Raw genomic sequence first — 254,957 nt, forward strand, 5'->3', positions numbered from 1 at the left:
GCCTGGCTGAAATTGGCTTAAGAGGAAGGAGAAACACATCTCTAAGGTTCCATTATTTTCTTTAGGTGTGTAAGGGAACGCCACAGAAATCTCAGCATGAGACAGACCTGTGAGTGCATGTCGTTTGGAGCAATGGTCGTAGCTCACACTTGGGGTGTGCCCACTGTCCTGAAAAGTGTGCATGAAGTAACCCACTGCCCCCTCCCAGCTCTGTTGTTGCTATTGTGCTGGTTATAGTCCTTGAAGAAGCACAGGCCAAGGTGCTAACTGGGTTAGCTGTGCAGCCACTTAGAGGGCAGGATATTTGCAAAGCATAGAGGAGAGGCTTGCTGTAGGTCTGAGGGCTGCAACAAGGTGAGAGGCCAGGAGAGGCTAGGCAGCACGGGGCTGACCGCCTGAGAAATGTTCAGCAACGTGACGGGAGTCTCTGTGCAAAAGTTCGTCCTCAGAAGCACGAGGTATCCCGCAGGAATGGGCTGGAACGAATACGCCTGCCCTCCATGCTCAGACGCTGGCTTAGCATGGCCCGGACCAACAGCAGCCACCTCCGGGTGCCCTCTCTCTGAGGGTGGAGTGGGATGGCCACATCGACATTATTGCTTGACTCTGAACCCTTATGCATGAGGTGGTCAGGCAAGTTCTCTTGAAGGAAGTCTGACCAGCACATCTCCATGGCCGCCCTACCTCCATTTTACAGATGAGGAAACTGCGGCACAGAGAGGTTACGTTTCTTGTCCATGGCCCCATGGCTAATAAGTGGCAGAGCTGGCACCGACGTTGGCTTGGTTCTAAATCCATCCTCTTAACCACGAGGTCATGCTGTGGGCTGTTAGATCACTTGTTGACATTCGGGGGAAAGTACCGTTGTGTAAACATTGGAAGCAGGCAGCCCTGCGTGTGCCTTCTCCCGCTGGCATGTACTAGCTGTGAGAAAATCAGGATTGGAGTATGTAAAGTACCTGGTATAGTGGCTTAGCGCAGAGAAGGTATTCAGTAAAAACCAGTACTTGCTCTCATTCCACAGGGGAGGCCACTAGATGTCACACAACATAAACAGGGACAGAAAGATGTCCAAAAATAGGGTGGAGGTGTTCTCAGTAGAGCTGTTTTCTAGAACTGCCCAGAGAATCTGAGAAACAACTCCCCAGTCTGTCCCCATCACTTTGGCCAACACCTTCAGGTCAGGGCTGCTCAGTGCACAAGGGCTCGTTATAAATCTAGCCCCTCTTTGCTTCCTCCCTGATTACCATTTGCATGATGTAATCTCAGCCTAGGGCTTTATTTTCATGCACGAGGTGGGGGTGTCAAGATCCAGCTTTCTGGATTGTTACCAATAGTCCCAGAGTCCATAAGGAACCAAGCCTCGGACCCAGGGCCATGACCAGCAGGAAGTGGAAGCACTCCTGGGTGTTTTCAAAGACCCGCCTCCTGCTGTCCCCCATGTACATGAACTTTGAAGCCTGGGGCATCCTGGCTCTAGGGAAAGCCCAATGGAGGAAGAAAAGGTGCCAGGTACTGGCCATTCATGTCAACTCGGTAGTAACATCCTAGTTAAGCGCTCCTCTCCAAGTTATTAAAACCTCAGTGATCCTGGCGAGAGAGGTGCTCACTTAGCAAAGAATTCCCGAGTGCCTGCTATGTGCTGGTGCTGAATGAGGCACTGGGTGTGTGTGATGTGGGCCTTCTCCTCAAGGAGCTTGCAATCCCGGGGGACACGGACACAGCAACATGGAGCAGGTGCTTGGATGTGGAATGTGCAGTGAAGGAGAGGTCAGCCATGCTCAAGGCTGGGAAGCCTTCTCAGAAGAGGTGACGGTTACATGGGGTGAGGTTTGCCCTTGGACTGGGTGGAGAGAGCCAGTGTGCACAATGGCGTGGACATAGGAAACACTGCAAATGATGCTGCCCATAGCTTGGTTTAGCTGAATATAGACTGCTGGGAAAGAAGGGTCTGCAGGTGGAGGTGGGCAGGAGGAGGGGCAGGCTGTGAATGGCCTTATTGGCCTTGCTAAGTAGTTGGGGTTATACTGGATACAACATGTGGCAGCCTTCTTATGGAGCACAAATGAATAGAATCAAAAACAATGACAATTACTATTACCTAGGTATAATAAGTATTATAATTATTATTCTATTTTTTGTAACTGAGCCCTTACCACGTGCCAGGTGGTCTTCTAAGGGCTCTCCCTGAGTTAATGTGTTAATTCCTAAATTTAACGCTGTGACGGGTGTTATTATCAGCTCTGCTTTACAGGTGAGGAAACTCAGGCACAGGCAGACAGTACGTGGCTGGCTTGCACCCAGGCTATGTGACTCCAGGGTACATGTTTGCTACCCTTTTGGCCTAGTGGAGAAAAGCAGTTGCACGAAGCGCGGGAATGTGATAGAGGCCCTACTCATTTCAGCAATCTGCAATTCCCATCCTCGCCTCGCTGCTGAGATTTTGTTTTTACTTAGGGTTTGGTGTCAGACCGTTGTGAGAAACAAGTGAGCATCTCAAAGGTTCTGAGATCTTGGGGCTATAAGGGCTCTGTCTCTAAGATCCAGGTTTCAAATAACTCACAGTCTGTCCATTGTTGATGTCGCCTGGTGAATGTCCTGCTCTCTCTGAATGTCAACTATTATTCCCAAAAGATGCCCTGCTGACAGCAGGAATATTTCTGAGCTGACTGCGCTGCGGGCACCAGAGGAGTTGCCCCGGGCTCAGGATGGATGGGTGCTGGGACAGGTGCCAGGCCCAGTCCTGGGGTGTCCTTCCTAATGAAATGAAGCTGCAGCTACCCCCAGCCTCCCCTCCTTCTGTCCTGGGGACATTAACATTATTGACCTGACTACAGGCCAGGCAAGGTGCCTGCTGGTCTATGGTCCTACATCATTCAAGTTCTAAGACTTAGAAGGAGGTCTTATCTTCCTTTTTCAGACGAGGAAACTGAGGCTAATGGAGGTGAAGATTCTTGCCCAAGATCACTTAGCTAATAAATAGCAGAGCTGGAATCTGAACCCAGTCTGACCTACTATAAAACCCACTCACTTTCCCCCACACCATGCTAACCTTGTGAGGTCAGTTATAATCATCTTTGCTTTATAAAATGAGGAAACAGAGGCTCAGAGAGGTGGAGTCACTTACCTAAGGTTACACAGCAAGCACACAGCAGCAGTGGGGTTGAGCCCAAGCCTGTCTGCCTCCACAGGCTCCGGGAACAGCCTCTTATTCTGGTTTAGTGTGGACTTTGGGGAGGGCACAGGCTGGCCTCAGGAGACTCTTCCGTTCTCCAGTGCCCAGTCTCCAACCACAGCTCCCACACCTAGCTTTGTGGGTCTGGCAGATGGAGAAAAAAGAGGCTCGTTCTGCCTCTTCTGCTCCATCGTCCCATGGCCAGGGTGTGGGGGTGGGGTGGGCCTGATGCTGCAGTACCAGTGTGAACGTTGAATCAAAACCCAGAGGGCTGGGTCCAGCCCCTGCGCCACTCTCTTGACAGCGGGCAAGTCACTCGTTATAAAGTGGGGGGTGATGAGTGCCCTCCTGGCTTCTCAGGGGAGCTAGGAGGAGTACCCGGCAACGTGAAAAGACTTTGAAACCAGCTTAGGGGTGTACCACCTGCACAGTGTAAGGATCATGATCATTTTGTTGTTTTCTTCCTGCCCTCTGCCCTCCCCAGGCCTCTACCAGCAGAGCAGGCCTCCTTCTAGACCCATAGTTGGTCAGCTCCCCTCGGATGCCCGGTCTGGCAGGTCAGACTGCATTTCTCAGTCCTCCGACCCCGCCCTCCAGCCCTCCAAACCTCCCACCCATCAGCGTGTCCCCTAAGAGGGAGATTCCAGAGTGGATAACCCAGCTGCCTTTGTGACAAAAACCAAATGCAAACAGGAATATTTACTGAGTACCTGCAACTTGCCAGGCGCTTGAAGTATTTAATCCTTGCAGCAACGCTGAGAATTTTTTCCTGTTCACTCTTGATGAAAGCAAGGCTCAGAGAGGCCACCTGCTTCGGGCCATGCGGGGTAGGGGGGACGGGATTCCAGCTCTGGGTGTCTCTTCACTGGCAGGACAGACCCCTTCATCCCTGTCATGTGCGCAGCCTGCTGATGGGCCCATCCTTCCGATGGCCCGGGGACCGTGTCTTTGCAGGAGGCAGACACCAGCCTTGACAGTTTGGACTGGGAGGGCTGACCCTTCCTCCAGGCTGCCCAGGATTTCTCAGTCACCAGAAGAAATGGAGATTCTGGGGACAGTTCTGCACAACTGCCCTCTGTCCCAGCCTCATCTCAGCCTCTGAGCACTGAGTGGGGCTGAAGGAGGCCGCCTGGGGGCACTGGGCAGAGGCTTTTGTCTGGACCTATGCAGGGTCCTGACTGCCCTGGGCAGCTCCCAATGTGTGCAGGAAGGAGCGCTGCACTTGAGGTCACAGAAGCCGCTTCCAGCGGGCTCATACACAACCAGTGTGTGATTTTGGACGGGTCTCATGACCCCTCTGAGCCTCAGCTTCTAGGTCTATAAAATGGAACCATATCCTCACCTCACAGCTGCGTGGGACCGATAAATGGGTCAGGATGTGAAAGTGTTGTAAGCAGAAAGTTCTGGGTAGGACCTGGTGCATAATTTGCAGGGCCTGGTGCAAAGATGAAAACGCGGCTGTTCTTGTTCACACATTATGAAGAATTTCAAGGCGGTAGTAACAGAACAGGACACCAGGCACTGGGCCCTTGGGAGCGCGGGTGGCACTTCCCGAGGGCCGCAGTGGCTGGGGGTTAGGAGTCGCCGGGGTGAGTGCTTTTCTGGGCAGGGGCTCACCCCTGCGGCCCGCCTGGACGGGAGGCTTGGCCAAGCCCAGGGTCCCGCGGCACGTTCGGCGGGGCGCCTGCGCCATCTAGCGGCACCACGGCGAACAGCACCCACCGCTCGCACCGGGCCCACCAGCCTCCTGCCTCCGGGGCCCAGTGGCCCTGCCCTGCGGGGAGCCTGCGGGTGCGTCTGGGCCCCACGTGCTTCCGCTTCAACCTGTCACCGTGTCCTCTGCATCGTGCTCCGGGTCTCTCACATGGCCCCACTCACCCACCCACTCACTCCCCGTGTTTGTTTTTTCCAGGAGGTTCCCTGAGGTCCACGCCCTCCCTCGCGGAGCTGTTCCCCCTCAGGCCTCTCTGGAGGCCCCCCTCCCTCCCTCCATTCCAGCCTGCAGTCCCCTCAGCATCTCCTCCGGGCCCGAGCCCCACGGAGGCTCTCTGCCACCTCCAGGGAAAGCGCATTTCCTTAGCCTGGCATCGAGGCCGTCCACCCTGGGGCCTGGGCCTAATTCTCCACTTGCCCTGTCCTGGGCTGCTCCGTGTCCTGCAAACACGTCTTCGCCTCCTGACACCGCTTCCGGGCTTGTCCCCTCCTCCTGCCTGCCGGTCTTTCTAGGTCCCACCTCCGAATGAAAGCCTTCCAGGACTGCTAACTCCTCAGGGCGCCCACGCAGTGCAACAGGTACTGTCCGAGTCAGAGGCGGTCAGGTCAGGGGTGTGCAGAGAATGATTTTTTTTTTTAATGAAGATTAAATGAAATGACTTATATTAGGCGTTCAGAATGGTGTCTGGCTCATTATGAGCACTGAGTAAATGTTACAATCATTATTGTTATAATTCTGTATCCCTTAATTATTAACGACCTTGGTCACATGATTTCACCTCATTGAGCTCTTCTCCTCTGCAAAATGGGGTTATTATTTATATTCCTATCATTTCTGAATAAATGTAACTCACGACAGCAGCACTTTCTGTTTTGTGGGGGGAAACTATATTAATTATAAGGGACAGGGAATATATAGAATTAAACAATTATAGTTAACATAAAGAGGGAAAGAGGTACAGAGAAGAACAAAGAAGGGTCAATACATCAAGTCAGGTACTCCCAGGATGCCTGGGTGGCTCAGTCCATTAAGTGTCTGCCTCTTGGTTTTGGCTCACGTTATGATCTTGACTTTGTGAGTTCCAGCCCCGTGTCAGGCTCTGTGCTGACAGTGCGAAGCCAGCTTGAGATTTTCTCTCTCTTCCTCTCTCTCTCTCTGCCCCTCCCCTGCTTGTGCTCTCCCTCTCTTTCTCAAAATAACCTTAAAAAAAAATGACTTAACCACATACTTACAAGGTACAAAAAAACAAAAGACCCAATGGAAAAGAGGCAAGGAAATATAAAAAAAATGGGTACTCACAACATCCAACCTCCTACCTGGGAAAGCCCTTCTATGAAAAGCCCGTTTGGATACCTTGTTAAGGGTCCTGGGGCGAGCATCCTCAGGTGAGGCCTTTGACTAACTGTTCCCGCCAGGGCAATATATGCGCTACCCATGTGTGATCTATGGTTAGTCATTAAGTTTACCTAAGTGCAGTCCTGAGCAAGCTGGTTGTTTCTCTCTGTCTCTTATTATATCACACAATCTTAGGAGCCTGGGCATCTGCATATTTCTCTTCTCTCCCTGATCCACTCCAGGGGGCCAGCCTGGTCTGGCTCAAGGAGATGAGGCAAGTTAATCCTGCTTGGTGTCAGGAACAGAAGGGCCAATTCTGATTCCCAGGCCAGGCGTGGAGCACAAGCCAACTAAGCACCCTCCCCACCGCCCCCATGATTGTATATGTGCAGCTCTGGGCAGAAATGCATGATGGGTCACACAAGTTCTACACAGAACATTTGGTCCTTGACTTGTCAGGCCTGCTACAGTGACTGCCCTGAGCAGGATGTCTTTCATGAAACCTCCCCAATGTGGAAACAAATTAAACATTCCTGGAGAAGTAGTAATTTTGTCAATTTCATGCTTCATGTCATCAGTGAGATCATTAACGGTTTTGGAAATATCAGTAATATTAAAACAACACATTTGAGGAAATTTCTGACATCCTAAATGGTGCAATATTAACATATAATCTATGATTGCCCTATTCTGTATGTTTATTTTTTTGTGGATTGTTTCCCTTATGCAGACAGAAAGAGCTAATGTTCAATACATTAGTCGCTAAATGTGACCACAAATTATTTTTCTTTAGAGGAGTTATGGGGTTGTTATGCACAATTACTAGAATAGATTCCCTTTTAAATTCAGTGGAGTCCCTCTTTTGCAGTTTAATACATATGTATCCACCACCATTAGCTGGAGTTGAATCCTTGAGACAAACGGTGAAATTATTATTTTGTCATTGCATTTGGCCTGTCAGATTCTGAAAGCATCCAGCATGGTTCTGTGAGAAGGGTTCCAGTCCACTGTGGTACCAGTGTCCCGGTCCTGTGGCCAGGGGGCAGTAGGCCAGGAAGTCAAGGTTAACGACCATCATCACTGGAATAGAGATCGTCTTGGGCTGTACTTGAAGTACACAGTTAGGGGATGTCAAAGCCGCTGTGATGTGGATCATCAAAAGCAGCTCCCATGATTCACATGGGGCACAGACATAGGTCAATGGCACACGGTATAAGTTTTCATCACCAGGATACATGACTTTTACTGTTGCATCTCCTCCCTGTGCCACAACTTCTGCAGGGGTATGAATTCTGTCTGGGGCTTTAGTTACCCAGACTTTGTCCTGGATTCCAGGAGTCCTTAGGCATAAATCCTTGGTCTCCTTTCACTGTGCTCAGAGAGGGAGGGTTCCATCTCAGCTCATGCCGTGATTATAGGCAATAGGAGTAATCGTCCAATCCAGTCATAATTATGGAATTATGTCCGAATTAAGTCCGAATTAGTAGGGGTAGTTTCCCCGAATTGTTATTTCTCCCTGACAATCAGGGTCAATGACTCCCCCTAATAGTTGTATTCCTTTTGAGGCTAACTCTGACCTTCACGTGATTAATCCAGAAGCGTCTGGTGGGCAGCTTGTGGGTCTGGTTTGTTGACTTACTATTTAGTCTTATTTATTTTTTAAAACAATTTCTTAAATTTTTATTTATTTTGGAGAGAGAGAGGGGTTGAGAAAAAGGGGGACACAGGATCTGAAGCAGGCTATACGCTGATAGCAGAGAGCCCTATGTGGGGCTCGAACTCATGAACCGTGAGATCATGACCTGAGCTGAAGTCTGACGTTTAACTGACTCAGCCACCCAGGCGCCCTTAGTCTTATTTCTATTACTGTGTGTAAGCCGACACCCACCGAGTCAGGTGTGGCCCCAGAGGGGAGTTTGGCTTCATTTGATATTTTTCAGTGAAGTGATACTGAGCTATGGCATTTATTTACCCTGATCACTTGTAAATTAGGGGTTTTCATTCATCCAACTGGAGTTTTATTTCGACCAGTGAGTCGGTTATTTAAATTTTTTAATACTTCTATTAAGTGTTGCTTCCAATCTGTTAAAGAGCCATTGCTCAGCTCTTTCAGCTGTTGTTTTAACATATCATTCATTCGTTCTATTAGTCCAGCTGCTCCTGGATAGTAGGAAACATGATAAATCCATTCAATGTTATAAGAAGCAGCAAAAGCCTTTACTGGCTTACCTATAACATGGGAGCCATTATCACTCTGGATCTGTATTGGAGGGCTATAATATAATAACATTGTTTCAGATGTTTTAATGGTATTTTGTTGAATTGCGTGTGCAAAATGACATGCCATGTATACCCAGAATAGGTACCAACAGTAATGCAATTATATTGACCTGATTGGGACCATGGTAACAGGCCCGTGCAATCAATTTGCCAAAATGCCACTGGGAATTTTCCTCACTGGGTTTGTCCTTTATAGTGCCGGGGGACCTCCTGTTTATGCCAAACCTGGCATGGGGGACGTTTTAAGATAGTTTCTTTAATTGCATCCCGAGTGATAGGAATCCCACGGTCCTCAGCCCATATGTAAGTAGCCCGTTCTCCCAAATGTCCACATTTTCATGAGCCTGTAATGCCAGTCTGTACTCAGAGGATGGTTCCATAGTCGTCACTGCAACGTGTGCTAGAGCATCTGCTACTTTATTGAAGTTTCGTTCTGCAGATGTGAGCATACTGTGAGCATCTACACAAAAAGCGGTGATTTTGGCATTTTGTCCCATTGCAAAATATCTTCCCAGAGAGGGTGTTTCCCACATTTCCTTTCTGGTAGTTGTCCATCTGTGGTTTCTTCCAACGGGCCATCCATACTATCAGCTCATTAGCAGCAGACCAAGGGTCAGTAAATATACACCATTGCCCTCCTTGTTCATGTTTTATGGCTTGATAAACAGCACATAACTCAGCATATTGACTATTCATTCCTTCTCCCTGAGTCTGAGAATCTTTTTCTGACATGGGTTGTATATAGTTGTTAGCAAAACTTAGCTCCTTTAACATTGAGAAGTTTTAACTTTAATCAAAGACTTGATAAAGATCTAACATAGAGACTGCTTTTCCGGGACAGAAAAAATTTCCTTCTCAAGAGCAAACCAACAATCCAAGAAATATTGTCTTTTTAACAGAGAGCAAAGCTGAATTTTAATCTTATACCAGTGTGCTTTTAAAATCTATTTATTTTCACCTTTGTCTGTCCTGACCATACATAAAATTCCTTTCCAAAGAGTTCCATTCGCAAGCCTTCTACAGCTTTTCTTTGCATTCAGATTTTGTCCCATGCCATTTCTCTCCAGTCAGTTCCAGTTAGGGACAAAATTACTTTCTTTTTCCTTCCACAAAAATGTATTTTTAGTCCTCACAACTTTCTTACGTATCTCCCAGTTTTCTACATACCGAGTTACTTTGATTATTTCTGTCAGTCTTAGAAACCTTAGTCTCTTGTGAAAACTAGGTAGTCACCAATTGTGAACGGTTACACCAGAATTCCTTAGACGGCAAATGCTTGGAAGCACAAAGGCATGTTTTTCCAACAGATTGAAGTATCCTTAGTTTTTCTTTGCCATAAGAAGTCAAAAGCACAAACGTATGTTGAGTAATCAATGCTTTAGTATTTTATCCTATTTGGAAAAGACCTAGATGTTCAATGACTTCAATCCCATTTATCATGCAAGCAAAACTTAAATGTTTCAGGTTACCAAAGACTTTGAAAGCTATCTTAACAATAACCCATGAAAACTTTGAGATAGAATTAGCTATTATTTTAAGTCATCTTTTTGCTAACAAATTGCAGAAATAACACAAGCTTATTTGAGCTTCAGCAAACCTTGACAGAATAGAAGTTATATATTTGATGCATAACTCTAAAGATAGGTCCATCTTAATTAAAACAACAAACTTAAATTAGTCTAAATACCAAACTATGTTCCATCTTCATTTAAAAGTCAACCAACTTCAAGGCACTGAGAATGGTATTATGACCAGTTATGCAGACCACACCCTAACGAGGGGCAGAAACAGGAAATAGGAGGGGGGGAAGGCAGAGAGGTGAGGTGCCTCCAGGAGGGCTGGATGTAGATAAAAATCCAGAGGCCAGAGAAAGAGGTCTTCTGGTCCTAAAGCCTGTCATCTCAGATGAGCCGATGCAGGGTTTGTTTGTTTGTTTGTTTTCCACCAACAAGTGGAATTAGGCAGTCCAAGTCAGTCCAGAGAAGACAGGGAACATCCTGAAACAAAGGGAGTTTTGGCAGCTGCTTGGGAATATTCCTTAAAGTCCCCGTGCTAAGGCAGACTAACCGCAGTTGGTTCCAGTTATTAGTCATTAACCCAGGAAATGAATGAGGGAGAGGCCCCCACATCTATTAGGAGGAGGAACAGTGAGAGAGAGAAAGAGAGGGAGAGAGAGTCAGCATCCCCTTCATTAGGTATGGCCCGTTTCCTCCTATAACCCGGGTTCTGTCCGAGAGAGGAGATTGGAAGCTAATCCCTGCCTGTCTTCCTGCCGTGCTGGGCAGCAGCACCCGAGAGAACGGGCTTGAACGGGGCGAGCCTGCTTCTCCTGTTTATGCCCATTGCTCCAGTCCATTCCTGTGCCGTCATCATCCCAGGCATCACCACCCCAGGCATCAGGGTCCCAACCCGGTCCCAAAGTTGCCAGGGCTAAGTGCACTTTTCTGCTATTAACCTTTGTCTTTATCCTTCTTTTCAAATATTTATATTTACTTTTTCTTCCTGACACTCATCCCTGTCTTCTGTGACACGGCGATGGGCCATGAACAAGCGCCACCCCCCACGCTCCAGGAAAGCCACGTGGTCCTTGCCAGTAACAGACTGGAGTGCCGCCATCACTTGCGGAGGTTCAAATGACTTTAGTTTCACTCCTCCCTTGTTCACATAGCCCTGCTCTCTGACCCTCCTATTACTAGAGAACAAAACTGCGGGTCTTCGCAGCTGGGAGTTTCCTTGTCACGGTTTGAGTTTTTCCTTGTGGAAACAGAAACGGTGTCTCGTGCTTCCTGCCAACTTTCCAATTTTGTTCTGAATAAATGTAGTTCCTGATGGCTGCGCTTTCTGTTTCATAGAGGAAGGTTTTATTAACTATAAGGAAGAGGGAATGTAAAGAATTAAATGAATATAGTAAACACAGAGAGGGAGAGAAGTATAGAGAGGAACAAGAAGGGTTAATACAGTTACAGGATTCTTTACCTCAATACGTAGGGTTTGTTGTCTCCCTGCTTCAAAGAGTGAAGAGGTGAACACAGAGTAAAATAAGCCGCAGACAAAAGTTTATTAGAGTAGAAGATCAGAAAGTAAGAATAGTATTGATGGGGTTTTGGAATGGGGGAGGCTTCAGAGCTGATGGCCAAGGAAGAATTCTTGAGAATGTCTTTGATACAAAAAGGTGATGTTATTAAAGCACAGAGACAGGACCCCTGGGCAGAAAGAGCTGCACTGGGGTTGTGAAGAGTGACGGGTTATATACTATAGAGTTGGGGGAGGCAAAGTCAAGAGGAAGTTCCTTAAAGGGATGCCCATATGCTAAAGACTCACAGATTACTGGAGGCCTAGCGATTGTCAAGCTCAGGTTGTTTTTCCCTCCAGCAAAGCATTAACATGAAGATAGTAGGGAGTTCCTGGACATTAGGCTATTGATAAGATTGTCCTTTTCTTGTAATGGTACTAAGATATTTGTAAACTGATGGAGACTTTATCAGTTTAACCGTTTGTTTTCTCTCCTTCCCTTTGTTCTCGGGCAGCCAGAAGTGCCTGAGGAATAGCACCCATATCCCACCTTGAGTGGGGGGTGTGCTGGCTTGTGCTTGGCCCTCAGCTTGCCTTCTACTCCCTCATCAGTCTGAAAGCTCTTTGCTGAGAGGGGCATTTGAAGATGAATGCCTGCGACAGTAAGCAAGGGCCTTTGTTTTAGAAAGTTCTGGTCGACCCAGCACTGCTCCTTCTCAGGTCTTACCCTCTGTCTGGATAACTCCAGGTGCTGGGTTGTCCACTCCTGACTGGCTCCACTCCATTGTGTGAGGAGTCAGACTGTGGTCATACTGTCCCTCATATGACGTAAGTTTTATGGTTTACTTATTTTAGTTAGATATTTTGATGGTCAAATTCCTGAGGGGAACCGAGGGGGAGTAGGTGGTATCTGTTACATTCTTTTTTTTTTTAATGTTTTTATTTATTATTGAGACAGAGAGAAACAGAGCATGAGTAGGGGAAGGTCAGAGAGAGAGGGAGACACAGGATCTGAAGCAGGCTCCAGGCTTTGAGCTGGCAGTCAGCACAGAGCCTGACGCGGGGCTCGAACCCACAAACCGCGAGATGATGACCTGAGCTGAAGTCGGACGTTCAACCGACTGAGCCACCTAGGGGCCCCTGTCTGTTACATTCTTAAGAGGAGCCTTTCACCTGAGGGGGTTTGCTGCGGTCAGAGCTCCCAGCATTGTTCCAAAAAATATTTTTCCCACCCAGGGACCTCAGGTTCTATCCTTTCCCTCTCTGCGTATTTTACCCTTATCTTTTCCCTATCATATTCCCCCTCTGAACACATGACTCCTAACTGCCAGTAGGAACTGGGACGATGACCAATCTTAACTACTTCCTGCTGACGGGGGGCGATGACAGGGGATTGGCAGTCAGAACAGGTTCAGAAGTCGGCCCAGAGGTCTGAAATAATGGGAGGGTGCTTGGAACATCTGGGCTGGCAACATTTTCTTGGATCTCTTATTTTTCTGGCGTATGCAACAGCATCTACAAATGACATATAAAAAGAGTATCAGACCAACAAGCGTCAGTAGTCCAAATGCAATGCCTCGTAGGGAAGAAGCCACACCATAGGAAAGAAAGATGCATTGTAGCCATCCAAAAAATCTCTGGCATGTCTGGTCATATATTTTTACCAATTTAACAATAGTTTCCCTCCCCTCTTCCATATTTGTTTGGATCTTGTGATGGTGTTGATTAGAATAATTAAGCACCTGAATTAGTTCATGGTCCTCAGTCCTCAAATCCTCCTTTGGCCATCCAGTTTCCATAGGAACCACTCCATGAGGCATTTTTAATTCTATTTCAAGGAAAGATTGATCTTTGATATCCAGATTACTATAAGTCTTATTAATCTTTTGTAAATGTATTCGACCAACAGCTCCAGTGTTGCACCATACTCCAGTATGATTTAGTACATGGTAGATATGCTCACAGCTAAAGCTCTCTGTGTCAGCTATTTCTCCTTGTTTACTTTCCCAGCAAAATTTTCCTTTACCCATGTACCAAATGCTATTGGTTATTGGGGTAGAAACAAGGGGCCAGGACTGAGTGAAATCAGGGTTCCATTTTTGTTGAGGGCACAGCCATATTTTATTTCTCTCTTCACAGTTTGAAAGTGATATGGGAGCCCAGGCTGACTCATTTGGCATCATAGCCCATCGACTCCCCATTGGCGAAATCCTGGTCTGATTTAATATAGTCCCTATGCCTGTAAGCTGAACTATCGGATATGCATTAGCATGGTCCATCCGAGGCACATGTGCCTTTAAGATGCAACGCCTCAAGTTACAGCTCCCATTAATAGTCTTCCATAACTTGGGGCTTCCATACATAGGCCATAATTTTTGAGTTTCCAGTTCAGCATTCATTAGAGTAGGCCATTGTCCCATGGCCACTTCAGATTCCATCTGCGTTAACATGGTGAGCAGTCCTTTCTGGGTTAGCATACATGCCCTTTCCCAGGTTTGAGTTTGGAAATGTCTGTGTAGAGTTTCTCTGATCTTATTTATCCACCTTACAATGGCCTCGTTTTCTTTTAAAAGAGTTTCCCATCCTTTACCTTCTTCTTGAAACAAACTTCCCTCAACATGGCCTATTTTTGATAAAGAATCCTTTTCCAAATTGTGTCGTTCCTCATTGGCAGCAAATTCTGCTTGCCCCAACATGCCTAATCCTATTCCTAGCCTTCTTATATGGTCTCTTTGCATTATATTTTCCGGCCAATGTTGTTGGATCCACTGTAGGTGTTGTCTCCATTGTAAATCTAGGGAGTGGGAACAATTGGGATAGTAAGTATCAACCCAAAACCTCTGGGTGTCCCAAGTTAGACCTAACAAAATCCAGGAGACTCCCAGGTAGGCGGTGGTTTGGGTTTGCCACAAAGGTTCCCAAAGCCTTCCAGGTCTAACCGTGATGTCTTCCGTAGGCACTGGGGTCCACCATTGGACCTTTAAAAACATTGTGTGATTAGCCTTCCAGCCGCATTGGCAGGGCAGGCGACCCTCTGGACAAGCAGTACTGTGGCATGTCACACATCCGGCCGCAATATCTCGGTCTTCATAACCAGGCACCTTTCTAATTTCTTTATCATCTATATCTATGGCAATACAATGTATCTTTTTATTTGAGTTATATAATTCCCTTCCAGTTTCATTATTGGGCAAAATTTCAGCCCAATATTTATGGCTTTGGTTTAATTTTATATATAAGTAACCTGAAAAAGGTTGGCCCTTAGGTAAATTAAGGGTATGGCTATTATCCCAATGCCAAATTGTAAAATTACCATATTCCAGGTCATATTTTACAACACGGTCGCCCTCTGTAAAAGTTAGGTCAGCTGCCTCAACCAAAGGGGTCCCATCATTCAACCCGAATAGTGGTGGGGTTGGGGGAATACAAACAGGAAGTGTTTCTGAACCCCATAGGCATATTATTATTATTTTCCAATATATCGCGTTACTTATCTTCATTCTGTGGTGTCCTTTCTTTGAAGATCAATTTAAGGCCTTTTTCTGCTTCAAAACTCAACTCGGGCTCCGTGTTGTCCTGTTCTGATGAGAACCGCAGCTTAACTCCGGAGCGATGAATCCAGGAGTCAAATTCTAGTAACTGTACGGCAGTATGAGTTGCCAAGATGACCATATGTGGACCCTTCCACACTGGTTCTAAAGATGGGGACAAAAAAGGAAGGGTTTTCATTAGTACCTGATTTCCTGGATTATATAGAGGAGGCTGGTCATCTCGGAGTTGAGATGCAGATAATTCCTGAAGGATCTGATGGAATTTAGCCAAAAGAATTATAGAATTTACCAAATCAGATACTTCTTTATCTGCCAGCAAGTCATCAACAAGGAAGGGTCTTCCATAAAGAATTTCAAAAAGGTTTAGGCTTTCTTCAGGGGGGTATTTCCAATCTTAAGCAAAGTAATAGGAAATGGAATATCCAGTTCTTAATTGTTTCTTGGGCCAGTTTTCCAAGATGCTTTCTACCTTCCCCAAGAACTGTGATCTCCAGGCACAGTGCAGATGATAATCAATACCCAGAACCCCAGACACCTCATCAGTTACCAAGGACTTAAGGAGGGACCGTTGTGGCTTTGAAGGGGTCTAGGAAGTTTGAAACAGGAATAATCTCATTTATTAGTGCCTTTGCCACCTCTGAGGCTTTTTCAGTCCTGCAAAGAAAGGCTTTGACCCAATGTGTGTGAAGGTATCAACCTATACCCAAAGATATTTATTATCTTTGTGTTTTTGGCATATGCGTGAAATCTATTTGCCTGTCCTCCTCAGGATAATTTCCAATTCTTAGAAACCCTATTGGAGCCTGCGGGTGAGAAAGTGGGTTCTTTGGCAGATTTTGCAGGTTTAATAGTATATGTAATAGGCTTATCTAAATTCCTTCCTTTAAAAAACCTTTTTGAGTCATTTGTGGGGTTTTGTCCCTACCTAGATAGAAGGTATAGTGTAGAGTTTCTAAACCCTTCCACTGGTCAGTGGCTGGTAAATGAAGTCTGCGGTCCTCTGCCTGTAACCACCCCATAGGCTGGGGAGTGTAATCTCATTCTGATGCCCGTTGTTCTTCTTCTGTTGAGAAGTGTGCCTTTTCTTGACTTGTACAGCCATCCCAGACAAGGGAGGCAGCGGTGGGGATAACTTGAGATCTGGCTGCCCATTTTGCTGCAGCATCAGCCAGCATGTTTCCCTCTGATAGCGCATCCATTCCTTTTTGGTGTCCTTTACAATGTATTACTGCTACCTCTATGGGCTGTTGAACAGCCTGTAAAAGTCTGGTAATTTCCTGGTGATACTTGAAAGGAGACCCTGAAGCTGTTAAAAAATGTCTTTCCTGGGGCACCTGGGTGGCTCAGTCGGTTAAGCGTCCGACTTCGGCTCAGGTCATGATCTCACAGTTCGTGGGTTTGAGCCCCGCGTTGGGCTCTGTGCTGACAGCCAGCTCAGAGCTGGAGACTGTTTCAGATTCTGTATCTCCCTCTCTCTGACCCTCCCCTGCTCACGCTGTCTCCCTCTCTCTCTCATAAATAAATAAAACATTAAAAAAAATGTCTTTCCTTCCATGTCACAACAATGGCATGTAAGACTAAGAAGGCATACTCAGAGTTAGTATAAATGTTAACTCTCTTATCTTTGCTCAACTCTAGGGCTGTAGTAAGAGCAACTAATTTGGTCAGATGAGCACTAGTTCCTGATGGTAAGGCACCACTTTCCAGAGTTTTATGAAGAGTCACTACTGCATACCCAGCTTTTCTGGAGCTTTGCGCAACAAGAGAATTCCCATGTGTGTATAGGGTCCATTCTGGGTTTTCTATAGGAGTTTCCTTTCAATCCACTTGGGCAGCATAAGATACCTCTTGGGGTACGATTTGTTGTATTAGCTCCTTACCTTCCTCTGGCAGGAAGGCTGCTGGGTTTAGAGAGGAGCAGGTCTTTATATGCACAGTGGGCCCCTCCGGCAGGAGAGCCTGATACTGCAGAAGGCATCTGTGAGCCGATAGCTGCTGTCCACCTATTATCCATCTCTGGATATTATGTGGGGCCATAGACACTAAGGTCTTGCCCAAGGGTTAGTTTTGTAGCTTCAGGAATTCAGAGGGCAACAACTACGATAGCTCTAAGATATACAGACCAGCCACAAGCTACCAGATCAAGTTCTTTGCTAAGACATTCTACTGGCTGCTGTGCTGGGCCTCCTTTCTGGCTCAAAACGCTGAAGGCTACCCCTTTTTTCTCTGTAACATATAAATTATAAGAGCTTCCAATGGGAAGGCTCAAGGCTGGGGTCCCCAACAAAGCCAGCTGAAATTTTCTAACAAAAAGCTGGTTTTGACTCAGGGTCCTATACCAGCAAGTAAGTATTTGTTGCCTGTGTATCCTTGATTAGCTGGTAAAGGGGGCAAGCTTTCTCTCCATATCCTGGTATACATAAGTGGCCATAACCAGTAATGCCTAAAATCCTCTCGGGGAGCCTGGGTGGCTCAGTAGGTTGAGCGTCTGACTTTGGTTCAGGTCATGATCTCACAGTTTGTGAATTCGAGCCCCACGTTGGGCTCTGTGCTGACAGCCTGGAGCCTTCTTCAGATTCTGTGTTTCCCCCTCTCTCTGCCCCTCCCATCCTCATGCTCTGTCTCTCTCTAATAAAAACACTTAAAAAGTTAAAAAAAACCCAACCCTCTCAGTTATTTAAGAGTTTTCAGAAGGGAGTATGAGCCAATAGACTGAATTCTGTCTTGGCTTCGCCTTCTTGTGCTTTCTGAGAGGATTCATCCTAGATACTTAACAGAGGTCTCACACAATTGGGCCTTTTGTTGACAGACTTTATAGCCTCCTCCTGCTAGAAAGTTTAAGAGGCCCTTGGTACCAGCCTGTATACTTGGTTTGGAAAGGGCACATAGCAAGAGATCATTCACATATTACAGCAAAGTGCAATTATCAGCTGAAAATTCCAAAAGATCTCAGGTTAGGGTGTGTCCAAATAGATGTGGACTATTTAGAAATCCCTGAGGCAACACTGTCCAAGTTAATTATGAAGCTGGATTGACAAGATCTTCGAAGATGAACAAGAATTGAGGATCAGGATGTATTGGAATACAGAAGAAAGAGTCTTTTAAATCTAAGCCTGTAAACCATTTCATATCTGCTGGAATCTGGGCCAGCAAGGCATGGGGGTTTGAACCACAGGGCAGATGTGGACCACCGCTTCATTAATGATGCATAGATCTTGCATTAGCCTCCATTCCCCATTAGGCTTCTCTACTCCCAATGTTGGAGTTTTACAGGGGCTGTTCCATTTCTTCAAATGTCCCTGTTTCTTTAGGGTTTCTCTAATTTTTATTAGCCCCCCCTTTAGCCTCTAGTTTGAAAGGATACTGCTTCCGGCCTGGAAAAGAAGTGGGATCCTTAAGGTGTGTTGGGACAGGTATTGTGGTTAAGGCTCGGCCTACTTCTCCTTGTATGGCCCATACTCGTGAATCAATATCAGTTTCCATTAAGGGCAGGCAACTGCTTATCTGGCCTGGCGCCAGTAACACTGCAGTCCCTAATTCAGACACAATGTCCCTTCCTAGCAAGAGAGTGGGGCTCTCTGGCATTATCAAAAAAGAATGTGAAAAAAATCAAGCCTCCCCATATATACCGCAGTGGCTGAGAGAAAAATTTAGTTATAAGTTTTCCAGAGACATTTCTAATTGTTACACGCCATTTCGATAGTTGGCTGGGAGTGGAAAGAAGGACAGAAAAGGTAGTTCCAGTGTCAAGAAAGAAATCAACCGGTTTTCCTTCTTTTTCCAGAGGCTCTGGGTTTCTGATAGGTAGTTGATTGTGGGGGGAGCCACTGTGAAGAGCCCCAGTCCCCTCAGTCCCTTCCAGGGACACTGGTTATCTGAGTCCTCACAGACAGAGGTCCTCGGGGGCATTCAGATCTCCTGTGATTGTCTCCACACAAGGCCAAGGCTGATGGGGTTTTTACTTCTGTTTCCAGTGCCCTGAACGGCCTAAATGGCACTTGGTGCCAGGACCTTGGGGAGTCCCGTGTGACATGGTACAAAAGGCTGCAACTAAGGCCTCAGATTTTTTTTCTTATGCCTCCTTTCCTGTTCCTTATTCTCCCCTTGATCTCAGCCTCTTGATCTCGGTTGTAATAGACCCAATTGGCAGGTCATAAGAGCTCCTCCAATGTCCCTTCCAGTCCAACAGCCAATTTTTGCAGCTTCCTTCAAATATCTGGGGCTGACTGAGTGACAGATTTGTCCTTTAGAATCATCTCAGCTTCAGGGGTATTAGGGGAGAGTCATATATTTAATGAGAGCCTCCCTTGACCTTTCCAGGAAGGCCACCAGCTTTTAATCCTGTGTAAGATAGTGGCTAATTTAGTGTAACTTAAGGGGTTACCATTAGTTCTTTTTAATCCTTCCCCAGCACTGGCTTGGAAATGGCAGTGATAGCATTCCCCAATGGGATTATCACAGTCCCAGTTAGGATCTTGGGATGGGACTGCCTGAGCCCCAGGAGGGGACTGGGAGCTCCCTATATAGGACCTCCAGTCCCATGATAATTAATGAGTTGCTCGTCCCCATATCTCTCAACTGCCGCTAGAACCTCACGTTTCTCTGTCTCACTGAGTCTGATTCCACAAAAGCATTATATCTTCCCAGGTTTATTCAGAAACATACATACTACTCTGAAAAGCCTCTATATACTTATCTGGATCATCAGAAAATTTACCTAGTATCTCCTCTTATCTGTCTTACATCTTGTAATGAAGAAAGTACTTGTAATTTTATCATAGTGGTGCCTCCCTGCATCCTTCCTTCTGGCACTCCAGCTTCTTGTAGGGGGGACATGCCTGTTACATTATGGGGGGGGGGACTGGGTAAGGTGGGCAGCTGGGAGCAGAAGTGCATGTTTTTAAGTCTGGATCGAGGACCCGAGGAGGAGGAGGAGGAGGTGGAAGACTTCCCTTCCTCCTTCTCTAGGTCTGCTTTGGGTGCGGGCAAAGGACCTTTAATTACTTCCCCCTCCTGATTGCTGGAGTTTGGAAAGGGTTGCCAGTAAGTTAGGATTGACCTCGCATTGCTTGCACACATTTGGATTTTTTCTTAAGGTCCCAAAACACTGACCATAGGAGACTTCTCCCCATCTCCCCTGACATTTGCAAAACAAGTCCAATGGTAGAATAGTATTAGCATTGATATTTCCCTCTGGCGGCCAGGTTTCCTCCTCCAATTTGTACTGGGGCCAAGCCTCAGTGCAAAAGAAAATGAGTCACTTTTTCTTTAGGGATGATGGATCAAAATCATCCTTATTTTTCAGAATGCATCCCAAAGGAGTATTGGCCTTGGTTGGGGAATCACCCATCTATAGGAAAAAGAGAAAAAGGCATCCCTTATATCAATTAGCTATACCTGGCCCGGCGTTTTGGCTGGCTATGCGACTGGCAGCCCAAAGCCCTGTCAGTCTCACAAGGTGCTGGGATTGGTCGCTCTTACTCAGGCTTGACCCCACCTCCCAGAGCTGACCTCGTCTGTCCCACTTTCTCCTACCCCTCTGTATCCCCCCTGCGAGACTTAGGGGGTATTGACTATGACCAAGTAAGAGCCCCCTGGTTTTCAAAGGATGCGCCAATTTTATTTTGGCCCATTGGTAATTTACATTTTGATCATAATAAAACTGTTCCTCTTTATAAATATATTTCAAAAGGCTGGAGAAAACTACTTTTTGTAAGGATAAAATCGGCCATTGATGGGGGCTAAAAGAGCCGAAGTTGGGGTCTAGTCTCCTGCCTTTTTCAGCAATGCCCACATAAACATGTTCCGGCCATGTGGGTGTCCATTGTAAAGTATCTAGGTTGGGGGCACCTGGGTGGCTCAGTCGGTTAAGCGCCTGACTCTTGATTTCAGCTCAGGTCGTGACCTCACAGTTTGTGAGTTCAAGCCCCACATCAGTCTCCACATTGACAGTGTGGAACCTGTTTGGGATTCTCTCCCCCCCCCCCCCCCCCCCCCGCACACTTTCTCTCTCTCTCTCTAAACAAACAAACAAACTTTTTAAAAAAGTATCTAGACTGGTACAAGTTGCATACACTGGGCTAAGTGTAGCAAAATGGCTCCTATGTATCCCACTAAAAGCCCTTCATGTATCATAGACACCCATCCCTCTGCCTGGCAGAAACAATACAAATGTGGAGCATTTGGAGGTAGGCAGTGAAGACATCACTGTCATTCTTCTGGTATTTGGATCAAAGAAGGGGCAATTTCAACCAGGCCTTGAGCAAAACAACTCAAAAGGGAGTGCTCTCCTGCTCTCTTGGTTAAAATCACAGTGCTTTCCAGTTTTCTTTGCCAAGACCATGAAGTACAAGAAGGGGTACTGCACGTTCTCTTCTATATACCCATCAAACACATAGTAAATCCAGTATCCTCCAATCGATGCTAAAACATAAATTAGAGCCAGAAAGAGGAGAATTCCACCGATTACCCCAACAGGTGGTCAGGGATCTGGTTCTGCCGACAGCCTTTGGCCGTCCATTAGAGAGGGCCCTTTGTTAGGACCCTTCAATTGTTGTTTGGCCTCCCCTGAGGGAGAGGGGTTATTCTTGAAAGAAAATTGGGATTCCACCACTCCGATGTTCCCAACTACGTTGGGGGATCAGCTGGGAGGAGACCCAAGGAGCCTGTCATTGAGATTTGAGAATGGCAGCCACACTATTGGCTCTTAACTGGCTGACAGGTGTCCATTGTTTTATTGCTTGAGAGTTTTATTCAGGATAGAAAAAAAGGAGGGGGTGCTGGCTGCTCTTTACTTACAGTTAGAAGATGTTGATATCCCAGGTGAACCCCCAAAGAAATGTTGCAGGATTCTTTAAATCAATACCCAGGGTTCGTTGTCTCACTGCTTTGAAGAATGAAGAGGTGGACACAAAATGAGCAGAGGGCAAAAGTTTACTACAGCATAAGCTTAGAAAGTAAGAACAGTATGAAAGCTCTCTTTGCAGAGAGGGGGCATTGAAGGTGAATGCCCGCGACAATAGGCAAGGGTCTTTGTTTTAGAAAGTTCTGGTCAGCCCTCCCTCATCCCTTCCTCCTTGTTCTTTCTCAGGTCCTACCCTTACTGTCTGGATCACTCCAGGATTCCCCTAGTCTGTGGTCATACTGTCCCTTGTATAACATAAGTTTTTATAGTTTACTTATTTTAGTTAGGTATTTTGATTGTCAAATTCCTGAGGAAAACCGAGGTGGTGTCTGTTACATTCTTAAGAGGAGCCTTATGCCTGAGGGGGTTTGTTGTGGTCAGAGCTCCCAGTGTTGTTCCAAAGTATGTGTTTTTTCCCCACCCAGGGACCTCAAGTTCTAACCTTTCTCTCTCCGCCTATTTTATCCTATCTTTTCCCCTATCATAATACATCCAATTGGGTACTCACAACATCCAACCTTCTGTCTGGGGAAGCCCCGTGGTGAAGAGCCCAGGCGAAGTCCCGATTGAGGATCCTGGAGGAAGCATCCTCCTCTCAGGTGAGGCTTTCAACTAACTGTTCCTGCCAGGGCCATATATATATATACTACTCATGTGTGATCTACGGTTAGTCATTAAGTTTGCCTAAGTGTAGTCCTGAGCAAGCTGGCTTTTCTCTGTTTCTCTTATTATATTTCACAATCTTAGGAGCCTTGGCGTCTACATATTTCTCTTCTAACTCCCTGATCCATTCCAGGGGGCCAGCATGGTTTGGCTCAAAGAGGTGAGGCAAGTTAATCTCTCTTGGCGTCAGGAAAAGAAGGGCCAATTCTGATCCCGAGGACAGATTTGGAACACAAGCCATCTAAGTACCCCGCCCCCCCCCCGCCATGATTGTGGACGTGCGGTTCTGGGCAGAAATGCATGACAAGTCACACAGACAAGTTCTATACAGAATACTGTCCCAGAGGATTGTTACAATACTAAATGAGGCATTGCCCAGAAGATGCTAGGCATGTAGGAGGTGATTGAGAGAGGTGGTCCTCTCCCTTCACAGCATGCTCTGGATGCGCATCAGATAGTCCCCTTTCATAGTTCCTTCTTAGTTATCCAAAATGAGTTAAGTCTGGTACGCTCTGGAAGCCAAATTCCTTCTTCCCTGGGCACTTTAGTCTTTTCTCTTAAGGCCTTCAACTGATTGGATAAGGCCCACCACATAATGGAAAATTACCTGCTTCATGCAAACTCTACTGAACTAAATGTTAATCACATATACCAAGTACCTTCACAACAACAGCTAGAAAGGAATTTTACCATGATACCATGGTCTAGCCAAGTTAACACATAAAATTAATTAATCATCCCAGTAGGCTAGTTTTATCATGTAAGGACTTCTCTGCTTGATAGAATCCATGATAAACTGTCTTTCTCCAACTCTCCCCAAACATATACCTATTCTGTGTTGGTGTTACCAGTGAGAGGCTTTGGCCTCTTAGACCGGGCAGAGAGTGAGAGGTTAGGAGATAGGATTGGATACTCTGAGTTCCTAGCCCCCTGCCACAAAATCCTTGCCCCTCGTCAGGCATTCTAGTCTGCATAAGGGGCTTTGGCTGGGCTTTGGAGGACTGCAGGAGGGATGGGAATGGATTTGGCAGCCTTCCTGGTATGGATGGGAGTGATGTGATGTAGCTGGAGATGCTTGGCTGGGAATGAACTGGCCAGAAGAAACACCAGGGAAGGCAGGATGATGAGGCTTATTAATGCAAATTACTTTGTGGGGGTTGGGGTCTCAGACTGGTAGATAGCCCATGAAAGGTGTTGGTGGTATGTGCCCTGGGATACCAGACCAAAAAAATTTTTTAACAGCTTTAAGTTGACATGGAATCAATTACACATATTTAAAGAGTATAATTCAATATATCTGATACATGTATATATTCATGAAACTGTCACACAGTCAAGAAAGTAAACACATCTGTCTGTCCCAAAAGTCTCTTCTTGACCGTTGGTAATCTCTCTTACCCCTTCTCTCTGCCCTGGCCCTCCCATCCTCAGATAACCACTGATCTTCCTGTCCCTATAGATTAGTTTGCATTTCCCAGAACTTTATATTAATGGAAACATACTGTAGGTACCTTTTTTTGTCTAGTGTCTTTCATCAGCATCATTATTGGGATTCATTCATGTTGTTCTGTGTATGTCAAGAATTCATTCTTCTTTATGGCTGAGTTGTATTCCATCGTATGGATATACCACAGTTTGTTTCTCCATTTACCTGTTGATGGACAGGTGACTAGCCTGATACGTTGCCACCACTTGCTAGTGGGGAAACATAGTAATAGAATTTAGTGCCGAGGTTGCAAACTGGTGACGCCTGTGCCAAATGCAGGTCTTAATACTTGTTTGGTTCAGTCTGTCTGCCGTCTTTTAAATCTTGAACTAGTTAATACAAAAGTTGGGGGATTTCACGTGCAAATCCAGATGTTCAACTTGAAGAATTGTCAGGTCCAATAACTGGGCCCCCATTCCAGCAACATGATGGCAATCTCTAGAGCTATGACATGACTGCCTCCTTTACACTGGGCATGTATTCTTTGGGTTGCCACTAACTTCTTTAATTCTCCTGGCTCCATAATCTTACTGAATCTGGCAGTTCCTGGCTTATCAACTAAGTGCAACAGTCAGAAAGTCTTGGGTTCAAATTGGTCTGTCACTTATTAGCTATTTGATCATGGCCAAGTTACTTAATCTCTCTGAGCTCCAGTTTCCTCATTGGTAAATGAGATTAATAACAGAGCCAATCTCAGGGTAATGAGAATTGAATACATGTGACTTATTTAGCTGCAACAAGTGCTCAGTAAGTGATATTTAATATTCTTGTTATATTATTATTGCAAAGTAGATGGCAGGGCAGTATAGTAGATATGACACTGGACTAGATTTCCGGTCCAAGCTCTGCTACCACCCAGCTGCCTAGCTGTGGGCTTTGGTTGCCTCATCTATTATATAAAGTAGTGGGGGATCAGTTAGCATGTGCCAAGTTACAAATTGCAGAAAGTTTGATTCCAACTTCCTTAAATAATAAAAAATGCATTTATCGATGTATGCAACACAAACCACTAGAGGTACATGTAGCTTCAGGTGAAGTTTGATCCAGCAGTTCAGTGAAATCATTGAGTCCCTTTGTTTCATCTCTCTGCCTTGATTTCTGTGGTATGATGTTCATTTGTAGATTGGCTTCCCTGTAGGTTACAAAATGGTTGCCTGTATGTTCCAGGGCTATGTGCTTATTTGTTCATGTCCAACAGGGAAGAGTGACTTGGTTTCTTTCTTTTCAGTAATAACTCTAAAATTCATGCTGTTTGCATCGGCTTAGGTCTTAAGCTACCCCTGAACCAGTTGCTGTGGCCAGGGGCATGGGAGAAAATGATTGGCTTAGTATAGGTCAAGTGTTCATTTCTAGAACTGAGAGTGCAGTCAGCTCCCCAGGGTCTCGTGGGTCTTTGAAAGTCCACTCAGTGGGGCTGGATGCTCTAGGGTTTTTCCTTGATCTTCAAGATCTGGACTTTTTGGTCTCCAGGCAGTCACTGGACTAGAGTGAAGAGCTTGTGGAGGTCTGGGACTTAGATTGGGCTTTATTTTGATATAGAGAGACATGCTTATTTCAGCTCTTCTAAGAAAGCATATGGGCATCTTTGCACATGTCCTTGGCATTGTTCCCTATAGAGGAAGAGTAATTTGGCTTGAATTCATGGACTTGTTTTCATCGCTTTTTACTAATAGATTCATGGCAGCTGCTTTCCAGCACCTTCTGGTGTTTGTGTATCATTAGAGCTAGTTTTAGAAATAGGTGGGAAATGGTCTTCATGCTCTGTAAGAAAAGGAGCTGGGCACACATTTTGGAGCTTGGAATGCTTTTAATCCCATTTTTAGCTGTGTGGAGAGGTCCCTCTGTGTCTTGGGGCATCACATCATTTCTTCATCTGAAAAGCAGGTGCCTAGAATACCTATCTCACAGAGTTGTTATGAGATTCAAGTAAGATATCATCCACAGACAACCTGGCACCAAACTGGGAGCCTCTCCAAGGGGCCTTGCTGGCCTCTGCTCAGAGGATTTGCTCAGAAATGTGATGTTAGAGAACCACAGGATGGGTTGTGGTGAGAGTCTGTATTTCCAGATACGATTTCCTTATTGGAACAAAGGATATACTCTTGAATGCCTGAGCAAGAAGTGACAGCAAGCTTAGGCCCAGATTTCCTGTAACTGCTTGGCAATCCTCCCCATCCTGGTCTACCCAAGATCACATCAAACTCAGCTCAGAGGAGCCCTCCCTCCCCACCCTGTCTAGAATAGCGTCCCTTGCCACCCCAGTCACTCTCCACCATATCACACTTGTATTCTCTTCATGTCACTTTACTGAAAACATTTGATCTGTTGTCTGTTAACGCCCGCTAGATACGAGGTTCATAAGAGCAGGTCACATACCTGTCCTATTCGTCACTTTATGTTAGTTTTATTCATCATTTTAGGTTAGAAGCCAATACGGACACATGGATGAGGGGTCCAGCAGTTGATCTGGGAGGGGATCCGAGGAAGCAATGGTAGGGCAGTATGGAGGATGAGAGAAGGGAGGGAAGGAGGTTCAGTAAGGGGTCCATTGTTGAGCACATTACTGCTGTGGGCTACTAGGGCTCAGTTCTACTGGGGAAGTCTGGGAGGCAGTGTAGAAGTCACCCTGGAGTACTTCCTGTGGGAAGGAGATGGGTCTGCGGTATTTATACACCAACTCTTGTCAGTCATTGGTTAAGGGCTGCTCCAAGGAGGTGTTAACTACCTGATTCTTCTCACCTGCCCTGCTCACAGGCAGAGTGCAGACATCCTTGTGATAGTGAGAGTTACGGACAAAAGTCACAAGCATTCCCAGGTGGCATATTTGAATCCAACTGTGAGGTAATGGTGAGTGTCGAGGGTGTCTGGGTAAGACAGCCACAGTACCTGCTACAGCCACAATAACTGGTAAATGGCAGCAATTTGTTAGATGATTCAGGAGGAGCAGAATCCCTCCAGAAGGACGAGTTGGAGCTAGGTGTTCCAAGCAGAGAACCTTGTTTCTCCAATAGCCCATTTTCTCTCTGAATATCTCCAGATGCTGGTTTTCCTCTTGGAATTTGGTGCTCAGGGCTGAATTGTGTTCCTGGTGGTCTGGCCAGCACAGGGGAAGAGTACCAGCCCCTCCACTGCTCTCTTGCAGGGGCTCTTAGCCCTATGTATACGCTGGAATCACCTGGAGAGCTTTTAAAGCACAGTGATGCTCAGGGCTCTACCTGTAGAGGTTCTTATTCAGTTAATCTGGGATAAGTCCCACTGCCTTTAGCACTTTAAAAATTTCCCCTTCTCTGCTCCCCAAGTAGTTCTGACATGTGGCCAGAGTAAAGATACACTGGCTTAGACCTTATATAGGCATCAAACACAGGCATCTGAAAAGATCAGAGGTATTCTTAGCTTCAGGTCCAGCTTGATCCAGCAACTCAGTGATCTAATCAAGATTTCAGTTTCTCGTGTGTTTTGTTTTGTTTAAACCTCTCTGCCTTGCCTTCTGTGATTCTGGTTTATCTGCTCTTTGGTTATTGGATAATCCCCCAGAACTTCTAAATCACTGCCAACACGTCCATGCTAACTCATTCATGTCCAGTAGAAGAGAGACCATCTTTGCCTCTCATTCCCAGCACAAATCTTGTGAGTCACGCTCTTCGGACTGGCTTAGGTATCAAGTCAATCCTTGAACCAATCATTATAGCTAGGGGCATGGCTCACATCATGTGCTCCATCCTAAGCACTGAGTTTGGTCAGTTCCCCATCTTAGCTCTGGACCCATATTATAATCCCCTGACCAGATTCTAAAAAATCCTGATACCTAGGCCTCGCCTGTAGAGATTCTACTTCAACTGGTCTGAGGTGAGGCCCAGGCACTGACATTTTTCACAGTTCCCCAGGTGATCGTGATGTTCAGCCAACGTGGAGAACCAGGGCCTAGACATCATAAAGCCTCATGATGCAGGTTCAGACCCCACATGGGAAGAGTCAACAAGAACAGGTCCTCTGCTTGGGCCTAAGTGTATGGGTGCCTTGCTGGGGGCCAGCCACATGTCTAGAAGCACTAGATGACCACATGGCAGCACTCAGGAAGCCTGGAGAAACAGAGCTGCATCCACTACAGTTTCCAGCCATGAGTGGCAGCTGCCACTGGCAATCACCCTGGGAGTATTTCATGCACGTATGACATGTGGTGGCCTGCTCTTGCTGGTGATCCATGGGCACCTACAGCTTTCCCCTTCACTCTGTCCCTTTCCTCATCTGCTGTTTGGATTCAAAGAATATCCATGCCCCTTTGAACTGATTGCAGATGAAGGCAATATGTGTGTGGTACCTTCAGTTCCTTGCATGGAGAGAGAATCCCCTAGCAGGAAGGCTCTATTATAGAGTGGGAAGAGTTTAATCTCTATAGAGCTGTGCTACCCTACATAGGTCCCCATACCTCCGAGTTTCAGTGTCCAAACCAGTAAAATGAGCATTCCATCTCCCAGAATGCTCTACATGAGCATGAAATGAGATCATGTATGTGAGCCCCTAGAGAAGCACCTGGCACATAATAGGGGTTCAGTAAGTTGCTTTCCTTCCAAGAATGCCATGGTTAGCTCTAAATCTTTTTAAAGTGATGTCAAATGGGGAATCTAAGACACAGTGTCCAACATAACTAGTAATTTGTTGCTAGTAGGCTGAAGCCACTTGATCAACCCTTGGACTCCAAGCCCTTCAGCAGGAAGTCCTGGCCACCTTCTCATCTCTGTATCCCCAACCATACCATATGAGGCTCCAGACTCTACAGCAGAGGATCTTGAGGGTGACAACCTTGTTGGAAGGAAGGTGTTGTGAAGGGTCTCATCTCAAAGATGTAATTTGCTACTAGTCACAGTATTTGCTTTTAAGTGGGATATTTGCTTGGGGGCAGGGGAAGATGGTTCACTGACTGGCACTGGGTCTGGCACAAAGCAAGTACTAGTAGCTGGATGCTATTAGTATCCAGTACGGACTAGCCTTCCCTTCCCACAGCTCACCTCTCCTGTCCAACGGAGTCATGAAAGAAATGAAGATTAAGAGTGTAAGAAATAGTTCTGTTTATTGATTAGAACATGGTATAAAATTACAGCAATTTTCAGGCATTCTGGGCTTTCTGGGAGGGGCATGCAGTGCTGGGCTCTAGCGGGAGATGGAGTGAGGGCATGGACCACTGGGCATCGGCTCTCTTCCTGGGCACATCAAGGGACTTGCATTAGCAGCACAGATGCCAATGTGAGAGAGAATTGTTGGTTCTTGCCTCTGGAAACAAAGGATGTGGGCAGTTTGTGTCACCAGACAATGCCATGCTTACGAGTTCAGTTCTAGCCTACACATGTTAGGTATGGCCTCTCCCAATCTAGTCATCTACGGATTCATGTTGTTCTGTATAATGCTCATTCTTCCCACCAAAAGAAGGGAAACAGGCACATTGGTTTGGGAGGCGATCAGAGGATGGTGTGCATTTGGCTCAGGTCGTCTTGCTTCCAGATACATCAAGGTCTGCTGGAGGCAGTGGGCTGGGGCACGCAAGCAAAAAAAGTGTGCACTACTGTTTAAGCTCAGGCAGAGGGACCTTCCATAGGGCAGCAGTGTGAAGAGATGAGCATGCTTCCAAAACAAACCCAATTTCATCTTGTCTCTCTCAAAAAGACGGAGAAGGAAGAGTCGGCAATCAGAGACTGAGCCATTTGATGCTGGGTTCCACAGAAAGTCTCCGGCGGAGAATTCTTTCAGAATGTAAAAGGCGTTTCTGTCCCAAGAGTCGGTGTGTAAAATCAGAACGAGGGCAGAGCAAGGTGTTAAGAAGTGGCTGTACAAGTACAACGTCTCTGAGAGCCAGGTGGCTGTGTTCACAGTTACATGACATTTTGGAATAGCTGGAGGGACCTCATGATGTTGTCATCCTGGGAGGGGAGGAGGGGGAAAGAGAGCATGGTTAGAGCTCTCTGAGGCTTTTCCCTGAGAAGTTCTGTGCGGTGAGCGTCTCCAGCATGGGTTTCTGCAGAAAGAATGCTAGAAAGAAAGGGCATGAGAAACAGGGGGGGGGGCCCAGAAAGTAAGCAACTCAAGGCAAGAAGCACCTTCTCTGGCCTTAAGAGATTTGTAAGAAATCAATTACCCAGTGAGACAGTGAGTATTGCTTCTTTTAAGAAGCTCTGGGCAACTGCATTTTATCACATGATTTTTCTCCATCTACTGAGATGATATCATTTTAAAAGTTCTATTATGTCATTAATTATATTGATGAGTTCTTGAATGTTAAACCAGTCTAGCATTCCTGTAATAAGCCCTATTTATTCTTTAAAAAACAAACAAACATATTACAGGATTTGAATTTTTGTACCTATGTCCAGAGGGAATATATTAGCCTGAAAATTTTTTTACTCTGTAATGGCTTTGTCATATTTTTATATTGGGGTTATGATAACCTCATAAATCAAGTTGAGAATTTTTTCCTCTTTCTCTATTCTCTGAATTTGTATGAGAGTAACATCCTTTCTTTCCTAGAAAGAGTTTGAAAGAATTTAGCAAGTAAGACATCTGTGTTTGCCATTTTCTTTATGAGAAAGTTTTAAAAAAAATGTTAAGCATTTTTTAATGTTTACTTACTTTTGAGAGAGACAGAGAGAGAGGGAGAGAGAGAGACAGTGTGAGTGGGGGAGGGGCAGAGAGAGAAAGGGAGACACAGATTCTAAATCAGGCTCTAGGCTCTGAGCTGTCAGCACAGGGCTTGAATTCACAAACCATGAGATCATGACCTAGAGCCTAAGTCGGCCGCTTAACCAACTGAGCCACCCAGTCGCCCCTATGGAAAAGTTTTAAATTAAGGATTCAATTTCTTTGATGTACGTAGGGCTATTCAGATTTTCTATTTCTTTTTGTGTTAGTTTTGATAAATTATATTTGTAAGGAGTTTGTAGACTTCATATGTTGCCAAATTTATTGAATAATGAGCTTTTATCTTTATTATTTCTATAAAACCTGTAGTGTTCTTACCCTTTCCATTCCAGATATTGATAGTTTTCTCTCTTTTTTATTTAAATCAATCTTGCTAAGCATTTATCAATTTTATTAATTTTTTCAAGGAGGCAAATTTTGATTTTATTGATTTTCTTATTTCCTGTCTCTATTATATGTTCTCTATTTTACATTTTTCTATTGTATATTCTTTAAGAAATAAGTATTGAATGTAGAACCTGTTTAGCTATTAAACAACATACTTCTAAGTTGATGGGTCAGAGAGGAAAATACTTTGAATTAAAATATAATGAAATATGACATATTACAATCTCTGGGATCTAAAGCAGTAGTTAAAGGAAATTTTATCCCTCTATATGCATATATTAGAAAAGAATGGTTGAAAATAAATGATCTGAATCTCCATCTCCAAAAGCTAGAAATGAAACCTAAAAATCAAATTAAAATAAAACAGAAGGAAGAAGGGGCCCCTGGGTGGCTTAGTCGGTTAAGCGTCTGACTTTCGCTTAGGTCATGATCCCGCGGTTCATGGGTTTGAGCCCCGCGTCGGGCTCTGTGCTGACTGCCAGCTCGGAGCCTGGAACCTGTTTCAGTCTGTGACTCCCTCTCTCTCTGACCCTCCCCTGCTCACCTGTCTCTCTCTCTTTCCTAGAAATAAATAAAACATTAAAAAAAATTTAAAAACAGAAGGAAGAAAATAATTTACAGCACAAATGATAAAATAGAAAGCAGACCTATAATAGAAAAAAAAATCAACAAAGACAAAAGTTGATTCTGGGTATCTGAAATCTTTTAGAAGTGGCTAGAACTTTTTTTTTTAAAGTATATTTATGTATTTTGATAGAGAGAGAGAATGAGCAGGGGAAGGGCAGAAAGGGAAGGAGAGGGAGAAAATCCCAAGCAGGCTCCGCATTGGTAGTACAGAGCCTGATGTGGGGCTCTAACTCACAAACCAGGAGATCATGACCTGAGCCAAAATCAAGAGCTGGATGCTTACCTGACAGAGCCACCCAGGCACTCCTAAAAATTTCTAGAACTTTAAAAAGAAGTCTATGGAGTCAGGCTGTCTAAATTCAAATCCTGGATCTGTCATTTACTAGCTGGGTGCCTTAGGCCAGTTATTTAATCCCTTTGTGCCTCAGTTTCTTTATGTGCAGAATAGCATCAATCACCGTATCTACCTATGGGTGGGTTGTGAGCAAGAAATGAGTGAATTAGTAGATAGCAATAGAGGTTGCTAATGTGAGAAACTAAACAAATTTGAACATTTCACTCACCTGTTAAGCAAAGTCAAAAAATCACACTTAAGTAGGGCATAGAATTTAAAATTCGAATGATGAAGTTCAAGGGGTGCCTGGGTGGCCTAGTCATTTAAGCGTCTGACTTCGCTCAGGTCATCATCTCACAGTTCGTGGATTCGAGCCCTGCATGGGGCTGTGTGCTGACAGCTCAGAGCCTGGAGCCTGCTTCAGATTCTGTGTCTCCCTCTCTCTCTGCTGCTCCCCTGCTCGTGCTCTGTCTCTCTCTCTCTCTCTCAAAATAATAAATAAACATTAAGGAAAATAAAGGAATGATGGAGTTCAAGTTCCATCTCTGTCACCTACTGGGCCTTAGCCACATCTCTCTCTCTCTTTTTTTTTAATAGTTTATTGTCAAGTTGGTTTCCATATAAGCCACAACTTTGCAATGTCTCAGTTTTCTCTTCTTTAAGATGGGATTGATCAATATTGCCATTTGATTAACATGTTGAAATATTTCTATCCTTGTTGGTAAGTAGCTGCTGACCTGAGCCTTCCATCCAGCATCTTTCCCTCTGGCTATCTGGTACCTGGCACAGGACCGCTCAAACACCCAAAGATCCAGGAGCTAATGGGTTGGCAAGCTTAGAAGGATCCCTCTAGGGCACCACTCCATGACATTGGTCAAGATCAGTTAAGAGCGGTTAGTTCTCGGTCCACTCTCATTATTAAATATTTTGAATATCATAAGCAAGGTTATGCTCGTACCACACCACTACCTCTCAGGGTGGTTTTGAGGCTTACGCAAAATACCTGAAACTTGGTAGGTGTTCAGTATGTATTGACAACTTCTCCCCTGCTTTATGTATACGCAGTTCTTACTGGGTGAGCTCAGAGTAACTGTACTTTTCTGAAATAAACTGGGGATAGAAATGCATTTTTCTAAAGTAGTTAAAAGCAACTGTTTCTAGTTCAGTTTCTGGCCGAGGTTCCAGGCTAGTCTATCCTTTTGTGGAATGAAAATGTCATCCAAGGACCTGCATCATCAGCACCACCAGGGTGAGCGTTAGCAAAGTAGTGCCTCAAGTCCCGCTCCACACCTATTAAATTAGAATCTGCATTTTAAGGAGATCCTCAAGGAGGTGGGTTTGCACAGTAGAGTTTTGGAAGCGTTGATTCCCAGGGCATTTGTGTTAAAATAAAGATTTCTAGATCCTCACCCCCAATCTAGTGTTCATTTTCAGAATCATCTGGGCAATTCTTGGGGATGCTATGGCTTGAGAATTACAGCGTTAGATTTTTTTCCCACTACTCCCTCGTAGTCTGAGGAGTGGGTCTTTGAGCCAGAAGCAGGTGAAAAAGTAGAGTGTTGTCCACTTGGGAAGTCTGTGGTTTCACAGAGATTCCCCTTGGGCTTCCCCCGCCCCCATTCTTCTCAGGCTATCTGCCTCAGCCTGTGTTTAGCCAAGACCAACCACAGGCCAGCTGGAGGAGGGGACATGGCTGGAATCCTGAGTTGCTTCTGGTGTTGGTGGTGGCTCTGACCTGAGGCGGAGGAGGTATCTCAGGTGTCCCCTCTGCAGGGCCCCGGGCCTCAGATATCCCTTCCTGGATCTAATACGTTTTGTGCTCTGAGGTGTCTCCTTACCTCCTGACACGATTCAAGAAATTCGTCTAAAGTCACGATGCCATCTTTATTTTTGTCCATTTTCTGGAAGACACAACAGGAAGCACTTTAATGAACCTGGTAATCTTCATTCCAAAACCTGCTCTTTGTTAACCACCTTTGCCCAAGAATTAGGGTGGTCTTTCACTGGCCAGACAACCCCACCCAAGACCCTGGTTACAGCACTTTGAGCCCCATGAGCTGCCTTAAAATTGAAAGACTTGCTCCAGGCTCTCATTGCCTCATCACCAGACTAATCTGCTGATTCCCTATCATGTCTTCCCCGGACTCTCCCCCAGCCTGTCCACCTGGCAGGGAAGACACTGCACATGAGAGGTTCGACTTCTGTCTCTGTGTCACTTACTGTGTGACCTTGAGTGAGTCTTTAAGCCTCTCTGAGCCTCTGCTTTTCCCATCTGCAAAGTGAGAGGGTTAGACTAGAATGAGCTGGGACATTCTTCAATATTCTACCACTCGCTCGCTTTTTTACAGAAACACCACTGTGGTCATACCACTCTTCCACTCATGGAAGACCAGTAGTCACCCAAGCAAGGCCAAACTCTTCAATGAAAGATCTCACAATCCAGCCTGCCCTTGTTTCCAACCTTATTTCCCATCATTCCCGAGACATAAATGCTTAACACCTACACAAATGTGCTTAATGACGTCTTCTCTGGCCACTCTGCTCCACCAAGAATGTTTATGGAACTTAGAGGCTGTCCTGGAGATTTATATTTCATAATACACTTCCCTGTTCTATTCTCTAGTATATACTTGCTTGCTTAATGAGGTCATCTGTTACTTGAGGACAACACGCTTTTTAATTCTTTTCTGTTTTCTACAGTGCATAGGACAGAGCTGGACACACACCACCTGCTCAGAGGCTTGTGGGCTGACTGACCTAAGTTGGGCTTAAAGCTCATGCACAGTGTGTGTGCACTTACCTGGAAGAAGACATCCACGTGCTGCCTCGGGGTGTCTTCTCTGAGCACAGGATACGTGTATTTCCCCATCATGTCATAGATGGCTTTGACAATGTCCATCATCTCCTGGAGAGAGGATATGGAAGCACAGTGTGGGAACATGAAGTCATGTTCTTTTTATGTGACAGTTTGGGGCTCCTTGTGCCCCTTATGAATGGAAGTGATTAAAAGGACTCTCTTCAGCTGATGAGAGGGGCTATATTCTGAGAGGAGGGAATTCTCTTTGCCTTCAGAAGCTCTTGGATAGGTTACCTTTTCTGGAGCATTATCGTCAGGGAGGGGTTATATATGGGATTGGGGTGAACATGATGGGTACTTATCAGCCCATGATGATTTTTGGAAGACCCTCTCCCTACTCCACAATTCCCTCGAATGGTTGGGCCTGGGTGGCTGTGTTTGTCCTGGGTGACCAGTCTCTAGGACCACTGCTAATCTGGAACAAAGGTGGACATCTGGCTAAAGCTGAGCTACCGTTTTTCTCCCTTAAGAAGTTAAGGTGATGAGGCACAGAAACTGTCATCAGGAGTGAGGGAACCCTGGGCTCGAAAGTCAAGAGCTGGTTCCATGGGCAAGCCATCTCCAGGTTGTAGCTGAGGGTGAGTGAGAAGCGACGTCAAACACTTGTGCAGAAGAGTAGAACTTCTGTGAAGAGGAGAAGGGAGTGAATACACAGAAAGTAGAAGAGAAGAGAAAAATGCAGGGAGAAAGAGAGGAGAGGAGAGAAAGGAATAGAGGAAGGAGAAGGGAAGTGGGGGTGGGGGGGAACCTGTGCTCATGGGCACATACATGCACACCTGCACATACACACACATACACACATACACACACTCCCTCATACTCATCCTCTCTCTCACACACAGACATACTCACACACACTCACACTGTACACTCACATACACTCAGAGGCACTCTGAGAAAAACAGCGGAAGACAGAAACAGTAACAAAGACTGAAGAAGCCTCAGAGAGCCGGTGTCTCAGAACCTTCACTCTATAAACTAAAACCTCCTCTTGCACCTCCCCACCCGTCTGTTGCTAGCAACTTGAACCTGTCATTCCTGCAGAGGAGTGTGGCCATCTTGATCTCGAGGAGGGGCAGGGAAGAGAGGAAGGAAGGGGCGTAGGGAGAGAGAGAGAGAAAGAGGGAGGAGACTAACCACCTTCTAGTTTCAATAGGGATTACACACATTCCATCAGACTAACTGTATCTTTACAGGAAATCTCTCAGCTTAAGCTAGTTTATTTTGATGATTTTTTTAAAAGTTTATTTATTTTGAGAGAGAGCATCGAACATGTGGGGGAGGGGCAGAGAGAGAAGGAGAGAGAATCCCAAGCAGGCTCCACACTGTCAGTGCAGAGCCAGTGTGGGGCTTGAACTCACAAATGGTGAGATCATGACCTGACCTGAAACCAAGAGTTGGATGCTTAACCGACTGAGCCACCCAGGTGCCCCTATTTTGATGACTTTTTATCTTTGTAACCAAAAGACCCCTTTCTATAAAATCCTTCTCGTTTGATGGGGCCTGACCCGATAGATGTTACAAATGCTGTCATGTTTTCTTTCTAATCTTTCAATGCTTCTGGATACAGAATAAGTGATCATTAAATACTTATTAAAATAGTTAAGTTGTTCTTATTATTAGTTTATAGATCTGTTTCCTCAAGACTGAACTCATGAGGACATGTGCTCGATCCTTCATTGCCAAGGTCTCTGCATGGGCTAGGAGCCCAGTAACTGTTGAGTGGGTCTGTGATGTTCTGATCACACTGGCCGGGCATGGTATTCAGAGGCCCCTCCTCTGAATGCAGGAAATAGGGTGCAGGAAGACAACCTTGTCTTTGAGATATTTGAATTGGTGTCTATAAAGACCCAGGGGACAGCCTCTATCTTGGGTTCCTTGTCTGCTACTCTTCATTCCATGTGCTTCTTTTGTTTTTATCGGTTTTTAACCTATTATTAATAATTTTAGACTTACACAAAAGCTGCAGGAACAGAACAGAGCATGCATGTATACCTTTGACCCAGGTTCTCCTAATTTTAACTTGCAAAACCACAGCACAATGATCAAACCCAGGAAATTAGCAGTTTTACAACAATGCTACAGTGCTATTAACGAAACTGTCAAGCTTATTCACATTTCACCAGATTGTAATGGTTATCCATCTAATTGTTGTGTCCCCTTAGTCTCCTCTAACCTGTGACAGTTTCTCACTGTCTTTCAAGAGCAAGATACCTCTGATATGAGTGCAGGTCAGTTATTTTGTAGAATGTCTCTGTTTGTGTTAGTCCCTGGTTTTCTTATGATTAGGTTGAAGTGATGCATTTTTGACAAGAATACTATAGAAGTGATATTATATCCTTCTTGGTGCATCCTACCAAAGAGGTACTTGGTGTTGATATATTGTATTAATGTATATTGGCGATGTTAACCATGATCACTTGATTAGGGTGGTGCCTATCAAGTTCCTCCACTGATTTTAATTTCTTTCAGTAGATCTTGCGTGCAAAAATTATTACTGTGGTGTTTGCCCAAAGCTGACTTTGTATTTCCTTTATTCCTTCTTTATTTATTAATTGGAATTCTTCTTTAAGGAAGAATTGTCCTTATCCCCCATTTATCTATGAATTCAATTATTTATTTGAATACATATTTATTATTTATTTGAATACAGGTTATTTAAATATATATAATCTATAATTATATATATATATATAATTTAGTAAGGACCCATGGATATGTTTTTTATTTTATACTTTATAATCTAATTCTAGGGGTTTTTTTTTGTAGAGAGAAAGGACATGCACAAGCAGAGGAGAGGGGCAAAGGGAGAGAAAGAGAGAGAGAGAGAGACAGAGACAGAGACAGAGAGAATCTGAAGCAGGTTCCATGCTCAGTGAAGAGCCTGATGTAGGACTTGATCCCACGACTCTGGGATCATGATCTGAGCCAAAATCCAGAGTTGGATGCTCAACTGACTGAGCCACCCTGGTATCCCTAACACTAGCATTAAATTATTTTCAAAATTGAGATAATATTATACCTACTATTTTATAAGATGAATTTTTACATCTTATTACTTTTGTATTATTTTAAATGGCCACCAGTTATTCCATTACATGCACTTACTGGAGTCCATTGAACATATCTGTTATTAGTGGATATTAGGGTTTTCACATGTGGGGGATCATTCACCACTTTATTTTCAACATCTAGAACACCTAATAAGCCCCCAAATATATGTTGAGCAAATGCATGACTGACTGAATGACGATTGAACATCAGGGGGAAATTTGCAGGGTTGAGGGGAGAATTGGAGATCCTATTATCCTAGGCACTGGGCCCGGCATGCAGAAGCTCAGGGAATGGGATGTTACAGGATGCTATCTCCAAGCTTCAACTGAGAAGCCAAGATACAGTAGATACCAAAGTGAGTTTTGAGATAGATCTGTGGGTATTTCATCAGCTAGACACCACATGTGGCTCTAAAAGTGTCAGGCAGTGAAGACTCTGAAATTCTTTGTGATTTGTTTAGAGATGGCCACACTTGCCATTGTCCCCTTATGTGGTTTTATTAAGAGGCAAAATAGATTGTGGCCAATGTGATCCTATTGTAATGATGTCTGCAATTCTACCATTCCAACTTTTAGCTTTAATTTGTGGCTATCAATCTGTGAAATGTGAGTTCCCCTGGTAAGAGTAACTCTACACAAAAGTCATTTGCATTCCCTTTGGAATGTGCATTGAATACATGTAACCCAGTGACAATAAATGAATCTGCTTAATCCTTTCTTGAGTACTTGGGGGCAGGGCAGGGTGGGGCAATGGGGGAGGTCAAAGGTGACCCCAAAGCAGATCCCTCCTCATTCAGACAATTTCATTCTCCTGACTGGGCTGTTTACTGTTTAATTAGATGCCTTCACTGTGGCTCCTTCATGACGCTGGCCTCAGCTCACTTACCTCTTTGTTTATGTATCCATCTTTATTGATGTCATACAAATTAAATGTCCACCTTAGTTTCTCATGGACAGTTCCTCTCAGTAAAATCGACAGAGCAGTTACAAAGTCCTGACAAATGGAAGAGGAATAAATGACATTAACCACCAAGCCATGGGGTGGGATGAAGCTCTGTCTTTGGGTCAGACTCTATGGTTGCTTGTATATACTGGTATCTCCCATGTCCTCTGTCCCCTGAAGGACATGGCCAAGCTCAGTGAAAGTGCCCCTTCCATTCCTTACCCTGCACCATTTTGGGGGAACAGAGTATCCTTGAGGAAGAAAGTATATGCTGACATTTCCAGACACAGGTAAACACAGCCTCCTCTGGCATTGCCTTATCCCATGGCTGCAGTTATCCTGAGACAGGCAGTGTAGTCTACCACCTGAGTTCAAATCCTTCTGTTACCACCTCCTAGCTGTTTGACCTTGGGGAAAACACTCAATCTCTCTTTGCCTTACTGTCTTCTTCTGTAAACCGGTAATAAACAATAGAACCCCACCTTGTGGGTTACTGTGAAGATTAAATGAGTTAATACATGCAAAGCACTAGTACAGAGTGTATCACATGGTAAGCTCAGTGTGCACGTGAGTTATTAACTGTTTTCATTAACCCCTTGAGGCCCTGAGTTCCCAGAAGGGTAGAACAGCTGCTGTTTCTTTATCTTCAGGAAATGTTTGTTAAATGGACGAAGGACTGAAGCATCTGATGATCCAACCGTCCTTTCAATACCGCACGGTTTAGAGGAGGAGATGGTGGGAATGCCAGGACTCTGAGACAAGCATACCTCGAACTTCACGGAGCCTGTCTGGGTGGTGTCGAAGGCGTGGAAGAGGTAATGGGCGTACATACTGGCATCTGAAAGGCATAGAAGGAAAGGCAAGTGACAGGAGCCGGGGCTTCTCAAAGGGAAGGGAGAATGCTTCAAAACAATAAGAAAGAGAAGTGGGTGCTGCTGAGGTGATGGAAAGCAGGAAAGGCAGTGTGGACAAACCCACTGTGTAAACTGGGACCCATGTGGCTGTCTTGGATTTTAGGTGGAAAGTTCTTAGAACAAAGACAAGCCCTTGCCCCTACATCTAGCCATCCCTGGAGAAGACCCCCCGGCTGGTCCACATGGGTATTTCTTGGTGGGTGAGTGACATGGTGACTGTGTGCAGAAGGCGCCCTTCTGAGCGATGTGCAATGCCATGGAATGAGCACCCATTAGGGAGTAGACAGACCTGGGCTTGGCCAGCAGCTCTCTCCCTATGTAGCTGTGTGACCACAGGCATCTAGCAGAACCTCTCTGAGCTCCTCTTCCTTTCTCTGTACAAAGGGAGGTAGCAAAACCTATCTCTTGAAATTTTTGAAAAAGTACATTAAACTTTTCACATAGTCACATCATCTTAACCATCACCATGCCTGCCAAATGATCAAAACTCAATAAACTGGCTCAACAGAACTCAACAACAGTGATTCTGGGGTCTTCATAGGGTGAAGCTGTTCCCCAACTTGGGAACTCAGGGTTGAAGAGGCCCATGAGAGACAGAGCCCAAGAAGTGTTTGGGACACTTGGATCTCCATTTCATCAGGACCCAGGGAAAGGATCCTGCAGGAGACAGAAGTGAAGGGACATGTGACACATAGAAGCCATGAGAAGAGCCATTGATGTCTTGGCCGCATGGAGGCAGAGCAATTTCCCTCAGGAGTCAAGCATGGCAACTTTATGAATGTCTGTGGGCCTGGCACACTCACTAATCTGGACTTCTATGGCTAACTTTATGCTCCCTACATCTTTTTGGATTCATTTATTTCTATCGTCCCTAGTATTAAAATTCTTTTTCAAAGTTTTACCTTACCTCAGCTGTCGTAAGGAAAAAAATGGAAAGTGTGTGGCAAAATGGTGGAGCCAACGTGGCGGCGCTTTACATCAGACACTTATGGGATGGAATCCTGCTCTCCTACTTACTGGTTGTGTGATCTTGATCTTGATCTTGAGTGAATCAAGATCTCAAGATCTTGAGTGAATCACTAAATTCTCTGAGATGTAGTTGCCCATCTGGGAAATGATACAGTACCTGCTTTCTATGAGATTGAGAACTCTATGAGTTGAGAATCTCTATGAGTCTCTACTGATATGAGACTTTATGATATTGCTTTATTAATCTCTCCTCCTATCCTGGAGAGGATCCATTTCAGAGCTCTTTTCTTCTAAAGCTTTAGCTGATTCTGTATCTTGTAATAAGGGAGGGGACTCTTACTCTGAGTTGTTTCTGATGTTGAAGAGGAGACAGATAACAAAAAGCATGAACCTGGAGGAAGAAAGGCTGCTCACTAGAGAAGGAGTTGGGAAGGATCTTTTCAGGATAAGACTCACCTCCATGAGGGAAAAATTGAGCGTAGATCTGCTTGAATGTTTCTTCATTGACCACACCACTGGGACACTCCTGAATGAAGGGGAGAGAGTCAGTGGGAGGAAGGGCAGCCTGGCCCCAGAAGGAGGAGACTGGGTGCAGCCTTGGGGTTTAGGATTTCTCATCATCCCTGATGAGCAGGGACTGGGCAACCACCTATACACTTCTATGTCTTCAAGTGAGTGGCCGGGAGATAGCCCTGCCTTAGGAATGAAGCTACTTTGCAAAATGATGAGATGCCATCAGAGAATGGGCACTGTGAGGTAGAAGAGCTTAGCTTCGGGCCTAGAAAGGCCTGGGTTTGGATCCTGACTCAGCCTCTTTCAGGCTTTGTGACTTTGAGTGAGTTAGTGTCTCATCCTCAATGTCCTTAACTGTAGAATGGGGTTAATAATACTTTCTGACAAGGCTATCATGAGGTTTAATATAAGAAATAATATGGCAAATTAATATACTGGCATTCAGGCTTACACATCAGTCTCTGTGAGCTCAGTTAGCACAGACCTAAATCCCATCAGTTCTCAGACACCAACAATAGTGACAGTGCGAATGGGTTATGCTGAGGCTAGAAGCTGGGTCCAGGTGAATTCTCCAAGGTTGTGCCTGCTATCTTGTGAAGTTCCTTGGCTATTGGCCAGTTTCCCATCTATGGAGATTGCCTCAATTCTTGCCTGGAGTCTTTCTTTATAGCCAGGTGATCTTGCTTTCATGTCCCCTTCATAGAATTGGCCTTTCTTTTACAACTACACATATGGAAAACTCTCTGATGGGCCCCATTGGCATTTGGGAGCCCTTTGCTCCAGATGGGAAATCCTGCCTGGGCCTTCAGGTGCCCTGTGGGCCTTACATTTTTGAAGCCTCGATAAAGAACTTGCAGCTCCCTCTTGGTGAAATTGGTCTGGGCCTCCAGCTGCTCCAGTCCCTCAGGCCGATGGCAAACCATGGTCATCTCCAGCTCATCTTCAATCTTATCTAGAACCAGAGGAGATGGCATTGGAGTGGCTGACCTCAGTGGCCACTTGTCAGACCATAGTCTGGGCTGTCAAAAGAGTGGTGTTATGACCTGGGATGAAAGGTTTGGAGCTGGGGTCACACTGCAAATGACCTTTCTGCTTTGACACACCTCCCAACCCCTCCCAGCCCAGTCACTTCTGTCTCATACTCAGTCCAGCCATTGCTCCAGGTGTGTCAGACACCACTCAGGGAGGGAGCTTCAGGCTGGAGATAAACACATTCCAAGTGGAGATGAAGGCAGAAGTACTAAAAATAAATCTGTAATGAAAACTTTTCCCTTTCTTTCAAAATAACTTCTTTGCACATTCAATTTGCTGCCCACTGAACCATGTGAATCTTCTAGAGAATATTCGCAGGTATGTGAGTAGAATGATTAACAACTTCAGCAAAGGGAAACAAATCTATTAAAAATATAGAGCAAACTCTTACCATTTGGTCCGCTTAGATGAAGGTTAACCCAATTAGCAAAAAGTTCCAATTATGGCATGTTAAATATTAATTTAAGAGTATGAGTGTATTTTACAGTGTTGTTTTGTAGTATCTACTGGATATTCTTAAATAATAGGCAAGTGACTTAAATGGGGACTACCTGATAGAAATCAAAGCTTCTGAAGCATTTGAGGGGTTCCAAAAACAGCAGTCTGAAGTAGCAGTTTGTTCCTCCAAGAAGAATGACAATGTAATATAATTTTTCACCAGTTATTGAAGAAGTGTCAGTCAAAGCAAGAACTCTGCCCATCTCCGACTGCGGGATCACCAACAGAATGAGTGGAAGTTTCCACGTTTTACCGTCACAGCAGGATAAATGAGTGTTTTCCTCTGGGTCCTGCCAGACACTTTCTATAAATTTATTCCAATCAAGAATCAATTGTCGTCTAGCCTTCGCTGCCCGTTGTTGTCATGCAGACATTAGCAAATCCATGTATCGAACGGCTGTAAATCTGGGCTGGCTAGAACAGTGACGAGATGGGCAGGCTGCTGGGAACGCACACACTCCAAGCCACAACCCGTGAGCATGGAGGGTGCAGTGTGGGGCAGGCTGTGTTTCCGAGAGAACAGGGGTGAGCAAGTGCTTTACGCTGAGTATATTTGTCTAGTCTGTGCCAAGCTCCTGCTACCAGATTTTCTCTGCTGTTGTCACTTTTCCTTTTGAGACTGAGATCTCAATACAAAAGGAAACCCTCAAAGCGAGTCTGTATCTTGGACATCTTCCCTAAGGAAATGGACGTTGGGTAAGGTGCCAAGGGAGAGGCAGAAGAACTTGGTAAAAATTCCCAATGGTCATCTTTCTTATGTGCTGGGCAATTGGTATCACCTTATCCTCCTGGGAATAGGGCAGATCATTCAATATAAATAAGATACTCTGTGTATACAACATACTGCAAGTGACCAATTTCTTTATAATTCTTACAGAGACTTTAATTATGGTTTTGTTTGTAGCTAACAAGTGAAGTAGCAATTACCTTAACACTGCAGCGATTCTATGTAAATCAAAGGGCTGACCTTCCCCTCAACGCCCCCCCACCAACATAAATTAAATTCAGAACACTTGCATATATTTTTAGCTCATTGTGAAATAGAAATAAGATTGTTGGTTTGAATCTCCCAGTGTTAGACTTAGTAGCAATTTTATTTTGAAAAACACAGATATTTAAAAGTGTGAAAAGAAGCAAACTACTGAAATGTAAACAAGGAAGACAGAAATGTATTTTTTGGAAGAAATGATGTATTTTTGTAGGCGTATAGATACCTTTCTCACTTTAACTTGTCCAGAAGCTGAAAAGACTTCTTTTGAAGGATTGTCTCATTTCTATTAATCTTCCTGTGATTGAATTCTTTTCAAGATCAGGGAAGTCTGTTTGCAGAAGTCTGTGAGAATCTCTCTGATTCATAAGCTGCACTTACTTACCATCTCGTCTATTATAAATGCACTAAGTAGTTACTGAAATATCAAATATTAAGCCCACTTCATTAAGGGAAAACTAGGCTTTATCAATAAATGATTTGTTTGCTGTCTGGGCAGCAGAATCAATTTCCATATCGGATTCTGTAATATCTGAATATTGGGATGATGATTGCCAAGATTTGGTTCGGTTTTGCTTTTCATCACCCTCTCATTGTCAGGCTGTGGTAACATCAGTCACTGAAGGAAATTCATGTTTTGGGGGCCCAAGATGCTGGGAAGTAGCCTGCATGTCTTCAACCAGTGGTTCTCAGTGTTTTGTTTTATTGTATTTCATAATAAGAACTACAATTAACATCACAATCCAGTATACACATACATCTAAACAAAGATTTTATGACCTATTTTGAAGCAAAAATGTCCTTAAACACTTTCCCCTGTTGACGTGAGATGTACTCTGTTCTCAATTTTAATCTATTTCTTTGTAAAATTGTGCAGACCTTCATGTGTCATGACCTGTGGATGGAAAACACTAAGTTGTCTGCACTTGCGACAACCTTCTAGAAGGACCCACATCTCAGCATCCCTCTCCCTCATACTTGCTCTCCCTTCCCTCCTTCGTCTAGTTCCAGCCACTATACATATATTCTGAAGACATTTCTGAAGGGGCTGCTGAGGCTTCACATTCCTCCTGTTGCACTGGTCCCCCCCTCTCTCTGGGAGTTCCTGGGTGCTGCCCGGGTGGTCCCAGTAAAGGAAGGAGGGAGGCCCGGCTCCCAGGTTGGAGAGGAGGAAACAGAACTAACGTGTCGGGAGCTTCCTTGACAGTTTCGTCTGAGGTCTGTTCAGAGTTTGCAAGGTGAAACGTTGCTTGACGTTATTTTGATTATTAAAAATAATGGTGAGCCAGTTACTAAGTCAGGTTGAGTTTGGATGACAGACATTAAATTGACCTAGAAATTTAATACTATGGCGGTACCTACATAACAAGAATTAGAATACCTTCTGTTGGTAAAGTACTTTCAATCTATAAAATGTTTTCATGCCTGTTGTCCCACTGTAACCTTGTGTGTGGTGGGGAGTGAATATTAGAAAGATGGGTGTCCTAACAGATAAGGAGATTTTCTAACCATGAGTTCTCTTAAACAGCAGTGAATTGTCTCTTACTGTGGGTAAAGCAAGACAGAATAATCAACTGGAGGGGATTTACAGCAGGAAATTCCCAGACTGAGGGATAAATTGGAGATGATTCAGATTAAGTGGTCTTTATTGTTTTGAGGTCCCAGACTCCTCTGAGTGTGGGATGAAAGCTTTAGACTCTCAGGGAAAAAAATCACACCCCTATATGTGGCATCTTTCTGAACTTTCAGTTAGGTCTTGGATATTGTTAACATACGGAGTCATGTTAAGGGCTTATAGCACAGGAGATCTCTTCCAAGCTCTCACTAAATGGCTTTGCCTGAGACAGAATGGGACCTAGCGTTGAGCCAGTCCAAGGCCTCTTTTATAGATCTGGCTTCCATGTGTCCCTGAAAATTGGTTTGTGACCAGTGTACAAAGTTTGCAATGTGACAAGCTCTGCTCCTAACAAGCCCTGTACAAGTCAGACCCTTAGGTTATGAGTTGTAAGAGGACCCAAGCCTTTGGTCTCCTCTCTAGTGAGGTGTCTCCTCTGTTTGCTCTGTGACCATGAGCATGGCCAAGGCCAAAAACTGTGGCCGTGATGACTTCCTTCTCCCTGCACTAGAAAATAGTCTCTTCATCGTGGGGTCTCTGGATTGGGCTTGATAATCACCAATCTATTTTCAAGGTTACAAAATGGTGGCCCTTGACATAGAATGCAGCCCCAAAATTGGTCTTGTTTGGTTTATGAAATGTGATGGATTTTTGTTTTTGGAATCAACTGCTGCTATTAAAAGATGAGAGATCGACAAATTCGGATTTTTTAGTCTCAAATCCTCACAAGGAAATAGTTTATAAAAGCTGAGCAGTGGCTATTCCTTCTGAGCAGCCAAAGCCTCTAGTGTTCCCCCTATACACCTGTGGCTCACTTAATTCATTTATGCTGCCTTCCTGGCCCCGTAGGCATCTGAGGTTTTCGTTCCTGATCTCTGCCTGCTTACCTCCCACCTATCTACCTTTTTTCCTACGTGACTCAACCACCTTTTCTGTCCCTCACTACTTATTTAAACACATTCCACTTTGTTTCACAAAGGTCTTAAAATTGATTATAGGAAATAAATATAACAAATTAAAAAGAGATACAGTAATAAGAAAAACTGCCTCAGAAACTGTTGACTAGATTAAGAGGTCAAGACCATGGGGAAAAAAAGAACTTAGAAATTCAGATCATTTGTTGCAAGCGGTGACTATGCTTGAGCCACAGGTTGGCTCTGAGCTTTTACATATTATCTTGTTGCCCACTAGAGAAAAACATATCAGTTTCTTATGAGGAGCAAACTTCTTCCTATAACTTGTCTCTAAAAGAAAGCTTCCAGTTGTTTCTATATAGGTGATGTTTGCTAACAAAGGGCAAAGAAAGTTGAAGAGTGAGTAGATTAATTACAAAATATATTTGATGAAGAAGCTCTTCTTTTGAAAGTAATGTGACCAAAGTAGTCAAGTTAGTTTAAACTTTTTTACCTCTCTGATACTGGTAATACCACCAGGCGATGTCTAGGAAAAAGTAAGAAAACATTTTACCAAATCCATTCATCGAAAAGACAAAGCATACTTTTATTTTCCATGGAGATTCCACTCTGCGGGTGTCCAGGTCACCATCCAGCTTGACATACACAAAGAGATCTTGTAGCAGAGCTGGAGCTGACCTTTTCCCTATCCTTTTCCCAAGGTCGGAGTAGGCAAGAGCAATGCGGGTCACCTTGCAGTGCCCAAGGCTCCCAGCAGGGGGCTCACTGAGCATGCCCGCAGCCATGCAGCCATGCACCCTGAAGAGAGATGGGATGGCATGGGGCAGAGGATGCACGAATATGGATGGGTCCTTGGAAATACTCGCATGTTTGATTGAAAAGTGGCTTACATGATACCTTTCACGACAGAGGCCCGCCCCATGGTCCCCCTCTGCTACATTGTAATTTGCACCTGCACATTTTGTAGGATTCTATATTTGTTCACTCAACAATCATCAGTGACGTATCTACTATACATATTTCAGCGAATGAAACAACTCTGTTCCCTGCTCTTCTAGAGCTTACAATCTACAAACCTTTGCTTTTTTCTTCCCGTTAAGAGTTTGGTAAGTAACACAGATACCAACANTGTTGAAAAAACTAATTAGCACACTAGGACTTGTGAGCAGACCGGAGGCAGGTGAAGCCCCCTGTTGTGCTGAATATAAAATATAAGACAGATTATCAGACCTGGAAAATCCTTCATGGCACCATGGAGTTGGCTGGGTCCAGGTCCCAGAGAGCAGAAAACGGGGGTCTTTACTTGTTGCTCTCCTGCAAGCCTTTGGGGTCTATTTGGGGGATCAACTTGGTTTTCCTCTGTAGGCTATTATTTGAACTTCCTTCTGCCCTTCCATCACTCCTGACCAAGAGTGTGTGAGCCAGCCCAGCTGTCACTTTAAGTGTGTTTTGGTCACTTGCCACCCATAACTCAGACAGCAAGAGCTCAATTTCTGCTGTTCCTAAAAGTGGTGGTATAGATGGGCATCCATCCACTGGTAAACATTTCTGCTCTTGACCTGGTCCTGACCTGAATCCCATGCGAAAAAAACTTAGTTTGCCAGATTTAGTTGCCCTCTTTTATCACTCTAATAGCATTTTCAGTTATTTACCTTTTCTAATAGATGTTATTTTTAAGGCAGTTTTAGGTTTACAGAAAAATTATGTAGGAGATACAGAGTTCGCATGTACATCACCTCACGGTTTCCCCTATCATTGCACTAGTATGGTATATTTGTTACAACCAATAAACCAAGATTAAAATATTTTTAGCTAAAGTCCATAGTTTACATTAGAGTGCATTCTTTGTGTGGTGCAGTTCTGTGGGGTCTGACAAATGTGTAAGGTCACATATCCGCCACTCCAGCATTCTACAGAATAGTTTCACAGCCTTAAAAATGCTTACATAGCATTTTCATAAAAGTATATCTACAAATATGAGCTCACCGTCTCTGCCATGCCAGGGACGGGATTGGGGGAGAGATGAAAAGACAGACTGCTCATATGGAGTTCTCTGACTGGTGACGAGACCCACACAGAGACCAGGATTACAAACTCACATCCCAGTAGTAGTCGGTAAGTCACTTAGATGAGTCAGGTGTGGGGTATGCAACCTACGTGGCAGGGACTCAGAACTGGCGAGTCACTGCCCCATAAAAGGGAAACAGCTCTTACACAGCCAGTCATTGTTATATAGAATTGAGGTTCAGGGAGCCCAGATATTTAGTTTTATTTCTCAAAAGCTGCTACAATTAAGATTGTTTGTGTTCTGACTCTTAGCTGTTATCAATGAGTTTAACACTGGAAACATGCAGCATGGGCCAAACGTAATATTGCTGTTTGCAGGGTGCTGTGGGTTGCTGGTCTGGAACTCTTCACCTGGCGAAATCATGCCAAGTGGTCAGCAGTGTGGACATGGCTAAAACACTGGGAGCCAAAAGGAGGAGGCTCTTGGATGACCCCTGGATGGCAGGGAATTGAAAGGGGTGGCAGGGATGGCCTCAAGGGGAGGTGCATTTGTCTGAGTCTTCAAGGAGGAAGGGAACAAGGGAATACTGACTGCATACAAGGATACAGAAGCCAAAAGGCCCAGGGACGGCGAGCTCTCCTATAGCAGAGCTGACTTCTCACTGAGAACGACTGGAAAAGGAGAATTAATAAAAATTAGTTAAAATTTTTTAAAAATCATCATGGTAACAACAACAAAATGACACCTAAAGCCTGGTAGGGGTGGGGGTGGGGGAGCAGAAAACAACAACAACTGTAAACACATGTGTTTGAAGGCACTGGAGAGCTACTGAGATATCCTATCTTAAGAAGCCATGATTCTGGAGGGAAGAAAAATTGATTAAGGTGAGCCTGACAGTCAGTGCTGCTTTTCATCTCATAGTGTATGCTGATTTATAAGTGTCATGGGTTATGGGCTTGGGAAACTGAGCAAAAAGGGTCTGCTGAGGGCAAAGAATGGAAGCAGAACTTTCAGCAATCTGGGAAGACAAAAGTGAGATCAGTTCTACTAAGACATTCAGGGCTCGGGGGGCCAAGACTGGAGGGGAACACAGACAAGAGCTTAATAGCCTGAGCTATCATAAGTGACAGAGGTCAAGGAAAACTAAGCAAAAACCACAGCCCAAAAGTCACAGAGCTAAACAGAGCTCTTGGCAGGCTCACAAGGTTATGGGGTAGCTGTTAGAGTTCAGGGTCTTCTAGGAGGTGGGTTCCTGGTGAACCTTCAGGCTTTCAGTTTGACCCCTAAAGGACTGTGTTCTAGGAGCGAGTGCATGTTAGAAATAGATCAGGCCTTTCATTGAAATCCAGCCTCAGAACAACTCAATCCCCATTCGGATTAAGTTTATTTGCTCCTATTGAGTTTCCTTGCAGAAGTTGAAGGTTCAGCCAGATAGTGTTCACGTTCTGTATTCTAATGTTCACCACTCACTGGAAGTTTGCCAGGCATGTTAAGAGACAAGACCAAGAGAAAAAGACAGAACATGGTAATAGATTCATATGTGACCTGAATACTGGATTTATCAACTGTGGGCCTTAAAATAATGGTGAACATGCTCAAGAAAATAAAAAGATGGAAGAAATAAGAAAGAAAGAAAGAAAGAAAGAAAGAAAGAAAGAAAGAAAGAAAGAAAGAAAGAAGAAAAAGATGGAGATTGCACCAGAGAACTGGAGAATTGGAGTATATGTATGTATATTATATATGTACATATATATAATTAAAAATATATTATCCAAGATTAACAACTAACTAGATCAGTTTAACAGCAGGTTGGGCACAGTTGAAGAGAGAATTAATGATTTGGTGGCTAGGTCAACAGAAAAATATACACACTTATGCACAGAGAGAGACATGCAGACAAGACCACAAGAGACATATTGGATGTGAAGAAAAGTTCCTTTTTAAAAAATGTTTATTTTTGAGAGAGAGATAGAATATGCGCAGGGGAGGGGTAAAGAGAGAGGGAGACACAGGATCTGAAGCAGGCTCCAGGCTCTGAGCTGTCAGCACAGAGCCTGAAGTGGGGCTCAAACTCACAAACTGTGAGATTATGACCTGAGCTGAAGTCTGACGCTTACCCAGCTGAGCAACCTAGGTGCCCCCAGAAAAGTTCTAACATATGTGTAATTGGAGTCCCCAAAAGGGAGGAGATGAAAAATGCTGTTGAACCAGTATCTGAAGAAGTGACAATTGATCATTAAAAAAAAAAAAAAAGGATGAAATATATCAAGCCACAGATTCTAGAAGCATAAACCCAAGCAGAGAAACACAAAGAAAAGCACACCAAGGAACATCACAGTAAAACTGTGGAAATGCAAAGACAAATAGAAAATCTTCAATACAAGAAAGCCATCTTCAGATAAAAACCAAGCCCCAGCTCAATGCTTATTGCTTAGGACACAGAAAAGGTAGAAAAGTACAACATGCAAACACATGTCAAGAAAAACTGCCTTGGATGGGGCGCCTGGGTGGCTTAGTCGGTTAAGCGTCCGACTTTTGCTTAGGTCACGATCTCGCGGTTCGTGGGTTCGAGCCCGCATCAGGCTCTGTGCTCTCAGCTAGCTCAGAGCCTGGAGCCTGTTTCAGATTCTGTGCCTCCCTCTCTCTCTGACCCTCCCCTGCTCACGCTGTCTCTCTCTCCTAGAAATAAATAAAAACACTGAAAAAAAAAAGAAAAAAAAAAAAGAAAAACTGCCTTGGCTATTTTAACATCAGAGAAAGTAGACTTTCAGGCAAGAAGCTTTGCTAGAGAGAAAGGGAGTTTGCATAATGAAGGTGCCATCCACTAGGAAAATAAAACAATTCTCAATTAGTATGCACTAATAATATAATTTCCAAATACACACAAAGCAAAGGCTGACAAAGAAAAGGAGAACTAATGAATTCACAGCCATAATTGGAGATTTCAAAACCCTTCTCTCAGCAACTAATAAAATATCGATGAGGGTGGGGCGCCTGGGTGGCTCAGTTGGTTAAGCGTCTGACTTCAGCTCAGGTCATGACCTCACGGTTCGTGGGTTCGAGCCCCACGTCAGGCTCTGTGAGGACAGCTAGCTCAGAGCCTGGAGCCTGCTTCAGATTCTGTATCTCCCTCTCTCTCTGACCCTCCCCTGCTCACACTGTCTCTCTCTCTCAGAAATAAATAAAACATTAAAAAAAAAATCGATCAGGGTATAGAGGATTTGAGGAATACAATGAACAAATATGTCTCCATTGATAGGAGGGGAGCTCTTCACCCAACCGCCATGGATAGATTTTCAAGGACTCAGGAAACATTTACCAAAATTGACCACTTCCTGAATAATAAAGCCAATCTCAAAAAAGTCTGAAGAAATGAAATTGTTCAGAATGTTTCCTATCCATGTGGTATTAAACAAGAAATCAAGAAGAAAACAGAGGAAATCTCCAAATGTTAGGAAACCAAGCAACATGGTTCCAATTCCTAAGTAACCCATGTATGGAAGAAGAAACCTCATGGAAATTAGAAAGCATTTTGAACCAAATGATAATGAAAATAAGACATGTCAAAACTGGGAGTGGGGGGTACCTGGGTGGCTCAGTCAGTTGAGTGTCTGACTTTGGATCAGGTCAGGATCTCATGGTTCGTGGGTTCAAGCCCTGCATTGGGCTCTGTGCTGACAGCTCAGAGCCTGGAACCTGCTTCTGATTCTGTGTCTCCCTCTCTCTCTGCCCCTCCCCTGCTTGCTCTCTGCCTCTCTCTCTCTCAGAAAGAATAAACATTAAAAAACAAAACAAAACAAAACAAAAAAACCTGTGGGGCGGTGTGAAAACTGAACCTAGAGGAACATTTACAGATCATGACACACTTGAGCTGCAAATAATTTAGGTGACAGTGTGCATAAAATTGAACGCCTAAAATTGAATGCTGCGCTGCCTCTTGAAATCGTATTTCTAGTGTTTCAGTGTTGCCTAAACTATGTTGGTTACATTAAAGACTACATTAGAGACGGCATGCTGGCATTTGAAAATGTGATCTTTTCTCTGCCCTTAAACATGATCAGTTGATTTATTCTGGATGAGATTAACACCGATTTTTTTTTTTTTTGATTAACAAGTTATCCCATTATGATCAGGGGTGAAATCCTTGTTGGTGTCTGTATGTACCAGGATGGAGAGTGAGGGGGGTGACAGGGGACAAATTCCATCTGGTCCTGAAGTGTAATCCCAAAGCCTGACATTCTTACAGCAGGGGCGTGGAGGTGAGTCATAAGCTCACTCAGACACACACAGAACACACAACTCATCAGCTCTGAATTTTATAAACTTAACAATGAGTCCCAGGAGTGCTGAGCTGAGCTTTGATAAAGATTTTCTGAGTGTTCCAGACATTTTTTTCAGTCTTCTTGCTTCAATAAAACTCAAATCATGTTTTGCTCCAAGCGTTTGTTCTCTTAATCTTGAAACCCTCCTGCCTCTTTTAAGCAAAACTGAATTTATACATTTCTCATTCATTTATACCTTAGTCCTGAAAATCTTCTGAAAAAAAAAAAAAAAAGAGTCCTACAAAGAAAGTCTTTGAGTATTGCTTCTTTCATTAGATGGGAGATTTTCCAGGTCAAATGACTTGAAAATACAGCATATTTCGGTTCTCTGACCTTTCTCCCAAAAGGAGGGTGTTTTTGAACGTGGCCTTCAGATCAGCACATGGGTGGGGTGTGTGGGAAGGAGAGTGCGAGATGTACCTCGGAAGTGGTGGTAGTCGAGGTTAGTTGTCAGAAATACAATGTGATTATTAAAAGTCCACAAAGCCATTATGCAGATTGTGACATACATCACAGTTCTGTTAGTTGTGTGACAGCATAACATTTGCACGTTGTCCATTAAGACTGAAAAAACAAAGAAACTTCTGGGAAAGAAATGAGTCATTTAGATCCCAGAGTTGGCAGAAAGGAGCCCTAAACGGTGTTTTCAGGACAGGGAGCAAGGCCACATACGTTAGGGACTCTTGTGTCTCCTCGCCTCCAATGCAACGTTTCATTCCAGCTAAGGCTCTGGCCGGGCTGGAGAGCAGAAGTGTCAGGTTCACTGTAGTGTCTCAGCCGCAGGTGGGAATCTCTGTGTGTGGAAAAAGTGTCCCAGGATGAAACTGGATGGTTTACTTAGGTGGCCCAGCACTCTCCACAGCTCTACAAGGTAGCAATCAGTCACAAGACGCCCAAATCCTGCCACCAACTAGCAGTCAGGAGGCAGTGGGGAACCTCCTCCCATTTGTCCTTTGGTCTCAGGGGACAGTGCCCTGAAGTTCCAGCACGTGAAGACTGCCAGTTCATGAGCGGTGGCTGCCCCGGGTTGGACATGGGGGGCGTGTTGCCCAGGATAAGTGAGTCTTGAATATTTCTGCACAAAATAAGAGGACCACGTAGACAGGATTTTGTTATTCCTCTTGACTGAGAAGCTAAAAAGGCAATTCACTGCAAATGAAGAGAAGGAGGGAAAAGTAGAGTCCATGGAGAAAGGGCACTGCTAGTTTGAAGTTGGAAATATTAAGGTGCAGAGAGGGGTCAAAAAAAATGACTCAAAGGAAAAGTAAGATTGCCGTGCGACGAGGACTTCTTTTAGGCTGGGCATAGAATTTTCTCATCAATGGAAACTCATTGGATCAAGGTCAGGCTGAGGTGTGAAAAGCCCATCTTTTAGCTTGCATTTTGGAGAACAGTTCATTGCTATCTGGCTACCTTGACAACTTACCAGATGATGGTTTCCAGGCAGAGGGCTTGCTCTGGTGGGCTGGTAAATGTTTACCAGCTGGCATTTGGGGATGGGGTGGGGGGGGCGGAAAGCCTAATTGATACCATTTTCTAATTTCTTTGGTGTAAATATTCCCATCGGGCTGTCAACCGAAGTCACAGGATGTGGATTTGGGAAATGCAGTATGCGATCCACGGGTCCGAGCCAGCCCCGTCGTATTACTGCTGCTGTGTTGGCATACAGTTCACTCTCCCAAAGTAGTGTGCTAAAGGCCTGAAAACCAGTTCATGAAGTCGGCTTAGCTCCTGTAGTCTAGCCAAATAAACCTTTTCTTTGTTGTTACTGTGAAAATAAAGTTTTGCACATCATATAGAATAATCACAAGCAGGGAAATAATGGAGATTGGCCTGGCGAGCTTTTGCTGGAATTCAGTATTAATGTATCCTCATATTAAGTGCCTGTCTTGGTGAGCTCAGAGAGCATGGTAATCGGTTTAGGATTGATCTAATCATCTCACTGTCCCTAGGAGGTAGATGGTTATTAGGCTAATTTCAGCTATAATCATACCCACCTTGTAGTTGTGAATCTGCATGAGATAAGATATGTAAAGTGCTCTATGCACCCAGTAGGTCCTCAAAAATGTTATTCTTATCTAATAGTGTGTTATGTCTGTGATTTTCAGGGTGATTCTCAAAGGCAGAGAATCAAGTAATCAAGTCTGTAGATACTCCGTAGGCCACGATTATGCCTTTTCTGATGGATCTAGTTAATTAAGTGTGCTTCTCTTTAATATAGGAAGATTTATTTGTTCTGTGATTTACTCTGTCAGAAAGGCACCCAACCGCCAGCTCGGGCTGGACATTAACTGGCTAAAGTGAATATTATCCTTCCGTATCACCTGCAACGGACATAAGCAAACACAAGATTTTGGCTGAAATGGCGTCGAGCACCTCGGTCTGCAGATTGCCAGGGGACAGACAGCACAGAGCGTCAGTGAGCAGTGGACACCAGAAACACAGGGCCTGGAGTGTGAAGTCTATAGAAACAATAACTGACCGTCACCGAGAAAATTTCCTGCCTCTTCTCCCCTAGAGTTATTACAGGACTCCATGTCCTCTGCCCTTAATAATCCAGACAGTCAAAGTGTGTATTGTTTCGGTCCATTTCTTAGCGGGAAAAGGTGATTGGACATTTCCCTCGCACATCCACTGCCAAATGCAGGGAGTGCAGCCAGTTCATCGGAGCGTGGATGTCTGCCTGCCCAGAGGCAGGGAGGAGATGGCAAGGTGTCATCTGCCGGACTCAGCTCAGAAGCCTCTTAACTGTGCACTTAATAAATGAAGCTTTGGCAGACATACCTTGAATTATTAATGACGTTATTCAGCTTTGATTGTTTCCTTCTTTTGGGGAAAGGTTATTCACTCAAATGCCTTTGAGTAGACCATACAATACATCACAATTGGGCATATTTTATGTGCGACTTTATGGTGATAATAGTTCTGTCTCATTTAGAAGCAAATCAGACATTATGAACTTCGTGATTTATTAATGTATTGATTTCTATAAATGTCAGCGCATCTCACATCCCGTCAGAGAGCCCAAGAGCAATCAGCAGAGAGCCAATAAAAATGTAAAATGAAACCATCATTAAAAAAAAACCGGAAATATGGCCTGTTTCAAAGCCCTGCTGCCTCTCTGAATTGTTTCAGGATCGTTACCATGAAGGCATCTCCCTCATCCCTGAGGAAACAGCCTACACGAAGCTGTCAGGGATAGCTCTGGTCTGTTTGTCTATTCTGCGTGGTGTCAAATAAGAAAACCGGAGGCGAAGTCAGACCTGAAGGGGCCTCTGGACCCGGTGTCCAGGCTCTTCATCCCGGAGGATGCAGAGGGAAAAGGGGGCTGCTTTCCCTCAGCTTTGCCCTATTTCAACCTACCAGCTCTCTCCTGAGGAATCTTCAGGGAAAAGTCTACGTCCCCCAGCATAATTTGGCACAACCACCCAGCATGAGTTTTCTGCAATAGGTGCAGTCCCCTGTCTCTGCCAGAATGTGTCATCAGCTGATCTCCATCTCAGCCACCCTTTAAACCTGCCTTGAGAGCCATCTCCTCTGGGCAGCTCTCGCAGACCACTGCAGGGAAAGCTCTCTCTGCTCTCTGTCCAAACTCCTGAAGCACCTACTGTCTCTAACTGTCACCCAGCAGGTGTCAGAATCTACCTTTGGGTGTCGCGGAGCTCATTTACAGGACTGGGGTGGGGTAGGGTAGGGTAGGCACGGAGAAACTAGGTCTTGTGCCTGTTTTTGTTCTGTTTTTGTTTTTGGTATCTCACTTCTATGACGTCCATAGTAGGTGCTAAGTGCTCATTATTTGCTCTAAGTGTGTAGAATTACGAGAAGCTAAATAGGAATATAACGTTGAATCCTGAGAAGCAGCCAAGAGAGCGTCTGGAAAGTATTTGGCTAATTTAGTGGCTAATTCTGTCATCTGACAGTTTAGTTTAGAAATCCCGATCTGGCAGCCCATGGGGTGCAGTTGTTGTTTTGCTTCTTTTAAATGTGGGTTTTGACAACATTTACTGCACATAAAATATGGATTTTTGGCTTCTCTTTAGGAATTGGAATTTATGTCTGTGTGGGCCTGCATTATCACATAGCACATGGCAACAATTGGCTGAGCTGAGGAGTGGCTGCTCGCTTTAGACACGGCACGTGCTCTCTAGTAAACTGCAGTCCCTGCTCGTCCCTGTTATCACCCCCCCAGAACTAAGACCAAGGGACAGTCCTCCATTATCACTCATTCACACTACCTGCCTCTGTGAGCCCAGTTTAACTGCCCTTCTCCCGCACCCCATATCGTGTTTTTCCAAGTGACTTTTGTGTGTTTTGTGATAATCTAGAATCGTGACCATTTCACATTAGGGTCCCAAGCAACATGGAGCAAAAAGGAATGCCCTGTGATTAGAGAGGACCCTGTACAGATTTCTCCCTATTTGCTGTGTGAACTTCTGGCTCAGTGCATTTCAGCCTTCTATTCTAATAAGGCACTTTCCACATCATATAGCTCCTGTGAACTACATGTTATATTGGCCCATTTTACAGAGGAGAAAACTGAGGTGCAGAGAGGAAAGAGAACATATTAATTTTCCCATTTGAAGAAATGGAATCAAGAGATCTTATGAGACCTCCCTGAAATCATGAAGATGGTGGGTAGAAGAGCAAACATTGATCTATCTCATCGCCTGATTGACAGTCAGATGCTTTCTGGCCTAAGGGACCATCCTGGGGGTTTCCCCTGGGCCCCAACTCCTGTGTCTCTTGTGGTTGTTGCTCTGTCTCAGCAGGTCAGGGACCAAATTCCTCTACCCAAGCTTCTCACACTTCTGTGCTCGAGAATTTGCAGAAGCCAGTCTGAGGGGGCAGGAGGGCAGACACCAAGTGTTTTCAAAGGTCCCTCCCCCAGCTCCTCCCCTGCCTCAAGTTCTCTGCCATCCATTTAGCATTTCCAATCTTGTTCCCCTTTCTGGGCACAAAAGCAACCTTTGCTCTGGGTGACAGGCTGTATAAGCCACAGGGCATATGAGTTACAAAGAGACGCTTTTATCCTGCCCTCTGACTTTGCAGATACGGCTGCTGAGGCCCAGAGAGCGAAGTGAATTTGTCCAAGGTCACACACTGGATTCCTGACAGAGCAGGATTAAACTCGGGTGGGTGTTCTTTTCACAGCACCACTCACTCATTCAACAGATAATCGCTGAGTGCCTACTAAGTGCCAGCCACTCTTGTCGGCACTGGGGGTGGGTGAGTAGAGCCGTGAACAGAGGTGGTGATGTGTGCTGTGAATGAAACAAAGCAGGGTTCCAGCACTAGAGAGAAATGGGTGACAGGGGTCATCCTTTTCTACACGATGGATGGAGAGGGCGGCAGCCGAATTCAGCATCAGCAAGGGGGGAATGATGGCGTGCTTTGCAGTCAAAACAGGTGGACTTGAATCCAGGCTCTGCAGCTCAACAGTTGGTGAGTGTGAGCAAGTCATTTCCAGCCTACAGGACTCCGTGCTCCCTCCCTGCCTGTTAGGATCAAGGAGCCGCTGCAGAGGGGGTGCCTGGGATGTTGAAGGCATTGGATAAAGTCCCCTCCTCACTTGGTGGGGAGAGCTGGGGCTGTTTCCTCACGGGTGTCTCTGTCTCCACTCAGCTGAGCGGTGTGCGACCTACAGAGAGCCTACATAATAGTCCGTGAGCCGGGGTGGTGGCTGGCAGACTTGTGTAGTTTTAAGGGGATGAATGAGCCAGGATTAATAAAATGAGTTAATCTGTGAATGCGTTAGTGGGTCACAGGGCTCTGAAGCTTTTTAATCTGAGGAGTGGTGGGTGGCAACCGCTAAGCCTCGAGTGATGCTTTGATGGAACTTTCCAGATCGGAGTTCCGGCTTGGAATTCCTAGCTCTTCTAAATTCCTTGCTGGGAGACAGCAGTATTTTTCATCACGTGAGTCTCAAAGTGCCTTAGCAGAAAGCTTAAGTTGGATCATAGGAGTCTTTGAAAATTAAATCTCACATTTAAGAAACCCAAACAGCTTCTAGTCATGCCTCTCTGTGAAGCCTTCCCAGACCTCCCTACCTGCATCTCAAATCCTGAAACACCTTGTCTATAATGATCACTTCTATAGGAGTATGGGATGAGGAGACTGGGCAAGGAGACACATTTTCCTTTTCACCTTATCGCTCATTACTGTTTGAAATATTTTTAAAGCTATGTGTTGGATTGTTTTGATAATTTTAATGCTACGATTAAAAACATGCTATTTCTGATGGGATAATGGTAAATAGATGCTATCTGTTTCTCTGTGAAGTTGATCCTAGTAAGTCTGGTCTAGTGTATTTGGTGTTTAGCTGTGTTTGTTGTGATGCGATTTTTGTGGAATAACACTTTTTTCCCCACACAAAACATGATAATTTGGTGATCATTAGTGTGTCGCCAACTATTTCTGGTCCTCTTCCTTACGGGCACAGGCTGGGATGCACTTCCAGCCCCTCTGAAGTTAGGTGTGATCATGTGGCTGGTGCTGGCCAATCAGATGAGAACAGGAGTGCTGTGTGTGTCCCTGGGTGTGGGCAGATACCAAGTAAATACTTTTTGAATTACAATGGAGTGAAGTGCTATGGAGGGACGCCTTGTGGACTTAAACAGGTAACCCCAGGATTCCTCTCGGCGGCCCACATGCTGAACCAGGAGCAAGAAGGGGATGGCCAGGTGCAGTGAGGGGGAGGGGCATTCTTTCCAAGGACTCCCGGAGGAAGAGAGCCTGCTCCAGGGCGAGGGAGTCAGTGCCCGTGTATCTGGAGGCAGGGACTCCGTGAACAGGGGACAGAGGAATGTGAGGTGACACGGACCGTTTTGTGCTGGGTCCTGGGGTCCATGTAAACAGTTTTAGGGGCGTCAAGCAGCAAAGCAAGTACAGTACAGAAGGCTTTACTTTTTTGAGAAGCCACTGGAGAGTTAGGAGTTCCAGCATTAATCACCCACTGAGAGCTGATATTAATCATAAGAGAACAGAGATGTCTTTAGCCCCTCCCGGCTTGCGGGGGCTTCACGGAGAAGGGCTTTGCAAGGCCAGGTCTCCGCCCGATGGCTTTGCATCCTTCCCCTCCTTGCTGGCTCACTGCAGTGGAGAGCCTCCATTAATCAAATAGGCCCAAGACCTTAGGCTTGGTCCCAGCTCTCTGCAAATGAGTGACAGGGAAGAAAGCCTGTTTCTCCCTATCGGTTACTAAAATCCACAGTGTGAGATATTTGAAGTTTCTCTTGGAATGCCAAACGGCCTGGTAATTCCTGCTTAGAATGCCAAAGGTGAGTCAGGCTTGGCTGGAGGCCTGATTCCACAGCATCAGGAATATTGTAAACTGGAGAAAACCTCCCAGGACTGTAAAATTTCTTTTAGCTAATCAGCAACTTCCTCCTTTATTCTTACTTCAGTTAGCCCATACCCTGTGGGGGGTGGGGTGGGGACAGGTCCAGGTGTAATTAAAAGGGAAGGATTAAATATGCAAAAATGGGGGGAGGTTGGGTGGCTCAGTCAGTGGAACCTCCGACTCTTGGACTCTTGATTTTGGCTCAGGTCATGCATGGCTCATGGGTTTGAGCCCCGTGTTGGGCTCTGCACTGATGGTGTGAGGCCTGCTTGGGTTCTCTCTGGTCCTCCCCTGCTAGCTCTCTCTCTCAAACTAAATCAACTTAAAAAAATATTTTAAAATATGCAAAAAAAAGGCGTAATAATAATTAAAGCAAAAGTCTGTGAAGATAGGAAACAGTAGGGATCAGGATAAGAGATACAGGTGATTCCATATGCATTTCAGATTATTTCTCAGAAGTAGAAAAAATAAGTTTTGTAAAACAAGAAATTATCTATCTATCTATCTATCTATCTATCATCTATTTTTTTATCTATCTGTCTCTAAGATATCATACATAAAACCTCTTAGCAGTTATCACTGAAGGTTGGGGCTACGGATAGCTGTTACATTCTTTTTGCTCATGTGTATTTTCTAAACTTTCTGCAACAAGTAGGTACAAATTTCTAATAAGAGGACATCTAAAAGGTTCTTTTTAAACCGACTTAAAGAGCAGATGAGGAGCACCTCAGAAGCCCTGGGATTGGGGGTGGGTGCGGCCCCCGGGCCTGTTCCCTAAGGAGAGCCCAGGGAGCCAGGCAGGTGAGGGTGGAGTGCTTCAGGCTTGTAGACTTGGCAACATGTTAAGTTTATCAACCCAGTTTCAACGCTGGTAAATGGTGGGAGCAATCCCAACCTTGCAGGGCTCTTGTGAGACTTAAATGAGGTAGCGCATGGAAGGGCAGCTAGGAGGGGGTATATGGGGTTAAAGTATATGGGGTTTAAGGGCTCCTAATGACTCCTTCCTAGCTTGCGAAGGAAAACAAAAAGTCCACAGCCTGGCTAGAGGTTGGACAGGATGCCCTCCATTCTGGTAGAGGCTTTTCTGAGACACTGGAGGGCGAGGGTCGTGTTGTGTGTGGGGGGGTGAGGGGCGAGTCTTCCATTGATCAGAATAGTAGCGGACATTTCAGAAGCATTTTCTAGCTACCAGGCCTGCATCCAGTGCGCCCTGCACATTGTCTCCCAGAACCCTCCCAAGACCCTGTGAGCTCACCCTGCTTCCCTGTTAAAGAAGCTGAGAGACTTAGAGATTCATGCTAATCCGTCCAAGGCCACAGGGTTAGTCAGTGGCAGACACGGGGCTCAAATCCACGCCTGCTTGATCCTAAAACCCATGCTCTTGGCTGCTGTGTTATATGGTATCAGCGTATAACCACGGTGAGCTGGATTAAAATGCCACTTCTGCCACTCGGATGTGAGCCTACCCACGTCTCCTGGTCCTCCTGAGGACCAAGTGTGAAAAACACAAGAGAGGGACCTGTGCCTGGTGCCCCGCACTACTTGTCACTGGTGGTCCCCTCGCTCCCTCATCTGGGACCCCGAGAGGACATTCCCACAACATTTGGGTCTTTTCAGGAAGCATCTCAAAGCGACACTGCTGAAAAAGCAATTTTTTTTTCTGCTGTAGCTGTGTGGATAGATTTTTAATATTTAATTAGGAAGACCTTCTGCTTGGAGAGAGGGCAGGACTTGTTATTAAATCCCTGCTGCTTGGGCTCCCTCACTTGCCCGTGGGATTATTCATTCATTTCCAGTCACACAATTTAATATTGCAACAGCTAATGGGGAGATGTTGATAATTTGTAAAACTGGTGGGTCCCAAGGCCATTGGAGAAGCTCCACGCCTGGGCCCGATTCCGGGGGCTACAGCGGATTCTCGGAGATGAGGGCGCCGCCGAGCTTCCTGTTCATTATCTGTAACATTCATGCGTGTCTTCTGAGATACCATGTGGGGAGCCACAAGGATGAGATAGACCTTCACCACACAGTTTTGTCCTTGAGGAGTCAGGCCCCTGGGACACCTGAATGCATACAGGGTTTTGTGTTAAACTGTGTACTTGGGATTTGTTTTAATCAGGCACAGTAAGACATGCAGAAAGGGAAAGGACTGTCACAAGGGAAGTAGTCTATACTCGGATCCCTACAAACAGGAGACACGGCCACGCCACGCGGGGCCACACAGGGAAGCACCAGAGGTGGTCAGGAGGCAGAGAGGGATGAGGGGAGAGTATGGCCCAGAGCCTCGAATGGGTGAGGCAGGACAGGTATGCAGAGTAAGTTTAGGATTGGAAAGTTGGAATGATCTTGGCCATCTCTAGGCTGTAGGGGTGTCCCCAGCTGTCTGGTACCTGGCCCTGCAGTGGTTTGGAGCAGAGGGAATACTGCCTTGGTGTGTGAGAGCTAGAGGAGAGAGGTGGTTGGGGTGTGGGCTCTGGGTCGGTGGGTTTGTACCAAAGGTCCACTTGCAGGGGAGTCACTTGCTATCCGTAGGAATTAGCCAGCTCGGGGAGGGGCGGTCTCTCCAGGGTCAAGGTCCAGATGCCAGAGTATCAAGAAAATGGAAACTAAGAAAATACAGCCAATAGAGTTTGGTTTTGCAGTTAGGTGTGGGCTCAAAATGCCTACTTTGAGGGGCAACTGTGTGGCTCAGTCAGTTAAGTGTGTGCCTTTGGCTCAGGTCATGATTTTGCAGTTCATGGGTTTGAGCCCTGTGTTGGGCTCTGCACTGACAGCTCAGAGCCTGGATCTGGCTTCAGATTCTGTGTCTCCCCCTCTCTCTGTCCCTCCTTCACTTGTGCTCTCTCTTAAAAATAATTAAACCTAAAAAAAAAATAAAACAAACAAAAACCAGAATGCCTACTTTGCATTTCTTAGCTGGGGCAACAGGCATGAATATCCCTTGGGCCCAAATGCTACGTACTGAGCATCTTTCCCCAAGACTACTGGAAAACTCCAGTTTCCAGGCTGTAGCCCAATTCTACCAGTGGGTCCTCTGCACAAACAGGCAGAAGGATCTTTGCAAAGCAGCCATTCATAGGGCACTTAACTGTGGAGTATCCAGTACGTGCCAGACACTTTGACGGGCGGTGTGAGTACAATGGTGAGCAAAGACAGGTGTGGTGCTTGTCCCCAGTGAGGTGACAGCATGGGGGACTTAACCTAAGAATCACAGACACACATATAAAATTGTAATGGGGGATGTACTGCAAAAGGGGTGCTGTTTGGTGCTATAGACAGAGTGGCAGGGGCTCTGGTGCAGTGGAGGTAGTCAGGGAAGTCTTCCCTGAGGGAGTGAAAGTAGGCCTGAAATCTGAAGGAGTGGGGACTTACTAGATGGGAAGGAAGGTGTGTGTGTGTGTGTGTGTGTGACATTCTAAGTATAGAGGGAAGAGGTGGGAGCTTTTCAGGAACCTCTTGTGCAGAGGCTCTGAAGAAGGAGAAAACAAGATGTTCAAAGGAAATACGTCTGAACATGTCCCTTGCTTTAAAGCCTTCAATGGCTCCACATTGCCTGCAGGAGAAAGGCCAGCCTCCCTAATAAGGCCTTCAAGGTCTTTTATGATCTGCTCTTTGCTTAGCTTTCAGGGTTTGTCTGTCGCTTCCCTCCTCCATGTTACCCAGCACCACACATACTCACTCTCTAGAAGTACTTGCTGTTTCCCCAGCCTGTCTTCCTGGGTGACACTTTCATACCTTTGCACATGCACCTACTCCATCTAGCACCTGATTTCCTGCCCTCTGCTGGGCTACTTCCTGGGTTTCGTCCAAATCTGTCCCATTACACTGCACTCCTCCAGGGGGTACTACTTAGACTATAGTGTGAATGACTCCTGCTGGAATTGTACGGGTCCTCTATAAAATGTCACCTCAAGGGCCATTTCCTTGGAAATGGAAATTTTTCTTTCTTTCCCAGGCAGCATCTGTATGGCAAGATCTCTCTCCTACAGCATCCACTAAATTGCATGATAGATACAGAGGCCATTCTGTCTCTCTTGACCATGGACTCCTTGAGGGGATGGTGAGTTCCTTCACTTGCTTAACAAATGTGTATTGAGCTCCTGTTCTGTGCCAGGTACTGTTCCAACTGCCAGCAACATGGCCACAAATAAGTCAGCCCTCTGTGCAGCGTGACTGACTCATAAGTTCAATAATCACATGCACAGATATGCAATTATGAATGGTCTTGAGTACTCAGGTGCAAAGACTAGGGGCAGCGTGAGGAAGAAAAACCAGAAGGAACTTGGTTTGAGATAGAGGGAGGGAGAGTCTGCAGACATGGGAGCAGAAGTGTAAAGATTAGAAAATGTAGTAGGAAGAGTTTCAGGGAGCAGGGACACCATGTGCAAGAACCATGAGAATGAATTTGGTCATTTGTGGAACTAAGTGGAGGCCACGTGGTAGAGCAAAAGGGCCAACATGTCAGGTAAGATGATTAATTGGTCGAACCAGTCAACTTAGGGGTTTTATCTTAATTTTTTATGCTTATTTATTTATTTTTGAGCAAGAGCGAGAATCTGAAGCAAGCTCCACTCTCAGCATGGAACCCAACATGGGGCTCGATCCTATGACTGTGAGATCATGATCCGAGCTGAAATTAAGAGTCAGAACGCTCAAGACTGAGCCACCCAGGTGCCCCAGGGTTTGTTTGTTTGTTTTTTATCTTTAAAGCAATGGGGAAGGAGAAGTATCAGGTTTATAATTTCCCCAAGTCAGAAACTCACCCAAGTGTCCATTAACATCCAAATAAACAACCAATTGTTAGCATATTGACACAATGAGATAATGCACAGTGACATTAATGAATTAGCTACGCAGCATCCAACAGTATGGATGAACATAGATTGCAAAATGCATCTGCACTGTTACAAGTCAGGAGCGCGGTTATCTTGGGGGGACAGGTGACTGGGTTGGAGTGAACAGGGACTTCTAGGATGCTGCAATGGTCTTCCTCTTCTTCTCTTCTTCTTCTTTTCTAAATCTGGGCGTTGGTTACACAGGTTCTGGTGCATATCATCATTCAATAAGAGGTTTCTATTGTTGCTTGTTTTGCTGGGTTTGTTTTTAGTAGATGCAGAAAGACCTGCTAGGAGACCGTTGCAACTGGCTGAGAAATGATGTTAACTTTGAAGGCGGCCAATGAGGGGCAGACTCCCAGTCTCTCCAGCATATAGAGTCCACCAGACCTGCTGATGTAGGGGAGGGGAGCGTGAGTGAAAGGGATCAGGAGGTGACGAGGAAGATCTTCCAGGCTTGAGCAATCGGGAGGGTGTTGGAACTGGGTTTTGCAGTGGGGAGGGTTAGGAGGTGGCTTTGTCACCTCTGTCTCCTGGCAGGAGGAATGAGGCTGTTCCAGGGATGGATTAGGTTAATGCTGATGTACCTTTGGCTAAATTGCAAGTCAATAACCTGATGATCAGTGCTGTAAAAAAAGCTGGCCACACCTTTGCTTTCTACACATCTCACCTTCTTAGAATAGTTCAAACTTCTCCAAACTCAACAGTTTTTTGTGGCCGGATTCATAGATGTTCGTCAAATGGACAGAACATATGTGTTCTCTTTGTAGGCACTATGCCAGGTTATGTGCTTGGGCACATAGGGGTAATAGCTTCAGGTGTTTCTCATGATTCTAGATGTTGAGAGGCAAAAAAGGGACATTTAAAGAGAACCTCAGTGCAAATTGCTGTGTCCAGTGGCTTTCATACCCTGCTTATATACTCCTTAAATGACCTCACTAGGATTATTTTACAAATACCCATCATTATGGCTTGGCGATTAGTCATCGAGTAACAAAGCTGGAATTTGAACTATGTCTGTTTTTTATTTTGCAGTGCTGATTCTGTCTGATCGAAGATGAAGGTCAATGGTGCCTCACAGGGTGAGGGAGGCCAGCGTCACATCTCAGTCTCCACAATGTCAGAAGGGAACCCCAACACTTAGGGAGTGCTTGGAGATCTCCAAAAGAGGGCAGCTCTGAGATTATGTTTTGCCAGTTTTAAAAAACATTTACCCATAACGTCTCTTTATAGGATAATAAAAATGAACCATCTGTGGTTCATTGGGAAACATGTCTCAGGCTTATTAAAAATATATGAATTTTTATTTTAAGACAGGATTGCCATATTATTCAAAATTGTAAGCCAAAATGTATTATCTATTATTAATTTATTTTTAATAGACATCTTTCTTATAGATTAGCATTTTAATTACTTCTGAAAAAGTGGGCAGCAGTGAGGCGAGGTTTCCAATTAAAATTGTCCTGAAGATAAATGGAGGGCTTGGGCTGAGAGACGTCACCCTTTTCCCCATCCGTCTGGAACAATCACATCTGTCACCCCAGAGGGCCAGGCCAGGCTGTCGTTTGTGCTAGATCTGCCCTAAGAGTCTGAGGTTCTTCTCAGGAGTGAAGGGGGCAGCTTCCAACAGTGCTTTCTGGAAAGGGCTGCATAGGTGAAGGTGAAGGCCAGGGGGAGCACCGCCTCCAGCTCTCTGTTGCTTTCCCTCCTCTGAGCTGCCTTCCCTTCCTAGGACCCCTACACTGCCTGCTTGTCCCTCTCCAGGCAAAACCCAAAAATGTCTACTGTAGTCCCTGTAGCTCACCTTATATAACAGGAGACTGCATGGGCTCTTGGAAACCCTTATGTAATTGAAACATCTCTGCGTTTATAGGTTTTTAAAAACATTTAATGTTTATTTACTTTTGAGAGAGAGAGAGAGACAGAGATAGAGTGGGAGTGGGGGAGGGGCAGAGAGAGAGGGAGACAGAAAAAGAAGCAGTCTCCAGGCTCCGAGCTGTCAGCCCAGAGCCCGATGCGATGCGGGGCTCAAACTCATGAATAGTGAGGTCATGACCTGAGCAGGTGCCAGACACTTAACCAACTGAGCCACCCAGGCGCCTCCACATTTATAGTGTGATTGAAACTCAGTTACGTCCCTTCCAATCAGGTCATGTTGACGGCAAGCCTTCTGCTGTCAGATATTTGAGTCTTGTCAACTGGAGACGTGGAAACAGGTTGATGCTGTGCAGAGGGGGTGTGGCTTGAATCCCATACCTGTCACACACTCATTGGGTGGCTTCCACAATTTCATGGCCTGCCCAATGGCATTTCCTCGTATGTGAAGGACACTCGCTTCCTGGCGTCTTCCCGAGGATTAGGTGAGCATGCAGAAGTGTGCATTTAGTAGGTGTGCAACAGGTGTGTCTCCTGCCTTTCCCCCTCCTGTCCATCTGTGTGTAGACTGGTAAACTGAGCTCTGGGTCACTCTGCTGGGCGTCAGTCTGGCACCACCCTTAGAGGACAATGTGTAGGAGGGCTGGCCCTTCCCCAGGAAGGCCAGCACAGGGCAGAGAACACTGAACAACATCCCTCAACCCCCTGGTTCAGTGTTCTTTGCTGGGTGGGGTGTGTCTATTCTCTGGGCTTCAATTCCTTCTGTAGTAAAAGAGGTGGGGTGGACAGAGACACAGCACTTCTAGTTTGTAGCCTTGCCAGTCCTCTATATTTTTAGTTTATTAATCAGTTATGGATCTAGTCTTCAGAAACATCTCCAAAGTCACCTTGAACCTATGCTATTTTCAGTTTATATTCATTTTCTCTCAAGATACTGAGTTTTAGGGGTGCCTGGGTGGCTCAGTTGGTTAAGCGTCCGACTTCAGCTCAGTTCATGATCTCACATGGGCTCGTGGGTTCGAGCCCTGCGTTGGGCTCTGTGCTGACAGCCAACTCAGAGCCTGGAGCCTGTTTTCGGATTCCGTGTCTCCCTCTCTCTCTGACCCTCCCCTGCTCATGCTGTCTCTAGCTCTCTCTCAAAAATAAATAAAAAACATTTAAAAAATTTTTAGATAAAAAAAGATACTGAGTTTTATTAAGTTTATTACTTTTGGGTAAGTCAGAGTTCTTTTTGTCAGTAGTTTGCTTCTTTTAACCTTCTAAGTTTAGTATATTTTAGATTTTCTTGACATTCTTGTGCTTGTTTAACAAGCATAGAAGCACGTCCATGCTCTCCGTATGCAGACTGTAGGAAAAAGATGTGTAGTAAAGAAGTGTAATGAAATTCCTACCATGTGAAGATACTCTGAGAGCTTTCACATTTGTGAATCTCCTTTTTTCTTCTCAGAAACCCCGGGAGGTGACATAGGTATCCCCAGTTTGCCATTGGACAAGCTAAGACTCAGAAAGCTTGAGTGACTCTTCTGGGGTCCCACAGGGAGGAAGCGCTTGTTTTTGATCTGGAGCCAGATCTTTCAGAATGTAATGTTGCAATGTAGTGTTGTGCCCAGCTTCTTACTGCCTTCCTTCTCCTCTTTATACATCGGAAGGATGGACATTATTATCCCTAGAGTTGCCCAGCACCAATTCTTTCCTTCTTCAGACCGGGAGCATTTTTTTTTTTAAAGCCTCCCCATCTTGTCTTAAAAGGCTTGGGAAAGCCTTGGAGTGCAGACTCAATAGGAAGGGGCCTCCAAGGCTCCCATCCAGCAGCTTGCTTCTTTCCTGTTGCACTTAACCTAGGAGGGATCTTAGGGTAAAAGTGCTGTGATTGCCTCAACTTAATTCAGACCCGGCCAAGCAGCAGCCCGCACATTTAACACCATGCATGTTTAATTGCATCTGGCTGATGAGTGCGTTGCATGTTTGGGTATCTTAGGTGGTTCTTGGGGAAAATTGAGGGCATGTATATCAAGCAATTTTTGAATTATGTCTCTATTAGCATCTGTGAATGTCTCCCCGGGGAAGCCAGGAAAGCTCTATTAGCAGAGCAGTTTAAAACAGGATTGGAGGAAGCAGTAGGCGAATATCCCGTTGGGAACAATAATTATAAACAGCACTTTCATGTAAACAGGTCTTAATGTGTTTTCTATATTGAATTCCTGAGAGTGAGACTCTTGGGTGGTGTCTCAGCGCCCCCTCCAGGGCAACACCCTTGCAGTGCTGGGAGCTCAAGTAGAAGGCTTAGTGGGCCCCTTTGCCTCCCTGGGCACCAGGATCCTCTCAGACCATGGCAATGCTGAGTTGTAGGCAATGTGATAATAAAGCCATCGTTGTGTGACCTTGGGCAAATCACTTCCTCCCTTTGGGCCCTTGTGGGGTGTTTATAAAGTGTTAGCACTGAGCCAAATGCTGTCATACAATTTATTTCAATTAGTCCTCCTGGTGTCCTGCAAGGTGGGTTATATCACCCATTTTACAGATTAGGAAACTACATCTCTACATCTCATGAGAGTTAAGAACCGTGTGCAAAGTCATTAGTCAGCAAATGGCAGTGGGGTTTAAATTCTGGCTTCTGATTCCAATTCTAAGGTTATTTCCAAGACTCCAGATCATTTCCATGACTTTTAGGGTCTCGTCCAGCTGAACAGTCTATGAAATCTACCTGTTTGGTAGCAGAAGCTTGGTGATCTCATCTTGACTTTTGCAACACTCCCTCCACTTATTTAGACCTTGGAAGCCATGGCGACAGATATATTTCTCATTAGCTTTATGTTTTATGGCCGCTGCTGGTTTCAGTGTTCTAGAGGTATGGCTCAGGCCAGTGCACCCATTTGACATCCTACATCCTAACTGAGGGTTGGTTGTCACGGTGATGGTGATATAGAGAAATAGAGCCCTGGCTGGGTCAGAGCCCTTCTGTCTACCTTGAAAGCTAATATATCATGTGTCTTCATGTGAAATCATGAGATCATGAAAACTTCAAGTTTGGATGGATCTTAGCTGTTATCAGTGGTTTTCAAACTCCTATTAAGGCAAGGAATTCTTTAATCAAAAGCAATTTTTGAGGCTAAGTAAAATGATGAAAGCAATTAGGTGCTGGGGTTAAAGAGGGAGAGCAAGAGAATGTTTGTTTGTTTTTCCTTCCCCAAGGAAGGTGTGCCTTCTGGAAACTTTACAGATCAGCATTTGGAAACCACTGATTTAATTCAATCTGCTCATTTTATGGTTGGCTAGGGTAAACCTAGAGAGGAAGGTGGATGTGCCCGAGGGACAAGGCTGAGGCTGGAGTCCAGGTCTACGGACACGCTGCCTGGGGCTCTTTCAACAACACAGAAGTAGCAGTGGTTGTCCAGGGTTGGGCTTGAAAGCATTCTCAAGCATGAGCAGGAATGGCCACTAATTTGTGCATTAACCCATTCATTCACCAGCTTATACTGAGTATCTAGTTGTCAAGTAGGAGAGCTTGCTCTATTCTTGGAATATTCTCTGAAATATCAGGGGATTATCCCCAGGGCAGGCTAGAGGGGGAATGGCAAGCTTGTCAATAATTAGGACGTGTATTAGGAAGGGAATGCAGAGAGGTCTGAAGAAGGAACCAGGCTGTGGAGGAAAACGAAGTCCCACTGAAGGGGAGCAAAAAGTAACTGCGTGTGTGGTGTGGGATGTGGAGTTCTTGCTGGTGAAGTTGGAAGCCTTGGTCTTGGTTCCCCAAATACATTCCATGGTGTGATGAACCTCTGGGCTTGTCACTCATTAGTTACTTGTTCACTCATTCAACTTCTTGAGCACCTAGAGTGTGTTGGGCACCGTGCGGGGCAGAAGGAGTATGTGGTGAACAGGACATACTCACTCTCTTCACAGACAGCCCCTCCTCAGGTCTCCTCTCTGTCGTCAGGATAAAGGCATTTGTTCATTCATTCATTCAACAAATGTTCATCCTTGGTGAAGTAACTCTTCTCTCATTCCCTCAGGGGGTGCAGCTTAGAATGTCTCGTGAGGGGAAAGGTCACCCCAACCATGCTCTCAGAGCGCAGAACGGTATGTTTTGATGGAGACGGATTAAAAGCCGGGAAGTCAGGAGAAGATGCACAGTAAGACCAGCCCAAGTGGGCATCCCAGTGGAGGGGCCTGTGTAGCATGAGAGAGGTTGAGAGCCTGGGGCTGGAGAGAGAGAAGATGGAGGGGTGGAGGGATACCCGTGGAGAGGGAGGGTGAAGGCAGAGAGGAGGAACCTAAGAACACCTTTGACTTTTGTCTTTGCATATTGCCTTGAGGGAAATAAAGGAACAATACTGTAGTACTCGCTTATTTCAAGGGCATGGGCTCGGTGGTGGAGTACCGTGCTAAACAGAACACACGAGTGACTCTGTGTGTGCTATTGAACTGTTGCTTCAGAAAGCCTCAGGTGCCCAGCTGGAGATGCCCGAGGAGGAAGTAATGAGACAGACTGCCCTTTACAGCCAGGTTTGTGGCGCTGGCAAGAAACGCTGTGTTCCTCCCTGGGGCTGGTTTGGCCAGGGGCGTGGGAGGGTGGTGGAGTTTCTGGCTCCAGCTCAGGTGCAAAGTGGGCTCCTAGAACTTTCTTTCGCAGCATACATTGTTAATAAGCTAAGCAGACTCCTAAAAGCAGATGATTATAGGCTGGAAGTCTCTTGACACCCAAGTGAAGCACAAAGGATCAAGTGCTCGCCTGTGAATGAGCTGAATCTGCTTCCTGTGGCTGCCTCCCTCCCTCTCTCATTCCTGCTTCTTCACCTTCCCCCCGGTTCTACCCATTTCTCTCTTCTCTCCTCTTTCCCTCTGCACCTCACCTTCCCATCTTGTCTCTCCCATTCTCCTTTCCCTCCAGCTTCTTCTGAAGCAGGTTCACTTTATTCCTTAAGTACATGCTGTATTCACTTTTCTTAATATAAAACCAGGTGGAGATCCTTCTGGATCAGTGCCAGGAATCTGAGCACCGGTACTTGGCCCTGGGATGTGGGCTTGGGATGGCAGGCAAACTGTCACTTTGTAGTTTTTTTAAGTTTATTTATTTATTTTGAGAGAGAGAGAAAGCACACGAGGGTGCATACACATGCATGCACCCCCATGCAACCAGGGGAAGATCAGAGAGAGAGAGAGAGAGAGACAGAGAGAGAGAGAGAGAGAGAGAGAGAGAATCCTAAGCAGGCCCTGCACTGTCAGGGTGGAGCCCAACTTGGGGCTCGAACTCATAAGCTGTGAGATCATGACCTGAACTGAAATCAAGACATGAGCTGGGTGGCCACAGAGCCAGAAAGTTTCTCTTTCTCTGAAGAACTTCAAGCCAGTCAGAGGCAGTTGCTTTGATTTGTATGTGGTCCCCACTTTTTCTCAAAATCTATGACCTTGGGTAGGAAAAGACATTTAAAAAAGCTGATCAAGTTTGCCGTCACAGACTTTGAGCCTCCAGCTATTTTATACCAGCAAAAACCAGTGTGTCTTCATGCTGGATTTTAGATTTTCCCAGCGAGAGGGCATGTCTGGGGGAGGGGAAGGTGGGCAGCAGCAGCGTGGCACCTGGGGTCAGTCTCATTTTATTGGTCAGGTTGGGGGGTGGTCTTCAGGCTGCAGCTGAATGAAGAGGTGGCTTTCTAAACATGGACAGCTCCGGATGTCCCTGTGGGATCCCAAGGACTGGTATGGTTTCTTTCTTTCTTTTTTAATGTTTATTTATTTTTGAGAGTGAAAGAGAGGGAGAGAGAGAAAGAGTGAGCAGGGGAGGGACAGAGAGAGAGGGAGACACTAAATACGAAGCAGGCTCCAGGCTCCCAGCCATCAGCACAGAGCCAGACGTGGGGCTCGAGCCCACAAACCACAAGATCATGACCTTAGCTGAAGTCAGACTTTTAACTGACTGAGGCACCCAGGCGCCCCTGGAATGGTTTCTGAACACAGAATGGATTCTCCTGATGCAGAATGCATTTCTGTCCTCTGGCTGCTCATATAGGTAGGACGTTTTAGATACAGAACTGGGAGCCCACTCAGAGCAAGAAACAGGGTGGTCCTCGTGGGGGATAAGAGGCCTGAGGAAAACCCTCCCAGTTACCTTGAAAGATGTTTCTGGGACATCACAAACCTTGGCAATGTAAAAATGATAACATAATGAACCGATTTGGTAAGTAGAGGAAAAGACAGGAGAAATAGAGGAAGTAAGTGTCCGTGTCTTCTGATATTTCAGAGAAGGTGCGCAGTAGATTCTGCTCAAAGCCAATATTGAAGGAATCAAGGATTAAGGACACCATTTAAAGTATAACAGTATCTCCAAGAGCATTCAAAATAACCAGATCTGGAGGTAGAAAGAAGAAAAAGAGAAAGGATGTTTGAGGCTAAGGCTATAGAGGAGTAAGCTGCTTGGCTTCTTCCATTTATTCAGTGGTGGGAGGGTATATGAACTCTGGCTATATATCTATAGGCATCAGCAAGGCTATGCTCCTTTAAATTTTTTTTTTCTAGGAGAGAGAGAGAGACAGCGTGAGCAGAGGAGGGTCAGAGAGAGAGGGAGATACAGACTCTGAAATAGGCTTCAGGCTCTGAGCTGGCAGTCAGCACAGAGCCCAATGCGGGGCTCGAACCCACGAACTGCGAGATCATGACCTAAGCGAAAGTCGGACGCTTAACTGACTAAGCCACCCAGGCGCCCCTAAATTTTTTTAATGTTTACTTATTTTTGAGAGAGAGAGAGAGAGAGAGCGAGCTGAGGAGGTGCAGAGAGAGAGGGAGACACAGAATCTGAAGCAGGCTCCAGGCTCTGAGCTGTCAGCACAGAGCCCGACGTGGGGCTTGAACTCACGGTCCATGAGGTCACGACCTGAGCCAAAGCTGGACGCTTAACTGACTGAGCTCCACAGGTGCCCCTGCTGTGCTCCTTGTAAAGGCTCTGAGGAGAATCCATTGCTGACCTCGTCCAGCTCCTCGTGGCTGCCAGTGCTCCTTGCCTTACAGCCCTCACTCCAATCCCTGTTCCCAGCATCACAGCACCATCTTCTTTTCTATGTCTGATCTCTGCCTGCCTCTCTTCTATGATGACATATACAACCTACCCGGATTATTCAGGATAATCCCCTCATCTCAAGATCCTTAACTTAATGACATCTGCAAAAATCTTTTTCCTTATAAGGCGACATTCATAGGTTCTCGGGACAAGGACAGGATGTCTGGGGTGGCCATGGCTCAGCCCACTACAATCTAACTGGGTTAGGTTATGACTGCTTTACTAAGAGGAAGGATACAAATATTCAATGAGTAGAAACGGTGATATTCCCAATGCCGCAGGCACAGTTTAATTACAAATTTTCCTGCATTTGGACAATAGAAAAGTGTTCTGTAGTAGGACTCAGAAGACTCGAACTGACTCCTGAAATTGTTGCTTTATAACCGTGTGGCCTTGAAGTCAAAGCCTCAGAACTTCAGTTTTTTAAAAACTATAAAATTAGTTCAATAGCACTATAAGATCTTCGTATCTCATAAGATTTCTCTGCTGTCCAAGTTAAATGCTTGATGGACAATGGGTCCCTAAGCTATAAAGTACTATGCAGGCACTAAGTCCATAAGAAATCATTAAAGTCAGCTCTGTGAGGGTAGCTGGCTTCATATGAACCACATTTCAAAACTTTTGCCATCAAGTAGATCCAGCAAGTATTACCTGGAGTAATATATGTTTCACATAATTTAGAGTGCATAGAAAGACACATTTTTCTAAAGAATCCAATAAACACACTTGGATTCTCATGGTTTCCCTGAGTTTGTGAGGTATTTATTATCACTGTCATTTTTTGTGGTGGTTTTCAAAGCCTCTGACCTTCCTGATTCTATAAACAAGCTATGGTTGGAGACATGGAAAAGTCACCTCACGTTCAGATAGGTATAAGATATGGCAGCAAGAGAACTGGCTTTGAGAAACACTGATGTACGCCTCGCTGTTACAGTTACGCTTTGACCAGCTATAGGAAGTCACTTCTGAAGTTACTGTAGCAGTGCCAGTAGACATGTCGCTTTGGGGAAAGGGGACTCCCATCTGGTATGGTGGAGGTGCCTCAGGCTGGCCCAGTGAGCAGCCGTGAGAGAGAGAGGCAGAGAATTAACTTGAAATGGTCTCTGAACTTTCTGGGGGTCGGGGGGAGAGGAAGGCATTACTTGTCTGTCACCCGACACCCCTGCTTGATCTTCTCTTTGCAGCCCCTGCTGTCCTTGCTTTGGAGGAACGAGTGGTGAGTCTGATTGATCTGCAGGCCATGGCAGTGAGGGCTGGGTATGCACGGTGACATGACATACAAGGGGAAAGTCACCCCAGTGGTTCTATTCTGTACATCTCATTGGCAACTTCCAAATCTAAAGGGAAGGATTGTATTGCCCAATAGGCCAGATGGACTGACTGGGGTTTTGTCTTACTTCTCTGATGGCCAGTGTATTCATCTGATTGGCATGATCTAAGCCTGAAAAAGAACTGAGCTTTTATGAAGTACCTGCTATGGGACAGACAATAAGCTTGGTACTTCCCCGTGTGCCACTTGGTTTAGTCCTTACAACAGCAATATGCTGCATATGCTGCATTGTTATGAGTCGAGTTGATGTTGAAGAGATGTTGAGAGTCATAAACCCCAGAATGTGACCTTGTGAATGTGACCTTATTGGAAATTGGATCTTTGCAGATGTAATCAAGTTAAGATGAGGTCATTAGGGGGGCCCTCATACAGTACAGCTGCTGTCTTATAGGAAGAGGGAAGTGCTGAGTGAAGAAGAGATGCCCAGGGAGAAGATGGCCGTGTGCAGATGGAGACAGACTGCAGTGACAGTGTCACAAGCCCGGGAACACCTGGGGTTACCAGAACCTGAAAGAGGCCAGGGGGATTCTCCTCTAGAGGCTTAGAGGGAGCACAGCCCTGCCGACTCCTTGCTTCTTTTTTTTTTTATTTTTTATTTTTATTTATTTCTAGGAGAGAGAGAGAGAGAGAAGAGAGAGAGAGAGAGAGAGAGAGAGAGAGAAAGCGTGAGCAGGGGAGGGTCAGAGAGAGAGAGGGAGATACAGACTCTGAAACAGGCTCCAGGCTCTGAGCTGGCAGTCAGCACAGAGCCCGACGCGGGGCTCGAACCCACGAACCGCGAGATCATGACCTAAGCGAAAGCCGGACGCTTAACCGACTAAGCCACCCAGGCGCCCCCCGACTCCTTGCTTCTATTTCTAGCCTCCAGGACTGTGAAAGAATGCATTTCTGTTGTTCTGAGGCACCTGCTTTGAAGTAATTTGTTATACCAGGCCTAGGAAATTAACACAACCATGGTCCTCATGTCTCCAGTTTTACCTGTGAGGAAAGCGAAAGCTAGCAAAGACAAGGGACTTGCCCAAGGTCATACCACTGGTAAATGGCACCTCCAAGAATGGAACACAGCTCCTTTGATTCTAGGCCCAGTATCTAGACCATTCTAAGATCACTAGTGGAAAACAGAGTAAGATGAAGCCCTAGGAAAGCCTACTGACAGGCTCTTCAGAATTGCTCCCCTGCTCTCTTTAGAATGGCTGCATCACATTGGTCCTTGTGTACCTAATAGGAGGTGGTATTCTCCTCTTGGTGCTCACATGTGTGAACAGAATTTCCCATGTCACATGCACATTAAACATGGCATTGTGGACTCCATAGGGAAGGCTCTAGTATAACAGGCTGTGTGGTGTAGACTTAATGACAGACCACAGATGCCATCTTACTTGTTGAGCCACTTTGTATACAAGATGGAGGGCAAAATTTTAGAGACAAATATCTCCACTTAATTATTGCTGTGGTTTTGGAAAGTTTACGTAATTTCTCTAAACCTGTATTCTTGTTCTTGATATAAAAGGGACAATGATATCTACTTCCCAGTGTTATTTAATCGTTTTCTTAGAGTGTTATTTTGAGAGTTACGTTAGCTCATGTATATAGAAGCACCTGGCACTATATCTGGGACATTTAGATGCTGAATAAATCTCTTCCTTCACCTAGGGATCCTGGAGGCGGTCTTAAACATATGCTCTCTACATTTCACCCTAATCACCTCATTACTGTAACATTAGATGGCTAATTGATTATCTTCCATGGAAATAAAACCAAAAGCTGTAATATTGAGAAGGGAGATGGATATGTCTGGATATGGGAAAGGAAGAGCAGGGTACTACCTGCCATGGCACCTTTAGTCTTATAAGGAAGTTTCTCCAGAGCTTTCTCTTCCATTCATTTGTAATCTCAGTGGGCATCTGCTTTGAAGCCTGGAACAGGGATGAAACATTTTGGGATCTGGTGGAGAACAGGGGCTTTGCTTAATTGTGATGGATGGGCAGGCTGAGTTGGGAGCACTAGAGAAGCACTTATAAGGGGCTGAGCCTGAAAGAGTTCTTATGTGCACACAGAACTATTCTTCCAGATTGTTCAATTTCAGGTGGTTTTCAAGAAAGAAAAAATTTTTTTCTGAAAATCTCAGGGAAACACAGTCATGGAATCATAGAGTGATGGACTCACTAAATTATAGCTGATACCTAGCATACAGGCCCGGCATATCGGGCAGATAAAGTGAAGCTGGTGTTGTTGAAGCAGGGGCGCAGGGCCCAGGGTTTACCTTACTGCGCGGCACAAAACTGGAAACAAGGAAATGTTTGGGTTCCTTCAGAATGCCATGAAGCAGAGATTGAAAATCATCAATATTCTCTAAGGAAATTGAGATCCAGATAAAGCACGACTTGACCAAGATTAAATAGAGAGTGACTGTTGAGAAGAGCCAGGTCTCCTGACTCCTAGTTCAGAGCTCACCCAACCACACCATCCTGCATTTAGCCTCTGGTCTACCTCAGCTTTGGTTGGTCCTTCAGCTAGTCCTTTGTCTACAAATGTATTTCATTATTATGTATAGTTATGGTATGTGATGCTTCTTGGAAGAGAAATTCTGTCTACACAATCTGATCCAGTTATGGAAGAATATACATCGAATACACACTGTATATAAATTACTGGAGGTTGGTTTTGTTTAATGCATCAACATTGGAGTCTTTCCAGGAGTCTAATTTTATGTGGTAAAAATTATATAAACAAATTGTGTCCTATTTGGGACAAAATCTCATAAGGAGGAAGAAAATACTCTTCATTCCTTGAGCTCCTTTAACTTTCGAAACCAAACCACTAACTTTCCAGTCAGAAACAGCATGGTTTTGACTACTGAATTTTTGACTACATTCTCACTAAGGAGTGGAAGCTAAAGTCGCAGCTAATGAGGTGATTTTAGGGCAAGGATTCTTATAACCGTTGAGGGTGAAGGGAGGGGGAGGAGGGGAAGGAACTGACATTTGCTAATGATCAGCATTTCACAAAAGTTTTAAACACCATAATCTTCCCACTTACTTCTCAAAGTTCATCATTGTAATGACTTCTAAAAGTCATTGGTTTCTACCAACAACATAGACACTCTGAGAGGACTGTGCTGTTATGTGCTATTCTCACACAGCTAGTAATCCACCAGGACTCACCCGCACACGGGCAGGAAGAGAAGAGCTAACCCCCTCCAGTTCCCCAACTCTCCGGGCACCACGTTTGTGCGGCCACAGGGGCCGAGCCTCACCCCTGGGGCGACCCGAGCACGAGCCGAGGGGTCCGGACTGGACTGCTCGAATTTACCAGGGCTTTTGCAAAGCTCTCGGGTCTACGTGCTACTTCGCGTGCCTTTTCTAAACTACTCCCAACAACCTAAGCTAAAACAAAAGAAAGCAAAAAACAAAACAAAACAAAACCCCACATTCTTATAAAATAAGGAAACTCAAGAGCTGGCTTACCGTCTGACAAGTCAATCAGCCCGAGGTAGTGCAAAAGTTTCAGAGAGGAGCACAGGACCACCACTATTCCCAGCGTTTGGAGTCCCTCGGACTCGCCCTCCGCCCACATCCTGCCGGGAGCTGGCGCCGCCAGCAAGAAGCCAGGCAGGCATTGACAGCCGGGCTTCCAAGCCGTTCTTTCCGCTGTGCTTCTAAGTGCAGGGCTGATTTCCACCACTCTCTCTAGGCATTCCCTCCCTCCCTCCCTTCCACTCCTCCCCGCTCCCCCACCTTTCTCCTCCTCCTAGCCAGCAATCTTACGTTTACTTTCCCTTCTCCTAAGGCAATCCCCCCAAAGGCTTAACCAACCCCTGCACATCGACTACCGAGTGTAGCCCAAACCCGCAGCTCAGCCCAGTTTACAAATACTCTCTTGGCTATCCTCGTTGCGACTGGGAGGGCATGTGTGTGAATGTAGACTATTTCAAGACATAAAGGAAAAGACTCAACTGCTTTCTATCTGCCACAGGCTTAGAGGGGAAGGCTGTTTTTCAAAAGGACAACCATTCGCCTGTAGTTTTCCAGCAAAAACCAATCAGGCTTATTCTGAGGTACATGTGGTCCCTATTTGACATCACAAAGTGCCCCTGGAAACTGTATCACCAAGAAAGTATTTGTAAACTGGGCCGAGTCTGCAGTTCTATTTGTGTTTAGACGGGTTTTATATCTGTAGAAGAAATTACTCAAAGCAAACTGATTGAGCAAAACTAGAAAGCAAAAGATGGAGAAGGAAAGGAGTAGGGTTATTGGTGTGTCCGCAGCTTCTGGGCTCTGTGGGGGTATCGCACTCTCCCTACACTGGATTGTCCCCAGTGAGCCTGGTGGGGAAGGGCAGACAGCATGGAGAAGAGGGAAGACTGAGACTTCAATCACAGAGACCTGCCCTGGGGAAAGTTCCTTGATCTCCATGAGGCCCTTTCCTCTTCTGAGAATAAACCTGTCTCAAATAAGGGAGCCCTCATGGAGTGTGAGAACAGGGCTTGACCTGAGATTTGGAAAACACACCACGTGGGCAACAATGCAGGGGAAACACTTTCTCGTGACTTCTTGGTAGAGATGTAAATACATACAACCTCTCAGGAGGAAAAATCTATCAGAAATAGAAAATGTATATACCCTTTGGTCTTGGAATTTCACTTATAGGGTTGCCTACATGTGTGCACGTGTGTGTGCATGTGTAAAAGGATATTCATTGCATCATTTGTTTGTAACAGAAGACAGAAACAACTTACATGCTTATTACTGAGGAAAGTGGCTAAATAAATTATGGAGCATACGTAAAAGGAATACTATAAAGCCCTTAAAAATATACAACACAGGGGTGCCTGGGTGGCTCATTTAGTTAAGCATCTAACTATGGACTTTGGCTCAATTCATGGTTTGCATCATAGACTTGAGCCCCGAATCAGGCTCTGTGCTGACACTCAAGAGTCTGGAGCCTGCTTCGCATTGTGTCTCCCTTTCTCTCTGTCCCTCCTCTACTCTTGCTCTCTCTCTCTCTCTCTCCCAACAATAAAAACTAAGCCATTAAAAAATTTTAAAAAATACACAACACATTTATGTATCTTTTCTTGCAAGATCACGGAAACTATATTACTAAAGGAAAAAAATAAGTTGTTTCGTAGATTGCCATTTTAATTTTGAAAAGGGACACACACACACCATCTGTGGGCCGACACATAATATAGTCTCAGAAGGATACACTGATAATTGAGAATTTGAGTTGCCTCTGGAGAAGAGAACTGAGAGTCTGGAGTCAGAGGGAGGCCCATTGTTGAAATTTTCTCCCATGTATGCAATTGATTTTATTTATTTTTTTTTAATTTTTTTTTTTTTTATTTCTAGGAGAGAGAGAGACAGCGTGAGCAGAGGAGGGTCAGAGAGAGAGGGAGTCACAGACTGAAACAGACTTCAGGCTCTGGGCTGGCAGTCAGCACAGAGCCCGACGCGGGGCTCGAACCCACGAACCGCGAGATCATGACCTGAGCCGAAGTCGGACGCTCAACCGACTAAGCCACCCAGGCGCCCCTGTATGCAATTGATTTTAAACAACAATAACTAAATGTGAATGCTCATCTATCCTTCTTTTCTTTCTTTGTGAAAAGGGAAGATATTCTACATATTGGACTGAGACTCATGTCTCCTCTGCTCTGTACTTTCCTTCTCGATTCTCTATATCAATCTCCAGTCTCATCTGTACCTGGGCAGTGGTGTCCAGAGCCAGCCCATTCCAGCTAATGGTTGCATTTTTAGGAAATTAACAAGGCAGTTGTTAAATATTTGGTGGTTTGAGCAGCCACGGTGGGAATATTTACACTATAGAGATTGGCAAACAGTACACGAGAGCTTTCTCTCCCTTCCCGCCACACGGATTTACAGGGTGACACCACTTTGCCTTTTCAGACCCCACCTGCCCAGAAGGAAACTTGACAAATTCACCTGTATGGAGGTGTTCCTGACTTTCTGGGTTTCCTCTCTTCTGGAGCCCTAGCAAGTGCAATAGTTAGCCCAATGGGCTTATTGGGATTTTCAGGCATCAGCGTAGCCAGACATGAGGAACTAAATTAGGAACGGAGGGTCTTCACTTTCTGGTAAGTCAATACTTTGGTCTTTTGGCTTCTCTAGCCTATACCTCTCCTGGCCTCTGCTTGCTTCTTCTCTCTTTCCTGCTTCCTTTCCAACAACCCCCTGCCTTATGAGACTGGTGCTGGCCCCGACTCTCTCCTGCCTCTGCATACTCCCCTTTTACACGCTTATGCATGTTCACTGCTCTAGATGTCAGCTAGAGGGGCAGATGGCACTGATCGCAGCCACATTTGTGTCCCACAGTTTTCACCTTTTGCCCTCTCTCACCTCACACACAGCACTCCCAGCTCAGTTCTGCCGACATGTATTCCTGTCCTCCTGTTAGATGTAAGGCCAGGTGCCAGGAGTGAGATTTCATCCCTTGTGGCATTTTGGAATTTGTGGGGATGGATGACATGAGAAGGAGGAGTGGCTCCCACTTTCTGCCTGCTGTCACCATGTAAAGACTCGGGTTTTTCCAAGAATTCTGACCTCAAAGCCTGGTCCCCTCCTGATTATCTCTGAACCCTCAGCTTTAGGGACATGTTTGCCTCTCAATGGCAAACAGACAGACCAAACTACTATTTTCTAGTGATTGTGGGGTGCTTTACACAGGCCATCTCCCTGGATTCTCACAACTGATCTTCGGGGGTATTGTCACTTTCATCTCTAAGAACATCAAAGGGAAATTCAGGTCTCATAGGTAGTGGGCATATGAGCGTCAGGCCCAGATTTACCTTCCTCCAAAGCCGTACTCTCCCACACATCCAGCTAATAAATGATGAATCTCTGGCTTGGTGTTTGTGAGAGACACATGAATTGTTTATTAGGGAGCCTGCCTTTTTCTCATATCCCGTTTCCATTCAGCATCACGTGCTGTCCATACAGCTTTTCCCTCTACGTGTAGCCTCCTTTTAAATTTTTATTGGAGTTCCATCTTTCACTTGATGAGAAATTTTTACCCTAACCGGAGCAATCGTGGAATCCATTTCACAAATTGCTTTTTCTTATTTCCACATAGATTGTAAGGTGAATGCGTCTGCATTGCGGGCATGGGCCTGCACAGAATTGGGCACTTCTTTCACCAATCCATCCCAATTGACTATTTTTCAGCCAAGAATCTTCACTTTGGTGGCCCTCTTCAATTCTTTGCCAGCATTGGCCAGCTTTAATCCCCACCCCCCACTCAAGGCTGTTTGCCATAATGAAACAAAGGTTTGATCATTCATGACACACTCTCTTTGGCTAAGATTATAGCAGAGTAGGGCTAGAGGTAGGGTGCTGAGGGAAGAGGTGGGTGGGTGGGTGGTGAATCAACCTCATGTACCTGATACCTGACTTTTGTTCTGACCCAGACACCACAGAAGGCTGGATTCCAATTCACATCATCACATACTGACACATGAATACTGGCCATGGACTTCCAGGTCCCTTAGGAATCTTGGGGACCAAGATGGTCACACTCACAAATGCCTAGTGTCTTAGCTCAGAGTATTGTAATGAGATACCATAGACTGGATGGCTTGAACAACAGACACTTATTTCTCAACCTGGGAGATATTGATATTGGAATCTCGTAAGAGGCCTCTTTCTGGCTTGTAGATGCTTCCTTTCTTGCTGTGTCCTCACACCGTAGAGAGAGAGCTCTAGTCACTTTCTGTTCTTATAAAGTCATTGATTCTGTCATGAAAGCTCAATCCTCATGACCTCATTTAATCCTAATTACCACCTCCAAATACCATCAGATGGAATTAGGGCATCAACTTATGAATTTTGGAGGAACACAAGATATTCAGTCCATTCCACGTAGTTCTGCAAACAATCACAGGCTCACCAAATCACTGGGTTTGAATTTAGGTCTGCCAACTACTAGCTATGTGACCAGGGACAAATAATAAAACTTCTGGAGTCAGTTTCTTCATCTGTAAAATGTGGATAATATTGGTACCCATATCTGACACCCAGTGATTTGGGCTGTAACACAGAGGTTCAGAACACAGCCTCCAAGACCAGACTGCCTGCGCTGACTTTTAACTCTGCTTCTTACTTAGCTCTGTGACTACTAGTGAGTTACTTAAATTCTCTGTGCCCAAGTTTTCTCATCTGTAAAACAGATAATCATTGTACTTACTTGAGAGTTGTTGCAAAGATTGAAATGAATTCGTAATTAAGCACAGAAAGAACCATATTAGTATCGCTATCATTATTATCCATAAGCTCAAGGAGATAATATATCAGCTGAGGCAGATGGGAGAAGGTATAGATTGAGTTGTTATATTCTGGAGGTTTGGATCTGGGGAGAGGAAGGAATAATTTTCAGGTAGGGGTATCAGACTTCCTCTGGAGATTTCTGGGTGCTCTGAACTTCAGTTCTCCAGCCACAAATCTTCCTTCCAGACAAATGGTTTCAGGCAAGTATTTGTTGCTGCTTAAATTTCACTTGTGTGTCAGCCTCTGCAGTCAGAAGATAAAATTCTCTTTTAGCTAGCTACTTCTGCTGCTCTCAGCTTGCTCACTGCTGTGTAACCTGAAGTAAACAGAGGTGTCCTGTGGTGTAGCCTCCCATAAGATTGGAACAGTCGGCTTAGCTAACCAAAACCACATGTGCAAAGCCATGTCCACATTCATTGGACTCAGTAGGGCTTGTTGGTGGCATGTGGGTTTCTGAGTGGTCTCCTGGTAAGGTACTGCCTAAATCTCATTTGGATAAGTTAATTTGGTGGGAGCGTCATCTTCCAGAATGTTCTGCTGCAGTTGGTATAAAAATAATGCCAATAATTGCATTTGGAGTTTTTTCTTTAAAAGGTGTAAAGAAATGAAAGAATTCCTCAGAGCACCATCTTTGAGCTCTTGATTCTACCAAGAAGCAAATTATTTAACTCCAAGATGGTTATGGTTCAGAGAGAAAATCATTACTATTCCCATCACTGGTCAAAATGGGAAAATTATTTCCGTGTTCTTTTCCTAGCTCTTATCTTGCAACCCTTTGGGGGGGCACTGGCTGGGTTTGTTTAAATTAGTTTTATAAGGGTGTCTGGCTGGCTCAGTCAGAAGAGTATGCGATTCTTGATTTTGGGGTCATGAGTTTGAGCCCCACATCGGATGTAGAGATTAGTAAAAATAAATAAATATATAAAACTTAAAAAAATTAGTTTTATAATGATGATGATAACTGTACAATAGGAAAATAATGACATCTTCCTTTCTTCTTTCCTTCTTCCCTTCCCCCTTCTCTCTCCTTCTTTCTCTGATATTTACTGGGCACGTGTAACTGCACTGTGCATAGACAAAAAGAAAAGCCTTTCCCATTAGGAAGTTCAACAATGTCTAAAACATCCTCTAAGATTTTTACTTTGCAATTTCTGTTAGACCTTTTCAATCACTTTGCGTGTTGTATTTTCTCAACAAATATTTAGTGAAAAAATACTATGCCCTAACTTTAAGTTAGGATGCAGCATTATTTCTGGCTTGCAGATAAGAAAACAGGAGCAAAGAGACAGAAATAAATGCTGTTAGCATTTTTCTTGGACCAGGCACTGTGCTGGACTTTCACATGGGTTTTCTCCTTTATCTTAATTATCACAACAACCAATCAGGTGCTCACTGGTAACCAACTTCCAGAGGAAGCTCAGAAAGGGTGAAGTGTCACCCAGGAGGTGACCCAGCTAATTGTTGGCAGAGGCCAACTTGAGTTCAGATGTCTGTGTCCTTTCATTTGGGGTTTCTGGTCAGGAGCAGTGGGTGGTTAGGGGTGGGGTTCTGAGCTGTTCCTGATCCCCAGCTTTCCTGTTTCTGCTCAGTTCTTTCTTGGGCCCTTTGGGCCCTTTGCTTCTCTCTCCAGGAATAACTACGGTACCAATAGCCACCCCCCACCCACTGGGTTAGATATTCTACACATTTTATTCATTTGGTCCAAGCAATGATTTGACTTCTTTTCTAGTCATTAATGCACCTGATGGGATATTTATGGATTTGTGGGATGGGTCAGATGCTGAAATGTGAACATGCTCAATGCATCTAGCTGGACGCCTGTCTCTCATACGCACATCTTTGGGAAGAGGTGTCCAGCTCCAAGCCCCTTCCTGAGGAATCCAACTGGGCTGGTTCTCTATCCCAGGCTTCAGCACCTCAGCAGTCAATTCGCAAAGCCACATCTGTTTGTTTGATTTTGATTTATCACCAGCCCCATGGAGCCCAGGGGCAAGGAAGACAATGGTAGGAGAGCTTTCTGGTTTCTTCTCTGGGATTTTAGAACACCCTTAGGAAGGATCATTCCAAATACCATAGGAGATCCATTTTGGGAGGATCCTGAACTCTGCTGCAAGAATTCCACATCTGTTGGGATGAACTTCAGGACCCCCCTCTCTCCCCACTAGCCCAAACTTTCAGCCTGAAGACTCCTTCTACATTCTGCCCTTCTCTACCAGGGTCCCAGGCTAAGGAAGTGGAGACGTAAGTCTCTTTGCTTAAAGCAGAAGCCAGAACACAGGAGTTCACATTGCCCAGCAGGGAAGAGTAATGAGCACATTTATTAATGAGGCACAATGTTGGTATCGATTGTCAGCACGAATCATTTGTTGGTTAGAGCAGAACCTAACTGCTGTTGGTGGAAATTCATTTGCAAATAAAGTCAGTGAGATATTGCATTTAGTATCCACTGACATGGTTCAATTTTTACCTCCTTTGCTTTCTCAGGAGGGATCCAGGCTCTGCTGGGATTTCAACAGATATTCCCATTCCATATACATAGTGTTTCCATCCTTCTTTCCATCCTTCCCTCCTCTCCTTCACTGCTTTCTTCCTTCCTGCCTTCCTACCTTCCCCTCTCCCTCCCTCCAATATCTTGCTTCCTCTCTACTATGCCCCAGGCACTGGGGATACACCACTGACTAAGATCTGTCGAAGCCGCCAAAGAGTTTCAGTCCAGTGACTGTCCTTACAAACAGAGCCACAGATGGGGCAATCAGCTGTGTTCCCAACAGAACGCATTTGACATTGCCTTCCTGGGCTGCAGAACTTGACTTGCACGACCCTCTCTTATTCTCTTGTCTGTTTCCCCACATGGAGTGCTCTCTCTTCTTTTCTATGCCAAATAAAGCCAAACTCAGCCATCTGCCAGGGCCCAGGTAAAGGCCTGATGTCCTGCACTCCTCCAACCTGCTCTCTTTTCTCTGAATGCAGAGCATGTATTTGTTTGGCAGTCATGTGTTTTTTGGGGGGGGAATCTCTTGCTTTAGTTTCTTGCATTACTAATTAACTCTCAATTACAATGGTAAGAGTTATTACTGCAGTAGGAAGGCAGCATGCCAAAGACATGGGATCTGAAGGTAGATTTGGGTCTATTCATGTCTCTGACACTTACTAGCTGGATGACTTTCAAATAACTTGACTTTGCTGAGTCTTCATTTTCGCACCTGTCAAGTGAAGGTGCTTCCTGGGTCTTGGGATACCTCTGTTTGCCTTGAATACAAGGATGGTTTCAGACACTCTGGCAGAAGCATCCACTTTCCTTCAAGGAAGGTGTTTTCCTCCTACCCCCAAGGGGTCTGTCTTCAGGGTCCTGTCCAGGGCCCACCGTGAAACAGTCCATGGGCTGAACTTTGAAAACTGGAAGGGGGCATGTTTGCTTATATATATAAGACTCCCCAGCCCATTTATTTTATGGGATCATAGAATATTAGAGGGGCAGAGTAAGTCTGAGGACATAGCCTCAAGAATTCTCCAGTGACCACTGATTCTCAACCCTGTAACACCTGAGGGGAGGACACATTCTTATTGGGAACACTGGCCAAGGCACTGACTCTTGTTTGATGATACAGGGAGAGAAAATTTCAGAATCTCTAAGAAGCAGATGTGTGTAATCATGGAAAGTGCCCTAAGAGATTCTTCTCTGTGCCCTTCCCTCATTAAAACCACTCAGACTCCTTTAAAAATATTATGAAATATTTCAGACATGGGAAGAAGCATGAAAATAATCTGATGATACTCCTATACCTGTTTGGGGAGACAGTTATATCAGTAGAACTGAAGCCCATGACCATGCTTGGATTGCTCTCACGCCCCCCTCCCCCCAGTACTGAATTTGGTTATTTTTACTTCCACACATTTCTTTTTAGTTTTACCACACACATACATATGTGTATATTCCTTAAATAGTATATGACATCATTTTATATGTCATTGACTTTTATATAGATAGAATCATACTACATGTAAACTTCTGCAACTTGCTTTGTATTGCTTTGTTCAAGCCTGTGTTTATGAAAGTCACCCAGGCTGACAGGAGTAGCTGTGGTTAATTTTCATGTTGCATTATATCCCATTTGGTGACTATGCTGTGCTAAATACACTATTCAACTGTTGGTAGATAGGTTGTTACCACTTTTACGCTCTTGCAAACGAGGTGGCTCTGCTCACTGTTGGACAGGTTCCTTCGGCCCATTTGCAAGAGTTCCTTTAGGACAGGGGTTTCAGTGGGGATTTTGCCCCCAGCCCCCCAAGATTTTGCCCCCACTGGGCAGCAATATCTGGAGAGCTTTTTGGTTGTCAGAACTGGGGGATGCTACTGGCATCTAGTGGATAGAGGCCAGGCATGCTGCTAAATATCCTACAACGCACAGAACATCACAGCAAAGAAATCCCTGTCCCCAGGGCCAACAGTGTAGAGGCAGAGAGACCCTGATTTAGGTGAGAGTAGCGTTGCTGCATCCCAGACTCTTTACTAAGCATTGTCACACTGCTTTCCAAAATGGCGTAGTAATTTACACCCTAATCGGTGGCATGTGTAAGGACTCCTACACACCTCTGTTTTCTTTTCTTTCTTTTTTTTTCCAAAAATTTTTAATGTTTTATTTATTTCTGAGAAAGAGAGAGACCGCGTGAACAGGGCAGGGTCAGAGAGAGAGGGAGACACAGAATCTGAAACAGGCTCCAGGCTCTGAGCTGGCAGTCAGCACAGAGCCCGACATGGGGCTCGAACCCACAAACCGTGAGATCATGACCTGGGCCGAAGTCGGATGCCTAACCGACTGAGCCACCCAGGCGCCCCTTATAGATTGAAAACCTGAGGTGCTGAGTGACGGGGACGAGGGTATGGAATGACAAGGACATTCATAAAACTTTGACAAAGACACGGATGTTGTATTTTTCCAGAGAGGATACATTAAAGGAAGAGAAATCTAGTCCTTCCATGCAAGAGGTATCCACACAGTGTCTATGATATGCCAGGAACTATACCTTACACACATTGTCTCTCATCTTCTCCAGCTGTAGAACCTAGTGCATGAGGGTCACACAGTACACTTGATAGCGTGGACTTTGAGGTCAGAGGACCTGGTGTTGGGTTCCAGAGCAGCTACTTGCTAGCTTGTGCCTCATGAAAGTTACTTGACTGCTCTCAGCTTCAGTGTCCTCACCTGTAAGATGGGGGTCATACCCAGGACCTACGTCACAGTGATCTTGTGTTGGAGGAATTGCAATGGGTGGCCCATGAATGTTAGCAGTCATCATCATCGTCATCACTCATTTATAGACAAGGAATGGAGCCTCAGAGTTTGAGTAAGTTGCCAAAGTGCTAAGTTGTAAGTGGTAGAAATAGAATTTGAACTCAGGTCTGTCTGACTCCAAAGTCCATCTCATTTAATTGTGTCATGTCGGCTTTCCAAGAGGGGAGAACTCCTAACCCCGTCCCACTAATCCAGACTTTGGGGCAGAGGGTGCAGCCCATATGAATTACTAAAAGGCAACCTTTATCAAATACTTTTAAATAACACATTTTAATGGTTTCATGAATATTTAGTAACTCAACTAAGTAAAACAAATGCTGCCAAGACTTACATGCCCTGGGGATCTGCTAGAGTAGATAGACAAGGATGATCTGTAATTATAATATGGACTTGCATGCAAACGGTGATTCTGCAGAGTATGAAAACAACTCACTCTCTTACAAATTATGGCTCTCTCCTTTACCATGTTATTGCTGTTAACCTACCTCATCTTTGAAAACAAACCAACTGAAACCTATCGCATCTGCAAAGGATCACAAATTTCGAATTAGTGGTGTCAGAATGAACGATGCTCGCCTTCCCACACCCTATTTGTGATCATGTCCTCCAATTTCTCCTCCACTCGCCATCCCACCCCCTTTCCTCCTGGGAAGACATTTGTCTTTAGAGACTGGCAATGAGGCATTTGCCATTATACACATTATGACATATTTTACATATGCTCCAAGAAGCTGGGGCTAAATTACACTGGTGAGTTATTAAAAACAGCTCTCAATGCTATTATTATTTATTGCATTTCCAACTCTCTGCAGCAGCTGATTACACTGCTTAATCTTGTATTTTTTTCAATTCCCCCCTCCCTGAAATTAATTCTCTCTGCAATGAATAAGCAGGGTCAGCTGCACTGAGTGCCCATCCCGAAGGAAAGTTTGGATTCTAGAAAAGAGTTTGATTGACAGCTCTGGGACTAAGGCTCTTTTTCTTCAGGGAAGCAAGTCTCTCACTTGGAATCTGAGCACCTCTTCTCCAAAGCGCTTCCAGATTTTTCTGAATCACAGGTCTCTCCATGCTAGTCCCCGCCATGCAGTGTCCATTGCCATCTCTGTCATCAAAAGTCTTCAGTGCTATGGCCGCGGCTCACCTCCCAGGCTCACCTCCCACAGCCCTGCCTCTCCATCCTGTATGTAGTCATCTGCAGGACTTACATTTCCTCTAGGGCCAGGCTCTTTCTACCTAAGGGTCATATCACTTCCAATCCTACCTCCACCCTTATTTCCTTGGCCAATACCTTTTCCTTTCAGACTCAGCTTAGGAAATATCTCATTTGCGAAGCCTCCTCAGTGGGGAACCCCAGTGTTTCTTCCCTGCTTCCATGAAAGCTTACACTTGATTGTAGCACTTGATACACTGATTTGTCATTGTGTGTTAATGTATCTGTTTCTTGTCACACTGTGAACTACATGTGAGCAAGTTGTTCAAATTCCCAGCATAAGGCCTAGTGCAAGTAAGTGCTTTAGAAATTAAGAAATCCCAAACTTGGAAGCAATTAGTGGAGTAGAAAGAGCCAAAGCTCTTGAATTAGGCATTTATGCATGCATGCATTCAACAAATATCTATTGAGCACCTATTGTGAACCAGGCACTTAACTAAGCCCTAGGGATACAATGATTAGAAATTAATGCTTATAGTGTCAATGACTTAAGGGAGAGGTATAAAACTCAAAGAGTAGCATAAACATATAATTATAAACTGTGATTAAGTGCTATAAGAGAAAAATACTCAGTTATGACAACACAAACACAGAGCTCAACCCACACCAAAATTGGTATAGGGAGTATCATCAGGGATGCCTTCCTTGAGGAAGTGATGCTTGACCTAAGAGCTGAAGGATGAGTAGATGTTAACATGGGCAAGAGCATTTAAGGAATAAGTGAAAGCATCTGCAAAGGTCCTGAGGTGAGTGGGAGCCTGAGTGCTGAAGAGGTGCCTGGGAATTGACTGAAGGCCAGTGTGGGGGCCCAGGGAATGGGCATGGATGGAGGGGATATGATGGAGGATAAGACTGGAGGCACTCTGGGCTCAGGCCATGCAGAGTCTTGTAGACCATGTTATGGATTCGTTTAGCCTGAGCACAATGAGTTTTAAGCAAAGGAATAACATCATGAGAGAGAGAGAGAGCGAGCGAGCATGGGAGTGTGTGTGTGAGAGCGAGCGAGCACGGGAGTGTGTGTGTGTGTTGTATGTTTTAAGATGCCTGTAATGGAGAGAACAGAATGGAAGGTGACAAAGCACACAGATATTCTGGGGCATCACCTGTAAACTGTTTGAGACAACACAACAGCAAGGGGAACTTAATGGCTGAAGCACCACTTGGAGGTGGGAAGTCTTCCAGAAGTCCCCATAGTGACATCTGGATCATATGTCAGGGTCAGAGGCCTGCTCCAGGATGTCCCTCTTCCATTGCAGAAACTCATGCTGGGATTGGCTGGCCTCTGCTTTAGAGTTAACCTCCCAGGGGCTGTCCCACCTGAACTGAGGATGATTTATAGTTTATACACCTAAGGTAAAGAGGTCAGAGAGCTGAACTTCACCTCTAAATACTGCCTTTGACTTCTAAGACTTGGAAAGATTAGGTCAACTCCAGACTAGACTTAATTTTCTACTTTGGGAAGAATGGGACCTAGGATGTCATATAATTCATCATTCCATTCCATCCATCCATCAATTTCTATCCATCCATCCATCCATCCATCCATCCATCCACCTATCCATCCATCATCCATCCACCCATCCAACAAATATTCACTGAGACAACCCTGGAGAAGTGTCTAGAACCTGGCCTCTTGATCCCTAATACAAAATCAAGTTCCCTTACTCGTCCCTGGTCCACATCTGTCATTATGAGTTAGTGTCTCTCAGCAATAGCCACAGGGATGGAGTCTGACCCAGACATTTCACAGAATTTTGTTCTTTCAGTTCTTTGGTTGCTGAATTGGAGCCACAGGCAAACCCTGCATGTTTTTCTCCTGATTTAATTGGCCCATTATTTTAAACTTTTGTAGATAAGGGAATAAAAAAGTCAGCGGAATATTGTATTCATCACATTCAAATTAATATGCTTCATTACCATAAGACAAGATGTGTGGTTGCAATATTTTCTCAAAACTTTTAATTGAACAGAGCATGGGAGGGAGAAAAGCAAAAATGGAAACCACCAAGCTCGGATGCTGTTTTTCACTTTCTCAGAATGTGTGCTGCTTGTGATCCACTCATCTCATTAGTGTTAATTATGAACAAAAATAAAATGGCATTTAACACTGTGCTGAGACTTTAATTAAAGCCAAACCTTCATACCCAGGAACTCTCTGAAGTCCAAGGTAGTTATTCTAAAATGGTATAAACATCTGCTGAAACACTGGTGCCCCCACACCCACTCTATCCCCTGCTGCTGGAAGGCCACTACTAGATGGAAGCCATCCAACCATCTATCCATCCATGCATCTCTTCCACAAATAAGCTTTATCTTCATCATTTAGACTTTAGTGTGGTTCTGGGGGAAGAAAACAAATATTTGTTAAGTACCACTGTATTTATCATTTTAAATACATTATCTGAAGGCTAATTCAGCGGTGGGAATACAGGGAACATTCAAGTAAGGATAGTTATAGTGCTATACACATCATCTCATTTAATCATCAAACAGTTCCATGAGGTGAGGGCTAACTATTATGGCATGGAATTTATGGGAATTAAAACTGAAGTCCATAGAAGTTAGGTCATTTGCTCAAGGTCATATAGACTCCATGTCTTCCTGCTTTACAATGATGAGCTAGAAAGGGTATTCTGAATGATCGGAATCTATTTATTCATTAATTCAACAAATACAGATCACTTATTGTGTGCCAAGGTCTGTGATAGCTGCTGGAGACAGCTCAGTCCCATTGCTTACAGATTCAGTGGGGGTAGGTAGACAACCAGATAGTGATGACAAGTCGGTCAGTGATGGGTATTCAGAAGGATCAGCAGAAGGACTATGGGAGCATGATGCAGGCACACCAAGCCCAGCCTGGGATCTGGGAGGGGTTCTCCAAGGAGGTAAGACTAGTGGAACAGTTTCATCAGAGATTCTTAAGAAGGACCCAGTCAGAAAGGAGCCTTCTTTTCTTCTCTTCCAGAGACTGGCAACCTCAAGTCCAGCTGCCCAGCAGCAAAGACGGCACAATGTCCATCTGGCAAGGCTGGAAGTGGACTTCCAAGAAATATCTGGAAGCCATTCCCACACAGCATGCCAATGAGTAACCACATCCATTTGCCTGGGGCTCCATGGATAATGATGAAGCATCAGTGTCTGGCACAGACTAGGCATTGATATATATTTGCATTCCCTCCTCCCCTGTCATGATTTCCCAACTCTGTCTGGTTTCTGGGTTCTGACATCTTAACTGGACTCCTCCCCTGCATGCCCAGAGTTTCTTTATTTGGAGGAGAAATTAACACAAGAGCAGTCACTGATATGGTCAGGGATTCAGGGATTTCTAGGGCTGACATAGTGTTAGGACAATCAACTCACTGCTCATTGACAAGGGAGGACGTGGTGGTCCCGACCATGGTAAGCCATCACATCCGTGTCAAACAGCAAAAGCAGGACTCGGACTCAAGACTCAAGGCTCGGGGCACCTGGGTGGCTCAGTCAGTTAAGTGTCCAACTTCAGCTCAGGTCATGATCTCACAGTTTGTGAGTTCCAGCCCCACATCGGGCTCTGTGCTGACAGCTTGGAGCCTGAAGCCTGCTTCGGATTCTGTGTCTCCCTCTCTCTCTGCCCCTCCCCACTTGAGCTCTATCTCTCTCTCAAAAATAAATATTAAAAAATTAAAATAAAAAAAGACTCAAGGCTCTTGACTTCAGTTTGATGGTGTTTCCCTTATGCCAGACCATCCCAGTGGAGAACATTTTAGGAGAGCCTAGTTAGTATAGGACACTAGGTGAAAGGCCAGGATGCTGTAGAAAGTGATTCTTGCCCAGGGTATCTTTCTGTTTATCCACCTTTGCTTTACCTCCTCCCCTCCCCCATCACCCACAGCCTCACTGCACAAGGGACTCTGGCTGTAACTTGCCCTATGGGCTCAATACTTAGCAGCTCAAAGGTTTCCCCTTTTAAGCTCTATCTTCAGGGAAAAGGAAACAGTTTCAAAGAGAGGCACATATCCCTATGGGCCTCCACACATCTGTTCCCTGAGATTTCCTTTAGGAGTGAAACTTGTGACTCAAAGTGGCCAGTCCAGGCCTAGGATCTCCTCAGTCACAGTGACTCGTTCAGAGCTGGGCGCATGACTCGATTAGGGCCAGCGAGATTCTGAGAAACTCTGGTGTTCACCTTCAGGGGTCAATAAATACTCTTGGGCATAAAACAATAGTGGGTTGGTTTTGTTACTTGCAACCTAAACAATCCTGAATGATGAAATAATGAACATAGTAAATAATAGGAATTGAGTGCTTATTCTGTCCAGGTACTGTTTTGGGTTCTTAATTTGGTAACTTACTTCGTATTCACAGCAACCTGATAGACAAGCAGTATGGTTAACCTTACATTAGACCTGGTGAGGCTGAATAACTTACTGAGTGATGGTCACCTTGCAGATAAGTGATGGAACGAGTGTTTGCCCTGCAGCAGCCCAGCTCTGGAGCCACTGGCTTTGACAACAGTGCAGTACTGCCCACACATGTGTATCCTTTTCAGGTAAGACCCACGGGTCCTCTTTTGCATTGCTGGTTCTGTAGAGATCAGTTCCTCACCCACTCTGCCCAAATTCTTGGGAAGGACCAGATTAATTGCACGAGGTCCCCTGCATGGAATTTGTTTGCTTGTGCAAATATGTCCCTCGCAGGGGCCTGTCCACCACACTGGGCCATGCTTCTATCACTGGAGGTGTGTTCCTTTGGATCATTAACAATTGTAATTGCAGCAATAACAGCTTTTACTTGTTTAACACCTGCTACACGCCAAGCCATCTTTTAAGTACTATGTACACATTCTCTAATTTAATCCTTAGAACAGAGAAAAGGTGGAGTCGACTGTCATGTTCCAGACACAGGAAGTATTGTCACCCTCAGAGTCGCTGGAAGACACCCTGACTCCTGGGATTCTTGGCCCTGTGACCCTGCAGAGGGAGGAGTGGGCAGGGACCCAGTGAGCAGACATCGCAGGGAAGGCCAGAGTGGTTCATCCGCTCCAATCACAGCTGTGGGACAGAAGGCAAACCAGCTCTCCACCCACCCCCTAGGTATCCTGGTCTGATGGATAAGATCAAGAGTGAAAAAACAGAAAGGACTTCTCAAGAGCCAGCAACTGGAAAAAAAAAAAAAAGACCAGGTGGAAATACCCAAAATATTAACTGTGGCTCTTTTTGTTATTGGGTTATTAGGGATACTTACATGTTCCCTATTCTTTCACAGAGTTACTAAATTTTCCACAACAAGCATGACTTACTTTTATGCTCTTAAAAAAAAATGAAATAAAACAGCAAACCATTATGAAAACTAATATAAAAAAAAATCAGGGTTCCTTGGAGAAATGGCTGGTTCCAAGGCTACAGCAGAAAATATACAAAATGAGCATAGACCATTTTGTCATTCCAGAGAGTAAGGAAGTGCTTGAAAACAAACAACTCCCCTCCCCCCAGCATCGATGGGGGTGTGCCAGAGACACAGGAGCCAACTGAAAGAGCTTCGAATGGCCAAAGGTGGAATAATTTGAGCAATGAAGAAAGTCAAATAATATTGGATTATATTCCAAAGTACAAACATAAATATTCATGAGTCTGTATTAATATAAACAAATGTCTATGCAGAAGAATTCCAAATAATTTACGTAGAAACTCCACCCTGAAGGAGGAGGAGCATAACCCCTGCTCTTGAAGTGTGGCTTGTGCACAGTGACTTCCTTCCAAAGAAAACAGTGTGGAAAGTGGGAGGGAGAGAAACTTTATAGAGGAGAAACCTGACAGGGGTCAAGGTCAACATCACAGTAATAAGCCATGCGATTATAAGCATCCTTAACATGATGTGTTGGACGGCCCTTCACCCTGTCTTCCTCCTAGAACCCATAACTTTAGTCTAAGCATGAGAAGAACTTCAGAGTAAACTCAAATGAGGGATATACTGCAAAACACCATCATAGTAAACTCATCAAAACTGTCATGGCCATCAAGAAGAAGAAAAATCTGAGAAACTATCACAGCTAGGAGGAGCCTCAGGAGACATGATGACTAAGTAATGTGGTATCTTGGATGGGATCCTAACACAGAAAGGGGACATTAGGTAGAAACTAAGGAAATGTGAATAAACAATGGACTTTAGTTAGTAATAAGGCAGCGATGTTGACTCATTGTGACAATGCTAAGGTAAGATATTAATAAGGAGGATGAGGGGTATATGAGAACTTTCTATACTGTTTTTGCAATTTTTCTGTAAACTTAAAACTATGCTAAAATGAAGAATTTATTTTAAGCAGTGAGATGGGAACAGAGGAGGCCGGCAATGGCAGATGCATATTATTATAGAGGCTACGGGGGATCACTCAGCTCTGGCAGCAGCTTAGCTGGAAGGAGATACTGTTCAACTCCCGGAGATACTGTTCAACTCCCGGTGACTCTTACCTTGCCTTTGTTCCCTTAGAAAAATCTGGAGTTCTGTAAGTAAGTCTGTTTGCTGGACCAGAAGGGAGCAAGGTTATTGTATCTAACTGGCCTTCCCCAAGTCCCACAGGGGTTTCATGGCAGTTAGATTCATTAACTTGGTATTTTCTAATCATTAACATTGATCAATAATCCACTGGGTCTGGTCCTTAAATCAATTGCCCCATTAATGAGAATGAAAGCACCATTTTATTATCAAGCCCTGGACCTTCTGCAGAAAAGGCTTCTGGGGTTTTGGGCTGCCCTGCTTGCTGCTGCACATCGGGTTAATTAAAACTCCCACTCATGTCCCTCAAGCCTCATGCTTGTGACTTGGAACAAAGTTAGCTGGAGGGTAAGACTTCTAGAAAAATGGATTAGAGTCTTCATTCAGAGTGACAGTGAGCCAACTTAGTTTTCCTGAGGACCTACTAAGTACCCAAGTCTCTGCTCAAATGTCATCTCAGAGAGATGCCTCTCCCCTTTTACCACCATATCTAAAACATCAGTGTCTATATGTTCGGGGGCCACTGCTTTAGTTTTCTTCTGAGCATTCATCACTACTAGATATCATATTTAATATGTTTGCTTATTGTTGTTTTTGTGTTGCCTCCCATTAAACAGAAAGCCCCATGAGGGGCTTGATCCTGAAGGTGATGGCAGACCATGGAAAGGAGTGGCACAGCCAGAGTTGTGCTCTGGAAAGCTGACTCTGCCTGGAGTGTGAGAACAGGGCTGGAGGAGGGTGTAGACAGGATTCGAGGGAGGGGAAACAGGACTGGAGAGTGGAGACAGGATTAGAGGAGAGAGCTGGACTGGAGGAGGTGTGGATGGGACTGGAGTCTCAACACAGGGCTGGTGATGCACATGGGCAGTTGGGGGCAGTTCCAGGATCTGGTAAAACATAGTCCGATGGGGTGGAGAGGACAATTGCCCTGGGTTCTTAGAAGGTGGAAAGGACAGGACAGGTTAGACAACTGGCTGGGCGTGCGAAGGGAGGATTTCAAGGGTGACCCCCAGGTCTCTGCCTTGGGCACCAGTCCATGAGGGTGGGAGCACTGGAGAAGGACAGGCATGAGACACGACCTGTGATCAAGTGTCATCATACGTCATAGGAAAGGGGCATTTGATGTGGAATCCAGAAGGTTCTCTGTTCTGGTAGCCCTGAGCCTGCCCCCCACTCCCTGTCTTCCATAGCAGAAATGCTGGAGGCTGAGGCTAACATCCCCAGGAGCTGGGGTGGGACAGAGAGTGTGTAGAAGGAGGGGCAGGTGGGGTGAGAGATGAATTCTCCGACCACCTCTCTCTAGGTTCCTGCAGAAATGTGAGGTGTACACAACGTTAGTTGGACCCCTCGGGTTGGTGCAGTGGGAATGGACATGTGGGTAGCCATGCAATATATACTATTACATTATTATGTTATATATATTATTATGTTGAAGGGCTTCTCATTGCAGAAAAATCAAAGGTGTTAGACTCTGAACCCCAGCTGGCACTGCCCTGTGATTAACTTCAAGCAGACAAATTAGTGCTTTGTATAAAAACCATTCTGCTTTAAATATTAAGGGGGAAAAGTTTTCCAATTCTTTCAGTGTGGCTTTTATTATCTCTTGAGGGCAAAGATTGCCAATTTCAAAGTGGAAATCAATGAGAAACATGATTGAGTTTTGGAAACTTGGTTTTACCATCAACAGTTTGGGACTGTGTCAGAAGTTCTGAAGGCTATAAATAGAATCTATAAGTCATACTAACAGTTTGGGAATTTGACAGGCAACTGGATGTCACTTTCCTATAAAACCAACTTAGAATCCAGCATCACTTCAAGTTTGTAATGTTCGACATTGTTTTGATGCTAGTGACATATTGAGATAAACTTATGTCTTTGTACCTTTCTCCACACGCCGCCCATCTCAGTAAGACAAGGTAAGGATTAAATGGACTAGGGGGCATCAAGAAATAGGCAATATGTAGTAGGTCTTATAGACATTCTAATCTTGGAAGCCCAAAGGGGCCAAGAAAAAAGTCTAGGATGTTATCAGCAAATGAATGCAGGGTCATCATGAAGTGGAGGTAGTAATGCCTATAGTAAAAGCTCTTCTCCAGGGTTAAATTTCTGGGAGTGCATTTAAACATGACAAAAAGGCAAGGAGTCTGGTTTAGAGCCTGGTTTAAGACAAAAACGCGGAACATTCCGTCTACTGTGTATATTAGTTCTTCGCTACCCTCCCCATATTTTGGAACATGCAAGAGATGTTCAGACCTGCAGGGTGCTGCAGGAGGCTTCAGGAAAGAACTCTCTAGACAAAGAGGACAGAAGACGAGAATTCTCCACAAAGTGTCAACAATGTTTCTCGCTGGGTGGCGGTAGTTCAGGTGACTTGTTTTGCCTTCTGGCCAGTCCTCTGTTTTCCAAGTTCTCCATAATGAACGTATATTGCATTCATAATAAAGTCCCAGGTTCCTGAACTCTAGACTGTGCTTCTGCTATATCCAGCTACACCTTTGTCATGCGTCCCTTGGAAATGTACTAATTTGAGGGTCCATCTGTTTTGTTGGGATCCTGACATACACGTGCTGTACACCGGAGGGCACTAGAACCATGAAGAGAGTAAAGTGAATCAATGCCACGAAATTCTATGAGAGGTTGTTGCTTGCCAAAGACTCTAAGTTCCCCAACTGCCTTCTTCTGGTTACTAAACAAAACAAAACAAAACAAAACAAAAACCAAAAAACGTGGGAAGACTGGCTTATCTTTGAGAAAGGCTAAAGGCATCCGCACAAAAAATGCAACTTCGTCTCTGAAGTATATGAAATGGAAAAGAGGAGGGAAAATGAGTAGCCTTATCACCTGCCCCAATGTTTTTGTTCCTGGGCCTGGAAACATCTGGAAACACTGTCCTAGGTGGCTGCTCATGCTCCATCTGCTGGGAGACTGCAAGAATTTCTAGGCCCCCAAGGCCAGACACAAACCTGACCACGGTTAGGTCCAGACCCTTCGTGGGAGACACGGTTGAATAGGAAATTTGGGACTGATGAAGTCCTTAGACTGACCCGTCTCCAATGCAAATCTGACTGTGTCACTTGGCTCCATTCACTCACTCAGCAAATACATCCCATGTTTAGGCAGAGGCCAGGGCACTATGCTAGACACTGTGGCCTCGGTGGGTCACAAGACAGACTCCTCCCTGGCATCGCCTGTAAAGAAGGTCTTTGTACATGTAGGAGTTCCTCTGTGATCTGCCTCTTGCCTCTGCTTTTAAAATGCAGCTCCTGTAACTTCTAAGAAAAGTGATTGCTGGTATGACACCCGGTACTGTTCTGGTTCAGGAGAACCACCCCCCCCCCCATGCTAAATGATTTTGTGGTGTCTGTGTTTTTGCTCACACCGATCCCTCCGCCTGCAATGCCATTCCTTGAGGCCCAGCTCAGCTGCTACTTCTTCCAAAATGCGATGGCCTTCTTAGAGATGGCTTCCAGAGCCCCCATGGGACTCCTGTCTCAGTGGTTATTTTATCCGAGGCCTCGGCTATTTCCCTCTTGGGGCGTGAATGCCTTGAGGCCAGGGCCTGGGTCTCTGTTCACTTCCCAGTATGTCTGGGATTCAGTACAGAGTCTGGCATGCACTGGACATGTAGTAAAGGTCTGCTGAACGACTGAGTGACAGAGGAGACCCAGAGGTACTGCATGGTCTGGAGATAAGGCGCCGGATTTCCACCAGTCCGCAGGTCTGCACACGATCTCCCAGAGTGCCTGTTTCACATTAGTGCTGAGGTCTTTAACTCTGACTGCCACCAGTGGTCAGGAATCATAGGTGATGGGACATGTAGAGCTGGGGAAGCATGAGGAGCTCAGAATGATGCGGGGCAAGTTGTCTGCTTTTAGGAAGTGGTCCACCTCAAATGTCGAGGGCATTTGACATGGAGCCACAAGCTGGAGGGCCCGTTGCGACCCACAAGTCTGACCCCCTAGCATACAAATGGAAAACTCTGGCCTGGATGAGGGGTGGGGCTGGCCCTAAGGAGTGGGTAGCAGAGCTGGGGCTTCAATCCAGGCTTCTCCCCTCCTACCCTCACCTTCACTTTCTAGGACTCAGGAGCATTATCCTTGGGACTTCTGCTCTCATTTGAAACTAATGAAATAAGAATATGGTTTGGGGGTCCATTGAGAGAGACATTTGAGGCTTTTTTTTTCCAAGTGTGAGTGCGCCTGTGTACCGGCAGAGGGCTAGAACTGGCTGCGTCCATCATGTGGGGACAGGGATGTGGGTGAGCACATGTCTGGGCTACAGTGGAAACGAGTACACATGCACCATATGAGTGACCTTCCCTATGGGTCCCTCTTGTGGGTTTTTAAAAGGACAGAAGGAGGCCTCCTGAAGGTTTTATGGTGATGCTCCCCAAGTCTTGCTTGCACCTTACAGGTTACACAATGTAGGAGAAGGAAGAAAATCTATTTGAGATAGTAACCACACTGCATAGTCTCCCTGGCCCCTGTACAACCACCCGACTTCTGTCCCTGGATGGCCAGAAGCCTGAGCTCTGAGCCTTGCAGAGAGAGGCAGGTACACAGAGGATTGGTGCCAGGCCTATTCTGCACTCTCTTTTCCCCTCACCCCTGCCCACCCACACCAGCTCTTTGGGGCCCCAAGGCCTTTCCAGGATCATTGTTCCAACCACCCCCAAGCTTCCTCCTAAATGCAGATCTTTTGTAATTTCCTGCCCTAAGAACTATCGGTCAATGAACAGGATGACTGATTGGTCTGAAAGGGACTTGCTTCCAGAATAGAATTTTCCCCCACAGCAGAAACATGGTAATTAAACTTTGTCTTAGTTGAGAGAGTAAAATTTCCCCAAGCAGAACGTTAGTTCTCAGAGCACAATGCAAATCAGATGTGGAGTGGAAATGGGGTCAGGATCCCAGCCATGGAATGTATCTGTCCTCACCGTGCTGAAGGCCAACCAAGTCTGCCCCTACTGTGATACACGGACGGGCGGGGTGGGCAAAGCCAGTCTGGACCCCCTGACTCTGGGGGCCAGGGGAGGAAATCAGCTCTGTAGATCTCTCCATATTCCAAATGGCCTCTGGCACACCCAAGACCTGTCTCAGTGAAGGTGGGCACGGTGCTTGGGGCTGGCTTGTGCGGGGGGGTAGGGAGGGGGAGTCACTTCACACTCTGGTTTTGGCTAGATACATGCGAATTAAACCAGGTAGAGGCGAACTCTTGTTTTTAATTGAGGGAGAGAGAAGGGGAGGGAGCTAAGGACAGGAAGAGAGGTAAAATGGAAGTGGAGGAGAAATTCAGTCTTGCCTTTCAAAGCCAAGCCTCACAGTGAGTCATAAGCTCTCCTGGCCCTGGCTTCCCAGCGGTGCATCTCCTAGAGAGCATCATGTTGAGTTGAGCTGCCTTGTACATTAACACGAACACACATCACGCGGGTGTTTTTGTACAGCGTAGCCCCAGATACGCACCAACTTCTTCCTCTAATGCACAACTAAGGAAAGAGATTTATCCTGATGTTGGAGGAAAAAAATAGTTTTGTGGAAGTATTTTAAATTAGTATATTTTCATGTGTTATATTTTAAGGATGCTTTAGGGAATTTCAAGGGTAATTTTGACTACATCCAATTGTTATCTATTAGGCTCACTCCAGAGCCACTGAAGTCATTATTTTACAATCTTCTTTACCCAGTTAACTTACCAATCCTTATTTGTATAAGTCAGAATGACACCAACTTGATCCCAGCTCATTTTTGAATTGTTCCAAATTTCAGATTAGCGTGCCCCAAAATAATGGTTTTATAATACACATCATAACTAGAGTTCAGAACTGGATAGTGTTAATATCATCTTACTCTCTTCCAAAAGTTCATAAAAAAATTTCCATTTGTACGATTAACCAGATAATGTTAATGCAAGTCATATACCTAAATGTGAAACTGCTGGCACCAAGAATACTCTGGAAATGAGTTAACATTGTAATTTTTGCCAACAAATGGCTAACCTAATTTAGCCACAGGTAGACTTGAGCTGTATCCAGACGCCTGATATGCAGGTAAATCATGGATAATATCCACACAGGAAAGAGTAATGAGCAAATTCAATCGTAGCTAGAATGAACACTTTGTTTTAAATATGTTTTACTCTCATTAAATGCATTAATATTCATGAGTAAATAATCACATATATGAATTTCCTTTGGTAATTACCTAGATTCAGCCAATCCTCCCTCTTTTCAAATGGATACTCAGCATCCAAGTACAGCACGATTTTATTGTGACTGGAGAAGTATGTGCAATTTTATGAATTTACTATCTATTTTTGGGCATGACTGGAATGTGAGTTCATTCAAGGTTTCAGTGGCCTTTTGCCCTTTGGGGCATCTCCATAGCACTGAGGTACATGGCACCTGGAACCTGGTGGGCACTTGGCAACATCTGACAGATGGAAGATACAGGCACCCAGGCTCGTGGCAGAAGAGCACAGAGAAAAGCAGGTCCCAGGGGCTGCAGGGGCCAGGGCAGCCTTCGGGGGGGAGGGGGGGGGAGGGACAGAGCTAAAGCCCAGAGGAAGGGGAAGGCTGGTGACTGCTGAAAGTTGTGCGGAGGACACTTCTGAATGAGAGGAGGAAACAACAGAGGCAAAGGTGCAGGAAGAATGAATCGCTGCAGGAAATGATAAGGACGGTGGAACTTTGTGGAAGATGAATTACCGGGGAATGGGGTCACCTGTGGGCTGGTCAGACTAGCACCCTCTTTCCCGGGAAATGTCCTCTCCCTGTTCAAATGCTTTTAGTGAAAACTACAATATTCCTGCCCTGCGAGCCGGCTCCTTGGCTGCTAGCTGTTTGATGGGTGGGACCTGCCCGTCTTCTCCAAGGAATGTGGGCACTAAGGATATCAATTCACTCTCTGGGAGGCCAAGCGTTTGACACAAGAGGGCAAAGAAGCAGAGATGAGAGTGAGAGCGAATGCGGCTGGGAGAGGGGAGCACACTGCTGAAGNAAGTGGAGTTGGTTTCTGTTGCTTGACACCAATGAGAGATTTTCACGTGCACCTGTAGCATGAGTCCGATTGGGTAGAGAGGGCCCTGCAAGTTAAGGCACAAACCCCATCTCCAACCTAGAGGTGGTGTCACAGGCCGTATTTCATGACCATGAGGAGGAGGGCAGAGGAGAACGCCAGGGAGGAGATGCATGCATCACACTGCTTCCTGCTCTTTGCCAAGGTCATTGGCCCATCACAGCTGGGCAGCAAGGGCACTGCTCCCTCCCCCCACGTGCACACGAGATGCAGAATTCTGGGTCCAGAAAACTCGGACAGACGCCAGCCCCTCGGCCAGTCCTGAGCGCAAAGGGCTCCAGAGCGGGGCCATCGGTCCTCTGCCTCTTGCTCCGTGCCAGTCCTTCTGTCTGCCTCCTGGTCCTGCCTGCCTGGGACTCCCACCTGTGACACCCAGCAGTCAGACATCCTCTCCCTGCGATGGGAAGGGGGCGCTTCTGGATGCAGCCTAGACCTTCACTCCTTCCCCCCCGACCAGGTGTGTTTTCGGTCATCCCAAACCAAGCATGGAAGAAACGAAATAATGAAAATCTGGGCAGGTTAATGTCCAGAACCAACATAAACGGCTGTTAGCTTCTAGGAGGCAAAGCACTATGTTTGGTGTGTGTGTGTGTGTGTGTGTGTGTGTGTGTGTGTGTGTGGGGAGTGGGAAGGGGGAAAGGCACTGTGGTGCCAGGAAAAGCATTTGGGTCTTTGTGCTTTGCTCAACCACTCTCAGTTCAGGCTTCCTCATCTGTAAAATGGGACAGCAGTGGCCATCTTTCCATAGGGATGTTTTAATGATGAAGAGATGATGCATGCACTAGCACATGCCTGGCATGTTGTAGGTATGTAAACAGATGGTCTCTCCCTGCCTACCAGGTACCCTTGAGAGTCTGCCATCGAATGTCACTCAGACAAGCACGCGTGAAATCCTGAAGCCTTCTCCAATCCAGCCCTCTGCTTTTTATCTTAGAAGGGCAATGCCTGTGTCCTCTACATCTGGCCACCTCAGAGGAGACCCAGTGACTTCAGGCCTTCTCTTCCTGTCCCCAAAGCTCCCTCTGTGCCCCTACAACCACCTGGCAGCAGGTACCACAGCTCTCTGTTGCTCTTTGTCTCCCACGCTCTCTCCTCCTCCCCCACAGCCAGCCAGCTCCCCCATCGCTCACTCCGACAGCCACAAACGCCTATTTATTTGCCGACTAACTTCCTGGTGGTTTAATATCCCCTTGAATTACTGTACAATCTCTTTCAAGTTATATTTGATTATTTTTCACATTTAAAAACATGAACACAATTACCCAACAATGGCACGTGCTGTTACAGTCAGGAATAAAATAGTATTGCAATACCATCTATGCATCTTAGACAAGTAGTCAGTCCCTGGAAATTATGTCTCCAGCACGAGCAAGATCTGCAGTGATAGGTACCGTATAAATGCATATGAGACAATAAATAGTTACAAAGGGAGAGGATGCTGAATAATTAATCCACCCGCCTCTCCAGGAACATTCTTTATAAATCTGTCCCAGGCATTCATTTGTTTTTGTTTTTGTTTTTTGCGTTTTTTTTATTTTTGCTTTTGTTTTTAGAGAGGCAGATATTTAAAAGTAAAGAATAAGTAATGTCCAGGAAGGAGAGGCATAAAAGGAAAAACATCAGTGGGAGGGAGATAGAAGATTATAGATGGTGAGGGTTCCAAGGTTGCTGTAACATCAACTGGATGGCATTTGTGAAGGAGAGGGATGTGGTGGGGACAGAAAGGAATTGTTCTATGGGGATACAGGGCTGGCCTGGTGTCAGAGCTAAGCTTTAGACATTCATGGTGGAATAATGCAGGGGATTTCTTACTTGGGCCCTAGCCTATGTGTAGTTGGAGAAGGAAAAACTCATGGAGTGGAGTTCTAGAACTCTCCTTTCCTCCTTGGATCTATTCCAAACTTGGCTTTGATTTGCATCCCTCTGCTGAGGGATACTTACTACCTATCAAGGTGACTTGTGTTATCTCTGGTGGCCCTGATTGTTAGAAACTTCATCCTCTGGCATCTAGAGTTGTTTTACTAACCCACCTTTCCCTAGTTGTCCCCACAAGAGCCAAGAAGAGCCCAAGCCCTTCTGCCCCCCAGATGTATTACAAGAGATCAAGTCCCACCCACCCTTTCTCCTGGCTCCTGGGGTTAAGATTCCCCTGACTGTAGATGCCTTTGGATTCATAAGCTCCATTTTAAAATGTGCTCCTTCTGCCAGTCATTTAAACTGTAGTGGGAAATATGATTGTTATTCTCTCTGTAATTTCAGATCTACATTCTTTATCAGTTATATGCTTTGCAACTATTTTCTCTCACCCTGTGGCTTTCTTTTACCTTTTCTTTAGAAAAATTTTGTTTAAGTTTATTTATTTTTGAGAGAGAGAAAGAGGCAGAGAGCCAGCAGGGGAGGGGCAGAGAGAGAGAGAGAGAGAGGGAGACACAGAATCCAACGCAGGCTCCAGGCTCTGAGCTGTCAGGACAGACCCTGACATGGAGCTTGAACTCACAAACCATGGGATCATGACCTGAGCTGAAGTCAGATGCTTAGCCGACGGAGCCATCCAGGCATCTCTGCCTTTTCCTTTTCTTAACAATGTCTCTTGGAGCAGAAGTTATAAATTGTAATGAAATCCAATTTGGTAATAGAATGATGCTAAAATGTAAAATGGTGCTACTACTTTGGAAAATCCTACTCTGGCAATTTCTTAAACAGTTACTCATTCACCTATCATACAATCCAATAATTCCAGTCCTAGGTATTTACTCAAGAAAAATAAAGGCCTATGTCCATATAAAGACTTGTACATGGGGGCGCCTGGTTGGTTCGGTTGGTTAAGCACCCGGCTCTTGGTATTGGCTTAGGTCATGATCTGACAGTTTGTGAGTTTGAGTCCCATGTTGGGCTCTGGGCTGACAGTGTGGAGACTGCTCAGGATTCTTTCTCTCTCCTTCTCTCTGCTTCTCTCCTACTTGCGCTGTCTCTGTCTCTCTTTAGGAAAATAAACAAACTTAAAAAATATTAGAGACTTGTACATAAACACCATAGTAGCTTCGTTGACAATAGCCCCAAGTTGGAAACAACCCAATTGTCCATCAACAGGTGGATGGATGAACAAACTGGCATATCTACACAATGGAATACTATGACGCTACTTAGCAATAACAAGGAATGAAGGAACAAATGTACACAACAATATGAGCGGACCTCAGAATAATCATGTTGGGTGAAAGAAGCCAGATAAGAAAGAACACATATTGTAGGATTCCATTTCTATATAACTTGAAAACGCAACTGCTCTACAGTGACAGGAAGTGGATCAGTGTTTGCCTTGAGGTGGAGGATGGCAGGATGCACACGATGGAAGGAGAGGATTAAAAGGGGCATCGGGGAAATTTTGGGGCATGATGGCTAAATTCACATCTTGATTGTGGTGGTTTCACAGATGTCACCATATACCAACAACTAATAACATTTTACCCATAGAACATGTATAATTTCTTGTATTTCAATTATATATCAATATATGCTTTCTATAAAATAGATTTGAACCTTTACATTAAAGGATATCCAATTTATAACCCTTAGCAATGCTTCTTAAAATTGCCTTTTCTTTCCTCTCTGATTTTCTTCCTTCTTTCAGATGCTTGGGACTCTCACTCTGTTAAGCAGAAAGTTCTCCAGGGCATGAATCCTCTATGATTCTTCTGGCTCTTTCCCTCACTCACGCCTCGCTCCTCTTATTATGATCACTTGTGCCTCTCTGGCTTCTTTTCCACTATTCTTTCCTCCCTTACCTGAATCTTTAAGACAAAGGATTGCCTCACCTTCCTCCCCATTTCCCTGGTTGCAATACACAAGCCTGGGTACCTGCCCAGTCAGGACAGGATTGTACTGGAAAGGAGGCATTGGGTGGAGAACAGGGCAAGCCTCCTACAAACCTAAAACGTAGCTTTGTATGAATTAGAAAATGGTGCTCCCTCTAGGTGGATGAATTAAAAACATGCCCCCTACTGGGTAGGGCCAGACTTGCAGGCACCAGGTTTGGGGAACAGAAGGCGTCACCGTGTGAAGTAAAAGGTGCCCCCTTTCTCTGGGTAGACATGGTCCCGCATCAGGGTGCATGGCTTAGGGAGCAGAGCAAGGCTGGATTACCCACTCACCCTCTCAAGACCTTTTGTTTGGTGCACACACGAAATAACAGACCATGACAGCTCTGGAAGAGAAGAGGCTTTGCTAGCAGGCAAAGCCAAATATACTCAACAGGAGAGGACGCTGAAAATACCATCTGATGATAAATCTTGTCCCAATGTGTATTTGTATTTTGCGTAAAATGAATGCATGCACTCAACTCTTAAGGAACGTTTAAGTGGTATCCAGTTTTTTTGCTGTTGTAAATGGCCCAGCAACAAGGAGAATGGCACGTCTCTTGAGGAACTTGTTCCGCACTTTCTCTATGGTGAACACTTGACTGTGGCATTGAGCAGTTGCGAAATCGTACCTCTCTGTGTCATCATCTACATTGTTCTGACTACTAATGAGGTTTAGCAACTTTGCATAAACTGTGGGCCTTTAAATACTTTCTTTTCCTTGAAATTCCTTTTTATATCTTTTGCCCATTTTTTTATGTTGGTGTGTTTGTCTTTTCAATTTAGTTCATTAGGCCTTGTTTATAGGATACCAGTCTTCTGTTGATTACATGTGCAGGAAATATGTTCTCCCACACCATGGTCTGTACTTTTAACCTCTTTTTAAAAGTGTCTCGGCGTACAGAGCTTTTAATTTTAATGAGGTCAATGTACTCATCTTTTCTTTTATGGCTGATACTTTTCATATCTCATTGAAGAAATTCTTTTCTAATCTGAGGCCATAAATGTATTTTCCTTTCCTATATTGTCTCTTGAAAGTATTATCATTTTTTTTTCACGTTTAGGTATTTAATCCACCTGGAATTGATTTTCAAGTCAGGTAGGAAGAAGGAGTTCAATTTCATTTCTTTCCATCATAGATTATCACTAGCCCCGGTGCAGTCAAGTCCATCACCCTCTCCTCTGACCAGCAGGCCTCTGTCATATCCACGCATCTCCACCTGTGAGTCCTCTGAGCTCCCCACCAGTCTACTGGCTTTCTCCTGCGGAGCTGCACCGTCCTCACCACCCCCGCTTTATCCTGAGTCTTACAAGTGGGTTCAATCCGTCCTCCCATCTTGTGCCTCTTCAAAAGTATCCTCATTCTCGATCATTTGCTTTCCATAAACATTTAAGGAATAGCTCTTAAAGTTCCCCACATGTTGGAATTTGATTAGAAATGAATCAAATTCATTGTTCACTTTGGGATAAATGGACATCTTTACCATGCTGGGCTTTCCAATCCAGGACCATGGCATATTGTCTCCATCTATATGGGTCTGGGTCTTCTTTAATGCCTTCAATCAAGTTTTGAGAATTCCTCTACAAATGCCTTAACCACTTTTGTGAGATTATTCCTACATATTTTATACATTTAATATTGTTTTATGTGGTACAGTCAAACCTGAGATTGCACATAACTTGTTCTGCGAGTGTTCCGCAAAACGAGCATACATTTCTAATAAATTTTAACTTGATAAACGAGAGATGTCTTGCAATACGAGTAGTACCTGACGCCGAATGTCATATGATCACAGCTGAGCCAATGGTTCTTGAAATTCCCTTTGATATACAAGTGCTTTGAATTACAAGCATGTTTCTGGAGTGAATTATGCTCACAAACCAAGGTTTTACTGGATATTAAAAATTCTGTTTTCTATCTTTTTGCTACTGCTATTTGTTGTTTCATTGATTTTTATCCAGAAACCTATTGAGTACTCCTGAACTGCTGGTGACCTGACCAGGGTGGCAGTGGAGGACTTAGAGTCAGCTGGTCCTCGGATTCTAGCTGACACCCTCACTGAGGGACCCAAGTCTTTCAAAGCCCCTCCACCTTCAGTCATCTTGGATTCTCCTCCACTTCTCTCATTCCCAACTGCTGTTAGGACACCCATCATTTCCCCCTGGGCATTTACTCTGGAACCTGCCTGGGTGCTGGGGACGTGGCACAAATCAGAAATGGGTTTTAGGGAGACAGGCAGGCAATCATGCTCAATCATTACTCAGCTCAGCCCCTTCTCCCCACATGCCTGAACTGACTCAATAGTCTTGACTCTGCCTCTGGTGTCTCCACTCTGCTGCGCTCACCTAGAGAAGTCAAGGTGCTCACAGGTGTCAACACATTCAATCCCTGCTCAAAAGTCTACTGAAGCTTGACCACCGACTGCTGCAGGCACTTGTCTGGCCACTCCATGATGGTGGGGACCTTGTTCCTGACGGACACCATTAAATCAGAGCCTGGCATTGGATAGGTATGTGGTAAATACTTGTGGAAAGAATGGGAGAAAGGTGCCATTTAAGGTCCTTCATAACCTGGCCTCACTTTACTCTTCTTAAGACTTCTTATCTGCCCTGCGCCCAGACTTTTCCACAAAGACAGAGAAGCAACACCTCTGCTCTGGGTTAGCCCCACCAGGCAGAGGTTAGCACTGATGAGGAGGGTAATGCTCAAGAGAGGTTTAGTCATCCGTCCAGTGAGGGATGGTGAGTAACATAGCTTGAACACGTGGAACTCATGCACATGCATCACCTCACTTTATCCCCAGAACAACTCTGAGAGGGACTGCTAATGTCCCAATCCAGATGAAGGTATAAGGTCCAGGTGGCTGAAGGCCTGGCCCACAGCCTCCCAGCTGGCTGGGATCTGAGCCCAAAATTTGACTGTAAGTCCTCTGCCTCCTATTGATCACTTTTTCTTACTATGAGATGGGAGGTGAAGAAGCCACAGAAGCCACAGAAGCCACACACTGGAGATAGTTACAGGCAGGGCCTCTGTCCTAGAGAGGATAGGATCTAAGGGAAAACTCACAGTAGCCACAAATAGTGTGTTTTGTTCTTTTTTTTATATATATTTTTATTTATTTCTAGAAGAGAGAGAGAAACAGCGTGAGCAGGGGAGGTTTTTTAGAGGGAGAGGGAGTCACAGACTGAAACACGCTCCAGGCTCTGAGCTGGCAGTCAGCACAGAGCCCAACGCGGGGCTCGAACCCACAAACCGCGAGATCATGACCCAAGCGAAAGTCGGACGCTTAACCGACTAAGCCACCCAGGCGCCCCTAGTGTGTTTTGTTCTTAATCAGGGGAAGGCGAGTCCCACTTCTGGGGCATCAGTTACACATCTGACCCTGGGGATACAGTAATGACACACCGTCTCTGAGTCTAGGGGAGTGAAGGTGTCAGACCAGACTGCTTCCCCATCGCCCCCCCAGTAGCAGAGCCGCCAGGATCCACCACGTGGCAGAGCCATGAGGAGACGGCAAGTCAGAAGATCTGGGATTGTAATTTCCTATGGCCGCTGTAACACATGACCACCCTCTTGATGGCTTAAAAACCCCCACAAATTATTCTCATGGTTTTGGAGTCAGAAGTCTGAAGTCAGCTTTCTTGGGCTGAGGTCCTGGCTCGCTGGAGGTCTGGGGGAACTGGCTTCCTTACCGCTCCCAGCTGCTGGCTTCCTTGGCCATGACCCCATCCTGGCCCCATGCCAGCCTCTGCTCCATGGTAATGCCTCCCTCTCTGTGTGTCTAACCTCCTTCTGCCTCCCTCTTCCAAGGACACTTGTGACTGGGCCCACCTAGATAACCCAACACCCGCTCTCCATCTCAAGATCCTGAACTAATGACACCGTCAAAGTCCCTTTTGTCCCATCAGGGAACATTCACGGGGTCATTATTCAGCCTACCCTGCTTGGACCATTCACTCTTTAGCTGGTTGGTCCTGGGTAGGTCCCTTGGTCTCTCAGAGCCTCAGTTTCCTCCAGTATAAATGGGGATCCTAATCCCAACTGCAAGGAGGTTTATAGTTAAAGTGGAATGATGTGAGCAAGTCACATTGCATTCCATGGGGTACTGATTTTAATCGCTGCACTAGAATGCATTTTGCTCAGATCTGCTTGTAGCCCGTGGCCCTGCCCTGGCTGGGTTGGATGCAGACACAGGAAGACAAGTTCAAAAACAAAACAGAGGAGGGGGGATTTGAAGTAAATTCCTTTGGAATGCCCCCTCATCCAACCTTTACACCTGGTGGTGGGGCAGGGGAGCCTTGTGGGGCCTGGGGCTTCACTTCGATGGCCATATGATGCTGCCCCATGTTTACTCAGTGCGTGAGGACCCCCTAGTGACAAGGTGCATCTTGGGAGAGGGGCAAGCGGAACATTCCTTCTGCTTCCAGAGCCTTTGAGGTCTGTGACACCAGAGATGAATGTCAAGTTCCTGGCACTGTGTGCACACAGTCAGTGCTCAATACATGCAGGCTCCTGATCTTTTGTCTTTTAGGCGCCCTGTGGCTCTGGAGGGCACCTCCGGGGCTCTTTATGCTCTTTCTCTTCTTCGGTCTAGGAAACCATGAAGGGTGGCGAAGGCATCAGCTAGGGCTCCCTGGGCGGCTCTGTAGCCTCTTGACCTGTGGTCTGGGGCAGTGGCCAAGCTGCCCAGTGCTCGGAGCCACCCTGCTTTCGGAGGGGAGAGGCTGCAGACAGCCCCGGGCCACGGCAGGAAATGCTGGGAGCCAATCCGGTAGTCTTGCCCCTGACCCTTCTCAGGGGTGTTTGTAGTCTATGGGGGGCGGGGAGTGAAGGCCCCACCAGAGGGAAGACAGTCTGGGAGGGACTCTTCAGGGAAGGGGTGGGGGGGACATCTGGGGCGTTGGGGGCTGTGGAACTCCGTGGCATGCCCCGAGGACCTGGGAGTCACCTCTCAAATGGACACCCTCGCCTGGTATGAGGGGAGTAAACAATCGTTCATCCCCACTTCCCAGCAGGAGAGTTTGGGGCAGGTTGGAGTGAGGGGGCAGTGGAGGGAGTGGCTGGAGGAGGAGGGTCTGTGCACAGGGTGGGGACTGCGTCCTGCATGAGGTGACACTTGGGTGCCTTCCCGCTGCCTCTCGCTGTGCTTTTGTGCCCCCTGCTTCCATTAAGAGCTTTTCATCTTTGTCTTAACAATCACTAAACCAACGGATCACCTTACAATCATTTTAAAAGAGACCTTTAAAGTGTTTAAAAATGAACTACCCTTATGCTCACAGGGGTTTTGTGGGCATCAGACTAGAGAATGTATGTGAGCCCCGAGGTACTTCCCCGCCCCCCGCCCCCAAGCCTGTGGTAGGAGATACCGGGCCCTTCACTTACCCCCTCCCTCCCTCTCTGCAGGGCGCTGGGCTTCTGAGCCCTTTCTCCAAAGGCCTCATTTATGCCAGAAAGACTCTGTCCTGGGGAGAATGGAAGGGCTTATGAGCAGCAGTAGTTTATCAATTTGATCTTGGGAAAACAAAGCCAATTGGAAGGCTGAAACATCCTTAAGAAAATGATGTTACTTTGGGGGCCCAAGACCAGGCTGGAGCCCAGGGGAGCAGGACTCCCCCACTCCAGCCACAGAAGGATCCCGGGTCTGGGATGAGGCGGTACGGGCACGGGATATCTCCTGGGGAGAGATCATGGCTGTCTTTGGTCTTGGGGACATTTCACTTGTCAGAGAGGGCAGCCTCGTGCCAAACCTTGCATTTCCTGCCCCAGACTCACTTTCTTAAAGCCAGGGGTGTGAAGGCATTTATCTACCCCTTCATCCATATTCCCATGGATACAGGGTCTGGGAGCAGCCACCCCAAAGCACCTCAGGAGAAATCGTCTGCAGCCCTTTGGCACCTATCCTTAAAGCACCCTGGGAACCATAATTTGCATATCTCTCCCATGTCCTATTCCGCTAAAATCCAGATAAAAATAATTTGCATAGCACTTGGGAGGAAAATATCCCAAACACCTTTCGAGGCAAGAGAAGGTCCTGTCCAGATGGCTCTGTCCACGATAGGGTCCTGAGGCCTGGAACCACAGAGAAGGTAAAGTGGGTCAGGGAGGAGAGTGGCTTCCAGCTCCTGGGGCTACACACACGGGCACTGTGCTGCCCTCACAGGTGCCTCGATGAGCCGTTGACGTTTCAGTGCCATAAATCAATCGTTGCTTCAGAAACCTGCCCCTACGGAGACATCACAATCCAAGCCTCTCACACACACGCAGGTAACTGCAGTATAAAACCCGTTCCCACTGGCTGGACCTTGATGTGAGGTGATGGGTGAGGCACAGTGAGAGGAAGCGGCGGGTGACATGGCTGGTGGGATGCCATGAGTTTGGGAAAACGGCCGAGGCTGCATGCCACCACGGACGAGGGTCTTCTGGACCGTCCACGTGGGACTGACCAGAGCCTGGAAAGCTCCNAGGAGCAGGCAGCCCAATGCAAGCCGAATGCACACACAACTGGGCTGGGTCCTGGCCCGATGGTACCTGAAAGCCACCGTCACCTCGGTCACCGCCAATCAAGGCTAAGCAGTCAAGGCTGAGGGCCCTCAGTGGCACCCCGAGGTTTGGCATCCTCTTTTCCAGACCCAGAGGAGTCTCCCTTGGGACAGGAGAGGTCTGCGCACTGAAGGCTGCCCCAGCTGAGAACTGAGATGCAAGGAATCAATTGTGTCTTACTGTGGCCGCTTTTGCTCCCAAACTGCCACGTGTGTCATCACACAGCCCTCCCGGCCACTCGAGCCTGACTTACCTGTAAGAGAGAACACAGATGGGGATGACAGACACCTTCCCCTGGGACCGGCACGGCCTTCAGGACCGGGCAACTGCAGCCCCTTGCACCAAAGGAAAGCTGGCTCTGAAAGGGCCACTCTTGTAGGGCAGAGCCTTTGGGGTAAACTGCACTCTTCCCTCAATGCCTTGACCTTGACCAAGGTCTTGAGCTTGAGAGATATGTGACCCCACATAGAGGTGGGGTCTGGAAAGAGGCTCTTCCCAGGAATCCAGGGTGATGGGGAGGCTGTGATGAACACGAATGCATTTCTGGACGCAGTAAGGGATTTGTCTTCTGGGCTGAGGGGGGAGTAATGCCTCTGGATGTATCTTTTCCTTGGGGAAAGGAACAGTAGGGTCAAGATATATTCTTATTTCACAATTAGGGGCTCTGTGGTTCACTGAATGCTTTGTCCTCTGCCCAACTGCAAGCCAAAAGAAATCTGCTACTTTGGGGTGGAGTTCAGATTCTCCTTTAAAGATGACACTCCCCTGCCTGTTTTCTGTGTGTCCAAAGGAAGCACAGAGTCCATTCTGCTCATCCCATGTCAAGCTACTTTTTACTGTGTTTTCCTTGTAGGATATTCCCAAGCTCTATAGTTTTGCAGATCACGAGGTATGCTGGGGTCTCAGGCAATGGTAAGATACGGCTGAGAGTTATACATACCAAGTTTTCTCCTCAAATATATATGAACATGACTAGCACACACGAGGAGATTTTGGTAAACGTGGTTTATTCCCTCAGGTTGTGCTCCATTTTTGATTGAGTAGATATCCTTGGTGTGTATGTGGAGCAATGAGCACTCTTTTATTGTCAAAAGGCTGAGATGCCAAACACTTTAACTATCAGCTTTCCCCTTAACAAGATTAATTTTAACCCAACTTTGAATAGTGGCCTCAAGTTTGGGAAGGCCACCATCCAGGGGCACACAGCACAAATAATAAGGCAAATGTGCACCTGAAATTCAAGATGGCAGCTCTGAACTCAAGTTCACCTAGACTTAATGGACTTTTCCACAGCCTGCTGATGTTTTTCTGGCCCCAGGTTGGGCTAGACAGGTTTCTGCCTTGCATGCTTCCTCACGGTGTTGATATGCTAATGCACATTGTGACTCTCTGGAGCCCACAGCTTTCTGGCCAATGGATCACTGCCCTTGTCTCGGGAGATGGGAACAATATCTAATCTGGTCTCACATCAGCCACTCACAAGTCACCCTTTGAACCTCGCTGGTCCTCCTTTCCACAGTGAATCCATCACCAAGTCCTGTTGATTGAACTCTCTAAATCTCTCTGGAATCCACTGCCACCATATTAGACCAGGCCACCACCATCAATGGAACCAATGGCAAGTGCTCAAGCAGCCGTCTTGGGCCAAGAGGCCACAGCCATAGATTGGTCTTGGCAGAACAAGTAGATAGAAGGAGCCCGAATTCCTCGTGACTCCTTGAAGCTGCCGTATCAGCCTGGTACCAACCATCTCTTGCCTTCTTTTATATGTGAGGGAAACAGCCCTCTCCATGGTCTAACATAATGCTATTTTGGAGTTTGATCACACACAGATGAAGCCCATCCAACTGAATCACTGAGGTAAAGAGAGGGGAATCTGACCTTGAACTATGTACACCAGGTCAACCTGCATGACTCTTAAATCAGAAAGGCTTGGAGGGAGAGAGAGGAAGGTGCCACAGGAGAGAGCAGACCAAGGGGCACGTGAAGGGAGTTATCACTGCAATCACAGGGGGCTGTGCAGTTACCGAGTGTGGGCATCACGTGTGCACCGGTGTTAACCTCAGCCACTCCTCACAACGCCCAGTCCTCAGAGTTTGGCTCCATTACTAGGTCCATTTTACAGAATACAAAAGTGAGTTTAGGGAGGTGGAGTAAGTTGCCAAGGCCACACAGTTAGTGGGGGAGGCAGGATTGGAGCCCAGGAAGTCTGGCTCCATCCAGGGCCCTCAACCATGGACTTCCGGAGGTGTGTTTGTTTTCCTGAAATATCCAACAGATAGGTGTTTTGTGTGGGACACTTTTGTGCTGTTGAACTACAAGCCGAACTGACTGTCAGTCTGAAAGGAAACTCTAAGGTACTTAAACTAGAGGGCTTTCAGTTGTTTTTTATTATTATTATTATTAATCAATGGTGGTAGTAGTAATTAATAGTAGCAGCTGGAGAGGATTTGGTCAAACAGAATCTCATATGGCACCTGTGAAGAAATAAAAGGTAGGCTGCTGCAGGTGAGGCAGCGTGTCTGGCCCCAGAGAAACCCTGCCCACCCTCCAATTCTGTCTCTGCTCCTGTGGAGGAAACCACCCCCATGTGGATGGATACCCAGTGCTCTCCCCTCCCTGCAGCCTGGCTCTGGGCCTTGCCCAGGTTGCTGCTGCCCTCTGCTGGGCACATCTGGAATTGGCGGACATCTCCCAGTGCAGAGATGGGAAGGAAGCTCTACGCCCGGTGAGAGGGTCCTCCTGAGGTTTCCTCTGGGGCCACTGCTCCTGCTGCCCTGTCATTGTGTGGGGAAATGGCCACACGACCTGTGAGGAGCTGAAGGAAGTGACTGCTTTATATATAGCTGGCCACCCCCAGGAACTACCCACAGGGTTGCTCTGGGAGTCTGGATGAGGATGCATGGTTGGCATGGAGTGGGGTACGGGTCAGGAGGAGAAGAGGAGGGAGGTCTGCTGGAGGAGCTGGGGCAACTGCACTACGGCTTTTAAGTGACAGACCTACCTCCAAATACAATCGTCACTTTCACTTTCGAGAACTGCCATTGAGAGTGGTGAGATGCCACTCATGGCCACTCAATGGCCACTGAGATGCCACAGCTGCCAAGACCTCAGGCTAAAGGCTCTGTCTGCATTCCAGGCTCAGACACCAGGTGTGCACCTTAGCAGGGTACTTCGTCTCCCCTGGGCAGGCCCTTTGTTGCCCCCAGGAACTGGGGGTGCTGCTGGCCAGGGAGAGGCGATGGACAGGCACCCATGAGCTGGTGCAGGAGAGCGCAAGCACAGGCCGGGACGGTGGAGAGTATAAAGCCACGGGGCAAATGCAATTTCTGCCCAGGACACACCTAGCCGAGGGCCGCGGGGCAGACCGCCATGAACAAGGCTCCTGGAGCAGGGGTAACAGGTGGTGCTGTCCTGTGACGTGCCAGCTGCACATCTAGGAGCATCTGGGCCCTCCTGATGCCACCTCAATTCTGGCCCACAGTCTACCTCTTGGAGATCTCTGAGCTCTTCCTCCACCCCTAGGAGCACTTTTCTTCATCCTTTGGACCCTTTCCCTTCCCACTTTGAGCTGAACAGAGGGTAGAGAACAGACCAATCTTTCTCCTGGGGTCCCCGCATCATTTTACATGGCATTCGTTTATTCAGCAAATATGTGCTGAACACCTTTTCTGGGCCCACCACCAAACCAGGGGTGAGGGACTCAGCAGTGAACGAAATAATCAACCTGCCCTCACAGAGCTAACATTTTAACAGGGGTTAAGGGAGATAGGAAATCAGTATGTAAACAAGCACAATATATAGTATGATAGGAAATGAAAATACCGGGGAGAAATACAGAAGCAGGTCAGGGGAAGGGGCCTGTTATCTGAAATAGGGGATCACAGCAGTCTCCCTAAAGGGACTTTTAGGGGAAGAGTGCCCCAGGCAGAGGGCACAGCAAGAACAAAGGCCCTGAGACAGGAGTGTGGGCGCCATGTTTATGGAACAGCAAGGCTGTTCCCTGTGGCTGGAGCAGAGTGAGTGGTCGGGTGTAGGGAGGAGGTAGAAGAGCTGAGGTGGGTGGGGGAGGGGAGGTCAGGATCTTGTAGGGCCTTTCCTTTGGGTGGGATGGAAGGCATTGGAGGCATTCTGAGCAGACTAGAGGTACGGTCAGCCATTTTGTAGACTATGCCTCTGTCTACTGGCTGCAAAATGGACTGTATGTCAGAGTAGGGGGCAAGGGCAGCAGTTAGGGGGGGAAGGGAGGAATCTCCTGCAAGAATCCAGGCCAGAGAGATGGGGGTGGTAGCTTCCCAATGAGAAGCCTTGTGAGACATTTGGGGTCTGAGAAGAGGAGAATAGGGAGAGGAGAGGGAGGGCTGGGCCAGTGGTTCCTGGCTGATAGGACTCTAAGGGAGCTGGCGAGTAGCTGGAAAGGACAATGAATCCCTATTCTCACTGAGTACACATATGCAGCATATGCCCGAGATACATGTATGTATCCTTTTCCTAATATATGTAGATGTTGTTGGCATAAAAACAACATTAAGTTTTCAATGTTGCTGATTTATCATTTGCTTTGCAGGTATGGATGTTTTCCTTCAGTGGAGCCTACCCATTATTCTGTAGGTGCGGACAGACTGGAGATGCTAGGGCCTTTGGGGTGTGAGGGTGCCGCCCCCCTCTGCCCCTCCCCCACAGACACAGAAGTGGACTCTTGATTTAGACAGACTTTGTAGGCCTGGCTCTGTCATTTGCAAGTCATGACCTTGGGCAGGCCATTTCATGTCTCCAAGCTTCCATTTATCCATCTGTGAGGCGAGGCTTATGGGACCTACCTCACAGGGTGGCCAGTACTCTGGGCAGAGCACTCGGTATGCAGGAAGTGCTTACAGGAGGTGCTGGCTTTCCGCCCGGCCTTATGCCCCTCAAAGCTGGCTGCTGTTCTCACTTGAACCCTGGCTTGCTGTGTGATCATGGAGGACCTGTCCACCTTGCTGGCACACCATTTCCGCCCCCATTAAACAGAGATGAACCCGGGACAGAAAATACGTGTTCGGATTGCTAGGATCAGGGAGTGTGATCGTGTCACATGGTTGAGCCATTGATGAGGTCTCTGCGTGCAGAAGGTGCTCATTGGTATCCTCCTTGGGGCTGAATCCATGCTGCTGGCGCAGAGGAGCGGGCTGGGAGGGTTCCTCAGGCTCCAAGGCCTCAGGCCTCTGCACTCAGTCCCCCTGCGGTCAGAGCTCGGGCCTGGGAGCAGCCGGCCTGTTTGCCCTCAGCCCCCAGTGTCCCTGCGTATCCGTGCAATCCCCAGAGGGACACAGGCAGGCGCTCAGGTGTCCTCACGGCCCTCTCTGGACGCTCACTGCCCAGGGAGCTCGGCTGGCGGCCAGCTCTGTGCACTGCCGCCCCCGTTCACAGCACCCTCACGTCCTGCTGCGTTCTTCACATTTCCCTTCGCATCTAAGGGAGCCCTCAGCCTTAATAAAACAAGACTCCTGAGATTTTCCCTCCAATGTGCCAGCCCTATGTCTTCCCAGTGGCATCCAGTGGTGACTCTTCTCCCTGCTCTTAGAGGTAACTTCTGGGACCTCCTTGACATTTGTCTCACACATCCACGTCCGGCCATTAGTGTACCCTGCTGGCCCACTTTTAAAAACACGCCAGACGCTGGCTACTTGTCACCACCTCCACCCCCACGCCTGACCGCCCGCAGCCCAGGTACGGGCTCCCTCCGCTCGGCAACTGCACCAGCCTCTCCTAACTGGTCTTTGTGCCTCCCTCAGTCTGTTCTCATCACGGCAGCACAGGGATCCTTCTATAAATTGAAGTCAGATCATTTTATAAATTCTGTAAGTTAATGACCAGAAGATTTCTGCTCAAAACCCCCAGCAGCTCCTGATTTCCCCTCAGGAGTGAAAAAAAGATCCTTGCGAAGAAAGTTGCCTCGGCTGGAGACAAAACTCTGAACAAGACAGAAACTGCCCGCCCCCTGGGGCTGACTGTGTGGAAAGCAGAGAGCAAGGATGTGAAAAGAGGGCAGCCACACGCACAGATGGTTTCATGCTCTGATGGCTCTTTTCTTTCTTTCTTTTTAAAAATTTTTTTACTGTTTATTTGATTGTGAGAGAGAAAGAGGGCGTAAGCAGGGGAGGGGAAGAGATCCAAAGCGGGGGCAGAGGATCCAAAGCAGTCTCTGCGCTGACAGCAGAGAGCCCGATGCCTGGCTTGAACTCACGAACCATGAGATCGTGACCTGAGCTGAAGTCGGACGCTTGACCAACTGAGCCACCACCCAGGCGCCCCCAGACTATGATGGTTCTATGCAGACCCTGCTGACTTGGGTAGGAGGCTATCTTGTCCAGGGGTTCTGTGAGGCCTCCTCAGAGGTGACACATAAGATGTCAAAGAGACTAGAGCTGAAAGGGACTCCTGAGACATCTACTTACAGTCGTCCTGCCCCATTTATATATGGAGGAAAAAGAAGCCCAGAGAAGTAAAGTGACTTGCTCATGGCCACACAGCACACTACTCACAGAACTGGACTTCCAAGCAGGCCTCCTGATAGCCTGGTCCCTGGCTTACGATTGCTGGCCTAAAGCTGCAATTCCTAATAGTGATGTTTGGGAAGGCTATGAAATATTATTCTCCTCTTAAAAGTATATATATATTTTATTTTTAATGTGCATATAGTTTATCTGTTTTTATTATATTTATTCATATTTAATTTTAGTATATCTTTATATTATTTAAATAATATATATTACATAATACAAATATATTTAATATAGCTCTGTATTTCTTAAATAATATATATTATATAATGCAAAGATATTTATATTGATTATATAAAATATATAAAAAGATCTATAATATATAATATAGATCATGTTTACATGACACAGTTATACTCTACAGCTGTAATATCTAATTGTTATGTAGAGAATGTATGTAACATATAACATAACATATCCCTTATTTTTCAATAAAAAAAGAATCACAAAATATGCAGATTAACTAGGAGGCCACATGACCCCCTGCACCTGAAACGGTGGTGCTGGACACCTGATCGCCCCTCCTTTCTGCAGCCCTTTCTCCCTTGGCCCGCAGAGCATCACATCCGCCTGGTTTTCCTCACATTTCACCGGTCCTTCCATCTGAGTCTCCAAAGCTAGTCCTTCCTCGTCTCCCAGCCTCCTATGCCTCAGAACCAGGGCTCCGGACTCAACCCTTTCTTCCCCCTCAACACACACATCCCATGGAGATGTCCTCCAGTATCACGGCTCCAAAATCCGATCTCCTGCAGAGGCCTCTTCCCCAACTGTCAGAGTCACATACCTCGTCGCCTACTTCAGCGCCACTCGGAGTGCTCCGGGGGCTGGCGGCATGCGCACCACTGGGAACTTGTTAGAAACGCAGCCTCTTGGGCCCCAGAGTGAGCCAGCACCTTGGGCAGGGAAGGGCCAGGAGGGTGTCCGGCATCTGGCTAACAGGCTCTCCGGGAGACCCGATCTTCTGAAGCTTGGGAGGCACGTTGCTTCCTGACCTTTCCACTTGGATGTCTAACAGGCATCTCACACTTAGCATGTCCAGACCTGAGCTCCTGACATTTCCTCCCAATGAACTCCTTTATTAGCGTTCTCTTCTGCCCACTGCTCAGACCAAAACCCTTGGGGTCACCTTGGACTTCTGTCTACCTCACGCCCACATTTAGTCTGTCAGCAAGCCCAGCGGCTCTGTATTCTAAATACGGCCAAGTCTCAGCCCTGGCCCCCCAACACCCCCACCCCCTCACTCCCTCACTCTTATCACTGCTGCCGCCCAGGCTGGACCCACCATCACCTGCACGTGCTCCCACTTCTGCCTGTGACCGGACAACCTGGCACGGCAGCCACAGGGACTCTGGTAAAATGCAGTCAGACCTTGTCTCTCTTGTAGTGCAAGCCCTGCACTGGCTCCCTTTCTCATGCCCAGTAAAAGCCACTGCCCTTACCAGCCCTTACACACTTCTGCCCACTTTTTAGGTCCCTGGCTGCATTGCTCTGCCTTCCCTCGGTTCCCCTCTGACCCCGGCACACTTCTGGCCCTGCACTGTTCACTCTGTCTGAAAAGCTCCCCTCCCGGACACCCGCACATTAGGCGCCGGTGTCCTTCAGGCGGTACCCAAAGTCACTCTCAGTCAGACTCCCCCGATCACCCTAGCTCAGATTTCAGTTTGTCCCCTACTTGGTTTTTTATTCTGCTCTTTATTTTATGCAGCTCTAGCTGCCCTACTTATTTGTCTTATCCTATTTGTGGTGTACATATTCAGTAGGGCAGACACTCCCCTGGGCATGGCTTCCAGAGTACCCTTCTCCATACCACTCAGCACAGACTCCCATTTAGCCTTGTATTGCCCACTTTGAACACCAGGTGGAGCCCCACACTGCTCTGAGCCTCTCGTTTCCAATGCTCCTCTCTGGTAGGAGTCAGAGACGCTGAGAAATCTGCCCAAGGGAGGCCGGTGGCCTGATCCTGCCCACTCCCAGCCCCAGTGACCTCCCCTTGAAGAAGGATATGCTTCTTCTGACCCCACAGTGAGGATGGCTCCTCGTTCGGGATTCACAACTCTTCCCCATGGAGGAGGTAGAGGAATGGCCTTTTCAGGTTCAGTCTAGGCTCAAGTCTCCCTGCCCTGTACCGGCCCATCCCAAGAACACTAAGGAGGGCCTACTGTGTGCTAGCTGCTGTGCTCAGTGCTTTTTCCCAGGTGTCCTATGAATCCTCGCCATAGCTCCGTTCCCATTTATAGACTTTTTAGATGTAGAAGCTGAAGTTTAGAGGCCAGGTTGTTTGCCTGAGGTTACACAGCTGGTAAGTGCAGTCCTGGGAGGCCGCCCCTGGCCCACTGGACTCAAAGGGCTCTTCCGCTGCATCAAATGTGTCCCCCTCCCCGCAGTACACTGAGCAGAGAATGGCCTGGGGAAGAGGTGAATCTGGAGTCTGGTCTATCCTTGGGTTATCACCGTTCAGAAATCATTTCACTTTTCAAGAGAAATGACACTTGTTTGTGTGGCCGCTTCCTTTCATTTACTCACTGCTCACATCCCTGCTGATAAGGATGCACCAGTGGAGCCCAGAGAGCCTTTGGCACTGGCCCAAAGTCAGGCAGAAGAACTGTGTTCTTTCTCCTGACCTGCCTGCCTCTGGGACCTGCGTGGAAATGGCCGAGGGTCCAGAGGCAGAGCTTTCGGCAGCCTGCACCCAGGGAGGCCATGCGCAGGGAGGGATGATAGTTTCTCTTCAAAGCATTCTCCAAAGTTCCAAGGAAGCAGCACGGAGTGGGGTGAAGCCCAGGAGGGGCCTCCTGTGTTGCAAAGAGATATAGGATTGGAGGACAGAATCCTAACTATAGCAGAATTAATGATTCGGCAATCCAGGTGGCTTTGGCTGGACAGGGCTCAGTTTCAGCGTTTTTCTGGTGTGTTCTGAGCCTCTTCCATGCACTGTCATCCTGGGGTATTTTCTTCCCCTAACCACTCTAAGCCTCCGCAGATGCAGATGAGCCAGGGCTGGGAAATGGGCAGAAGGATGGAAGAAAAGGGATGAAGGGCCTCTGCTGCAGGGGAGGGCTCAGAGCCGAGCGCCAAGGAGAGGCACACCCTGGAAGGCGAGGTGGTGGGTGAGGCCAGACGGCCCACCGCTGCCACCATGGTAGCCGCCATCACGGAGCTGTGTGCTCAGGCACAGTGCAATGCCGTCCTTTCCCTAGTTGGGATTTGGGCTGTGGGCCGGCAGGCCTGACCTGGTCCCCCGCTCATCAGCGGTGGAGCTGGGATTCCTCCCAGGTTTGTGGCCTTGCAAGCCTCCAGGAGGTTAGAGCCTTTTCTTCTTTCTGCTCCTCATGAATCAGGAAAAATAAGTAAATCAGCAGTCTGGGGACTGGAGGCTCCGCACTAGGGAACACAGAGCTCCTTCTGTGCAGGGAGATAATTCTGTGTTGTTGTTCTTTCAAAAAATTCCATCTGGGAAAGTTCCTCTTTGGGTCTCCAGCTGCTTTTGAAAAGCCTTTGATATGGAGAATGGCAGAGACTAATCACAGAGGCTCAGACTTGCCCTTGATTCCTGAAGTCCATGCCTGGGCCCTGAGGCCATGCTTGCAGATGGCAGCAACACACCCCATGTTTCCTGAGCACCTACTATGTCCCAGGCACAGTGCTCATGTTCTCACAGACATTCTTTGCCTTCATCCTCACAGCTGCCCCGGGAGGTAGGAATCATGACGCCCGTCTCCCAGAGGAGGAAACTACGTGTCCAATGAGCCGCAGACAGGAGGTGCCCTCCCCTGTACAAGGCAGTTCCACAGTCATTATCTCCCAGATTGTCCAAGTTCAAAGAAGAGGGAACAGAAGCTGGGTGGCTTTCCTTTCTCATGTTCCGGTTTCATTCATTTTGCAAATATGTCTGGGTGTGCATTTGGTGCCTCTACTGGGTGTGATCGTGCTGGGGATGTGGTAGCGCGCGGGGGTGGGGAAACGGAGGTGGCAGCCTCAAATGCTGGTGCAGCACTGCGGGCAGCGGGGAGCCAAGGCCCGAAGGTGGGCTGAGTCTGACAGAGCTAGGCAGTGACGAGGAGGCCTGGGCTGCTGGAGTGACAGAGGGAGAGTGTGGTGGGACCATGATATCTCAACTACCACCTCTGGGGTGCGGGGCCTCCCCTCGGCTGCCTGAGACCTTTCATTACTCCCCCCGGCAGGGAGATGAGTCTCTGACTGAGTTGGGGCAGGAAGGGCTTGGCTGTCCAGGCCTCCTCTAAGGGTAGGTAGGGCACATTCCCAGAGAGTAGCTCCTCAGCCTTCCAGGAGTTTCTGACTTACCCATCTGATCTACCTCTTTTCTTCTGGCCCTGACCTAGGCTTTCAGCCAGGAGTTCCCTGCATGGACAAGTGCTCCCCCCACCCTGTGGTTCTTGGAGTCAGACTCTCCAGACCTGCCTGCATCTTGTCACTCCGAGCTTCCAGACCCGTGCGGGGTCAGGAACCAGTGTCTGCTTCCCAAGCAGGGAGTTTAAGCAGCTAGGCTAGCATGAGATCGATGCATATGTCAGGGGTGAAGGAGGGAACAGATGTTTTCTGAACAGCAAATCCATAGATGCAGGAGGTGGGAGGGGAGGGAAGGAGGGATGGAATGATTCTGCATTCTGGAGTCGGCCCGGGGCATGATGGATGGAAGGGCTCCGCGGGGCCTGGTGTGAGGGAGAGCCTGTCGGAAGCACTGGGTGGGCTCCAATCCGGAGCTGTTCCTAGCGCCAGGCTGCAGGCCCGGAGGGAGGGATGGGGGTGGGGCAAGGGCAGACTTTCTCCCTGCTCCCTGCTGGGGGCCAAACCTGCACGGCTCAGGAACGCCAAACATGATCCTGCAAATTAACCTTGAGCTCCCCTCTAGGAGAAACTCCATTCCCAGAAACATATACACTGCAGCAATGTGTGTGTGTGTAAATATTCATGTAATGATGGGCATGTTAGTGGGACGGGCAGGCCTGGCGTGAGAGCATTAAATCATGGCTTTAGTTCTCAGATCCTGGGCGTGGAATACACCCCATGTTGCTTTTCATGACACTTATGAAGAAATAAGCGCTTCCTTCTTTACTACATATTTTATTGATCCCTCCCCCGCCCTCCCAAATAGTATTCCTAGCAGTTTCCTCATAGGGTCTGGTGGCAGGGGAGGGGGAAGGGGGGGGGCATTATAATCAGGGAGAAAAAAACCACCAAAAGCTTTGGAGTCAGAATGGCTGCAGTTGAAATTCTTGCTCTAATGCCTATTCTTAAGCAATTTTGAGAATCTTGATCTCTCTGAGCCTCAGTTGCCCCACTTGTAAGAATGGGGCTATTTTGCGCAGGTGCTTGTCATGCAGATGTGACACCATGGCTTATATAAGGCGAGTCGACCTCACAGTGGCCCTCAGGGATGGTTTGTCTGACCTGTCAGTGATGGAGGCAGTGTCGATGTTGGGGGGGGAGGGGTTGCAGAGGGTGTGATTAACAGGCTGCCTGGAAAGTCACTGGGCCCAATACGTCCTCCAGTGGGGCAAATGCCACCACAGAGACCCTCTGGGCTGCAATTCCACTTCCTAATGTCACCTCTGTGGCAGGGGGTGATCCCAAAGGCAGGAAATCCCCACGGGCTTCTCTGCAAGTGGGGAGAGGAAGGAAGGGTGGGCCGGGCCAGAATCCTCATCACCTGTGGGATTAGATCACACCTGGCAGCTGGGATGGGACTTTTTTTTTTTTTTTTAATCTTTATTTATTTTTGAGAGTGAGACAGAGAGAGAGCGTGAGCAGGGGAGAGGCAGACACAGATTCTGAAGCTGGCTCTGGGCTCTGAGCTGTCGGCACAGAGCTCAACGTGGGGCTCACGAACCGTGAAATCAAGACCTGAGCCAAAGTCAGATGTTTAACTGACTGAGCCACCCAGGTGCCCTTTTGGAGGGATGGGGACTTTTTAATGAAAGCCTCTTACATTTACTGGAGAGGGAGGCTGTCTGGCATTCCCATGCTGCTGAGACTTCTCCCCAGCTCTGGATTCAAGGGGGAGCTCCCAAGTCCTTCTCCTCTCCAGCCCCACCCCCAAAGCATGAGCAATTCTCCAGCCTGGGCTTCTGTGCTTAGTGGGGCTGAGAAGTCAGGGGGCAGGCAGGGCACGTTCGCCTTGGGGAAGCCTTAGACTTTCTGTGTGTCATCCAGGGGTAACTCAACACCACAGGCCGATTCAAAACAGATTCCCTAAGTCTTCAGGTCCAACCAAGCCACTGCAGGCTTTGGCAGATGGCTGCTCGAGGCGCATGAGCTGCCCCAGTGTTTGGGCACATGGGTCCATGGTGTCATCCAGGCTCTTGGGCAGTGACAGAGCTTTGTCACCATTCTGGGATTTGTGGCGACCTTAGCCCCTTCCCAGCACAGCTTGGTGTCATGCGAAGCAATAGCCAACTTCTGGGGCACAGGCAGTCTAGAACATTCTCACCCTAAGCTAGTGTGGGTCAGACAATCTGATGCTCGTTCTGATGGGGGAATGCAGGAGACTTGCTACTGGCAGAAGAAATGTGCTTAAAGGGGCTCACGAGCAGGGGACCTCACAGTTCAAGAGGAATGTGACCTAGCAGGCTGCCCCCTGAGGGCTCCATGCCAGGTGGGGCCCGTGATCTCAGCCTGGGTCTCGGGCTGTTGAAGACAGAGGGGATTAATGACCTGAAAGGCCAGAGAACCAGGCCTTGAGATGCAGATATTCAGTGTTCATTATAAAATAACTTTTTCTTATGTTGTTTGGGGTCCTTAACAGCTCTGTCAGGGAAGCATTCTTTGAGAGCCACTGAACAAATGGTTCAGGCTATCGAAAATGCTGGAGACCCTTTCCCGTTCCCAACGGTCTTCCCTGTGAAGTCCACATGTATACACACACACAAACAGAAGTCAGGGCCCAGCCAGGGCCACAGCCCACAGCAGCTCGGCCACAGCTCCTGCTACAGCCACCAGTCACCTTCTTCCTGGTTAAGTCACCTGCCTCTCTGTCTCTGGTTCCCAAGTTCCCTGGGCCATGGACCTGGGCTCACGTGCTAGCTGCAAGGGAGGTTGGGAATGTGAATGTCTGGCCTTCCGGGCTTCTCAGGAGGGAAGTGGACCCTGTCTCCCACTGAACGCAAAGATAGGAGAATTTCTCAAACCAAGGAAGTGTTTTCAAATGCTGAAGTAGCCATCGCAATCCCAGCCCCCACAAGCTAATGTCACCACATGCAGCTGTGTGAGGACCTCCCCGCACTGTGCCACCCAGGCTTCTTTGGCTTCTTGGGCCCTGGTGAGTCCAGCTTCTGACTCCGTCTGGCAGCAGTAGGGCAGGGAGACCCAGGGGGGCATTCCTTGGGGTCGCAGAGTCAGGGACGGCCTTCCCACGCTCGCCCTTCCCTGTGTGAGTGTCCCTGCCCCCGTCAGCACAGTTGGCTGGACACGGAGCGGATCAGCTTGCAGCGTTTGCCCCAGAGCCTCCCTCCCAGCAACAGCCACTCCTCCTTGGTTGGTTTCCAGGCTCACAGGCCGGGGAAGTGACATCTGCTCAAGGCGGTGTGAGAGCGAGCAAACAAGCAGGGTCCCCTCTCCACCCCTACTGAAAAGTCAGCATGCTCTGATACGAAGAGCTAAGAGCCAGGAGTTTCCAAGCCCTGGGTGTGAAATTCAGCCCCTGCACCTAATAGCTGGGGAGTCCGGGACACCGTGCCCGAGCCCCAGATTCCCTATTTCCTGAATACAGGTGCTCAGACTTAGATGACAGGCTTATTCTAAGGATTAAAGGAAGTAAAGACTTTAATATGCTGAGCACAGCACCCGGCACAGATACAGTCCAATCTCCACAACAGCTGGCAAGTGGCCATGTCTCCCCTTGGCTTCAGACATTCCAGGGACATCCAAACCCCTTCCCAGGCACTGCAAGACCCTGCAGGCTTAGGCCAGCCTCCTCTCTGACCTCACCCCATGCCACTTACCCCACCACTCACTACACTTTGGGCCTCTTGGTTTATTCCATCCCGAGAGGCTGGTCCCAGTGGGGACTTCGCCCTCAGCCTCCAAGCTCGGTGGGCATGGTCTTGACGCTTGTAGCCTGACAGTGGCTCAGGGGCTCCACGCGGCCTCCTAGTGGTGCAGCCCAGTTGCGCTCCCACTTCAGCTCCTGCGCAGTAAGTATTTCTGAATGCTTTGCCCTCCCTGAAATCACTGTGACAGAAGGCGGAACGAGACCTCCTGCTGCCCGGGATTCTGGCGCAAGCTTAAAACCTGGGGACAATGGCTGGGAAGCAGCTCAGTACATAAATAGAACCGAGTTGCTGGATGCATGTTAGACTTGCCCAGAGAAAGTGGGATGGGTTTTGTGAGCATCCCCCTTCCAAGATACACAAGCAAAGGCCAGGCATTCCCAAGGGAGGAGTTTTGCAGCAGTAGAGAGCGCTTTGGACTTTCTCCTTCCCCTCCATGCAGGGGTGCTCCCCGGGCCACAGCTCAGTAGTGGGTAGCCAGGGGAGCCCCTCCCAGAGATGAGAGTGTTCATATGAAGGGGAGCCCTGAGCTGCAGACACAGGCCTGAAGTGTGGTGACAGAGCCCTTGAGAGAGCTTCCTGTGTCCCTGGGGACTGGGAGTGTCTGTGAACAGAGGCTGGAGGCCGAACCCCCATTGGAGAATTCAGGAGGCTGGAGACAGGCTGAAGCAGCCTCAGGTGGCTGACTAAGTAAGGAGAGAGGCCAGCTGGGCGCGCTGCACTCTTGCCAACTGGTAAGGCAAAGTTAGGAGCTTCCCGCGGCCAGGGACACTCTCAGGAAGGTAGGCGGACTGGAGGGGTCTGTGTGAGACACCCTTCCTCCCCTCCCTACTCAGGCAGCTGCTGTCAGGTGAGAGGGACCAAGCAGGGGCGAGGGCGGCCCAGGAGCAGGGGACACCGTGAGCTGATAGGGGCATCTATCTACGAAAGCCCCTCAAGGAGCCCTCCACCCAGGAGCCCAATGCTTGAAGCACATCAGGTCACAGAATGTCACAAACAGCCCATGTTGGCCCAGAGAAGGTCACCAACAGTCCCAGCCAAGTCCAAAGTCCTTTCTTGGCCTCTCTTTGCCAGGCATCCACTTGCCCGGGTCAGAAGCAGGAAGGCGAGGAAGCAGAAGGAAGTGTGGAAGGTCCTTTCCAGGTCTGAGGGCTGGGGCGCACAGATGGTAAATGATACAGGAAGTTCTGGTGGGACAAGACTGTCCTGCACTTGAGAACTGACATTGTGATCGAGATGAGGGTCGAAGCCACTGCAAAGTTAGGAAGAGAACAGCTAGCAATGCCGGAAAATGGAGAGGGATGGATATGAGAAGCTAAAGGATTGAAGACAAATTTTGCAGAAAATGAAGCTCTTTGTTGCTTATGTGTACCCCTTGATGAGTTTAGCCTAATCTCCTTGATTTAGGCTCCATCCTAAATCCAGGACGATTTCATCTTGAGATCCTCAACTAATGAAATCTGCCAAGACCCTATTTCCAAATAAAGTCACACTCTGAGTGTCTGGGTAGATAATGAATTTTGGGGGAACGTTGCTCAATCCAACGCAAGAATCTTAATTGAGGACCTAGTTTGCCCCAGGGACTGCGCAAGCCACCCGCCTCCTCTCCTCTTCATTATGTTACAAAAACTGGAAGAGACGCATTTTTGTTCCGTTGTGTTTTCCAGTCATGGAAAGTAAGGCTTGGGGAGATTTAATAACTTGGTTCGAGCCACACAGCTGCTCAGCAAGGGAACCGGGATTGAACTCAGGATGATCAGACTCCAAAGCTGTCTATACTGGTTTCTGATCAGACTCCAACGCAGTCTATACTGGCTTATGAGCAGCTTGAGGACAGAGGTTTTGTCTTATTCAGCTTTCTATCTCTCTTCTCTCATTTCTGGACCCGGTGTTCTGTACACCGATAGCTCTAAAAACTGATAAAAAGATGGAGACAATTGACCTCGAGAAAGACCCAGAGCGGATGTGTCGCTAACTTGGGTATGGAATGTTATGGCTGCTAAGGTGCGTGGCTGACCACCTTCCACAGACTTCCCCAGACAATAATTTGTGGTGACAAGTGATAATGCCATCTCTGCTCCACTGAGAAATCTTGCAACCCGTCTACATTTAGATCTACACTGGCCCAGGAAAATGGGAAGGCCAACATAATGATGATAAACATCTAAGCAACAGCTACAATGGATCACGTGTCCACTACCCGCCAGGCCCTCAGCCAGGCATTTTATGCACATGGTGTCTTGAAATCATCACAATAGCCCAGCAGGGTATTATTCCCCTTGGACAGAGGGAAACACTGAGGCTCACAGTGGTGATGTGACTTCGGAAGCTTAGAAGAAATAGAGCTCGGGTTCCGATCTGAGTCTCCCTGACCCTGGAGTAGGTGTTCTTTCTGTGGCCCTATCTAGCTTTTCCCCAGCTTCCCTGCCACTGGTTTGCAGTGTGAGCAGGAGATGGGACATCGGTGTCCTATGGCAGAGTCCCTCAGCCAAGGGCAGACGCAGTGTCCAGGCTGTTGGTCAAGAGGATTCCTGGGTCCATGAGGAGAGTCCCTGTAACACTGTGAGTTTCCAATAACTTAAGAAACAGCAGAAACCATTCCCTGGAAAGCCAATTAATGTGGGTAAATTTGCATATCTAAATTGGTTTATGAAAATTGCAACAAGCTCCCAGTAGACTTGGGGGTGGGTTAAGGTATATTGAATACGTGAAGGGTGTTTTTATTAGTTAAGATGCTTCTTGTTTTATTTCCCCCCAAATTTAACTTTCTCTGGTTTAAATAATAGAGGGAATTCACTAGCTCATGGATCTAAGATGTCCACATACAGATTTCAGGTACTGTTCGATCAGACCTCAGCATCATTTTCTGTGATGCTTGCCATGCTCAAACTAGTTCTGTTCTCGTGGGGAGTCCCTTCAAGGTAGTGAAATGGCTGTAATAGACCCAGCCCTCATTTTTGCACTAAACTCCTTCCAGAGAAAGCTTCTGTCTCTCTAATCAATGAATTAGATTTCTGAGCTTAAATTCTATTGAACCAGCTTAGGTCTTGTACCTTCCCTACACCAGTTATTAAGGCCAAGGGAACCAATGAGTTAAGCTGCTGGGCACACACCCATCGGAGCCCTTCCAGAGCTGGAGGCGGGGTGATCCCATCTTAGCTGGGACAGCACAAGGCAAGGGCGGCACGGATGTTGAGAAGACACCCCGATGTCCACCACAAAGTTCCCCCGGGGGAAAGAACATGGAAATGACGTTCTTTGGGCACGTGCTATGAACAAAACTTTACGTTCGTTTTTATAACACACTGCATGGTATGTGTTTTTATTTCCATTTTCGAGGTGAGTACACGGAGACTCAGAGGTTTGTAGTTTATAACACTCTTGAGGTTGGCAAGTGGTGGGCTCTGGGCCAGGGCCTTGGGCTACTTGCCCCGGCTCCTGCCATCTGCTGAGGGAGTTCTGCCTCTCTTGCTTCTGCCTCTGTCTCCTTTAGACCTTTCCCCTTCCTCCCATTTAGAGCTCTATGACAGGGGATGCTGGCACAAGTATGTCTGAAGAAAGGTGGACAGAATCCTGGGTTAACTTCCAGAATCCTCGAATTTTCCCTAGCACCATGAACTAACATTCCCCTTTCAGACTGTTAGGTAAAGGCACAGAGAGGGCAAGAGGTTTTATTAAGGTCACACAGCAACTAATTAAGGGGCAAGAACAGCAAATCCAGAAGGCCTGAGTTTGGATCATGACTACTCTCAAGTGCTTTCCGTTGTCCCCGGTGTTTGGGGCTGGCACAGCACAGGTGACTAGTGATTCTGCACTCGATGCTGGTGGACACTGGTGACACCTTCAGTCAGGCTTCATACGTGGGAATCACTTTAGCCAAGTCAGTGTCACCCCGGGTCTGATTGTGAGCTTCTTAGGGCCTGCCAATCCAACAGACTTCCTGATGTGCCTCCTGCCCAAAGTGTTCCAGCAAGGCTTTGTGAGGGTCCATTAGGCCCTGACACCTCAGTGACTGCCCTCCCTCTTCCCGGGATACAGATGAGTGAGCCAAAGCTCAGAGAATTCAACCACTTGCCCGAAGCCATGAGCCAGGCTGTGAACTTGGGGCAGACACCAGTGCCTGACTCTTGTCAATTTTGGCTGAGGCACTGGGGAAGGATTTAATGAGGAGGGGGCATTACATCTGTTTGGTAGGAAGAGGAGAAAGTGAACCTATTAAAGGGTCCCTCTTTCATCGGTACAGTGCTTTTCAGATTAGATGCTCTTGCCCATAGAGTCACTCACTCATTCACTCAATTATCCATCCATCCCTTCAGTAACTATTTATTGTGCACCTACAATGTGCCAGGCACCGTTCAGACTCTAAGGCTCCAGTTTTGGACAAGACAGGGTCTCCATCCTTACAAAGTTTCTGGTTAGGTGACGTTTCAACAACAGTGTGAGGCAGGCCCGAAGTCAAATTGTCATCCCCATTTGACAGCCTAGGAAACTGAGGCTTAGTCAAATGATGTGACTGGTCTAGGGTCACACACATAAACTGAGTGCCATTACCAAGATTTGAATTTCAGTTCTCCCGTCTCAGTTATACTGCCCTGACCATCAATGAGATGGCAAAGGAGAAAACGTCAGTTTTCTTTCTTTTTCTTCCCCCTTTCCTTCCTCCCTTCTTCCTTCCTCCTTCCTTCCTCCCTCCCTCCTTCCTTCCTTCCTTCTTTCTTTCCTTCCTTTCTTCCTTTCCTTCCTTCCTTTCTTCTTTCCTCCTCTCTCCCTTCCTCCCTCCCTCCCACCTTCCCTCCCTTCCTTCCTCCCTTCCTTTTGTGGCATAAACATATAGAGAAGATTATGTGTCTTTACTAGGCTCTGCGTGGAGAGTTGCAGCCACAGGGGACACTGCCTAGGCCCGGGGACCCTCCCTGAAGGTTCCAGAACTTTGCAACCAAGGTCCTTGTAGGGAAACTGTTAACACACATGTAAGTCATTGCAGCCAACCCAGGGTTTTTAATCAGGCAGCATTTAAACTGTCCCATTTTGTCTGTGATTGCGCCGGATGTTTACATCATTTGTAATGAGACAAATTGGGACAAATTGCCAAGGACACTTATGTAAATGAAACCAACAGAAATGTTCCCATCTCCAGTGGTCCGTTGGCGGGCCTCCTTCACTTCCTCTTTCCTTTCTCCCCAGGGATGTTCAGAGGAACTGGTGCTTTATATTCTGAAAACCTTCTCCCTGGGCAAACAGAACATTCCCTGTAAGACAACTGCTTCATGTCTCCGTTGTGATTCTCTCCTTCATTTACTCCCTTCCACCTCGGAGGGAAACACAATAAATGCCATTGCTTTAACTTGCCCCATCTTTGTCTTTCCCTGCGCAGAGAATGGGTGAGATCTGCGTTTCCTGGCATCTGTCTGCAGAACCCTATGGGCCATAAAAAAAAGATGGTTTATTCCATTGAGTTTAGGGAACAGGGTTACAGGAATTAGCCTCGTCTTTCCCGCAGGAGCCCTTTGCTATGCTAATGAGGAATGCAACTCTCCAAGAGCGGATGTGGCTTATAGGATCCAGAGCTCCCTTTGTAGAAGACCTTTTATGGGACTGGTCATGAGCAAATCCAGCTTCGGAAAAAGTCAAGGGGCATAAAAATATAGAGAAGGCATGCTAATACTGGTCCTCTCCGGGCACGTGAGTGGCTCAAGTCGGATGAGCATCAGGTGCTCGATTTCGGCTCAGGTCATGATCTCATGGTTCCTGAGATCCGTTCTGACAATGCGGAGCCTGCTTGGGGTTCCCTCTCTCTCCCTCTCCCTCTGCCCCTCCCCTGCGAGTGCTCTCTCTCTCTCTCTCAACATAAATAAATAAACTTAAAAAAAATAAATGAAAGAACAGTTATAAGCACTAGGTGCTTCCACGTGTGTTCTCCAATTCTCAAAACTACCCTTTGAAACTCAAGATGTCATCCTCACTTTTGGGGGAGGCTTGGTGGGAAAAGGATCCCACAGTCAGTTGCTGGCAGAGTCAGGAACGGAATCTGAATTTGCAGATGGCTGCTACTCCAAAGGAGCAAATTGTATTTCTTCAAAGGCTGCTGCCACTCCTAAAGTAACCTTCTCCCAAACATCCAAGTTCTGCCCCTTCCGAGGCAACATGGCTCCCTGAGCTTTCTGGAGGAGAGCAAGTAGACCCCACTAAAGTGAAATACATAATAGGCACTGTTTACTGAGTGCTTACTATGTGCCCAACACTGTGCTAAGGACTTAACCTGCATCAATTGAATTAATCCTCACAGCAACCACATGAGGTAAGTATTATTACCACCCGACTTGACAGATAACGGAACTAAGGCAGTTTATGTAGCTCAAGGCCCCAGCAGCACGTGGTGAGATCTGGGTTCGAGTGCCAGACTGAGCTGGCATTCTGCTGCTCCCATGGCCGTGTAGGGTGCCAGGTGGCAGAGAATTCGTTCTTGCCCTTCGCCTAACTTTAACCTGGTAGGAAACCTCATGCTGCTGGGCTGGGATTCTCTCTGCAAGAAACAAGGGAGATCATGATTGTGATGGCGATGGGTTTTTTTTTCTTCCCTAGGACAGGCAATTAATCAGGAGTATTAATGAAAATGCCAGCTCTATTATTGCAGAAACTTAAGTAATTTATTGGGAATTGAACTCAGGCCATTAAAATGTTATTATAGGCTTGTCAGTCGGTGCTGGTGTGCTTCTGCTAAGAAACTGCTGCCTTAATGAAATTGTTTGGTGCTCCTGATTGAGAGCTGATGATGTCTGGGGGTGCTGTGCCAGCGAGGTAACTTCCCACGGCTGCACACGGCACTGTATCTCCAGGCTGGGCCAAAACAGCAACCTCATTCTGTTCGCTTTAACCATCTATGAGGCTCCTACTATGTGCCAGGCACTGAGAGGGGCAAGTAGACAACATAGACACAGGCCTGGCTCCCAAGGAGCTTGTAAACCCACGAGGGAAACCCGTATGTAAAGATAGTGGCATGAATGTACAGGGAAGTAGCAAATGCAGCGATGTTAGAAAACTCAGTTCTGGCTCAAGGTGGATGATGGCAGGCTTCCTGTAAGAGGCGTCGCCCTGCAAAACACATTTCTGTCCTGCTGAGTTGTTTTTCTTCCCTAAAATCTAATGGGACTGATTACAGAAATTTGTTATATGAAGTCTCCAGTGTGCAACACTAGATAACAGCATCTCCACAGGGGTGAAAATTGGTTCTTCCTGGAGATGTGGGTGTGTGTGAAAAATCTTACTCTTACTATGTTTAAAGCAAAGCTATCCATATAGTGCATAAGTGAGAATAGAGTATATTTCTGGTATTAAAATTGCATAGTGATCACCACTAATTTGGTGGAAGGAGAGGTTGGATAAAGAGACAAAGAAGGCTCAGCAGAGGAAGGGAGACTGAACCTGGAATTTTAGTGCAAAGCAGATGTTTGCCAGGTGGAGACAGGTGATTTGAAGAGAAAGGGATGAGGCACTATAGTCACTGAAACGTGAGAGATGGGCACAGCTCTGGGTCGGGGGTCTTCAGCAGGAGAGAGTCATGATCAGCTGTGAATTCTAGAAAAACGTCTTTGCCGTGTGAAGAGTGGATGGGGCCAGAACTCAGTCCAGGACCTGAAGGGGCTGTCAGAACAATCCAGGGAGAGGCAGAAAGACTTACAGGGAGGAGCCAGCAGAGCCCCCAGACTGATTAGCCCTTGGGGGTGGATGGGGAGTCAGCCCTAGGTTTCTGGCATGCCCAGAGAGAGCAGGGCAGGGCACAGAGCCATCCTCTGGAAGAGGGTCGACCATGGGTCAAATTGAGCTCCCTGGATTATGCTGGCCACATTCGCTAAAAGCCAAACCTAACCTCGTTAGTCCAGGGCAGGGCCATCAGTCAGTTCTCCTGCCGCCATGACAACGACACTCCACTCCATTAAGCCAATTTGCTCCCTCTCCCTAGACTCAGGAAAATGGGAGCAATCTCTGGGGATGGCTGTCTGGTCCCTGCCCTCCGCTTCACCCCAGGGAAGCAGGGCCTTTTCAGTTCTGCAGGAAAGGGGCCTGTTTGCTGTCACTCGCTGTCACGGAGGTTCCCGGGCTGCGTGAACCTCCTCTCCAGTCTGTCACCCCCATTAGTCTCAGAAGGGGAGAGCACGTGCTTCTTCCCCATGATGGCTTAGTTGGCTAACCGCACTGAATTCCTCCACACTGGCCTGCAGGGCCCAGCTGTGAGCTGCCTCCTGGGAAGCTGGCCGGCCTTGGGGGCCCGGCCTGGGGCTGGGCAGGAGATGTGGGAGAAGCAGGTGGGGGGCAGTGGCTCAGAGCGGGAGCGTGCTGTCTGCCAGGTGTTTTCTGGAGCTCATGACTGCCTCTGGCCTCCTGCCCCAGCTGAGTGGTAACTAGGTGTCTGTATGTCTGGTTCCCCGTGGTCCCTGAGCTTGCTGAGGACGGGGACTCTGCCCTGGACATCTTTGTCTTCAGTATCTGTCCAAACCTGGCACGGGGTGAACAGCTAGTAAATGTCTGTGGATAAATCGAGGGGTTTATTCATAGAATGTAAGTTCCAGGGGCGTCTGGGTGGCTCAGTGGGTTAATCGTCCAACTTCAGCTCAGGTCATGATCTCACAGGTCATGGGTTTGAGCCCTGCGTTGGGCTCTGTGCTGACAGCTCAGAGCCTGAAACTTGCTTCAGATTCTGTGTCTCGCTCTCTCTCTGTTCCCTCCTTGGCTCAAGCTCTGCCTCCCAAAAACAAAGGAACGGTAAAAAATTAAAAAAAAAAAAAAAAAAGAACGTAAGCTCCATGCAGGCAGGGGTTTGTGCCTATTTTGTCTGCTGCTGCATGTCAGCACCCAGTGCAGTGCCAGCCAAGTATTTAATACATACACATGGAATGAATGAATGTGCGCATCCTCTCTCTCAACCATCCTGCAAGGTGGATGTGGCAGGTGGCATCGTTTATTGTAATGTTTCAGTCCCTCCCTCCATTTTCCAGCCCCACTGACTCTGGGCTGGGCTCTGTGACTTGCTTCGACCCATACAATGACTGGGAACCCCGGCCTGACTCCAAAGTCACTTCCCTTCCCGTGGGAGCTGTTAGGTCAGGAAGGGTTTACATTGGAAGTGGGTCAGGGTGGGCTCTGGAGGTAGGTGTGCCTGATTCCTGGAAGGCAGCCGTGGTCGTGGACTCTAGGACAGAAGGGAGGCTGTGTCCTAGAGCCTCTGTGGCCCTGACCCCGAGAGGGTTTGGTCCCTCCCCTCAAGGGCTGTGTGGATGGTTCTACACATTCTGACCTTTCTTTGCTCTGAGCAACTGGCCCCAATTCTCTGCCCTCGGATTCTTGCTACACTTGTTCGTGGCCTGGTTTTCAGGGGAATTAACTTCACCTTTCAGAGATGCTGAAGGGGTGGGGAACTGAGAACCAGGTGTAGACAGCTAAAATACTGGATCTGCTAAGGTCTCTCTAGGGACCTCTCGGCACCTGGGCTTTCACAGCTGTGGACCAGGGGTTTGAACCAGATGAGCTCAAATGCCTGGCCCTGCTCAGATGCCGAAAGCTGCCTTCCTTCCCCACACGCACTGTGGCGGAGAGCCATCTCTCCCAGAATCCAGGGAGCCTGAGAGAGCAAGTCTGAGATCCTCAGGAAACAAGAGGTGAATCTGAGTCACCTCTTACCTGCGTGACTTGGGACAAGTCAGCTCATTTGGGGGACTTCAGTTTCCTGGTGCAGAGACTGGGCAATCATAGCTAGAATGCAGTGCTGTTGAAGGGGCGAAACGAAATGATTCATATGAAGGAACCCTGCTCATCCTAAGAGCTCATGAAGTTTGAAATAGGCATCTCTAGAATAGTCCTCCAGGGAGAGCAGGGGCACGGTTGATGGTGGCAGGAGATACAGATACAGGCTGGTGGCTTGCATGATTCACTCCATCCGTTTATCATCATTGGGCCATTTGTTAAGTATATTAGCAGCCATATTAAACCCATTGCCCATCAGTCCACTGAATGTTTAGAACAGCTCCATAGAATGGGTAGAATATTCTCATTTTACACACGAAGAAACTGAAGCATAGGGAGGGGATTTGGGAAAGTGGCCAAGGTCACTCAGTTAATGAAAGACATAGCCAGGATTCAAATCTGGGTCAGCCTGGCTCCAGAGGCCTGGCTTCACCCAGCGATGCACGCATGCTCCCCAGGCTTCTGAGTCTCAGGGCTGTGCAGGAGCACAAAGCCAGGCCACTGTACTGTGTGTCCAGGGACACTGCCTTGGCCCTCCGGAGCGGCTTTCATTGAACTGTGTCCTTCTAAGTCTCCAACGGTCTACACCGAGGGGAAACTTCAGGAACCAGCCCTTGCAGGTTCATGATGGTGTTTACAATAGGGACCTGGTTACAGTAATCGCAAAGGACTTGCAAGAAATCTTTCCTAGACATCAATGTCAGGAAATAGTGTGTTCTCATTCTAAAGTACGTGCTTCCCAGACTGGAATGGGCATCACCGTCACCTGGAGAGCTTGTTAGGACACAGATGGCTGAACCGCACCCTCAAATTCTGGGCTGGAGCATGAGAATTTGTACATCTTACCAGTTCGCAGGTGATGCTGAGGCCACCCGCCTGGGGACCATATGTTGAGAATCACTCCTGTGGAGATTTGCATAAGAGATCTTGTTCCCTTTTTTGCAGTGGCAGCAAGGGAGCTCACAGAAAGCGGCCAAGTCAGGTGCCACACCAGCAAAATTAATGCATTTTTCCATTCTAACTTTATGTCCAGCTTCCCTTTCTTTTTCCTATTTGCTTTGCCCATTTGTCACAGTTTCCTCCCTCACAAAAAGGAGCAAACTAGCATTTTAAAAAATTGTGTTTCAACTGGACGTCTGCATGCATCACCAAAAACCTTGTGAAATGCACAAAAAGATAGGTAATCAAAAGTTTCAATGAGGGGGCTAAGAGCTTGGATTGCAGTGATAGGCTGCCAAGGGATTCAAATTCAACCCCTTTACGCATCAGTTTCCTCATCTGTAAAAGAACAACTTCCGCCTCAGAAGCCCTTTGTAGAGACTGCATGCGGTAACACATGCGGTGAAGTGCTTAGCACGGTGCCTGACATAGCTCGATAAATGGAAGTGATTATTATAATTATGATCAGGGAAAAAAATAGCCTCGTGGCTGTCATTGATCTCTGTTGACTCTCCCATGTGACTGGAAGGAAGAAAGGAAGAGCTTTCTCATTCTGTGAGATAAGAAGTTGCCGCGAGGAAACAGCGTTCTCTTTTCTGGTCTTTGCCGTATAGGGTTCTGCAGGAGACACAGTGAACAACACGCGCGGTGGTGATCAGCTGTTCCTGCCCAGAGCACGACACTGTGGGGAGCACTGTGAGGCCCTATTATATTGCTACCACACTGGGAGGAAGCAGACATCTCCCTGTGGGAAAGTGATGAAAGGTAATGATGAAAGTGCAGAACCCAGGTAGACAGAGCCCTGACTCCGAGCCAGAGAAACGTCCCTGCCTCCCCCCAGGATCATGCTTTCAGCGAGGACCTTAATCCTGGGTTTTACACTTTTCCTCCAGCAGAGAAGACTTTCCTTCTGCAGAAAGAGCCATATGGTCTTGTGGCTGTCATTCCCCTGAACAAAGCGTGGTCACCTAATTGCACCTTTACGCTAATTTCATTATGCGTCATTCAGGTGGATGTAATTCTCCCCCTTGTATGGATGAGTAAACGGAGGCTGGGAGAAGCAGAGGTCACATACGACGTCCTCTGACTTCAGCAACCATCTGCACACGACTATAATGTGCAATCCAACATATCTACTGCCTCGGGGTTCGAAGCTTGTTCAGCTGGACGCATGCCCCTTCCCCTTCCCTACACTTTATTCTTCTCTCGGGTTTGCATCTCAACAGCAATGATGGCTGGATGCAAAGGGGTCTTATCTGGGATGAAGTGAGTGGTGTCCTCATTATCAGGAGAGCCCGGGTCCTGGGCAACAGCTGTGGGAGGCTGGGGAGGGGACAGGATATGGGGTGTGTGTCAAACAGAACTCTGCAAAGGTTTGGTGCCCACTCTTTCCCTGTCCCCCTCTGCTGGCCCTAGCATAGGTGCCAGGTGCGAACCTTCCAGATAGTATCCAGGTGACCCAAACAGGCCCTAACTCAAGGGCCATCACCGTGGAAGACCCTGCGGAACAACAGGTGGGAGGGGGTGTGTTGACTTGTAGTGACAGAGCACTGGGCCCGGGCTCAGAAGACCCGGTTCTGGCCCTGGTGCTCCCATTTGCCAGAGGGAGGGTGATCCTGTATATGACCTGAGTGTGAAGCAGCCACTCCAGACAGCCCAGCTGCCAGCTTCACACCCATTCTGAGGCCACACCTTCATTCCATCCTCCCTGGAGCAGGCTGAATAATGGCCCCCCAAGATGTCCTCATCCTTATCTCTGAAAACTATGAATGTTCCCTGATGTGGCAAAGACTTCACACATGCGACAAAAATAAGGATATTGAGATGGGACACCACCCTGGATTATCCAGGTGGGCCCACGTGAAATGCCACGTGTCCTTAGAGGAAGAAGGCAGAGAGAGGTCTGACTCATTCAGAAGAGGAGGAGGCAATGTGACCAAGGAGTTACACGCTGGAGGGATGCAGTCACAAGCCAAGGAACAGTGGCTGCCACCAGAAGCTGGGACCAGCAAGGAACAGATCTCCCCTACAGCCTTCGGAGGGCATGAGGCCCCGGCGACACTTTGATTTCTTGATTTCAGCCCAGATATACCGATTTCAGATTTTTGACCTGCAGAATGGTGAGAGAATTCATTTCTGTTGTTTGCAGCCCATCTAGTTTGTGGTTATTTGTTATACCAGTCACAGGAACACCTCCCCTCCCCCCAGATTCAATTCTAAAAGCATTGGTAAATCGTGAATTTTACTGAAAGTTTTATGGGGAATGTCAAAAATAATTCACATTGAATCTGACACAGCTGGAAATTAACCAGACTCTGCATTAGAGATCTCTGTCCTAATCACTCAGCTATGACCTTCACCTTGTCTCCATACAACCCTTCTGTGACCCTAGAGTGTCCTGGATGTCTCATCCACTGCCACCTTCAGGCAAACAAAAGGGCCTCCTTGAAACAGAGCACTCAGGAGGTGGGGACCATCTGCACGTAAGAAGACACAAAAATATGTTTTAGCCATGAGTGGAATGAACCCGGGCTTTAGAGTCTGACAGATCCAGAGTCGTCTTCCAGGCTCAGTCCCTCACTGCTGGAAGCCTCATGAGCCTGTCCGCTAAGTAGGGGTGGGAATACTACCTGTTAGGGTCATTGCAAAAATAGGGCCCTAGCCCTGGGTTTGGTACATATTCATCACTCAATAAATGATTGTTTATATTAGATAATGATGTTTAGGTTAACTGAGCACTTACTGAGGGTCACGCATTATTCTAAGCATTTTGCAAGGATTCATTCATTCATTCTTCACCTCTGCTCTATGAATTAGGAATTGTTACCACCGTCTGACTTCATCCATGAGAAAATGGAGCCACAAGAGGCTAAAGATAGGAGTTGAAAGTGACTATGGCTTGTAAGTGGATCCAAACCATGGCAGTTCAACTATACAGCCATACCCTTTGCCTTCCAGGACTCGGAGGTCTGGAGGGGTTGTCCTGTTGAGAATGAAAGCCAGCCATCAACCGTGTCTGGGCACACTGGTGAGCCAGGCGTGTCCCTCCACGGGCCTCCGCAAGGGGACCCGAGGCATTTCCTTCGAGAGAACACACCCCAGGGGAACGGAGCTTGCAGGAGCAGCCGGGCACTGAGAGGGTAGCATGGTGGCATCTGGCCCCAGCCAAGGCCACTGCCTTGTGGGAGGGAGCCGTTTCTCGGACAAAGCAGTGCTTCAGGGGAGAGGAACGAGACCAGAAGGAGAAAGAAACAGCTGATGCCGCATTTGTAGCTGAAGTGGAAGTACAAGCCAGAGGCATTGAAATTATGATTGTGGCTATGGCCCCACCGACACAGGCTGGTAAGACACCAGTTATTAATTTTAATAAGGGTTGTTCCAAGGACTAAATGAGGTCATCGTGTGTACTAGATGTGTCACATGGCCTGCCAGGCCCAGTCCCCAAACTACCAACTCCACAGGAAAGGAGTCGGAGATGGCCAAATGCAGGCCGTGGGACTCCAGGCTCCTCCCACCCTCCTGTTCCCCAGCAAACTGACTGGCTAGCAAACACGGGCAAGCATCTCACAGGCTGTGGAGACAGGCTGTTGCCTGTTGAGGTTTACCAAAAAAAAAAAAAAATGTGCTGCACACACATTAGGGTGACTGTAATTTTCTACACTGAAGGAAAGAAAGTGTTGGCAAGGACGCGGAGACACTGAGAACCCCTGGCGTGGCTGGCGGGCACGTGAAGTGGCGCAGCTGCCGTGGAAAGCAGTTTGGTAATTCCTCAGTAAGTTAAACTCAGAACTTGACCTGGCAATTCCACTCTCAGGCATATATTCAAAAGAAGTGGAAACAGGTGCTCCAACAAAAACTTGTACATGAGCTGGTTCATAGCAGCACTATTCACAACAGCTAAAAGGTGGAAAGATCCCAAGTGTCCAGGAATCAATGAACGGATAAGTGAAGGAATAAACTGTGGTCTATCCATGTTATGGAGTATTACTCTGCTGTAAAAAGGAATGGAACATTGATGAATGTATACCATGGATGACTCTTTAAAAAATTTTTTTAATGTTTATTTATTCTTGAGAGAGAGAGAGGGAGGGAGGGAGAGAATGAGTTGGGGAGGAGCAGAGAGAGGGAGATACAGAATCTGAAGCAGGCTTCAGGCTCTGAGCTATCAGCACAGAGCCTGACGTGGGGCTCAAACCCACAGACTACAAGATCATAACCTGAGCCGAAGTTGGATGCTTAACCAACTAAGGGACCCAGGTGTCCCTACCATGGATGAACTCTTAAAAACAAGGTAATGAGTGAAAGAAGTGAGACACACAGGCCACAGTGGGATTTTTCTGCTAATGTGAAGTACCGTAAGTAGGCAGGTCCACAAAGACAGAAAGCAGATGGCTGGTTGCCAGGGACTCGAGGAGGCGGTGCTTAATAGGTACTGCCTTTCCATTTGGGGTGATGACACAGTGTGGGAACTAGACAGGGGTGACAGTGGCACAACACTGGAAACATACTTAATGTCGCTGAATTATGCACTTTGAAATGGTTAATATAGCAAAAATTACCTTAAGCGTATTTTGCCGCAATGAAACAAATAAAGATGGGCTGGGTCTATTTGGTTCTCCCCCCCCCTCCATCTGCCACAGAAATTGTTAACTGGGAAACGACAAGAAAATAGAGAAATAGGAGCAGAGGCCTCATAATCTTGAGGAAGAGTGGGGCCAGAAGGGCTCACGGACCTGCTGTAGGCGTAAGGACACAGGGACCGGGGTGTGTGGAGACAAGACGGAGAAGAGGGGGCATGGCAGGGCATCTGGAAAGACCCATGGACTCCCACCGCTGAGGTGGTTTGCCTCATTCTACAACGGCCCAACTGAGGTCCAGAGAGGCGAGCCCGCCCTGGGCCCCACCGGCACAGAGCTGAGAATCACACCCAGGTCAGGTCGGCATCCTGCCTGAGTCACTTCCTGAGCTGGGGGAGGGAGGCGGGGAGACTCAGTGGCTCAGAGAACTGGATCTGCCGAGGAAAGAGGCCCTGCAGGCAGCCAGTGCAAATGGCCCATTGTCTCTCTGCCAAGAGGCTATTTGCGGAGGCCTCCCCTGCCTCTGTGACACGTGTGGACGCATGCATTAGCTGGTCCCCTCCTGGGGCGGTCTTGCTGCAGCTCTCAGCCATTCCAGCTGGAGGAGAGACTGGGTCAGGGCAGGGCGGATCTGGGATGTGCCTGAGACACCCTGCATGAAAGGTTCCCACAGTTAGCTCTTGAAGGAGGGTCTCCAACTTCCATTGAGTACGGGGATGAGCAGAGAACAGTATCCTTCTAGGGCTTACACTTCGTGCTGGCCCCTCATCCCTCAGGCTTCTTGGGGACAACACAACGCACATTTGCACAAAGCCTTGCTATTCCCGACTGCCCTTTGGGGTCTCTCCCTGCAGTGACACATGAGCCCCAGTGAAGGCAAGATGGGCACTGGGCCAAGGATCCTGATGTCCTGCTCAGCTCAGTGTGGTGTCTGCTGCTTCATTCTGCTGCTGCTCCAGATCCCCTCCATTGCACTGTGTCCAACATAGTGCTCCCCGTGGACTTTTTAGACAGGGCTACGGCGGCTCCATTACACCCCACCCCATTTTTCCTAAATGTCATGAATCGGTATGTTCCCCAGTCTCATTCCAGCTGACTTTCTGTCACTGGCAACCAAAAGAATCCTGATGGATAGGACCGGAGGAAACTTCCCCAAGATCAGATGCACCCTTCGCCCCAACCCTCCACTACAGCAAGAGGTGCCACCTGTTGATCAAGTCAGATGCCTTCGAGGCCCCTACTGTCCATCATTCCCACCTGGGCTGATTTTACTTTCTCCCTGTCTCTTGAATTTGTCCTTCTCTCTCCTCCTGAGTTCAAGACTCATTAATTCCTGCCTTTAGCAATTTTCTTTAGCAAAGTCCCAGTTGGCTTCCATACCCCCAGCCTCTTCCCTTCCACCTCTTGTTTCTCCCCCAGTCTACACTCCAATAGTAAAAGTAAAGCCAGAGTGAGTGGTTTTCCTGAAACACAAATTTTGTGTCCTGTCCTCCTTGTCAATAACACCCATGGGTTGAGATACTAAAGTCTAAGTACTTTTTGCTTGGCATTCAAGGCTCTGCCTGGCCTGAGCTCCACGTATTCTGCAGTCCCAGCAGGAGCCCTTTTCCCACCACAGGGAATTCTCAAGCATCCCAGACTCGCTCCCCACCTGCCCTCACTCGTGCTGGCCCCTCACCGGGAAATTTGCTGTCCCCCTGTAGCTCACTGGTCACCCCCGTGAGCCCTGCCTCTATCACTTGCCCTCCCTGGGGCTCCTACCCAACCCCTCATGCCTCTCCTGTATTGTGACCCTCTGTTTACTTGTCTGTCCCTGTGAGTTCTGTGCATCTAGAGATGGCATTGTCTCATCTGTCACCATGTGTCGGGCTCCCAGCACAGGGCCTGCCACAGAGTAGGGACTCGATGTCGAATCAGTAAGTAATAAGTTAATAGAAAATGATCGGTGAACCTGAGTTCAAGGCCTTAGACCAGGAGAGGGGAAGCTTTCCTTCTGCCCCTCCTTCCCTCCGAAGGTGTGATCTGAATCACTGCGGCTCCTCTTTGCACCAATTCAGCTCAGCAGAACCTCTAGCGACACTTTGAATTCCTGTAAATTACTTCTCTGCTATGACTTGTAAGCTGGGTTGCCAAGCAACGGGAGGGGATTTGGTCCTTATCAAGGGGCCTCATCCACACCTTATCCACTCGAAAGAGGTCCTGGAACAGGTCGGGGGCAGGCAGAGCCCCACTCCCTCAGCCCTCCACTTGGCTGGGTACCTCAGCTGCAGCAGGAGTCTCACCCGGCATGCAAGAAGCCAGCCCTTCTCCGATGGGGACACCTGAGGTATCTCCTGCTGAGATGCCATCCTGACTGGCTGACTATGGGGGCAGGAGAGGAGGGAAAGCTCACTGGCTGTGAGACCAGGCACAGAACGCTGAGACTACGCGCTCTGGAAATCAGGGAGCTTGGGGTTTGCAGCCCGGAACTGGCCCTCAGTCATGTGCCCCTGGGAGAGTCCTCCTCCCTGGGTCTGGTGTGCTGGTCGGGTCCCTGCAAATATTAAGACCCGGCTGCCTGTGCTGGGGGCAGCTTAACCGGGATAATATGGGAAAAGCCTGCCGAGGTGGCTGGCCCTGAGAAGCAGCACAGGAATGGCCACTGTGCTGGTCTCGCAGGGCTGACACCATCCGTGGCTCCTGGCAACCACGGCACTGGGGGTCAGGCCTCCAGTGGGAGCCCTTACTTGTGCTCCCCACTGAACGAAGGGGCCACCAGACGGACACACAGGAGAAACCGAGGTCGCCATTGCAGCACGTTGGGAACATTCTGTCACTCACCCCAGACATCACAGCCCACGTGGCAGATGGTGGATGCCCAAATTTCCCTCCAACACTGAGGTTGCTGCCATCCACTAGCCTCTGCCACAGCCCGGAAGTGAGCCAGGAAGCCCTCTTGGCATCCCAAACAGCTAGGGATGAGGCCGTTAGTGTCTCCCTCAGCACCAGGGCTCGGCTGTGGACTTTGAATGCAGCTGGGTCTCATTGGAGAGCCCTCGTGGGCTGAGGTGGAGAGGTGAGGTCAGATGGCTGGGCCACTTCTGTGGGTCTGGGCCAGTGCCAGGCCATGGGGATCTGTGATAAGGATTTGTTGAGGGGCTGGCCTTGAAAGCAAAGGACACCCAGGCTTTGTGTGGGATCTGATCTTCAACGGTCAGAGTTCTGTCACTTCAAGGCATCACAGAATGTTCGCATGTGGTTTAAGTGAGGCCCCTGGGCTTCTAGGCACACACAGAGGTAGCTGTCTGCCTCACCTAAGTGGTGGCTGTCCTGGGGGAGGTCACTGGTCACTGACCTCAGCTTGGTCCTCCCAGAGCCAGCTCAGTCTGGTGGCAGCTTCTGTCCCCTTACTGCCTGTTTCGCTGCTCTCTACCAAGGTCAAGGCCCCGGTTAGACGCCAGACGTGTTCCACCCTGCAAGGATATCGTCCCCCAAATCTGTAAGCTGCACTGATGATCCCTTACGTGCTGTGATGCCTCCTTTACAGCGAAAAGCACACGTTCCAACGCCTTCTCCTCGTCTGAGCGCAGGAGCCAAGTCTGCTCCGTTTTGGTCCACAGCACCCAGCACAGGGCTGGGGACAGAGAGCACGTGACCACCGGAATGTCGTGGTGGAACAAAGGCAAGCCTTTCTTTGTGCCTTCTCCTCTGCTAACGTCCTTACTTGCCTCCAGGTTTCATTCCATTGCCTTCTTTCATCTCGCAGGACTTTTAAAAACAACGCATGTCCTACAGGGATTAAGAATTCAGAGAATCCCTGCCCGGACAAGCTACCTCATCCCAAGAGAAGGCGTGCAGCGTGAGGGCAGGGCTGGGGCCAGCCTGAGGTCTCACAGGGACCTCGAATCCTGCTCCGGGCGAGGCCCCACCCGCAGCCTCCGTCTCCAGTTCTGTCTCCGGGGATGGCTGGCAGCTGACTGCGGTTCTGATCCATTGCTCCCATAATTACTTCCAAATGCTATTTTCACGAAGCCATATTCTCCTCCGCAGCGCTGTGACTCCTAGCTGTCCCCACCATGTGCCCATTAGCTCCAAACCTGGAACTGGATTATTTAAAAGGCACTGCCGCCCAGCCCACAGCCCTGGCATAGGGGCTGGTACAGGACTTCTCTGGAAAGAGGGCATAAGACAGGCTTTCACTGAACACCTACCTACAAGGGGTCTCGAACGTGGCAACAGCAGGCACCCTGTTGGCAATGACGTTGCAATGGCGTTGGTACTGCATTTACAATCCTGTTTTAAAGTCAGAGGGTACACAGCCTGCCACGGACACACAGAGGGTCCGTGGCAGAACTTGAGCTCATACCAGGGCTATCTGGTCCCCAGTCTGTACTCTATCCCTTGCCCACACCTCCTCCCAGAGATGCCACAGGTGACCTGGCATCACCTCTTGAGAAAGGCAGATCTAGAAAACCAAGAAAGGCCCCTTCTTGTCCAGGCAACTCTAAAAAAAAAAAAGCCCTCCCTTCGTCCTCACAGAGCCCTCTTTCCCTTGAATGCTTGTAGCTGGGAGTCTGACCCCACAGTCTCACTCTGGGTTGGCCCAGGCCAGCCTCCCATGTGAAACTGCATGTCACTAAATGCCACTGCCAAGTTCATGGCAGGCCTGATTTAATAAACACGCACTTACATAACAGGGGGGATACTGACTCAGCGCTCACTCGCTGTGTGCTAGGCTCGAGTCTGCTGAACTGAGCCCTAACAATAAGCCTGCTTCCAGATGGAGAAACACACTCAAAGTGAGTGACTTGTCCAGGGTCACAAAGATGGTTAAGTAGTGGAGCTGGGATTCAAAACTAAGTCTGTCTGATTCCAGCCCGATCCTGAGGTGCCGAGTTTCCAAATATTGATTGGCCATCTGCTTTCTATACGCCAGGCACTGTGCTAATCAATTTATATGAGCTATCTCAATGAATCAGGACAAGGACATTGCAGGTGCATTTATTTACTATTAAATCAAGTTTATAGAAGAGGAGACAGAGGCTCCAAACAGCTGGCTGACTCGTCCAGGGTCACATAGCTAACAAATGGCAGAATGGAAATTTGAAATCAGACTCTTTTGGTTCTAGAGCTTATGCTCTAACCATTTGCTGTCCTGCCCGTGCAAATAGTACATGCCCACTGAACGCAAGGCATCAAGTTGGGCACTCGGGAGACAGCAATAAGGAGACATATTCTAGAAGAAGATGACGAGGAAATCCTCAGCTTCAGTGCCATGTGAAAAAGTGGTCTGAGGTGTCAGACTGGGGAGGGGGAGAGGGAGGGGGGACGGGCATGGGTGCACAGAGCTCAAAAATGGCTCCCAAGAGTAGGGGAAACTTACGCTAGATCTTAAAGAACAAGCTGGACTTGGGAGAGACAGTGGGAAAGGGGGGACTGGGGAGAGGGAAAAGCCTGAGCAAAATATAGCACAATGTACTCAGGGAACTGTAGGTCAATCCATGTGGCATTGACCTAGAGTTCCAAGTGGTGATCAAGTTAAGGTGAGGCTGGAGAGGCAGGCCACGGCCATGCTGAATAAAGTGTGGGTTAAGATCAGCAGTGCAAGGACTACTTAGCCAGAATTCAAGTCCCAGCTCTATCCCTAGTTAGCTGTGTGACTCTGAGCGAGTTAATTGACCTCTCTGGCTTCAGTTCCTTTATCTGGAGTGGTGAAAACAGGAACCCACCCCTCCCCCCTCAGGTTGTTTTTATAAGGATTAAATGAGCTGGTGCCTGTAATACTGTCTGTCTCACACACACACTCTCAATAAATGTTAGCTCAGGATTGATGAGGTTCTTGAGGACCAAGTTAAAGAGCCCTAGTTTTCTCCTGAAGGGTGTAGGTGGTGGAAAGAGAGTGAATGGTTTTAAAGGCAGGGGAATGCTGTTCTATTTCCATTCAATAAGTACTCTTTGATTAAGCCCTTCGTCTGTCGTCATTCAAATAACTCAGGTCAGTGCTGGCGGAAGGAGGAAAAGAAGGAAAAGATATTTAGGTTAAAATCATCCTCTTGGCTTCCTGGGTTCTCTAGTCTCTTCTCCTTGCCATATTCACAGTGTTCTGACTTCTAGCTTCCTGCTCTCAGACCCATCACATGCTCATGTCCACCCCCACAGCCCTGAGCATCATGGAATCTGGGAGTGAAAGGCCACCTCTGAGCTCCCCTTGGCAACTGCCATCCTCCTCCACCTATAACCAGAAAGGCTCCACTTGATTGCTTCTAGTGATAGGAGACTCATTACCTGAGATATAGGGGTTATAACTCTGAAGAGGTGAGCAGTGGTAAGACATTATCTTCCCTGGTCTCATGTGCGAGGTCAGAAAACTAAGAGATGCCACCATCACTGAGTTGCACAAAATTCCAGGGGCCAGGAAAGCCTGTTGAGCAGGGTCCAGGTCAAAGGCCACACGTCCAAGATGAATGCATGCGACATTCTTCTCCCTCTAGTGTAACCATAATAGCTAGCATTTATTGAGCACTTACTGTATGCCTGGGACTGGATGAGGTCATTTTAAGGGCCATTTCCACCTTCACTCACAAACCGATGGCAAATTTTTAAAGGCAAAATCTGCTGGAGGAAGGAGTGAGTCCCTTTTACCTGGCACGTGGTCTAGTGCTCTTCAGGCCTCTGCTTCTAAGAAAGCGTCAGGGGGCCCTGACCTTATGACAGCCGTGTGGGTCTGTGCAGGCTATAGGTCTAGAAACAGCCTTACTTCTGGTCTGGGACCTCAGCCTTATGTTTTCTCTCCTGTCTTCCCTCCCATCACCCTCTTCTTCCGTGCACATGTGCAGGTAGGGCTACGTCAGATATATTTCAGGGCCTGTTTGCACTCTCAGTATCTGGTTTCGATTTTGGCATCCGTAATGGCCAGAAGGCCCCCCACCTGCATGGCCTCTGTTGACTTCTGTCCACTGGTCCCAGGCAGAGCAGGACAGCCCCTATTCCTGTGGAGGGCCCTTCAGAAGTGTGAAGGGACCCCATTAGGCACCTCCCAGGCACCCCTGTCTGTGCAAGACAGACATCTCCTCTTCTGCAACCTCCCAAGCCTCCCCCTCCTCAAGTGTGGATGTCCCTGGCAACAGGCCCCGCCCCAGGCCCGAGTGTGCACATTTGAGTCAGACAAGCTGAGCTCACTGGATCTAAGGGCATGGGTGTTTGTACGAGGTCCCTAATGCTTAAATAACACCTCTGCCATTCGCTTGTAAGACTCTGAGTGTGTCGATCTCTCTTGCTCCTTTGATCCTTACAAGACCCTGTGAGAGAGGTCACGGAGGTATTACTGTCTCTATTCCAAACATAAGTATTACTGTCCCCATTTCACAGGTTAGAAAAATAAGGCTCAGAGAAGGGACTTGCTTCTCAAGAGTTGGGGGGAGAAATCAAACCAGGTCTAACCGAGTCTTGATTCTCTGCTTCTATCCATTGATTCTGTGGGTTGGCTTCTCTACTCACAGGACTAGGACATGTGTCTGGGGTCACATGGCTAAATAACCAGCAGTGACGAATTTGAACCCGGAGACCATGCAGGTGTGCGGCGAAGGGCAGGCGTTTACCAAATGTGGAGTCGGACGACCCCTGCCTCAGCACCCCCAGGCTGACGGCCTCCTCTCCTGCCTGTTCCTGCGGGTCTGGGCTCTGGCCACAGAGCAGGGAGGCAGGGCTGGAAATCTCTCCCCTTCCCCCAGCTTCCCCGGCTGCAGAGGAGCAGGTGGTTTGCCCTCATCTCCCATTCAAAGGGTGTTGAGCTCGCAGAAGGCAGATGAATGAGCGGCTCAGCCAGGGAAGATTTTGTTGCTAAAATACACGGTCTGATTACGAGTGATTGAGGGGCTGGAGAGAGAGTGAAGTTGGCTGTGATTTGTTCTGATTTGAAGTAGTTCTAAACAAGTCACCGGGAGGCAGGATGGGGGCCGCAGAGTTCGGCGGCACGGGGCTCGGCAATGATGCATTTCCCGCGGACGCCGCGGCGGTTTCTGACAGTCCCGGACAGGATTTTCAAACAGGTTTTGAAATCAGATTCAGAACATTTATCTTGTCTCCTTTCCATTTGGCATGAAATCTTCCCCATTTTGTCTTCCTCTCTTTTCTCTCATATATTATACACACACACGTGCGCATGCAGACACACACACACTCTCATACACACATATAATTTTACTTTTATTTCTCTGCAGCATCGGAAGTGAGCCACAAATTAAGTGGAGGCGGCTTGGGAAACGGCGACCAGCCTGGTGTGGAATAATGATGTTATCTGTGGCCCAAGATTCGTAATGGCACTGCCTCCCATGTCTGCCTGACAAGGAGAATCTGCTTGAGGGAATTCATCCTGTCAGGACTGAAGGCAGTAATTGGGGCCAGTGATTCATGACCCCTTTATGGGCTCATGAATACATTCATCTTCCAGATTTATCTCATTTCTAAAACCCATGATTGTCCATTCCAGCAGGAGGTGGTGGAGCGGGGTGCAGTGGGGGGAAGGGAGGGGGGAGAGGCCTCTTTGCAAACAAAGATAAAGGAGGGACATGGGGCAGCTCCTCCGCACGATGGGAAGTGTGGCTCAGTGAAGAGGTTTCAATTAGGCGGTTTCGAGATGGCTGACTCAACCACGCAATGAGCCTGACAGCTCTTCTCTCACCAGGGGGAAGAGGAGGAGAGTCAGGCCCCCCATTTGTCACTTCTGCCTTGGTTTGAGTCATAGGACTGCCAGAGCTGCGGGTAACTGTCCTGCTCCTGTCCTTTAAACTGGACCGAGCCAGCCTCCCGCCATTGATGGATGCTCTGGGGGCCAAATGCTTGTTCTGGGCGATGGCTCCGGACCTATCACAACAGAGACAAGAAAACCAGCAGCGATGAGTGAGGGGGGCCGGAGTGAGGGCAGCTGGCTCTTCCCTTCAGCAGCTGACATGTCACTGAGGTTCTGTGTGCCTCATTTTCTCTGTAAAATTCACCTACAGCCTGATCGTTGGCAGAAGAGTGAATATATATTAAACACTGAGCGTTGCAGGGCCCACAGCAAATGCTTAGTTAGCGTTGGCCAACACCACCCACCCCCTTTTGCTTGGCCTGCCTGCTTCCCAGAAGCTCAGGTAGACATCTGCTTCTAGTTCCATGGGCTGGGGACCTTGCCGGTACCTTCCTTTGGTCTCCAGAATCCACGCTTCCTGCATACGTTTATTCGGCCTTGATCACAGCTCCAGATCGGGCCCACCAGAATCCCGTGGACTAAGCAGGCCCCGAGCTAGAGGGTGTGCAGGCAGCTTTGAGACTGTTGTCCAGTGGCATCTGACTGCAGATTGCTGAGGCCCAGGGAAGGGAGGTACCTGCTGGGGGTCACCGGCCAGGGACTGGTGGAGCTCTGGCACCCTCCCAGTCCAGTGCTCTCTCCAATGTTCCATGCTGCTTCAGATACAGTTTTCTCTGCGATGCCATTTCTTTTCTCCTTGACTATGGCTCTGGCTGGAGCCCTGGTTTCTGCACACCGTCCTGCATGGGACCTCCAGAGCATGTGGGTTTCTTACGTGACACCGTAGTCTGGCATGGGTCTCTCTGGTAGGGCTTTCTCCTTTAGTTAGCTCCTGGTCTAAGAAGCAGCTGCAAAAAGTGTGACAGGATTTCCACGTGGCAGCTGTGGCCTCACAGCCCGTACCTTAGGCACATGGGCAGGTGTGGCACAGGGCATCGGGGTTTGTGGAAAGAAATGTGCCGATTTACAAATGGGCATATGAGCCTGCCTGTAGAAGGGTGGGGCTGGGTTCTAGAATAAGTTGTTTGGATCACTGGTTCTTTCTAGCGTGAATGAGAATAAATAGACCCTTTGTGTGCTGCTTCCTTTCTCTGCCTTCAAAGCCATGCTCTCAAAACCTTGGGGCTTCAGCAATAGCTTTTGGGTCCCTGCATCTTAATGCTGAGAAGGCACCTCGAGTAGCTTGGGATTTGGAAGCCCAGCAGCCCTGTTTTGGAATGAACTTAGACGAGGCGAACTATCCTGACACTCACCCAACGCCCCCCAACACAGCTCCCCGTGAAATGTGAAAATGCCTTCCTTAAAGGCTAGCAGAGAGGCCTGCATGTCAAGGGCATTGTCTATTCACATGACGCAAACTTCCGCAATGTAAAGGGATGACTGAGAGGCTGTAAAGAGCCTTTGGAGTCACAGCCCTGGCTTCAAATGCAGCCATTTGCTAACAATGTGACCTTGGCAAAATTATCCTTGGTATCTAAGTCTCCACTCCCCCTTCTGTAAAATGGGATAAAAAGACTTGCAGAGTGCTCAGGAAGACTGAACGAGCTAACTTAGGTGTTCAGTAGGTGCTAGCTCCTTCTCCTCTCTCCCTCCTTCCACGTTCTAAAACCTGAGCATGCTGGCTGTCAGACTGCAGCCTGGAGAGTTAGCGGCAAGGTATCCGCTCTGAGAGCCTGCAGGGGAGATACAGAAGCCCCTTCTTCTCATCATCCTGGGCCTCTCTCTCAGAGCACCTTTAGGCAAAATGCTCAGGGCAAATACAGTGCCCCCTTGCTCAGGAGATGCCAGAGCCTTTCCTCGGGGGGGAGAGGGGATCTTCTCAAATGGCTCAGGTGGGGGGAGCCTGGGAAGTGTGGGCAGCGTGCAGGGTCATCTGCTTCTTTGGCTGATCACACCTGCATGTGAGTTATTTTCATGGACTCCCTGCTGATGAAACTGGACACGGCCCTCTCAGACCTAGCTCCCGATCCAGGGGCCCTCCTTCAGGGCAGACACACAACTGAGTGGTATTACTCCCTCCCTCTGCCCACAACGGTCCCACACTCCATCCCCACACCTGCCTCCACTCCTCACCCCTCCAATCCCTAGCCCCAGCTAAGCGCCACTATAACCAGTGAACACCTGTCCCTCACTCTTGGAAGGACCCAGGCCTGGGGAGGTGGATTTTATCTGACAGAATTTTGGTGGCCTTGAAGTGGACCCTTACATGTCCTGTGAAGGAGGTAGACTGGGGGTCCTTCTGAAGAAGGAGTGACTCAGCTGGTTTGATCTGGTGACTCTTCCCTTCTCGCTGTGCACAGAGCACTTAAAACCATATGGCCCAGTGACACCTCTACATGTTTCAGGAGAACCCAATGGGAGCAACAGCTAATGGATGCCACATGTGGACACTGTTCCAAGTACTGCACAGTTGTTTCCAATTTAGAGGTAAGGAACCTGCATTTCAATAGAGTCTATAACATGTCCAACTCCGCGGTGGGAGTGGCTGTCTTTGGACCCTGGTATTTTGACTACAAAGTACTATGCTCTTAACTACACAGCTATACCGCTTTCGTGGAGAGGGAAGAGCCAAATGCCATCTCTTTCTACCCAAGGCAAGGGATGGTCCAGCACACTTCCCAAGGTGTTCTGCCCCTGTGGCTGGCTCTGTGCACCCTGCATAATCTCAACGGATGTCATTTATTAGGAAGGAGGAGGAACCAACAAAAATAAGGAACGACAGGAACATGCATGAAGCTCCTACTGTGTGCCTCATACCACGTTGGGTATCACTGAGTATTTAAAGACCCTGGTCCTGCCCATCTCTAGGTGCCATGTAGGGGAAGTCACCTTTTTTGGAGCCTTGTGTCCTTCATCTGTAAAATGAGAAGGCCTTCAAACAATGTCAGGTGACTCCTGCTTGAGCATGAATTATAACCCGACTCCGTCTCTTATGGGTAATCTTGTTTTCTGTTATACAACAGAGGTGTAGAAAGGCTGATTGTATTTCCTAGCTCAGATCCCTCCTGAACCTACAGCCTGTATTCTTCCTGCAATCTCCCACCTCCTCTCCTTTTTCCACAGCAATGGCTGGGAAAGGAGATCCCCTAACACACATTCCCCAAATCCAGGCCTCTCGGAGGCCCTCGCCGAGGCAGCACCCCACCAGCTTCCGTCTGCTCTGGGAGAGAGTCGCTGAGCGCGCTGGGAAGAAGGACCCCAGCCAGGGATGATGTCTTGCTTAATGAGGGATTGTGGGAGGGTGGAAAACGCACCCAATTTATCTTTGTTGCCTAAATACCTCTTAAATTCTCCCTTGAATACTTCTAATTCAGCAGAATGTGAACAATTATAGCAGGAAGCTATTCATAGGTGGAAGGGGGCTGATGGAATTATTTATCAAAGTGACATTTTAATTATAGTGAAGAATGAGTTTGTTGTCACCGAGATGGAAGGCAGTGTTACCAGGCCTCCACACACCCCTCTGGAGTAAATTAAAAATGCTCCCTCTTCATGATAACTCCATTAGGTGCTGGAGATGCAGGAAGTAAATGGCAGATTCTTTCCGTGAAACGTTTCTAGGAGTTGGTGAGGTGAATCCCCGTGAGGGGTTCTGCTTCATGCTGGGATGGGTGGGGCCTCCGAGACACAGGAGCTTGGTAGGTACAAGCTGGATGAATTCAGGACAGTCTTTTCTGCTCTCAGGGCACCCCCACCCCCGTGGACCAAGCCACTTGCCCACACTTTCCTACATACACACTCTCTTCTAAAGGATAAGGTATGCCCACAGTAAATTCCAACTATACACACATGTATACAGCAAAATTAAGTCTCTTAGTAAAAGTGAGCCAATTTCCTTCACCTCCCTGACCTCTGGCTCTCCCCATTTGAGGCCTCCAGTGTCCAGATTCTCCTGAACTGGTCCGGAGATAACCTGCACATATTCAAGCACATTAGTGGTCTGTGCTGGCTTTGATTTCCTTCTTTAGCTGGAGCAGGGTTCTTTTATCTCCCCAACTAGGAGGAAAGCCTGCAGAAGGCAGGCAGTATGTTCTAGGCTTCTTCTCTTGCGTTCGCCCCAGCTCACAGCACAGCCGTGTTACCGATGTCTGCCATTCAGCGGACACCTGCACCGCGCCAGGTGCCGTGCTCAGTGCTCCGTAGAGGTGCTAGTTAAAATCTGCCAGACAGGCCACTGAGGGTTGAATTTCCCTCCCCATGTTGTGGATGAGAAAACCCAGGTTCAGAGCAATAATGGCAAGCACTCTGTTGTGCCATGCGGTGCTTTTGAGTGTAGTGCTGGATTGCATCCACTCCTTCAAATTTGACAGATTCTTACCCACGCCTACCACTCTGTCAAAGGTGATGAAGAGCTTCTCTGATCTCCAGGCACTACTCACAATTTACATGTGGGGGGAGGTGGGCAGGGAGGAGGGCAGATAAATCACAGTAAATCCATGTGATATCACATTGTGATGCTAGTTTAATAGAATGTGCTTAGTGTTTGGAAAAAGGAAGATGTGCTGGGGAGAAATTGACTGTTGTGTTCAGCCACTGAAACTCTGGGGCTGTTTGTTACACAGGATTTGTACTGTTCTGACTAATATAGTCAAGCCAGAAAACCAATTATTTAAAATAAAGACAGTTTCAGGAATAGTCAACATACCAGTAAATCCCTCCCGGTTGGGTTGGTGATAGCTATGAGGGGCAGGGGGAGGCACAATCACTTCAGTGTGAGACTGGAAACTTCCCCTCCCTCCCATCACAGTGTAAGCCAGTGCCCCCCNCCCCCCCCCGTACCCCCCCTTCCCCGCCAACACTGACCATCACCAAACCATTAACCAGAGACCAACTTCTAAGTCCCAGCTAACTAGACAGACATGGTTCAGTGACTGTCAGCCACCCCCTCGATGGGGGGCTCATTTCTGACTCCAGACTTCCTTGCCCACACTTGCTTTGTCTGCCTCCTAGCCCTGAGGTTCCATCAGTCGGGTGTGGCCCTCTGGCCCCCAGGCTTTCCCTGTGAGCTCCTGTGTCTGGCAACTATCACCCTTGATGCCCTCGCTGGGAGTGACTTTGGCCCGAACCAGGTATCAGGGTTTTCTGGCATGACAGCTCCGGGTCTTCCACAAGCTAGGCCAGGGAAGTGCAAAAGTTTCCAGCTGCTTTCTATACGCATCCAAGACCATCCCTACTTGCTCTGAGTTGCCACACTCCCACCCAATAATATGAGTATCAGCACTTCCCAGTTACAAAGTGTGCGCTCTCTGCCAGGGCCTCTGCTCACACTTGATGTGTTCTCTCTTCTAATCCCCATGCCTTTCCTGGCAGTTCTGAGCCATCTTCATCTCCATGCTGCAGAGAAGGAAAGGGGCATTCGGAGAGGTAAAGCCACCCATTCTAAGCCATGCATCTCAAGAGCGGCAGAGCTGAGGTTAGACCCTCGACTGTGGGACTGCGAAGTCCACTGTTCTAGCCAGACTTCAGATCCTGAAGGCCAGTGGGCTCCCAGGCCAGAATCCGCCCACAGAAAAAGAATAATTTAAGTAAATCGTGAAGCATCTTCCCATACTCTTCTCCTTCAGGTCTGTGCTCCCACATCACCTTCCCTCAGAAGCCTTCCCTGGACGCCCAATCTAAAATAAGCACACCCCCAGGCCCTCTGTACCCCTTAGCCTGCCTAATTTTCCTTCAGGGTACTTGTATCTCCGAACTGACATGTTTATTTCTGTATTGGGTATCTCTCCCACACCAGTATGTCAGCTCCGTGAGGACAGAGATGTCATTTGATTCTCTGCTGTAGCCCTAGCACCAAACAGGGCCTGATACGGAGTAGGTGCTCAATAAACACGTGAATTAATTAATTTGAGACTCTGAATACCTGATTAAATTGAGCAATAACAAATAGTGCTTATTGGTACTTTTCAGGTGTTAGGAATCGTGCTAACGCTAACATGAAAGTATTATCTCATTTTATTGAAAAGGTAAACACCATTATTATTTTAATGTTTACTTTTAAGAGAGAGAGAAAGACAGAGAGAGAGAGAGAGCAGGGGAGGTGCAGAGAGACAAAGATACAGAAGGAGGCTCCAGGCTCTGAGCCGTCAGCCCAGAGCCTGATGCAGGGCTTGAACCCACGAACCATGAGATCATGACCTGAGCCGAAGTCAGATGCTTAACTGACTAAGCCACCAAAGCACCCCTAGGTAAACACCATTATTATACCCATTTTATCAGATAAGGAAACAGGGTCAGAGGAGAAGCCACATGCCCAAAGCCATCAGCAAGAAGCAGAGGAGCATGAAGAACCCTGGTCAGACTCCCAAGCCTGGATGCTGAGCCTCTGCACAGTACACCCCTTCTCTCCTTGGGCTGAACTTGGCGTTCAACCTGTGGCCATTTGCAGTCAGACTGAGTCACAGGAAACAGCCTAGACATGTGAACAGGGAACAATCTGCTCTGTAAAGGTACCAGGTTCCCTTGGTGGGGTCTTGTACTTCCTTCTCCAGGGGAGCTGTGCAGAGCAGCCACAGTCCAGGGAGCTGAAGGATTTGGGGAGGAAGCTGGGAGCTCTCCCTGGGTCCTGCCTTTCCCCTGACTCCACCTTGTTAAATGACAGGGCATGCCCACAGGCACCAAGGAGTGACAAGCACAGCCAGAAGCTGATGCTTGCTTTTTAAAATCATGCAAGACTGCAAAATCATGCATATAATCCAGCAGGGAAATAGAAGTTCCTTTGAGGATAATGCTGGGCAGCCCCAGGAGTGGGTTTATTAAATGTGCGGGACAGAAAGAAGAGTGCTAGCTCGGCCTTCAGGTAGCTGGTGTCAAGTCTCACCGGACCTGCCATCCTCTAGCTGTGTCACTTTCCCTCTCTTTCTCTGCTGTTCGTTCGTTCATTCATTCATTCATTCATTCATTCATTCATTCATTCATGGCCTCTGCTATACCAAGCACTGAGCCTAGTGATGGCAAGCACAGGGCCTGCCTAAAGTAGATAGCCCCTGTGAGGTTGAATAATGGCCCCCGAAGGATGCCCATGCCCTAATCCCTGGAGCCTATACACATGTTATTTCACATGGTAAAAGGGACTTTGCAAATGTAACTAAATCAAGGACATTTGAGATGGAGAAATTATCTGGAATCATCCAGGTGGGCCCACTGTAATTGCAAGGGTCCTTATTGGATGGAGGCTAGTGGATGAGAGGCGAGAGAGGTGGTGTGAAGACAGAAGCAGAGCTTGACGGTGGAGGAAGGAGCCACAAGACAAGGTGTGCAGGTGGCATCCAGAAGCTGGAAAAGGGAAGGGGACACATTCTTTCCAAGGAACACAGCTGTACAACCCCTTGATTTTAGCCCCTAAGGACCTACTGCTGATTTCTGACCTCTGGAACTATAAACTAATACATTGGTGTTGTTTTAGCTACTAAATCTATGCTAATTTGCTACAGCAGCGATAAGAAATGAATATCCCTCACCCACCCCACATTGTTCTGTATCATGAAAGTTGTTGGCTTTCTTCAGAGCATTTACCTCTACTTGCAGTGATAAACCGGTAGCTCGTCTGTCCCTTAAGGCCCACATACAAAACAGTACACTACCCCGCTCTCAAGGGGAGAGCTAGTCCGTGGGTGGGGAGTCCAGAAATGTACTGGCGAGAATAACAGCAACGCCTGCTATAAATTGAATGTGTGCTAGGCCAGGAACTGTGCTAAGCACTTTACGAGCATGGCTTCATTTACTCCTGCCAACAGCCTTATAGAAAATGAGGGACAGAGGCCCAGACTAGAAGCGATGAAGTAACTTCTCCTGGTCACATAGGCTGATAATAAATTAAAGCACAACTGTCTCAACTGTCTGGTTCCAAAGTTCACTCAATTTCTCTTGTGACAAACGACTGCCCTGTGATTTCTAAGGTCCATTAGGATGTTTAAATCTCCACCTGGTCTCCTCCCCCCCACCATCATTAGTATAAGTATCATCACTATTTTAATCGCTCCATCTTATTACAGCACCTAACATATGCACGGTACTGTGAAGGTCACACAGAAGTAAACTTTATTACTATCATTACTGTTGTTGTTGTTGTTGCCAGTGCTGACACTGTTTGCCGGGCACCTACGATATACCAGGGACTGATTCAAACACCTTGATACATGATCAGCTTTCATTCTTGTGGTCACCCCATGGCATATGTATTAATTATTCCCATTTTACACATGAGGGCACTGAGACTCAGGGAGGTTGGCCAGCCTGCCCGGCATGAGGGAGAAAGCTGGAACTTGAAAGCATATTCATTCAACATCAAAGCCTGTGCAATCAACCACTACATTCTCCAGCTTCCCTACCTGCGGGGTCAAGGCTGTGTACTTGTGAGGTGCCATAGGAGGCATGCAGAACACACCAGCTCCTCCCAGGCAGGATTCAGGAGGGCCAGGGTGTAGGGATGGAGAGCTCTCTGAAGTGTGACCAGAGTGGGAGACAGCCCTGCCCCAGAGAGGTGTGAAGGTGGCCCTGCAAGTGGGCTCCATGTGAACATCTGCTGTGAGCCACCCAGAGAATAGCCCCATGTAATGTGGGGGGAATTTTCCCCATGAATGCATTCAGCTCTAATTTTCTCCGTTCACTATGCCATTATGAGCCAAGCTCCAGATGCCACCGGGTGCACTGATTGCTCTAGTAATAATGCAGCCACCCCGCCACGGGGATGAGACGTGGGAGCCAATATGCTCACAGGTAGTGTGGGTCTGGAAATGGGCAGGCACTTGCAGGTGCAGCTGAACATCTCTACGCAAGGGGGATGGGGAGTCACAGGGCCGAGCGGCTGGGGAGATGTCGTGAAATCAGTCCTCGTTAAGGCCTTGTGGAGAAGCTGGGTATCAGGATGTCACCCCACAGGGGGGAAAATGGTGGACCATGCAGGAGAAAGCCCACAGGAAGTCCTGTGGATTCGTGCTTTCAAGGCCCATCTCATCCTCTAAGTTACTGGTGACCTTGGACAAAACATGTCCCTTCTTGGCCTCAGATTTTCCCTCTGGAAAGTGAGGGAGCTGTTGGATTAGAAACTCTCTAAATTCACTTCCACTAGTGAACATTTTATCACTTAATGAAGTCAGAGGCATATGGTTAAGAGAGTAAGATTTGAACTTAGAATTTATTTATTACTTTTTTAGATTTTACTTTTATTTTTTTAAAGTTTATAGGGGCGTCTGGGTGGCTCAGTCAGTCAAGCGTCCAACTTCGGCTCAGGTCATGATCTCACAGTTCGTGGGTTCAAGCCCTGCGTTGGGCTCTGTGCTGACAGCCAGCTCAGAGCCTGGAGCCTGCTTCAGATTCTGTGTCTCCCTCTCTCTCTGACCATCCCCTGCTCACGGTCTCTCTCTCTCTCTCTCTCAAAAATAAATAAAACATTAAAAACATTAAAAAATAAAGTTTATATATTTATTTTGAGAAAGAGAGAGAGAAAGCATGGGTGGAAGAGGGGCAGACAGAGAGGGAGAGAGACAGAGAGAATCCCAAGCAGGCGCAGCACTGTCAACACAGAGCCTGATGCGGGGCTCAAACTCATGAACTGTGAGATCCTGACCTGAGCTGAAATCAAGAGTCAATGCTTAACTGACTGAGCCACCCAGGCACCCCTTAAATTTTATTTTTAAAAATGATTTCTGTTTCTGCATTTGCCACTTCTTAGCCGTGTGACTTTTGCCTTTCTGAATCTCAGTTTTCTCACCCATAAAATGCAGAGATTCCTACCTCTTAGGGCTGCTAGGAGTGAAAGAGAATACTGTCTGTCCAGGGTGACCCCTGGCTGGACACTGAGAGCACTCATAAATGGGGGCCACCGTGATGCCGGCCATGGCCCCACAGGCCCCTCTCCATTCTGGACTGCTAGTTCCTTGTCTTTGGGAGAATGGAGGAGTCTTAGACTCTGGGACACTGCACAGGGGAATGTGGAGCAAGGGAAAGAAAGCACCTGGAGTCCTCTATTACCACTGATTGGAGCTGAAAATAAAACTGAAATTCAGCTAGAAGGAAGGAGCATGTGAGTCACCGGGGAAAAGAGCCCTCTGCCAGCCACCGGGTCCCATGAGCTGTCCTTCCACATCGTCTAGTCCTTGTCACTGTGATCTTCCTCTCCCGTGGGCTGGTCACCTCCCCCACACCTCACGCTGATTACAATGCTCTCCAAGCTGCTCTTTCAGTCCCCCTCAACTCCTTGCTACCAGATCCTGGTGTTCAGTGGGGGTTTTCTTTTCTTACATTTCTCCCCTGGGTCCAAACCTTTCGCGACTCACAGGCTCTGAGATCGACATTCCAAGCTTTGCTCGGGTCCCAGTCTCCACTGCTGTTCTTACTCTGACCACCCAGGCTGGCCTCTGAAGACCAGGAGCAGCCTGTCCCACTTCCTACCTCAATCCCCTTCTCTAAACCTGGCATTAATGAAGCTGTCCATGCATCCATTAATTTATCTAGCCAACAGGTAAGCATGAGAATTTCTAAGAAGCACAGAGTCTCAGGAGCACTGCACTGGTGGCCCAGGGGCGGCCCGTGCCCAGTCCAACGGCCATGGCAGACATTCCTAATGGGTCTCGGCACCTTTGAACTCACCAAGTTCAGATTCAGCCTCAGAATTCTCAAAACAATGCCTCCGCCAGCCTCAACTCATCGACTGAGTTGGAAAAAAAAAAATCCATATTCCATCTTTAGGGAGTGCAGTCAGACCGATGGGGAGCCAGGCCCAGCCCCGTGCTACCACTTAGCGGGCATGACCTCAGGCAAGCCACCATCCCTTCTGAGGATCCTTACCCACACTTTTAATTAAGGCCAAGTATTTGGACCTCACAGGGCTACTCGAGGCTTGGAGCTCATGCACACTGCAGGATGGTATTTCAGGGTTTTCTGGCTACCTCTCTCCCATTTGCTCAGCAGCATTCATTGCCTCAGCGATGGGGAGATGCAATGGGAAAGCCAAGAGAAGATTTTCAGTTCATGGAGACTCAAGAGCCTAAGCCCTCCATGATCAGCTTGTGCCCCAGAAAATATGTTTCAAAGAGCAGAGGAAGAGGCAGGCTATTCTGCCTAGGCCAGGGCAAGGAGGGGAGGGAAGAAGGCGCTAAGGGCACTAAGATATTGGCGGTCACTGAGAAGGGAGGGCAGTCAAGCGAACCCCTAAATCAGTTTGGAGAGGAGGATAAAACCGAAAACCATGGTGGGCACCAGGGTCTCTCCGTACAGCAGGGCGTGAGGGCAGCGGGGACATCTAGGAAGATGTCCCAGCATGGCCATGGGCCCAGAATGGCGAGTGGTTCCTCAGGACTGCTGGGAGGTGGCCCAGGGAGCCGGTGGCTCTGATGAGGTCTCGGGTGGGACCGGGGGGAGGCAGTGGGGACTGCCCAGGATGGGATGGGGATGAGGGGGCCTCTGCATTCGCTGAGGCAGATGAGGACAACGGAGAGAAAGCTGGGTGTCCCCAGCCTCCACTGACCCTTCCTGCCTCACGCTGACATGAAGTGGCTGGCAGAGAAATTGGGAGGGACCTGCAAGGGCAAGGGACTGTGGTCCTCCTACCCAAAAGGCTCGGGGCTCAAGATGGACATGAAACTCAGTGATAGAAAAACAAATTTACATTTCTCTTTCCCCTGATTGTGAGGACCACAATTTATCACCACATACATCTATACAAAGTACCTGGTAGTTATTAGTGTAGCAAGTTGCAGCCATTTCACTGCTAATTATTACTGTTAAATGGAAGTATCATAAGTGTCATTGTTATGAAGATTAAGTGGAATAATGTTATATAAGCCATCTGACACATAGTACCACTAAGTACTGAGTACTGACACTCAGAAAGTATTAGCTTCCTTATTTTCTCTTCCCCATTTGCAGAGCTAAAACCCACAGATTCTGAGAACCTTCATTTCTATCATGAAGGTAACTTCTCAGGGGCTGTAAGACTTATGATCTGACTAGCTGCTAGCTCTGTTTTCAAGTATATTTGATTCCGTTCATTAAAAAAAATGCCATGCACTTTGATAAATTTGGGAATAAAAAGTTTGGGAGGTAGATTGCTCCCCTATAATTCAAGGAAATGTGTAATCTTTCAACATCAAGCCCGCAATAAACATCACGTCCTTTGTCTCTAGCTCTTTCCCCAACATTTAGGACCACGGTGTGGACTCTGAGGGTCCCCATCAAGGAGAACTGGAGGGTCAAAGGTGCTATGGAGGTAAGAACTTTTCTGTTCTCCCTTCTCCCACCCCGGCTCTCCCCTTCTCCATCAGCTGGAAAGCTGGTCCTTGGATCTCTTTGGGAACAAGGGACTCCAAAAATCTGCCCCAGACCAAGAGCCTGAAGTTGGTGACCTGTGTTTGCTGGCAATCTGTTTTTGGGGTGGCCATTGCTACAAACCTTTTAACAACACAGAGAGATGCTGACACACAGAGAAGAGAGTAGATGCAATATCATAAGGGTAGCAAGTACTAAGAGGATGCTTAGCAATTGCTGAGCGTTACATTGAGCAAATGCTGAGCATTTATTGTGCTGAGTACTTAACTTGCATTTTTCTCAATTTCTTGTGGCAACCTTGTGAGGAAGGATTCAGCCCTCATTTTACAAACTAGCAAGAAGATCTCGAAGAAGTACCAGCTTATGACCACCCAGCAGTATAAAGGGCACGCCCAGCCATGTGCCACCTAGAGCAAAACACCTGAGTAAAAGTGAACTAGAAATTGTCAATCCAAACCATCTCTGGGTCACCTGTCATCTGCTCTCCATTGTCAAGGTTTAAGCCTACTGTGCATCTTTTTCATTCCTTAGGTAGGTTTAATCATCATACACAAAGATCCTTGATTCATTTTCATAAAGTGGGTAAGGCCTTATCCCACCTCGTAATCCCTTCTACAATATTCATATCACTTCCAGAGAGCTCAGTGTGCATATCCAGAAAATCAACACGATGGACCAGCTCAAGGATGCCAAGTCCTTGGCACACAGGTTGTCACTTCTCCACCTGTGCCCAAGGCAGCCATCACAAATGATTTACAGATCTAATTTCCACTGAACCCAGATGTGACCCCAGATTCCTTCTGAAACAGCTCTTCAGGAGACCATGCTGGGTTCATTAAAAGCTGGCACAGGACATGAATGCTATGTGCCACCTCTGCTTGAGACGACTGTGAAGTATCCTTCATGCTATGACATGACACAAGACCACAGGGTGTGGGAAGTGAACTGGCAGTGAGCTCAGGATCTGGGAGCCCGAGTCGAGCCCGACTCAGCTACTCGCCAGCTTTGTGACCTGGGACAAGTTTGTCCCCATCTTCAGGCCTCAGTTCCTTCATCAGTATCATTTGGGTCTGTGGTCCCATCTAGTTCCAACGACTTGTGATTCATGACAGATCACCTGGTGGGGATCAGAGGGGTAGTGGTCCCCTAGAAGGTGCATCCTAGGCCAACAAGACATCACCTGGACTTGTTAAGAAGGTGTCTGTGCTGGGTGTTTGAATGACAACATAAAATGGTGTTTGAGATGGGATGCCATGAATCACAACAGAATCACATTTATTTAGGATCATGAGTGCCTCAAAAACTATCCGGGTCATGTGTATCTGACATTTAAGACCCCTTTATACCAAGCCCACTGAGATGTTGCTAAGTATGCTTGCATGCCTCCCATGACAGGGCGATTAGCGCAACCCTTTCTTTGGACACTTCTGAGTATTTGAAAGCTTTCCCTGACTTGCTGCGATTACTTTACCTCACTGAACATTACAACTCTTGGGCTCATACAGGGCCATCTAATCCTTTTTCCTCTTCTGGCCTTTGAAGTTGGTTTTCATGCCTTGCACCTCTTTATTCCTATTATCCCTGCCATGAGACTACCTTACCTTCATGCGAAAGCATCCTCAAGCCCTGTCACCATTCCTTACATGACGTGGTTCAGAGTATCCATGCCCTGGATACACCCAGGGCTGTCTATGCAATATCCAACTTGAACACAGACATGCGGGCATGGTCTGCTCAATGCAACATGAAAAGGTAGGTAGTGAGGAGGCTGAGATCCTTGGTCTTAGGGTTAAAACACTTGGGTGTGCACCGCTACTCTGTGTGACCTTGCATAAAGGACTTGTCAGAACCTCAACTGTTATCAGGAACCGACAATAATAACAGTACTTGCCTCATGGGGTTAACACAAGGATTGCGTTGAGTAACACATGCAAAATACACACAGGAAGTGCTCAGTTAATACTAGCTATTACCACCCCATTGTTCTACAGGTGGTATTTCTGTTGACATAAACTAAAGAAGTAACTTTATCGCAGTGTTTCCAAGAAAGTACCGAGCCCTGGGAGCAATCTGGCCATTTTGACATGGGCATGGTCCAGTGCATGGTGGTGGAGGGGTCTGGAGGAAGTTAGCACACCCAAGCAGTTAACGGTATGGGGACCAGGGGCCAACTCTCCTTAAAGACGCAGAAAATCAAATTTAGAGCAGAGAAGGTTGTTAAATCTGGGCCTGGCAGAAAGCTTATCTATGAACTTGCAAGAAACTCTTGAGTTTCTTTTTTTTTTTCTTTCCTGATTAAGGCTGTTCATTCCAGGTGTTTAAGAGCTGGATCAGGGCAAAGTATGTGAGCTGGTAATGAGCTTTCAGAACACTTCTCCCCACTCAGGCTGGGATCAGAGGAGATGTACCGGGGCTGTCACAGAAAGGCAGAGAATACTTGCTTTGATTCCTTGTGAGCTGCTCTAAGTCCTGGCCAGCAGGTCTTCCCGCCTCCAAGCTAGGAGCCAAATCCGGCTCTGAGCAGGGGATGAGGAGCCTTAGAATCCCAGGAAACCTCTCCAGGCTGTTTGAAGAACCTCTGACTTCTCTTTGAAATGCCAGAGGACCCAGCAGAGCTCAGTGGGTGCAGAATCAGGAAATGCCATTAACTCCTGGCTTTCCTGGCTCAGGCAGCCACACAGCATAACAGTGAAGGGAAGTGCATGCTAAAAATGCCAAGGTGTGCTTTGTGACCTTGGCCACTGGTGGGGTCAAGGCTAGCTTCTGCTTCACCCTGAAGATAAGCAGGCAAAGCAAATTTTCTGGCCTGCCTGTAGCAATCTTTGGTGAATTTACCACCATTAATTCTCGAAGTATGGTTCATGGACCTCCTTCCTCAAAATTACTTGGGAGTGATTTTTTTAAATGCAGATTCCAGGTCTTCCTCAGGCCTGGGGGTGAGGTCTCGAATGTTATATACTCAACCAGCTCAATATATGTTTCTCATGCTCATTACAGTTTCAGAGTCGCTGCATCGAGGACTAGTTCTTAAATACTCAGCACATCTGAATCTGCTGTAGCTTTCAGAGTAGAAGGCTGTACACAGGGAGGTAGTGAATATGATGGAAAGAGAATAGAGTTTGGAGAGAATAGTCCCAGATAGTTGTATGCTCCTGAGTTCTGGGGTGGTTTGTTATACAGCACGATAGTGACAATTGCTGACTGCTACACTGACTCCAGCCATTTTCAAATTAGCTCACTAGGCTGTAGTCACAGCTGCCTCTCTCTTCCTCAAACATAACAAGCTGATTCTCATCTCAGGGCTTTGCTGTTGCTGGTCCTGGTCACGACTATCCCTTTCTCAATATTCACATTTTAGCACAAACAGCCTCTCCTCACAGAGATTCTCCTTGACTGGTCTAAGTAGACCTCTTCCCTCCTCAATCCCCTTTATCTCTTCCATGGCATTTATTACTTTTTGAAATTTGTTTGTTGTCCATCTCTTCTGCTTTTTTAAAAAAAATATGTTTATTTATTTTTGAGAGAAAGAGAGAGAGAGAGAGAAAGAGAGAGAGAGAGAGAACAAGTGAACAAGTGGGGGAGGGGCAGAGAGAGAGGGAGACACAGAATCCGAAGCAGGCTCCAGGCTCTGAGCTGTGAGCACAGAGCCCGATGCAGAGCTGGAACCCACAAACTGTGAGATCATGACCTGAGCCAAAATCAGACGCTTAACTGACTGAGCCACCCAGGCACCCAATCTTCTTCTACTTTAAGATACTTATCATACTTATCAGTTATGTTCATTGCTTGGTCCTCACTGCCTAGAACATAGCCTGGCATACAGCAGGCATTCAACAAACATCTGGCGAATGAGTAAATGCACCACTTTTCCCAGTGCCACGTGTCCGAGGTAACCAGCACTAGCTCTGGGATGTTTCTTTCAATGTCCTCTCATCTGTCGCACTGATGGACCTCTGTCTAGCTTTCTGCCATTCTTAGCCCACCTCCCTCAGTACTCAATGCTGTCTATAAGATTCCTCTAGTTTTCTTTCCTCCCTTCTCCTTCTCTGAGTTCTATGGAGCTGGGAACCTTTTTGTCCCTCAGTGGGTCCCCCAGTGTGTGGAGCTGTTCCTGCCTAGAACAGAGTGGGCACTCAAGACACACTTGCTGGGGTGCTTGGGTGGCTTAGTCGGTTAAGCATCCAATTTTGGCTCAGGTCATAATCTTGCGGTTTGTGGGTTCAAGCCCCGCCCATGCTGGGCTCTGTGCTGATAGTTCAGATCCTCAATCCTGCTTCAGATTCTGTGTCACTCTCTCTGTCCCTTCTCCACTCACATTCTGTCCCTCTCTCAAAAATAAATAAATAAACATGTTTTTAAAAACATACCCAAAAACCCACTTGCTGACTGAGTGAATAAATAATACAATACACACTTTATGCTAACAATTCCACAACTAGCAATCTACCCAAAGAGATCATCAAACCCATACAGAATTGTTCACTGAAACATTTTTTAGGATAGCAAAAAACTATAAACAATGTGAAGTTTATTCAGAAGGGACTGACTAAATAAGTTGTGATATAGAATAATATGGGATTTGCAGCTAGTATAAATGAAGCCCTTGATTTCTGTCCATTTAGGTGACAGCCAGCTCTTTTTTGCTGTTGTAAGAAACACTGCATTGGGCATTCTTGTTCTCAAATACATTTGTTCATCTCTGATGTCCTTGGGATAGATCTCTAGAATTTAAATGATTGGATCATTTGGAATGAACTCTTTTTAAAAAGTCCTAATAAATACACCATGTTGTCCCCCAAAATTAACCAACAAAATTAGTTAGAGCACCTGAGAGAATGCTGTTTTTTTTATTCTTTTAACCCTTTTAAATCAAATGAAAACAGTATTGGCTCAGCACATAATTAACAAGCAAGACATTCTCTATGAAAAGATTCAGTTAGAATGAAGACAAAGGCATCATATGAGCTCTGACATTCACATGCAACAGACACATAAATGGATTTCTCATAGGCTCCAGCTTTTGACTCAATGTATCCAGGCAACAGAAGTCTGGATTTAATAACAGATGTTCGCTGCATAGCAATCACCATATAATGCCAGGGTAGACTAAAACAGCATTTTATCAACCAATAAATGTGCTGTTTGCTTTATTTTACCATGTTGTTCTTCAGTTGCCTTCAAAACCGAGAGGACAGATTGAGTCACTCGGCATCTGCTGGGAGCAATATGCTTGGCTTCATTTAAAATGAAAAATCAGGTCTGTGTTTACATTTTTCACCAAAGCTTGGGATCTGATGTGCTAACACTCCCAACTGGGCTAGCCGGAAGGGCTTTCAGGAAAATCTCAGGGGAAACGGGACCAAAGTGGGGAGTCAGCCACCCTTCTGGGAAAGACATATGGTGGCCCATCCACTTCAATCAGCCCCACCAGAGGGAGGTCCAGATTTCCCCCACCTATAGACCAGTGTTGGCAAAAGGACCCCTGCTGGGCTCCTTCCCACAGCCAGCAGCTTTGACAACAAGAGTCTACTTTCAAAAGGCCAGTCACCCTGCAGCGTTTGAATAACAATCTATATGTAACCTGTACATTTACAGAATAAACACATATAATTTCCGGAGGGAAAATGCTTCCAAGGTGGTAGCAAGGAAGCATGCCATTCGAGCCTGTGCCCGGTTGATGAGATGAAGCTGGGGAAGAGAGAACAAAGCTAACATTTATTAGGCAAGGTGCTATGTGCCAAGTACCAGGTTGACTTTTTACATATTATCTTATTTAATGATCAGCGCGTTACCGTGAGGTAGTACTATTTGTCCTCACTTTAGGGGAGGAGACAGAAGCTTGAGGAGTTAACGTCACTGGCCCAAGCAGCTAAGGCATGATGCAGAATGGTGGCAGGCTGTGGTTAAATGACTCTGGGTGACTTCTGAGGCTAGATCATAAAAGGCAATACAGCTTCTACCTCTGTTGCCAGAACACGTGTTTGTGAAGCCTGTAGATGGTTCCTGAAGCAGCCTGGCTGCCCTGAAGCTACCATCTACTGTGAGGTCCAGACTAGAAGCCTATGGAGAAGCTTACGTAGAGAAGAAACAAGCCCCCTGCTGGTGGCCCTCAATCAACAGCCAGCACAGAGTTATCAGCCACATGAGTGAGCCAGCTTGGTAGTGGATCCTTCAGACCCCAATTGAATTATCCCAGCTCACTGCACATGGAACAGAGACAAACTATCCCTACGAAGGCCTGCACAAATTACAGACTTCTTAATAAATAAGTGATTTTTATTGTTTTAAGGTATTACATTTGGAATGATTTGTTACACAGCAATAGCCAACTGATACACTGGGGAGCTCAGATGATGATTTAAAGACTCCATGTACTCTCTAATCTTCAGTGCCAGGGTAAAGCTTTTCAGCAAGAAAAAAAGATGTGTTCTATGTACCAGTTGTAATAAAGTGAATTGTTAAGAAGAAAGACCACTTGTTGTTAGCTGTCTCTCTCACTTCATTGTCCAATCCCACACATATGTGTCTAAATGTATACTGAGAATAACTGCAGGCTCTCTTTGTCTAAAAAGGGAAAGGATGAAGGGAAAGTGGGCTGAGTGGGTGTAAAGGAAGCAGGTGGAAGGACTAAGTAAGAGTAAACTTTGAGCCACTCTGGGTAGCAGAGCCTAAGGGACAGACAGTGGGAATCAGCACACACAAATACAGGGTAGATGGGGCGCGTGCGTGGCTCAGTCAGTTGAGCCTCTGACTTCAGCTCAGGTCATGATCTCACGGTTCATGGGTTTGAGCCCGGCGCTGGGCTCTGTGCTGACAGCTCAGAGACTGGAGCCTGCTTGGGATTCTGTCTCTCTCTCTCTCTCTGACCCTGCCCTGCTCATGTTCTGTCTCTTTCTCTTCAAAAACAAACGTTACAAAATTTTAAAAAAATAATAATAAACAAATACGGGGTAGACACAGGAACAATATTAAAAACTATTTAACCACCACCCTGAATGAGAACCTAGTTCCAGCTTAATCTTAGGGTTCTCATTTGATAATCCCCTCTCCCTTCAGACTGACATGGAAACCTCCTCAAATACCTAAGACAGAACTTTCTAGAGGGTGGCACGTGGCAATTTAGAACAGATTACACTGATTTAAAGATACAATGTAATTGATACTTCTTGCAGCAACTTTTTCCTGCTTAAATTTGAGTAACATATGCCCTGTTAAAGGGGAAAATTTTTAATGTGTTGATTTAAATTATTTTTATCATAATGTTACTTAATATAGACACACATAAAGCTAGGTATAAAATCCTTATGCTTATAGCTCTTATTGAGCTATAAAATGGAAACAAATTTCCAAATTAAACACAAATAAGACTGCAAAACCAAAGTGAATTGCTGCTTGCAGTGTGATTGTGGTGAGGAGTTGACATTTTCTTACATTCGGCTTCAGCCTGCCTCTCCCTTATTCTATGATGGCTCTCACAGCGTCTCTCTCCTGGAACTGCTGGAAAACTGTTTTTGTTCACAGACAGGTGCTTCAGGTACCTAAATTCTTCTCTATTTCCTTTTCCTTATTCTCTGATGACAGTAAAAATAAAAGCATACAGACAAAACCCCCAAATAAATAGGGTACCCAACTCGGCTGGAAGCAATGTAAATATGGACTGTAAAACCACATTGCGTAGATGGAAAGTTGGCAAACTTGTTCCGTCAAGGGCCAAAGACTTAGGATTTTCTGCTTTGCAAGCTGTGTGGTGTGTCCCAATGACTCAATCCTCCTGCCTTATTGCAAAAACAGCCATAGATAACTTGCAAGCAAATGAGTGCTGCTGTGTCTCAATAAAACTTTACTTACAGACATTGAAAATTGGAATTTCGTACAATTTTCAAATATCATGAAATATTCTTCTTTTGATCTTCTCCCCAGTGACTGAAAACGGTAAACAGCATTCTTAGCTCGCAGGGTCTACAGAAACAAGTCGGGCGTTGATTTGTCCCGCAGGCTGCGTAGTGTGTGGATGCCAGGCAGAGACTGTACAAGGTGGCCATGACAGGTAATCGAGAATATTAAAGTGACGTTCAGATTATTCTTCTTTAAGTGCAAGCATTTAAATAAAAACCAGTTACCTTGGAAAGTTCACAGGCCTGGGGACTATTTCCGAGATTTGGGTTTGAGAGGCACCGTCCTGGAGCATCCACAGAAAGCAAGGTCCAGGCATGTTCAGCAGAAATGCAAGAGCTGGTGGAGTAAATCTCCTCAGTCCTCCACAGTAAATCTCCCTCCTCACCCCCCAGCATAGGTGACATTTCAGGGGCACAACGAAACTCCCAGCAGCACCCTAACCACCCACGGAAACACTGAAGTAATTAGAGTTTCTGCAAAAAACCGGTTCCTTTCCAGCCGGCTTGGAAATGAGTATGTGGTCGGTGCTGCCACTGGACGTACGAAAACAATGGCTGAGCTGAGGCAGGAGCCGTGGACACGGAGCTGTTGGCCTCTATTCTACCGCTTGTTAGTTGGGTGCCCTTGGGCTTAACCTCTCTTTGCCTCATTTATTTTGTGTGTAAAATACTCATGCTGCTGCCCAGGCTCCTCATCCTCCCCCTCCCCAGATACATGGTGAGGTGTTATGAAGCTTAAATAAGAAAGGAAGTGTGGTGTGCCTGGCACAGTACCTGTAATACAGTAAGCATTCCACAGACAGTGGCCATTGATTGTCGCGGTAATGCCTGTTGTCCCATAGTTATTTGAGCTCCCTTGAGTCCATTGGTAAATGGGGGTGTGCGGTAGGCTCAGTCTCAGGGGTTAAATGAGGCAACATAAAGCGCGGGGCAGCACACACGTGCCTCAAGCAATCATCGGCCCCTCCCCGGGACTTGCATTTATTCCAGAGGCCGAGGCTCGAAATGAACACTTCTGTTCCAGTCAATAACATTGTACAACTTGTAGTGAAAACAGAGGTGATTAATCACTGAAACCGGAAGCAGTTGATCCTATAGCAGAGAGGAAGTGGGAACAATGTGAGTGATTTCAGCGCTCCTCATACGCCTTGATCTTTGTAAGCGCTGCCCGGTTGGGTTATAAATATTTTTCCTTTGGTGTTGGGGTTTCTGAAGCTTCAAGAAAGCACTGCGAACATAAGAAGGGAGTGTTTTGGTGCGCACGACCCTAGGCATTGATTGGATTTGGGTGTTGGGGTCCCACTTGAGTCCATCTGCAAGGAGATTTCCTCTACTCAGCAAGAAAACGTGGGCAGGAGTTGCAATCTAAGAACCCAAACCTCTCAGCAGATGTTTTATTTAGCTTGTTTATTTTGTTTTTGCTTGTGCGTATGCGTGTGTGTATGTAATTGAGACAGCTCTTAAAAATTGGGATATTATACATGCGGTCTATTTCTAGCTTTGTTTGAAAAGGCAGGAGATGTGGTCACATTCCCCAGGGCAACCACAGACTGGAAGTGAGAAGCAGCTGTCCCTTTAGAGGGGACCTGTGTGCTTCCGCTCACCACAGCGTCCCCCAACTTCCAGTCATCTTTCCGACAAGTAGACTGCCTGGGTCGTCATTTATTACTGTGCGTGGGGTGCTATTTGTCTTATAGTAGAGACATAGTTCTCGGTATTCACATCTCTATTAAATGTGGGGAAATGAAGGATAGATCAAGAGGGATGCATTTTTCAAGGGGGATGATGGAATACATATTTTCTTGTGATATTGAAGAATATTCCTTTGGATTTTGTATGCAAGTGGCCCACTGTTCACTGGCATGCCTCCTCTGGCCCAGAGCTGCAGATTCTGCCTCATTCCCTAAACCTCCAGAAATCTTACCTTTGAGCCCAGTCTCATAATTTCTATAACTCACTCAGCTAATGTCTACCGAACCCCTGCTCTGCACGGGCCACATGCTTGGTCCTGGACGACAGCGGTGAATCAGGCAGACGCGCCTTCTGTCCCTTTGTAGCCTGGCCAGCCAAAGGAACCCCAACAACGCAAACAGGCCACCCCAACAAAGAGCTGGCTGCTACAACGGGAGGAAAGCCATAGCCATACCCATTGCGGGGAGAACACCTAATTAGGAGTCAGCAATCTTTCCAGGAAGAACCGATGTTTCAGCTGAGACCTGGAAGGTGAGACAGAGCAAGCTGGTCCAGGCCTGGGGAAAGCAAGTGCAAAGGCAGGAAGGTGTGTGAGAACTGCAGGGAGGTGGATCTAGCTGGAGTGTGCAGCACGGAGGTGACCGTGACCGGGTCGGGGTATTCTCCAGAAATGAGTCTGGTGAGGTGAGCGACCCCTGGGAGGTGATGCACAGGCTGCTGGAAAGTGTTAGTGGTTTCCCTGGGGGTGGGGGGAGGGAGGGAAGTGTGAAAAGCATGGATAAATCCAGTAGCCAGAGGAGAGCAGGAGTCAGTCAGAGCCCATAAAATAACCCTGCAGGGGAGGAGAGGGAGGCGAGCAGACTGGGCAGACAGTGCGGGCTGGTAAAGGGAGGCAGGGCATCTAGGGCAGCACCAGGTCCCTGCACAGAGGGGTGATTGAGGCACAGAGAACATAGTGCAATCTTCGGACCTGGCCAGGTATAGCCGTGCCACTTTCTGAAGGGCCTTGCATTTTGTAGCCTCAGTTTCTTTACTTACAAACTGGGATAATGGTAGATACCGCCCCGACTGCTGTGAGGGTTAAATGGCACTAAAAGTACCCAGCACTTAAGGGAAACGTAGTAAAGGGAAGCTGAGTTTTCAATTGATTTTGTTTGGTGTGCATTTTAAAACCTGATGCCTAACGTGGGATAACTTAGCTTTCCTTCCTCTCACGAGGCATCTCCTGCTCGGTGCCCCCACCTGCAAGGAGCCCTCCCCAGTGCCTGCCATCTGTCGCTGGTGTTCCAGTGCTGACCTGGAGCCTGGCACAGGGCTGCAAGGATAATTACCACTTCTGAATTGATTCCTTCGAGCCCTTTTGAGCAGGCTGAAAAATGCTGTGATTAAAATGATTAAAAACCTGCCTCCTATTTCACAGCTTTTAATATTTGATAAGATTTTGGAGAGAGGAATAAGAGCAAGGCATGAGATCTGGCAGTTTACAATCCCAGCTTCCAGCCCCCTCAGGAAGCTATTGGGGCACTGAAAAGGGGAGAGAGAGAATGACAGCCAGAGAGCGAGGGAGACAGAGAGACAGAGAATGAGTGGATATGAGGAAGGGGATAAGCTGGTATGTATTCTCCAAGGAGGAAAAGCATAGAAGGAAAAGGAGATGGGATTCTCATTCTTCCAGGTTGTTCATGGTCTTGAATGCCAGTAATAATGGACATTATTATCATGAAAATAATGATAAGAAGAAGACTATAGCAGCTACCCCACTTGTCAGGTATATATGCAAAGCCACAGGGAATTCCAAATATACGTCCTTAAATTTTCCCAACGATTGTCTAAGGGAATTATTTTTTTCCTAATTGTATATCTAGAGAACAGAGGCTCAGAGAGATGAAGTGACTTTTCTGGTATCACTCAGCCAGTTACTTGAAGAGCTGAAATCCACAATGGGTCAGCTGGACCCCACACTCCACCACATACAGCATTGTAGGACATAAAGCAGAAATGAGAAAATGCTGCAGAAAGTAGGGGACTTTTGATTCCTTTCTGTCCCCACCTGTGACACTTATCTTTGGAGAGAACAGCTCCCGTGGTCAGATATCAAATGCCTGTTTTACTCGTTCTGTGGCAGCAGCTCATTCTAAGCCTCTCTTCATGTTAATTTCCTTCCTTTCATTGATTCTTGATGACTGTGCTGGAGTGTAAGTTCACTGAGGACAGCTTCTCTGTCTTGATTAAAATAAAAAGCCTAACAAAGCTGACCCTGGGCTTGAGGCTTCCCAAAGCGAAGTCTGGGAAGACGCAGAATGTCTGCCAAGAGTGTAACGAAGAGTTCAGGGTTAGAAAACCCAGTCATGAAAGTCCCTCTCCTCCTGTGCACGGGGAGCTCAATCAACTGGGTCAGAATGGGCTCCTTAGAGAGAGCCAGATGAGTTGATTTGTTCTCTCAATTTTGGGAATGTGCCGGCTTACCCCGAAAGAGCTCTATCTCTATCTTTCTGAGGTCACCCCAGGCTGCAGAGAGGCCATGACTGTCGGTGGAAGGGTCACAGGGTTGCAGCAATTGGCTGCTTTCCACCTTGAGAGGGAAGTGATACACTGGAGCCAATTTGTGNTCTAGAGAAGGAGGCTGAGTAGATTAGCCATGGAGAATTCCAAATGGGATCCAACATGGCAGAGGAAATAAACAAGTCTGGGTAGTTTCAGAGAAAGAGCCAAAACCAGGACAATATCAACTCAATACAGGTAGGAATTTTCTGTCTAGCTACAGTGGTCTGTGAAAGCAGTCACGTACCTCTGGAGTGATGAGCTGGTCACCACCAGAAGTGTGTGAGCTAAGGCCACTTATTGGAGATGTTGTAGGGGGTACTTAAGCCTAAGAAGGGCATTTATGAACTTTAAGATCCCTTTTAAACCTCAGGAGTGTAGTAAACCCAGAACATAAATCAATCTCTGTTCCTCCTCATAATTTCAGCATTCAGCACATGTTTGAGACATACCAACTGCTGGGAAACGTTTGCTGAGTGAATCAATGATTCTCTGCAACAGATATGCACCAAAGTGTTCAGAAACACCAAAATCATGTTTCAATGATCCAACTGGATCCGATGATCCAACACGATCCAATGATTGTGTTCTAGAAACATGGAATAGTGTTCCAATAATAAAAGCCACAAAGTTCAGGTAATCTATAATGGCAACCTCCTTTACTGCTCCCATTTTATAGATGAAGGAACTGAGGTTCAGAGAGAGGAAGTAACCTTCCAGAGGTTACACGTGTAGAAGGTGGCAGAGCACGGACCTGGACCTACCCGGGTCTGACTTCATAGCCCATGCTCTCCACACCAGGGCCGCTCTGACCCTGGAAGCAAACCTCAAGTAAGGCCCAGGCAGCTCTTCAGTGAGACTCTGCCTGGGGCCTGCAGTAAGGAGTGTTTCTATGGCCAGAACAGGAGGTGTGGCACAAGCAGCTGCCTCTACACTCAGTTTTTCTGGATGGTTTGCATATTCCTGCCTAAAATTCTTGGTCAGGGTTTTGCTCTCCGAGAGAACTCACCTTCTGGTATTGGTGGCCTCCCTCCCTCTCAGGGCTCTCCCTTCTACCCCTTCTTTAAGCCACTGCAGGCCGCCTGCAACCAGCAACCCGCCCTTGACTTTTAGGGTCCAGGATGGAGTTTTAGGTCTCACGGTCCATTGGTGGCTCCTGGCAGTAAAGCACTCAGGCCTCTTGGCTTTATTCAAACTTTTGTCCACAATGCCATTGCCTTGACCCACAGCCAGCATGCTCACTTCCCATTCAAACTTGGACCAGAACGGCTCCTTGTCAACAGCCTTTCTTCCTGGCTCTCGCCTCAACTGCCCTTCCTCATTGCTTCTTGATCTTTGCCTCTTTGATGATTAGATCCTGACCTTCTGTCTGGGGTCAGAAATTCCTTTACACCTTCTGACTTCTTGCCTGACCTCCTTCCTGTATGATCTCCTAATCTGATCACTTAACCTCCCTGTGTCCTCTTAACTCAATCTCTAGTCTGACCTCTTTTCCTCCTGACTTCCCATCTGACGTTTGGTCTGGCCTCTAACTCTCTTACCTCATATATCCCGCTTCTTACCCATTGTTTAGACCAAGGTTTCCCTACTTTGGGCTTTCAGAACTGGGTCATTCTTTGTGGTAGAAGGAGGTCCTGTGCATTGTAGAATATTTAGCATCACATGTGGTCTGACTCTACTCTCTAAATACCAGTAGCAGCCTCACCCTAGTTGTGATAGTCAAACACGCTTCCAGATAGTCTCCCACAAGTTCGGGGGTAAAATCCCTCATGTTGAGAACCAGTGCCTCTCACCTGAGTGCCTGACCCTACACTTTAAGCACTGACCTGTATTTCATTGTCTGCAACAATTGGGACTGATGCATCTCTGTGTCCAGCTCTTCTAGGTGACAAGTATTCCCCGTGTCCCAGCTACAAACCCCCTGCCGTCTAGAATCAGGTTATTCTTCTGGATATCCAGCCGTTGTCACAGATTTTGTGTTCTCCATACTCCATGCCATAGCTTCCTGCTTCCTGATTCTTTGTGCTTGTTTTTCTCCTTCTCCTGGTTTATGATTTTGCATTTTAATAACCGGTTCTATTTCTCAGGTGCTTTGGGTAGGTCATTAATTTCATGGTGCTCCACTCTTGTTAACAGCATTGCCTCTGACAACCAGGGACCCGTTTAGCTTCCATTTTCACTCTCCTCTGCCTTGTCTTTTTGCTTCAATCCAAGCCTTCTTCATGGGTGCAGCTTCCGGGAGAGAAATCAACAGTGGTCCATGCACCACCAGTGGGTCAACAGTGGTCTCTGAACCATTGCAGATCTGTTTCCCGAGGGGAGTGAGGCAGCATGATGTTAGGGGGAAAGCAAGGATATTGAAAACATACAGTTCCATCCCTGTCCTGGTCCCTCCAGTCTTTGTATGACTTTGGGAGGCTCAGTTGAATGCAATCCTTCCCCTTTCTTTGAGAAGCTTAAATGGAAATACATAACAGCACAGATAGCTCAGAATTAGAAGACAAGTCTCCTCCCAAAATTGCTCTCTTTCAGAATCCATACTGATACACATACTATTGCTGATGTAGGTTCTGTACTTGCCTCATTTTTGTCATCTTCTTACATAGTAGGCATCTTAACACTGTACTGTGTCTCATGGAGATAAGACACTTGGATTTAAATACATTATCGAATTACTCCTCCCAGCAATCCTGGAAGACAAAAATATTTCTTCCCATTTTGCAGATGAAGAATTTGAGGTCACTAGGTCTCACAGGGAGAAAGCGGCAGGGCCAGGATTATCATCTTAATTCTCCCTACTTAAACATGTGCTTTGGAACAAATAGCATATTACTTCTCACATAAAACAGATATGCACCAAAGAGTTCAGAAACACCAGAATCATGTTCCAAATTAATGGATTTGAATGAGATAATATATGTAAAGTGCCTAACAGTGCCTGGAACACAATACTTAACAAATATCAATTCTTTTCCTTGCCTATTTGGGAGGGGGGTAATAAATGGAAACTGAGTTTTTCAAAGACAGCAGAAGACCTTTGTAAGTTCTTCCCCCTCCCCAGCCACACTCTCCACTGAGCTCCGGGTTCTTTTAGGCAGAGGAGGTATGTGTCCCTCAGCTTCCTGCAGCACTTCGGAGAAGGTTTAATAAATAGTTATTGATTTGACCATTGATTAAAGCATCACTGGGGGTGCCAAGTCACCTCTGTGGTGGCTCTGTGGGGGGCAGAGGGGCTAGTGTGCTGGTCCATAGCTGCTCTTAGACAAGGGCGTTTGCATAACTGGAACGTGCTGTCCCCATCTTTAATAAAGATCCGAGCGTCACTAATTGGCAGGCAGAGGCTGTGTTCTCTCCATGGGATTCAGAAGGGAGCAGAATGTGCCCTGAATGTTAATTTTTCCTGCAGCCCGCACTTGAAGGTGGGGGATGAGCAGGGGAGAGGAAGAACGGCCGAGGGGCACAATGTGCTCTACATACGAAGCTCCTGTCTGGTGGCCATTTCATTAAAATGTCCTTAAGTAAAATTAAAAGGACACAGAATTTGGAGCCAGGTAACTTGGTTTAAATTTCTGAATGTATTTCTTACAAGCTAAGTCAGAAACAAATCTCTCTTGGCCTCAGTTTCTGTATCTGTCAAATGAAAATAAAATGATAATAAGTGTAACCAGAAAAACATCTATTGAATGAATGAAAACTGATAGATTTTGCAAAGGGATGAGGCATTAGCAATAAAAACGGTCTATTCTGAAAGAGTGTAAGCAAGAAAAAAGTCTCACAAAAATAAAAATATAGACAATGGCAAACCACATGCAGGCTTCCGGGTGAGGCTGGACAAGAGTCTGTTGCATCCCTTGGTAAAGAGCAACACCATGTCCTAGCCTGGTGGTGCCTGGATTGACCAATTACGGGAGGTGTTTTTAAAGATATAGACTCAGAGTCTGTATCTCTGAAGAGACAGCTGTTCAATAAGCAAGGGAGGGCAGGAAGAATCCAGGAATCTGAATTTTTTAAAAAAATTTTAGTGTTTTTATTTATTTCTGACAGACAGAGAGAGACAGCGTGAGCAGGGGAGGGTCAGAGAGAGAGAGAGAGACACAGAATCTGAAACAGGCTCCAGGCTCTGAGCTGGCTGTCAGCATGGACCCCGATGCAGGGCTCAAACCCATGAACCGTGATATCGTGACCTGAGCAGAAGTCGGACACTTAACAGACTGAACCACCTAGGCACCCCCAGGAATCTGAATTTTTATCTGTGCCTCCTGCAATTCACCCTGTAGGAAATGCTTATTCAGCACCATAGTCAACACCACCTCAAGGCACTTTCTCTGCTACCAAATCAGACCAAATGGAAAGATACAAGAAAGATGCTGTTCAATTAAGTGTTGTTCTCAATTTACCCTCCAGGGCCTTTAGGGACATTTAAGAACATCTGAGCAGGTGTAAGATTATCAGATAATAAAAAAAAGTATGCAGCTATGATTTTTAAACACCCAGAACAGAGGCATAGTTTTTAATATACAAATAGCATTGACGACTGTGTTAATATACACTGTGCCTTATCAAACATGTGTAACTATAGCAATTAAAAGTGAGGAAATATAAAACTATCAATAGAAGGGCAATGGTTTCTTTCTGTAACTGTGATAACCATTTGTGCACCCCTGGGGTATGGGCTTCTCATTTTAATAATGACCGCTGTTGAAGATTCAGCAGACTTTAATGTGCATCTGATCCTTGATGTGTTCACTGTGCGCTATGACAGCAATAAAGTAAGGAAGACACAGGGCAGTTGGGGATTGTGCACGTGTGTGTGTGTGTGTGTGTGTGTGTGTGTGTGTAAGAACAGTGTTTGGAGGCAGGGATGTATTGAGATGGGAATCTTCCTAAATATGTCCCAAATCATAAAATCTCTCCTTCTAAATTGTACGCACATGCCTTTGCATTCCTCCACAGGTAAAGTATAGGAAAGAAGGAGACTAAGGAAGACTTTAACTGTTATCACTTATCCCAACTACTTAGAGTAGATCCCCTGCCTTGGAAATCTCAGGCCAGAGTGTGAGGTGCCTGGGGAAGAACAGAAGAGGAAGCTCAGTACATGGGCAGGTGGTGTCAGGGCTATAAAAATTGAATGCAGGACTGTGAGCCTGTGTCCAGCAGCCTCTGAGTACCACTCCATGCAGTTCCATCAATAGCAGCCACTGGGATGCGATTCTAGTAAACTGAGCAACTGATTGATCCATAGTCAGAACACTCACTAGACTCATGCCTTCCCCCGCTGTGCCTGCATGGTTGGGCAGTATAAACTGTGCCCCAGCCAAGGTGGAGAGCAGCAGCACCTGCCAAATCCACAGGCAAGATAGTCACTTGCACCCTGGGAGGGGCTTCTGACCAAGAGTAGGGGTGAGTAAATGACAGATTGGTGGGTGGAACACAGGGAAGCTGTGGGCTTCTTAGGCTCTCCTAGCAAGTCCCTAGCATGTCCCCAGATTGGAAGGGATATTATGACGGAACCGCACCTGAGTGTGGAGGGGTGTGGGCAGGGTGAGAAATGCCTCTGGAAACCAAACCAAAAGTCTAAAAATTTGGAGTCCTGGGCTCCCCTTCCAGAGTAGAGGAGAAGATGGACACCGCCTTGGGTCCAGAGACTGCAGGAAGCCACAGCACTAGACCTGGTCCCGTGTGTTATTCCAGGGCCTGAACCCCATTCTGGGCAGATGTCCCACTTGCTATGTTTTGTTCTCTACCTGCAGCATAGGGCCCTGGGCTCAGGAAGACATATTCCTCCATACTACAATCCCAGGAAAGTTTAAATGCAAATTTGCTCCTGTTGAAAGGACTCTTGAGAACATGGAGCATGCGGCTCAGGGGCTGAGAGACGGCCTGTAAGGGATGAGGGAGTGAGGTACCTATAGGATGCTAGGCTTTGAAAAGGGTTCTTGAGAAATAAATGTACTTGCAGGGACCCGCTGGACTTTGGAACTGGACGAGGTAGGGGGAGCCGGAGAAGACATTCACCAAATGTTTATCAAGTGTCTGTTACATGTCAAGCATGCTCCCCACCACTGGGAATATAGTAGTGAATAAGACAGATGAGGTCTCTGCTCTCATAGGGCCCACGTGCTGGTGGCAGAACCCCAAACAGTCGTGTGGTCCCTGTGTGGTCCCTGGACACAGATTGTACAGTGAAGCTGTTATGTCCATGTCACTGAGCATTTATTCCTTGTCACTAAGTACTCCTAGGCTCACCCCTAGCTGCACACACTAGTGTTGGGCCCTCTGCCTAGAATTCCCTCTGCCTCTGATCTGCCTTGCAAATGCATGTTTGTTCTTTCCATCTGGCTTTATTTGAGGTCCCCCAGGGAGTTCCCCCTGTCATCCTTGCTGGGCCAGCTGCCTGCGTATCCATCTATCTCAGCATTTGCCTTTCCTATTTGTCTTTGAAAACATAATGCACTCCTTGGGGCCAGGTCTGAGTCCTAATCATTTAGTAGCCTGGGTTCCTAGGGTAAGGCATCCCACCCAGTGGGAACTCAATAAATAAGCACTGCATTGAGCTGAATAGACTATTCTAGCGTACCCACTGCATGCCAGACACTGTGCATGATGGGAGATGGATCAGACATGGGCCCCTGCTTCAAGAAGCTCCTAGGCTAGTGAAGGGCCATCGCAGAGACTTTGCACCTCTGAGGTTAAGTGCAAGATGGGCTTCGGGCGATGCTCTGAAGGGGGCAGAGGTAAGAGCGGAAGAAGGCAAATGCTTCCTCTGATCTTGCATCCCGCAAGTCCCCTTCATACACCTGCTGCAGTCCACCTGGTGCCTGGCCTGCTCCTGGCGTGGCACCATCCCCCTCCCTGCCTCTCTTCATGAGGTCCTCCAAGCCTGCACGCGCTCGCAGCCGCCTCAGCCCATTCGGAGTCTTCCCGTCCCTACTGTCACGGTCACTGTGGCCGCTGTGTCATCCGCATGCCCATGGCCCTCAGTGGGGCTGGCGGTGCAGGCAGGAGGGCAACGCTCATCTGAGGATCTAGGGGTCAGCCAAGCAGAACAGGGACTTTTTAATTGACATTTAAATGTCAATGCACCACATTAAATGTTATGGGTGTTTCATTGCAGCCTGAAAGGAGCATAAACACATCTCCAGCTCCTTAATCACTGCCCACATTAATTACAGATGCCCTTTGGTAAGTGGCAACAAACCACTGCAGATGCCACACTCCAGCCAGGAGGCTGGGCGCCTGCGTGCTGGGCATCGGGCATGTCTGCATTGTAGAGGGTGCTCGGCCTGGCCACCGGGCCATAGAGGGGATCTCTTCCAATGAGGAAGACGGACAGTTGGAGACAGAAATAGAGAGAGACCAGTAGAGAGGGAGAAGCAGGGGAGAAGGAGAGGGAGGGACGGGGAGGAAGAGAGAGAGATGAAGTAGGTGGAGAGAGAGAGGCAGAGTGGAGACCACTGAGAGAAAGAGCACCAGGGACCTAGGGAAACTGGGTGAAGGCAAGAGACAGTTGAGACAGAAAGAGTTAGGCAAAGACAGAGCAAGGCACATGGAGACAGAAAAAAGACACAAACATACACAGAGAGGGACAGAGAGAAACGAACAGAATGAAGAGAAAGAGACAATGTCTAAGAGGCATTAGTCTCTAAATGAAATGCTTCTTGCTAGACAGTCCTGAAAACTCTGGAAATCTCTGAGACACACACAAGCTGCCCACCTCCTGCTCCCAAGACTGGATCATCCTGATCCCTGGGGGTAAGGAGGTGGGGAGACGAAACTACTATCTAACGTGAGGTGCTCCTGTCAGGGAGGAGGCCTGTAGCTCACAACACTGCCTGTGTGCCAGGGAGGTCCCACTGTCCTTATGAGGCCCAAGGTCACAAGGTGGGATGCCTAGGTCATCGGCAGCGTCCAAGGCTTTGGCACAAGCCGGTGTACCTGTCCAGACATTCTGGTTCTCTCTTTTGATTAGATCTGAAGCCTGATTCAATGCTTTTCTGCTTTCAGCCAAGATCCAGGCTGGGGTAACAGGTACCAGGGCACAACCAGCCCACTGGGTCCAGTCATTGAGGAGAGAACAGAGAATTCTCGTAAGAAGCTTCCTGCTGGGGGCCCGGAGGCTGAGAGGTGGAACTGGAGAATGAGTGATGGGGTGGCTCACTGAGCTCTGCCTGCCCCCTAGAGGGCTGACCACCCTAAAGGACTTTCCTCTTCCTCATAGTTCCCTGGCTGTTGCTCAGTGCTCACTCCACAGAAAGAGTTCAGGAAACTTTTAGAATGTGTTTTATACAGACCACCAACGTTATTTCTCAACTGTAAATTTCGTCTCATAAATTTTTTTTTGCAAAGCAGTTGATTTACACAAAGGGAATATATGTATCATATGCCTATGTTGCCAAGCGTACCATTGAACATCATCTATGAATTACCTCTATCCGCAGCTTTGGAAGCAGAACAGTGACAAAGTAGCTGATGTCCCCTGGGAGATACTGATTTATAAGCAGTAGGGAACAGGCAGTGTGAGAAGATGTCCAGGGGGGCTAGAATGGCAGTGAAGACACTATCTAGGGCTCAGGATGAGATGCCTAAAACTTTGAGGGCTTGCTTAGTTGCGGGCATCTGTCCTTGCTGAAGTGGTTTTATGCAGACCACAGATACACCTGTTTAATAGCTTTACCACTGTCAGGCCACTAAGTTTGGTTATGCAGGGGTAAGAGGCCTGGGGACCCTTCTTTGAAGTTCTTTAGCCTAGAGGGAAGGACTGACAGTAGGAGAGGGATGGGTCTGAAAGACCCCAAAGTAAGACTTAGCCCGGAGAAGACAGAGTTTAACAGAGGAGGGGATTTTGGGATTGGACTTTGAAGGATGAATAGGAGTCTGACTACTGGCCAAGGAGAGCGTAGGGCCATCCTAAGCAGCAGACAGATAAGGTGTGAAGTAATGAAGTTTGAGGAACTATGACCTGCACTTCCTATGCTAAGTACTGGGAAGGAAGCCAAATATACATGCTGTGTGTTCCTGTATGGTAGGTTTGACAAATATGCACATAACTGTGGCTATATTGTGATAGCTTAAATCAGAATGATAGAAACAATGCTCTGGGACTATAGAATTTTGAAAATAACGCATTTAGCTTTACCTCTATCAAATCTGTAGAGGAGTTAATGTGGTCAAAGAGATGAATTAATTCTATCTAGAATGATGGTGGCTGCTGCCTTGAGGAATGATATTTAAGCTGGGATTGGGAAGACGATTCTCAAGAGCAGATCAGACAAGGTGCCAAATAAAGGTACGAGGTAGCCCAAGGTAGATCTGCACTAGGAAATATTCAGAGTCAAAGCCTGTCTGAAATGAAGAGCAGGATCATTATCTTTTTTAATCCTTGTATTTTACAGGCAGAGAAACTGAGGCTCTGGGAGGAGGTAAGACTTGTTTAAGGCCACACAGCTTATTAGGGGCTAACACGATACAGCCCCATATGTCGATCTGCAATTTATGGGTTGGATTTATAAGCACTTTGTTTTATTTTATTAGATTTGTGTGTCACAGCCGATACCCTTAAGGATTTCTGTTTGTGCTTTTCCAGCTCATTAAAACATAATAATAGACTTGGGGATCATTAAGGTTTCCCTGAATCAGCACTCAGCTGCCTCTTTCTGGAAAATGCACAGGTGGGCTAGAGGGTGGCCCCAGGGTGGTTCCCAGCTGGTCCCAGGGGCGGCATAAGCTGCTGCGTGGGCAGCTTCTCTGACAGCACAGTCAAGGTCACACTGAGAGGCCTCCGGAGACCTTGGGAGGAGGCGCTCTGTCCACTCCCCACCTGTTCCCACCTTTTCCTGCAGGTGAGCTCCGTGCCCAGGGATACAGCGGAAAGGGAGTTTCTCTGGGGCCCCAGCCAGCCTTCTGATTTAGATGGCAAGAGCAGTCTGAATAATGAGCATCTTTGACCGTAGTTGTTTACGTCCAAGTTCATGGTCACAACCACCTGGGATATGATGCAGCCATTTTATAAAAGCCCAGGGAAGAGAGGCGGCTTGGCTAAGGCACACGACCAGGGAGGAGCAGAAATGAGACTAGTTGGCCAAGTCCACGTAACTTTAAGTACAGTGATCTTTCCTAAGTCAGAATGTCTATAATATGGTAGTACACAAGAGATAGCATCGATACTGAGTGTGGAAAGATGAAGAGTAGCCGTTATAAAGATTAACAAGTACTTAAGGCACCAATATGTTAGATGCCATTCCAAGTACTTTCTTTACCTCTCTCCTCTCACTTAACCTTCCTAACGACTTTATGTTAGAAAATCCAGACAAAGCCCAAATTTCTCCCTGTGACTGCCGAGCCCCGTATGATGTGATCCCTGGTTATTCAATTTTATTTGTCCATTTTTTCTCCCTCATCCAGTCCAACTACTCTTCCCTCCTTCTTATCCCTCAAACATGCTTCTACCTCAGGGCCTTTGGACGAGCTGCTCCCTCTGTCTGGAAATGCTGTTTTTTTCTAATGGCTATATGGCCCAGACATCACATTCACAAAAAGGTCTTCCCTGATCCCCACCAGCACTATTTCACAATCCTGGAATTGTTTGTCCCTAAGAGAACAAGGGCCACATTGGTCATTGTCGAGCATCTAACCTCATGCACAAAGTTGGGCACACAAGAGGGGCCTCAGTAAATGCTTGTTGCATGAGCTGCCTGAACTATGCTAGGGGGAGGCAAGAGAGGAAGAGGTACGGGAAAGAAGGCATGAATGAGGTACCAGAACCACCCACCTGTTGCCACTCCTCCTGGCCACACCTCTTCAAGATGCCTTCACAGAATGGACATATCTTCGGGAGAGAAAACTGTTGACTGAAGTTTATCTGTATTCATTCCAGAAAATACTTGCCATGCCCTAATAGTGGCTAATAACAGCACTTAATGTGTGCCATGTCTTTTCAATGCAAAAGTTCGCTTTGTCTTTCTTTTTAAAATTTTTTAATGTTTATTTACATTTGAAAGAGAGAGACAGACAGAGTGCAAGCAGGGCCGGGGCAGAGACAGACAGAGACAGAATCTGAAGAACGGTCTAGGCTCTGAGCTGTCATCCCAGAGCCTGATGTGGGACTTGAATTCATGAGGCATGAGATCATGACCTGAGCCGAAACTGGACACTTAATCGACTGAGCTACGCAGGTGCATACCCCTCCCCCACATTTTTAAAAATTTGACTTGTCTTTTTGACCACCCCACAAGGTGGATACCTGTGGAATCCTGTTTTGCAGCTCAAGAGAGAGGCCCAAGGGTGCTGAGGTACTTGGCCAAAGTCACACAGCTAGCAAGGAGACTGCACACTAGAGCTGGAATTGGAACTTCGGCAGCCTGGGCTCCGAAGTCTATGCACTTAACCTCTACACTCCACTGCCTCTCAAGGAGGCAGAGGGACCTGTTCAAGGTCACTCAGCTAGTATATGGAAACCATGGGGTGTAAACCCAGCTCTGTCCAGCGCCTGAAGCCGGATGACCCAGGATGTTTTTTAATAGGCAACCTCAGTAATTGGGATCCGCAATTGCAGATCAGCAAGAACTCCCCTCTATGGAGGCTGGAGTAAGATAAAGGTCTAGAAACATTCTGCTGCATTGAGCAGGGGTGTCCCCCATGCATCTTTGCTAATCACAGCTCAGATTCTGGAGCAAATGCCCAGGACCTCTCAAAAAATGAGTCATTCGCAGATGGGTCTGAATGGAGACAATCAGAAAAGATCCTTCAGTCGGCCAGCGCCAGGCAGCTGTCTCGAGCCTGCTTCCGGGCCCATCTGCCACACACCCTGTCTCTCCCTTCACACCCTCTCTGTCCCTCTTCCCCACCGACACCAGCCCTCAGGAGAAGGCTCAATCTGTAGGAAGCAGGCCCCAGATCAGCTAGAGGAAGGGAAGTGTAGACAGCGCCTAAAGGTGCTGCTGAGGGTGGGGCCACCAGGCAGTGAAGCCAGGGCCTGGACGGCACAGGCCTCCTGAGATTGGCCGCTTAGAGGCCTTCCTCCCCACAACCACCTCTCACACCACTCCTTGAAGCTCCTCCAAGAAAAGCTCTGGGGGTTGGGAGTCCCTGGAATATAACCAGTATGGAAAGGGGTTTATAACACCGTGGTTCAGACAAGCTGTCAGGCCTACCTAAGCTTCACCCCTCATCTGCTGTTTGACCTGGGGGAAGCAGTTTGATGAGCCTCATTTGCTGGTCCGTCAAATGGGGATAGGGGCATTTGCTTCGTAGGGCCTTGTGAATTGAGTGTACTGATGTGCTTCACATACCTAATGCTGTGCCCCGTAAATATTTTGTGTTCACGAACAGTCAACTTGTTGCTATGGTCATTGCTGGGATGGGTCAAAGGTTCCTAGCAGGCTAGTCTACACTGGCCCAGCCTTGCCTGGCATTGGGACAGGAGGCCAGGTCACAGGGCACCTGGAAGCCAGGCTGAGTTTGGGTAGTGTTTCCAAACCAGTCGCCTTTCCTCAGGAACATCCTTCCCCTGCCTTGTCTTCCTGGTCCCCTGAATTGTCATTATGGCACAGTCTCAGTAACTTGATTCTATACAGTTCCTAGGCCCTTCTCAATTTTCCTCAGACTTTCAAAGACGCCATCCAAGCTCCTTTCATGAGAACTCTGAGCCCCCGTTTGCCAGATGAGTTCAACCTCTTGGGCAGCATGCCTCAGGAGGAAGCATTTGCTCCTGACTTGGCTAGAACGTTCCAGCAGCTACCCAATAGTCATTTGGGGCAGAACCTGGCAGTGGGGGTGGGAGGGATGGGTGGCACCCTGGGACACGATGCCATAAAGGAGAAAGAGCAGAGGCAGTGAGGTCAGCTGACCCTTGGTTAGAGTCCTGAGGCCACTGTAGCCAACTTTGTGACTCTTCCTCTCAGAGCCTCAGTTTCCCCATATTTAGTATGGGACGCTAATGCTGGCCTAGCAGCAGACAGGTACATAGTAAGTACTCCATACATGTTGGCTCCTGGAAGGGTAACTCTGTCCTTTGGAGGCCATGGTCCTCAACTCAGTTCTTCTGCCTTAAATGGCCTTACTTGGGAGCAGTTTCCCTAGTGCTTGAAGCAGGTGCTCTGAAGTCCCCCCTCCCCACTCCCCACTCCACTGCTGCTGATAATCAGGCTGAGTGGCATGTCTGCATTAACCTGAATCATGGCTGAGCTCAGTCTCAGCCTAATTGGTGAACCTAGGCATGCAGGTTGTTTATTGGTGGCGCAGTGGAGCAGTCTGAGTACTCTTGTTCCAAGATGATGGGGCTGGGAAGGAAAGCGATTCTGCCTCCGCCTGCCAGCAACGAGGGATAATTACAGCGCTTGTCAAAATAAGATGTGGAGATAGAGCCCATTGCCCGCCAGCCGGTTTCTCAAATCCCCTGGGAATCCCTGGTTTAATTAAATACCTGCAAATGCACAGCGCTGGGTGTCGACAACACACCTGGATTAAAAGTCCACCCCAAATGGAGCCAGGATGAGCACACTGCTCCCCCACCCTTCCCTGCACAGGCTCTGGGTGGTGTAGAGGAAGTGGGTGGGGGAAGATAAAGAGAAGAGAAAAACACAGGAAGGAAACAGACAGACAGAGTCAAGGAAGCTCTGGCTGCAGCTGAAGAGATTAAATGGAACATGAAAAGAATTTCCCAACTGGGAAGAGTGCCTGCAAGAAATTTTCTCTCTTGATTAAGAAAATAAAACTCACATCTTTGAGTCTGGCCATGGGTGGTGAATCTCCACGTGGGAAGGGTTGCTGGGCTGTCAAGCCCTGAACCTGGCCTCTAAGATACTACAGCTTTCTGACATTCATTCTCTCATGAAGCCGACTTTCACCGTCCTGCTTGGCCCCCTTCTCCCACCTCGGCCCAGTTTTGTACACAGGATCCATCCTGTAATCTCACTGCAGAATGGCCAAACTTGGCTACAACGTTAGATAAGATAAAACTAAAATCCTGGGAGGACAACCGGAAAATCAACACTGATCGAATCTCGAATCTGGCTAAGCCAGCATGCAAAACGCAACTTCCTCTCAGTGGCTCCCGGGACCTTCTCATCTTTGCTCACCAACCAGAGTCCATTCTGGCCCACCTCCTGCTGATTCCGGCCTAGGGGTCTCAAATCAGTGGTCCAAGGGCTTGATCAGACTAGTCCTTACATATATGTTCTTTGATGCTGCCTTTTAAAGGTCAGTTCGCTTTGTATGACACCTGTATATTCAGGTTCTCATGAAAAAACCTTATTCTCATGAAAAAACCTGATTCTCCTGAAAACCTGGCCATACTGGGCCACATTCCCACAGGCCTGAACAATCAGCTGGAGCCGAGGAGCACCTGCTCCCTTTATTTATTTCTATTTGTTTTAATTTTATTTAAATCCAAGTTAGCTGACATACACTGTAATGATGCTTCCAGGAGAATTGAGTGATATTCATCACTTCCATATAGCACCCAGTGCTCATCCCAACAAGTGTCCTCCTTAATGTCCATCGCCCATTTAGCCCATCCTCCCTGTGTCCAATGATTCATGCACTCATCCCCTGGTCAAGTGTTACTGAGCACTTCCTCCTTTCTAGGTACTGTGGGAAGTTTGGGGATAGAAGGGTAAACCACACAGACATCTTAGATCTACCTTCTCACTCAGGCTTCTTGTCCGGGGCCTTCCCCTTACTTAGGAGTAGGAACTGCGAGCAACCTCCCCTTCCAGACAGGCCAGCCTGCTATGAGGTGTCCTTTCCTGCACAAACCCCAGGATGGTAGGTGAGCCACCAAACAACCCTGCAGCACCATCACACGTATAAGACCCGTGTTAGCCTGCTGGGAGCAGGGGGCGGTAGGGGAAGATCTTTCTATTGTTCTTGCTCCTGGACAGTAGAGGCAAGGTGGCATCATGTAGGGTGAAAAAGAATGTGGATTCTGGGACAGACTGCCTGGGTTTAAAGCCTGACTCAGTCAGTGCTCCCTTAGACAAGTTAGCCTCTCTGGGTCTCAGTTTTCCTCACCTTGCAAATGGGGATAATGATAGTGGTTATGAGAATTAATATTTGTCAAGTGATAAGAATGGAGCAAGAGTTCTATTTAAGGAGATGATTAATAACTAATGAGAACCACAGATACGCACAGGTTCTGAGATAAGAGTGCGATCACGTGATTTCCAGGCATCCTTCCCTGTTCAGGATTTCAGGATTCATCTGCAAAACAGAGGTGTTCCTCACGGGGCTGTCGTGGGTGTCATCCAGAAAGTGCCTATGGTGCGGTACCCAGTGTCTGGGCCGCAGGAGGTGCTCGTTGGGGTTGTTTCCTCCTTCCTCCCTCCCTCAGGCACACGGCTGACTGCTTGATGCTGGTGTGTAGCCTCAGCACACCCTTGGGAGGAGTTCCCGGCACAGAGCTGGGGATGATGTCATTCGCTGCGAGCCTCCAGGGCTGCCAGGCTTTCCAAGGAAGGGAGGGTGGTGCTGGCCCCTGCTCCACATCAGCACCAGCCCTGGCCTGGACAGCTCCCGACGGCCTCGGGTGCACACGACCCTCTGCAGTTCCTCTCCACTCCTAACCTTTGACAAGCATCAATGGAAGCTCGTCATTCCTGCTTAAAGCCTGCAGGAGGCCTCTCCCTGCACTTAGAATAAAACTGCACCTCCCCACCTCTTTACCTGCATGGCTTGGCTCTTGTTCACCTCTTCACTGCTTCTTCAACCACCCTCCCCCTCATTTACTGGGGCCCAGCCATGGCTGCCTTTCTTCTCTCCTTTCTGCCTGCCTTCTTCCCCCAGATGTTTACATATCTGGCCCCTTCCTGTTACTGAGGCCTGAGCACGAATGCCACCTCTTCAAGGAGTTCTCCAGGATCTCCACATTTAAAGCAGCTCTACCTGCATTACCCCTCTCATGTCCCCTGTTTGTTTCCTTTGTGGCCCTTATCATTGCCCCCAGTTATCTTACTGGTTTGTTTCCTTAATTGCTGTCCGCCTCTACCCCAATTTATAGAGCAACAGATCATAAATCCCATGAACACAAGGACTCGGTTCTGCTCTTTTGTGTTCGGCTCTATATCCCGCCCCCAGCAGGGAGCCCAGGACACAGCAGACTCAATAAATATTTGTGGAGTCAAGTGGGAATGAATGGGTTCATTCCTTTCAGAGGCCAAGAGACGTGCCCCGGTCCCTCCCAGGGCCTGATGCTGCACTGAGACCTCCTGTGACAAATGGTTCTAATTTTAATAACTTCCTAAAGGCTGGGAGAATGCAGTGCCCTTGATCTATAGAATGGAGGGCCAGTTCTCCCTCCAGCCCAGCCCCGACTACACCATGGACACACACACACACACAACCACCCACACACATGCCTAACAACACGGCTCTGGTGAAGGCCACACAGATAAGTGCAAAGAGCATGTGGGAGGCTAGGCAAAGGCACACAATAACCCATTCTAGACTGGAGATGAGTCAAAGCCCCAGCTCTGACTGTTGAGCTGGACCCCGAAGGATGAGCATATGTTTTGTTAAAAGAAAAGACAAGTAAGGGGAGGAGGATGAGAAAAGCAAGCAAGTGTTAACATACGTGGTATGCCTGTGGTACAGTGGGTTGAGTGTGGCTGAGCAGGGATACATGTGAGAGGGGAAGGGATAAGGCTAGAAGGGACACTGTGCAGCATCTGGAATCCCTGATAAAACACCCGGGTGCCTTCAGTACAGGCCCTGGGGAAACCTTGGAGGCTGCCTGGCAAGGGGTCGTCACGGTCAGAATTAAGCTTCAGGACAATTACACTAGGGCGGAGTCAGGCACGAATCGGAAGACTGGAAGTTAGAGGCAGGGAAGTAAGAAAAGGTGGCTGTTGAGAAAAGACCAATGCCTGTTCCAAGGTAATGGAGTTGCAGAGAGAAATGAGAGGGTGTATTTAAGAGCTATTTAAGAAGCAGACTCGGGGCGCCTGGGTGGCTTAGTCGGTTGAGCGTCCGACTTTCGCTTAGGTCATGATCTCGCGGTTCGTGGGTTCGGGCCCCGCGTCGGGCTCTGTGCTGACTCCTAGCTCAGAGCCTGGAGACTGTTTCAGAGTCTGTGTCTCCCTCTCTCTCTGACCCTCCCCTGTTCACGCTGTCTCTCTCTCTCTCCTAGAAATAAATAAAAATTAAAAAAAATAATAAAAAAAGAAGCAGACTCACAGAGGCACTGGGTGGCTCCGTCAGTTGAGCATGTGACTCTTGATTTCGGCTCAGGTCATGATCTCCCTGTTCGTGATATGGAGCTGTGCTGTCAGTGCAGAGCCTGCTTGGACTTCTCTCTCTCTCTGCCTCTTTCTCTTTCTCTCCATCTCTCTCTGTCTCCCTCTCTCTTTCAAAATAAATAAATAAGTAAAAAGGAGTAGACTCACAATTCAGTTCTTGGTGACCAACTGAACACAGTATTATGTGAAAGGATGAAGTTAAAGGTTACTACTGCTGTCATCACCATCATCACCATCATTGTCGCCCCCACCATCACCACCATCATCACCACCATCACCATCTTCATCATCACCATCACTGTCATCTTCACTTCTTCACTATCACTGCCATCATTATCATCATCTTCACCAACACCATCATCACCATCAATGACATCTTCATCATTCCAGCTTCCATTTACTTAACTTGAACTCTGAATCAGACACTGTTACAAAGCTTATTTTGGGAAGACTCCTCAGATGCACTGGGATTCTATAAGCCTTAGAAAACACTTACTCAGCTTACTTGTCTTCCCTGAACCTCTTTTCCTGGATAAATGCTTTCTTCTCTTCCAGAACCAAGTGTGTTTGTGCTTACTGTTCCTTAGAGTTCCTGTGAGTGATACAATTCTTTCAGTAAGTTCTCGAGCTTCTAGTCTAGACTGAATCCAACTGCTCAGCTAACTGCCCAGATCATGGGGCCTGTTCCATGGCTATGGTCCAATAGCTTAAGGAACAACTGGGTTCTAACCACTTGATATTTCTTTCTTAAGGCTCCCCATGACAATTTAACGCTCTTATAAACTCTACAAAAAGGAAACCATGTCTGTTTTATTCACTGATGTATACCGATAGTGATAGGTATAGTGGGCATTTAACACATATTTGTTGAATAAATGTTATTTATGTCTCTACAACCCACTTTTCAGTGTTCATTGATGGCATACATATTTTTGTGACAGAGGTGAATTCTATCCAAAAAATGAATGATCACTGTTCCAAGGTCCTTGTATGTTTGTGGTCCAATATTTTCAAATATATGAAAACATCAAATCAAGCAGGCTTTTCAAGTGTAGGACTTCTCAAAGCTTTTAATATTCTAATGCATGTTATGAATCTCCAGGTGAAGTTTCAAGTATGTGACATTTCTTAAGCTGATTTAAACACAGAGGCCTGGGGTGCCTGGGTGGCTCAGTTGGTTAAGCGTCCAGCTTCAGCTTAAGTCATGATCTCATGGTTCATGGGTTCGAGCCCCGCATCAGGCTCTGTGCTGACAGCTAGCTCAGAGCCTGGAGCCTGTTTCAGATTCTGTATCTCCTTCTCTCTTTGAACCTCCCCTGCTCAAGCTGTCTCTCTCTCTCCCTCCCAGAAAAAATTTTTTAAAAAATTTTAAAAAAATAAATAAACACAGAGGCTCTTTAGGAGGTTTAATGCTTCCAGGAACACACATTCAGAGATGCTAGAGTTATGTTCAGTGCTCAGTGATTTCAGCTGCAGTAGACCAACTGTCATTATCCCAGGTTTCCTCATTTATACTGTCAACATAGATAAGAGACAGAAAATCTAATTTGTCAATTAGTTGCATGAATTTCAGTTCCTTAAATCAGAGCAGGTTTGCTTAGCCAAGAACATTACCATGGTCTAAGGTTGGGACTAAATTATTTTCACTTAAAAATTTAGAACCCAGGGCCATCTATGTTGAGGGTATTATGTTAAGTGAAGTAAATCAGAGAAAAACAAATATAAGATAATCTCACTTCTCTGTGGAATCTAAAAAACAAGACAAACAAACTCCTGGACACAGAGAAGAGTGGTGGTTGCCAGGGAGGAGGGGTTGGGTGAAGTGGGGAAGGGTGTCGAGAGGCACAGGCCTCCAGCTGTGAAATGAATAGTTCATAGGGATGACTTGTACAGCGTGGTGACTATAGTCAGTGGTAATGCAGTGCATATTTGAAGGTTGCTGGGAGAGTGATTCTTCAAAGTTTTCATCGCAAGAAGAAAGTTCTTTTTTACATATTTTTATAGAGACCAGACTTATGATGTTGATCATCTATAGTATATACAGGTGTCAAATCATTACATGGTACACTTGAAATTAATATAATGCTGTATATCAATTATACATTTAATTAATTAATTAATTTTTAAAAAGTACCCAAGAATTCCAGATTTGAAACTGTGGATGAAAGTCCAGATTAACCAAGGCTGACATAAGGCATATACTTTTTTTTTTTTAATAGTTTATTGTCAAATTAGTTTCCACATAACACTCAGTGCTCATCCCCACAAGTGTCCTCCTCCATGCCCATCCCCCCTCCCCCCACATCCATCAGTCCTCAGTTTTTGTCAGCATTCAAGAGTCTCTCATGGTTTGCTTCTCTCCCTTTCCCCCACCATTTCCGCCCTTCTTCTCCCCCTTGTTCCTCCGTCAAGTTCCTCCTAATCCTCCTATACGTGCAAACATATGATATTTGTCCTTCTCTGCCTGACTTATTTCGCTCAGCATAACACCCTCAAGGTCCATCCATGTTGCTACACATGGCCAGATTTCATTCTTTCTCATTGCCATGTAGTATTCCATGGTATAGATAAACCACATCTTCTTGATCCATTCATCTGTTGATGGACACTTAGGCTCTTTCCATGTTTTAGCTATTGTGGAGAGTGCTGCTATGAACATTGGGGTACATGTGCTCCTATGCCTCAGCATTTCTGTATCCCTTGGGTAAATTCCTAGCAGTGCTATTGCTGGGTCCTAGGGGAGTTCTATTGTTAGTTTCCTGAGGAACCTCCACACTGTTTTCCAGATGGGCTGTACCAGTTTACATTCCCACCAACAGTGTAGGAGGGTGCCTGTTTCTCCACATCCTCACCAGCATCTAGAGTTCTCTGATTTGCTCATTCTAGCCACTCTGACTGGTGTGAGGTGGTATCTCAGTGTGGTTTTGATTTGTATTTCCCTGATGATATTTTTTAAGCGCAGGTGAGATTTCTTTTCACTACAGTGAATACGGCTTCTGACCACAAGATAATTGTCTCTGTCAGACTTGGAGTGGAGAGAAGGGCTTACCTTGGGCAGTGCAGAAGGCAAGCAGGGACCCTATCCCTCACACTTGACCATGAGCACTGCCCAGCTTCTCCAGCCTATCTACGCTAGAGATCCCAGCAATAGGATTCTCTCATCTAAAAAGGGACAGGAAAGTTTAGCTTGGAGCACCTCTGAAAGCAGGTCTGGTGCATTTAAATGATGAGCTGTAAGAGTTATGCACTCATGGGCCACTCCCAACTCCTGAGGTTAACTGCCACCTTGCTTGGAAACCAGGAGGTAAACTTAGCAGGGTCCACATAAAACTTGAACCTCAAAGGACTAGACCTTTATTATAAAGCTATAGTGGTCTAATGGGAGTGAGAAATTGTATCTTTAACATAAAAATGAATAAGAAATGAACTGACACAGAAAATCTGCCTGTCCTGACGTTGATGTTGGGGTTAGGTGGGGGAAGGAATTGGGACTCATTTTTCTGGGAATTTGTAACCATAAGCTAGCCCTCACTTGGGTTTGTGGTCTGAAAAATCTCAAGTAGAAAATTTTATTTAAAATGATTGTGGAGGGGCGCCTGGGTGGCTTAGTCGGTTAAGCGTCCGACTTTCGCTTAGGTCATGATCTCGCGGTTAGTGGGTTCGAGCCCCGCNGCTGTCTTTCTCTCTCTCCTAGAAATAAATAAAAAAATATAAAAAAATAAAATAAAATAAAATAAAATGATTGTGGAGTGGCAGTTTTCACAGGTAAGTGGAAGAAGCATATAGTCCTTACTGGAGAAGTGAATATTTAACTTAGTCCTCAAATATTTCTCAAAGGTAAGGTTCCAAGGAAGATTTACCCTCAAACATTACAAAACATACAAGGAAACAGGGCACTATGAGAGACAGCCAGCAGGAATGATGGATAGCAAAATCAGACCTGCAAAGCTTCAGATAGCAGGATTTCTCTTAGAATATAAGATGACAATGTTTGTATGTTTAAATAAATTAAAGAGAGATGGGAAAATATGAGCAAGTAACAAGATACTATAAAAATGTCTTACCAGATTTGAAAAAGAATCATATAGAACACAGAAATGAAAAGCACCTTAGTTAAAATTTTTAAAAGTCTCAATGAATGGATACGTATAGGTTAAAGGACAAAGTGGACCTAATTAAAGACAGAATTAGTAAACAGATAAATACAGATGAAAATTTTCTAGAATGTAGGCTAGAAAAAGACAAAGATGGAAAAATGAAATATGATTAAAAGATATGGAGGATAGTGGGAAGACCTAACTCAGGGCTACTGCTTATGATCACGGAGATAGGATACAGCAAAGTTCTGGAAGGTGTAGGTTATATCACAATAGATGACAGGGAAATAATAAAAGTAGTCAAAGAGAAAAGTCAGATCATCGACAAACAGCAATTAAGGTAGCAGCTGCCTTCTCGACAATAACAATGGAAGCCAGTATGTAATGCAATGATATTTTCAGCATGTCAGGAGAAAGTAATTTACCACCTGCAAACATATACCCAAGAGAGATTATATTTCAAGAATGAGAGCAAACTAAAGACATTTTTGGATAAAAACAGTGTTTATCACCAACATATCCTTACCAAAGGAAATTCTAAAAGACATAGCTTAGTCAGAAGGAAAGCTAACCCAGATAGAAGATCTCAGGTTTACGAAGGAATATTAAGCAAACATGTGATTAATATGAAGGTAAACCTAAACTAATATTTGTATAAAATTAATAATAATGTTTAATTTTGGGTTGAAAATAATAATAATACTATTTTCAGGTAAGATATAGTAGATCATGGCAAAGAACTTCCCCAGTGTAACAACTACCAAAAAAAAAAAAAAAAAAAAGCTGCAAAAACAAAAGTTTTGAACATATCAAAGAGTATGGAAACAAAGATTAAATAGGCCAAAACTGCAGAAAGGGAACAGCCCTTCCTAGATAAGCTGATGACTATGACAGCTTCCTTCCCTGGGCACATTTGTGATCCTGGACATGGGTTGAGGCCTGCCTCGCCCCAAGCAGAGGTAGTCTACTGACAGAAGTGGCCACTAGCAGAGCTTTGGACAGTTGTGCAGAACTGGCATGATGGACTGAACACTAGAGGAGCCAGAAATATAAGGGCAATTTTCCCCTAGAACATCGCGAAATGCTGAAGGAGCATGGCAAGCAGGAAAGACGAGGTGGAAGGTTGGAATAAAATCTCATAATCTCATGATACTTAAGAGACAGAGTTCCACTAGGGAGAGAGAGCCTGACATAAATGTCTGACCATTTTGCCCCTTTTAAAGATGAGAGGACAGAGGCCACCTAGCCTCTCATTCAATAGCACAGGAAGGCAACACTCAAGGAGCAGGGACAAGCTCGAGATGATAGATTCAATGTGCTATGAACTGAAACTCATCCATGATACACCTCAATTCCTGAGTGGACTGAGGCAATTAGCCTTTCATCCTGTCCCTCTGATAGATGAAAAGGGAAATCTCTCTGGTAGCATGTATCTGCTAAAGCTAACACAGTACTTTACTACACAATGCCCAGCAAACAGTCAGAAGTATGAGGACTGTGAAGAGGCAGGAAGGGTAAGAAGAAAGGAAGCAAACGACAAAAACAGATCCACAGAAGATCCAGATGTTGTGGTCATGAGCCAATGATGTTAACTGTGATTGGTCTGTTAAAGAAAACAGAGGAAATTAAGGACAAAATGGATGAAAATATGTAGCCTTCCAAAGTCAGCTACCTTTGAAGAGTTACTTGGAATCAATAAAAAAAAAAGTACCAACTTCCTGGATGGATTTAACAGCAGCTCAGACATAATAGACTGTAACATCAGTAACTTGATGACAGAACAATAGATAAAAGCTAAACTAAAATCAGAGGGAAAAAGTAACATTAAAAAAACAACAGAGTATAAGTATGACGTATGTCACCATGGAAGGTCTAACATACACTTAATCAGAGTCCCAAAATCAAGGGGAGAAATTGGGCAGAAGCAATATTTGGAAAGATAAGAGTCAAGAGCTTCCAAAACTGATAAAAGACAGTTCAAGAAACCCAGTGAAATCCCAAAAAGAATAAATACAAAGAAAATCACACCTACACACTTTACAGTCAAACTGTTGAAAACCAAAGACAAAGAGAAATTCTCAAGAGTAGTCACAGTGGAAAATAAAGGACAAATTATATTCAAAGAAACATTAATAAGTCTATTACCTGACTTTTCAACAAAAGCAAATGAACTCTAGAAAATGTCTTTAAAATGCTGTAATAAAAAATAACAAAACTGTCACTCTCATATTTTATACATAGCAAAAAATAAATCCTGCAGAAAATAAAACAAAATAGAGACATTTTTGGACAAATGGAAACTAAAAATCATCAAAAACTTAAAGCCATCAGACTAGCACAAGATGATATACTAAATGTTTATCAGTTCTTCAGACTGAAGTAAAATTATTTCAGCCAGAAACACAAAATTATAAGAGGAATAGAGAAAGTATGAAGGAAATAATCTGAGTAAACATGCAACAATAGTGACTCTTTAAAATAGAAGTATTAAGGTGCCTCATTAGCGCAGTAGGTAGCACGTCAGTCTCATAAAATGACAGTATTAAATATGTCTTGTGGGATTTAAAACATGTAGATGTCAAATGTTTAACAGCAATAGCACAAAAGGCAAACAGAAATCAGTGGAGTTCATTTGTTACAAAGTTCCTGTGTTGTTCAGGAAGCAGTAAAAGTCCAAACTTAAAAATAAACTAGGATGGCTAAGCCTTATACAGCCTAAAGAAGTATATTGAAATTTGTGGGATCATCACTGAAAAATGATTCTGAAATATGAAGCAAAAAGACAATATAAGAAAAACCTAGAATAATTAGAAATATTTGCTTAATTTCCAAAAAAGATAGCAAAGAAAAAATAAACAAAGAAATGACAAATAGAATATAGCAAAGTGGCAGAATTAAATCCAACTGTGATACTAATTGATAATTAGTACATTAAATATAAAAGTGTTAAAAAAATAACACAATAAAACTAAAATAATGAACCATGGCACTGAAGTTGGGAAGAAGGTAATCAGAGTCCAAACATTGTAAAGCTATCATTATTCAAAAGAAGGGTAAAGATATTAGTGAGATTAGACTTTGTTAAGTGTGCATGTTAAAATATCTAGGATACATATTTAAAAAGAATCAACCCAGTAACCTCTGTATTTTGAATTCCTTTAGAAATTCTTATCAGTTACTCTGAATTTGACAATTAAATAATTATTCAAGTCTGTACCGTTACAAGGATTGGTAGAGAAATAAGTCTTCCTAACACGAAAATATTTACCAATGAGCTGGCTACTTAAGTATTTAGTTTATGCTCAAGTATTAGTCCCCATTCACACTATTTTCTCACCTTATTCATCTCACCTATGCCTTTGTTGGTTTTATTCAGCTTGTTGGCTGTTGTAAATGCCTGAAAATGCAATGGAAATTCAAAGGAAATTGATGAAAGACAAATGCAAATCTTGAAACAGATCAGAATTTCATGAAATTAGCAAAAGTGCTGTTGGAAAACTGCTCCACTGACATTTAAACTACAGTGAAGAAGTGGCAGAGTTAAACTAGTTAAGAATTGAAGAAGAGAAAATCGACAAAGATGCCAGGTGTTTCAAAGGAGAATAATTTTATCATGTAATGACTAGAAGATGCCCTTGGGAAACTGACAAACCTCTGAAATATTGGCTCAAAACGAGCCAATCTTTATAATGAGCCACTCCATATAATCGTGCTGGGAGAGTCAAACACAAAATAAAGAATGTTACATTGCACTAAGATATAACTCCATCTAAAAAATTTCACCCTCCTTCAAAAGAAACCCTAATCAACGCTTGATAATTCCTCTTTTTCATTGAAAAAATGAGCTCATTTGACATTAGAACCTACATTTTGTTAAGATAAAAAAAAAAAAAAGAAATGTTCTGCTTTCAGCTTCAGTTTCTCAAGGTATGACCCCATTCAAACTTCTTTTTCCCTCAGCATTTACAGTGAATACTTGTTATTTTGAGAAGCTTCTTTCTGAGTGGTATTTCACTGGTACCAATTTTTCTCAGAAAAATGAGGACTGCCTGCGTCTTCTTTCTTTTACCCAATCAGCCTCTTTCTGTGTATATAGGTATGTGCATCTTGTTTTCTTTTCCATGCAAGACTGAGTCTTGACACTTTCTGGGTTTTGACAGTTACCATGAACCAGGCACTTGGCTGAGTGCATATCTATGAGACATTTAGGCTTAGAAGCTGAGGTCTACAGAGTTTATGTGATGAACTTGCCCAGTGCCACACAGGGAGTTGATGAGTCAGCCCCAGACCAAACTTTTGATTTGGAGGCTACACTTTCCTATTCATCTTCCTCTCTTCAGGGGCCATTACAGAGTCTGCCACATAGTCGGTGCTTAGTGCTTAGTAACTGTTGGCAGGTCCACACTGTAGCTTAACGAAGGTCTTCACGTCAGTGTGATACAGCCCAATAACTATGATTACCATTGTCTGACTTTTGGGTGCATGGCTAGAAGCCCAGGTGCTATAAATCTGTAGGTGGGGCTGCTTCTTTAGAAAAAGAATTGCCAGCAGATCATCTTTTTCCTGTCTTACCTTATAGACGTCACTGGGATGGGAACAAGCAGGTCCCGAGCTTCTACACGTGCCAGGCAATCAGTGTCTGAAGTGTTTCAAATCTGTTATCTGCATCTCCTAAGAGCTGTGCAGTAGGTTTTATAATCTCTTTATTGTAGATGCACAAACTGGACCTCAGAGAGGTGAAGGCACTAGTTAAGGCTGCAGAGCCCACAGGATTCAAGATGACTGACTGCAAGCCTCTTCCCTCCTTCTTCATGACACTACTTTATTATTATGGTTTGGATCATCTAAACTGGGTCAGAAAGTGCTTGGTGGTTCCGTCCCTGCTGAGAAGGGTTTCCAAGTACTCATTCATCTGGGGGCAGGTTTCAGGAAGAGAGCTTGCTGGTGACAAGTATTGACTCATCTCGCCCTAGCTGCTGGGGCACGGCTGAGAGTCATTCACGCAGCCGAGGAAGGTGAATCCGTCCCAGTGGGGTGCGTGGAGCTGGTAGCACTTGCCCTCGCGGACTGGCTAAAAGCTTGTTCTGAGTTCAGACAGAAGCCTCACAGTTGGGGGACTTGAGGGACAGCATAGCAGATAGAAAAAGTTCAGGGAGAGAACTGACCTATCCAAGAGAGATGCCTCAGGCTGGCACTAGGGACAGAGGCCATGGGGACTTGTGGGACATCAGGTCACTGGCAGCATAGACACATGTAGCGGTAAAGGGGTCTCAGAGGTCATCCTTTCATCACCTACCACCTTCAGCCCATTTTATAGACAGGGAAAACGGTCCAGAGAGGGGAAGGGACTTGTCCCAAGCCACATAGCCAATGGACATCAAGCCCATTATTTTGATAGTGTGATTCCATTTATTTAAACTTCAAATTAAATGCAGTATTTTAAAATGTATTGCTTAGGGATAGGTCCATTAATGGTAAATTTAAGAAGAAAAACAAAGAGAAAGGTAGATGCGAAAGGGACTGGAAGGAGGGTTGGTACTTCCAAGGTACCAGAATATTCTGTTTTCAGCAAGGGGCAGCGTACACAGTGTATGTTGTTGTTGATGCTGTCCAAGCCCATGTTTCATAGTTGGAGAAACGAGTTGAGGAAAGAAGTCGCTTGCCTACAGTCACCCTATGAGATCATCTAGCCCCACAGCCCCATTCTAGAGACGGGACCACTGAGGCGGAGATGACACACTTCAGGCCCAACCCGGAAAGGCACAGTGAGCGGCGTCAGATCTGCCAACTTCCGCACACCTTTCAGTGCAGCCACACAGACCTCGCCAGTGACAGCGAGAAGTGCTTGGGGTCCTTAAGCCACTACACACTTCAGCTGTGCTGCCCACCCGTCCAGCTTGGCCTTTCTGGGCCACATCTTCTGCCGCTGAAGGAAGGTCATGAACAAACAGCTGCTCTCGTGTAACCCTCAGGGTGGACACGGGAGCCAGGCACCCCCTCAGTGTTTCTGATTGATCAGCGGCCGCAGGGCCCTGCTGGGGGTGGGTCACCATCAATATCTTAATACCGAGGAGGGGGCCGCTCGACTGTCTCAAGCTCCAGTCAGTGCTGGCTAAGGGAAGGGCCAGTCCATCACATGGGCCTCGCGCATGTCCCACCTATTATCTGAGAAGCACGTGGGAGCCCACGTAGCTGTGGTAAGTTATAGTCCCCGCCACAGGAGAGCAGTGCCAGGCTACAGGACGTGGGAACAATAGCTCACTGTGGGGATCCTGTGTGAGAAATGTGGATTCATCTCCTAGGTGCCAAAGCCAGGGCCAGAAGTCTCTCTGCGCTCCAGCAGCCTCCTCACTAGGCCTCAATACACCTTTTGAGACTTGCAGGTAGAGGGAGGGTTGGCTCTGGGACAGGGGCCTCCATCGACCAAGCGCAGCTGGTCTCCCTGCAGGGCATGGGCTGTGGGAGCCGTGCCCCAGGAAAGCTTCTTGGGCTGATCTCCATGCCTAGAATCTTGGCTGTCTCCCATTTGAGTTTCTGCAGCGTGCAGTGAGGAGAGACCTACCTGGGATCTAGAAGGGAAGCAGTGTGCCCCGGAGCCTCAGCTGACACAGGAAGAAGTCAGGCTCTGAGTGCGGAAGTGAACAGGTGAGAGGCACACAGCCAAGCTGGCGGGGCCCCTGAGGCCAGGACACAGCAGGAGGGACGACTCCCTTGTTATGACTATTATTTTAAACATCTCTTATTTCAGTGTGACCGTGAGTCCCTGGGGTGGATAAATTTTTATTCACCCTGAGTTCTTCATAAGCAAGGTACTTACTCAAGGAGCCCTGAGAGTGGAGAGAGCTGGGGTCGGAAGATACACTTAAACTTGGCGCTGCATGCTTGGCATGTGCTCCCTTAAAGACAACTAGCTTGGCACCTATGCTGAGCCAGGTCCTGTTGCAGGTGACCCAGCCCCTGCCTGAAGTCTAGCGGGGGTGACAGGCGCCAGACGAGCAAGTAAACAGATTCCCAGGATACGTTCAGGCTGGGATAAGTCTACTGGGAAAATAAAACGGAGATGAGATGAGACCCCCTGGAAGCAGGGGCGACTTCAGCTACAGTGGTCACAAATATGAGGCAGGGGCATTTGTATGAAGCCTGAATGCTGAGAAGGAGCTGCCAGCACGGGAAGGTCCAGCAGCCGAAAGCAGGAATGAGCCTGTTTGCAAAAGCACAAGGAATCCACAGCGAGCATGGAAGAGGAGTTGAGGGAGGTTGCGGGGTCAGGACGGGCTGTCCTGAGAGCTGTAGTCAGGAGTATGGATTCTACCCGGGTGCCAAAGGAAACCCCTGGAAGGTTTATACCAGGGAGTGACAGCCTGACTTGTGAACTGACTTGTTAAGAGGCAAGTTTGGTAGCAGGGAGACCAATATGGAAGTGACCGCAGAGACTGCAAATTGTGATGATGTTTAAGGCTAGGAGAATGGATGAAACCGAGGGGTGAATAGGGGGCCAGCCCGGAGCCCTGGGGGCAGCCATGGTTTAGCAGGGAGCTGTGGAGGAGAAGCCGATGGGGAGGGCTGAGAAGGCGTGGCCAGAAACGGATTCACTGAATGGTATTGGTTAATTGAATGAATGCGTGAGGGGACATGGCCAGGTCTCTGCCTTAGAGGAACATACAGTGAAGGGCCCCTAGGAAGGACGATGCCACCAGCTGGAGCTGAGAGCATGGAGCACTGAGCACCCTCGCTCATCAAGATCATCCCCATGGGCTGAGCGCTTTTGAGGGCAGGACATATCTCTTGGGCCCAGGACATGGCTTGGTGTGAAGGGGGCTCTTGGAATGAGGACTGGAGGACACAACCATGCACGCCATGGGATATGAGAAGTGCTCAGCGCCATCTATCCTAAAATAGTACCCCTCTCCCCCACTCCCTCGACTCCCCTCACGCCCCGTGGCAAGACGGTCTGAAACTCCTGCATTAAACCCACTCCAGGCCCGAGTCTTGCTCTGAGTGAAGCCTTGTCTCTAATTAGATTCTACAGCCCAGAGGGGATGCATGTTTTCTCCCACTTCCCTCAGCTCCATGCAGGGGAGGGGAGGAGCAGGAGGGAACAGGGGCTCGAAGGCAGGCTGGGAAGGAGGAGGAAGGGAGGTGAGAGGGAAAGGGGGGCCCCCACCCCCTGAAGCCCAGGCATGGCAACCTGCTGGGGTGTTGAGAATAGGAGCTGCCAAGGCTGTGAGGCAGGGGCTGGCCTCAGGAGACCCTACTGCAAAAGAATTTTGTATTAATAATAATAATAGCAAATAGTTTACTGTCTGTCGTGTGTCTGCCTTATCAGGTCATGTGCGGCTGCTCAAATCACCCTGTCAAAAAAATATTTTTTAACGTTTATTTATCATGAGACAGAGAGAGACACAGAGACACAGGGCATGAGCAGGGGAGGGGCAGAGAGGGAGGGAGACACAGAATCCAAAGAAGGCTCCAGGCTCTGAGCTGTCAGCACATAAACCAAGAGATCATGACCTGAGCTGAAGTCAGACACTTAACTGGCTGAGCCACCCAGGCGCCCCAGATCACCCCTGTTTAATTATTAGCCCGGATTCCAGGCCGGCACGTTCCTCAGAGTGGGATGGGGATGACATGTCTACTGAGAACACGCCTTGGACGTTTGAGCCACATGCACCAGTCGCTTCTCTGCCCATACCAGGGAGGGAATGCAGGAGAGTCCTCAGGGCTCCAGACCTAGACGTGGCTGAAAGCAGTCCTTGGTGCCTCCATTTCCCCATATGCTGGACGGAAAGAGCCCACAGTAGTTTCTGCCCAAGGCTAGCCGGCTAGTTGAAAGGTTAGGTGAGATTTCACTTGTAAATGGTTTGGCACAGAGCTAAACTCAGCTTGTGTTAATTATTCTTGCTTTAAATTCCTGAGAGGAAATAGTGCCACGTCTGTGGCTAGGGGGACAGCTGCTTCAGGGTCCCAGCAGGACTCAACGGCCCTCTCAAATTAGGCGACGGGAAGCCAGTATAACAGAGGGACTATTTACGGCGCTACAGCCCGGGTGTGGGAAAGCGCATGCACAGCGCAGCCCCCGATGCTAGGGACAGTGGGAGCCTTTCACACCCGATCCAAAGAGTGGAGGGTGGCTGTGAGCACCCAGGGGCGGAAAGACCTGTGTGGGGAGGGCTGCCTGGGCGAGACGCAGCCTTCTCTTGAGAGCCTAGGCAGCCCACTACGGCCCTACAGGGAAGGAGCCTGTGAGGAGATACCTTGATATCATTCTCCCTCCGCCCTCAGATTCCTGTTGGTGCTTCCATTTAGAACAGTCCGGAGCCAGAGGCAGGGGCCTCACTGGGAGGATCCCTCCAGGTTGTCCGCCCCAGCCCACAGGGAGGAGGTAGAAACAGAGACGATCAAGTACGAGGGTTTGTGCAAGAAGAAAGGGCAGAAAGCAGACACTTGCTCGTGCCCATGTTACAGATGGGGAAATTGAGGCTCAGAAGGGTGACATCACTTGCCCAGAATTATAGAATTTGGACCACCTGACTCCCAAGTCCGTGTCCTTTTTAAACTTTTTTTAAATCTTTATTTATTTTTGAGAGAGAGAGAGAGAGAGAGGCAGAGAGAGAGGGGGACACAGATCCAAAGCAGGCTCCAGGCTCTGGACCACCAGCACAGAGCCCAATGAGGGACTTGAACTCACAAACTGCGAGGTCATGACCTGAGCCGAAGTTGAATGCTCAACCAACTGAGCCACCCAGGCGCCCGCTAAGTCCATGTTCTTAACCATTATCTCGCATGGCTCCACTCATCAGTACTCTGAGTTGGGTGTTATTTTCCTCAACTACAGTTAAGGGGACACATGCTCAGACCGGTAAAGTGAGCAGTCTAAGATCACACAGCAGAATCGAGATGGTAGAAACCAGGCCTAGGGGTTCCAATGCTCGGTTGCTTCCATCACTCAGCACAATCCCACCTTAGCAGGAGCAGAGAAGCTTCTGGAAGGTGTTTAGATACGAGCTGCTACCTCTCTGAGCCACCACCCAAGTGAGGTGACCTTTGCCAAGGAATAGCTGTGAGGGTGGGAATCCAGGTGGAGTGGGTTGTTCCCCCTTCTCACTTCGATAAGCCCCATTCTGGTGAAGCTGTGAGGCATAATCTCTCCTCAGCACTGATTTTTCCAGAGCAGGGCTTCATAGTTTGACTCTCTTCTCCTTAATCCATCTTGCCTAATACCCCAGAGACATTTCCTACTATCCTGCCCCCCTTCTTTCCTGTCCTCTCCCTTCCCTTCCCCAACCCCTGTCTCCAGCAGCTCTCCAGGCTTCTGAATGGGTTTCTTTTGACTCTGTTCTCTGCACTAGACAGATAATTCATAAGGCTGTTTGCCAAGGTCATTTTTAACTCCAGTGCACTGCAGGTGAGGGAAGGAGGGAGAGTTAAATCACAGAGAGCCAGCCCAAGGCAGCTCCCCTCTCCCTAAGTTCTCAGCAGGTGTGTGGAGGGGGAGGAGACANTTCATCCTTGGGGAGGGTGCAGTGAGAAAAGAAGGGTCAGAGGAGAGGGTCATATTGATGATAGTAGAGAAAAGATTCTGGCCACAGTCTAGACAGTACATGGTCAGCTCTTGGGACAAAGTGAGAGAAGGCTTTGGCTATTTTCTAAACTGAAGGTCTGGCTCTATGTTTAAAAATATGCCCATTCTGCTGACAGGAAAGCTGAGTCCCAGGGAAAGTAAGGTGGTACCCATGGACAGGCAGTAGTAATTTGGTGGAAAGAGACGGCAAACTACATCTGCCCCGGGCCAGTGAGAGGAGCTCTCGGCCCAGGACCAGGACTTCTTGGTTTGGATCTAGACCCTGCTCTGACGTGCTGCGTGAGCCTGGGCAAGCCACTGCCACTCTCTGGGTTTCAGAGTTTGACGGTTTTATTTTTTTTACTAGGCACCGTGTATGAGGCATTGGGATACTGCAAAGAACAAACAAACTCTTCCTTTTATGGAGTTTATATTCCAAAAGACAGTCTCATCTGGGCCCTCAGTCGGCATCATTTCTAATCCCTGGCACCACCATCAAAAATAGGTGTGATTAATGCCGTTTCACAGGTGATGAGCACGAGCTCCATCTCTGCCCTGATGGGAGCAGAGGAGGCGATTCTCTAGAGAATCCTTTCTCACCTGACATTCTGGCAGAGAGAGGCAGATGGTGCAGGTGATCTGCAGCTCTCAGAGACCTGAAATGTTATTTATTTGGTCTAGACATGGAATGATGAGATTTTTTTAAATTCAAAAGTAGATTTACTTTCTTAATTATGTTTGCATTAGACTTACAATGATATTAATTTCCACTCCATGAATGCACATGGGAGGCAAGTGTTTATTTAGGGAAAGGCCTCTACATGTGTGAAAGGCGAGGGATGGGGCTGGCGGCCTGCGATTTCTGAACTTCCTGCAGATTTCCAGAGGGTGATCATTCACATGGTAGAATAACAGGGGTTGGCGAGGGGTGAGGTGGTTCCAGAGTTACAAAGAGTTGGGGATTAAATAGGAGGGATCCTCTGAAAGCATTTACTGCCATCTTTCCTCGGGTCCTTTATCAACATGAGCTGGCTGTTCGTTCATTATGCACCTACTAGATGCTGCTGAGGAAGCAAAGTAATGTGCAAAACCAGGACCATGTTGCTATGGTCTGAATGTTTATGTCTCCCCCAAATTCATATGTTGAAATCTAATCGCCAATGGTATTAGGGGGTGGGGCCTTTGGGAGGTGCTTGGGTCATGAGGGTGGGGAGCCTCCTGAATGGGATTAGCGCCCTGATAAAAGAGGCCCCAGGGAGCTTCTCACCCCTTCCACTGTGTGAGGATACAGAGAGCAGGTGGCCTTCTATGAACTAGGAAGTGGGCTCTCTCCACATGGAAATCTGGCGGAGCTTTGATCTTAGACTTCGCAGCTTTCAGAAATGAATGTGAGAAACGAATGTTGTTGTTTACAAGCCACCCAAGCTATAACATTTTGTTACAGCAGCCAGAACAGACCAAGACACCTGCCTTCTGGCTTCTTCTATCCCACAAAAGCTGCTGGCCTTTCCTTGTGGCCTCTCGCTCAGAGTAAGTGTTAAAGAAAGCTCATGCCTTCCCTTCTCGTCCTTCATCCATGGGCACTGAGCTGTGAGGCCAGAGGTCAAAGCTAGGGAGTGGGGGACACGGCATCACCTCCCAAAGTCACCAGGGGCAGGAGCTAAGCTAGTCTGGACCCTCTGAGACAGAGGCTGGCAGGTACCGCTGCTCCCGGTCCCCCTCCAGGTTGCTGGGGTGGCCCTGAACTACGGGCCTCACAGCCCCTGCAGCCCTCATTGGCTGAGTCAGCCACCATAAGGTCTGCAGCCATAGGGACGATTTAGCAGCTAATGAGAAATGGAAACTTTGGGAACAAATAAATGAAGCAGCTACTGCTATGGAGGAAACACATTCATCAGACTCTCCCGAGAAACCGAGGCAGGCAGCACAAGCCTCTGCACACAGGAGGAGGCTTCTGCTTCTAAGCAATGTCCTGGCCCCACTCCCAACAGACCCCGTGAACTACCCCTACAGGCTCATGCCTCCTGGGCCTCAGCCCCGGGCCAGGCAGCCAGTCTAGCCTGGAGCTGGTATGGGGCAGAGACTGCCTGGAGGCTGGGGCTGGACGCATTCTGGGGCCACACCAAACCAACCGCCAAACAACCGCCCAGAAAACATTAGAGGGCCTGACCCCATCGCCCACCTGGTCAAGTCCATCACCCTCCTGCCCCACTCCCTGCGAGAACTAACATTTATTTACTGTTTACCGGAGACAATGGGCGTGCCCAGGTTGTAGATCAGGAGACTGGTATTCGGAGAGGGGCTATGACTTCCCAAGGGGTGCGATTTAAGAGATGAAATTTAAACTTCGTGCACACAAGTCATAGCATGCAAAGTCTGAGCTCGTTTGAGCAAACTTCAGCCCGAGTCACTTAGGCCCACAGCGGCCCTTGGCTAAAGAGCCCATTACCCACATTGTGAAGATGACCAAAATGAGGCCTAGAGGTGTGGAGCCGCTGATCTGATGCCACATCACCGGGAAGTTACTGAGCAGAGCTCCATCTGCTGGGCCCTCCCACGTCCTAGCACTGTGCCATGTGCCGGGCAGACGAGGCAGCAGAGCCCAGTGGGCAAGGCTCCGGACGCTTAGACCATCAGCTGGGCCTTGGACTCTGGCAGCGTGGCCTCAGGCTCTGGCAGCGTGGCCTCGGGCAAGCTAGCCAACCCTGTCTGCAATAGTTTGTTTCCTGGGGTGAAGGATGAGGACAAACACAGTGCTTGCTGCATGGGATTGTGAGATAGCATGAGGAGAGCAGTGCCTTGCTCACCAGAAATGCCCCATAAATGTGGGCTCAAATGAATTCTTCCCACACAGCACCTAGTTTCAAAATGTAGAGATGAGGGAGCTGTCTCCTTTCCCCTCTCTGAGCCCTATGATCCATGTGTTCCCCTTTCTTTGTATTCCCAACACCCAGAGACCCTTCCCCAATTTGGGGTGCAGGCAGTGTTTCACACTGACCACTTCTGGAAAGCAGATGACAAAGAAGGCACTGCTTGACTTCTGAGCCTCTAAACAGACTCTGGCAACTCTGAGCAAGGACCTATAGACATGAGAGAAAAGCTTTTTGATTTCTTGGGCTCTCTGAATTCCAGAAGCCCAGAGCTTTGAAGGATGCATGCAACGTGGAAGATCGCATGCCTGGTCAGAGAAACCTGCACCCCACCTTTCCCTGCCCTGCCCTGTACATAAAATGTCCCTGGACTAAGGTGAGGAGGACGGGGAGAATCAAAAGGGAATGAGGGTGAGGCATTTATTGGTGGTCTTCTGAAAGGGGACTGTCACACTGCCCTCTAACCCAGTCCCCTGGGCAGGGGGAGGCAGACACTCCCTACATAGCTGAAAGGGAGCAGAGGGTAGCCAGGCAGCTTTGTGACCCAGGATTTAGGCACCAAGATGGCTTTCCAGGGTGTCCAGGGCAGTGGGTCTAAGGTGGTGTCAGAGGACCTCACTCCACAAAGTCCAGTATCTGTTTGTGCCCAAGGGGGCGGGAGGAATGAACTGGACTCAAGAGGCCTTGAAGCTCAGATGAGGAGACTACCCCAGAGATCAGCACCGACCTGTGATCTGAGGCAAGATGGGTCAAGGACATCTGGGTAGATGCCAACGTGGACAGAAGACAGAGGACCAAATGCCCTCCACCCTGCTCCGTACGTTGGCACCCCTGCACGAGATGGAAACTGCCAGACATGGGAATGCAACTCCAGAGAAGAGGGTAGGAAACCTGAGTTGATTAAGATTTTGTGTCTTTCGCTTGCCAGAGTGGGAGCTTGAAGTTGAAGTACGTTGGGTTCCTGAACAATAAAATAACCAATAGTTCTTACAGGCCCAAGTCTGTGGTCTGAGTTTGCTGCAGGCTCTCAGCCAAGAAAAAGTCTTAAAATGAAGCACTGATCTCCAGGATATAGGTCAGCCTAAGGACTTAAAAAAAGAAGGGTCTTGGAAGGCTACCTGGAGGAGGTGACTCAGGAACTGGGGTTTGAAGGTCACGGAGGATAAGGTTGGTAGTGATGAGGGTATCCCAGGCTTGGGAACTGCCTATAGAAAGGTTTGGTAGTTCTCTCTGGGTAATTAAGAATGGCTTAAAATCAGATCTCAATGGAAAGTAGTATGAGTTTTGTTTGGAAAGAGATAAGGTCAGGACTTGGATGATTGTAAATGGCAAAGATTTCAGTGAAAATTTCAGAGGCCATGCTGGCTGTTTCAAGGACCTGCTTCCCATGGGCAGGGAGCTAGAGTGCCTCACACACAGCTGGCACACTGTTGGCACTCTCTGGGGTGAGTTAGAGGCAAAAATAGCATGCCAAATTCCTATCATACTGCCCCGTGGGGCGAAGGAACCAATCCTGTTTATTCAACAAAGCAAATTACTAAGACGTCCTCGTTAGAAGCAAGAGAGATGTAACAAAGCATGCTAGTTATGAGATTTGAAGCTCTCAGTACCTTAGGACTGATATTACCAAAGATTGGAAAAATTGTTTTTTTTTTTTAATAGTTTATTGTCAAATTAGTTTCCACTTAACACTCAGTGCTCATCCCCACAAGTGTCCTCCTCCATGCCCATCCCCCCCTCCCCCCACATCCATCAGTCCTCAGTTTTTGTCAGCATTCAAGAGTCTCTCATGGTTTGCTTCTCTCCCTTTCCCCCACCATTTCCGCCCTTCTTCTCCCCCTTGTTCCTCCGTCAAGTTCCTCCTAATCCTCCTATACGTGCAAACATATGATATTTGTCCTTCTCTGCCTGACTTCTTTCGCTCAGCATAACACCCTCAAGGTCCATCCATGTTGCTACACATGGCCAGATTTCATTGTTTCTCATTGCCATGTAGTATTCCATGGTATAGATAAACCACATCTTCTTGATCCATTCATCTGTTGATGGACACTTAGGCTCTTTCCATGTTTTAGCTATTGTGGAGAGTGCTGCTATGAACATTGGGGTACATGTGCTCCTATGCCTCAGCATGTCTGTATCCCTTGGGTAAATTCCTAGCAGTGCTATTGCTGGGTCCTAGGGGAGTTCTATTGTTAGTTTCCTGAGGAACCTCCACACTGTTTTCCAGAGGGGCTGTACCAGTTTACATTCCCACCAACAGTGTAGGAGGGTGCCCGTTTCTCCACATCCTCGCCAGCATCTAGAGTTCTCTGATTTGCTCATTTTAGCCACTCTGACTGGCGTGAGGTGGTATCTCAGTGTGGTTTTGATTTGTATTTCCCTGATGAGGAGGGATGCTGAACATCGTTTCATGTGTCTGTTGGCCATCTGGATGTCCTCTTTGGAGAAGTGTCTGTTCATATCTTCTGCCCATTTCTTCACTGGGTTGTTTGTGTTTCGGGCGTGTAGTTTGATGAGTTCCTTATATATTCTGGATATTAACCCTTTATCTGATATGTCATTTGCAACTATCTTTTCCCATTCCGTTGGTTGCCTATTAATTTTCTGGGTTGTTGGAAAAATTGTTAATAGTGGACTTGCCAGGAAAGGATTTGAGCTCACTATTTCATGAAACTCTAGTCAGCACTTTATGGAACGTGTAACATTTTGCCTGAGGCCTAAGGGTCATAGGAACCTCACCACCTTACTAGTTGTCCTTAGACTACCAGCATCAGCAAAACCTGGGTTGCGGGGAGAGCTGGAAATGTAGGATCCCAGGTCCCAGTCCTAACCTCTTGACTCAGAATTTATAACAGATCCCCAAATGATCTGTGTGCACGAAAGTTTGAAAGTGCTGATGTAGAAACCAAAGCTAAAGGCTTCCAAAGACCCACTGATGTAACAATTCCCCTCTCTGATTCTCTGTTTGCTGCCACATCCTCACCTCTTCATTGGACAGTCCAGAGCTCACGCTGCCTTCCCACAGGACCATGTATGAGGATGGGTCAGGGCTCCGGGTGGCAAACTATGGTATCCCCTCCAGTTGGTTTATCCAGGGAAGGAATTTATTAAAAGATATTTGGTAATTCAGAGAATCTCCAAGAGGGTCCAGGTGTTAGATGTGGAGGCCACCCTACCTGGAGTAAGAGTCAAGTTCTATCATGGAGGCCTTTCCAGGAAAGACCCCATGTGCTATCCCCACTGCTTAACATAGGTGCCATGGACACAATAGAAGGAGACTCCAGAACTTTCCTACCATGACATCCAGAGAGCTGTTGGGCTCTGCTGCCACCTTCACCACCAATGGATTCCATACTTGATCCATTCCCTCAGACATACCTCTACCAAATAAAGCCTCACCTGGATCGCTGTGCTGTCTTAGCCTGAGATGCAAGGGTGGTAGGGAGTCTGAATGTGAGTTCCCACTTTAGGGAGGGGGACTTTCTGATGTTGGGAATTCTCCAAACATAGAAAAAATGTTCAATAGATCATGGAAAGCCACAGACTGCCCAGCTTAGGTGCCAGTCTTGTGGGTAGCTCCCTGGGTAGGTGAGGCAAGGAGTGAGAGGGAGTAGGGCAGCCCCATCCTTGTCCTTGAAATCCAGCTCCGTGATATGCTAGACTTTGGGCAGATCATCTCACCTCCTTGAGTTCAAGTTTCCTCATCTATAAAATGAGATGAGAGCATCATTAGGAGGATTAAAAGGAGCAGTTCATAAAGCCCCTAAGATAGTACCCAACACACTGGCGGCCATTAACATAATACTCAATAGCTTTGAGGTCATCACCAACATTTTACTCCCATCCTGAAGTCCCAGCAACCTGCTGTGCTAGACACTTGATGAACATTTTAGGTGCTAGGCACTGCATGGAGGAGCTGGAGTAGTAGATGATAGATAGTCTCTGACCATCTAGGAGAAACAACAGCCCTCCCCGACCAGTTCTGCAATGAGATGAGCTGGCGACCATGGTGGTGCAGAAAAGAAGATCTCCTGGTGTTAATCCTGGAGGAAACTATTCAGAGGAGAGAGCGTTCAAGGACAAATTTTGCAAGTGAGCAACGAGTGGAAAGAAGGGTACCTGAAGTCCATAGACCAACAAGAACAAAAGCACAGAAGGGTGGAGTCGGGAGGCACCTTTTGGGGAAGAGTATATGACTAAGAGTCTACACTCTGATGTCAGACTGTTTCATGTGGGTTCAAATCCAAACTCTGCCATGTGTAAGCTCTAACTCTGGGCCACTCTGTTCCTCTATACTGTAAGTCTATAGCTTGTCATCTATCAAATGGGAATATTGGTAACAGAACCAATCTTAGAGGTCCACAAGAAGAGGCATGTTCAAGGGCAAGCACAGCACCTCACACAAAGCAGGTGCCCCGCGCAGAGAAGAAAGAATGATATGATTATTCAGACTGGAGGGGAGGGTGTGCAGGGCCTCTGCATGAGGTGAGGTTTTACCGAAACCTTACATCCTTTTACAAGGCAGTGACATCTGTTATGCTGGCCCAGCAACCATTCCTCTTCTAGGAAGAGCTCCTTGGTTTTCCTACTCTCCTCCAAATACAGTCTGTTTGGCTGTTGAGGCAGAATTCTCCTTGTCCCAGATGCTGGCCAATCAGGGCATAGCACATGATCAATCTAGGCCAATGAGAGCCAGCCCTGAGACTTTTCCTGGGACTGCTGAGGAGAGGCTTTTCCATGGAGGTTGCTGACCTGGCAGGGTATAAATCTGGGGCTGCTGGTGGCTACAGTTGTCACCCCAAGGCTAGAGCTCTCCTGAGAACAAAGTCCAACAAGCAGAGAGCAGACCTGAGAGAAATGGAAATCAACAGATTCTTTCTGACATTTTCTCTGAGCATCTGGATGCAGGTGTGACTGCAGTTAACTCTATCCTGGCCTTCCTATTACATGAACCAGCAAATCCTCTTTTCTTCCTCCACAGTAAGAGCTGGCTCTCTGCTGTTTAAAACCGAAAAGGTCGTGCCTAACACAGATGGAATGCTCACTCACCCTTCATCCCACAAAGTGTCCGCAAGCCCATCTTTGAGGCTAACGACCATCTCCTCTTTAATTAGACTGTCAGCTCTGTTGAATAGTTGAAGAAGCCCACTGGGCTCGAATCTCAAATTCAGAGCATTACCCTATCTGGAATGACATTCCCACTTGCATTTAGAGACAGTATTAGTACAAATCCCTGAGAAAAGTCTCCTCCTTCCCAAATGAAAAATTGCCTAAAGTGCTTCTAGACCCTTGGATTTCTCTGACTGGGTGTCAGTGATCCTGTGACACCTTTAGGTCCCAGAATGGGTCCCATATTTCTTGCCTAGAGCAGAGAGTATGGAGTGGGAGGTAATGGGCCCTATTTACTCTGACATCCCACAAAGCCCTCACCTATCTAAATAAGCCTGGGATTCGTCCCATATCAGCTACATCGTGTTCTGGGGCATTTGTCTCCAATCATCTTCCAGACACCTTATAAGGACGAACTAAGTTTTCTGGAGCTCCTGCTGTGTCCCAGGCACTAGGCACAACACTTCTCATTTACTGCTTATGCCAGCTGTGCACAGTGGCCCATTACAGACAAGGAAGGCTGCCTTGCTAGCAAATATCACAGCGAAATGAAGTCTGGCCACCGATTCTTTGCACAAGTCCACATGGTGTTGAGAGGGTCTAACTAAGGCCTTCAAAACAGCTCTCCAGATACCCAGAGCCCATTCACCTACAGCTCAGTCCTGCAAAAAGGGCCTGCTGACTGGATCAGGATGAGGTGGTGGGAATGGGGTGGAGGGGGAGGGGAGGAGAGGGAAGGGGCCCAGGAAGCTGTAGCAGCCTCAGGCTCTAGAACAGCAGGGATGCCAAGACAGAGCAGCTTGGCAGCTTGGGCGGTACTGGCTGCTGAGATGCCACTTTCCTCCAGGGCAGGCTGCAGGCAGAAATCATCAGCTCCTACTCTGGTCAATCCTTGGCTCCAAGGAAAGCTCCAGAGGCCTCCCCAAATCTTCCAACTCTCAAATACCACTGCAGCCTCCCATCTCCCCCATACATGCAGCGAAGGAGAACTATAAAGAAAATGGCCCCTTCAGAATGGCTGTGTTTCTATAAATACAGAGCAATACTGTTTTTCAAACTATTGAAATAAAACTCTGACTCCAAATCAATGCTGTGTAACATCACATAACATCATTAGTCTCAGAACAAAGGTGTGTTGTTGCCATTTTCATTTAAGTACTTGGGCTATCACTGAGAGCTCAAGGGCAGATGTAGGAAAATGCCATTGTTTTGAGATGTGTGTGCCGGGTGTGTGTGTGTGTGTGTGTGCATGCACACGTGCACGCGCAAGCACATGTGCAGACTTCTAAGCTCACTGACCCTCCCACACTTCCAGGCCTCCAAGGAGCATCATCCAAGTTTGTACCTTTGCAAAGTAATCAATGGACACCTGCCACGCTGTCTTCCAATCATTCGTGAATATTCTAAAAGGCCAATGTCAAAGTCCTCTGCTTGGTTTTGCCACAGCTCTGAGCTGCTGACCTCAGCACGTGGCCTCACACTGGGTCTTTACAACACTCAGAGCCCCATGTAATGGGAGAGCTACCTTAGGCTGTAGGAGATAAAAGGACTGCTCTGAAGTTCTACAGAAGCCATAGGATCAGGCTCAGAATTCTCGCCTTGAACTTCCTGTTTCTCCTGGGTCAGCACCCCACCTCAGTCTAATTCAGCTCTGCAAACATTCATTCCTTCAGTTGTCTCAAGCCTTTTGTGTAATGAGGCAGAATGCTGGCAAATAAGTAAGTCAATATATAGCTTTATTTAACTCCTGCCATATGTCAGGCACTGTAAATGGTAGGCTTGCTCTCTGGCCTTCAAGTTTCATGGCCTGGAGCTCCGTGCTGGGCTCCTGCAAGCAGCAGTGTCTTGAAGCATAGAGAAGGGTCACCTAGCCAGTCTTGGGATGGAGGAGAGACAAGGAATGGCTTCCTAGGGGAGGCGATACCTGTGCTAAGTCCCAGTGGACGCAGAGTGGCCCATCAGATGAAGGTGTGAGGTGCAGGTGCGAGGCTGGGCAGAGATGCTCCAAACACGGGGGGCAGGGTGGATGCGGCCGCCGATGTCTCGGTTTCCCGCCCCCCCAAATGTTATGACCTGCATTCCATTGGTGACTCCCCAGTTCCAGCAAATCTTCAAGGCCCAGAAGGACTGATCTCCAATTAAAAAGAGGCACAATCTGGTGCAGTGCAGATCTGATACGCTGCAGGATGAACAAACCTCTCCAGCAACAGCTCCCACACGTCTCGGAAAGAGCAGCAAAGGCCAGGATTTCAAACTCTACGGGCCTGGGTTCGAATCCCCCCAAGCATGTGCCTTGACCTCATGGGTCTCTCCTTCCTCATCAGCAGAAATGGGCTCCCGTGGCAGCTTCCTGTGGAAGTACTCTGAGCGTGTACTACTGGCCAGGCACTGTTCTAAGCTCCGCGGACTTGGCTCTCACTTCAGAGTCACAACATAGAAACTGGCTTTCGTGAGTGAGGAAGCCAAGTCCCCGGGAAGGTGATGTGAGCCTGGCAAGCTCAGACAGCTGGAGGGTGCAGGAACCAGTTTTGAACACAGCCATAGACGAGAGTGCCTAGCGATCCCGGGCACAGAGTGGGAGCCTCAAACTTGGCAGGGCTGGGCCAGGGCCTGGCACCTGGGAGAGACTCCAAGGTGATGGTAAGGCGGAATTGCGCCGAGTGCGTGTGGCCCCAGGAGAGCAGCCTGCTGGCTCCGGCCTTCTCAGCAGCCCCGTTGCCCTGGGGACTCCGACGCAGAGCCCTGGGCAGAGAACAGGCTTCTGGGCACGGGACACAGGGTAGGAGGCGCTGTCTGCATGCCCTGAATTAACACCCTCACCCCTTGCTGAGGGGGCCAGCAGGGAGACTGCTACTTGAATTACTTCCTTAGGCCAGAGGGACCCTGGGGAGTCAAGCGGCTCCTCCATCCCACTCCAGGGGACACTTTCAGGGCACCCCTGCCTCTCCTCAGCTGTCTGAGAAAGGGGCTGGCTTTTCACCACATTCTGCTGTCATTGCAAAACTGCAGTCTGAGTCAGAGACCCACGTGGCAGGAAAGGTCAAGGCTTCCCAATTAAGTCGAGGAAAAACTGCCAATCTGCAAAGATCTATGTAGGAGAGGACTCCTTCCTGTGCATTCCAAGGAAGAAATACTCAGTGATCATGTGCAGGAATGGATGCCCTCCAGATACTGAGCACTGTTTACTCCCAGTGCTACTCCCACTATCAGGTGTGTGTGGAGTGTTTGCTAAGTGTGAGGCATGACCTAGGGGCTTTTACACAGGTAATGTCCTTTATTCCCACAAAACCCTATGAAGCAGGTGTTATTATGAGCCCCCAAAATTTTTTTGTGCTTTAACGATTTAAATGATTTTTTTTACAAATAGTTTATTGTCAAATTAGTTTCCACATAACACCCAGTGCTCATCCCCACGAGTGCCCTCCTCCATGCCCATTCCCCCTCCCCCCTACATCTATCAGTTCTCAGTTTTTGTCAGCATTCAAGAGTCTCTCATGGTTTGCCTCTCTCCCCTTCCCCCACCATTTCCCCCCTTCTTCTCCCCCTTGTTCCTCCGTCAGGTTCCTCCTAATCCTCCTATACGTGCAAACATATGATATTTGTCCTTCTCTGCCTGACTTATTTCACTCAGCATAACACCTATGAGCCCCCATGTTACAGAAGAACAAACTGAAGCTTAGAGAGGTTAAGTCAGTTGTCTGAGGTCACCCAACTGGTAAGTACTAGAGTCAGGGTTAGGACCCAGGTACCTGGCAGAGTCCAAGCCCAGCCCCTCTGGGACAGGGCCTTCAGACACCAGAGACAGGGACCTCCCCAGGGACAGGGAACTGTTCACCTAGACTGCTCCCAAGCCCACGCTGGCCTGGCTCTCCAGGCATGGGTTCTTCCCACTGATCCTGGGCACACAATGGGGTCCAGAGGGTGGGGGCACTTTACAGGGAGCCCAGGGCCTCATGGGGACTAAAACGTCCCAGATAGAGTTCCTCAGACCCTGGATGGAAACACACCCTAAATGCACCTTCGATCTGATGTCCCCTTATTTAACTCTGAATAAATGTCCAGGTTGTACATTTTCCCTCCCCTTCTTTAACTGACTTGCCAGAGGCAGGGATTTTGTAGGGGAGGAATCCTTCTCACAACTCAGAGAACATGAGCATCCAGAGGGAGCTATCTAGCTTCACGCTAGGTGGGCAGAGAGCTCCAGCCTGGGGTTCAGGAGTCAGGCTCCAAGGGTGGCCAGGATGAAGCCCCACCCCTCTCCGAACCTCAGATTCCTTCTCTGTACAATGAACAGGTGAGCTCACTGGAATCTTTTTTCTTTCTGGATTTGACATTTTGTGAGCATCCACCTTGGGACATGCAACAAACACTTGATAAAATAGTCACTGTGCGCTAATTATGTTCTGAGTGCCTCACACGAATTATTTCACTGAATTCTCCCAACAACCCCATGGAATAGGTTCTGTTGTTACTATCACTGCTGTGTTATAAATGGGAAGAAAGAAGAGCAGAGGTGTCCAGTCATTTCTCCAAAGTCACACAGTTAGCAGGTGATGGAGCCAAGATTCAAACCCAGGCAGGCCGGCTCCAGAGCCTGGAACGTTCATCCTTACGGTCTCCCCTTCCACACGTATTTTCAGGCATGACAAAGCCACGTTTGAGGAGCCAGAAGACGTGCACAGTGGCATCCAGTAGGGTTGGTTATCATGAGAGTGGTAGTAGATGCAGTGTGGGAATAAGGCCAGATTGGGAAGGGCCTTGGGCAGCCCGAAGGGTTAAAGTTGATGCTGAGGATGATGGGAAGCCACCGGAGGCAGTAAGAATGGACAGATGCAACCAAATTTACACTGAGAGAGACAGATCTGGGGGCAGTGGGAGGATGGTCTCAAAGGGGTGAGGGTGGAGGTAAGGAGGCCAGTGGAAGCCACTGCAAGAAAGCTGGAGATGACCAGGGAGCCTGGCCCCGGGCCATGCAAGTGGGGTGAGAGGAGAGGCAGAATGAATTGATGTGACATGGCCTCACATGACATAAGGACAGTGGAGGGGGAGGAGATGAGGATTCAGGTTTCTACCTGGGGTCTCGTCTGGGACAGTGAGGTGCTGCTGGCTGAAAGGAGAATACTGGTGGAGGGGCAGCCTGGGGTACAGGGAGCAGAGCTTAGGCTGGGGTGTGATGAGGTGCTTCTGAAGGAGATACCCAGCATGCATTTGGGGACATGCAGCTAAAGCTCAGAGGGTGACGTGGGGGCCGGGGAGCTTGGCGCCATCAGCATGCAGGTGTCAGCGGGAGGGGACGGGCTCTCCCAGGCAGGCAAGGCCTGGAGGGAGTGCCCAAGGGGGCTCGGGTTAGAACCCCTGCCTGGAAGAGGGTGGGCAGAAGAAGACAGAACTTCTCAGCTTCCTCCCTCTCTCGGCTTTACGCTTGCCAAGCCCTGGTCCTGCCAGGTAGGATTCTGTGGAAGCCGAATGGCTCCCCTCTTTTCTTTCAGACTCAGCTCTGAGAAGCAGTAAGCGGCTGCAGTCCCGGAACCCTGCCTCTCTGCTCTGGCACCAGCCCAGAATTCTCCAGCAGGCTCTGAATCGTGTAATTATCCATGCAATAATTATGCCTGGCAGAAGCTGCAGCTTTGCTGGGGGAGGGCTTCCCAGAGCATCACCTAACAGCCGGATCACCGTCGGTCTGCTCTGAGGACACCCCCCACAGCCCAAGCAAGTCCTGCCCACATCGCAGCCCGTCCCTGGCCCGAGGGAGCGGAGCATCCCGGGCAGGAGCAGGTGGGCACCTGTTAAGTCTGTCTCCCCAGGAAACCTGTCATCCCCGTTCGGTCTGGCTTCCTGGGTGAACACAGCCCCCTCTCAGACTGCTCCCACCCAGCGAGCTTCCGTCTCCCACGGCCCTGTTTATGACCCAGAGGGAAAAAAATCTATCAACTCGGAGCAAGCCGCTAATCAGTTTACTTGGTTGCCTCAGGTCTTCCAATGTAATTATAATTCCTACTAAGGCACTGGTGAGTGTCAGACTCATTTCAACAACTGCTGCAGACACAATAATCAAAGCGCCAGGATTCCTTTGTTCCAAATCCAGTACAGACGAGGCTCACAAGGTATGCTTCGGAGGGAAAACTAAGCACGGGGTTGTTTTTTCTCACCTCCCCTCCTTCCGGCTTCCTTCCTTCCAGAGATCAGGGAGAAGCTGCCGGAATGTCCCGCATGCTGCTGGAGACAGACCCAGACCCACAGGGCTGTGAATGCAGCTCCCACATCCTCACGGACCAGCCACAGATGCCTCATGATGAGGCAGGGGAGGCTGCTGGCTGCTTCCCAGACGCCTCGCAAGGTGGCATTTACCTTGGCACGTGCCCCAGCCTCTGGCCCCTAGCCTTGGAGGTTTGGAAACCTGATTTTGCTGGCACGCCCAGAAGGGACTCATCTGTCAGGAGAACACGCTCATTAACCCAGATCATGAGACCGAAATATAAACCACACTGAGAGACGGAACTGCCGTGCAAAACAGGGCTGCTGAAGCTGTCACGAGCAGCGCTGTCTCTTCTTTCCCCGAAGACAGGGCTGCCTGGGGAGGCGCGTTGTAATAACGCTTCCCAGGGAACCCAGAATTGGCCGGGGCATTACAGGACCACTGGATGCCTCGGGCTCCAACTGCTGCATCCTCTCCCCGGGAAGGACACAGCTGACACCATGATCACACAGGCTTGTGTCTGGTCAGGGCAGGACTTCCCCCAGACAGGTTCAGTGTGAACCTTGCCAACTGACGTCTGGTTCTTGAGCTGCCCTCCTCTATGCCCGAGGAGACCCAACAGCATCTGAACCCAGGCTCCTTCCCCAGGCAGGACCCACCCTGCTGACTTAGCGCCCACCCTGCTGTCTGTGGCAGGCCTGGCTACGCTCTTGACATGACTTCCAGCTCATGCTTCCCCAAGGGTATGGAGTTGTGACTGGGTCAGCCGGAGGCCATGTGCACCAATGGGGTTGTGGAGCAAGTTCTCCCCAGGGAAGTCTGAGCACAGTGATGTCTGTCACTGCCAGGTCACCATCATTAAGAAGCTGTGTGCCATCTGTAGTTCCTTCACCTAAAGGTAAAGGAGGCCCAAGGACTGGTGGAGTGACAAGATGCGAGGAGGCCGGGTCCTTGAGCGACCACACAGAAGCAAGCTATTACCCACCAGGAACAGCCCCACTGAAGAGTGAAGAGTGATGAGTAAAATTCTATGCAGTTACCCATTGAAATATTGGGGTCTATCTGTTACAACAGCCCCATTATCCTAATCAATAAGTTGTTCTCTTCTCAGCCTACTTCCCTGAGACCAGTCACCCAATGGAGTGTGAAACCTCTGGAGACTTCAAACTCCTATTCAGTTGCCATCAATCTCCTCACTCCTAAAGGTGGTTGATGGTGGGTTCTGCCCATTGATTTTGCTTTCCCAACTTCTAACTGATTCCCAGCCACCTCCTTCCCAGATACGAGCTGACCTTTCTTGCAGATGTCAAGCCACAGGCATGACATAGCAAGGAGAATTCTAAAATCACAGAGGTACATACAAATAAACCAACGGCAAATGACTGGGATGTTCTTTCAGCCTGGAAGCACAGTTCAAACACACACACACACACACACATTCACACACACACGAACTCACAAAAACAGACTGGAGCCAGACAGCCTGGGCTATAGAGAGGGAGAAGCATCAACACACCTGTATCCCTAGGGTAAATTCCTAGCAGTGCTAGTGCTTGGTCCTAGGGGAGTTCTATTTCTAATTTTTTAAGGAAGCTCCACACTGTTTTCCAGAGCAGCCGCACCCATTTGCATTCCCACCAACAGTGCAAGAGGGTTCCCATTTTTCCACATCCTCACCAGCGTCTGTAGTCTCCTGATTTGTTCATTTTAGCCACTCTGACTGCCGTGAGGTCGTATCTCAGTGTGGCTTTGATTTATATTTCCCTGATGATGAATGACAATGAACATCTTTTCATGTGTCTATTGGTCTTTGGAAAAGTGTCTATTCATGTCTTTTGTCCATTTCTTCACTGGATTATTTATTTTTTGGGGGTGTGTTGAGTTCGGTTAGTTCCTTTATAGATTTTGAATACTAGCCCTTTATCCGGTATGTCGTTTGCAAATATCTTTCCCCATTCCATCAGTTGTGTTTTAGTTTTGTTGATTGTTTCCTTTGTGGTGCAGAGCTTTTTATCTAGATGAGGTCCCTATAGTTCATTTTTTTTTCTTTTAATTCCTTTGCCTTTGGAGATGTGTCAAGTAAGAAATTTATAGCAGCGCTTTCAGCAATAGCCAAATTATGGAGAGTCTAAATGTCCATCACCTGATGGACAGATAAAGAAGATGTGGTTTATGCATACAATGGAATACTACTTGGCGATGAGAAGGAATGAAATCATGCCTTTGCAGCAATGTGGATGGAACTGAAAGGTATTATGCTGAGGGACATAAGTCAGTCAGAGGACAGATATCATATGTTTTCCCTCATATGTGGATCTTGAGAAGCTTGACAGAGGACCATGGGGGAGGGGAAAGGGAAAAAATAGTTATAAACAGAGAGGGAGGGAGGCAAACCACAAGAGAATCTTAGGTGCAGAGAACAAACTGAGGGGGAATGGGGGGGTGGGGGAGAGGGGAAAGTGGGTGATGGGCATTGAGGAGGGCATTTGTTGGGATGAGCACTGGGTGTTGTATGTAAGCTAATTTGACAATAGTTATATTCATAAATAAATAAATAAATAAATAAATATTATTTGGGGGAAAAAGAGAGGGAAATGCAAATATGAACTTTATCAGAACTGGGATGCAAATAGATTTCAGCTATCTCCTATGCCGACTGTAATCAATTGACAGTGGCTGCCTGGAGTGCTGTGTTAAGAAGGATTCTGAGGTCACATTGTAGCTCTGAAAGAAAGAGTACTATGATGGATGATCAGCATGCGCCATTGGAAATGGACAAGGAGTGACAGCACATGCCAGGAATTGTCACACTTGTTCAAAGGACTAGAATGTGGTCGCAGAGGGGCTTAGAGTCATCAAGGCTATAGCCCGAGACTCACTGGGCCAAACCATAAAACTCTTGTTAACCCTCAAATGAGTGCCTACCCTAGAGCAGGTATTTCATATACACTTTTCTAATTAATTGTCACAGGAGAGAGGTGACCGAAGGGGAGAGCTATTAGCCCTATTTTTACAGATGAAGGTCCTGAGGCTCAGAGAGAGTAGGTGAATTACCCAAGATCACAAAGCTCGAGAAAGGCAGAGCCGAGTTCCAGACCAGGGCTGCCTGGCTTCTAAGTCTCACCATTATGTGGGGGCATCTCTGAATTAAGGGGTTGTCTGGATGAGAGGAGCAATGTATGTCAGTCTTGGTCTGGCTGCTGCCCGCTGACCTATTAAGGCAAGGTGGGGGTGGGGGGAAAGCGTTTGTCTCCCAGGCACCTCACATGGAAGTCGTTTAAAGACCAAATTGGTTTGGGGTTTGAGCTTCCTACAGCCTTTCCCTGCCTCTTGAGTTCGTTTATTGTTCCTCCAAAGTTCTGGAAGAATGCCAAGAAAGGCAGGCAGAGAAGGAGAAGGCCTGGGACATTCTGGCGCTGTCAGTTCCAATGATGTGTGAGCCACCAGGGTGAGACAGTGGGGCTGGCAGTCAGGGGAACTGAGAATGAGTCCCTTGTGTGGATGCAAGCTGGCTGCGCAGCTGTGAAGCCTCAAATCCCCAAATGTCAAATGGAGCCATCCCAGGTAGTAGGTGTAGCGTCTCTAAGCAACAGCACTACAGAGAGTAAGGGGCAGACAGGTCTGGGTTCAATACTGTCCCTACACTTACCAGCTAGTTGACCTCAGGTAAGTCACTTCTCCACTCTGAGAGAGGAGCGGTTTCATCACCTCTAAAATGCATACAATAACAGTATCTATCTCATAAGATTGCGTGACGATTAAATGAGATGATTTAGGGATGTGCCTGGCATGATGCCTCACATCCATACACAGTAGCGTGCTTTCCTTCCACGCACAAATGCACACACACCAAGCACCCTTTAAAGAGCTCTTCCCATTCGACAAAGAGTCAGTGAGTGGGAATACAAGTCGTAGGGGGGCGGATGGGAAGCAGCCTGTCTCAGTTTCCACCCTTTGTGGATTACACAAGGTGCTTTGTCACTTAGACCAAACTCAGCCTAGGATCTGTCCATCCCTCCGTGTTCTCACGCACCCTGTGTGTTTGTGTGAGTTCTCCTTTCTACCTGGATTCCTTTCCACGTGTTTAACAATAGTAACAATCAGGACAGTAAAAATGACAACACCAGTGAATCCTCTATCAACCGCTTGCTATGGGCATGGAACCTGCTACCCACACTCTACATGTTTACATTTTCACCACACTCTTGTTACCCCTCTTCCTTCCTTCCTTCACTCCCTACCTGACTTTGTTCCAGGGTTTGGGGCAACAATAAGTCAACTCCAGAGACAGATAAAGGCTGCAGGCAGCTCTAATCCCAAAAGCACTTCGGTCTTTCCATTACCTCCAGTCCTGAACTGCCTGGAAAACAAATTCCCACCCTTGCTCCATTTATACTTTATTTCCCATATTCTTCCCAAGGAACAGATGTGGTCGGTATTATTAACCTCACCGGACACACAAAGAAACCATGGTTCACCTCGTAACTTACCTAGGGTCACACGGCCAGTGAGAAGCAAGTCTGAGATTTAAATCTAAGAGTATTGGGTCTCCAACTGTTATTCCTTGTTCAACAGAACAGCACCCAAACCCAGTGGCCTCCTCGTCTTTCTTAACAACCCCCCCAACAACGTATGACCTATTCAGGGGACCCTGCCGGCTCAGAGTTCCCAGGTCAGGGTGTCCAAGATGAATCCAAGCCAGTTCCATCCAAAAGAGATATGCAAAGTCTATGGTCTATCATTATTCACCACTTTATATGTTAATCTCTCCACTAATGACAGAAATAATAAATGCTACCATTGATTGAGGAGGGCACTTGTTGGGATGAGCACTGGGTGTTGTATGTAAGCCAATTTGACAATAAATTATATTAAAAAAGAGAAAGGGATGATAGAAATATGCCCTTCTTCAGTTAGACCTGTGCCCATTTGAACAGAGGGAAAAAAAAGAATGACTACCATTTATTGAGTCCTTACTACATGTCACATACCTAAAAGCCACAAGAACACTACAATGTCGACATGTGATCATTCCTTTTTTTCGAAGGAATTGAAGGGTAGGAGGGTAGAAGATGGGCTATGGAGATACTGGATTTGAAACTACTTCTGTAGTCCCTCCCAGCATTAGAGGAGGGACTTGCTGCCAAGAAGAATGTCTCCAGGGACAAGACATGCCTCTCATTCCCGATGCATCAGCAAAGGTGCTGAGGAGAGAGGCATGGACACTCCAGAATTAGCTGGTGGCACCTGCCATTTTCTCCACTCTTCCTTGCACTCAGTCAGTGCAGAATCAGGGCAGAAACTGATCAGGCCAGGATGACATCCAGGAGGCTCCCAGGGAGTCTTCCCAGCCTATTTGCATAGAAGGGCGGCTCCATCGCTGACGCTGGTCATGGTATGAGTGCAGGTGCATTCTGATGGAAAGGGGGGGGGGGGGGGGGGNCGTATCATTGGAGGTGGGACATTTGAACCTGATGGGTTCACCCAAGAGTATAACCTGTGTCCTCATGCATGTTTACTCTTTCATTCCACAAGTATTTATGGAAGACTGACTCCGCAGCAGGCATGGCACTTTGCTATGGCCTGGGAATGCAAGTGTCAAGAAGGTGGCTTGTATGCAAATGATTCCAAAAGTGGTACCACGGATAAATCTAGAGGCGTGAACTAAGGTGTGTCTTATTCTTTCCTACCGTTGACAAATATATCTAGGGGAACTCAAATTCTCAAGGCTAGAGATCCTTCTGTACAGACTCGTCAAAGAAGGCAGACTGAACAACGAGAAAGACGGCCTCCAATCCACCGGTGCCACTGTCACCTCCACCACTATTACTACCACCATCGTCCCACCAACAATACTCCACTAGTTCACCACCACCGTCAGCACCAACCTCACCCTGCTGTTATCACCACCATTACTAATACCACCTCTCATCAGACCAGCGTCGCGCTCGCATCACTGTTGTCCCCACCTTAATCATCACAATTGCCGCTAACATGATCACGCTCCAGCGACACCATGGCCTACCGTCACCACCATTACTACTTTCATACAACTATTATCACGGTCACCAATGTCTCTGGCGTCACCAACATTATCCCTATTATAACATCACCACCACTAACACCATCTGCTGTCACCTATCACTGTGGTAGCTGCTACCGCCAACACCACTGTCGCTGTCACATGCATCATCATTACCACCATCATCAAAAGTATTACTGCTCCTGTGATCACTATCATCATCTACATATTAATACTCTTTTATGCACTGCCATTTATGCACTGCCTTCTCGCTTATAAACACTTGCATTACATGATCTCGTTTAATCCCCATGACAATTAACAGATGAAGAAACTGACATACAGAGAGGGGTCAAACAATGTGTTTCAACCACACAGCTTGTAAAGGGTAAGCTAGAACTGGCCTTTAGTTCTGTTTCACCCAACATGCCATACCTTTTCTATCAACTCTAGCTGTTATGAAATAACCACCAATGCTCTATTTTATTTTATTTTATTTTATTTATTTATTTTTTTTACCAAACCACTGTCTTTGATGGTTCGGATCCTGTGAATATGCTGTGAATATGCTAGGGGAGCCTCAAAGCTGCGCCCAGGCTTCTTTGCTACATTAATCCCAATTAGGGAGCCCCAAGTCCTCATGCAGCTCAGTGTAATGTCAATTCAAGCCACCAGGTACCATCACGTGCCCAGAACTGTATTGGACTCTTTGGAGAAGCTCAGAAGGGCAGGGAGGAAGGTTCCAGACTTTGAGGAAAGCGAACTCTTACTGAAGGGCCAGGGCACATTTGCAGGGAGTGATTATAGAGCAATTCAAGGCAATCAATTGCTAAATCATGCAGGACAAACAGTGAGTGCATTGGGCGGGGGAGGAGAAAGCAGCTGTGGGCTGAAGTGATCACTGGGAGACTTCTGGGAAGACAGGGTGAGGATGAGAGGGGACACTCCTGGTCCCCAATTACTTTGTGCTTTCCTCATCCTTCCTCTCTGCTACCTTTCAGCACTTTCCTCCTGACCTTCCTGAATGTGGACACCTGACTCTGGTCTCTGCCTCCACTCTGTTCCCTCACATTTCTTTTTCTTTTTTTTTTTTGAATGTTTTTTAACATTTTATTTTTGAGAGAGGGCTGGGGAGGAGGGGAGAGAGAGAGGGAGATACAGAATCTGAAGCAGGCTCCAGGCTCTGAGCTGTCAGCACAGAGCTTGATGCGGGGCTCAAACTCACAAACTGTGAGATCATGACCTGAGGCGAAGTCGGATGCTTATCCAACTGAGCCAGCCAGGTGCCCCGACTTATCTCATATTTCTAATGACAACCTTTCTATTGACTTCCTCCAAGTCACAAAAATACAGATCATCACTGCCATTTTTATTCATCTCTTTTCTTCTCATCTACGTCAATGACATTACCCATACTATTCCTTCTACCTAGAACTCTACTAACCTACATTCCTGCATGGGCCAAGCCCTTGCTCTTTAATCAATCTCAAATGCCACCTTTTTCAGGCATCCTCTGATTTGTCAGCCCTGTGCCTCTGGTAGAGATGTTCTCTCCCTCCTGAACCCCCACACCCCACAGTGTAACACAACCTGCACTTTGGTTTAGGTAGATGCTCAGATACAGTCTAGCCTGGTGACTAAGTGTACAGATGTCGGAGTCAAACCAGCTGGGTTCAAATCCTGGCTTGGCCACTTCCGAGAGGCGAGACACTGGGCATTTCCTTACGCTCTCTGTTCTTCAGCTTCCTTATCTGTAAAGAGTCCACTGATCATGCTGACTTCCTGGTGCTGTAAGGACGAAATAAAACCGAGCCACTCAAGTGTCTGGCATGCAGTTGGAGCTCTATAGATTTGTTGTTAATATTATTATTAGGGTCACCAGAGTGAAGCACCTTGAGGGCAAAGATAGTATCCTCCATAACTAATCTCCTGGCAGTTTCTTTCCTCAGGGGGCAACCTGACTTAGCTTCTAGAAAGGCTGTATGATGTGGACCAATGCACAGAGTGGCTGCTCCGCAAGGTCGGGACGATCCAGGGATGGCGGGCTAGTGGCACAAGATGAGGGCAGATGTCACAGGCCATGGGGAGTGAAGGGTACCCCTGAAAGGGTCAGGACAGGATTTGATACTCAACCTTTACTCCCAGGCCTTCCCGCCCCTCCTTATAACACACCCTGGGATGTTTCTGCAGTTGGAGTCTGTCGGAGTTGGTGAGAATCCTGGCCCTTGCACCAGCCATGTGGGGGGTGCTTGGCCAAATCACTTCCTCCAAAGCCTCAGTTTCCTTATCTACCAAATGGGGGGTCAAATACTACTTTTCATAGTATGAGATTTCATGTGTTATATGAGGTAATCATAGTATTGCATTATTGTAAGGATTAAATTAGTTTCATGTATCAAAAGCACTTAGAAAGGTACTTGGCAAAAAGTGCTATATACGTGTCATTTTATTTTACTACCCTTTTTCATCTTACTATAAGAGCTTTAAATTATATTTGTGTTCTTGTGTCAACAACTTGCATGGTGCCCGGCACATAGGAGGTCCTCGATACAGATCAGGTTTCTTTTTCTTTCCCCTGTCTGGTTCCAACTCCGATGCAGAAATACCCAATAGGCACATTCAAGAGATGCCTAAAGCACCAAAAATTCTGAAAAAACATGTTTTGAAAATGTATTACCTACTTTTTTTCAAATCATCAAAGTAGTCATCATGGGGGAAAAAAGTCCACATTTCATTCCACATCCTTAGACTTAGTTTCCCGTTTCAGTTGTGAAGTGTCTAAGTAGCAGTTGGTAGGGTCAAGGGGTGCGGACAGGGGAGAGAGGGTGGGAGTGTGGCGGATATAATCATTTTAGATGTAGGACTTTAGGGCTTGGAGTCCTAATCTAGCTTAGTGCTAGCAGGTGCAAGGGAGAAAGGAAAGGAAGTGAGCCCCCTCCCGTCCCTGCTAGGCGAGCAGGGAAGCCTCTGGAAGAGACCCCTGCTGAGTGTGCGGTTTGGCCATCTGGGAGAGCGGCACATGGGTGAGTGCCAGGGATGGAGGGAACATGCAGCCTCAGCCCCACACGGAAGCCAGTGCACTGGCTTCCCCGCAGCAGCTGGGTGCTGCGTGGCCTCCAGAAGCCTCCCTCAGCTGCCAGCCCTCCTCTCTCTTGGGGCCCAGGGCCTACATAGATGAGGAGCTGACAGGGCCAAAGGGGGAGGCTGGTGGCTGTCATGTTTGGTCCCCAGGGGCTCAGGAGCTAGCCACGGTTGTTCAAGCCCTTCATGGGCATCAGAGATCATGTCCTCAGGATGGAGGAGGAGATCATGTGGTGGGTGCCTTTGTCTCAGACACGCTTCAAATCCTTGCTCTCTAGTCACTAGACAATCAGAGAAGCTCCATGAACCTCAGTTTCCAGATTTGCAGAGGGAGACGATCAACACAACCACCACAGAGCTACTGTAAAAGTGAAAGGAGACTGGGTATGCAGAGGGGTCAGGGACATGCAGGCCCTTAAAAAAATCAACCAATGCTGCCCTGTCCTTCCAATTTCTACCCCAAACAAGCCTATTGACCCTGGATGAGCCCTGCTTAACCATCGAGGGCAGGAAGCTTTCTACAATAGCCAGGATGATGCCTTGCTTGTTTTCCAGCAGAGAGGTCCTACTATGCCCCATGGAAAAGGCATTTACCTTCCATGCTTCGGGCTCTTCCTTTGTCTGTTAGACTTCCAGTACCTCTCTCCTACTTGGCTTCAAATGCCACACAAAGGCTTTGTAAGGAGAGCAGGCTGCCAGCCTGCCCTGCGATTCTGAATGTTCTCCGTGAAATCCCTCGTGGAGAGAGGTCTTTGGTCCTGCACCCTGTCCTGGCCCATGTCTTAGATGCAACCGGCGGAAGACTCAGGATGGCTCCTTGTCATACCGTCCAGTAGCACAGAATTTGGAGGCACAGCTAAGGCGAGGGCTGGCAGAATCAAGATTCAGGATCTCACTTGGCTGGAATAACATTTCAAATTAGTAAATTAAAACTTAATGGGCATACGTCGCCTGGCACTTCAGTTTTATTTAAGAAAGAAAGAAAGAAAGAAAGAAAGAAAGAAAGAAAGAAAGAAAGAAAGAAAGAAAGAAAGAAAGAAAGAAAGAAAGGAAGGAAGGAAGGAAGGAAGGAAGGAAGGAAGGAAGGAAGGAAGGAAGGAAGGAAGAAAGGAAGAAAGGAAGAAAGGAAGAAAGGAAGGAAGGAAGGAAGAAAGAAAGAACGGTAAGCTCAATGCAAACAATGTGAATCCGGGGAGATCTGACTTCATAGCAATTTATGTGAAGTGAAGCAGGGCTGCGGAGGCCTGGAGTTCAGGTCCCAGATTGGATACTCAAGCTGTGTGACTGTGGGCAAACCACTCGACTCTACTCTGTTTTGTTATCTTAAATGAGACTTGAACCAGAAGGCTCCAAAGGCCCCTTTCAGCTTGATACGTCAACTTACATATATATATATATAAACACATGTATATGTACTATAATCCGTGCTCTAGGTCGTGGGCACACAGGCCACCTGGAGATCTTAGCAAACTGCAGGTTCTGATCCAGGAGCTGGGACTGCATTTCTAACAAGCTCCCAGGTAGTATCAAGGCTGCCGGTATGAGGACCATGCCGCGCTCCAGACGGTCGTAACTCACCGCTGCTTCCTTCTTGCTACCTTTTGACCACTGGATCTTAAATGCTTTCTTGCATTTAATCCTCAGAACAACCCTGGAGGGAATTGCTATCCATATACCAATTGTCTAGATGTAGAAATGAAGGTTCATAGAGTTGAGGGGCCTGTCTGAGGTTGCATTGCTAAGAATCTGCAGGGCCAGACTTTGTACCCAGTTTATGTATATGCCCGTAACCACCACACTGCATGCGTATGTGTGATACAGATTTAGGACAACATGTGGCCAGAAAGGAACTAGTGAGAGAGCAGAAAGCAAACACTTGAGCGAGGTCCCGTGTTTGTTTCCTCTGCAATGATGACCACTCATCAACTGACTGACCCCTCTCTGCCTCTCTGGACCATGTGAAAACACTGACAGATTCTGGTCCCTGATTTGGAAGGTTTGAAAATCTAACATAGTTGGAGACTGAAGTGCTCCATTCTTCACTGACAGGCACTGATGGCTGCAACAAAGGGGAAAGAATTTAGTTCACATAAATTGATTAGAGCAGAGGAGCGATGTTTCATCCTATTAATGAATTTGCTAATTGGCCTTATGCCCCCAATCATTTCATATTTAGGCTTTTGCAGTGTCAGATTAAATAGAAACGGATCCAGGGGTGGTTTGAGATGAGGCTAAAAGCATTTTGCTCAGGGCCTGCAGATGACTCGGAGGTTCGGCAGTTCGGGGTGGCTAATGAGGGCTATCCCTGAATGCCTTCTCTCCAACCTCCACATTCCCCACTGGAGCTGTTCTTTCTTGAGGCAAGGCCAGCAGGGGAGGGGGATGCTGTGGTGCCTAGGAGCTCACTCACCGGGCACTGCTATTCTCGGGCTCTGTGACCCTGGGTGAGGAACTTCACTTCTTAGAACCTCAGTGCCTCTGGGGCGCCTGGGTGGCTTATTGGTTAAGCATCCGACTTTCGCTTAGGTCATGACCTCACGGTTCGTGGGTTCAAGCCCCGCGTCGGGCTCTGTGCTGACTGCCAGCTCAGAGCCTGGAGCCTGTTTCAGTCTGTGACTCCCTCTCTCTCTGACCCTCCCCTGCTCATGCTGTCTCTCTCTCTCTCCTAGAAAAAAAAAAAGTAAAATAAAAACATTAAAAAAAAAAAAAGAACCTCAGTGCGTCATCTGCAAAATGGGGACTGGAATAGGGTATGCCCTCCAGGGCTGGGAAGAGGTTAACAAAATAACAAGAGAAAAGGGCAGAGCAAGGTGCTTGGCAAAGAACAGTGGTCAGCATCAGCTATTATTAAGAACAGAGGTCAACATCAGCTATTATTATTATTATTATTATTATTATCATTAACCCCTGCAGATGATCCACATTTTCTTATCTCACCGCTGGGAATTTCTTTTATCATTTAAAGTTGCCAGCTTCCCTTAGGACTTACCAGAAAAACTGCTCAGGATTCTAGTGGCCAGGGTTGTGATGGCTCTGGGCCCGAGAGGGATAGAATCAGAGGCCACAGTTCGGAGGGACAGAGATCACCAAAGACTGCGCAGTCATAGTGCAGATGAAGCAACAGAAGAGGAAAGGACCTGCTCTGAGATGGATAAAGGCAGCAGCATAGCCGGTACAACCCCAGTTGCTACAATCATCTCATCTTATGTGAAGCACTATGCTCACTACCTCCTTGACCCCACACACAGCCCCGTAAGGTAGACACTGCCATTGTCCCCATTTTACAGAGGAGGAAACGGAGGCTCAGAAAGGCTCAGCTAAGGACTCACAGAGCCAGAGTTTAAACTCCAGTCTTACTTTCACTCAGGGGTCCTGACCATTCTGCAGTCCTGTTCCTAGCCCCCCGATTTGAGTGGAGTGCAGTTCCCATTCCCTTCTGCTGCCCCAGCGAGGATTCCTACCTGGACTGGAATTAACAAGGATTAATCCAAAGTTCTGCTCCCACGGCTGGGAAGCCAGGGATATCCCAGCAGCTTTCAGCTACTCCCCAAAGGTGACCCATTTAAAATACTCCCTAGAGGGGGCGCCTGGGTGGCTTAGTCGGTTAAGCGTCCGACTTTCGCTTAGGTCATGATCTCGCGGTTCGTGGGTTCGAGCCCCGCGTCGGGCTCTGTGCTGACTGCCAGCTCGGAGCCTGGAGCCTGTTTCAGAGTCTGCGTCTCCCTCTCTCTCTGACCCTCCCCTGCTCACGCTGTCTCTCTCTCCTAGAGATAAATAAAAATATTAAAAAAAAACTTATTAAAAAAATAAAATAAAATAAAATAAAATACTCCCTAGAGGGAGGGGAAGCATTTAAACGTAAGTCAAGTTTGTCCGAAGGTCCCAAGGCTCTCAGTCACCGTCTCTCTCTCCCTCCCATCCGCCTTCCCTCCTTCCCTTCCTCCCTCTCTCCCCCTCCCTATCTTCCTCTCTCTCCTAAACACTGCTCATTCCCTGCCTGATGAATGGGAACATCAACTCCAGGGCCATCATGCAGAACTTTGCAGCGCTCCTCCCCATGAGCAGACCTGGATTTCTCATCTGTGTTGCCGCATTCTCGTACTACTTGGGGCCATCAAGAACACACACCCTGCTCCATCCGTCCTTACCTCCACACAGCCAACATCCGTCAGGTCTGGACCCAACATCAGGCCTGACAGAAGCCCTAGAATAAGGATCATTCCTTTAGAGCTAGCCAGAGAGATAAATGTACAAATCCATAATCACATAATGTTCATAACTGTACCACGGGGAAGCAGCAACAGCTGCAGAGGTAACAGGGGAGAGAGATGTGCTCTGCCTGCAGGAGCCTGCAAGAGGGTGATATTGAACGAGGTCTTGAAGGATGTGTAGGAGTTCGCCAGGTGAATGGGGAGGTGGAGGTGAAGGGTGAGTAGAAGCCAGAGTGAACCTTGGGCAGAGATAATATCAGGGAAGCGATGCAAAAGGATACTTAAGGGGTTGCTTAGTGAACCAATAAACGTGCAGACAAATATGTAGGTTCTTGATCTCACCCAGACAAGGTAAAAGTGAATCCAAGATATAAGACAGGCCATTCTGGATCGGTTCTTGCTTTAGTTTTTTTGTTTGTTTGTTTTTAATCAACCAACAAAAGAGCAAAAGCTTAGAGATACTTTCCCATCTTCTCACCTTTCCCCCAAACACTACATACCTATTGATATCCAAAAAACTACCAGGGCTCTTCTTGACTCAATTTATAACTTAGAAGCACATGCTGTGTTTATTATGAATTATCTGTACCATGGCCTCCTGTTCCACTGGCTTTTTCCAATTTTCACGGCAGACAGCTTAGATCCAGGGTTGGGGTAGCATGACAATCAATGGTCTTCATCAAAAGACAGTCTTTCACCATAGCCTTCCTAGGACGTCATTACTCATTCACTAATTTATGGATACATTCATTCATGCACGCACTCATATCTTCAATCATTCCTTCTGGCATTCGTCTGACACTTCATTTGCTTCCTTTCATTCATGTATTTACTTATTCTTCCATGCACTCAATCACTCATTCTTTCACTCACGTGTTAACACATGCACTCACTGTTCATTTTCACATTTATGAAACATTTGTTGAGCAAAGCCCTTCTAAGTATACAAAGAGGTCCAGACTGTGTCCCTCGCCAGGGACAAACCTCCTCATTTTAGGCAGTAGGCCCGTACTCCTATCTTTCAATCTTTCCATTTTTCCTCTTTCTGTTCCCCTTGATCTCCACTGAGTTTCTTCTGGGATTGAGGGCCTAGAACTGTGCCTGGAGCTGGGTGTGGGCTCCTCAAACTTTTGTGACTATCAGTAGTTGGGGAGTAGAACACTGTTCTCAGCATCTCCCTGCTAAATGGTAAACAGATTCAGTACATTTCATGGACAAAGCCAATTCAAAGCTAGCAGACCAGATAAGAGAATTCATTTGAGGCAAAGGGCTGGTAACTGAAATTCCAGCGGGAAGCTTACTTTTCCTGTAGGGTCTACAATTCTAGAAAATAACAGAGAGCGGCCAACCATTCCATTATTTGTAATTCCCTCCAGAAAAGATTTATTGAGTACCTACTCTGTGCAGGAAACCAAGCTGAGGACTTTGAGGAATGATTCAGGCATGCTCCCTGCAAGAAGTTGCCACTCCGGAGTCGGGGGTGGGCGGGTGGAGTTAACACCTCCCTCCAGTGCCTACTTGAATGCATGACTCGAGAGTCAGGAAAATGTATACCTTAAAATATTTGGTAATGTAGATGGGAGAAATCACTGCCTCTCGGGGCCCAGAGAAGCCTTCTTGACTGTGGAAATGGGTGAGTGAGGTCCTGGGAGATGGGCGGAATGATAATTATTGGACTAGGAGATAGGGGAAGGGTAACACAGAGTTAAAAGGGTGGACAAAATGCAGAGGTAGGGAAGACCCAGCACAAACGTCTCTGTGAATTAATATGCCTCTCTTAGACACAAGGAAACTGCCATCTCCAAGGTAAAATGATTTGCCAAAGGTCCCCTGATACAAGAGCCGTGTAACAGCAGAGTTCTGACCTCTCTACGCCTCGCTGCCTCCCCTTGGTCCCCCAGATCTTCTGGGTTGAGCACACTGCATAACTAAACCACTACAAGCCCAACTTCATCAGGAACCCTCTGGTTCCACAAATTCTCCAAGGTGTTCACTGATCTAGGAATCGGGGCACCAACCCCATATTTGTCTCTAACGTGGCATGGGGCCTTCGAAGAAGCATCTAATAGCTGTGGGCTTTAGTTTGCTCATCTATTCAATGGGCACTCTGCAGATCCCAAGCTCAGCCCTTCCTCAGGGTTCCGAATGCTTCCTTTTGGTGGTGGAGGGCTGATAATCCTTTTGCTTATAGGCCTATCTCCACTGGGATGGCCTTGGCCTAGTGATGTTCTGCCTAAATTCTCTTGCCCCCCCACCCGCCCCCAAGGCCCCGCAGCTGTGCTTGCATCATCCTTCTCTGGTCACCCAGAGCCCAGCCCTTCGCACTTACTTGTTAAAGCCCAGAGCAGTGTCCTTGGAGTAAGCACATGAAAACTCTCGGAGCCAAAGATGTGTGGCTAGGACCGGGGTGCAGAGGCCGAATCCCCAAAAGCAGAGCGGCCTTTCCTCATTCTTAATTAAAGATAAACAGGGGCGCCTGGGTGGCTTAGTCGGTTAAGCGTCCGACTTTCGCTTAGGTCATGATCTCGCGGTTCGTGGGTTCGAGCCCCGCGTCGGGCTCTGTGCTGACTGCCAGCTCAGAGCCTGGAGCCAATTTCAGAGTCTGTATCTCCCTCTCTCTCTGACACTCCCCTGCTCATGCTATCTCTCTCTCTCTCCTAGAAATAAATAAAAATATTTTTAAAAAAAAGATAAACAAAGATCCCAAACAGAGAAAGAAAGTGAATTTGAATGATTCTATACAGTGACCCAGCTCTTAAACTAAGTCAGATTGCTGCTGCCTTCAGGAAGCCCTCCCTGAACATCCAGCTCGGGCTCGGTGTAGCTCTCTCAGCACTAGTCACATGGGCTTTTGCCCTACTTAAAAAAATGTATATGTGCTGCGAAATTATACTTTGGAAATGTGCAGGGATTTGTTCAGCAAGCTACACTGTTGTCAGGACCAGCCACGGAGCAGAGGTCAGTGGGGGCTGCAGCAAGAGGACCGACCTCCGTGTATCTAGGGTTTTGGGTCCTAGTTGTCTGGACAGCGCTGGAAGAGGGCTCTGGAAACGAGGCGGCAGGACTCCCAGAGCACTGCCTACTTCCAGGATGGCCTTACTCTAGGCACTTGGAAGCCGCAAACAGTTTACAGCCGTAAATTGAACAGCAGCTAAAATTTGCTGACCACTCGCTACACAGCAGAGCTGGTGCTGAGGATTTGACTTGCATTATCCCTGAAATCCACACAACACAACAGCTATTTTAAACTGGCGTCCACTACTACTGTCTGTTTCACAGTGGAGGAAAACAAGGCTCGTGAGCGGTAGGCCTGGGTTTGAATCCAGCAGGGAGCTCACTTCCTGAATCGAAAATCTCCACCAGCCTCTTCTTACTGCTTCTAATTAGATCTGAGCCTCATGTCTCCGTGATCATAGCAGCAGTTTCAGCAGAAGTGTCCGCAATCAAAATCTTCAAGTTTGCGAGCAGGATGGAACCTGAGGAGAAACTGAGGCCCCAAGGTGGGGGAAGAGACCTGGCCAGGAAGTGACCCCTGACCACTAGCCTCCCCAGCCAGTTTCTAAGTCACTTCCCTCCGCAGGAAAGGTCTTCCGATGATTAGCATTCCACAGAGGAAGATGGAAAGATAAGATCTGTTCGGGGGCAAAAAATCCGGGAGAAACACACACAGCTGGAGCACTGGACAATCTAGCCAATGTGGAGAAAACTCTGTGCACGAGGGGCTGACCACTCAGGGCTGGGGCGGCTTGCCCAACAGCCTTGACCTGCTGTGAGCTTCAAACTGGTGTTGCTGTGACAGTTAAATAAGAAGGTGCAGAAGAAGCACCCAGAACTATGCCAGGCACACAGTAAGGGCTCACCAAATGCTGGTGGCCCCTCTTCTCTTTCTTAGGAACCTGGGAGACAGCAAACAGCTCTGGCTTCTGGGACTCCTGTGGGAATTCACTGGGGTGACCTAGAATTTTGTACCAGAAAAGGGAATGGTAGACAGCAATGATTGAGCTCTTAATCTTTGCCGGAACCTGTGCAAGGAGTTTCATATCCATCCTTCATTTTTTTTTTTCCACATCCTTACAACAGTCTCCCTTGGGTCCCTGGTGGCTCAGCCAACACTGGATATGAAGCAGGGTCCTCCCTCCCTGTACTTTCCACACACCCAGTTTCCTACCTGAAGGTAGTATTCTCACCCATTTTATGGATGAGAAAACTGAGGCTGAGAGAGGTGAGGCTGGCCTGAGATCTCAGAAAGAGAGAGTGATGAAGCTGGGATCAACACCCAGACCCCACTGGACTCCAGAGCTTAAGATATTTCTGTGACACCTAGCTGCCTCCCAGAATTGCCACGAGCATTGAAAATATTTTAAAACAAACCTCTGAGTTTCTTGTATTACATTCCCCTGGCCTCTGGGACCTCACAGTGCTCAGATAGATGATGGGGGTCTGGTGCTGAATTATGTTCCCACACAAGTAGTATCTGAGGATCTGTGCGAAACAGGTCTCTGAATGTCAAGGTCCTGGACCAAGGCTTGCAGACCTGCCCTGCCCAGGACTGGTAAAAAGGCAGCCAGACCCTTCCCTGCCAAAAGGATGTGTAACTCCTGTGGTCTCAGACTGGTGTTCTAAGATGTGAACACCAATCCAGCTTCATCACCTAAGATCTACCTCCCAGGAGCTCATTCCTCTGTGCTCAGCCAGCCCAGTGTCTCTGGGAGCTAGGCCAGATGCCTGCACCCCTTGAGGACAGGTTACTCAGGGAGAACTCTGAGAGGCAGGGGAGACCAACCACGTCCCAGGAGCAAACCACTGAGCACCTTGAGGTCCAGTCTTACCTTAATACAGGTCTAACCACTAACCAGCATTAAGGATTGGGAGCTGTAATCCCTGCTCATAGCCAGAACCTGCGCTCCACTGGTAGAACTTGAAGGTTTTGGGTTACTTAAAACCCTTCTACCACTCACAACAGGATTGGAGCATTAAAGGAAAGAAAATAAAACCCATCATTCTCTTTTTTCCTGACTGCATGCTGCCTCTTCATTCCAACAACCAACTTTCTAACTGCTGGATAGGAGGCCTGCATAGCCCCCACCCCCACCCCCTGCCCCATGGCCCAACATATGTTTGCCCCAACTTAACGTGGACCCATTTGACCCCCCGTCTCACCGGCTGGTGAGATTGGTCATGTCTCGACTGGGGAAAGGCAGCTATGGAACAGGGTCCAGGAAGGAGGGATTGCAGGGTATCACACCTCCTAATCCCTGACATAAGCTCAGGGCTCCACCACACCTCGACGGCGCCTTGAGCCCCCCCAGGGGCTCCCAAAGCGTGGCAGCACCCTTGTGTGACACCCGGGCTCCTAGTGACTCCCCCAGCCGCGGGGACATGAGCCCTGGGAGTTTGACCACCTGGCAGCGGCTGATTCCTTTCGGCTTGCAGAGGTTTACTGGGATGGGCAGACAGAGAGCAGAGCACTGTCTCCCAGGTCTGCACGAGCACTACCACCGGGAGGAGTGTGTGAGTGTGTGAGCACCCTCGCTGGGTGCCCACAGTTGCACAATCGCCAGCAGTCATGAGAACGGGAAGAGCTTCCCAACAATCCAACCAGACAACCCAGTCCCCCCACCTGTGAATCTGACTCTTCCTTCTGTTCCTAGAGATTTCCAGGAGGAGTGTCCTGGCAGCCGGTGCCCTAGAGGGTATCTCCCCTGTCCCCGGGGCCAGCGCCCACTCTGGCTCCCTCTGCGTGTTCGCGATATTCACACCAAACCTCCCGTCAGGCTTCTTACTCCTTCGGATACAACAACCGGCCCTCGCTCCTCATGGAGAGGAGGGTCCAGGCCAAGCGAGGCAGGTGGCACACCCCAGCTCCGCACCGAGCACCCCCAAACCCAGCCAGGGGAACAAAAGGAAGAAGGAGGTGGCTTACCTTTAGAAGGTCGCCTTTGTTTGGTTTGCAGAGACGAGAAGGTGCCCATGACGGCCCCCATGGCAGCGAAGACTTGTGTGCGACTTGGGACCCCTTGCCCGGCCCCTCCCCTCCGCTGCAAAGAAATCAGTGTGGCTCCTCTACTCCGAATTGGAGGAGGAAAAAAAAAAGAGAGAAGAAGAAAAGCACCCGGCAGCAGCTCGCCTGCAGCTTGGTATTCAGCGAGCGTGGGGCTGGGGCGCGGGGAGCCTTTTNGTGGGGTTCGGGGGGCAGCCGCAGATTGCTCCCCAGGAGAACGTGTGTGCGCGCGCGCGTGTGTGTCCCTGCGTGTCATCCGCTATTTCATTTGACTTCAAGGGAAATCTTATTTAACCCACTGCCTGAATTCGCGGGGTGGGAAGAAAAGTCTGCCCCACCCGGGGAGAGAAGACAAACATGCATCCAATTGGGTTGTCATGGGAGGAAGGGACCCTCCTGCTCCTCGCCAGGGCCACCTTCTACTGATGGAAAATTGGGGAGGCCAGAGGAGCCCCGGTGGGCCCTGCTTTCTCTTTTTTGTTTCTCTCCTCTCTCTGTTCCTCCTTCATCCNAGTGCTGTGGGGGTAATGGCCGAATTTAAGAAACATCTCCCTGCTGTGAGTTTTCCCGCCAGACCACACACAATGCCAAGGGCTATCTCAGTGCCTCATTCGAAATGGCCAAGTCTGGGTTCTCTCCTATGGGTTCTCCTCAGCTCTCTGTGGTGCTGAAATGCAAAGTGGGCTCCCCGGAGAGGAGTTCCCCCTCTATCCAAGGAGGAGCCGCCTGTTCCCACACACACTATGCTTGCAGATCACAGGGGCCCCGAGCACACGGCCTCATGAAAACACACATACTTACCAGAAACTATGGGCACGATCCCACAAGTCCACACACACTGCTGTGTTGTACACACAGGTACACTCACCCATAATACGCTCACAGGTGCATCTGCAGGACCCCACACACAGACACAGAGGCACAAAGATGTGTACACAGCAATGCAAAATGGCATCACGGTTACCCACACTTATGCAAATGTGCATAATAGTTGCACAGGCATGTAGTCAGACCTCAAGGAGACAGGGCCCCTCAGGAGCTGTTTCCTGTCACTCCAGCCCATGAGCTGCCCCTTCGGGGACAAAAGTGGCCTGAGTCTTGGCCAGGGACCTTGAGTAATTTTCTTTACCTATTCAGCACTTAATGCTTTCTCAGATCCAAATCCATGTCCTATTTTGTGCAACAGGGAAGGTGTACTTATTAACATCTGTCCCTTTCATTTGCATTCCCCTTTGCTATGTATAACCCACACCACCCCATGCCCCGTGACTTAGACAGCTCATGTCTAATCATTACTGTAGCGAGAAACTGAGGTTTACCGAGAGTAAGGATTTGTCTGAAGTGACTTAGCCAGAATACGGGATGAGAACTTGGAGTCCAGGTCTCTGTCACCACCTCCTGTTGGCCGGTGGGGACACTGGAGACCCCTGAGCTGGGGAGATCTCCTCTGGGTCCCACCAGATTCAAAACTTCTGCTCGTGTAACTGCCAGGGCTTATCTGTCTGTGTCCATGAGGCCCAGAGTCCTGGCTGATGAACAGAACTGGTAGAGGCTGGCGCCTGGCCTCCTCCCTGTGCTTCCTGCTGGAGAAGAAGGGTCGGGGTGGGGCTAAAGCCGCTGGTCAGGAGAAGACCCACCAGGATGGCCAGGACTCAAGGAACAGAGGGGGAATCTCTGCCGGGGAAAGGGCCATGCAGCCTCTTAGTGTCACTGGACCCCCAAGCTTCTGCTTGTCTCCACGCTGCCTGCAGACGAGGACCAGCACTTGAGAGTTTACAGAAGGCGAGGATGCTGTTCTTGCATTTCCTGTTCTTCCCCATGACCGTATGAAGAAGCAAAGTACAGACAAATTGCTCCATTTTACAGATCAGAGATAGTAAAGTACCTGCGGAGGAGTTTATGACTTGCTGCCTCTGAGCAGTGAGAATAAAGTCAAGTCACCAAGATAAAGTCTGAACTGCAGAGCACGCATTATGAGGCCGTTTGGTGACCTGACTTCATCTCCCAATCCCCTTGCTCTCTGGTGCTCCCTGTGGGGCTCCAGCCACTCAGAACCTCACTGGTGTCCCCTAGGGTTGGGCTTCAGGGCCTTTGCATGTGCTGTTCCTTCCACCTAGGATGTCCCTCACCCTTTTCACCCCTCACATCCTGGAACATCTAATTCAAGTATCATTTGCTCCAGGAATACCTTCCTGGCCTTGAACTGGTGCTTGCCTCAGGCATTCCTGCAGCACTTCGGCCTTTTTGCCCATCAGAAAACTCATTTCCCTGGTTCCCGTTATGCCTTTCCTGTCTGGGTCTCCCTCTGCACAGAGAGTACCTTAAGAGCAGGGACCACTACTGATTTGGTTCCACACTGTCTACTTAACCCCTCATTTCTAGCAATCTGTGCTGAGTGAATGAATACATGAATGAGCGAATGAACGAACGAACTAATTTTCTTTGCTCAGTGACCCAATTATTAAGTAAAAACTGACGATTACCAGATCATCTTAGTTCTTCAAGAAGCACACTCTTCTAAGTAAAGATTCATTTATTCAACAAATACTTATTCATTCATATATCAACCACGTACCAGATATTTACACGCACAGTAGCTCACTTATTCCTGACGATGCCCTGAGTGGGAGCATTATCTATAGGTAAACGGGCACACACATGCACTGTAAGATGTGGTGGACACTGCCTGGGGAGGGCTCACAAAGAATGCATCTACGCTAAGGGTGAGGGAGGGGAGAGTGAAGACAGCAGACCTGCTCCCGCCTCTTGGAGACTTGCCGCAGAGAGCAGAGAACCGCGTGGGCAGTTTCTTTTGCTGCCCCCAACATGTACTCACTGAGGCCATCTTGCCTGCCCTGTCCAGCTGGGGCTCCCCTAGCTGTGGTCCTTCTACTCTTGAAGGCGAGCTGATTCGTGCCCCATGTCCAGCTCTGACCCCTCCCTCATCCACACTCTGAATGTCTGTATCTCCTCAAAATGCCTATGTCAAAGCCCTAACCCCGAGGGTAGCCGTGTTTGGAATTGGGGCCTATAAAAATGTAATTAAGGCTAAATGAGGTCACAAGGGTGGGGTCTTGATCCTATGGGTTTAGTGTCCATAATGTCTTATAAGAACAGACATCGGAGAGTTCCCCCAACCCCTGCACACATGACTAAGGAAAGGCCTTGTGAGCCCATTGGGAGCAGAAGGCAGCCATCTGTAACCCAAGGGGAGAGCTCTCACCAGACACCCACCCTGCTGGCACCTTGATCCTGGACTTCCAGTCTCCAGAACTGTGAAAAAATACATTTCTGTTGTTTAAGCTTCCCAGTCTGTGGCATTGTGTAATAGCAGCCCGCGCTGAGTAATACACACCCACGGCGCCTGCCCATGCCCTCAGAAAGCTCTGGAGGCAAGGCCTTCCCTTCCCTCTGACATAAGCACCCATGTAGGACTCCTTGGGGTACTCCTGGAAGGCTGTTCAGGGAGGAAGGGATGAAATGGTCAGAGACATGCAGGGATCCTGTTGAAAGCACGCCCATGTTTGTCTGTGTAACATACAAGACATGTTTGTTCCCTCCCCCTTTCTGTCACTTGCTCACTCACCCTTGTTTCTTTCCATTCCTGCCGCCAAGGAAATTCACAGAGTTCCCACCACACGCAGAAGCAGTAGTGTCAGATTAAGAGCATGGATCTGGTGGTGTTGCTAGATCTGGGTTCAAGTCCTGATTTTGCTGCCTTTGAACTATGTGAACTGCAGCCTGATGAGTACTTTCTCTGCACCCTACTTTCCTCACCTTCCATGGATTACAATAGTGCTTACCTCGTAGTGCTGCTGTGAGGGCGTGGAGCTGATGTGAGGCCCTTAGTAGGTGCCCGGCATACAGTGTGGCCAGTTACGGGGGGGGCAGACTGCCACTATCACTATTGCTGTGGGCCAGGTATCCTGCTGGGTAAGAGTGGTATATAAATGAGTCAGTCACAGCCCTTCCCCTTGGCTTCCCTCTTTGCTCTTCATCTGTTTCATAGGAAGTCTATTCTCAGGGTCCCCATCTGGTATTAAAAGACTCAGATTAGTTAAGGAAGGGAATGTGGTTGGCACCTGATTATGTGCAATTCAGCACTATGCTAGCTGCTGTCTTGTACCATTTCCCAAATGTTCTGCATGCATAAGTCTGGCCTCCTCAAATAGATCCTGAGTTTTTAGAAAGCAAAGCAGGCACCCCTCTCCCCTGTCCCCATCATCCACCATGGCTCCAGCTGCCCCAGGACATCCTAAGTGCTCTGCAAACACTCACACTGAGATCATCAGGGTAGGGGAAAGGGCACCATTATTTAGCCCTGAGGTCAAGTCCTACTTCTCTTACTAAATGTACCTCTTGGCCTGGGCTACTTCTCTCTGAAACACGAACGAGGTCCTTTCAAGTGTTGGTGTGAGGATTGGGCCAGATAACGTAAAGGCAAAATACTTGGTTCTTCTGCAAAGCATTCTGCAAATGTCCTTTATTATTATTTGCTCTGGGCCTTATTTAGTTATTCATTCATTCAACAAATATTTATTAAGCACGGTCTACCTGCTAAGGCATCATTCTAAATATAGGGACCAATAATGAACAAAAAGAGACAGAAATCCCTGCTTTCAGGGAGCTAGCAGGCTAGGAGTGACAGCTATCAGATTCTCTTAACATTACAAACTGTGACCAGATTGGCAGGGAAGTAGGGACCCATGAGTTTGGGATGAGGTGGGGTGGGGGATGCTCAAAGCCAGTAGGATAAACCTTTTGCAAACTACAAAGTTATGTCAGAACTGAGTATAGAAACCCAACAGGCAGGGAGTTAGATATAGCTTTCAGGTCAAGGAGATTCAGTTGCAAATACTGTGTTTGTTTTGTGAACTCGAGCAAGTTATTTGACCTGTGAGAGTTTCCATTTCTGCGATCTGCAAGCAGAATAATTTAGCCAGCCTCAGTTGCAGGGTGGGGCTGAAAGTGATCATGATTACAAAAGTGCCCTGCACCCACCTGGTCTCTCACCCAGAACACAGTCCTGGCTCAGAAAATGCTAACTCCATTCCTCAGTTACCCCGTCTAGTCTTCTTTGTAAGCAACTCTTCACCCCCTTCCCAGGAGGAAGAAAAGATCTTGGAATAGGACTTAAGCTGAGGAATTATCTCTCTGGAGCCACATCCTTAATGCACCAAGAATGGCCTTATCTGTCAAGGTTGATTGTGACCTTTCAGGGAGCAGGACTGATGCTCGGAAGCCAGGTCACAGGCTCTGTCTCTGAAGCTCTGATGGCTGCACTGCCCCAAGGTTTCCCCCTTCATGCTCTGGTGCTGGAACAGTCTCCACCTGGGGCTGAAAGTTCAGATAGAGTGCAGCTACCCACGCAGCCCAGACACTGGCAGCAAAGCACTTCCAAGTTACCCAGATCCAACGAGGGGGGAGGACGTTACAGAGCATCTTGGCTTTCGTTATCTGAAGCAACATACATGATGTGACTTGAGAAGTCATGGGGGCCAGCCCCAGGCCTAGCACAAAGTAAGTACTTTGTGAAATTGATCAGATGGCTTTCTGGGGATGGAGAAGGGCTGGGTAGAAGGAGGAAGGGTGGTAGACTCAAATATGTTCAAGTAAACATTTAAATACCCAATGAAACCTGTGAACCTTCTCCCCCAAAACAGCCATGCATGGGTGCACACACACTCACACCTTGCATAAAATTTTATGGCGTTTACAACTCTCCCACATGAAGCGCATCCCTGGACACCTACTTAAGAAACTCCGTACTACAGGGGGAAAGATTCTAATAAGGGATTTCATACAGTCATTTCTTAGCTGTCTGACTTTAATATCTCTGAGCCTTAGTGTCACCATCCGTAAAATGGGTGTAAATAATTGTGCCTATTTCTTAGGGTTGTTGTAAGGATTAAATGGGAAGCAGCATTCCAGTGCTCTAGTGTAAAGCCTGGCAAGACTTAGCGAGAGGTGCTGGTCATTGTTAACATTCTCACTAAACTGCACTCACTCACTCACTCATTCGTCCAGTCACAAGTTAGTGAATGCCTCCTGTTCCATCTCACCCTGAGATGGTCTCTGGAGCTGCAGAAGCGGATGCTCATGTGCTTGGGAGACTCATCGTTGAAGGGGGCAAAGGGCAGGTAAGCGACTCACGATAACACCCCAGACTCACTGAGAACGAGTGGGAATGACTTCGCTAGCACTGCTGCTGAGAGAAACCGCCCCTGACTCTGGCCAGGACGGCTCCCACCCAAAGTCCTGGGAGAAGCGAATGTTTGGACTCAGCAAGGTCAGGGCCCTGGGTCAGGCTAGGAGGGCAAAGGTCAAGGTGGAAGCAAGGTGGAGAAAGAGACAGGGCTGGGGCTAGTGGAGGGGAGAGTCAGGGTCGGACTGACACGGGGTGGAGGTGGCCCTGGACACTTGCTGCAGTGGTGTGACCCTGAAATGGCTGGGGCAATGACGACAGAAATCAGGGGCAGAATTCCTAAAGTGTGTGCACAATATGGCTCCATAATCTCCCTGGGTAAATGTGCATGAGGTTGTCCTCTTCACTCCCCTCCTTTATGCTCCTTAGATGATATAATTGTTACCTTAGCAATGGTAGCCACTGTCTATGGAGTTTTTACCATGTGCCAGTTTGTTCCTGGTCCCATTATGCACTTCAGTAAGGTAGGTATCCTCATTATCCCGCATTTTATATAGGATGTAACCAAAGCACAGAGAGGTTTAAGTGACCTGGCCAAAGTCACACAGCAAGAAGTGGTCGAGCTGGCTTTGAACTTGGATGGTCTGACTCCAGATTCCACGTTCCCTTTTTCTGGCTCCAAGCCCTCCTGCTCTACTGTAACTTATTTTTTCTCTGGGAGGCAGTGATTCACTGGGGACTCACAGGTATGGTCTAGCTTCTCAGAGCCAAGGGACAAATGCAGAGGGGTCGTCCCCTGGGTCCTGGCCCTCTGGCTGGTGGTTGCTGCTTGGTCCATGCCCTTACTGCCTGGAGGCAGCAGCCATACCCACCTGCCCGTGGGAATGCAGAAAGCACCCAGGGCCTGCTTTCCCTCTGTGGCTTCCACAGGCTGAAGCCCCCAGAGGAAATGAGCAGGGGAGGAGGGAAGAAACAGCAGCCGAGTTTCTGCGTGATGATTAGTAATAATGCTGGCGATGAGTGCCCCTGGCCCTACACGGCCCACTGAACCTGTCAGCGCGGGCTCCCAGCTTCCCAGCGAGGTGGCTGCTGCCGCAGTTGGAGCCTGAGGAAGAAAAAAAAAAAACAAACCCAGGAGCAGGGAGGGAGGGGAGAAGGGAGAAAAGTCTTGGTCGCCTTCATGCTGAGGGCTGACTCTAGGACAGCAATAAGGCAGCATAAAACCACAAGATAACATGGAAGTTTCTTCTGTTGTTTCCTGTGACCACGCACCCTGCCCCACACTTGAGACCGTGGCACTCACTGCCTAGGGCAACGTGACACAGAAATAATGGGGCCACCTTCTTGGATTTTGCTTCCAAAGGCTCTGGTCTGATCAAAGGCCTAGGAGAAGGTGGGCTTGGAGCCTGGGTTTGTCCTTGACCCGCCTCAGGCAGAGTCCCATTCACATTCATCTCTGAAGCCCCAGACTCCGGTGGGGTCTGGGGGCCAGGCAGACCCCGCCCCCTTCCCAAGTGGAGTCTGGGAAAGTGGACATGACCTCACGTGACCCTCCCAGCCCCGGCAGCCCTCTGTGGGGCATAGACAGTGCCCACTCCTCTAGTCCATGTGTCTTTGCGGGGTTGACTTGTCTCTCCTAGCTGAATCCGGCAGGGAGAGGAATCTCTCCTCCGCGCTCAAGGGGGCATGGTGGACCCAGAGAGCTGGCAAACCTTAGCTGTTGGCCAGGGGCCCCAGCTATCACCTGGATGGCAGAGGGGCCACAGAATGCTCAGGAACCAGGCCATGTCAGAGGCCGCCTGCCCGGAGGGGCTGCAGAGCAGAGGCCGAGCCTGCCCCATCCCTCAATGCCTCAGAAGCCCCCAGAAGAACATTTGGGCACTGCTAAGGAGCTAGGGGTGTTGTGAGTTTCTTGAGATTTCATCATTGTCCCCCAGAAGAGTGGGAATTTGGAACAGAAATTAAGTTCAGCACTTTAAGACATAGGCTAAGTAGCAATGGAGGCACCCCAGGGGAAGTTGCCTGAAATCCTTAGCTACCCATAAAACCGTGCCCACTGTCCCTCTGTCTCTGCTCTCTCCTCTGTTTTACGCATTAGCAAACTGAGGGTCAGAGAACTGAAGTGGTGTGCCCGTGGCCACACAACTGGAGACAGATAGAGGGTCAGGGTTTGATCCCAGTTCTGTCTGTCTTCGAAGCCCGTGCTATTAGCAGCACAGTGAAGGAAAGGAAGGAGAGGGGAGCAGAGGAGGGGAGAGAAAGAAGTGAGGGGAAGCAGAGCAGTGGCAGGAAGAACAGGAGGGGTGAGGGTGTGCTCTCCACCCACGGTCTCCCAATGATGCCCCAGGTTGGAGGGGAGGGGCTGCGAGGAGCCTTTGTCTTGGCTTAGAGGACCAGACTGGATCTTGGGTCACGTGCCTAGAAGCAGGCACCCAGGTGGCCTGACTTGCACCTGGCAGGGTGGAGGAAAGGGCGATGCAGCACCCCCAGAAGCAGGAACACCATCCCTTCCCCTGAGCACCCCTTCTTGAGACGCCAGGCTGCCCTCATCCTCCACTCCCTCTGTATAGAGGCTCCCTTGCTGGGAGGCCACAAGGCATTGCCTTCACCACAGTGGCATTTTAAGATGACTTCTGTGTCCGCTGTTCCTTCTTGCCCTGGCTGGCCCCTAGTGAGCGAGGAGATCGGGAGCTCTAGCAGGTGCTTGGGGGAGCTAATTGACAGTCCAGGGCTCTCTTTCTCGAGCTGGCATTTGCATGCTGCATTAGTATTCGTGCCCGCAGCTCGGGCTGTTCTGGATGGAAGATGCTATGCAGATGAGCATCGAGCCTGATGCGTGAGGGGGGCCTGATGCGGTTTGCTAGGAATCAAGGCTGCCGAGTAAGAGGAGTCTGAGGGAGGCTGCCAAAGAGACCAGGGCTCCTCTCCTGGATCCCACACTGCCAGTTCCTGGAATCTGCCATCTATGATATAGGAGCTCCCAGCCAGTCCCTGCAATGATTCGCCAGCACCACTGAGCCCCTTCTCTGCCCCACGTGCTGGGGCAGTAGCAGAGCTGCAGAGAGAGGTGAGGTGGGCTCGGGCCTGGCCCTTAGGAAGCTCCTGTCTTGTGGGGACAGACTAGCATATAAACCACTTGAGGACTAGAGGATGGGCCTATAGCAATCAGCGGAGAGGCCACACCAGCTCTGAGAAGAGAGGTCTAACCCAACCTGCAGGAAGAAGACCAGGGGGCCAGGGCAGTGAGGCAAGTCTTTTCAAAACAGGAGAAGCTGGCGCAGGGTCTTAAAAGACAAACACGAATGTAGCAGCCACACATCGCTGTGAACACATCACTTGGTTCCAGGACCGTCCCCTAAGCAGCTCCCTGGGAGCTGCAGTTTGTTTTGCTCTCACGGGGGTGTCTCAGTGGCTTGGGCAGCAAAGCACCACCGGTCCCATTTATGGGGACCTAGAGTTGGATGGACTTTGGGGAAAGCTGGTCCAGGCACCATGTGACAGATAAACTTATGACAGATGATTAAAGTGAGCAACCGAGTCATCCAGAAACATCTCCAGGGATGGGAGCTTCCTGGCTTGTGTATGCAACCTGCTTCGGGGTTTTATCGTGCCCAGAGCCAGGAAGTGCCTTCTAATGTCTCACCAGTCTGCTAAACCGAAGGGCACTTACTCTTTCTATTCCAGAAAGCAGGGGACAGAATGCCTTTGTGCAAACTACCAGAGCCACACAAAGCTCTGACCACCCAAAGCCAAGCGCTCAGGTGGGAGGGGAAGCTCAGGTAGGTGGGAGGTACAGCTATTTTCTATGGTGGAAACTGAATGGCTGCGGTAGGGAGTGGCGAAGAGACTTGGCCTGCATCCCAGGCTCTACTTCTGAATGTCAGAGACTCTGATTCTCCCCAGAGCAGTACCCTCTTTCAGAGTTATATTACTCAAAGCTGCCACTTTACAGATGGCCAGGGGAGGGAAGGAGATTTGCTCAGGGAAATGTAGGGTGAGAACAGTAGAATTGGGACTAGAACTCAGGGCTCTGGAAAGGGTCTTGCATAGTTTAAAGGACCTAAAGGTGTCCTCAGAACCAGATCCAAATTTGCTCTTGGCTTTCTACAAGGCATGACATTATGGGCACATGAAGTGTGCCCAAAATGGACCTCCTCCTCTTTACTGAAGTTCCCTCAAGATGAAGTGATATCAAATAAAGTTTGTAGTACAAATCTCTGGAGGCAGTTGGAATTCAGACTAAAGTTTAAATGACTGATATTATACTGTAAGCAATCAGGAAGGTTAGCAATGAAGACGAAGTAAGGGCGCTGGAAATCTGAACTGTATGGAGGCGTGTGGGACCAGAACAGAAGTCTGGGCCCGTAGTAATCAGGGAGGTGGTGTGTACGTGTTTAAATAACAGTATGAGTCCTGGCGGAGAACCTCTGCGTTAGGTAACTTTTTTTTTTTTTTTAACTACTGCTCAAATGCGGTCTTGTGTGACGTATCCAGCCATCTACCATCAATAAATATTCAGTACCCGTCTGCAATACCTGCCCCTATTGCACGTATGAGGTTATGCCAGTGACTAGGTTGGACATTTTTCCTGCTCTCTGCAGCTTCCATTCTGATAGACACAGCGAACAGCAAATGAGCAAACAAATAAGGTCATGTCTGCTGGTGGCAGGCACTGTAAGGACACCAGGGGGAGGTTCCCGTGGGAGAGATGAAGGGGTCACCCTGAGACAGACGGCCTCACTGAGAAAAGGGATTGATTCTGAAATGTGATTGACAGGCAAGAGTTACTCACGCTGAGGATTTAGGGTGAGAGGACTTGAGGGGGAGGCCCGAGGCTCCGCAGAGGGAGTTTGCTGCACGGGCCGGAAGCACAGAGACAAGGGCGATGGGGCTGGGCTGTGGCTGGGCCATGCAGAACCTTGGAGAAGGTTCCAGGGAGGCTGCTTACCCAGGGACTGCTGTCCTTGGCACAGTTTGGATTTATGCTAAGAACAAGGAGAGGCCATAGCAGAATACTTTTTCACTTTTTATTTTGAAAGAGTTATAGACACACAAGAAATGGAAAAACCAGTGCAAAAAGGTCCCCATCCCTTTCATCTGGTGTCCCCCCAGGGTTAGCTTCTTACATAACTGTGGTATAGCAGCAGCATCCATAGACCTTGTTCAGGTTGCCCAGGTTGCACGAGCTCCTCTGTGTGTGTGTGTTCCGTGCCATTCTATCCCAAGTGTAGACTGCTGTAACTACCACCACAGTCAGGGTACCAAACTGTTCTATCTCCACAGAACAGCTCCCTTGTGCTCCCCCTTTACCGCCGCCCCATCCCCCTGCACCCCATCACTATGCAAGAATTGGAATCAGTTTACACCACCGTCTGAGAGCCGATCATTAACTCTTGAAGAATTTTTGCTAGCTGGTCATGAAACACAGCCATTATTAAAAATGGCATTTTAAAATTGCATAATTAAATAAATTTTATGAAATAAAAGGTAAAAAAAAAAGAATTTGAAGCAGGGGAGCGGGGGAGGGAAACTCTAGAGCTGTCAGCTGGGGCAGGGACAGAGCCTATGCATCTTAAGAGGCCCCAGAGGCTTCTCAACGAAGCAGGCTTGCTGTGAATACGGGTTGTTTTGGCTGGCTTCCCTTTGCAGTTGAAGAGCCAGAACAGAAAGACTAAGCAACGCAAACAGAGTCACACAGTGCAACTCACGGCTCACTGGCTGTCTACTTAGATGATTCTGGCAGCTCTCTGCCGAGCTTGGTGTGTTGGTTACTAGGGAACCGTGGGTTGTGGAGAAGAGAGGCCCGGCCCGAGGCCCCCACTCCAAGGCCTCGTCCCTCAGTGTCCTGCACCTACCCAAGAGGGGAGGGTGAAATGCTCCATCACCCACCTCAAACAGTCCCAGTGAGGGACTGCTTAGAAGATACATGCAAAGTGCCAAGCAGGGGGGAAAATCCTTTCTGCTGTCAACATGCCAACACTGACCCTAAAGTGTTTGAGAGAAATGGCTGCCCTTCCTCGCCCTCCCCTCCAGTTTCAGTGGGGCGGGGGGAGAGGGTTCCCCGGGGAGATTGGTGAACAGCCCTCAGGTCCTGTGGCTCAGCCCCTTCCTCCAGACGCCCGGCTTGCAAGTCTCAGCTCACGTGCCCCGCACCTGGCAGATAGCCCGGGCCGCCCGCACCTGCAGGAGCCCCCCGGTTCTCCTGTTGCTCGGGGTGGGACCCGTGGGAGGCCAAGTTCACTTCCTGAGGCTGCAAGTTCTGCCCCACCCTCCGGTGTGGCTCCCAGTAGTAGCAGGGGGAGCCTTCACCGCCTCTGAGCTCCCCACATCTCGGTCTCAAGTGGTCCTGGGGAAAGAGGGGGATTGGTGGTGCCTCTAAACTCCAAAGCCCGCAAGCCCTGCATTGGGCTCTGCCCTGGGCATGAAGTCTACTTTAAACAAAACAAAAACAAAAACGAAAAAGGAGCAAGACTCTGTACATAGAATCGCTGCTCCAGAAAATACCACTCCCTCATTTGAAATGTGCT

General features: G+C 47.5%; 1 protein-coding gene and 1 long non-coding RNA gene across 2 annotated transcripts; one reads left to right on the top strand and one right to left on the bottom strand.

Moving 5' to 3' along the window:
- Positions 1–29,162: 29,162 nt before the first annotated feature.
- On the bottom strand, positions 29,163–242,455 carry KCNIP1 (potassium voltage-gated channel interacting protein 1). Its single transcript, XM_077757337.1, has 8 exons — positions 242,208–242,455; positions 42,232–42,356; positions 41,348–41,417; positions 39,776–39,846; positions 38,952–39,059; positions 34,956–35,060; positions 33,994–34,056; positions 29,163–30,032 (listed from the first exon to the last, which is right to left on the bottom strand). The coding sequence occupies exons 1-8, from the start codon at positions 242,266–242,268 to the stop codon at positions 29,985–29,987; spliced, it is 651 nt and encodes a 216-aa protein (XP_077613463.1). The 5' UTR covers positions 242,269–242,455; the 3' UTR covers positions 29,163–29,984.
- Positions 58,674–66,175, top strand: LOC144226005 (uncharacterized). The gene is made up of 3 exons (XR_013333497.1): positions 58,674–58,696; positions 64,076–64,180; positions 65,991–66,175. It is a non-coding gene; the product is annotated as an uncharacterized LOC144226005 (long non-coding RNA).
- Positions 242,456–254,957: the final 12,502 nt, after the last annotated feature.

Source organism: Crocuta crocuta, unplaced genomic scaffold (genome assembly GCF_008692635.1).
Source record: "Crocuta crocuta isolate KB4526 unplaced genomic scaffold, BGI_CrCroc_1.0 scaffold131, whole genome shotgun sequence".
NCBI lineage: Eukaryota > Metazoa > Chordata > Mammalia > Carnivora > Hyaenidae > Crocuta > Crocuta crocuta.

What these genes read in the sequence shown, in the direction of transcription:
- KCNIP1 (XM_077757337.1), bottom strand. Translation starts at nt 242,268, where the DNA reads ATGGGGGCCGTCATGGGCACCTTCTCGTCTCTGCAAACCAAACAAAGG. An exon ending in TTTATCGAGGCTTCAAAAAT is followed by an intron (nt 41,418 to 42,231) that starts GTAAGGCCCACA and finishes CCCTTCATTCAG; the next exon opens with GAGTGTCCCAGTGGTGTGGT. An exon ending in ACGTGGATGTCTTCTTCCAG is followed by an intron (nt 34,057 to 34,955) that starts GTAAGTGCACAC and finishes TGTGTCTTCCAG; the next exon opens with AAAATGGACAAAAATAAAGA.